This window comes from Hippocampus zosterae, chromosome 10, assembly GCF_025434085.1.
Source record: "Hippocampus zosterae strain Florida chromosome 10, ASM2543408v3, whole genome shotgun sequence".
NCBI classification, from domain to species: domain Eukaryota; kingdom Metazoa; phylum Chordata; class Actinopteri; order Syngnathiformes; family Syngnathidae; genus Hippocampus; species Hippocampus zosterae.
Window position 1 is genome coordinate 5,643,078 of NC_067460.1, and position 288,358 is coordinate 5,931,435.

General features: G+C 42.9%; 7 protein-coding genes and 2 long non-coding RNA genes across 15 annotated transcripts; 7 read left to right on the forward strand and 2 right to left on the reverse strand.

Moving 5' to 3' along the window:
- Positions 1-26,811: 26,811 nt before the first annotated feature.
- LOC127609112 (alpha-2-macroglobulin-like) lies at positions 26,812-51,336 on the forward strand. The gene is made up of 37 exons (XM_052078838.1): positions 26,812-26,827; positions 31,246-31,365; positions 31,455-31,635; positions 32,028-32,184; positions 33,046-33,098; positions 33,528-33,548; positions 35,028-35,193; positions 35,284-35,368; positions 35,472-35,598; positions 35,842-35,959; positions 36,039-36,148; positions 36,225-36,392; positions 37,609-37,833; positions 38,530-38,593; positions 38,711-38,856; positions 38,933-39,082; positions 39,868-40,011; positions 40,089-40,179; positions 40,252-40,399; positions 40,977-41,202; positions 41,484-41,610; positions 41,695-41,816; positions 41,917-41,968; positions 42,808-42,891; positions 43,012-43,188; positions 45,435-45,510; positions 45,685-45,841; positions 45,923-45,997; positions 46,449-46,611; positions 46,944-47,131; positions 48,215-48,427; positions 49,797-49,921; positions 50,363-50,453; positions 50,540-50,608; positions 50,685-50,790; positions 50,958-50,999; positions 51,158-51,336. The coding sequence occupies exons 2-37, from the start codon at positions 31,280-31,282 to the stop codon at positions 51,160-51,162; spliced, it is 4,338 nt and encodes a 1,445-aa protein (XP_051934798.1). The 5' UTR covers positions 26,812-26,827; positions 31,246-31,279; the 3' UTR covers positions 51,163-51,336.
- A 128-nt stretch (positions 51,337-51,464) lies between these two features.
- On the forward strand, positions 51,465-69,890 carry LOC127609192 (tubulin-specific chaperone cofactor E-like protein). Of its 4 annotated transcripts, none has more exons than XM_052078990.1 (10): positions 51,465-52,567; positions 56,837-56,897; positions 57,229-57,420; positions 58,921-59,060; positions 59,274-59,455; positions 59,569-59,825; positions 62,065-62,191; positions 62,355-62,471; positions 64,253-64,364; positions 66,685-69,890. In XM_052078990.1, exons 3-10 carry the CDS (start codon positions 57,270-57,272, stop codon positions 66,889-66,891), a joined length of 1,293 nt encoding a protein of 430 aa, XP_051934950.1. In that variant the 5' UTR covers positions 51,465-52,567; positions 56,837-56,897; positions 57,229-57,269; the 3' UTR covers positions 66,892-69,890. The 4 variants fall into 4 exon arrangements, with proteins under 4 accessions (XP_051934950.1, XP_051934949.1, XP_051934951.1 ...); XM_052078989.1 differs by having other exon boundaries at positions 57,244-57,420; XM_052078991.1 differs by lacking the exon at positions 56,837-56,897 and having other exon boundaries at positions 57,244-57,420.
- A 3,917-nt stretch (positions 69,891-73,807) lies between these two features.
- Positions 73,808-118,504, forward strand: usp2a (ubiquitin specific peptidase 2a). Of its 4 annotated transcripts, none has more exons than XM_052078934.1 (14): positions 73,808-74,032; positions 80,884-80,991; positions 91,384-92,200; positions 111,636-111,686; positions 112,413-112,536; positions 112,641-112,752; positions 112,865-112,975; positions 114,399-114,463; positions 114,548-114,651; positions 114,996-115,076; positions 115,167-115,245; positions 116,402-116,506; positions 116,645-116,765; positions 117,273-118,504. In XM_052078934.1, exons 3-14 carry the CDS (start codon positions 91,445-91,447, stop codon positions 117,355-117,357), a joined length of 1,794 nt encoding a protein of 597 aa, XP_051934894.1. In that variant the 5' UTR covers positions 73,808-74,032; positions 80,884-80,991; positions 91,384-91,444; the 3' UTR covers positions 117,358-118,504. The 4 variants fall into 4 exon arrangements, with proteins under 4 accessions (XP_051934894.1, XP_051934895.1, XP_051934896.1 ...); XM_052078935.1 differs by lacking the exon at positions 73,808-74,032 and adding an exon at positions 79,784-79,867; XM_052078936.1 differs by lacking the exons at positions 73,808-74,032; positions 80,884-80,991 and adding an exon at positions 91,170-91,249.
- Positions 105,871-106,692, reverse strand: LOC127609299 (uncharacterized). Its single transcript, XR_007964519.1, has 2 exons — positions 105,995-106,692; positions 105,871-105,910 (listed from the first exon to the last, which is right to left on the reverse strand). It is a non-coding gene; the product is annotated as an uncharacterized LOC127609299 (long non-coding RNA).
- A 1,382-nt stretch (positions 118,505-119,886) lies between the features above and the next one.
- Positions 119,887-123,640, forward strand: LOC127609251 (TLC domain-containing protein 3A-like). Its single transcript, XM_052079092.1, has 5 exons — positions 119,887-120,069; positions 120,587-120,670; positions 121,960-122,179; positions 122,263-122,358; positions 123,224-123,640. Exons 1-5 carry the CDS (start codon positions 119,948-119,950, stop codon positions 123,485-123,487), a joined length of 786 nt encoding a protein of 261 aa, XP_051935052.1. The 5' UTR covers positions 119,887-119,947; the 3' UTR covers positions 123,488-123,640.
- Positions 123,641-124,316: 676 nt separating this feature from the next.
- LOC127609253 (TLC domain-containing protein 3A-like) lies at positions 124,317-128,221 on the forward strand. Its single transcript, XM_052079094.1, has 5 exons — positions 124,317-124,572; positions 125,725-125,808; positions 127,258-127,474; positions 127,583-127,678; positions 127,754-128,221. The coding sequence occupies exons 1-5, from the start codon at positions 124,451-124,453 to the stop codon at positions 128,009-128,011; spliced, it is 777 nt and encodes a 258-aa protein (XP_051935054.1). The 5' UTR covers positions 124,317-124,450; the 3' UTR covers positions 128,012-128,221.
- Positions 128,222-128,796: 575 nt separating this feature from the next.
- Positions 128,797-136,546, reverse strand: gemin4 (gem (nuclear organelle) associated protein 4). Its single transcript, XM_052078840.1, has 6 exons — positions 136,346-136,546; positions 133,736-135,718; positions 132,900-133,059; positions 131,333-131,579; positions 129,542-130,213; positions 128,797-129,043 (listed from the first exon to the last, which is right to left on the reverse strand). The coding sequence occupies exons 1-6, from the start codon at positions 136,353-136,355 to the stop codon at positions 128,822-128,824; spliced, it is 3,294 nt and encodes a 1,097-aa protein (XP_051934800.1). The 5' UTR covers positions 136,356-136,546; the 3' UTR covers positions 128,797-128,821.
- Positions 136,547-136,612: 66 nt separating this feature from the next.
- On the forward strand, positions 136,613-145,948 carry LOC127609191 (tapasin-related protein-like). The gene is made up of 8 exons (XM_052078988.1): positions 136,613-136,927; positions 137,498-137,671; positions 137,747-138,022; positions 142,713-143,042; positions 144,065-144,412; positions 144,489-144,581; positions 144,677-144,696; positions 144,792-145,948. Exons 1-8 carry the CDS (start codon positions 136,882-136,884, stop codon positions 144,804-144,806), a joined length of 1,302 nt encoding a protein of 433 aa, XP_051934948.1. The 5' UTR covers positions 136,613-136,881; the 3' UTR covers positions 144,807-145,948.
- A 13,018-nt stretch (positions 145,949-158,966) lies between these two features.
- LOC127609318 (uncharacterized) lies at positions 158,967-159,897 on the forward strand. Its single transcript, XR_007964537.1, has 3 exons — positions 158,967-159,053; positions 159,207-159,266; positions 159,376-159,897. It is a non-coding gene; the product is annotated as an uncharacterized LOC127609318 (long non-coding RNA).
- The last annotated feature ends 128,461 nt before the right edge of the window (positions 159,898-288,358 follow it).

Consider the following 288,358-nt stretch of genomic DNA (forward strand, 5'->3'; position numbering starts at 1 on the left):
CGGGCACCCGCAGCGGCTCGTCTTGTTGTCTGTTGTCTGTTTAAGAGGGAGGAAATTCATCTGTGCTGTATACATTTATATAAAACATATAAAACAAAAATAAATATAAAACATTTGACAATAAAGTTGTACTTGATACTTGATTTGATATAAGGCCATCATACTTCGATCGATATGGGTTCACAGTTATAACGGCCCTCTGTGGGAAACCATCTTTACGTTGTGGCCCGTGAGAAAAAAAAGTGAGTTTTACATCGCTAATGTTCGTCATTGCCGTGTTCAGACTGAGCCAAAGACTGAGCTGCAGTGTATTTATTTACTACTTTGGCGAATGACAAGAGCCAAGTGAGTTTCTGAATCTTACCCAATATTGTTGTATTATTGTTCACCGTATGCTTCAGTACTGTTCTGAAAAAATCTGAATATAAATCCATGTCTTTTTTTTTTACTAGCTGTGGTGACCCACCCGAAATGGACTTCACCATAGGGCTCTCACCTACCAGTTGAGAAACCTGCAATAGGAGACCAAAAAAGAAGTTATTTTAGGAATTATGTATTTTTGAAGTGAATTGGCTGATTTATCTGTCATCTGCATTTTTCTGCCGAATATTGGAATCGACCTCAAAAAATCCTTATTGTCGGGCTCTCCGATGCATATGTACATGAGGATAAGTGTTATTGATAGATGGATATTTGATAGAGGATGTACATATGGTAAAATACCTTTCAGGTTCCAGGCATGCAGTCCCGGTATTATTCATTTTCTTAAACATATAAAAATTATATTATTCATTGTTAATATCACTATTGTATCGTTTTGTCAGCCGCTGATTTGCAGTTGTGTTCTGTCAGTGGACACATTACGCACAGTCCACCTTACGTCTTTCCCATTATGTATGTAATGTAAGTTGAGCGGGTTCCTAACATGAGTCATGCACTACAGTTGAAAAAAAACAAATTGGCGGACCCATCCATGTACCTGGACAGAAAAGAACCACAGCAAGCCAGCATCTACCCATTACCATGTTCATAACCACAAACAAGAATTCACAGATGCGGAAGGGCCGTGACCATGTTAATGCAAAGTTGTACTGCAGTGTTCATGCAGGCGGAACACAGTTCACAGTCGATTTCAACACATGATAGGTTTGAAGGTTGAATTTTCAACGAAGATATCATTCATTCATTCATTCATCTTCCGAACCGCTTGATCCTCACTAGGGTCGCCTGGGGTGCTGGAGCCCATCCCAGCCGTCTCCGGGCAGTAGGCGGGGGACACCCTGAATCGGTTGCCAGCCAATCGCAGGGCACACAGAAACAAACAACCATTCGCACTCACACTCACACCTAGGGACAATTTGGAGTGTTCAATCAGCCTGCCAAGCATGTTTTATCATCATATTGGAATTATTGTTCGACTTCATCATCATCATCATTGCCGGTGTGAGTACACATTTTTACATATTGCGCAATATTTTGGTGTTATTCATTGATCTTGTTCTGTCTTAACAAATGTGACTTTTCAAATGTATTTGTCTCATTTTAAAAGTGTTTAAGAGTGTTAATAAGTGTTAAGACCTTTAAAAAAAAGAAGTTTCTTTAAATGTTAAAATAACATTTATGTCTGGATTTTACTTATTGCGGGGGTGTTGTTGAACGTAACCCCTCCGATGGATGGGGACTAACTGAATATTAATTGCTTCACTGCCATTGACAGCTATGTACGTCAAAAACCAATTTTAACTGGACTGGCAGTGAATGAGTTCATTAGTGACTTTTGAAAAGTACCGTAGACCTATTTTAAATGCACGTTGTTGGTGGAGTGTATTGCGTTTTTATTGTATGGCTGGAATCCAAAACAATAATTGAGCGACAGTATTTGTTTCGTTTTGCAAGCAAGAATGCTAAAAACTCTCCAACCCTCGTGAAATATCTCTTAGAATAGCTCTACTGTGTGTCTCGGGTGTCTTTACACATCTCAACCTTGCAGCATTCTTCCTTTCATCAGGTCACCAGCCTGCCACCCTCCTTCTCGCTCTTCATTCTCACTACCCCTGCCATTCTAAAATGCCCATTCAGATAGTTTTCACTTCAGTAACAAACAATGAAATGAAAAAATCACAAGCATAGAAATGCTATGTGTGTAAATTCAGATCTTGCGAAAATATATGCACATTAAAATGACGGTTCCCAATATATTGCACGGAGTAAAATGTGCAAATCTGCACCTACAGTACAAGTACATTCATGAGAGTTGATGTGTGCACACCGTATGTGAATGAGTGCGTGTCCACCTCACATTTCATTGCTTGCTGAGAGAGGATGGGGTAATCTGCACTGGTTTCCATGGCACCAGACAGACCTTGCTTGGCGAAGGCACGTAGCTTGCTCACTGCTCTATTTCCCCGGAGCCCTCCACTCTAGAGTGTGTGTGCATGTGTGTATGGGTCTATGAATAGTCCCAGATATTCATGTGAGACACACATGAACCGTGATGCACATAGCAAATGGGGAAAAATTGGAAAGGCAGACTAAATATTTACTGGTGGCGCATATGAACTACAGTGGAAACAAAGCACATATGTGCCAATGCAAATATATTGAAGTGCCCCCGTTGATTGCACATGCAAATATGTTATATTTAAATTCGCATTTTGTGTGCAGGGACTCATAAAATGATTTCATGTGTACATCTGCATTTTATTGAAGTCACCCACTAACTGTTCACTTTTTATTTACTTTTGTTTCTGTTTTTTAAACATATTAAAGGCATTTGTGCAACTCTGCAACAATAAAACACCCCCACCCCCCAAAAAAAATAACCCCAAAGAAGAAACCTCCCATCAACCAGCATAATAAAATCCAAACCGTCCACAAATTTATTTGCGGGCCATATGCATTTAGTATTTGGTTTGTTGTACACACATCCAGGTTTTAGTTGAAGACATGCTATTTAATTCCTCTGCATAAAATTGGTTCCCAGACCTCATACGATTACATTTCTTCATCTGAAAAGGCAATCACTGTGTTTAGAGGCACTTTGCTCGCAGCATTCACTGCCAGCTCATATCCAGCCATCCATCTATCTCCAGACTCCAGCCTAGCTGAATAATTTAGCAGGCTATATTTCAAGCCATCTGCTTCCCTCTCTTACTCTCCCTAACTCATTCCACTTCCCTCAACGGCACATACCCTCTGCTCGAGTTGTCTCTCTCAGGTCAGTAATGTTTCACGGACAAAATTAAAATCACAACATTTGCAAAAAGGTCTATTTTAAAAGGGCATTTTTGGCTCCCACTACCATCTTGCTCCCTGTCGCTGAGTGAAGCAATACTGTGCAAAAATCAATACAGTAAAACTGCTCAAGAGTATACAGGTTGTACTATTCTACTAAAAGCTTCGATTTGCACTGCCATTGAACCATCTGAGTCTTAGAAGACTGCTGGCTGAGGCAGAACATCTAGTAATCTAAAAAGAATCGAACAGGAGAGTGATATTAAAAATAAATAGCATGTACAGTTACAGCATACAATATATGGCCCGCGATTGGTTACCAACCAGTCCAGGGTGTACCCCACCTCTCAAAAGGCCGTTCAAAATTGGATTGATGGATGGATGTGTGGATTTATTCAGTGCCAAACCGAGCAAACTAGAACCACAGTTGTAAACTAATACGAATACACATCTCCGCCAGTGTCAATTGAAACAGAATATTAGAATCTTCTCCTCTCTGTAGTGCATGAATTATTTATACTGATGTCAGTGTACCTCTCGCACCTTATGAGTTTGTATCCAGAAGGGTACGTTTTTAAAAACTGCAATCGACATTTGCACCACTGCCAGAAGAGGGCGACAGAGCGCTTTTTTCTTCATCTTGAGTTAAACTGGACATTTCAACGCCATCAGTTCAAGTCAATGTGCTTAGTTACAACTTGACGTTTTGAGTGAAACTGAATACACTCAGTTCCAAACTGTCCGTTTTTTCCCACACAGGTTACAAGCAAAGGCCTCATTGTTTGTTATCAGTAAAGAGCGGCTCGGAGCCCCAAGACAAGGTTCATCGTGGGCGGTTAGAAGACTCAGTGATATTGAAACTGCAACCAAAAATCCTGCTGAGTTGCACAAAGAAAAAGAACAATAATAAGACCAAAGTGATTTTACATAGTAAATGCTCTTTTGGAAACACATATTCTGGTATATGGTTTCCGAAAGGGAAATTTGAGTGAAAGAGATAATTCTCACTAATCAACAGTATGTTGCATCCTGTTGTTCTGCTTGTTATGCAGGCTGACCTGCTGCCTGGCTATAAAAATAATCGGCTGATCTGCCGTCTGCGATGCAGCAGTCCTCATGTAGCCTTTAGGACACCAGCATGTATTACATATACACAAACATACCTCAGGCATCTTTTTTTACACTAAGCTGATGCTAAGCGCGACCTGCAATGACTGACTTCATTTATTTATAATCTCGGTCAGACGGCAAACCCAGTGAACCGAAGTACAATTTAAGCACGGCAACCGGGCAGACTGTAAGTGGAACAAGTCTGCTGTGGCCATCTTGACACCTTTGATCAGATGCACTTGTTGCCCACATTCCCCTCACTGAGCTATTACAACCTCTGGCTGTGTCCAGTTTCTAGGAACTGCAGAACACTGGCAATGGATCCATGGGGGTCAACTCACGATAACGTAGTATTTGTAGTTGTGGGAGGTGAGGGGGAAGAGGTACTCTGAACTGCAGACAGTGGCTTCAGAGTGAGGTGTGTATTTGCATGCATTTGCAGATTTTGCTCATTTAAACATGCATTGCCCACATTTTGTTCATGTAAGACAGCTGAGACAGTGATCACAATGACTCTGACTGGACACGCAAGATGGAAAAAAAAGGCTTTTGGGCAGTGGGCAGAGATTGTTTGGGGTCACTGAAAAAAAGGAGCATGACGAGCAGGCAGAATGAGAATGTAAGGAGGAAGAAGAGAGGGAGAGTGGATGAAGGGGCTCTAGAGGGTTAAGCACGGTCGTGGGAGGCGGGTGGGGGCTGCTGCTTGCTTACTTCTGATGTCGGAGCACAGCACGGCCAGGCTGAACCGAGTGAACTGCAATGGAGGTCAGGGAGTCCAACATTCCTCTGGAACACTGTGTTTACACTGTGTAGCAGAGGGGAGGGTGGCGGGGGGGAGTTGGGGGTTCCGAGGGGGACAACGAACGGGGAAGGAAATCAATTACCGCTTACAGTGTACAAGGTAATGTGACATGGATGTGGAGGGCACAGAATATTTCTATGTACAGTATACACGCATACGCAAACACACATACACACACAAACACACACACACGCACCTATACACACACATATGTTTTTTATTAACTTTCATCAAAGTCAAAAGAAGTCTGAGATTTTGTAAATCAAGATAAACAAAAGAAAAATGCTCATAGGCCCAATCGGACCTTTGTTGATTTTTTCCAAAACGCAATGTATGTAATTATGAATGTTCGCTTTTTGTTAAGTTTTTGAAAGAGAATTTAAATCATGTATTTATTTATTTTTATCGACATAAACGTGTGTTTTGAAAACATTTGTGAGAAGCAAGTGCCTCATTAGAGGAAATGAAAATGTGCTGTACAGTTATTTAGTTACTCATCAAAAAAGAGCAATTTTAGGAAATCCATGCTCATGATGAAAAACGGAAATTGATAACTGCATTTTCACTTCTTGTAAATGCTTTTAACATGAATCTAAATGTTAAAATTACACACACACACACACACACACACACACACACACACACACACACACACACACACACACACACACACACACACACACACACACACACTCTTTCTCTCTCTCACAGCCTGTAATAAGAACCATGTCCCACTGTGTGAAACATCAATACTGTACATCCAATGAAGACAATTACTTTCCCCATCTGCTGGTACAACCAAGAAACTACAATATGTCGGCAGCTCACACAATCACCTCCTTTACAGTAGGCTACTTTTTCTGAAAATTAAGAATTATGAACACTGTCATTGGTTTAGCAATATTTGACTGTCATATTTGTGGATTTGGGCAAGCATAGGGTATATTGTGAAACACTAAACTGGTAAATACAAGAAGTACTTTACAATGTTGTTGTTTGACTTACTAAAATAAGATGCAGGACATCCACGATACACTATAAATTTATTCATGTATAAATGCCACAGACGACTGCATACTCCTACAGCAGATACACATAGATGTTGGAATATTTTTTATGCTGCCACTATTTCCCCCATATGGGGCAGATTTGTTGTTTTTTTTTAAATATATTCTCATCAATTTTAGAGATGTCCCAATTCCATTTTTTTTGCACACGAGTCCGAGTCTGGGGCACCTGATTTTGAGGCTCTGACGATCCTGAGTTTTTTCTTTTTTTGGGGGGGTGGGGGGGGGGGGGTGGGGGGACTACCCCAACATGACAAATTTGAGATGGCTAATGGAACAATGGTTCAGCGCAAAAAAAAAACGCTTATCAGCTTTTCAGGTGACGTATTAAATCAGTTGTGTTAATGCAACTCTATTCTTTCGGCCATGCGAAATGCTCAATTACCACTCTCCTCTTTCCACACGAAAATATTTCCATACTCCAAACATTATCATTGTTCCATGACGCTAGCTTCCTGCTTGCTTCCCGCGAAAACTAACAGAAAGTCCCCCCACTGGCTGTGTTTACTTCCGTTGTTTCCGGCTATGCTGTGATGTTGCATCATGTGTGTGTGTGTGTGTGTATATATATATATATATATATATATATATATATATATATATATATATATATATATATATATATATATATATATATCACCGACAAGACCCTGCCCAGTCGTTGCATGCTTCCGTCAAGATTTAGTCCATCTGCACAGATCCGTCAGGGAGGCGAGACTAGCAGCTGTCAAAGTCATGTCGACGGAGGCATTATGCATGTACATTGCTTCTATGTTCAGCAACAGCAATAAATAAATACGAAAAAAGTATGGGCCCATTCGTTTCTGGATGGTGGGGAGAGGCAGTATGGATTGTCTATTCTCCCAAAATAAATTGAGGTAACAAATGTGTATAATGACATAACCTTTGGTAATCAACAACTAGCTTTGCAGTTAGCAAACACTGCATGAAATGAAATGCCACGTCTACTTTCCATTATTTACCGTTTTGTTCAAATTGTTTTTTAAATACTATACACCACATTGCGATTGCAAAAATTCTGACATGACAGACTGTCATGGTCGTGGTCGTGAAGTGTACCAAGTGCCTCATGGCCAGTCTTCGAGTATCTCACACTGTACGGGCTGCGATTCGTCAAGACAACTCAAAATCGTCGACGAGACACTTCAATTGTCTGTGACACATTTGTCCGCTCAAAATTGGGCGTCGACATTACATGTATTTTGTAATAAATAATTTCCTATTTGTATGGGAAGCAGAAAAAATATGCACGAGAAGACTAAAGCTAAAAAAAAAAAATGGGAGCTGCGCATAGAACAGAAGAAACAATTGGCTGATAATTGAAAATGGGAAGCAGAACACCGTCATCCATCAGAATCTAAATGAAATACACTATTGCATATTCTACATGGAATACATACAGTTTATATACCAATAAGCAGTAATAAGTCCAATATATATACCAATAAGTCTTTTATTTGAAGTTGCCGTGCAAATGACAGACAGTATTGTAATCTCCCTTTCCTAAGTCAGGGGTGTGATCAAAGGATATTTTTCCCATTTTTATTTTGATGTAAAATTGTAGCATGTTGTTGCTTTGAGGCTGTCACAAATCCATGCACAGCACAGAGTCACCACAAGTCATTCTCTCAGTGGAACTACCGCAATCGCACTTACTGCTGAGACACATATAGAGCAGCATAGTCTAGTGTAGACTCTACACTGTAGATGGCCTGCTAGAGAAAGGAAACCGAGAGAAAATGTGTGTGAAACAAAGGCATGGACAGGAGAAGATGTACAGTATTGCACTGAGAGCAGTAAAGCAGAATGCAACAACACAATCAACTCTGATATGGAACTATTTTCACAATACAAAATAACACAGGTACGAAAAGCTGTATCTATAACAACGTTTTTTAAGGCACCGTTTTGTCTGAAAATGTTTGTTGAAAGCATACTAGTTTTTATTTTAAGAAACCATCCATCCATTTTCCGATCTGCGTATCCTCACGAGGGTCACGCGGGTGCTGGAGCCTATCCCAGCTGTCTTTGGGCAGTAGGGCAAACACAGGGCACTGGCGAACAATCATCCACGCTCCCAATCACACCTAGGGACAATTTGGAGTGTTCAATCATCCTGCCATACATATTTTTGGAATGTGGGAGGAGGCCCGGGGAGAGCATGTAAACTCCACACAGGGAGGCCGGAGCTGAGATTGAACCTGGTACCTCTGCACTGTGAGGTCGACGTGCTCACCACTGGGCTACCAGGTCGCCAATTTTAATAAACTATTAAAATTGATTTTATCGCGGCATATTTTCACGTCAGCAAATTATTATTGCCTATTCCCTCATCAAAAGTAGCAATTACCCATCATGTACACGACTAGGTATTGTCACTATTTTCCCCAAATGTTGTACGGCAATACATTATTTATAAAACATTTGGCTATTTACATTTTATATATTCAAATAAAGATGTTAGATATAGCCACAGAGAGACGGACGAAGAAGAAACATTTGCATAAACGTTTTTTATTGCGCTAGTGAGAGAATTTATCACCCACAGTATTGCTTGTGGCCCTAGTTTCTTGAAAATGTCAAATTTCAACAGTTGCAATTTATTGTATTTATTTTTTGCTTTTCTCCATCTTTTTATGTAATCGTATTGTTGTCAAGAGTTGTAAACGCTCTGCTCTGCAGTAAATTGCCAATTATCTTGATCACCTTCATCTTCAAAATACGGGGGATTACTGGACAAGGGAGTTATTATGTTTGCAGGCTTGCTACCCATGCATCTATACTTTGTACCACTTCCACACCCGGAGCCTTTCCCAGCTAACTTTGGGCAAGAGGCAGGGTACACCCTGAACCGGTCACCAATCGTAGGGCATCATATGCACAAACAACCAACCACACTGACAGACAATTTAGAGTCTGCAATTATCCTACCAACAATGTATGCTTTTGGAACGTGGAAAGAAACCAGAGTACCCAGAGAAAATCCATGCAGGCACAGGGACCAGATCACGGATTTGAACCCACAACCTCTGAAGCGTGAGACAGATGTGCTAGCCAGTTGACCCCCCCACCATGGTTTATTTGTCACAGAAAATACCAAGAATAGGAAGAATAAATCAGAATTGAGCAGTAAACTCTGCAGTGTAAATCAAATCTAAGAGTCTACAGTCCATGTGGAGCCCGTGCCTCAGGATCTTACCTGCAGGCATGCCTGGCTGTCGAAGATTCCTTTTACAGAGACCAAGTCGGAGAGCACCACACAGGGCCTCCCTGAGGTAGTCTTGGGGATCGTTTAATTTACAGTATTGTCAGAAGCCACATTTTCTCTCATTGCACTTCCTCTTGCTGTGTGTGCTGCTCTCTTTCTTTCACCACAATTCAGCTGCATCTGCCATTGAGTCAGGCAGGCTCGCACATGCATTCCTTGTGAAAGTTCATGCAATTGTATGAAAAAAAAAGATAAATGTTTCCAAACTCTTGTGTAATAGCTATATCACTGTCTAAGTATATATTGTATTTGTTTTGTAGAAAGTAGACCGTGCTCGGCGTAAAAATGGGTGCATCTCCATTTTTGTTTTGGGGCAAGACTAGTTTTAGCATGTAGGTGAATTTGGTATGCACTATGCTGTACTGATTCAAATCTGTGCTTTATATGACCCGCTCAAATGGAGTACAAGTGCCCTAGAGACCCAATTTCGGAACCCCCAACTTTCACAGCCCTGCACCCTCTCTACCTTTCGAGATGAAAGAACCGTTTTAAAAGAACCGTATGTTACAAACCGACTGGTTTATTTTTCTTTCCAACTGTGACTGGTCTGTAATTGCTTCCAAACTTACAGTGCCCTCTGCAGGTTTGCTACCGGTCACAGGTAGCATTGGTTCTTTCGATGAAGAGGAAATCCTTACAATGAACAGGACTTTTTAGTCCCTTACACAGCAGCCTCACATCAAGCTGTGGACTGTACTGCACTGTGGATCGTCACTGTGCATTTTAAGGTGACGCCAGATCTGAGGACTCTGTAGTGCTATCAATTAACCACATTTTTAAAAAGGAAACTGGACTGGTTTCATGCATTTGAGTCCCATCTGTTTGTGCTGTTTGAGAATATGGAGCTTTTAAGAACACGAGTGCATGTCTCCAAAAGATCAGGATGATCTCAAATCACGACATTTGCATTTGAATTTTAAAAAAAAAGTGCCTTCATAAAATAATTGAGTAATGGTGTCATTCTGCCTTTCTCCCACAACTAAAAAATGTGAACATTCAATAATTGACACAAGACTAAATTGTCCGATATGATTGTGAATGGTTGTTGTTGTTTTTTTTCTTTTTATGTCCCTTGCATTCGACTGACAGCCAATCCAGGGTGTACCCGCATCTCATCCTAGTTCAGCTGGGCAGGCTCCAGCTCAAACCACAATCATACTTTTAATTTGTATCGCGCTTTTACCCTTTCATGCACCCCGTAAACTGTTCACATGATAAGCTGTCCATTGTAGTAACCGCTGTCTCTGAAAGGGTTAAAAAACACTCAAAGGCACTTTCCATGGTAAAGACGATAAAAACATTTTGAAAAATTAGACAATCGCAATATTAAAAACTATATGGGTGTTACAAAAATGGATAGATTATGTTCAACAAAAGATTGTGTATTACAGGTCAAAAGCAGATCTCAACAGGTGGGCTTTTAGTGGCTTTTTTAAGGGAGGGGAGTGTGTAAGTGTGTCTGAGGTGATGAGCGAGGGCGTTCCAGAGGGAGGCGGCGGCGATAGAGAAGGCTCTGTCTCCTCAGGTCCGGCGCTCAGTTCGGATGGGAGGGGTGAGGAGGTTGGCATGGGCAGATCTAAGATTGCAGGTGGGGGTGTGATGGTGAAGGATGGTGAGTGAGGTAGGAGGGGGTGAGGTTGTGAAGGGCCGTGAAGGTGATGAGAAGAATTTGAAAAGGGATTCGTTGTTGGATGGGGAGCCGGTGTAAGTTTTGGAGGACTGGGTGATGTGGACTCTGGTGCGGGAGTGTGTGAGGAGACTGGCAGGAGAATTCTGGATGTATTGAAGCTTGTTGAAGGTGTTGGTGGCCGTAAAGGATGCTGTTGCAGTAGTCAAGTCGTGAGGTGATTAAGGCGTGTTTCAGTAGCGGAGGGGGAGAGAGAAGGGCGAATATTTTTTAGGTGAAAGAAAGCAGTTTTGGTGCAGCGGTTGATGTGGGTTTACAATGAGAGTGACTGATCAAAGATGATGCCAAGGTGACGGATATGGGTAGAAGCGAGAATAGTATAAATGTCAATAGAAAGTGAGAAGTTAGGGTAGGATGTACGAAGTTATTTTCGACCGATGATGAGGATTTCTGACTTGTTGCTATTGTTTGCATTGAGCTTTGGGGGGGGGGGGGGGGGGGGGGGACACCGTGGGGAATTGGGGCTGTTTTGGACTGAGATTTATTCATGCTGATGAACTGGTGGCGGTCGATGAGTTATGAGTTTAACCAGGAGAGAGCAATGCTAGTGATGTTTAGGGAGGACTCAAGACGGGTGAGGAGGATAAAATGATTTATGGTGTCAAAAGCAGCACTGAGGTCAAGTAAGATGAGAATGTTGAGGGAGTGAGTGTCAGAGGAGAGGAGGTCATTGGTGACAATGAGAAGGGCTGTTTTTATGTGCTGCGATGGGACCTGAAGCCAGATTGAAATGGTTCGTAGAGTTTAATGGAGTCGAGGTGGGTTTTGAGTCGTGAGGCAACAATCCATTCCAGTATTTTTGACAGAAAGCGGAAATTAGAAATGGGACTCTCAAGTCAAGTGCAAACGATCAAAATGTGTGACAGTCGCATTTTACATATACCATCACCTGAGCTTTGTATTCTACTGTTGTGAGCTCATGTCAGCTACACCTTTTTTGTTTTTGTTGACAAAAGTAACCCCCCAAAAACTTGAAATGAATCCCAGAAAACTTCAAATGATTAAGGTTGTGTTTTATGTGCCTCTTCCTTTGGCTACTCATTCTTCAAGTACAATGGTTGTAAGAGAAAAAAAAAATCGACATGAAGTGAACAGATTAACATTCAAAGCAGAAACATATCTGGTGCCATCTCACTAATTTTCCCATCGTTCCAGAACATTTTCATAGATTCGCAAAATTGGGCAGAAGTGCTGTTGAAAGGCAGCAGTGTTCTTCCTTTAAAGAGAAACTCAAGTCAAAAATGGTCTTTGCAATAATGTGTCCCGTGTGCCCCTCCTAATTCAAACACAGTATTCTAATTAATATTGCATCAATGGAATAAAATGAAACCGATTAATCTTCCCGTTTTCATCCACCTCAGGGGGTTTCCATTTTGATATTACACAGCCCTCTATACTGTCGACCGATTTTCATATTTTATTAATTAATTAATTTATTTAGCGGCCCAGTGATCCAGTGGTTAGCGCTTCGACCTCACAGTCGACCTCACCGCGGGTTCGATCCAGGCTCCGGCCTCCCTGTGTGGAGTTTGCATGTTTTCCCGGGCCTGCGTGGGTTTTCCCTGGGCACTCCGGTTTCCTTCCACATTGCAAAAACATTCATGGCAGGCTGATTGAACACTCAAAATTGTCCCGAGTTGTGAGTATGAGCGTGGATGGTTGTTCGCGACCCTTGTGAGGATAAATCGGATTGGAAAATGGATGGATGGTTTATTTATTTATGTATTTGTGTGTGGGAGGAGGGTGGGGAGGTCTTGACTTGGAGCAATGACTTCATTTTTTGAGCATCAGTCTCTCCACAGCTCCAGTTAAGTTAAAAAATGGCCAGCTACCGATGGAACATAGCATAACTGTCAGAACTAATGAGAATTGCAAAACATATTGATCATGTGTTGAACACTTCAAGGCCTCAGCTCCGCTCCCAGCAGCTGAGACAACATGTAGCTTTGCGGGGCTTGACTACCTGTGGATCATATGTCGTTCAACTATTTTCATTTGCCCTTCAACGGCAATGTAATGCCTGGTACGATTTGGAATTCCACCATATTTTTGGGTAAAATTTGTGGTTGGAGGAAACTTCATAGGTCAAACCTCCATCATGCATAATATCACAGAAGACCTCATGCATGATTAAGTTGTGTGTTTTGCTTTTTTTAATTTATGTTTTCAAACAAAATGGTGTTGGTGGCAAAGAGGACAACTGTAAATGAGGAGCATTAAACTGGTAATTTAATTTATTTTTCCTTAGCAAAGTGGTACAACAGAAAATGAGCTGCCTTAATTTCTGCTGCAAAAACTCATCTTGACACAATAAATTCATTGTGAGTACACAATTTTAATAGGCTATTGTGAGTTTTGTTTTACACTAACATGACCTTTAGGTTGCATTATTGCCTTTAATCATCTGCTCTCATACATTTCCCTCTAACCACCACTCCCATCATGTGTCAAACTTTAAAGATCCACAATACATTGTCTTATGGTTTTATTGCAAAGTGGTTACCATTATAATTTCTTTTCTTTTTTTTAACAACTCCCAAAATGATTGCCTGTACAGTTAAGAACCCTTTCATGATGGCTTTTGATTTGCCCCCGGAATGGATTAATTGAGTCTCGGGACAAATCTTTTTTTTTTAAATGAGCTCTCATACAAAGGTTCAATAACTTATCTTTTTGAACATGATAGCGCTTGAATGAAATCCTAATAATCATTTTAAGCATCCCTTAACCTGCAATTGGGAAGATGGCTGTGTCTAATCTACATCCTGTAAATACTGATTGAAAAATGTAACAAAAGTCTTAGTGTATGAATCCAGTGTTAATTGAAAAGTGCAGATGCCCCTTTTGCCCTGGCTCAGTGGCAGGCCTCCATCAAGGCCAGGCCAGTGCCTGTGCACAGCCCCGACCATGACCAGATTCACAGGGGATTTCAGCTGAATTCTATTTCACCTCTGGCCTCTGTGGCGGCAGCTTGAGCCGTGGCCAAACAAAGAGCCGAGCTTCCCATTCAACGTGAGAACCCCCTCATCTCCTGACCTCTATTACCATATGAATAGGCCTGAAAATGGAACTGGAAGCGAAGAGTGGCAGACAGGAATGGGAGAGTTGAGGCAAAAATGGCAAAATTTTAGATCATTCGTTATCTTTTATGCCCACCTGGGATTACAATCTATCTCCCAACGTCATTAGAGATGTCACTAAGAAATTCAACAAAAACATACATGAAAGCCCGACTTGGATTTTCAATTCATTGCCAAGACATTTAACTCCATATTTAACCTGGTTGATGAATAATGACGGCAAACTCACCGCTCTCAATCTAAATACAGTATGAGTTTGCCTGCCCAAAACAGGTAATTGATCCCCACATGTCCTAAACAGTCTTTATCATTCAGTTATGACTAGAAAACAAGTTCGGATGAAATCATAACAATTGGTTTTACTTCTCTATATGCCATAACGTTTCATGTCCGTTTCAGTATTACTTGTTGCTTCGTGAAGTTCAATCATCACAAAACGGATTCAGCAATATATACACACAGACAAGCGACTGATGTCAGCACAATGAAACACATAAAGTGGTTTGATAAGATGTCATCAATAAATAGCAAAAGCAGAACATGGGATGACACACAAGTTTGTCTCAACACAGAAGCAGATATTGTTGCAATTAAACTACCAGGCTAGACGTGAAGGAGAGCACATGAGGTGAAATTTAGTAAATCTAATCACAAGAAACACCACACAGGTAGGCCGGAGCTGGACCACCGGGCCACCGAATGGGAAATTCTTGAAAGATGATTTGAATTCCACAGGACTAAGTGAATGCAAAGGCACAGTAATGGCACGGTTTAACAAAAAATAATCAAGTGTGGGGCGGCCCGGTGGTTGACTGGTTAGCGTGTTGGCCTCACAGTGCAGAGGTGCAGTGTTTGATTCCAGCTCTGGCCTTCCTGTTTGGAGTTTGCATGTCCTCCCCGTGCCTGCGTGGTTTTCCAGTTTCCTCCCACATTCCAAAGACATGCGTGGCAGGTTAATGGAACGTTCGCTCTAAATTGTTCCGGAGTGTCAGTGTGAGCGCAGATGGTTGTTCATCTATGTGTGCCCTACGATTGGCTGGCAACCAGTTCAAGGTGTCCCCCGCTTACTGCCCGATGACAATTTATATAGGCTCCAGCACGCCCCACGACCCTTGTGAAGATAAACAGATCAGAAAATGGATGGGTGGATGGATAATCCAAGGGTGTTTTTACTAAATTTGTGACGCATTTTCTTTTGGAAATGATATTGCTCTCACATGCAAACAGACTTCAGAGTCAGCTCAGCACATCAGAGGGCCAAAGAGACTGAGAGATATACGGCCCTCTTGAACACCTGTTCTCAGCTCTTTCCCCTCAAGTAGGTACCTTCTCTGATGTCACCCCAAAGGACTTCACATCACTGCTGACGTCTGGACGAGTAAATCAAACACACTCATGACAGCTGATACATCGTCCAGCTTCAGATCAGTGCTTCGCCAAGTTCGTTCCGATGCCCTCCCACACTGTCAAGTGCCATTTCCAAAACACCCACATTATCTTATGTGAGAGAATAATCGCAGCAGTCATTCAAAGAAGGCACAGAGCTGGAGGTGACAGCGATATAGTCCACGACAATGTAACTCAGTTTGATCGGGATGAAAACGTTGTTTATGGTTTGATGATTATTTTCTCCCCTACTATTTCATTTGATGTCTGCACCGAAATAGGAGAAGCTGTGCAATCTCCCTGTACGATTTTTTGTAGAATGACAATAAAGGCATTCTATTCCATTCAATCTCTGTACATTGCAACGGAAATCCTCTTTGGCTTAACCCCCTGGAGCTCACTTTAAATCGCTGTATCTAAAACCTTCAGTCCCAGAGTCAGTAATGATGTTTCTCACATCTAAATCACTTCTGCCTCTGGTGAAGAAAAAAAAACTTCACTTGAGGCTCTGTGTGGCTCCTCCAGGAGAAATACAAAGACAGCCTCTCCATCATCCAGCAAACCATAAGCTTTCCTTTCTATTCCCTGCTCATTAACTCTGTAACAGAGAACAGAGCAAAAGGTGATTGGCCTCTGCCAGAGGACTAAAAGGCCCCTGAGGTTGCCGTTTTGAATGTGTGCCATGTTGAACAGGCTCGAACTAAGCAATAGAAAGGGAAATAAAAGTCTACAGACAGAGCGGCAGGCTTGTAGACCCACTATGTGTGTATGATAATGTACCATGGTTGTAGTTTCATTGTAATGAGGTGAGAGAGTCATGATGATGACCCATTACCACAGCAGAGGGTGGCAGGCTGTGGCGAAGGTAAAATATCTGAGGTCAGAGGGAAATCATGGCACTCGACTTGATATCTCCATTCAGAAGCTGCAGTGGGAACCTGGTCACACTGAATTCGCTCCAATTATTTCAATGCGACCACGATGTTGGAAAGACCACAGAAAGGAGACGCAAGAAAAAAAAAAGGGATGGGGGGCGGGGGGTTGAAATTCAGTCTGGCAGGACAAGGGAGGTAACAAGTTCATGGACCTTTCAGAAAACACGACTGCCTGCTGCGTGATGGATCACGGAGCCTCGGATTGGCCCTCACTGGTGGGACCCAGGGAAGAATGCATGGGAAACATCTTACTACCAGAAAGAGAGAAGTAAACAGGGCCTTGGAATAAATGACCGCCTACCGGTTCTGATGCATCTAGCTCCGACATAGACGTGACGTGCACAATCAAACAAAAGCCTCTGGCAGCTCCAAAAATAAGTACCTTTTATTTTTTTCAAGACATAAATGAAATATAATTACAAAACACTCTACAATGATGCGAGTAATAGATGTATTTGTTTTGTTTTTTTAAGAAAAATGCAGGATGTCACAGCAATCTCACATGACAAACTGATAAGTGATATAAAATGATGAAGTGAAGTTTAGGGCGGCACCATGGTCGACTGGTTAGTGTGTCGGCCTCACAGTGCAGCGATGTAGGGTTCAATTTCGGCTCCGGCCTTCCCGTGTGAAGTTTGCATGTTCTCCCCATGCCTCTGTGGGTTTTCTCCGGGTACTCTGGTTTCCTCTCACATTCCAGAAACATGCATGATAGGTTGATTGAACGCTCTAAATTTTCCCTAGGTGTGATCGGGAGCGCTAATGGTTGTTCGTCTATGTCTGCGCTATGATTAGCTGGCAGCCGGTTCGGGGTGTCCCCCGCCTTCTGCCCGAAGACAGCTGGGATAGGTTCAAGCACACCCAGGACCTTGATGAGGACTAGCGGATTAGAGGAGAAATTGACTCATTAGCGAAAGAAATTTTCGGATCATGGCCATTGATCCGGGGGCAAAAATGGGAATACTTTCTGAAGGGCCCCAAGCTGTGAAATCAGTTTATGAAGTAAGTCCATTCAGTAAATGCACTCAAAAGATTTGATTGTTTGAGCAAGGATTTCGCAACACATAACTGAAGCTCCGTTTCCCGCTTTGCTCTGTGTGGCCTGGTGTTTGGAGGTCCATGCTAGTCTAGGGTCTGGACTCTGCAGAATATGCACAAGGGACCTTACATTGACTACACTGTATTCCGAAACTAATTTTGTCTTCCACTCCGCTAAGCCACAAGCATGAAACAATTGCACAAAAAAGACCAAAAAAACCCATGTAGGTTGCGCTGTAGAGGAGTTTCACTGTACCACCAAATTGTTCGTCCGGGTGCATGTCAAAGGAAACTCCCTGGTTATGCCAGAAAACTCCCACCATGGAGCAGAGTGGTCTGATAACACAAGTAAAACAAAAATGAAGATGCACCTATTTTTCACGCTTCACTGCAACAGTCCGCAGTCTCCTGGACTAATTAAACAGATGCTTAGGAGAGAGAGAATGAGTTGTCTAAACTGGACCTTGAACATATAGTACTTGTGAACACAATCATTCTACATATGAAATGAAGTTCTCAGAGTTAAGATACAGTACCACATCTTGATAATGCAATTGGAAATCAAACTAAAATGGAGCCTCTAAGGTGCACCACAGTTTCGTAGCACTCTTCGGCCTCTGTTTGGTTCATACAGTATTTCAAAAGTCATGTTTCCACATTGAATGACTGACACTCAGCAATTTCAAAACATGACATTCATACTGTGGAACTTTTATGAACTGAATAGGAAAGTTTTGAGTTCCACAGAAGCCAAGCCCTCATGAAGTGAACCGTGGTGCTCCCATGAATCCAGTAACGGTGTCAATCTTTGTGGTCTTTTGTGTATGATCACAATTTATTAATGGTTCAAAATATTACATTTTATCAGATAGTTGAATCCCTTATGCAAAAGAGACGTATAGTACCAGAAACGCTTTCCGAGAGAACGATAATAGCGGTTGCACTTTTACCAAGCCACGATTATATATACACTTGCGGGTGAGAGTGTAGATTCTAACACTCCAAAATGAGAATATGTGAAGGACTTCAAACTTGAACCATAGGACCTCCAGGGCAAGCCAGAAGCATGATTTTACTTTGGTCTCCTCTGTTGGCAACAAGATAGAAGTTAGGACCTTTTTTTTCTGGCTTCTTGTGAACAGAGATTTCTGTTTGTACTTTGTCGATGCGGCTTTTATGTAAATAAATATTTTTGTTGTTGCATTTTGTCTGAGCCTGCATTTCTTGGATGCCAAAATATCATTTGGATCGGTCGGAACCTAACAGAAATTATGTCTTGTTTCCTTTTTTTTTCACTGGGATGCGTGTTCCAGTATGTCGACACATGAATGTAAATGTGAAACCTCCCCCGCAAAGCTCAATAGACCAAATGAAATAAGACTTATCCTGTGGTGAAACATGGATGAAAACTAGCATTGGCTTGTGGAGTTTGAATAGTAGATGAGTGATTGCCAACTAGAGTACCAGGGGTGAAATCTCCCTGCAGAATATGCTAACCAAAATGGATGGAGTGTATCTCATTTGTTTTTGAAATATCGCAGCATTTAACTTTACAGAATTATTTCAGTGGTTAAAAACACCTGGCACTTGTCTGTTTCCATCACGATCTCTAATACTGTAAGAACAAGAAAGTGAAGGAAGCAGGGAGGGTCATCCGTGACAAGCGTGTTTGAGAATGATGATGCATGCAAAACTCGTGAGTCTTGCCAAGACTAAAATCTGGCACATTCACGGTGTGTCGCTACTTACTCGGTCATTGAAGCATCTTTGAGATAAAAGAGCTTACAGCTTGCCACGTTGTATATTGTATGCTAAAGAGGTGAGGTAATCAATGCTGTGCTTACTAAAGGTGCACAAGTACTAAACGCCCATCAGAGATTGTACAACAATACCACTTAAACCACATGGTTGTAACTTCCCATTTAACTCACTAAATGTATATGCAGCCGTACGTACAAAATTACAATCATCACAGCAAAACCGTTCGTACAAAATACTTACCGCAGGAGGAGGAATCTATCGGTCATTATTGCTTGGCCTTGGCAGACGTCTACCTACAAAGTGCTCTTATGTAATCCTCCCCTGACTGTTTGTTTGCTTTTAGATGGTGTGGCCCCACTTCCGAATCCAAGGAATAATAAACTTGCCAACAATGAGTCCTCTGGAGGCCAGTGCTGTCACCTAGCTGGCAGTGGCAATGAATGCTGAGAAAGCTACCGAGACGACACTTGACTGAACAGAAGGGTTTCTCTGACAGAGGTCAAACACAGTTTTGGGGAGCTGGCGGAGAGGTCAATATTGAGACCTCAATAATAAAAGTGAATCAGTATGATAATGGAATCCATAGCTAATCTGTGCTAAATTCATACAGACATTCATATTATTGATTCACCATGACTAAACGAAATAATAATGGATGTAGGAGATTTCGGATTTGGACTGAGGTGTCTAACTCAAACTGCATTATTAATAAAACACATTTCTACAACAATAACATGAGCCTCAATGGAAAATATAACATTTGAATATATTTTGAGCCAGCTTATCACTGAAACACAACCAAACAACAAATACAATTATGCAATCTACACTATATAATTGTAACAGAACACAGTCAACGTCATCGGCGCCGGAAAACCAAAACATGATCCTGCATTTTAATCTGCGCTGTGATCCCCCATGTGATCACTCAGCGAACTGCACGTCCCCCACCCTCCCCCCAACACATCTACGTACCGGTAGTTCAAATGTGGTGAGTTTGTCCTCCCTGAACACATGTATGCACGTACACACAAGGGTTTTGGCATGCTGTGCACTGGGAGCAGACAGAGTAGAGTCTATGATTTTATCGGTTGTATGACATTGAGAAAGTATTTCCACTCCTAGCAGAATAGGAGTTCAGAAGGATTACATGCAGGCAATGGATATGAGTGGATGTATGTCATTTACTGGGTACTCACCTTGACAGGAGAGCAAAGACATCACCGATAAGACCCTCATCCTGCTTCACTTGTCAGACTTCAAACTCCACATCCCTCCTGTCCGACTCTTGAAGTTGGTGTGAGGTGGCAAAAAAGGAGGGAGAGGGGATGAGGGGAAATAGTACTGGAGGTAAAGTTTCCCTTCATCATTTTACTTTGTGCATTCATATGCTCTTGCTCAGCCGTAGCAAACAACTCTCCACACACTACTGGTTAAAATTAAAATAACAGGAAGAGAGCGAGGCAGCGAGGGAAGGTAGAGAGTGAGGGGAAGGAGAGAGAGTGAGGGGCAACAAAAGTATGCGCAGTCTCCTTTCAAATTTTAGAGGCTGGATTTCTGGCTGCAAGGCGAGCTCTACTGGGCATGCTCACAACTGAGGGACACACTCACTTCCTTTCTTGTGCATGCCTTCCTCCTTGCATGATCGTCTGTCTCTATCATCATGTCTGTCCTTTCGAGTGAAGAATGCTCAGGTCAGTCCTTGCAAACCTAGAAATTAAATACAATTAGAAAATCCATCCATAGCATCCATTTCCTGATCCACTTATCCTCACAAGGGTTAGGGCGTGCTGGAGCCTATCCCAGCCGTCTTCGAGTAGTAGGCGGGGATACCCTGAACTGGTTGCCAGCCAATCGCTGGTTTAAAAACCACTTGCGTAAAGAAAAAATAAAATAAAATAACCTGATGTTGAAGCCAAGTAGAAAAGTGACACTCCACGACCAAGAAATTACTCATATTGTTGGTTTATAGGACATATCGAACACATTAAAATCATATAAATGCAACTCATTTTGCGTAGACTCTGATGCAATATTTCACCCAAATGTCAAAGCAACCACATGGGAGCCATTGAAATAAGAAATGCACTACAGTCAAACTCCTCTACAACGAAACCTACATGGGCAGAAATGCCCCCTAGTGTGAAAAAAATCTTTATGCATTAACACCCTTCCCACTTTCCTGCCCCCCATACAACGAAAAAAAAAACCCTGTTGCGTTATACGAAATATTGTTCTCTGCTCTTGCCTCGCGACGAGATTCACTACAATGAAGTCTAATCCAACAGCATCCTCTACTGCTTCGATTGGAAACGGCAACGGCAACCACCACACTTGTTTACACATGTGCAGTAGTCCCGGAAGTATTTGTTATTGTTAGTTTCAGACGCAGCAAGAACGTTGCATTGCTAAAATGGCTACAAAACGGACCTTTGGATGTCAAGCAGCTAAGACAAGAAGAGATCTGATGCTGGAAGAGAGGGTAAAAGTGATCAAAATGAAAGATGGAGGAAACAAAATAAGACATTATACAAGAAATTGATGCAAGTGAAAGTGAATGCTGATCGTAAATTTCGCAATTTCTTTCACTTTTTTTCTTTCTACACTGACTATATGAAGTGTCAAATAAGTGTATGCTCATACTTATGCACTATTGGAATTTAAAAAAAACGAGTACACAAGTTTGTGTGTCCATGTAAACGTAAGTTTGCGCGCGTGTGTGTGTTTACATCCAAGATCAAATTTGCGACAGTGAAAAAAACCCTGTTGTGAAACATTTCTTGCTGGAAACTATTTTGTTGTAGAAGAGTTTCACTCTACTTCAATTTTGGTTGACTCGACAAAATGATCATCATATGCAGCATCAAATACAAAGTCCGTTTGTTTGAATTTATGCTTGCACCTCTGAGAGCCTTCTGAGGCTGACCAGCTATGGCGCATCTCGGGGGTCCCCAAACCCCGTGCCACTGATCAGTGCCCCTTGGTCCACTTGTCCCGCCAGAGACTGATAGATTCAGAGAGATTGATCAGAGTCTGAAATAAGTTTTATTTTGAAATTCAGGTGCATCTGCTCCTGCCTCTGCACAAACGTCAAAACGCTCATCTTGGTCGTGTTATTTCGAAGGAAAAAAGTAAGCTCACAAGTCAGAAAAATGAAAGAAATCAGAAAAGGTCAAATTATGAGACAGAAAAAAAATCCTGACCACTTAAAAGCAAATATCAGCAGTCAAATTTAAAATACAGGTTCATCATAGATTTGCAACAGGTGATGCTCATGCGCCAAGACCGCCTAACCTCTTTTGTTCCTGGACAGCATAAGAAAACTGGCATGCAAATACAGTACAACATATTATACATAGATCTGAGGTATGAGGCAATTGGGCCTTCAGAACTGCTTGGGCGCATGAAGAACAAGCATCTATTAAAAAAAAAAACTGGCTTAAGATAAAGCCTGAATATCCAGAGTGTGAATTCCTCTCTTCCATTTCCAACATGCTACCTTTGTTAAGCCAGACTTTCTTCAATCATAGCTACCAAAACCAAATTATGGAGCAGTGTGAACATACGTGCCACACCTGGAGTGTCATTGCGTCCCATTACCTCCAACATCGGACCGGCTCATTGAATTGAATCGAGTGCAGGGTTCCAAATAATTACCGTAGCCTAATGGTAAGTTGTATTTTAATTTGTTTCTGTGCAAAATTCAGCTTTGTCTGAAACTATTCAATGGCGTAAAACGGTTGGGGACTGCTGCTATGTATTATACCGCGTATGATGTTTGTGTAGTCCGCGATTCTAAAACTGTCAGTGCTATGTCATGCGCCCAAGCGCTGACCTAGATTCTTCCCGGCAAATCATCTATGTATCAAAAGCAAGCAACTTAATGAGGACAGTAAGTTAATGGAGCAACACAGTGAATGCTCCTTCTACATCCTGAATTTGCCTCCCATATTTAAACCATTTTGACCAATTAGACGTGATGGATTTTTTGAAAAACGCTAAATCGAAAGCTGATTGAATAAATATTTTGGGTGCAAAAAATATTTTATTAAAAGGTAGCTGTCTAAACTTCTTATATTTCCTTCTTGGGGTCACTCGACTGAAACAACAATGTTATCTAGTGGACATCCTGATGGGAGGCTAATCCATCCAGACTGTCTGAAGGGTGGCGTTAAAGACCAGCTGGAGGAAGTTCAGACGGCTGCAGGCTTGACCCAATGACTTCAGAGGTTATGCAAAGCAATAGGTCAACATCAGAGGTCAACGCTATGGCTGGACAAGGCCCAAACTCCTTGCGCCGAGCATGTAGCAGCTGATGGAGTGAAGGAAAAGGCGAGCGAATACAGAAAGTTCAAATTAAGCAGAGGAAAAAAAGTCAGTCAAGCTTGAAGGAGTCACAAAACTCACTTCGTTGTTGATTGCATTTTGCAACTGCAAACTTGGCGGTAATTAAAGCCTTTTTTCCAGTCTAGACTGTTTTGGAAAGGTTATTAAATGTGTGCAAAGTTGTGTTGGGCACAGAGGTGTTCAAGACTCAGATACTGTCGATAATTGGATGAGAGAGAGAGTAAAACTGCTGTTGACACATGAAACATACTTGTTGGACAATTGAGGTGACTTCCAAAATGTGGTTATCGGCATCATGGTTCTTGTCACAACTGCTGTGTATGCAGACAAACCTGGAAGGACACAGTGCTCCACATGGTTCTTTGCATGTCCAAATATGCCAGGCAGGAGGGAGGAGCAGGGTGTACTTGACGAATTGTTTTAAAACAAAGAAAAGTAAATCTAAAACAATGTCCAAAGTAACAAACAAAAACCACGACTTAAACAAAAACTATCAATAACCAAAACAGAAAAACAAAATCAGAACAAACATGACAGCAGCAAAGGAACAGCAAACAAACGAACACGACAGTAGCAAGAGCAAACAATGACCTGAAACTGAGTGTTCGGGCGGGAGTCCTTTTATACAACTAATAATTACATAATGACCAACAGGTGTGCAGCTGCAGGGGGAGCCCTACGGTGCCACCTGTTGGTCACAAACCCAATCATGACAAAATAAACCTGGATTCCAACTATTTCCAAGTGTACATCACATATCGATGTTCTAATGTTCATTGACACACATTGTGTTGGAGGAGTTTTGCCATTATTTTTACTCTTTGTACCAGAAAGCGATAGGAAGAGAAGTTGTTTTCTCTCCGAGAGAAGACATTTACAGACCAGGTTCTGGGTTCTTTGGCAATGTCAGAAACATGTGAGTTGATGGTTGAAACCTAGCCGGCTCTCCAAGTTCAAGACTGATTCATAAGAACCTCTCACCCGGGGTCTCCAAGGACCTCTGACCCCAACCGCTGTCTGGCCCTGTCCGAACCTACAGAGAGTCCCAGTGCTTAATAAAGGCCTGTCATTAACTCCACATTGTATGCCCCATGGTCACAATTTGCCTTTTGGGGTTTAAATTTCATTTATTTTTATTATTTATTTATTTATTATTATTTTATTATTCATTTATTTCATTCATAAAACTTCATTCCACCCCCTCCCCCTGCGCACCATCAAGCCACCCCATTGCCATCTGATGAGGGCATTGAGTGACAAGCTGCTTGCAGCCATCCATCCATCCATCCATTTTCTGAACCGCTTAATCCTCACTAGGGTCGCGGGGGGTGCTGGAGCCTATCCCAGCCGTCTTCGGGCAGTAGGCGGGGGACACCCTGGATCAGTTGCCAGCCAATCGCAGGGCACACAGAGACGAACAACCGTCCACGCTCACATTCACACCTAGGGACAATTTAGAGCCTCCAATCAGCCTACCATGCATGTTTTTGGAATGTGGGAGGAAACCGGAGCACCCGGAGAAAACCCACGCAGGCCCGGGGAGAACATGCAAACTCCACACAGGGAGGCCGGAGCTGGAATCGAACCCGGTACCTCTGCACTGTGAAGCCGGCGTGCTAACCACTGGACTACCGGGCCGCCCTGCTTGCAGCCAATGAAGTCAATACACCTGCTCTTACAAATACAGAAATCCAAGGGTTATTGTGGTCAATTTGAGATCTCGGTCAGTAAATTAAATTGCAATGAAGAACCATAAAGAACAATACTTATACTTTGAAAAGTATCTAATTCACTGACTTGCTCAAATCAGATAAACAAAGGTAAAACGATTAACGGAACTTAATCGATGGACAGTCTACCGTGGGGAAATTGGGCTGCAATGTCAAGAGTCAACCCCCAAAAAATTAAAGGGATCAGAATGCCCATTATTGCAAAGCACATGTGCAACACAAACAAATAGCAGCCTTACTATGTGGATGTGACCCTGTGATTGACCTATGACCACTCCGTGCTGGAGTCTGTCTTAGGCCTTAAGCAAAGTGGTATAGAAAACGAATTCAAGATGAGATGGATGTTGGTGCAATTATTAACTGTTGTCAAAACATTTAGAGTCACTCGAAAGTTAATTTCCAAAGTACATGTATTGAAAACCGTTAAGTGATGTAATGGACTGTAAATCAAGTCAATCAGTTTCATCACAAAAGTGTTTGTGTGAGCAATATCTAATGTGTTTGCTGGATAAAAAATAAATTAATCAACTAAAATGAACAATTTAATAAAAGTTAATTCGATTTGATGAAATAAGCGGCTCGGGGGAAATCAGACACTTCCTTTTTCATCACAATAGTTGACTAGTTTACTGCTCACAATGTCGTTATTATGGTATTCTGACGTCAATTTAAACTGCCAAGACAGGATAAAATATGGTGATAAAAAATTGCAGGGGGTTAAATCGATTTCCTTGATGTCTGTGGCAGCCTGTGTGGCATGACCAGGACAGACGAAATACAACAGTAGACAATCTGGTAATTTGTACAAAATGTCTTCCATCTTGCAGTGCGCAGAGCTCAGCATCAATGTGGTGCACTAGCACCACCATTTGAATTTAAGGCAAGCTGCAGCAGCCAGCCTCCCCAAACAAACAATTAGAAGTTGGGATGACTGTCCCACAACAGCAACGTATAGACCTCACTCAAAGATATATAACAAAGTCTGTGAAATATGTGTCATGTATAAAATTATACTATTGCTGTAGAGCGGTGGCAAACGAACAGCCCGAGTAAATGAACAGGCTTGATATTAGGCTTCTGAATAGCTTGCTGATGATCTGATTATTTCAATTAGGTGTGGTGCAACGGAGAGAGATGGAAAATTTACAGGATGGTGGCCCTCCACGGCCGCAGTTCGACACCGATGCAGACTTGTAGGGCAGCCAACTGCGACGGAAGTTAGCTGAGGAATCGGCACCAGTTCCAATCAAAGGTGTCGCACGACACCTGTAGCACAAGCACTCACTAAAAGGCGGCGTGAGCAGCCTACCTCTTCCGTTTGGCCACAGTCACGCGCCCGCTAACGGAGGTTCTGCTGACTGGTGAGAAAAACACAAATACTCCCAAATCTCGAAGATGAAGTTTGCTGTTACTTGTCAGGCTGCTGATTTGCATAGCTGTAGATTTGGAAAGAGTATAGGAATTATTGTATTAAATTATCAGTTTAATTTCGTCGATCATGAACTTTAAGGATTGGGAATTGAAGGTTTCTTAAGGCGGTTATTGTCGCTCGTAAATTAAGAATAGTTTGTCAGGCAGTTTTCTGGAGCTCATTCTATCCGATATTAGTCCGTTTTTGAAAATTCGCTCCATTCATTTGAGTTGTAATAAAAATGTAAATGTCACGAATCGTCAATTCGATGTGCGAAAGGTAATCTCGTTTAAAAACAAACAAAAAAAACAACAAACGGTATGAACTCAAATCCATGCCAATTTTAGCTCCGTGTCGCCGCCCTGTGGCCAACAGTTATATCACAGCACAAAGTGCAATCCAGCACGTGTGGAACGCGAACTAAAATATATTTAATTACCAATATCATCAGTTTTTAATCAAGATAAATTTCCTTTGTATACACAACCATTTGAGATGAGAAGTGCTTTCTTCAAGTGACAGGACTATGCTTTTGTGTCTCGGGAGCTGCTTTTGTTTGTGAGGGTATCAAATGTTTCCCCTCAGTCAATCATGAATTAATTGTAATCTTTGCCACTTATCTGTTCCTTTCATTCTGCGCAAATTTATCTTCCTTGACCTGGGTTTCGTACATGCAAAGAATCAGATAAAGCATGAAGCTCTAATCTCTGTCCCGTGCATGAATGCTGCCTGTGGTTGGAACTATTTTTACATTCATTCGTGAAAGCATCTCTTGGCTGTATAATGTGACAAGCTGCATGTTACTGTGAAGTGACTCACCTCTAAATGGTAAATTGGGTATTTAGTAAGAAACCTTTCGTAAGTACCGTTAAGTCTACGGTCTTGTTTACAGAGCCCAGAATGACCTCTACACTCCCACACAAAAAGTTGGCATGCGGGGATCCACGACAGTGGACTTAACATGTTTAATTTTTCCCCTGAGAAAATGTATTTATTTGGGGTGTGGGTGCGGTCCATTTAATTGATTACTCCTTTCTGCCGTGTTTTTCTGAGCATATGACTCAAAATCCAGCTGCCTGCAGTGTCACACTGGACATGTGTCACCTGCCTGACACAAGAACGTGTGTATAAAAGGAATTGGAATGGTAAACTCTTAAGTGTTGATTCATGGTCTCATGAATGACAGTAAATTGTTAGATCATCCTCAGATTTTAATGACAATATGCCTCAAGAAATGGCAGAAATTTCTAAAATGTTTACTTTATAGTTTAAATATGAGTAAATATGGTAGGATGGGCGCCCGGTAGTCCAGTGGTTAGCACGTCGGCTTCACAGTGCAGAGGTACCGGGTTCGATTCCAGCTCCGGCCTCCCTGTGTGGAGTTTGCATGTTCTCCCCGGGCCTACGTGGGTTTTCTCCGGGTGCTCCGGTTTCCTCCCACATTCCAAATACGTGCATGGCAGGCTGACTGGGCCCTCTAAATTGTCCCTCGGTGTGAGTGTGAGTGTGGGCGTGGATGGTTGTTCGTCTCTGTGTGCCCTGCGATTGGCTGGCAACTGATTCAGGGTGTCCCCCGCCTACTGCCCGAAGACGGCTGGGATAGGCTCCAGCACCCCCTGCGGCCCTAGTGAGGATCAAGCAGTTCGGAAAATGGATGGATGGATATTAGTAGGATAACAAAACATGTCAGAATTAATTTCAAAAGTGGCCTGCCCTCGCTTAAGTCAACCTTTTTGTCAAAGTTGAACTGAAGTACAAAAGTGGGAGGTTGTGTTGGGTGGCTGTTTGTCTTTGGGCCCCAAATGACTAACTACGGCGTGGGCTGAGCCTACGACGTTGCCAGCTAGGTGATGTAACCACAGTGGTAAGCAGCTAGCAAGTAGGAGAAAGCAGCATGTTGTCTGAGAACTTGTGTGAGTTGCAAGACAAGATCTACCATTAACACATTGCTCTAACAGTAATGGTAGTCCGGTCTTGTTTCCATTGCAAAGATGGGTTCACACGCAAGTGGGTGCTACTCGAATACCTTCAATTTTGAAATGTTTTGTTAACATCCCGCCCCTCATTCTTCTCTTCAACTTCAAATAGTCTACCTGTTTATTTTGTGCCGAGGCACATTAGTATACCGTGAGAGATAATCGGGTGTGCCGCTGGAAATTATCCAACGTCAGTTACTTCGACCAAAATGTGTAGCATTTTGTAATAACTTTTTAAAAGAATTAATCTACAGTATGTATAGCACATATAATGACAGGCCAAACAATGAAATTATCTTTCACTCGATAACTGAAGTTGCATAATTAGCCGACTTAGAAATAAACTTTAGCTTTCCAAAGAATACATGGATATCAGTGCCTTGAAATGCTTTTATTTTGAAGTTGTTCCATGGTGGTTGACTGATTTTCTTGACAAATGGGGCCAGGTTCTATCACTGTGTTGCCACTTATATCAACACACGATCCTTAAATCATGTTCAGGCGCTAATAAAGGAGGCAACAAAAAAAACCTAATTACGCGGGTATTGCTATACGGTGCTTGTTGTCATCGTTAGCAGCTTGTCCATAAGCGAGTGCCCCATATCGGCTGTCAAGCTACTTCTCAGTCAGTTTAATGTGTAAATGACTCCACACTTTTGCTAACAGCCTGGCACAGTTGCGGTTCCCACTAATCATTAAAACAATCACGGCATGTTGCTAGTGTAATGAACTGGTATTCAATGACTTCTGGAACATTTGATAGTTCTTCCCTTTGGCACAACTGAGAGTGTAAAAACTCATTCAGCAAAATGACTGTTCATGTCAGAGCCGTTTACTGTAAACTTTGACATGGTCGAAATCTTTTGATAAGGAAGTGTTTGTCTAGAGTGTTGCAATTACAAGCTGATCGAAGTAAGGTTTTTTTGTTGTTGTTGTTGTTTTAACCTGTGAGCTTTGCTTGCCAAATTACTGAATACCACCACCACTACTAGTCCTTTAATAATAAATACTCTTGGACAAAACGGGAATCTTTGAAGAATCCCTCTCGTATATGGTCATCCATGTAATACTGAAAATAAAAATGCAAACAGATATATTCATGGTTTCAGGCATCGTGCGAAGGTCCTCAATTTGGTTTAAACCTCTAGCCCTGTGAGCTGAAACACCAGTGTTTGAAAACTATCAAATACAAAGTTTTTATTAAAAACTTTTTTGGGGTTTTTGTTTTTGCTTTCTTTTTACATCAGCAAGTCTGCAGTTGAGCTATTTGCACAGCCAACTCAAACACCCCTTTCTGAGTAAAGGGCAGCATTGCAGCCCTTGCACTTTGCTTAACAGTGTAAAAAAAAAAAAGTAACGTTTGTGCACCACCATCATTTCAGCAAAAGGTTTTGATGTGTGCATGATGCTGAAGGAGACATTGTCGCCCGTATAATTATCGTGTGTTACAATGTGTGAAGGTTGGTGCCCACTAATCATCATGCTGCGATATCCAAGTACACACCCCACCAATTTAAAACAATTGATACAGTTCCAGAGGATAATGAATTCAACGGGCTGCTTGTCATGGGTTGCGGGCAGATTGTGTCATTGTAATGCTCGGATATCATGCTTGTACAGTTTGTCATTGTTCTTAATTATCGGTTTCTCAAGGCGTCATGTTTGTTCAGTCGTGTGCAGTGGTATGTCAAAATCCTTGCTTGATGACTAAGGTTTTCATGTTCAGGGATATCTCAGTTTGAGGTCAAGTTAGGCTCTCAAGTGTCTCAAGCACCCACTGTAGGCATTCCTTCTGTTCTCCCCCCCTTCCTCTCCCTTTGCGTAAACTGTATATTGTTGTGTGATTGCAATATTTTGACCTGGAGGCAACAAATATGACACACACCTCAGCAATTCAAGTGTAAGGGTTAAGTTAGGAGATGTCCTATTCATAAGTACATGGCAGAAGTGACCTGCATGCCACTCAAAAGGTCTCTGTACACACCCTTTGAGCTGTGTACCAGTTTTTAAATGCCGAAACAGGTTGCCCCATCAGCATAATTGCACCATGTTATTTTTGGTTTATTTCAAACAATGCCTCCTATTTTCACTCAGCCAAGCTTTAGTACATTAACACGAAGTTGAGTAAAACTAAAGGTTTAGGCTGCCCCCCACCCCCACCCCCACACCACCACCACCACCACCACCCAAGCTGTAGCTCACAAAATTGCATGCATTTTATTTTTATCAGTCTTGGCTTTAAAAAAAACATGTTAGGTGGAGTGCATGAACTAAACAATCTGTCATTGATAACTTTTTTTGGTTCTCCTCTCCCTTGTCTGGGTGGAGGGGGTGGTTACAATATGCTTATGTGTAATGAGGGGGTGGATGTTTGTCATCTGTGGCTATTTAGCAGATGCAGACGTTGAGGATCTTCCTTGGCAATCATGGGCGGTGTTCAGAATCAATCATGGAGCTGGACATGGTGTTTCTTCTTGAGCTGGATGGCAATGGCTTGGGCAGAGACAGGACCGTAAGTTTATATTCTGATGAAATTGTTTTTTCTTTTTCTTCCAATTTTCATTTGATTAAAAAATGAGATTCTGTCTTGTCTTATTGTAGAGGTTACCTGGTTGGCATTCCTGCAGTTCTGGAAAGTGGAGCCGAAACAAATTTCTGTGCCAGTCTGCTGCACCCCAATGAGACTCTGACCATGACAGTCTTTTTGAACTCTGAAGAGGAGAACATTACCCTCTTCCAAGAGACATCCAACAAAGACTTTCACAAGTGCCACAAGTTTAAGGTAATCTTAAGGCAAAAAAGCAATCGTTAGCTAGGGCATCTCCACAAGTTTTATAAAACTTTTTATAAAATATATTTCACATACTGAACTGTTGTGCGAGATGTATTCAGTCGATAAATTCAGTATAATTTTTTTTAAAAATGAGTAACTTTGAATTTGTGGAAAACAAGTTCAGCCTTTATGGAGAGAAAATTCTACATACTGGTGTATGTGACAATATAGAACCAGATTTATATACCGGTTTCCAACCTGAAGATTGGTCTTTGCCATGTCATTGATTGTCATTACTATTTATTTGTCTATCTATTGACCATATAGTATTCCGACTGAGTCCATTAGTTTTTACAGGATGATATATTTGTAAAATGTCTTTTCTCTTACCCGTAATCCAGGTTCCTCTTTCGAAAGACAATGAGGTGCAGCAAATGGTTGTGGAGGTACAAGGTGCAACATTTAGCTCGAGAGAGGTCAGGAAGGTCATGATCAGAGTATATAGACCGATGACTTTCATCCAGACCGATAAACCCATCTACCTCCCAGGACAAACTGGTAACCAAGCACATCGTTATTTCTGTACTAAAGTATTCCCCCCCTCCCCCATGCATGAGGAAATTAATGAATTATCCTCTCCCAAACATCATTTGACTATTTATAGCAACAATTATTCCGTATGTGATGAAATGAAAATGCATTGAAAGAAGTCACAACTTCATTGGTGCGTGATTGCATAACCTTGCCTGAGTAGATAAAGTAAAATCCATGGTCACGAACAACTACAAAGAGCCCCACTGAACATCCCCCAACTAATGTTAGGTAATCGCATATCTATAGTACCAATTATATTAAAATTCTGCTGAGGTCATTAAGTTTGAAATCCTAAAGTAATGCATTCCCTTTCTTTTTGCTGTTCAATTGGATACTTTTTTAGGTCTATGGATGAACTGTAACAACCAAAATGTAAATTAATCTTCACTGTTGACAAATGAGTTTATTGAATTTTGCAAGAATTTTTAATTGCTTCCAGTGAAGCACTCCTTGCTAATAAAGCTTGAGTCTGTTCCTTGGAACGCATTCTGTTTACATGAAAGAGCAATTCTCCCACCACTTTGAAGAATGTTATAAACTACGAAGCATGAATAGGGAAGATTCACTTTAGAATGGGTCCCTTTTAAGTGTGGAATTACATTTTGTGCCAATTTATACATGAATATAGAGTTTTGGCATGGAAAGAACAATTTTATTTTTACTTTTTTTTTTTAAGTAGAAGTGGGTTTGGTCAAAGTGGATAAACCTCCTAAAAGTGCTCTAGGTTATTTTGGCACAGACTGTTGGTTTTTAAAATGTGATGTCAATGATGATTTAAAAAAAAAAAAGGTTGTTGAAGTTCATATCTCTCTATGCTCCTCTCAGTGCACTTCAGGGTCGTTTCGTTGGACACAAAGTTCAGACCTGCTGTTCAAATGGTGAGTGTTTGAACCACCCCACCCCACCCCCTCACTTACAAATCACACTTGTCTCATAACAAATATGTTAAATTGTATTAACTGGCCTGTACTTTGCATCGGTGGGCTTCTCATGACAATAACAATAGTTTAAAATGTGGTTTATGTAAACCCTAAGTGTGAATATGCCTTCGTTGTAATTTTGAAACTACTGTAAGACATGCAATAGAATCAGACTTTCATACGAATTCACTGTAAAAACTGAAAGGCTAAAATAATTTATGGCAGATTTAAATGTGTCTCACTCTGAAAATCCACTTTTTTAAAATCCATTGTTTCATTGCACATGTATTCATGTGAAAACTGGAGACAATACGTATTGATTTTTGTCTTAGCTGTACTTTGATTCAAACATTTAACGTGATGCAATGTTTTTGTTTCTTTTTGCAGTACGACATCATTGGAATTCAGGTAAGATGGAACGTGTACAGCATTATAACTGGTGCAGGCACCATTGAACCGCAAGCCACAATGCACTTCTCAACTAAGGCAGTGTGGTACTGATTGAGCTCAATGGAATTGCTCCAGGTCAAGCTAGCCAAACAGATGTGAATGCTGGCGCTCCTGTTAGCTACTGCTAATCTGTGCTTTAAAAAACGACAAAAAGAGCAGAGCTACAGTGTTAGCTGGCCACTGTTACTTTTGTTGTTGTTGATGACATGACTGTGCTTTGAACACTGCATTAGTGGTGGTTCTTGAACTTTGGCTAACCTACCTGATGTCACAAACTATATTGTAAGACTTGCCCAGATAGGCATAAAACTTCGTCAGTGGGTTAATTTTCTTTATGGGAGGCCAGATAGCCAACTACCTGTATTTGAATGCAAACCTTGATGTGTCCATGTCCCCTTTAAAACAAATTGTATTATACTTGGTGTTCATATTAAGATATCCTTTATTTGTCCCGCAATGGGGAAATTTACAGTCAGAGTTCAGAAAGGAAAACATTGGGTAGGGAGAGGGGAAAAAACCACGCTCGAGCTATCCTCTTCTGAGGATAATTTAAGTCCAGGATTAAAAAAAAGACCCTAGCACATAAATAAGCATATGACAGTTACAACAAGTCACAAGACATAACATGTAATGAGGGGGCGGATGAATGGGAAGTGGGAGGGGGGTGGCCGATACTGCCCGTCCGACCAGCTGCACGGTCCACCGAGCGCTCTGCAGATCATTCCACGTCGCGGGGGAAAAGAATAGGAACGATAAAGACGGTGATGATAAGGATGTGGATGCGCGTGTGATTGTCTGGTTGTGTATGCGTGAACAGGCCGCAGCTGCTTCGTCAAGGTCTGCTCATGAAGACAGTCCTGGCTTATCAGTCCATGGCGGAGAAGGAGGGAGTGATGGTGGGGGGCACAAGCTTCCGTTCATACCATCCATCTAGGGGAAAGGGTCCAAATAGCGTTGTTTATTTTGGAGGGACGGACGGCAACAATTTCAGGTGGCCTTGAGTCCGTGGCTGTATCCCTTAACTGGCGCCGATCAGCCAAATCCTCAATTCCTTTTTGAAGCGAACATTACAACTTCTCCATGTTGTTGTCAAGCGTACGGAGACATTCCAGAACCACAATTGCGGTTTAGCTCAGTCACCGCTTGAGTCTGAGTGTTGGACATTCGCGCTAGACCATCGAGAATGAGAATGACCGGCAGCTTCTTCACTCCCAAGCAGCTTAATGTATTTGCCATTAAGACAAGCAATATGCTGTAGGCCAGGGGTGCCCAACCAGTCGATCAAGTATTTAAATAAATAAAAACTGGTCACTTTTAACCGATGGTGATGCGTAAATTGCATCTCTGGAAGTTGTTAGGGGTCAGCACTGGCAAAGAATGGAATCTGGAGTTACTGTGTTGCATTTGTGCTTTTTTTTTTTTTTTTTAATGAAATAGAATCCCAGCAACACCCGAATAGGGCAGTGGCTGAACAAAACCTCGAGCAATGCAATACTGCAGCTGTCTTACTCATTAAACTCTGAGGCGCGGCAAGGTGAATACCAACTCCATGCGTCAGTTGGCGGAGACAAAATATACCACTACTTCAAGGTGGAGAAATATGGTATGAAAAACACTCATTTTCCCCTCAAATTCCCCCTTGTCTATGGTTTGAAGTGGACTGAACAAATACTAAATTAACACTTGCCTCTAGTTTTGCCCAAATTTGATGTCAAAATTAATGGACCAGATGAAGTGGTTATTGTCGAAGATGACATCACCATTGAAGTATGTTCAAAGTGAGTACTGTTCATGGCATGAAATCAGATTTGAAACATTTGTTGAATGACCTGCTTGCTTTTGAACCGCTTGCTAAATGGGATGATACATTTCAATTAATAGGTACACATATGGACAGCCTGTGCCTGGTAGTGCCAAATTTAAGGTGTGTCGCCCATTCTACTCGTATCTTTACAACACAGAAGAGGACCCTCTTTTGATTCCCCCTTGCTATGAGGATACAAAACAGGTAAACTTCGCAACAAAAAAATTGTCACTTTGGGTGTGGCGGGGCCAAAAATGTGTTTTTTCAGACTGTACAAAGCTCGACTTGGCTGAGTGTTTCACAAAGTGACGAGGATCTGGGAGAATTTGGATCATTAAATTATTTCAGTTCACTTTTTTAAAACACATTTACACTTTTAAATGTGGCTGACAATTACTAAATTGAGGAATAACCCTGAATGGTAACAATTTTTATTCCATTTACCAGACAAATAAGATGGGCTGTGCCACCTTTATTCCTAAGATGTCAACATTCACAAAAATTGACCAGAAGGCAGCAAAATATGTACTGGAAGTCCATGCTGAAATGAAAGAAGAGGGGACAGGCAAGTGTTTCCCTTTTAAACATTTGGATTGGCCATTTCTACAAAAAGCTGAAATATAATATGATGTAACATTGGGCAGGTATTACACAGCTGAACTACAAAAGAATAGAAATTTCAAATGTCATTGGAAAGCTGTCATTTGAAGACACTCCTAAAATCTATGAGGGTGCATCACTAGTGGAGGGCAAAGTAAGTGCAAAACACAACGGGAAATTGAATCCTGTGCTAATGACAATCATCAGAGACTGCTTTGTGCTACCCGCAGGTTAAAGCAGTTCACTACAACAATACTGTCATTGGTGGCATGGACCTGTATGTGCTGGAGGGTGACCGGTGGTCAGCACAGCTCCGACAGAACCTCACTACTGACCTTAATGGCTTTGCGACCTTCTCAATAAGCACCGTTGGCCATCAAGAGGACATTCACCTCTACGTAAGTAACAAGAAGCAGTGGAATTGCCAGTAAGGGGGAATAAGGTCATCCATAAATCTATCTACAAATTTAGTTCATTGCAGTTTTTCGACCACTTGAAAAGTTCAATTCTATTTGTCTGTGCTGTATTTGAAAATTTAGCCAGCATGTTTTTCCACCAAACACAGTAGCTCTTGTGACGATGTTTAACTTGTAATGTTGAAAATCGTCTTACCCTGATTCCTGCAGTTCTTAACGAAATCAGTCTTTTGTTTCATCGAAATAAGACATTTGCAAATATGTGCTTTTACTTTGGAAAATGTTGATCAATATTTTTGCCAATTCTCAAACAATGTCACGGAAGAAACTACAGTGATCCCTCGCTATTTCGCGGTTCGTTTATCGCGGCTTCGGTGCATCGTGGATTTTTTCAAACATATTCATTTAAAAAAAAAAAGTTTTTTGTTAAGTCCGCAAACGGTCCGCAAGAAGCAGTGAAAGTCGCATAGCATATAACAGTGAGTCACATAGAGCAACATATACAGTACATGTGGGGGGCGGGGGTCGCTACTTTGCGGATTACTGTACGCTGCTACAAGGGATTACTGTAAACTATAATTTCCATACATTGATTATGATTCAGTCTATCATAAATGTATTTACAACTCAAGAAAAAAAAGTTACAATGCATTTGATTCAAAATTTATATTCAATTAATCGACTCAATATTCAATCATGACATCCCTTACCAATGCTCAACATGAGTTGTGCATGCCAATCATTCATGGTGACGTGTCGCTAATAGTCAGAACTTTTCATTTGGGGAAGGTCATGTCCCAGGCCAAGCTAAATTTGACACATCTCATTGATTCTTGTCTCCCTCGCGTACACCGCATACACTTAATTTGCTCAGTTTGTTCACCTTGAAGCATGATACAAATTGTGCACTGCCTCAGAGAAACCAGACTGAGAGGAATGCAGTTTGAATACTGTAGAATTTGCATCCTTCATGAAAAGTAATGGCCACAATTGGAGGGTTTTTTTTTTTTTTTTTTTTTAAATGTTTAGAATCTGAACCCAAATGAGTTGGGGCTTTAATTCCTTGGGAGCACTTTCGTAAGTTAGACCACACTCTTGCATAAATGCTACTTTCGTCTGAACACTAATGCCCCACACACACAATGCCATTCTGGCACTATTATGTTTTAACCGATATGTTCTGTTTTATCTCAATTAGGTTAGCGCCACCCCACGCCTGGAATATGCTTATAGTGCCCCATACTATGAGAATGGGGAGCACACCGTTTCTCCAGTCCGAAAACCTTCTCTTGAGACAAAGACGGTCAGTTACCTGTTGGTCAAGAATAAGGACAAACCGATTCCATGCGACAAAGATGAAGACGTCACCATTCAATACACCGTAGTCGGAGAGTCTCAGGGGTCTGCCGATCTTATATATCTGGTGAGTGGAGTTATCGTTAAAGGCATGAAATTACCAGTGTCAATGTTTCTGTGGCAAGAAAGTCAGTGTGGGTCATCTTGCAGTGTTCCATAGTGCCAGTTTTGAGCAGGCATGCAGTGATGGTCTTGCTGCGCTTTTTCTTCCAATCACTTTTTTAAAGTATCATACCGTTGTCTCTGGGCATGATGGAACTTGGATTTTTTTTTCTATGCGCCTCCCCCTTTAAAACTGGTACTTGGTTTAAAGTATGAGAACCACTACTGTATACCCTTTGTAGGAAAATACAACCACATTTTCAGTGATGTAGTTTTTAGTGTCAGATGAGTTGTAGCTGTTCCGAAGCGTGGGTGACACACATGGGGAGTTAATTTGCTTTGGTTAACATGCTTTTCTTTCAGGTACATGAATTGGCATTTAAAATGGTGTTCCTACCTGTCACGTCGGTTGCCACAATGATGCTAAAATCTACATGTATTATAAATTTGTCACTGTGCCTGTCCTGCCCAATCACAAGACGCTAGCGATGGATATACAAACTTATATACATATACATACTATAATATATATAGTATACATATACATACATAATATACGAACTATACAAAATATATATATATATTGGACTTGATAATATCAATGAACATGCAAGTTATGGCACATGAGTCATTTTTGTCCTCATCCTCTTACATAATCCAGGTCCTTGCCAGAGGAGCCATTGTTTTGCAAGGAGTGAAACAGATTGCCGTTGCGGATAAATCAGGTGTGCTACGTCATTGCATTGTGTTGAGAGAAACTGTATTTCTTTGCCCTTTTTTTATTTTCTAAAAATGCTAAATTGTGAACATAGCTAGATGTTCCTATCCCATTTGCTTTTTAGTGAATGAGGGCGAGGTGACTTTCCAGTTGAAAGTTTCTGCAGAGATGGCACCAGAGGTCCAGATAGTTGCATATGCTGTGCTTCCCAGTGCCGCAGTCATTGCCCACAGTGCACACTACACCACTGAAAAATGCTTTGGCAACAAAGTAAGTGGTGTCAATTTACCTCGGTTGGCTGGAGGATGGCCAGATGGTAAAAAGGGTGTATTTTGCTGTGCATCAGATCTCTCTGGAGTTTTGTCCAGATTCAGCTGTACCAGGTGAAAAAAACACCTTGCAATTGACAACCCAGCCAAACTCTCTCTGTGGCATGAGCATTGTTGACCAGAGTGTCCTCCTCAAAGAACCTGGAAAGACCTTGAATGTCGATAAGGTAACTTCATTTGTCTTATATGGGGGTGGAGAACTTCCTTTGCTTATGTTAAAAAATAAAAAAATAGCCTTTTTTTTCCCCGTTTTATGTAAATGAGTGGCCCGCCATTGCGCATCTGTCCTTTGCATGTCATTCTACCTTCCGAGGAGTTATTCACGCCGGAATGAGAGCGGTGCGCCATTTCAGTTACACACTTGATGCCGTTTTGTTGCAGCAATGCTGCTTTCAATGAGTATTTAGTGATGCTGAAACAGACATGACTCATTACAATAGTCTTAATGAATCCTGTGTGCCCTGTTGGTGAGTTAAAAAAATGGTGCAAAGACAAATATGCAGCTTTTACTTTGTTCATAAACTTCTAATTTTCTGATCAACTTGTCCTGAATCTACCTTTTTTATTTGACTAGCCTAACAAGGATGTGACTGGCAATGTTGTCAGTGTTTAAAAAGTCAATCTTGCATCCTATGGCTCATTTTCCTGATTCCTCAAAATTTTCATTGGTTTGAAAAAAAAAATGAAAGATGCTTTTGTAGGGTAATTGAATTCACAAGCTGGCAAAAAACACTCAAAATAGCCATAAATTACTTGAACAATCTCTGGCTGTATGAAATTGGATGAACCTCACACATGCATTTGTCATCACTTACCATTTTGCTGCTAGTATTACTGGCTATGTCCTTATTTCTGTTTTCCCTTGCTGTTGACTTAAAAAGCACTTTTTCAGCATTTGTGAAGCTCAAAAATAGGTGTTGACGCATTTTAATTTTTTTTCCTCCCCCGCCAGATATTTGGAATGTTGCCTGTCATAAAATCAACATACATTCCATACAAAGTTGAGGATCAAGTGGAATGTTTACAAGTCCGACCCAAAAGGTCTATTATGCCATACCCTGGGCGTGATATTGATGATCCTTTCACAGTTTTCCAGGTAATTTAATCACAATTCTGTACATACAAAAAAACATTTTTTCTTTTGAAAATTTTGTTTTTCTTCTCCCTGCCTAGAATAACGGGCTGAAGATGGCAACAAATTTGAATGTCAGAGTGCCCACTTGCCTCAAATATATGGGAAAAGAATACCATAATAGTCCCTATGGTGAGAGTGATGCACTGAATATTTTTTCCAACAAGAAGTCTATCTTAATTTGGAATTATTTTACATTTCTAGGTATTGCTCTAAGATATGAAACCGTAGATTCGTTGGCGGCTCCTTCTCCTGTTGGTGGTTTGGGAGGTGGTTTTGGTGGTATCGCCCCAATTCAGACAATCCGTAATTACTTTCCAGAGACTTGGTTGTGGGACCTGGTGGAAGTCGGGTAAGCCTGTGTCACTAATGGCATGTTAACTGGTGACATGTTTGATCTTTATCATGTTGATGATCCTATATGCATTTTATGGACTGTATACTGATGATGGGATGCTTAATTTATGAATTGAGCTGGCATCTGCAAATTCAGGGTCATAGAATTCACTGGAGAAGTACTTTTTCGAATCATGTGCAAGCAATGTACATGCTCAAATTACTGCTAAGTAAATCCATTCTCTCTCACACACACCCTTAGATTTAGGACTCCTATGTGCATGGTAATTTTGCAGATGTTGTCCTTCATGAAGTCATATTTTGGGTCATTAAACAATCTGCATACAGGTACAGCACGAACAATTGGAGAGAAGACAAATGTGACACTGTTTCAGATGTGCGGACTGGGGAAAAAAAATCAAACATTTGGCATAGTGAATTCAGTTTATTTTGTTTACCCATTACACTTCAGATTTGGTTTAATATTGTAATTGTTTATACATTGTGCGGACTTGTCCACCTGTGTTGAGATCCATTTATTGGTACTTCTCACAATAAGGTTGAACATTTTTTTTTTCTTCTCCTCCTCTCAGAAATTCCGGCATGAAGGATGTGCCCCTGACTGCCCCAGACACCATCACCACTTGGGAGACGGAGACTTTCTGCCTCTCCCCTCAGGGTTTTGGCTTGGCTCCTCGTCAAAAGTTAACAGTCTTTCAGCCTTTCTTCCTTGAGCTCACTTTGCCATACTCCATCAAACGTGGGGAACACTTTGAGCTGAAAGCTACCGTCTTCAACTTCCTCTCAAAGTGCATCATGGTAATGACAAACTTCACCTTACCCAAGAGCTACTTGTTGTCATAGGAACTGGCGATGGTATTAAATTTTGTTTAATACTTGAACAATCGGCTCTTATTTTAGCCATCCGTTTTCACATGTGTCCCGATTCTTTTGCTTGATGGGTAGCAGCACGAGTAGAGGCCCAATCTTCCTCTACCAGAGATGTAGGCAGAAAGTGTTCCCGGGCCAACAGCTTCATACTCGGTGAGGTGACTTAATCCGACCCATAACTGTGCTCTTTTCTGTGTTTCTGATAATAGGTCAGTGTGACGCCAACCCCCTCTAAAGATTATGTCCTCACCCCGCTTTCTGGTGATGAGTATAACACCTGCCTGTGTGGCAATGAGCGCAAGACCGTCAAATGGACTTTGGCCCCCTCAACATTGGGTGCGAGTCTGATACACAAGATTTGGGGTGACATCCGAATTTGAGCGTGCAAGTTTTTCATGTTTTTTTTTTTTTTCTCTTTAGGGGTTGTCAATGTGACTGTGACTGCTGAAGCCATGCCATCTCATGCTTCTTGTGACAATGAGATTGTGAGCGTGCCAGAAAGAGGTCGTATAGACACCGTCACACAACCTCTCATTGTTAAGGTTGGTACCTTTTGTTTTATTGATCTTTTCATATTCAATATTTGCAACTTTTTTCCAAGCCTCAGATTGTATAAAATGGGCCACTTGGTTTTCCTTTTAGGCTGAGGGAACAGAGGTGACAAAAACCCACAACTTTCTGCTCTGCCCTAAAGGTTGGTTGAGTTTCAGTGGAAGCGATCAGGCAAACATTTTCTTGGCTAGGGTTTTTGATTCATGCATGCCGGAGGTCACCAACCCTTCAGAAACTGAGCTCCATGGATACAGATTCATTTGAGACGCTACCAGCTTGATGCACACATCTGAAAAGAACATTTGCTCAAATTACCCTGAATGTTTGCATTGTGTTCTGATGAACAATGAATTAGTTTGAAGAGACCAATCAGAATCACCTTTATTGTCATTCTATTCCATACAACGAAATTCGGTTGCCACTCCTTAGTGCATATCATGAAAAAAATAAAATAACGGTTTAAAAAATACAAACAACAACAGCAGCAGTAGTGCCAGTATGGAACTGAGGCTTATTTTGCACACAGGACACATATTGTACATGAAATGGCTCAGATTTTGCTCATTATTGCACATAGTGAGGTAAGTGAGTTTAGGTTTGATTATTTATTGCAGTAATGGCTCTATGGGAAAAAACTGTCCCTGAATCTGCTTGTTCGCGTTTTGTGTGATCTGGAACGGCGGCCCGAGGATAACATGATATTACATCATTGAGACGTGGCTTCACCCGCTGATCCCCGACGCTGCAGTCGAGCTAGCAGGCCGCACGCTTCATATTACAACATTTGGGGAACTGAATTAGCACTATACTTAAAAAAAAATACTATTTACATTTTGAGCAGTCCCAGCGGGCTACACTGGGGGGGGGTCTATATTGGAGAATTTTTGTATTTTGATTGCTGATATGATCTTGATCAAGTTAACATTTTACTTCTTGTGGCATATCTTTCTGAGCTGAATTATCCCTCCCTCTGCACAACAGGAAACAGTCTGAAGGAGGAAATCGAATTGAAACTCCCCGAGAATGCAATTGATGGATCAGCACATGGTCTGATATCTGTCCTGGGTAAACTTTGTTTTTAACTAACCAATTGGAGTATTGGTGAATTGCCATTTAGATTCCTTAACATTAACATATTCCAGTGTGCTGAGTAAGTGCCTTTTTTTTTAATAATAATGAATGCAGGTGATGTTTTGGGCCGGGCTTTGAAGAACCTTGATGGCTTGTTGAGGATGCCACATGGCTGTGGAGAGCAGAACATGGCACTGTTAGCCCCAAACATTTATATAGCGCAGTACCTTAAAGTCACACAGCAGCTGACTCCAGCCATCGAACAAAAGATCGTCAATTTCCTGACTAATGGTGAGTCACGTGTGATTCTCTTTGCACTGGCCTAATAATGCACCTTTTGTTGTTCATATTGCCCACTGGCAATTGGAGTTGCGCATGAAATAATAATCAAATTTAGTTCACTGTGTAGATTTTTATTAATTGCCTCAAAGGAAATCTGAGAAAATGGTTAGGCTGTTTACCTGCTTACATGCTCTGACTGCTGCTGGCCTCTAAAACAGCACAAGAGATATTTATGGATCCATGGATAAAAATAATAGGCCACAAAATGTTCATTTGTGCCCACTAAGTTGCTATGGTTCCGTCAAAAATAGTTGAGTAAGCAAACTGCTCACCGAAAAACTGGAAGACAATGGTAGAGGCGCCAAGAGTAGTAATGGAGATGTGACAATATTCCCCCAAAATTGGGGAGGGGGAGGTAGAATCTGATTTTTTATTTTTTTTTTTGGTCCAGCCCACACACTCAACTTCCTTTTCGACATTTTAAAAATTGCGATGTCTGGTGCCCTGCTTTTTATTCTCTCTGAAACACAATAGTTAAACATGACATTGTCATGAAGGTAAAAATGAATTCATGGCAAGCGCACAACTACCTTTTCAAAAACATTCAGAAATTATAAACATTCTACTCTAAATATTGAAAATTTGAACCCGGACTACAACCATAATTTTGAAAATAATTGCATTTAATACATCTTGCAGAAAATGGTGTACAATGAGACGAGCAATCAAAATCTTGAATAAAGCTGGTCGGCTTCGACTCCTTCAAATTTAGTAATTGCCACTCTGCTCCAATTGCAACTTGTCCCACCCAGTTTCATTTTAAATTGGCTCACACTTGGATTAAACATAAAAGAGTGATCAAATTTACAAGGTTTTTGGCCATAAATACTGCATGGCTTGTGCACTGTGACACAAATAAAATTACCTTAAAACGGAGTTTTGGACAAACTCACCCAAGGCAAAACATTGCTTTTCCACCATAACCTGACCACACCTGTTCATTGCAGTAATAATAATACATTTTATTTGAAAGCGCTTTTCATCATACTCGGACACTATACAAGAGCTTAAAACACGGGATGTAAATGTGCACTTAAAAACAAGCATACATAATTTACAAAAACGCATTTAGATGAACAAAAAAGCAAAAATGGGTAAAAGAGATTAAAAGGTATTAAAAGCATTGCGGACCAGATGAGTTTTAAGAGATGATTTGAAGGATTGGAGGTCAGTACAGTTGCGGATGTGTTGTGGTAGAGCCTTCCGGAGGGTTGGTGCGGCGACAGAGAAGGCTCGGTCCCCCCAGGTTTTGAGCTTGGTCACGGGGATGGCGAGGAGGTTTGTGTTTGAGGAGCGCAGGTTGCGGGAAGGAGTGTATTGGCGAAGAAGGTAGGAGGGGGCCTGATTGTGAAGGGCTTTATAGGTGAGTCGGAGGAGTTTGAATTGAATACGCTGGGGAACGGGGGGAGCCAGTGGAGGTTTTTAAGGACGGGGGTGATGTGATCGCGGGTGTGGGTGAGTAGGCGGGTGGCGGCATTCTGGATGTTCTGTAGTTGATTGAGGAGTTTGGAGGTTGTACCATAGAGGATGCTATTGCAGTAGTCAAGGCGCGAGGTGATGAAGGCGTGGATGAGGGTTTGAGCAGCATTGAAAGTGAAGGGCGGAGACGAGAAATGTTTTTGAGGTGGAAGAGAGCAGTTTTGGTGATTTGGGTGATGTTTGTCGAAAGAGAGGTTATTATCAAAAAGGACACAGAGGTTGTGACAGGAGGGGAACAGGGTGCAGTCGTCGAGGTTAAAGTTGTAAAAGTAAGTACCGTAATGAAAATCCACTCGCTGATGTGGCACAAATATGTCTTATGTCTTGACACACTGCACCAACTCACGAGTTACAGAACACAAGGGCACATTTACGGTGGGTCATGCAACAAACGGTAGTGGCCTTCTCACGGACAGTTTTTAAAATGATGAAAGGCCACAGACCTCTAATGTGCGTTTACACACAAAATGATGAAAGTGCACTTTTGTGCCTCAAGGGGAAACGTGAAGCTGCTCCATTGCTTGTTGGTTACATGCAATGTTTCGACAAACTTCACTATGGCAACTCAAGACATGACATGAAAATAAGAATTGCATGCTGCAGTTTTAGTATAGCTTTTTGTGCCGTTAAACCTTTAACGTACGAAAGCTCCCTCACTGGATGGGTGAAGTGGGTACAGTGTCCTAAGGGCAATTAAGCATGTATTTCTTTCCCAGGCTACCAGAGACAACTTAACTATAAGCATTCCAGTGGTGGGTACAGCACTTTTGGGACCGGCGTTGAGAATACTTGGTAAGAACATAAACGATGCTCTATTGTATATTGATAATTATAGTTGCATGATAAAAATGCATACATGAACATTTATTTTTTCCCCCCCTAAAATGTTACACTATAATGCATTTTAAGGAAATTTAAGTCCAACATATCCACTTTTTTCCCCTTTTGTCTTCTCATCCCTCTCAGGTTGACTGCTTTTGTGATGAGATCTTTCGCCAAAGCAAAGTCTTTTATTTATATTGACCCTGACAATATTCAGGAGTCTGAGACTTGGCTGCAAAGCAACCAAGCAGAAAATGGTTGTTTCCAAATTTCAGGAAAACTTTTCAATAACAGAATGAAGGTATTTGGGTTTTTTTTTCTTCCTCCCTTTAGTATTTGATCTCTGAATTTTGTATCTGAAAATGATGTTCCTTCTCTGCAGGGTGGTGTTTCTGATGGAGTGACTCTCAGTGCTTACATCACTGCTGCCTTCTTGGAGATGGGGAAATCCGTTAATGTGAGTCGATGTCAAGCTCTCACCAGTTACTTTGTACATTCCTTTACATTTTAGGCAAAAACTCCATGCAAGAAATTTGAAACCAGAGAATTGTCACACAAGCGTACAACTAGCACCCAACTCAATTTTTAGTAGTAGGAAAAGGCTCTGGATATTTGGGCAAAACCTGTATACCACTTGCAATTCCACCTAAATCCTGTATGTCGCAGTATTGTATTTCAAGCCTTGCCAAATGTCATGAAGTAACTACTTTGACAGTCTATGGACTTGGAATGCTAATAAGAAGAGGGGGTTTAGTTTTTAATTTTGGGTCATGCATGATCTGTCACAAAAGGAGAAATCAATTGTGCAAAAAAAGCTTCATTTTCTTTCAGGATCAAATTTGACCATTAAAGACCATTGGTAGCACAGGCTTATCATTAACCCCCACCCTCCAAAAAATCTCTTTCAGGACACCACAGTGACCCAGAGCCTGTCTTGCTTGAAGGGGTTTGTCAATGACCACAGCAACACGTACACAACAGCGCTGCTTGCTTATGTCTTCACCTTAGCTGGCGATGAGGAGAACCGCTCCCTCCTTCTGCAGCACTTGGACATCATAAAAATACAAAAAGGTGTTTTTAACTTTAAACACACTGCTGAACTCTTACTCTGTGAACAAAGTTACAAATGCATATTTTTTTCAGTAAGGTGTGAGTTCTATGGCAACTTGCACAATGGATTTGATACCACCATCCTTTCGAGGATCATGTTTGGCAGGACTTTATTGTCCTATGTGGTTTTTCCACATGGGACATGACTGTATAATGCATGCTTTTAAAATGTTCCTGTGGGAAACTATTGCCATCATAAAAAAGGGAAATTTAAGATTGTCAATGAGGACACAATTTTTCTGCAAAAAAACAGAATTTCTCAATGTAGTTTTTTTCCCCCTTCTTCCTTCCAGATGGTTTAATTTACTGGAACCAGAAGTCAACTGAGTCGTCACAATCTCTGTCCGTGGAGATCTCCTCTTATGTGCTCCTAGCCAAACTTGGGAGCTCTCCCACGGTTGAAGACCTGGGTTACGCCTCCAGCATTGTCAGATGGCTGACGAGCCAGCAGAACTCATATGGAGGCTATGCTTCTACTCAGGTACACGCAAACATCCTCGAGGAAATTTGGTTGCCTAGAGAAGAGGTCCCCAACCCCTGCGCCGCGGACCGGTACCATTCTGTGGGTCATTTGGTACCAGGCCGCACAGAAAGAATGGATAACTTGCATTCAGTTGTATTCATTTAGGAATTTGAAAGATGTTTTATTTTGAAAAATTACCGGATCCTCTGTTACATCCATCGACAATATGTCACTCTTGACGCAGGTGAAGGCGCGCTTCTCAGTCACGTGATAGGTTACCGCTAAAATGAAACCCAGGAGCTAGCAAAATGAGTATAAAACAAAGGTCTTTGGGAAGGGGGAAACGCCCAGCCATGAGACAGAGTAGGAGCCTACGACTTTCAAGAAAAAAAAGGCTACATTTAATAGGCAGTGTCAGGAGTCTTACTTAAAATACGAATTGATCAACGGGCGATTCCCACGCACCAATATGGTCTGCATAATATGCGGCGGTGATGAGTCGTATTTTTCATGCACTTTTTATTTGCGGTGTATCTTATTTTAGAAGGCCTGTGTAAACATTACCATAGCGGCCAGAGATCGTAGTTGCCAGATAGGACGTTCCTCATGTCGTGATTCGTGTTTATTATGTTTCGAAAATACCACAGTTTTCATGCTGGTCATATCATATTATTTTGTTGTATTTATCCGGCCTTTAAAGGCCAGTCACTGAAAATATTGTTTGTAAAAAAAATAAATGAATAACCGGTCTGTGAGGCGAAATAGGTTGGGGACCTCTAACCTAGAAGGAATGTGTGAATCGTTGCAGTACACATACTGTTGTCTCTGAGTTCCTGGAATATTCTGCAGATGATGGGATTTCGATACACGTTATGTTGCATGACTGAGATGCAAATGGCAACCCAGAATTTTTTTTTAGCATGGGTGAAAAGAAATCAAATATTTTCTAATCAACAGATTTTGTTTTTTGTCACCTGAATGCCGTAACAAATCACAATTACTATTTTAAATTATGCTATTGCACATCTTTACATGTCAATCTGTTTTTGGGAGGATTTGTAATCTATGGAGACATGTATCTGCTTGATAAATTTGTTACAGGACACAGTGGTGGCCCTTCAAGCTCTGTCTCTTTACGCCACTATGGTATTCAGTCCAGCGGGTTCCAGCTCAGTGGTCGTATCATCTCCAAGTGGCCAGATGACATTTGAAGTCAACCAGAATAACAAACTGCTCTACCAGGAAGAGGTGCTAAAGGATTTCACAGGAAAGTACAGTGTGGAAGTGAAGGGCACTGCATGCGCTTCATTGCAGGTCAGTCACCACTTGAGGTATGGTACTCTTGGTAACTGGTTTTACTATCACAGCTGAGCAACGTGTATATGTATACATGGCAAACTTCAATCCTGTACTTTTTTTTAACCCAATTATAATTTAAATAAACTGTAGTTACAATCACTGACATTTACTGTACTTGAATAACAAACATTTTTATTGTATTTAAAACGCATACAGCATCATGACTTCATAAAGTGGTAGTATTTGATAGATAATTGCAGTTTATAGATTTGTTCTCAAGCCATTTTCACTACTTTCAATTGATTGCTATAGCATAAGAATAACAGGCAAAGTTTGGACAGATCAATGGCATTGATTGGCATTAACCTAAATAAGGACGTTAAATCTGCTAAAAGTCAATTAAATTGTCTGTCTGCAGACATGATTCTTACTTTAAATAAATTACAAAGTCCCAGTGTGTATCTTTGCAGTATAATCATTTTATTTGTGGAGTGCTTTTCATACACGACCATGTAAGTCGTGCTTCACATGGTTAAAAAATTAACCCACCTCACTCACAACGACCCAAACATAAATATGCACATCGAAAACACAAAGGTGAAAGAGGAGTTTGACTAAAAGAACAAAGAGTGGGTACAGAGTATCTTGTGGGGAGAACACCCCTCGTGGAGCCTTCTGCACCAGGACTTAATTGCAGGCCACAGTCTGCCAGCGTGAGCACCCCCAGTACAGTGGTGCTGTAGGTTTCCAAGATGTACAGCAATTGGGGGACCCAAGGGGGGCATGGCCCACCACAACTCAGCGGAGGAATCCCTCTGAGGACACGCAGGAAAAGAAATGACTATTGCAGAAACATAAACAAAAATTTAGGAACTTCAATGACCTATCACCCAATCGACTAAAATATATTAAAATACAACAGCATGTCAAAGACAAAGTAATAAAAATGGGTAATGGGTAAAAGTGATTAGTAACAGCATGAAAGTTTAAAGTAGATGTTAAAAGCTAGATTAGAGAGGTGGGTCTTGAGTCTTCTTTTGAAAACAAGAGCATTCCCTGAGGTTCACTGGCAGGACGGTGGGGATGAAACTGAAAAGATCCCTCACCAGATGTGTGGGTTCTACCCTTTTGGAATGACTCAAAAGCTGGAGAACCTCAGAGCTTGAGCGTGTTCATAAGGTAAAAGGAGATCGGAGAGAAAATCCGCGTTTTGGTGTGGTTAGCCTGGCTATGTTCAGCATGCCGAAAACAAAATAATCTTGACTTAATTTTACTGGATTAATAAAAATGTAGTTTACCCTGATGTGCTGCTGCTTCGGGGTGGCTAAAAGCAAAGTTGAATGTTTGAGTATATCGGTGACCTTTTTGTGTGCTTGTCTCTCAGATGACTCTTCTCTACAACATTCCTACACCCACTGAGGCCACGACCCTGAGTGTCACCGTGCAGACTGATGCGAACTGCACCAGCCCATCTGGCAGATCTAAACTCAACCTGAGGCTGAAATCTCTGTAAGGAATTTAATTCCTTTTTACAATCACAGGACTGTATAGTGGTGGCATTGCCAGCAGAATTTGCCGTAAAAATCACGATACACGAATAAAATGGCATATTGGAGAAAAACCAAGATGAACTGAGAAAACAAAAATCATACAAACATCTAAATTATGAATCCAAAAGTAGAATTCTCATTTTTAAACGATCAAAAATTTCAAGACCTTTTAAACATGCCTGAGTTTTTTTGTTTTAAATTAAGTGTTTGTTCCCCATCCTGATGGCCATGACCTGATGGAGATGAGTACCAGTGGATATCATCAATCTGAACTGTAGAGACCTGAGATATGACGATTGTGTTGAAGGGCTCTATAAATAAACTAGACTCGACTCCAACTCACCCTGGGCAACACTGTCATTTTGAAAAGAAAGCGTCTTTTTTTTTTTTTTAACCACAGATACAGTGGGAAGGAAAGCAGTACAAACATGGTGATCCTGGAAATCAATTTGCTGTCTGGGTTTCAAATAGACCCAATGTCTTTCCAGAGTGTAAGTTATTAATGAGCAGCACAATAGGGTATAGCAATGAAGTTGTCCTTGCATGTTAATGACATGGCCATCTCCCCACCTCACAGCTCAAAGGCGCTCTGCTGGTTAATCGTGTTGAACAGAAGGAAGATCGTGTGCTTGTGTATTTGGAGTCTGTGAGTAATGAGCGCCGAGCATCAATGTTTTCAAAACAATTTTGAGATTTCATGTTGTCATTCTCTCTTCGAACAGCTGCCAAATGATATGGCGATATACCACAACTTGGAGCTGGTCCAGGAAATCCCAGTGCATGACCTGAAACCAGCCACGGTCAAGATCTACGACTATTACCAGCCAAGTAAATCGCATATTCACGACTCGTTCTGTCAAACATTTGAACGTGTGCCCCAACCGCTTGACCCTCATCTTTATTGTGCACTTATAGCTGGACTGTTAAACATGTTCTCCGTGATTTAAATTGATGCTCTTTTTCTAACACTTTTTCCCCACCTCCTTTATCCTTAGGTGACCAGGCTGAGACAAATTACAACTTCGTTTGTAAGACAGGTAACGGAACAGTTCTTACAATTAACTTAGTTCAAGTTGTTTATGAATGTCTCGCAGATAATTTTCTTAAATGTGTCAAAGGAATCCAAAATCAATTCATTATACCAGTAGATGGTCAAAATGGTGATAATCTGATTTGCCATTTCATTTGTTTGCAGCTTGAAGCACAGCCGGCGTTTAATTCATCACTTACTCACTATTAAATGAGCCTGCATTTTGTTACAGATTGTCTAACTCCATTTCTGCTTGTTTAATAAAATGACACTTGGCTGAAGATCAATGAAAACTATGGTGTCTACACAATCTTCATATTTGAAATAAATTTGTCAATTTGAAACTGGAGTTGTATTTATTGTGGCAGTTATACTTCTAAATTGTAGTGTTTGTACATCTAAACAATTATTGGACAATTCATACCCTTGAATATGTGGTTGGTTCACTTTGAATATGAGGCAGGATTCATTTGACCGACAATCGATTACTCACTCATCATAACCTGAATACAGTACTTTTACTCTTTGCTCAAATAGAACAACCCCATTGCTGTTTTACTGCTGAGGTGAATGAAAATGTAAAACTGGGCTATGTCCGCAAGGGGGCGCCCTGACACATTACTCCAGAGTGGGTTAAAAAAAACGTATGTGCGTGCGCGCGCGATATATAAACCACGGTTTAAAAAATATTGATGTATTTTCTCAACCTTTATTATCGAAGTCGGTGAATGAATCCCAACACCTGATTAGTTACTCGGAAAATCCGCTGCACGATGATGGATATTGGACTGTCCGGATGGATTGTCCGCGTGAGCACCGCTCAGCGGCGCTCACTGACATTGATGGGTGCATGGGCAAATTCATGAACACTGCAAGATGGACCATGGAATTAAATTTGTAAAAGGACGCGTTTTACTTTAATAAAATGTATTCTGTATTTTGGTGCATCTCTTAACATCTTTTGTAATTGACAAGCATGTTTCATTCGCACTAGTTATACGCGAAAGCAAAATAAATTGAATAAGAATTTGCTGAATGAACTGGTTCTGTTGAAGGACTATATCGATTCAAGAAAATGAATTAAATCTGCGTTTTTTGCTGTGAAGAATCTGAATAATCACGGAAGGTCGAGGGACTGCAGCTTTTCGTCATAAAAACAAGTTGACATCTATCAAAATGAGCTGATGCACATTTTCAAAATTGACCGGTAATTGACAAAAGTGGTACATTGTATTAGCATTGGCATTTTGGGAGTTTACCTCTCGATTTACATTAATGGTATAGTAATGTACACAAATTGATGATCCCATTAACCCTCCCCCCACGCCCAATGTATCTGCGGTCATGTGGAAATGACTGATGCTGGAATCTTTTTCAAGACTCCGTCATTTTTGCTTCCTTTGCGACTGAGACGAAATTACTAAAACAATCAGGGCCCACATGAATCATGACTTTTTTCCTCCAATCTGGAACCAATGCGTGAAGACAACAAATGACGTCACGTCCGGGAAGTTGGGAATAGCAAACGACAGCTGAGATGTTTTCATCAAGCGACATTGGAAGTGGTTGTTAAAGGTATGTAAAATGATTCTGTAACCAACCGATTAAGAGATTATCTCGGGGTCATTAGCGAGTGATTGGTAGACTGTTGTTGCTACACGTTTTCGATATTGGACTAACAAGATGCTGATAGGGGTCAAAATAATTATTTGACCGTAAACTCCGCTTTAGACGTGTATTCAGCTATCGGTAAAACATGTCGTCCTACTTTCGTAACTGTAATACGAGATGCTGTGAAGAATACGAGATTTGTTTTTAAAAGCGGGCTTCATTCAAAGTGATGCCAATTCTACGATGTACGGGGTTTGGTGACTCAGTTATTCCACTGAAATACCCCGTCGTCAGGTCTTGTGACTCGCAAAGACTTAAATATAATTTCGGCCATAACAGTATGGGGACATTTGTTTTGACGTCGCTGAAATTACAACTTTTTCTCGGCTTGCTCCCTAGCGCCATAGCGCCTTCTCACCCAACCGAGTAGTCGTTGGTGCATCCCTGGCTACCTTCGTCCATCCATTTTCTAATCCGTTTATCCTACCAAGGGTGGCGGGCGTGTTTGAGCCAATCCCAACAGTCTTCGGCCGGAGGCTGGTTGCCAGCCAATCGCAGGGCACACATAGACAAACAACGATTCACGCTCACAATCACACCAACGGACAATTTGGAGTGTTCCATTAACCTGCCATGCATGTTTTTGGAATGGGGAAGGAAACCGGAGCACCCGCAGGCACAGGGGGAACATGCAAACTCCACACAGGAAGACCAGAGCTGGAATCGAAACCTGCCTCTATACTGTGAGGTGGACGTCCTAAGCAATCGTCCACCATGCCGCCAATAGCTAAAAAAGAAAATGTTATATCACTATCGTCCAATGTGTGCCCATTTTATGGTTACTTTTTTTTTAATCGAATCCACCACGATTGTTTTAATCGCTGTCATGTTGATGCGCCATTTTGTTTGTTTTAATCGGGATTACATTGAAACCCTAGAGAAGGAAAAACTTTCACGACTCACCTACATTTCACAGAGTAAGCTGAACATAAAATCAAAGTAGTGAAGTGTAATATTAGCCGTAATTATTATTAGCCTTACTTTTAAGCTTTGCACAGTTAACTCACAGCATGTACTGTATATAATTTCTTATGAACAAACATAGTGTAGCTCAGCCTCTGGCTACTGACTGGCTACTACGTCTTTGCTACCGATATGCTTTGGGGCTACATCAAACCAATTTAAATAGCACTGCAGGTCAAAAGAAAACTTCCATGGTGCAAGTGCAATGCAAAAAGACTTGTTAAACATTTTGTGATACGGCCATAAATTTGATGTTGACACAAAGCAAAAAGTTGAGGAAAAAGGTTATTTTGTATATGCTGTGGGCTGAAAAAAAACAACCCCCCCCCCCCAAAAAAAACCCCAGTAGGTAACCTGCAAATGGCCCTCGGCCCATAGTTTGGACACCAATTGTCTACAATAGGTGGTGCCTCAAAAAGAACACCGCGGGTTGCAGTTTTTCAATTTCAATGGGTCCGTGTGTACCGTATAAGGGTCAGTCACCAAGTGTGAGTGACCGACAGCAATTAGTTCAGAATTGTGCAGTTCAGTCACAATCGACTACATCGCTCTGTGCGGTAGGCCTAACATGCAAGGCTGTGTGGTTGTTTAAAATATATATAAATGTCTACCCTCACTGCTAGCCAGGCGCAGATGTACCTGCGTGCACAGATGGTGGGAACAAAACCCCCCAACCCCTCAGAAATTGCAATCTTTTTGGTATTATTCATGTGGATACTAAATGGTGTGCTGCATAGGACTGCGCGACTGTCCGTGTTTTAAGTTATGTTATGTGTTGTGTTTATTATTTTACTTTATGTTAAGTGTTTTGTTAAGCGCTTTGTTACAGCTGCCGCTGTTGTGAAAGCGCTATATAAATCAGCATGTATTGTATTGTATTGTACATACTGTATGTTTTCAAAGTGTTTTTTTAACAATGTTCATTCTGTTGTTCTTCACACATCTATAAAGGTGTGTCGCGACAGGAAGAAAATACAGATCCCGGTGTGATAACAGTTTTGAACCACTGATTTTGATTAACTTTTCTTATTATAGCTGCAAAGTAAAAATAGATCAGGAAATTTACAACAATAATAGCACTACCTTACATTTGCAGAGGAGGAGAAATTTGGCTTCAGACACTACCACAATTTACCAGCAGGCCATTTTATTACATCAGCGATTGTAACAAGATCCTTTCATATTTTTCCCCCCTCTGATGATCTGATGGGTCACTACATAATGTATGCCTTTCTCCTGGAGATTCCATAGCAGTCTCATTCGAACTCTGCATCCAAAGAGCCCCACTACTCACACTCATCATTTTAATAAGCAGCATTGTAGTAATGTAAACCGTGTGTTGTATTTTAAAATAATGAGCTGGAATATAACATTTTATGGGCGGCCCGGTAGTCCAGTGCTTAGCACATCGACTTCACAGTGCAGAGGTAGGTTCAATTCCAGCTCCGGCCTCCCTGTGTGGAGTTTGCATGTTCTCCCCGGGCTTGCGTGGGTTTTCTGCGGGTACTCCGGTTTCCTCCCACATTCCAAAAACATGCATGGCAGGCTGATTGAACACTCTAAATTGTCCCTAGGTGGGAGTGTGGGCGTTCGTGGTTGTTCGTCTCTGTGTGCCCTGCAATTGGCTGGCGACCGGTTCAGGGTTACCCCCGCCTACTGCCCGAAGTCAGCTGGGATAGGCTCCAGCACCCCCCGCGACCCTAGTGAGGATAAAGCAGTTCGGAAGATGAATGAATGAATGATTAACATTTTATGTTCCAATAGTTCAAGGGATATTTAAATAGAGGGCATATTATTTGCTAGCTAATATAGACTGCACAATAATTGTAATTGAAATGTGGTTTAACTGAAATATGTCAGCTAGTGGCAATTAAAGCTTGCCCTTACTTCTGAGTACCAGGCCATAGGCCATTGATCAGTCCATTATACAAACTACTTATCCAGTTAACGAATGTAGCATATGCCCAGATCACGGGGATCGACAACTTAGTTTGGCCGTGGAACAATTTTTTCCGCACAATCCTATCACGGGCCGAAATGACCTTTTCATCAAGCAGACCTCTCAACTCAACTCAAATGTATTTATAGAACACTTTCAAACAGCCATTGCTGCACACAAAGTGCTGTACATGGAGCAACTAACATATGCAACAGTAAAGCAAAACAACAAATCAGTATCAAAGACGGTAGAGAGCACCAAACAGTATAACTAAGGCCTGTTGGAACAATATCGAAAGCTTTTCGCGGTATTGATGTCATGGCATATTTATTGCAATATGATGTGAAAGCTCACTGTACGGCAAGAAACTTCACTGTATTGCATGACGGTACACAGTCTGCTCGCTAATTTGAGTTATTGTTGTATATCCGTGTTTTATGTCATGGGTTGTGTTTATTATTTTACTTTATGTTTTCTGTTTTGTTAAGCGCTTTGTTACAGCTGCCACTGTTGTGAAAGCGCTATACAAATCAGCATGCATTGTATTGTATTGTATTCATTATTTATGGCATTAGAAATGTGATACTGTCTATTAACAGTGATTTTGTTTGCCGAAGTCCAAAAATTCAAGTCAACACAGGAACAGGAACTCTTAATAAAGGCAACACAGGTATAGAGAAAGCCAAGTAACAAATAACCCAGTTAGTTTCTTTTTAAGTCCTGACTGAGATGCTTAAATTTGGAGGGTTGTCTCTTATATGGAAGTTTTGCAAATCGGAGGTCCAATAGTCCAATAGTCCACTATTCCCAGCCAGACGACGTCATATGCCGGCGTGAGTCTGCCGTCTCGCTCGATCGATTGTAAAGCGACGCCAACACAGAAATAGACCTGGAGAGTCCATAATCAACGTTTCCTTTAATTGACATTAGTTCTCTCTATTTCTTTTATTTGTAACATTAATGTAGTTCCAGAAGTTTTTGCATAGCTCGCGGGAGAAATGTATAGTGTTCCAATCAGTCTATTTCTTATGACGTATATCGTCGTTGGTTGTGCAGCCAATTGGTTGCCTGAATTGTGGCTACAGATACGCGATTGGACGTGTATCAGAAACCCAGAAAAGAAGCGCCTCAACGTGACGTTGCCGTGAAAAAAAAAAACACATTTCAAGCAGAACGTCTCATTATTTTGCCGCGAAACAAAACCACGGTTTTAATACGGGACTTTTAATCCATTCTAACCATGTTTTTTTTTGTTCATCGTCATCTGGCAGGCAAGATCTACTTGGTGGCAACCCAATTTCGGCCGACACCTGCCATACCAGATGACTTGAGGTGATTTTCACGGTTCAGTACTGTACACCCTTCAATGATCGCCATTCATTGACAAGGTAGAGACGGAGAGAATTCAAACCAAATTCCTTTTTTTCCTCACCGAGTCATGTTGTGGAGCATGGGAGGAAGCTGGTGTATGTACCCTGAGAGAAATCACAAAAATGCAGGGAGAACATAGATTCAAATCTAGATCCCGGCCCAAATCTTGGTGCTGTGAGACGACAGTGCAAACCAGTAAATCACTCAGACAAGACATTCTTTTGGGTTTAGCTAATCTATTGTGATCGGTGAGTGATCTGGCCCACTAGTATCTGTTGTGTCACTGCTATAATCCACGTCAAAACAGGGGGAAACTGTACCAAAGACAGAGCAATGGAGTCTCCAGTGTGCCAGGAAGGCCGAACCTTTGTGGAGGTGATCAATGAAAAGTACAGCCCTGAGAACTTTCCGTGTCGTCGAGGGCTTGGAATGGGGGTGGTGGTGGTGGTGCCCACTGCATGTCCTCAAGGGTCCCCCATGAAAGGTGAGCTGGATAACTTGTAACTAATCGATAGATGTGTGCATATTGTGCTCTTCTCATCACTCTTTTCTCGAGTGATCTAATTGTTAGTGTGTAGAGCATAACACAGTGAGGTCAGTTTAATTGTGAAAAATTATAAACAGTGTTTTTCCTTTCTGAATTCTGATTGTAATTTCCCCATTGCGGGACAAATAAAGGATATCTTAATCTTAATGAAAAAATGTCTAAGTCAGGGGTGCCCATTACGTTGATCGCGATCGACCGGTAGATCGCGGACTGGTCCCAAGTTGAGCAAGGGGTGAGAGGAGAAAAAAAACAACCATTTGTGTGTCTTTGTGCATGTTAGTAATATATTTTTGGTGTTAATTCACACTGCACTCTAATCATCCTATCGGTCTAATTTTCACAAAAAGTATTTAAAAAATAATAATAAAATAAAGCAGGTAAATCTTTCACCTAGGGTGGTGCGTGACCTGCGTCACCTGAAGTTGTTTAGTGCTCAGCAGTCTGCAATTGCAGCTTTTGATCAGAGCTCTTGCGCTATATCTTTCGTGTGCAATTCACAGAGGGCACGGGCAAAGAATAGGAATCTCGAGGGCCAAGGGAAGTACTTTAAAACGGTACGTGTGAGCTACAATAGTTAACAGGCTGCAAAGGTGCATCGCATGCCTCCGTGTCAGGCTGTTGCTCATCATGGCGTGCATGTGTATGTGCGAGCGTGGTAATGGGCCGATAGCGGGAGGTTGGTTGATCAAAAAGTCGATCTTCGGTCCAATAAGTTTGGGCACCCCTGTTCTAAGTGATTCTTGGGCTAATGAGCAACCGTAATGGTAAGCATAAATAAAGAATACTTGCAATACTAACAGTCAACATCCTCAATGTATATCTTGAACCTCGATGCTCAAACCATCTTTTTGGAAAAGAAATGGCAACAGATTAGATTGTGTGTTGTATACATAATTTTAAAAAACTCTTAATGCTTTTCAGTTTTAACATTTAAACATCTTGATAATTCATACAATGGAAGCATACAGTGGGAGAACACTATTCCGTTCTGGGACCCTGTCAGACAATGCATGATTTGAGACTGTGGGCAAAATGGTCACAAATATGAGCTATTTTTCTGGTACATGATATTGTCCGTATTTACACTAATGTGACGGAAAGATTGTCCGATACACTAGTAGGCCACAGTGACGTTCAACACACCCATGCCAAAGGCTATGGTGTATGTTTCCGAACATGATAATGAAAAATGGCCTTTGAATCGATATAAATAGTTATATATTTGGATTTTGATGCACGACACATTTTAGAAAATCATTCAATAATAGTGCATGTGCTTGTTTAATTTAAGACATTTAGATAAGACATAAGATAAGATAAGAAACACTTTATTAGGATGCTATTAAGTAAATTAAAAGTACATTGAATTATTATTAAGTACCCAAAACTTCCTATAATCGTATTAGTGTTATTTTCCATGCTTTTTTTTTTTTTCAGACCGCCTGAACTTGCCCAGTGTCCTGGTGTTAAATGGATGTGGAATCAGCAAGGCAGGTGACCAGAGTGAAATTGCAGCCTTTTGTGCCCATGTCATGGAGCTGGACCTGTCCCACAACAAGCTGCAGGACTGGCATGAGGTGCTGTCTCTGGGTTTGTTCATTTATTCACTTTCAGTATTTCCAGATAACCTGCAAAAATAATGCAGGTTGTTTAATGCCTTTGTATTACTGGCACATGACTTCCATGTAGCCCATCAGCTCAGGTTTATTTTCTGGGTTCCTGTTTTTGTTAGCACATAATCAAACAGTGACCGAAAAAGATTCTAATATCAACCTTTGCTTTTTTTTCAGATCGGTAAGATTGTGTCAAACATCCCCAATCTGGATTTCCTTAATCTGAGCTACAACCCGCTAGGAGGGATGACGCTTGAGCCACAGTGCGCTGAAGCATTTTCTCGGGTCCGACGTCTCGTCCTCAACAACACCCAAGTGTGCTGGGACACTGTGATGCTGCTCACCCGTGAGATTCCCGAGTAAGGGACGCACTAATGCTAGTACAGTGCTGAAGTGGCAGTAGATGTCTGTGCTGGATTCACTGTACCAAAGGGTGAGGTCTACAAATGGAGTAATTAAAGTCATCTTCCAGGCTCGAGGAGTTGTTCGTGTGCCTTAATGAGTATAGTGGCGTGCGAGCTTCCAGTGTGGCCTGCCCCAATCTCCGCCTGCTGCACATCACGGACAACAGCCTGCACGACTGGGCCGAAGTACGCAAGTTTGGATCCATGTTCCCTGGCCTGGACACTCTGGTCATGGCCAACAACAACTTGGCGTCCATCCAGGACAGCAAAGATATCCTGCAACGGCTCTTCCCCAACCTTCGCAGCATCAACCTCCACAACTCAGGTTCATGGTTCTTTGCATGATTAAATCATACTGTCAAATCATTTGGTGGCACGGTATCAGGTTAGCGGTTAGCACTCAAGCATCACAGCAAGAAGTCGCATTTCTATCAGAAATGTGTTTTTCCCTCTTCCCTAAAAAAAGGGGGACCCAAAATTAACCCTACCTCTGCACTGTGAGGTCGACGCGCTAACCACTCGACCACCGGGCCACCTTAGATGTTATCGACTTTCCAAAATGCTCCAAGTGACACTCCTGGATGCAACATTTGAAATTGTCACTAAACCGAAAGAAAAAAATGTTTTTGCTATTCACATGGCCAGAGAGGAAAAAGGAAGCCTCATCTGAGAACCACAAGTCATCGTGGAAGTCCGGGTTGACATCATTTTATTTTATTGTATGTATGTATGTATGTATGTATGTATGTATGTATGTATTTATTTATTTATTTATTTTTCACAAAAAACAATGAGCCATGACACTTTTTTGTCACTATCTCCCGGGGTCAATTTCTGCTTCCCGGTAATCTGAAATTTGTCAGAGTACATTTTAGGTGCATGATCCGAATAGGTCTCCAATGCAAAACGTTATCTGCTCGTTTGTCCAAGTCAATTTCAGAAAACGTTATTCAAAGTTCCTTTTTTAAAATTCAGAATTTCAAACGATCTGAAAAATTAGATTAAAAAAAATCTTTATTAGTAACAATAAGATTATCCAGATTGCAATCCTTTTGCGTCACCCTTGGTTTGGTTTCATTGAAGGCTATAAATTGTCTATAGCACAAATGCCCATTTGGTGTCGGTTGTCCCTCGCTCTCACCCTCTCACCCGAGATGAGTGTTAGGAAAACGGATGGAAGGACATTTTAGTATTGGTTTGTAATGCCTTCTTCATAGTTGATAATATGAACAAACCTGTCACAGTATCCAGAAGCTTCGTGTTATTTACAGCTCACCCTTCTCCATTTCACTTTTTAAGCTGTGCATTAAATTGTATCCGAGGAGAGCCTGTGTTCAATCTATTTGTAGAGATATGAGAATAGAAGGAGCCAAAACAGCATTTGTGGACTTGGTGTTTGAATTTATTCATCCTGTTGTCTTTTTTTACCTGTTTACAAGTGTATGTGGAAACCAAGGGCGGTAATGACTAGGATAAAGAAATACACATCCACGTCACTTCCTGAGGTCTCTCGTATAAATAAAGATGCATACTATGCTCCTTATTAGAAGCTACTGATCCATTCAAATGTTTGAAATTAAAAAATGCAGCGCATGGTGTCACAACGGGCGATAATGAGCTTTATTTTGAGGAGGACAACACACATTTGTCTGTGACACTTTTGAAGCGTTATGTTCTGCCAGCAAGCATGAACAGGCAATTTGAGCACACATTTTGATATGTGGTAAGGTAACGGGTAAAACGAGTAGCAGGACCGTGTCATATTGCGACAAAATCATCGACTGTGCCCAAAGAGGCCGGACAGAAGCATGGGTCAGCAATATTATGCCTGCATGCTAACAAACACGGCATCCAAAAGCAAAGGAAACATGCACTTCCCTCCACAATTTCAAACTGTTTCCAGGCCTCATTAATGCCTGTGACATGCTTTTGGCAGGATTTCCTGCAAGTACAGTTGAACTTTTTTTTTCTATTTGGCAACAAGTTCCCATGAATTCTTCCATCACCAGCACAGATTATTTCTATAAGGAAACTATGTGTTAAAATGGGCTTTGTTCGTATTTTTGGGTGGCTTGCTGCGGCTATGTTAATATTTTAACTGTGTTGGATCAGGATGGATGAGTTATGAACTCAGCATCTCTGTTTTTGTTCAATAAAAGAATTGATTGTTGAGAAAAAATAGTTCAACTTCATACAGTTGTGCTTTGAAATGCCATTTTTTAAAACTCTTTCAGGGATAGCTTATCATGTTATTCGGTTACAGGGTGTGTGAAAGGGTCAATTGAATTGAATACAACTTTATTGTCAAATGTGCTGTATGTATGTGTAACATACAGCACAAATCATTATTTTGCCTCATTGTCTACTGATGACCAAACAAAATGCTTGTATTAAAGCTTGAATAGTATAGCTTTCCAAAATTCCCCAAGTTAAACTCCACACGGAAATTCACTCAAAACGTTTTGAAAATTAACTACCGGTAGATGTTTTCCACTCCTTTAGAAACGCTTGAAGCAATTCTAAAAAGTAAAGTCATCTTTGTACTTTCCTTTCAATGTGACCAGGTCTTAATCGATGGGAAGACATTGAGAAGCTCAACTTCTTTCCTAAACTGGAAGAAGTGCGATTACAAGGAATCCCCTTACTGCAGACGTACACAACTGAGGAGCGGCGCAGCCTGATGATAGCGCAGTGAGTTCCATTAAAAACAAATGCCTTAAGGAGATTGTTTTGGTTTCTTTTAACACTGCATGCTCGGGACACTTTCTCTACATCTGTCAATTACGCTCTTAGTGCATTTTCACACCGCGTTCCAAATAGCTCTCTGATAGCTTCATCGCAATTGTGTCTCTAGGCTTCCCTCGATATCACTGCTGAATGGAAGCGTTGTAACTGAAAGTGAGAGAGAAGATGCTGAGAGGTTCTTCATCCGTTACTACTTGCACTGTCCTGAGGAGGAGCTGCCTCACAGGTTTGTGCGCCTGCTTGCTACCCTCTGCTCCTCACATACCCGTTGTCCTCCGTAAAACACAAACCTGAAAGCAGAGCAAAAGTGGACTGAATCTTCAAATCTCATCTCAGCCCAAATGGGTGGTGATGATGATGATGCCAGTTGGTCACCAGCGCTTCTCTGGCCCAAAAGACCAGAGGTCCCCAACCTTTTTGGCCCCACGGACCGGTTTCATGTTAGACAATATTTTCAGGGACCGGCCGGATAGATACAACAATATGATATGAAGTGCGTGAAAAGTGTGGTACTGTATTTTCGAAACATAATAATAAACACAAATCATGACATGAGGAACGTCCTTTCTGGCTACAACATTCTCATGTCGCTATGGTAATGTTTAAACATGCCTTCCAAAATAAGATACACTGCAAATAAAAAGTGCATGAAAAATACAAATCACCATGGCCGCTTATTATGCAGAGTAGGCTTGGTGCGTGGTATTCTCCCGTTGAGATAAAGCCATATTTGAAATAGGACTCTCGATACTGTCTATTAAATGTAGCCTTCTCTTTCTTGAAAGTCATAGGCTCGTCTTCGGTCTCCGAGCTGGGCCTTTTCCCCTTCCCGAAAAAAAATTTCAAAGACGTTTGTTTTTAATGCGGTAACCTATCACGTGATCGAGAAACGCGCATTCACCTGTGTCAAGAGTGACACACTGTAGACTGATACAACAGAGAATTCGGTAATTTTTCAAAATAAAACATCTTTCAGATTCCGAAATGAATACAACGGAAGGAATGTAAGTTATTTATTCTTTCTGTGCGGCCTGGCACCAAATGACCGGTCCGCGGACCGGCGGTTAGGGACCCCTGCTACAGCCGATATAAAGTAGACTCACCGGCCCCTTAATTAATTTCACCCAATCAAATGAGCCCATCGCAAGATGCCTTTGAAAGGCTGGTGATAACACTCGCATTTGATGGACCCTGTCAGAGCCGTTTCATTTAGTAGTTTAACAATTCATATTCACTCATTCCACCAAAAGTAATCAGCATGAATACGCCCATGCCTTTTGATTTTCCATGCTTGTGGGGCTTAAAATTGACTGTTACATTTGAATGCATGTTGGGTGTTGACTGCAGCTGCAAGGGAACTGCCTGACAGTGGATTAGGTCTCTGGAGCAAATATTCTGTGGCTTTTACAGAAGAATCATACGCACTTACGTGTCTAGTCCTCATAGCAGCATAATAGATCGAAACAAAAAGATGTTTTAAATGGTGTTGTAGTTTTAGATTACAATAATAAGTGTCCTGAAAAGTAAAGCTTGCATCTGCATGAGAACGGGATGTAATATGGTTTGGTAGCTTCTTGTAGTTGGTTGGCATCCCTGACTTTTTTTTTTTTTTTCATTGTACCCAGATTTCTTCATTCATTGAAAAAATGTGTAGTCTGTATCATTTAAAATATATATAAATGTCTACCCTCACTGCCAGCCAGGCGCAGATGTGATATAAATCGGCATGTATTGTATTGTATTGTATGAAACTTTCCTAACGCAGGAGTAGAGTCATCTTTACAGTAATTTGGATGAAAACCCATTCTATGCCATAAATATGAAATCAAAACAAAAACCACAAAAAAAATAAGTCAACAATTCCGAATTTTTACTCCTCTAGTTGGCTTGCACACAGGAACGTGGTTTAATGCGCACTGTTTATAACCACAAAGCATTGTCGGTCGGGACCATCTTAACCGAGGGCTCTCTATGTAAGTGTATCTTTTTTTGTTGTTGTTGTTGAAGATATCATTGTCTGGTCAACAAGTACGGGAAGCTGGAACCTCTGGCTGAGATCGATCTCCGGCCACGCTGCCATGCTCAAATTGAGGTTCACTGCGAAGAAAAAGTGGAACAGGTCTGTCACTTGCAACATGATTTATTTCCCCTCACTCAAAGCTTGGAGAACAAGGATATTGTACGAATCCAATTCCAATGATGTTGGGACGTTGTGTTAAACGTGGATAAAACAGAATAAGATATCCTTTATTTGTCCCACACTACAAATTGTATTACGAATACAATGATTTGCAACTCATGTTCAACCAATATTTAATTGAATCCACTACAAAGACAAGATATTTCATGTTCAAACTGATCAACTTTATTATATTGCAAATAATTACTATATAGCAAATAATCATGAACCATCCAACCTATGAAAAAAAAGTCCAATTTACAGTCCAAAAAATACAGTATATAATTTTTCAAAATTGTTCAGCCCTGCTTGACATGATGGTGTTTGGTCCCATTGACCTTTTCCAGCGCGTTTGTGCTAGAGCTAGTTCCCACCCAGTGCCCTGGTTAGCACTTCTTCTTTCTTTTCCACCACCAAGGTTAGCTCTAGTTCTGGTGGTTGAAACTGGTGCTTAAGACGTGGGCCAAACGACTACCCAATTACTACCCATTTTCCACCAAAAATAAAATAAAATAAAAACTTGGTGTTTGTTCTGCGCCAAGGCCGGTGCTCTGCTTCGGCGGTGCTTCACAACTTCTTCTGAAGAACCTGTTTGGTTTTCGAGCGGCAAAGACCCAAGTAGGAGCGACATCATCACATCCTCGTGAAGCATCCAAATGTCACCGCTTAGGTCGACGTTTACCCAAGAGCGCCTGCGCTATTAATAGTAATAATCATGTACTGTTAGCATCTGCTTGGCAACTTGGACAGTGGTACCTCTACTTATGAACGTTTCATGTTACAAAATGCATCAACGGGAAAATATTCTGAAAGAAATGTCAAGATACGAAAGGTAAAAATAAAGTATTGGCTGCCACTCGCAGCTCCGAGTTTCCTGAACGCAACATACTTATAGCTGCACTGCCATTGGCTATGACCTAGCATCTTTCTGGTGTCCCATTGGCTAAGAGGGCCGCTACCGAATGTGTCTCTATGTGTAAATAGAGATGTGTCGAGGCAGCGTCCTCGTCATTCGACCATCAGGCCATGAGGCGTTCCGATAGTTTTACGTAAATGTGAATCACCCAGAAAAAGTGTTCACCAGTCGGGCGATCGCTCACTATGCTGCTGTTTGCCTTGGACATTTTCAAAGGATTGTTAAAAATCGACAAAAGCAAACGTCCTTGGATCAGTTCTTTATAAAACACCAGGCAAAAACCGCTTCTGAGAGAGAACATGGACTAAAGAGGGCAAAAAACGATGAGGACACAGTTAAAAGTTAAACGACAATTGTTTTTTCTTTTTTATTCTTTGTTTTTTACATTCGGCACAACTCTCATTTATTGTGCAATAGTCTAATTGTAACATGTATTTGTTACAAAATTTGATGCACTTTTATGCTTTACAAAACATTTATGTCTGAATTTGGGTGGGCTTGGAACGGATTAGGGCATTTACATGGAAAATGCGTCTCTACTTACAACATTTTCTAGTTAAGAAACTTTCTTACAGAACCAATTAATTCCCTCAGTAGAGATACCATTGTATGTCGTATATAATAGTCAGGGACATGATTCAGCAAATGTGTCCTGGGAGTCATAACTCTAACATCTGCGATTGTCATGATAACCCTGACCCCCGACGTAGTTGGTGCCAGAGTCTGGCCCAAAAAATAATCGGGACATCTTAAGCACCAGTTTTAAGCACCAGAGCTAGAGTCAATTTTGGTGGTGGTGGTGGGGTGGGGGGGTGAACTGGTGCTAACCTGGGCACTGGCCCGGAACTAGCGCAGTGGAAAAGTGCTACATTGAGGGGCGGGGTTATCATGACAATCGCAGCTGTAGCGGAATGGCACATGGTGCCATTGTGTAATCGTCGACATAAACTGTGACGTTTGGACCCTTTACAATGACGGAATGATGTCGCTCCAACTTGGCTCTTTGCTGGTGGAAAACCAAACATGTTCTTCGTAAGAACTTGTTAGCACTGGCGCTGAACGAACACCAGTTTTTTGGGGGTGGAAAAGGGGTACCAGTGCCCCTCGTATATCCCATCCTGCTGACTTGGGCTCCCTGTTTCAAATTTGGGTCTTACACTGGACACTGATTTAAAATTGAACAGGCAAATTGGTGCTGTTGTTAAATCCTTTTTTTCCCCATTTATTCTTTTTATCGTTTGTTGTGTGATTTGTTTTTGCTCCCTGTACAGCACTATTGTATACAGTTAAATTGAGACATCCAGTTTAATGTCTAAAATGCATGTGCAATGTGTATGTTTCCAGCTCAACATCCGTTTAGACCAGACGGTGGCCGAGCTGAAGAAGCAGCTGACGTCAGTGGTGCAGCTGTCCACCAGCAGCATGAGGCTGTATTATATTGACAAGAGCAGCGCTTTTGGCCCGGATGAGCTCAAGTACAACACGCGAGCTCTTCACTCCTACAATATCCAAGATGGTGATGAGATACTTGTTGTGCCCAAGACCAAGTGAACGGTTGGCTTCCAGACTGAACGGTTCATTGGATTAATTGTGGATTGCTTAACCGGCATTGGAAAACAATGACAACAAAGTGTGTATCTCATTGCTCCGGAGCCTGCGTGATAACATAAAAAGTTAAACGAAGATGAGTTTCATCCTGGTCTCTCAGCAGTGGATCACAAGTGGGCTGCTGGGATTCCACTCTGGATAGAATTATATCTTTATTTACTGTATTTTGCATAGTTTAGGGCATCCACGAGGTGCAGCAAATGGAGAAGAGCTCAGGAGAGAAAACTTGCAGGCAGATCGAAGCTTCCGATGGGATCTCACTACTGCACCTTTATCTGTGTACAAATGCACCACAACTGCACCGGCGAGTACACAACACTACTTGATTGGCCAATAGTGGCAAAAGCTACTGTGAACCATCAAGAGGCAACGCTGCTGAGTGGAACCAATGATACAACATCATCTGCATAGAGAAAGTGTTGAGAAATATTGGTTCCCAGTTGTCCAATTGTGACTTAATTAACATCTGATACACATCATCTTGATCCATGTTCTTTGTGTTTATTTCATGGCGGTGGCGTACCCCCATTTCAAATCATACTCCCAAAATACATAAATGGGTTCAAGAGTGAGAAAACATACTTCAGAATTTTAATGGATGGATCTTGTTTAAAAATGGGACATAGAGTACAACCCAGGTGTTTGTGCTTAATCCATTCTACAAAGTCTGACCAAAACACAATTGAGCAAAATCCAAAGCGTTACCTGTATTTCCCATTTGAAGAAATGTAAATTTAATTAATCAGTTCCAGACACCCCAAAATATTAACATCAGTCGTCGAGTGGTTCGCGCGTTGACCTCACAGTGCAGAGGTACCAGGTTCGATTCCAGCTCTGGCTTTCCTGTGTGGAGTTTGCATGTTCTCCCTGGGCCTGCATGGGTTTTCTCCGGGTAATCGGGTTTCCTTCCACATTCCAAAACTATGCATGGTTGATTGACCACTCAAAATTGTCCCTAGGTGTGAGTGTGAGCGTGGATGGCTGTTAGTCTATGTGTGCCCTGCGATTGGCTGGCAACCGGTTCAGGGTGTCCCCTACCTAATGTCCGAAGACAGCCTGGGATTGGCTCCAGCACCCACTGCGACCCTTGTGAGGATAAAGCGAATCAGAAAATGGATGGATATTCCATACAGGTTATAACTATACAAATGGAAATGTTGTGAAATCAATATAAATCACAAACGAATTGAATAATTCAAACTTCATTGAAGAATTTTGATGCTCTAAAAACCGCCAGAAGCGTGGAGAGAAGTCATTTGTTGAATTGTTGTCTCTTGAATTCCGTAGTTTTTCCATCTTTTTCAAATGTCTCGTACACAAAAACCTTTAGGCATGTGGTGTAAAAAGGGTTCGGGAGATGACAAGGTATATTCCACAAAGGAAGTTTTTCACACACACACAAACATTTTCATCGGAACATAGGTAAAACATCTTGTCAAAAGTTAGGACTTCAAAATAAAAATAGAGTATGTTTCACCACACTTGCTTTGGATCCATAGTGGCTTGTTTAGCCGTGACAGCGGCACTCCAGCTGTTTAGTTCTTGTGTGAATGTAGTTGACACCAGGAGACCCAAGAAAACGTGGTTGGCTTTTATCTTGTGGGTCTGACTTTTAACAAGATGTGACAACAAAATTACCTGAGTGTTGCAGAGCAGACTGGGAGTATTAGTGCTTTGAATTGTTAATAAACACTTGCATCGTGGAGTAAACCTTGTCATGTGTTGAACTGTGTACATGCAACTTAGGAAAGGCTTCCAATGAACTCGTCTCAATTCCAGGAAATAAATGGTCTACTCACGTTTTTTAAAAATACAAAAACCATGCGAATGTCTGAAAAAAATCAAGCAAAAAAATGGTGAAATCTAATCATGTGAAAACTAGGGCGTACAAGTTTCCACTGTATCCTTTATCCTCATTGTATTGTCTAGAGCTGTGCCTAAATGTCCACTTTTCCCTACAAGTACACTATTAAGGGGTTCCGTATCAATCAAACTTTATTTATACTGTATAGCACTTTTCATACATAAAAATGCAATTCAAAGTGATTTACAGGTAAAAATTTCAAACTTATGACATAAAAAGAGGACCCCCTCCTCCCCTCAACATATACAAATATATATCCCCACAAGCAAACCTATGCTCACACACACACACACACACACAAAACATGGCAAGGCACAGAGAAACCATATGAGGTGGAAAAGAAACGATATATATATATATATATATATATATATATATATATATATATATATATATAATATAGTGTGTGCGTGTGTGTGTGTGTGTGTGTAAATAATGTATGGGAGTCTGAAGGTCCAAGGAGAATAAATGTAGAGCACTCAAAAATAACCGCAATGCACTTGGGAAAAGTAGTGTGTGCATCGATGTTCACTCAACAGGTTCATGTCGGCTGCGATATATTGCGAACAGGAAAACATGCCCCAAATATCAAAGCGAGACAGTTACTCCACCTCAGAACTCATTTTATCATTGAATTGTAAAAATATATGCCACAAAGGAAATAAAATATAGTAGTGTGTTTTTGTTTATTTTTTTTTTCTGACATGATGAAAGCTCTTTCAATCGGTTTGGTTGTGTTTTCAATGACATTTGCAGATGCAATGTTTCTCTAGAATTCTGAGTTCATTTTGCTGCTGTTCAGGAGTGTTCGGGAGCCTGACACCAGCTCACCCCTTTTTTTAAATCGTGACCAGGTCCTTTCTGTCTCCGAACTTGAGTCCTTCCATAAAGTAGACTGTAAAGTGTCTTTACTGTAATTTTTGACTTTTCAATTATATAGAGTATGTTTTGTGCGCAAAAAAATACCTCTGCGCAGACCCTCACACTGTGCTCATACTGAGATGGGAAAAAAACCTAGCATTTGTTGACTGATGCCATATGACAAGTTCCCAATCCGTAGCTTTAAAATGCCGTAAAAGACGCACAAAAAAATATTTGTTCTGTAATGATTACTGAAAAAAAATACACCTCAACTCTGCTCTTATGTAAGTCCTTGATTGGGGAATATTTTGCTGTCATTGTTGGGAATGCAAATATTTTCCTTCCTCCATGTTGCTACTGTCCCTAAAATGTCAATCTTTCAATATCTTAACCACGTTTAACTTGACCTCACGCTTTTGTTTTTGTATTTATTTTCTGTCATCCACGGAGGTTGCAAAAAAAAGTAACCAGCCTCTTTTTACAAAGTCATCTATTTTCAAATAGACAAATTCATTAGGGTAAAAGGTTTGTGTTTGTTTATTGAACATTTAAATGGATAACACAAAATATTTTAATAGGAAGTACAAGATTTATAAGAGGAGAAAACAAACGGTCATCAATTCACACACTTTAGTTCAGAGGAGAAGAACAATTACCTAGTTCTACCACTCGTTCTTCATGTATTGTTAACTTCACATTTATACATTAATAGGTCATTCATGTCGTGTATCCTGAAAAGAAAAGGAAGGAAGTCAACATATAAACCTACTTAAATATACACCTGCACTTAAAAGTATAAGATACACAAGTATGGGTACCGGAATAATCGACCGAAGTACTGCACGGTAAGAAAGCATTCTTTCCCACTGCTGAGACCTGAAGTAAATTGTTTTGTTTTCTTTTTTAATAATATTTAATTTTGGCATCCAACTCAAATATTTTGAGACTGCAAGTATAAAGGAAGCGGCCTCACTGTTTTAATACTCATGGAGGGGAGGACAAATCAGATCACGTGTTTGTGTGTCAGTTGATGTATTTCTTCTTTAAACTGGACGCTTGTGAAAACGTAAATGTTCTTAGGTAGTGTTACATCCGCCTTGGTTTTTCACTAAAGGTGCATTTTTGTTTGTTATTGTGTGATATTTGCTTTTCTATTTATTTGAGCAGTCTCACAAACTAGCAATCACCAGAGGACAGTGTTCCTGATTGTACGCAGTTTAATAAATATGTGAATGTGTTGTGTTCTGGGAACATTTGTTAGAACCCCCAATGTATGACGATAAACCTTTGCTTCACCTTATTTTTGGTGTTGTGTTTTATGCACCGCAGTATCCAAATGATAATTGCTTTACAACTTAATAAGCGCACAGTATTGCTTATTTCATAACATCATTGCTATACTTGAATATCAGGAAATGAAATGAATAAAGCATAAGTATAAAAATATAGCACCAGCTTAGTGCATTAATCTGTTACATACAAGTAAATCCTTTTCTTTTTCCTTTTGTTTTTATATACATGTGTCATAGTCATTTTTGTTCTTCTCCTGTAACTACGTACAGGGGAAACCCTGAAATGCTTGAATGAAAATGAAACAACTATCTGAAACAATAAAACTTCACTGCTAAGTATTTGAATATATGAAGTTATTTAGCATTTGCTGCGGTTTCCTCTTCTTCAGTATGTATGAGGGGATAAATGTGATTGACAGGGGTCTAATGGAAATTAATTATTGTACTACCAGCTTTCGGAATGTGACCACGATGTCCATCCATCCATCCATTTTCCGAAACGCTTAATCCTCACTAGGGTCGCGGGGGATGCTGCAGCCTATTCCAGCCATGTTCGGGCAGTAGGCGGGGGACACCCTGAACCGGTTGCCAGCCAATTGCAGGGCACACAGAGACGAACAACCATGCACACTCACACCTAGGGACAATTTAGTGTGCTCAATCAGCCTACCATGCATATTTTTGGAATGTGGGAGGAAACCGGAGTACCTGGAGAAAACCCACACAGGCCCGGGGAGAACATGTAAACTCCAAACAGGGAGGCCAGAGCTGGAATCGAACCCTGTACCTCCGCACTGTGAAGTCGACGTGCTAACCACTGGACTCCCGGGCCGTCGACCACGATGTCATCACATGAAAATTACTGTTTTGCTCCAATTCTTGATTCATGCATTCATTCATTCATCTCCCGTACCGCTTGATCCTCACTAGGGTCGCGGGGGGTGCTGGAGCCCATCCCAGCCGTCTCCGGGCAGTAGGCGGGGGACACCCTGAATCGGTTGCCAGCCAATCGCAGGGCACACAGAAACAAACAACCATTCGCACTCACACTCACACCTAGGGACAATTTAGAGTGTTCAATCAGCCTGCCACGCATGTTTTTTTTTGGAATGTGGGAGGAAACCGGAGCACCCGGAGAAAACCCACGCAGGCCCGGGGAGAACATGCAAACCCCACACAGGGAGAGGCCGGAGCTGGAATCGAACCCGGTACCTCTGCACTGTGAAGCCGACGTGCTAGCCACTGGACTACCGGGCCGCCCCAATTCTTGATAGTAAATGAAATATATTATACATGTATTAACAGCACCAGGAGCCTCATCTCAAATTGTAAAAAAAAAAAAACAAACCAAAAACAAATGAGCATGTACAATACATTTCACAACTGCTAGTAAAGGATACTACCAATACTAGAGTAGCAATCATATACAAGGAAAGCCAATGTGCTAGCCTGATGAGATCTGGTCCTTCTGGGTAGTATTAGGGTAAGAATGAATGCACTCATAAATCAAGAGGCTATCGTGGACAGAGATCGGATGGCTTGCAAACCACAGTAAAGTGCGTTTAGAACTACACCATGACTATGGCAAGTGTTGTTCACATTTAACAGCTACTCTGGATCTATGTTGCAGATGTTTGTAATTCTGTTTTGCAAAGTCAAAAAGAACACATGAGAGCCGTACCTATATTCTTCCTGTCCACTATTAGCGAAGTTTAAAGAAGGACTGCAATCCGGAAAAATGAATCAAAGAGAGCTGCACTGGATCTTTTTGGTTGGACATTTTTTTTACATTTTAAGCCAGAGGCATGATCAGTCATTATATAAAATCTTCTGACCTTAATGACACATTTCCTTGACCATTCTTGGATTAGTCTAAATCAAAGTGTCAAAGTCAAGGCCCGGGGGCCAGATCCGGCCTGCCACATCATTCATTTTATGTGGCCCGTAAAAGCAAGTCACGTGTATCAACTTCCATGATACTTGCTAAAAATCTTTACCGAAATGTCAAATTGTCACCCGTAATAAATAACCTTGAGCTTTTACAATAATTTTGTGACCCCTATTAACACTCACGCAAACAATAATTGAACAAAATATACTGTAGTGTATTTAACTAATTTCAAAACTGGTAATCCATCAATTTGTTGTGTACAAGTAATAATATATAAACATTTATTTAGTTTCACTGTTGTAACAGCCCCCCGAGGGAAGACTTAACCCCAAAGTGGCCCACGACAAAAATGAGTTTGACACCCCTGGTCTAAATTGTTCCGAGATGTGATTTGGAGTGTGAATGGTTGTTTGTCAATGTGTGCCATGCAATTGGCTGGAAACCAGTTCAGGGTGTACCCCGCCAACTGCCCGAAGACAGCTGTTACAGGCTCCAGCATGCCCGCAGGGCGCAACCCCTGTTAGGATAAGCAGATCAAATGGCTTGATGGATGGGTGGAAAAAAGTTGTATCCTCCAGTTTACTGTTTTATCCCATTTAATTCAATGTCAATTTGTACTTTACCTTTTTTTCATAACAACTTGTATTCGAACATTTAAATCCTTAAGATTTTCACCATCCATTTCTTTAATGTCACAGGAAAATAGTCTTAGCTGGAACTCACATCGTGTATTCGAAGAAAACGCACATCTACCATCAGCACAATACGTTTACCTTTACTTTTCCACTTTCCTCGGAACCCTGAATGCAGCATTTTTTCTACCGAAAGAAATCTGTGATGTTTACGTTCATTGTCATGACGACGTAGTCAGAGGCCGTCCACCGCCGTGACTCGTGACGTTCTCTGATAGTGTTAACCAATAGATATCGAGCTGAGCAGCCGGAGTGACGTAACAGTTAAAGAGAACCCACCGTTACTTGCTTGCTGAAACTCTTACTGCATTGAAGAAACGACTGAATTCCAGCATAGGGTTGATAAAACGCCCAGGACTGCGGTCTTGCGTCCAACACCAGCGTCCAACTGCAACTTATATAACGGTGAAGAAAGCAGCACAAACCGGCTAGCAAGCTACTTTTGGGAGGCGTTTTGCTGCTTGGTCGCATCTCCCACTGCTGGGTGAGTAATACGGTTGCCATCACACCGCTAGAAGCGGGCGTCCAAACCCAATCCGAAAAACCATGGAAACGTTGCCGTTTGAGTGTTAAATGAATTCGTATCCCCCCTGACGTCACGTTTAAATGGGCATCGTTTGCATGAAATATGACTGTTGAATTGCGCTAACGAGAGAAAAGTCTAAAAGTTCCACAAATGATCGAAACAACGATGTGCTCGAGCTGTCCGACAGCACTTTGCTTTTCTTTCCTGAAGCTTTTTTTTGTCCACTCACAAATATAGTTTTTGCTACCAATAAAGTTTAATAAAGAGCTGTGTTCACTGTTTGAAAAATCCTGCTCATATTTCTCAGAGGATGTGACTTACTTAAGACAATCTACTACTACAGTATATGATACTGTAAGTTTCCAAAAGAACCGCGTTATTCACAGCTAGTAATAATTGTGTCGAATGAGATTCTGAGCCGCGAATCATTACTGTAAGTGGTTCCCTAAAATCCTGACGCACTCGATCCCCCATCCCCGCCCCCCAATCTCATATTAGCCGGGCAAGGCTGGTTCTCTTGAGCACGTTCGAGAAAATGTGTTCTCCATGTCCACGCATGATATAGTCGTTAAAGAAATACGGCCAGAATGAACGTGACGTCAAGAAGTACTGTCTAACCAATCTGAACGGGTGGCAGAAAACTAACACTAATCATCATCATGCTGTAGGTTGTGTGCTGACTGGAGGCTCGGTTGTCCCATCTTTTTGCTGTGTGTCATGTAACACAACACTTAGCCCAGCGCCCTTTCACCACATCGCTACCGTCATTTTCCACACACGTCATTTCTTCTGTCGAGAGGAAAATACTCGGATTTCAGTGAAAACACAATTGTGTTGTTATTCTTGTCCCCCCCCCCACCCGCCCATGTGCTATCAGTACTGTTAACAGATACGCATTAGGTACAGTTCAATGCAAAAGATGTATCCCGACTCTCGGATCAGGCCCTTGTAGTTTGGATTTTTCCCCATGTTTGAATGGGGTTTTCATTAAAAAAATGAAGTGTTTGTCTGTATCTGCCCTGCGATTGAATAATGACCTGTACAGGGTGTCCGTGACCTCTCGCCTAAACTCAGCCGGGATACTGTTCAACTAACTTGCAAACCTAAAGGAGAACTGCTGTGGAAAATGGATGGAATACTCAAATTGAACCAACCAGCATGTTTTTGATTGTTGTTGGAGTTTGGTGTGGCTGACCTTGGATTGAGTGGTGACCAGTCAACTGGGTGACAGCTCCTCGCAACCCTGAAAAGGGAAACTACTTTTGAAAATGGATGAATGTGGTTTGTCGTGGTGTCAAACTGCAATGCATTGCTATTACGGTCGCAATTGTTAGTATTTTATTGATTTATTTTCTTAATTTGTGCTGTCCTCTATGTATCACAATAAGACAATTTGTCTACAAAATACACTGCAAACATAGTAAATATGATGTGTATCTTTCCAAGTCTCTTGGAAACAATCTTTCACATCAACAAAAGTGTAATGTTCAGTATAGAGTACCGGATTTGTCATCAAATCATAAGCGCCACTTTGCATATGAACACCCGACCAGAGTACACTGCGACATTGACTAAGCAGTTTGACTGATAAATCTGTACACAGTGACATCATGACTTGTTGCTCTGATGGCACTAATGCGTTCAATGGCAGGAATGTTTACTTTTGAAAGATGTACTATGGATTTTTTTTTAAAGAAAAATGGCTTTTGCAGGTGAACCATGATGTTTTGCTCTTTGTGCAAATTGTTTTGAGAAATGCACTGACTATTTTGCAAATCTCAATTCTGATCTGACAAATGTACAGAAGCGACTGAGAAAATCAGTGACATTTGTCATGCTCAATGCATTTACAAAATAGTCACCTTTCAACAACACAGGGTTTGAACAAAAAATAAATAAAACACATACCGGGATTTTTTTTTCCTGTGCGGAGGGCTCTTGTGCATGAAAATTACCATTCAATGCTAGCACAAAACTGCTGTGCGGCACATCAACATTAGGCGCAAGAACTCATTTGCATTAAAAAAATCATCTCACACAAACTTTTAATCTTATCCCGAACTATGTTTGTCCACAATATCATCCCAAAATCCATCCCAAATCCATTACGCTGGTCAACAGCAAATTTTAATCAGAGATGATGACTTTGTGGGTCACTATAGAATATTCTTAGAACTGACTATTCTTTCAGTGTTTCCATCTATTAATCATATCAAATTGTATTTTGCATCAATGTCTGTTATAAAATCCTTCTTTTCCTGACTTCCGTTTACTAAGCAATTATTGGTGTTGTTTTGGTTTTGTTTAGTAATTAAAAGACACACTATATAAAAATGAAGCAATATCAGTCACGAGGGATTATGGTGACTTGTCGAGGTAATTCCCATTACCGTTGCACTCAACAACCTTTTTGAAACTGGTTCAGTTACTAGTTAGGTTAGTTTTGTTTTCCAAAGTAGAAATAGATGTTTAAAAATGCCCATTTTGATTACATTAAATTAAAAAAATTGTTGGCTAGTATTGTTCGGCCTGCTCAAATTGTATTATAAGGCAGGATAAGACTTGGTCCAAGCGCAACTAACTGATCTCTGTCATCTAATGGTGAGTGATGACATTACAACAGAAAACTATACAGTGGATCCCTACTATTAGCTCGGGACAGGTCAGATCCTCAAATCATGAAAATATAATATAAAATAATAATATAATATAATAATTGTATAATTGATGCAAATTGAAACCTATGATGTGCATTTTCCATGAGAAACAGGTCACCTCCGCAATACCCCCCTCACCCCCCAAAAAAGTACATGTAAAATATAAAAAACAAATACTGGGGGAAAAATCTGCGTGAGTATGCAGGAATCCATTGTAGTGCCATCTATCCATTATCTGGTCCACTTGGCTTCACAAGGGTCGGTAGGTGTACTGGAGCCTATTCCAGCCGTCATCCGGCAATAGACAGGGCATTGGTAGGCACACACAGACAAACAACCACCTGCACTCACACTCACACCAGAGGACAATTTAGAGCAAGGGTGTCAAACTTATTTTTTTGTCCCTTGGAGGGTCGATGTAAAATCTCAACGTTATTTATTCCCAACTACAATTTGACATTTCAGTCTACATTTCAACAAGGATCATGAACGTTGACACACATGATTTGCTCCCGCGGGCCACATAAAATGACGTGGCGGGCCAGATCTGGCCCCCGGGCCTTGACCTTTGACCCCTGTGATTTAGAGTGTTCCATTAACCTGCCATGCATGTTTTGGGAATATGGGAGGAAACCAGAGTACTGTACCCGGATAAAACCCGCGCAGACATGGGGAGAACATGTAAACTCCACACAGGAAGGCTGGAGTCTGAATCGAACCCTGCACCTCTGCACTGTAAGACGGATGTGTAACCAGTCAACCACTGAGTCCCCCTCCACTGTAGTAGAGGAAACATATGTATTTACTCTTATAACCCCCCCACCTCCCATTTAAAAAAAAATCGTTGAGAGGCCTCTTAGTGTCTGGACCTTTTTCACACGGGATGCCAGTTGCCCATCTTGGCTCCAGAGTATTCCATTATAGACAACATGACTAAACAATTTGATTTCAACAATCTATACACAACGACACAAAGTCTTATCATTCTGATGGCACAATATGTTCAATGACACTGGTATTAAATTTTCAGAGATAAACAATATTGAGAAAAGAGACTGGGTTTTGCAGGGGATTCATGATTTTACTATTTGTGCATTTTTTTGAGAACTACACTTGTTGTTTTGTAAATTAAGGGGTGATCGAGCTGATATCTACATTTGTGCAAAAATATGTAGGGTACATTGCTTCTGTTTACATTGGTGGTTTTATACTGCAGCACCACTGGATGCATTTCTCATTTGATACAAGTTTATTTAACGTTACTTTGAAATAAAGTGAGAAGAGGAAAGCAGTCGTAGTGTGCTGTATATTTTTAATAGAATAACTGTAAACACAGTATATTGATAGAAATTGACTTTTATCATGACAGATGACATTTTTTCCATATCGCCCAGCACTACTTGTTACCATTTATAGTGGCTCTGATCAACCCCAAATGAAGTTCAGAGGTTCCGATTTTTTTTTTTTGGAAGTCACATCTTAAAGCACAAGCACAGCATCCAAAGGTACTGTATTCGTTACAAGAATGTCTACAAAAGTGATGAAAAGAATCAGAATCAGAATCAGAATCATCTTTATTGGCCAAGTATGTAGAACACACAAGGAATTTGTCTCCGGTATAACACGCTGCACTAGTATCATCGTAAACAACAAAATCATTGAACCATTTTAGAGTAACCAGTAGTTTTGTAGTACCATTTTGTGGTGCAAGAAGAGTGACTATGTCAGTGACTGTTTAAGGAGTTAATGGCTAGAGGGAAGAAGCTGTTTAAGTGTCTGCTGGATTTGGTGCGCATGGATCTGTAGCGTCTGCCTGAGGGGAGTGGCTGAAAAAGGTGGTGGGCAGGGTGCGGGGGATCCAGGAGGATTTTCCGTGCCCTTGTCTTGATTCTTGCAGTGTGCAAGTCCTCAAGAGTGGGTAGGGCGGTGCCAACGAGAAGGAAACTGGTCAGGGAGATTGCCAAGAGGCTCCTCAGCAAAAGAACACCAGATCTACAATGAACCATTGTAAAGACAGCATCATTCTTTGGTGCTTTTTTTTCTTTAGTTGGAATTGGGGCCCCAGCCAAGGTGGAGACATTTCAGAACAGTTCCAAACACCAGTAATTCTTAGCATAAAACATTCATGCTTTTGCTGGAAAGCGAAAATATGTTAGGAAAGCCAACTACAACATTTGAACTTCATCTCTGGGTAAATAGACATATTTTAAAATTGTGGCAGGTGTGTGCTGACTCCCATTTAACGTGTTTGAATATGAATGGTTAATTCTGAAATTGGCTACACCCCCAGGGTGTACACAAGTGTGTAGCCACTTCATCTCGGTTCTTTCTTTTTACTTCCCTTCTGGAAAAAAAATATATATATTTTCAATTGAATTGTAAAGCTTTTTAGGTCAGATTAATAACCCTTTCAGGGACAGCACTTACTACAGCGGACAGCTTGTCATGTTTACAGGGTGCATGAAAGGGGTTCATGATGATGGGCACGCTACCTTTCTATAGTCACTTCAGAGAGCGAGAGAGATGCATTAACTCAGTCATTAACTGAGTCAACTCAATGATGAGTCATGAACTCATCATTGCTATGTACAGTATATTTCTTCACTTATTTTCATATGGCAGCACTTGCTTTGATTTCGAATGACTTGGAAGTCAACCAGCGTAACTGACCAGTCTGTGCTCTACTTTGGAGGGTCCACTCTACTGTCTGCGTTATCGCATTTTACTTAGCCGTGTGATGTCTGAGTCCGGTGCAAATGCAGTAGCTCTATTTGCAGCACCATGGCATTATTTACCGGCGCAAACCATAGATGACTTGCCCCGTGAGCTGACTTTTTCTTTTGAATGTTTGTCTTCTGCGAACTGCTGACTTTAGCAAAGCGGGCACCTTTGTTTGTTTGACTAGCTCAACTTAAACAAGGCGTAAAGCTGGTTCTTTCAAAGCAAATTTGAATGCTTCTGAGTGTTGAGTGCCCCGCGGAGGTCATAGGTGTCTGCTATATTTACCGGCTCTGTAACTTGATCTGTGACATTCTGGATGGCTGTGCTCATGCTATCCTCTCACACTCTGGGGCCACAGCCTCCCAAGCAGCAGCCCTGTACTATCTGTCCATTGGTCGGACCGCTCAGAACAAAGGTGAGGACCTCATACAGTAACTTAACTGCTCTCATATTTCATAGTTATTCTTTTGGCTGGCCGCTTTCCTCAGCTCCTCGTTATGTCTTTCTAACGAAGGACACTAATGATTGATGATGAGGGATTCTCTTCAAAAAGTTCCTTTGTTTTTTGTTTTTTCTAGTCTGACAAGAGACCGCTAAGTAGCAGCTCATACCCTGAAGAGTGAACGTACATGATTTCTCGTTCTCTTGGCAGAGTACAAGCCTTGATTTCATGTTTAGCAACTTTTTCCCAGATGGGGACCGATCCGTTATCTTAACCCGAGCTCCATAATTGCATTTTTGCCCCTGATTTGATTATATGAGCTTGGTGTAAGTACATTGTCTGTCGTCAAATAGACATTCATTTGGTGCTGAGCCAATGTGAGCCTGATGTAAGAGACACAACGATGGAAAAAGTGGGTCTTCGCAATCGTCTAAATCCCAAGTGTCAAATTCAAGATCCGGCCCCCCTACGTCATCGTATGTGGCCCACTGGCGCAAATTATGTGTGTCAACTATCATGATTCCTGCTGAAATCTGTACCGAAATGTCAAATTGTCATGCGTAATAAATGACGTTGAGATTTTGCACCGGCCCTCCGAGGGAAGCCGTAAGTCCGAAGTGGCTCGCGACGAAAAATTGAGTTTGACACCCCTGGTCTAAATGAAGGTTTCTTAAACTTAGGGCCGGGATTCAAAATGATGGGTCAATCTTGATTTGGCTGTTCATTTTTCAGGGCCACAATATTATTGATCACCAAGCTAGCAAAAACCTTTTTTAATTTTTTTTCTTTTTTTTTATGAATTTTCCTCCTCGTTCTGTGTCATGTGGTTTATTTCTAACTTCATGTGTGCTATGGCAATACAATTTATATTTGAGTGCGTTTTGTTAACTTGGAGGAAACAATCTGGTGTAAACTTTGGAATTGTTGCTGTTTCACAGCCTTGCTGCATTTTGTGGAACGACATCCAACATGTCCTTACGTTTCCTCAGGTGGGGATCAGGGTCACGGAGCCTGTGAGTGCGTGGACATTGTGGGTCAGAAAAAGCAAAGCAAAGTAGCCCAGCAGCCTTCACAGTCTATGGGAACTGCTACGGCAGGTAACCGTGTCACACACGTGATTTTTAAACATGAACACTTGTTGTCAGAGTGCACTGGGATTGGATATTTGGATACATACGCTCATAATGTGACGTCATGCGATATATTTGCATGCATGAAAGAAACCAACCTTTTTAAAATGTATTTAACCTTAATCTTCTTTTGACCACGTTCCACTTTTTAAATTTTGGATTAGCAAAAAAGAGCATTTGATTGGAAACCGAAATCCTCTGGCCCTTCTCCACTTCAACTGATTCGCACTTTGCCGTGTGCGGCGAATGTACTGTAACTTTGCGAGGAAATACAGAGATGCTTCACCAACATAAAGAGTTCAGATTTATATTCTGTATGTAGATGGAAGAATCAAATGTGCCTGTTAAACGTTTAAAAAAAAGATGATATTGTGACCAGTCCATGAAATGAGCATGATTGAAATAAATGCGTTCTCACTTATATCTACTGTATCTTCACAACAAAATGCAGTTTTCCGTTCATATTTTTAAGTGAAATAGACTAAAATTAATCACAACGGTAACGCAGTTTAACGTCTTCAGCAGTGCCTCCTGTTACCCTAATTTAAGTTGCACTTAAAAGAGTAAATATTTTAAGTGAGTGAGTGCTGTGTGTCTGTTGAATCAAACTTCATTTGGTCATTTAAAGATGTGCATAAACCCGAAATTAAATATGATGAACATGCGATCAAAGGAGGCATTAAGAAGACTGCCACTCAAGCGAGCCATCGTAATCTAATTCACGCTCATCATCCCAGCCTTTACTCTTGATCACCGTCTGATGATTGTAGCAGGAATTTAAAGTACAATCATTTGGGAGTCAGTGTTGCCGGCGCAGAAATTTGTCACTCCAATAGCCTGCTTGTCAGACCTCTCTCCGATTCATTTTCTTTTGCTTTTTGTATCTCAAATTTTAAAAAAAAGAAATACAGAAATAGAAAGTGCTTGCTAGCCCTCATAAAGTAAGCAAAAGCATCCATTGTATTTTCACTTCTGAAGGCAGCGTATCTTCACCTTGCTGTCAAATGACATTTGTATGTAAATGTGCAAAAATGTTCTACAGTCTGGTGATTGAAAAATACCATCAGTAATTTGTCTTCATTCGTATCTAACTGTTTCTGTTACACTTGCTTAAAAGTGAGTACCGGTAATGACCGTTTGACTTGGTTTGTGATTGGGGCATACCTGTTTGTTTAAGTCATAGGTTGACAAAGTGAGACGGGAAAATCTTCCTAGAATGTGAGAAGAAAAAAGTCAGACATAGCATCACATGTTATGTTCAGTGAAGATATCAGGGCGTGAATTCCCAACTTTAGTTTGTATAAAACAGAAGCTCAAGAAAATTCTTTTTGACCAATTGCTATGTATGCTTTATTTGCCTCATATGGTTGTTGTTCCTTCTTGCAAGAATAGTAAAAAAAATGTTAAGCTAATCCACGTCTCCTATCCAATTTATGAATACATTTACCTCTGACATAACTTTCCCATAGCTGGTCACATTGCTAATCGCAATGGCATTGCTCTCCAGTGGGACAGATATGCTTTGGCTATTTAGTTATTTTTTACTCTTTTTCTCCCACCTTTGTACCCAAGCAATGTATTTTATGTTTTGCTTTCTCAATCCGACACCCAAATTGTCCAGTGCTATAGCAATGCGTTTCCATCCAATTTCCCCCGCATTTATTTATTTATACATACGTACATACAAACAACAAACAATTTTTTCACTAAATCATAGCTGCTCTGTAATGCTCCAAGGGCCCTCACTCAGAAGCACCTCGATTTCACGCATTAATTATTTTTTGTACATTTGGGCATTGACAGCCACAATTCACAAGCTTTTGATCAAGCGAATGAGTCAATGATTTGTATTTTTATTCGTTCAGTGTTTTACAGACCTTTCATTGTTTAAATTGGACATGTTGGGTGGGTGGGTGGGGTGTGGGGGTGTGACATGAGGTGGAAGCTTTAGAGTACATTTCCATGTGAAATGTGACCTGGGAAAAGTCCATGCACATTTTGGTCAAAAAGACCAAAACTTTTCACATTTTATAAATCGATTGAAAGATTCATTCATTCCTGGAGTTGCAAAACATTGGCTAAAGGTGGCAGCTGCCAGCCATTGCCACCCTGTAAAACTTTCCATGGTATTACATGTACTGTGATTTAAAGTTTAAGAAACGTGTTCATCTTTATCATTTAAATGTGTTAAACATCTATTAATTTTGACATAATGTTGTTTGAGAAGTTGCACAGTGGCACGTGCGGCTCAAAAAGGAGACCATGTGACCTAGTCAAGTCTGAGTACAGTATTGCAAATGTCGAGTTTTGTGAGTTTGTTTAGCGGTGTGTGTGAATAGTAAGTTAGCATTAGTCCATTACGTGGTGCCCCAGAAGGAATTTGATTTTCAAAATAAGTGTGTCAACTGGAAGTGCCCTATTGGCTGCCTACATTTTGCTGGCTGAACAGCATTTTGATAAATCTGCTTTGAGAAATTTACCCTGCCTTTGTAGTCCTTCTCTGCCTCTGACTCATCACCTTGCAGTTCCTTTCTTTGCATGCTTCGACCTCAGGCATGGGCTGCAGCAAAACACTTTCTGCTTCCACCATGTCAAGGACTGCACCTCACACATACCCGAGTAAAAGGCATGAGAGAAGCCGCTTCGATTGGTGGCAAATGGAGTCAGCTGTGTTCACACCTACAACGGCGCAAATTCCCCATTTTTAATGCACCAAGCTGCATGCGTCTGCACAAACATCAAAAGTCGTTGAGCCTGCTTCTACTTAGAGTTTGACAGCTTCTGGGCATGAAAACAGAGGCCATAGAGAGAAGTCTAATTGAATGGAGTAGTGCAACTATGCCAATTCGCTCACTCATGTGGTCGTGTCTTCATAGTATCAGCCCTGTGACTGCAGGATGGATGGATGGATAGATGGATGGTATCCTTGTAATGTGTGCAACAGGCATTAATCTAATGTGCGCTCGATCAAAGCTTTGCCCTTTTCCAAGCTTTTGGCACTTGAGTTTGTATTCAGTTTGATTTACTTGCATTCATAACAAAGAACATTCTAGACTTGAGTGGGGCTAAATACATATGCTGCATTAATGTTGAACCTGTTGCAGGAATAGCTAGATTGGGTCCACCTGTGGCTCTTGAGATCAAGTTGTCAAGTAGCAAAGCCAAGATTAATGTAAAGCAGTTTGCAGCTGATGACTGAAGGCAAGCAAAGAGAGGCGTCAGAGTGACCTCAGCAATGTCCTATCTGCTTGCATTTCAGAGTATATATAGACACTTGTCAGAGCCAAAACCCGCACAGCTCAGAGACTATCATTTCAACCCCACGTGGTATTTTTAGTTTTATTTTTGTCATTACTATTATATTATTTATCTTGTATATATCTTGGGCATAGGCGGCCCGGTAGTCCAGTGGTTAGCACGTCGGCTTCACAGTGCAGAGGTACCGGGTTCGATTCCAGCTCCGGGCTCCCTGTGTGGAGTTTGCATGTTCTCCCCGGGCCTGCGTGGGTTTTCTCCGGGTGCTCCGGTTTCCTCCCACATTCCAAAAAGATGCGTGGCAGGCTGATTGAGCACTCTAAATTGTCCCTTGGTGTGAGTGTGAGTGCGAATGGTTGTTCGTTTCTGTGTGCCCTGCGATTGGCTGGCAACCGATTCAGGGTATCCCCCGCCTAGTGCCTGAAGAAAGCTGGGATAGGCTCCAGCACCCCCCGCGACCCTAGTGAGGATCAAGCAGCTCGGAAGATGAAGATATCTTGGGCAGTAAAACGGCATTGAAACTTCCAAAGTGGAACACAATTTTAAAACAATTCCCACAATAAAAATATTGTATTGTTCCGTGGTCAACTTTCGCCAGTTGTAAGTAACATGAACTTATTAAATTGTAATACAAGTAGAAGGAGAAGTTACTGTTGTAGTAAAAAAAAACTAAACTCAAACTAAAGCTGCTCACCATTTAAAGCACAGGTGTCAAAGTCAAGACCCGGAGGCCAGATACGTCCCGCCACATAATTTTATGTGGCCCGCGAAAGCAAATCATCTGTGTCAACTTCCATGATCCTTGCTGAAATATGTACCAATATCTCAAATTGCCATATTCAATAAAAAACGGTGACATTTTGCAATAATTCTGTTACCCTGTTTACACTCGCTTGAGCAATAATTGAACAAATACTTGACTGATTTCAAAACTAGTGAGCCATCATTTTTTGTGTGTGTGTGTGTGTTCAACTAATAATGCAATGTGATGATGAAACATTTATTCGGTTTCATTGTCTTAACGGCGTTAATGAGTTTACACCCCCCCCCTGCTATAAAGGCACCTGTGACTATTCGTATTGCTGAAATAAATAAAACTTTGTGATTTAAGTGTTTTTTTTCTTAACTTCTGTTGTACTGAGCAATCAGTGGCTTTTCTATGTTGTATTAAGTTACTTGTTATATACAGTCTCTTAAAACCTACAGGCAATTAAATTAGAGCGCCCACCTAACTTCACATCACTGCTGGGCAGGGTCGGAGCGGGACTCTTTTTCAACCCTGGAGTTTCAGGGCACAGACAGGCCCACTTTAGTTCACAATGGCTTAATGCAGATCCACTTTTACCCTTATCAATGTTTCAATCTTAAAATAGCCTACCATTCCTCCAACGATGGACATATTGTACTTGATCAAAAATCAAAATTAAAAATGAGAGTTTATTTGTAGTATGGGAACATAACTGGTTCAAATAGGCAAAAGGAACTAATAGGCAAGTGTACATAACATGGGACGTTTTACACCGAACAAAGCATATTTATCAAATGCTCTGAAGGCCGCAAAATGAAGGCAGCTAAAACCACACTTCCTGTTTGTGCTCTTTTTTGGAAACCTATTCATGACACTTCCAGTGCGCTTCCCAGCAAACTACGAATGTGCTAATGTTACAATGGCCTCACGTCAACAGTCATCAGAGACTTTCGCATCATGCTTTGTTGCTTGTTACATGTCAGATTTGTGACTGTGTCATGCATGCCCCTTTAATGTGTTATTTTGTACAGCGGGCGGAGAACAATCGAGTGCTGTTGTTTCTAGTGGTGTCTTAAATTATCACTACATTTGGTATTAAACTATTGCAACTTGGTGAAACCCTTGGTAACAAAGGTGGTGCAGTCAGTGCTATATCTACTGTGTATATTATAATAGCTTGCCAGTATGTTACTAGTACAGTTGTGCGATAAGAGACTTGTTGGATTCCTGTGTCGCAGTTGTATGATATTTACTGATTTCAAAACGGATGCGCAGGCTGGAGGAAACAAATGCGCAGGTTGGAGTAGTGTCCTTGCGCAGTTTATATCGAACCCCCGCCCAGCAGGAATTCGCCAGAATGTCCCGATGACTCCCTCCAGGACTGTTGTTGAAGGAACGCAAAGAGAAGCAGAGAGAACATGCTATCCCATACAGAAAATTCCGACATTTATTTTTTTTTACGAGTATTTTTTTTAAATTCACATTTGAATCCTTTCATGCAAACTGTAACCTGATAACATGATCAGCTGTCCCTGAAAGGGTTAAACTGCATTTCATCCTTGATTGATATCTGAACAATTTACTGATGAACAGCAACACGGACGGAGTCTACAAATGACGAACAAAAATGAAAATTTCAAGCAGCCTCACAACTGTAGCTTGAATAGTATCGGGGTTCGTGGAAATCAGCCATGCAATAGGCCCTGACACCGTTTTAAGTCATCAACCTAAACACAAATACAAGGGTAATTATGGAAATTACCAAACTAGCACAGCAAACTAAACAACGAATGAATGAGAATTCCAAAGTATACAAAGACTGTCTGTATGTTGCGGTTTCCTTGGCTACTCTCCTCCAAGAGTGAAATCCAGTGTTGTCTGACTTGTCCTGATGTCCACTCTCAGTAATGCCCCCCTCCCACCCTACATTTGCTTGAATGTGGAGGTTTTGATAAAAGTCAAAATAAAAGTTGGGCGGTCACGGAATGACGGCGCCTAGTCAAGAAATTATTTGACTACCCTTGCTTCTTTATTTTCCTGCTCATCTTAAATGCCTTGTACAGATAACAGTAAATTGTTTGGCCGAATATAATGAAGACAACAAAACTAGTTCATAAGGGTTTTATTTATGTCCTGAAATGTATATCCCCTTTTTCCATGGTTTGCATGCTAAATTACCAAAACCGTGCACTCACGTCATCGGCTATGGCGTTGGGTTGCTGAAAACAGTGCTTCGAGGCATTCCATGTTTTCTTTGCTGTCTATTAGTGACACGATATTCCTTTACTGGTCTATACATTTTTTCCTTGACTGTTCTGTTATCTGTTCTATGTACAACATCATGTATTGTGCAAAAAAAAACAAAAAAAACAATGCAAGCAGCTCTTTTCACGTATGCTCTTTTTTCATGTGAGGCTACACCTGTCAAGTTACATATGTCAGGGGTTACCACCGTGAAGCCCGCGAGCATCGAGTAGCCTCTTAAGGACCACACGAACATGCCCGTGAGTCTCTTCTAAAATAGCTCACCGGTGATGGGATATTGTGATTTTCGAGGAATGTTGTAGATGTCATCATTTTGAAAATGTCAACACTGGCAGAGATTTACAGAAATGGTGTTGCAAAGGATATTTATCTGTTTCCTAATTATTGTGAGGAATCCTTTACGTGATCGGTGTCTTCACATAAAAGATTATCGTCCTTTAAACTGGTCGTCTTTTGCATTCATCGGTACCCAAGGAGTAGCTCTCAGTTTCAAAATGTTTGGTGGTCTTAGGAGGGGCGGCCCGCTGGTTGACTGGTTAGTGCGTCAACCTCACAGTGCACAGGTGCAGGGTTCCATTCCGGCTCTGGTCTTCTTGTGTGGAGTTTGCATGTTCTCCCCGTGCCTGTGTGGGTTTTCTCCGGGTATTCCGGTTTCCTCCCACAATCCAAAAAACATGCATGACAGAATGATTGAACACTCAAAGAAATTGTCTCTAGGTGTGAGTGTGAGCGCGGATGGTTGCTCGTCTCTGTGTGCCTTGCGATTGGCCGGCAACCGGTTCAGGGTGTCCCCGCCTACTGCCCGAAGACGGCTGGGATAGGCTCCAGCATGCCCCGCGACCCTTGTGAGAATAAACGGATCAGAAATATCATGTCAGAAAATAGATGGATGGATTTTTAGGAGGTCAAAAGTATTTGGACATTTGGAACCATTGTAAATACAACAAACTATTTTTCACTCAATGACCGCATCAATCCTGGAGTTTATGGCCATTAACACATTTTGAGTTTCATTGCTTGGAGATGCTTTTCCCAGACCATCATGACTTAAGTGGCTGCTTGTTGGTGTGCCCTTCTGCCTTCACGTTTGTCTTCATTAACTGGAAAGCCTTCTCAAAAGGGTTGGGATCTTGGCCACCAAAGAATATTCCATTTTTCTCCCCTCAAAAATCGTCCCCTCAGAAAACTGGGTCGCTCCACTAATGCAATGCAAACTCTTTCACTGTTGCCAAGTACTTGTTGTTATTAACCTGTCAAGCAGTACTCAACACAATAGCATGTGCAGCCTGGCCTGCATTTGTGTTTTGGCCAGCAGGAAATGTTGGCTTATCACCAGAATGCCACCTGCTTGCCTAGTTCATTTCTGAATTATTGATGAACGTTTGGTCCGAGAGAAAGCCAAAGAAAGTGGGGAGTTGAGAGAAAGTGTCAGACTTACGAGGAGGGGAAATTGCTCTTGGAAGAAGTACCACAGGTGTTCTCATAGAGTTGGCAATATGCCAAAAGAGCAAGAAAGAATACAGTATGCAGTACTAAGACACATTGAGGCAAATATAGAAGAAATAGGAGCCTCCCACGCTGAACTTAACACGGATCAGTAACTCCAGACACTTTATTTATTTAAATGCTGCCGCACGTGGGGCCTACTTTGGGTCAGAATAGCAACAGTCGTGGGCGGCTGTACTGATTTACAAACAACTTTGGACTGTCCTATTGAAGTTGCGGGAGAACATACCAATCCATAAGATTGCGAGATGCCTGAAGTGCAAGACAATTCAATTGGAGAATGAGAAGATGGTAAGGGTGGCATTTGCCACTCCTTGACCCCTGCAAAACCGCCATGAGTATCCCTTTAAACCAGGGTTGCCTAAACTTTTTCCTGTGAGGGCCACATAACTTTTCCCTTCTCTGATGGGGGGCCGGTGTCAGTTTGTAACATCAACGATCGTAGGGGAGCTTAAAAAATGTATTGTTTCCCAGAAAGCCACACATAACCAAATAACCTTTTCCAGGTTCTTTACAGAAAAAAGTCAGGAAACAAATAATAACACTATAATGAAATAAATAATAACTAAATAACCCTCTCTGAGTTCTTCACAGAAAAAACAGGAAAAAAATAATAACTAAACAACTCTCTCTTTATATCCCCTTGAAATCCACAAAAAAAGAGTTCTGCCATCTACGAGAACGTCACCTATCTTGTCTTGTTTATGTCTGCTACCGTCTTGTTCACATGTTCTACTAATTGATCTGAGACACAACTAAAACACTGAAACATTCTATGGTGTGTAAATAACTGTGACCTTGATTTCAACCCTATTTGCGTCATGGGTCATTTTGCCCCGAAGACCACCTTTGTACTTTTTTTTGTACAGCTTCCATGGAAATGTGAATAAAAACATTTCAATTTTTTCTGCAGTTGGGGACAATCTAGGAAAAGTCATAAAATTTCAAGTTAAAAAAAAAGATCATTTAGGGGGTTTTGGGGGCGTTTTTAACACAGTGACGGGTCATTTTGACCTGAGGACAACAGGAGGGTTAGAGGGCCGGGTCAAATGTGCCCACGGGCCGTAGTTTGGGGACCCCTGCTTTAAACACTTCAAGGTGCAAGCTAATAATCTTTAGATAGGAGCAGCTGCTTACTGATGCAATAAACTACAATTTACAGACAGATCTGATCAGAAAAACAATCACTGACTTGTCGATTATCAAAATAATTCTCACGTCCCAATTTTTGATCGTGGCCAAATTAATCTCAATCGTTCATCACTATTTTCTGGTCATTATCATTATTATCTGGTATTATTATGAAATGCACGCGCACGGGACATACTTGTCACTCGTGTACGGCACACAGTGTGCAGCTCCTCCCACATGACGATCAAGCCAATTAAAACCATCTCAAACCATTTCGTTACAGCAGTTTCTGAGTGTAGCAGTGGGGGTGGATGAGACAGCCATACGGTAATAAGTTCAAGTAAATACAGGCTCAATATAGTGAGTTTTAAAACGTTTAGACAAACGGGGCCGAACTCGTTTCGTTGTTGATATGATTCGATATATATATGTATATATATATTGGTTATTTTGGCAAATTTTGTTTCAAGAAATAATAGCCTGACGCAATAGAATCTTCATTTTCATGACTGAAAGTGTGTTTTAATCATATCTTCGGAACCGAGATATAATGCACGATTCACACTCCGTAACTCGGCTTGAAGATATTTGTATGAACCGGACGGTAAAAATAAATACAGAGAAATCAAATTAGGTGGTTTTATATTACCGATTGCAGTATTTAGTGGAGCAAAAACAAGTATTCTTCTGATTATTATTATGATTATTATCATTATTATTTTTATCAAGTCAATACGTCCATGATGGTTTTAACGTTGTCTTTATTTCTTTGCGTCTAGCACACTCGTCTCCGTGCAGCCCAAAATTGTCTTCACGCGTCACCACACGCGACCCTTTTACTCAAATTTACAGTTTTAATCTGCACGATTACAAATTACGTATATTCTTGCTCTTAATGACTACATCAGACAATTATTTGTTTCAACTGAGAAAGTGTATTCGGAATGATTACGAGCTCGCGCTCGCACACACACACACACACACAAACGATAAATTAAAAGGTAGCGGTAGACACTAAACGGTCAGCAGGTGCAGTTCAACACGAAAATACGCCCCCCCCTCCAAAAAAAAAAAAAACAACTGAGAGGACTGTGCTCTTGTGTCGTCGTATGAAGACGCCAGCTGGTTCTGTGGAAATCCGCTGGATTTGAAGTCAGTGGCACGTTTCAAAGTGACGCGAGGGGGGGTGGGGGGGATTCACAACAGTGACGTGCCTCGGGCTCCCTGACTCTCTGTAACGCATATTTGCTGGAATGGCACCGCTGAAGTGAAATTAGTTGAGGCTGTTTAAAAAATAATAATAAAATGACAACCATGAATGTAAGTATCCACTTGGAAATTCGGTTTCATCAGTTTAACATTTAGCGCTAGGCGTAAACAGGTATTTAAACATTTTCCATTGAAGAAGAGCCGATGAACTGACACTTCTTTTTGTCTCTCTACTGTGGCTGCAGTCGATGCAGTCTTCCGAAGGAACTCTTTCCCTGTGGCTGAGAACCCAGCAGCACCAGCAGCATGTCCCACGTCTCCTCCACTGCCAAGCGCTATGCTGGCTCGTCCTACACCAGCCACTATAGCTCCTACAGCTCCCCCTTAACCCCAAGCCTTAGCTCCTACAGCGAGCGGAACAGGTTGTCCTCTTACAAGTCCCCTGCCTCCTCTACCTCTTCCTCAGGTTACACCTCTTCCAGCTATCAAAGCAGCTCCACGATCCGCAGCCGCAACTACAGCACTTCCCTGGACCCAGACCGGGGCCGGGTCATCCCACGGACGGACATCCTTGGAAGTAGCAGCAACCGCCGTAGTGAAAGCCTCAGTCGAACTCCGGTCAAGAGCTATGCAGGTTCTGGACTTAGTGGGGGGTCAGCCTACGCAACGTACAGTTCTTACTCGTCCCCATCAGTGCAGTCCAGCTACCTCTCCTCTTCACCGGTGGCCTCCAGAATGTCGCTTAATCGACAAAAATCAACCTCCCAGAGTGACTTAACCAGGGACCTGTCAGCTCTGGGCCTCAATGACGCCTCCTCCTCGCCCTCCTCCTCCAGCCCGTCTTCCTCCTCCAGCGCCTCGAGGAGCTGTCGCACTCGGACCAGTGAGGTGGCTAATACGTATGGCACAAACTCCTCAGGCGCGTCACGGAACACTACTCAGGAAGCCCCTTCATGGCGCTCCACCAAGGAAGGCTTCAGTAGCGGCAGCAACAGATCACACAATTCCTCAGTGTGGGAGGCAAGCACGAGTGGAGTGTATCCCCCCACGAGGGACTCTACGGTAAGACCACGCTCTTTCTTGCACACACTGTGAAGTGTGTGAAGTGAAATGACCAGTTGTTAATACAGATGGGTTCATGGATAGTAGAATGCCTCAAGAGCTTTGCAGCTGTGTGATGCACAGCGTCTTGAAGAACGACTGAAGTAGAACATACTGCGAAGTCACACATTCTCAAGTGAATCACTGCAATCGTATGCAAACCAATCCTGATTGTTTGAGGCTACATGGAGTCAGTGGTTTGGGACAAATGACCTTTTTACCGTAGATATTTGACCTCGTCTGACCCCATGCGATTATCTGTAGCTCACCTTTACACTGGCTATTTGTGATCCAAGCTTCAAGGGCGAGAGAGGAAAATGAGAGTGGAGAGTGGGCGAGAGAAAGAGTACATAATACACGACGCAGTGTTTTAGTTAATTTGCAGAAAAAATCTGACTACGGGGAAACCTCCGACTCCAAACGCCCAGAAGTGATTAAGACTGGGCGTTCAATGTAAAATTTCGGAAAGATGATGTTTTGCAAACAAAACATGGGCCATTCCAGAATCGGAGGACATTTTGGTTTCAATATTCTTGAAAACTAACCCTTCGCTTTTCTGATTTTCTGCTACATATTCATCAATAATAGGCAATAAACTATCAAAGGCTTGATTAGCTCATCTTGAATTAATGGTTCAATTTTTATAACATGATTTATTGAAATCCTGTCAAAGTAATCACAGTAACAGGGTGGAAAATGTGGACAGATGTCAGCTTTCTATCAGGAGTAGAAGGTGGATTTTATCTAACTCTTACTGCTGGCCAAGAGGACACATTTACTTCAGCAGATAAGAAAAGGAAAAAAAAAGTCTCATTCTGATCATGCGGATTCCAGGATTGCATGAGGTAGAATGAGACAATCAATCAAGTCTAACTAACGGTTTTATAAACATGTGAAAAATAGAAGAGAAGGCATACCTTTGCTCTATCGATACTTTTGGGAAGTTGATGTCAAGTCACTGCTTTCCTCTTTCACCGTGCTCAAAAGATTATGTGGTAACAGGGTTGTGTGCATGTCATAGGACACCCGTTCCATGAATTATAATATCCACATATCCATCCATTTTCAACGGCGCTTATCCTGAACAGGGTCACGGGGAGTTGCTGGACCATTTCCCAGCTGACTCTGGGCGGAAGACAGACTATACCCTGAACTGATCGACAGTCACTCACAGGGCACATACGGGGACAAGCAACCAAACACAGCTTCATTCACACCGTCACCGAGTGGGAACCGATATGGTGTCCGCACACAAGTCAGGTGACCTGAATACTAATCATTATTATTCATTCAAATACTGTATGATATTAATCATTTCTTTTTTTGTTTTTGTTTTGTTCTGGGTATTTTTTAGATTTGGTCTCGGGATGAGTAAATTGTACTCCGCATGTTTTAGTATTTTGTATGTGGATTATTTCAAATTTACTGGGTGGGATCCAAAATTCCCTAATTTTTCAATAACACACATGCAGTTCAAATTCATTATCATGCGTTACCACACAGGCGGCTCGTCACCATCTAAAAGAATGCGTGTAATAATAGCCAGGGAACCGAAATTCATATTGCAGGATTGAAAAAGGTGTCTGACTGCTCTGTACAAAAGGAACAAAACATTGAGTTGATGATTAATTGCGCACATATTTTAATGTCAACAAACGGATGCGACTGTGATGAATAAACAAATTCCTGCGATACCTATAAACGCCATTTGGTGACAGTGTTGCTCTGTGAACACCTCCCTGCTTCCTCACCGTCATATCAGTGTCTTGTTCAGTTTTATAAGGGTGAGTACAGTAGTTTTACTGAGCTTTTCTATTTATTGTTGTTTTATTTTTTTAATCCTGCAATTTGGAACAAATGCATTCACTTTATATGTTCCATGGAAAAGGGATTTTGAATTAGAACAACTTGAATCAACCATGGACATAAAAACAAATTGTGCATCTGTGAACACAATTGTTCTAAAATCTTGAAAATACATCCGTATTACCAAAAATAATCGCTGAAGTACCCAGCATGCTCTGGTATTTTAATTTTGAATATATTTGTAATCGTTCATTGAACAGTACTGGCAACTAAGTAATGGGCATGTGCTCATCCATAATGAAGCTTTTTTAGAATTGGGACCGTTTGCTTCACTGGTTGTGTTTTTGCAGTGATTCTGACTTGTCATTTCAACCATACTGAATGGTACTCGGCAGTGAGGACACAGTCTGATGGTCACACTTTTCTTCTTTTGAGCCACATTTTGAGCCATAATATTCAACTTTCGAAGTTTCACTGTGTTTGCTTTGAACAGCTCTAAAGGTTGATCTAAAATGTGTTTCAATATTAACAACTCAGCGAGCGGGCCTTGTGAAAAAGTGTGAATGAGAGTATGAGTGCCTCTCAAACAAATATTCTAGAAATTCACTGTGTTATCGTGGCACTTAACTGATGCCTCGTGTGATAAGCAATGAACTTTTTACACCACTTATTCAGTTCACAGTCACAGGATGCCGGGGTCGATCCCATCTGATTTAACGTGAGAGTTGGGTTACAAGTCTGCACTGATCACCAGTTAACGTCAGGGCTGACATACGGAGAGAAACAAATATTCATCCCTCCATTTTCTTTACCACTCGTCTTCATGGACTGTTTACCAACAGGGTACATATAGACCAACAACCGTTACAGATTAGATTAGAGTCTTCAATTAACCTGGTGTCCATGGTGTACCTGGCTTTCATCCAAAGTGAGCTGGAATAGGCTCCAGCCCACAAGCAACGCTCATGAGAACAAGCGGAAAATGAAAAATAGATGGATGGATGGATAGCTCTTACACACTGGGGCCATTGCTTGTGCGATGGTTCACATACTGTAACTACCTTGGTTGCATTGTTGATCATTCCCGCTCAACGCTTTGTTTCCTATATTCATGTCACTGATGGTGATTATGACAGATTGCAGATCCTCAACAGTTTAGTGTTGCGGAAAATGTATTTGTTGAATGGTGGGTGCTCCATATTTATAGATGGCTTAGCTGCACAACAACAACAAAAAACCTCTGCTGCATATTGATTTTCGTGAAAGCCTCATTTTACTTGTTTGGAAATTTGGCGAATTTTTATGCGCCATGGTGGGCGTTCTGGCATACAAAGAGTATTTCCATTGACATGCGCACATAGCAATTTGGTTTCTGAAAGTCAACTAAAATTTAGGCTAGCTAAAATCGTGTCTAACTATTCCTGCTAGTTGGTGAAACCATTTTGTTGGATTTGGAAGGACAGGCAGAGAGATTCTGTATTCAGCCAACATGTGCAGTCGATGTTGGATTTCATTCAGAAATGTGACAACATTGTGTATCCAACCCTCGAAATAATTGTCGAAATCTATTGATTCAACACATTACGGAGGCTAAAGCTGTGGCTTTTTACTCTTGCTGAGTCCTACTAGGATGAAGAATACATGTCATAGTCCTAGTCAGCTGTCCAAAGGTCATAAATGGACATTCATGAACCTACTGTATGCTTATGTTGCATGATAAAATGTTGTGCAGTTGCACTATTGATACAAGAAATGCTAACTTTAACTCTACATCTGTTAGAAATTCCCCCTCTGAAAATGTTTCTTGACAATAAAATAGAAGTGAATTCCAGAAACAAAAACTTTGGATTTTATACAAAGGAAATAAATTGGTTGGTCGTTATTAAGTGGAAAATCTAGTGCTACTGGATGGACATTGGCGGTAGTAGTAATGTGGATTTTGTATTGACTGCTGATTTGTTTTGACCAAAACAATAGTTCTTCTGAGCACACCATTATACAGAATTTTCAGTAGGATACTCAAAGGCAGAAATATTTGACAGCTACAGCTTGACATTCAAAGTCCCCATTCCATTGTCATATTTTTATTGTTGAATAAAACTCACGTCCCTGGGACTAACATGCAAAAAAATTGCTCCTCAAATGAAATCGACAAACAAAATGTTTCCTCCTCAAAAAAAAAAAAAATCTAAATATATCGAGCCCTGAATCATTACTATCATCTTTATCGTGTTTTCAGCATCACCCCCTGGCCACGGCACAGCTATGGGGGTGAGTCCTATAAGATGGACAAGGGCAATCGAGGTGCAAGGCAGTCTGCGAGTGGCCACCTCACAGATCTGTGATCGCCATATGGCCAACTTTACATCATCATTACATGGATTCATCTCGTAGTAGATTGAGTTGGCTGTGTTCGTGCAGGCAATGGAGCTAAACACCTATTTTGAACGCCATTCTGCGTGCATCTGTGAAAAATTCCGAAATCCAGACTCGTCCACCTTCGCGTAAAATTTCAACTATGCCTTGCGCCAGACTTGAAATAGGCACAAAAATTTAGTGCTGAGTTTGTCTTGTCTATTGTTGATCTGGTAACATGGAGTTCCATACCAATATGTACCTTTAAATTGCAGATGCACTGCAATAATTAAGATTTTAGTATCATATTTGCTAAATTGGCACTGCACTAACGAATATCCAGCGGTTTGGCAACCTCAAATTGACCTTAAGGTGAGTTGTCAGTGATATATATATATATATATATATATATATATATATATATATATATATATATATATATATATATATATATATATATATATATATATAATTTTTTTTTAATTATGAGTTTAACCCTTTCAGGGACAGCGGTTACTACAGTGGGCAACTTATCATGTTATCTATCAGGTTACAGCACAAGGTGTCAAAGTCAAGGCCTGGGGGACAGATCTGGCCCACCACATCATTTTATGTGGCCTACAAAAGCAAATCAAGCTCGTCAAAAAAGCAAAAAAGCATGTCAAGTTCCATGAATCAAAATCTCAAATTGTCATATGTAATCCACAATAACAGTTGTTATTCTTGACTTCTGATCTTAAAACTAGTTATTCGTCAATTTGTTGTGCGCTGTGTATGTAATATGTGGAGGGGATTAAACATTTATATGGTTTCCCAAAATTTATAACGGCCCTCCAAGGCGAACCGTAACTACAATGTGGCCTGCGACAAAAATGAGTTTGACACCCTTGGGTTCCAGGGTGCATGAAAGGGTTAAACCCACACTGGAAGTATTGACAAAAAGTCTCACTTTTCTCATGTTTTATGTTGGATTCCATCAGAAATAAAATTTTACTAGCATATGATATTCCGGTTCCACAATTTGTTCTGAAGACATCATTCTGTTCCCGATGAGTTACACAAGAAGACTTTATTCTGTCCTAGGAATCTCCCACACATTCACTTTAACTCACACGTGTGTTCTAACCGCATTTGTCAGCATTTAACCTTAAGCGTAGGAATGTTGACGAAAAGGTCCACTGTCAGTCCATATTCATCAGTTACTTGACGGTTGCGCCTTATGACAGAGTTTGTCTGCATTTCATATTTTCTAATTCAGTTGGGGAAAACACAAGCCTATCACTCAGGACTGGTTGTCACAGTCTTCCAAGATCAAATTGCAGAGACTCTCACTCCGACCTTTTTGTGAAGCTGTCTGTTCAGTTCTTGAGCTCCAATACAGCATAAGGAAGAAGCAGGCATTCACTGTTGACCAGACACTGTCGAGGTTTATGCTTATTCTCATTCTTAAAGTGGCGTTCCCATGGAGCATGTTCTCGTCTCCTACATGTAGAGATGGACTGTGTTACATGCCTATTTGTCGCGTGCACAAATAGTTTGGAACTTGAGATTCCTGTTGGGAACACTACCGTCCTCTCTTCCGAGAATTACTTTGGAACCACGTTTGCGCAGTCATTGTTATTTATAATTTATTCATTGATCAGTAGTGTTTTGTTATTTTATTTTGTTATTTATCATTTATTCATTGATCAGTAGTATTTTGTTTGTTTGTTTTTTTTAATGACGCTGTAGGATAAAGCGTGACCCTTGTCAGTGATAGCTTGCTACCAAGATCTCTTGACTTAGTTTCATCACACGTGTTTGTCATTTGATCATGTGACAACATAGAAAGAACACAAACACAATGTCCAAATCAACTGCGTAAATATGGTATCACTTCTCAAAAATTGCCATGGATATATGCTTGAAATCTTCATATTGCTAAACAACCCCATATTTGAAGCCAGAACAACAACAACATTTTTTTTCCTGCTCACGTGTCCTAATCTGATGGTGTGGTGGACCTGGATCAGATCAAAACATTGTTTTATCATCCGGTATCCCATTTTTTGATGTTGGAAAGCTTTGCATCCCCTTTAATGTACAGTATTTGTTTACTTATTCATTCATTCATTTATTGATTTTATTTTATTTCTACAAAGTAAATACCAGGCTTTCATCTGAGTCACTCAACCAAGAGTGAGTCTCCTCCCTCCAGCCTCACCTGATCTGTTACGGGGTGGTTGCAGCACTCTTCGCCGTCTCGTTTTTAGTGCGGTGAATCATTTGTGAGCCACCATAAACAAACACAACAGTTGCTCCTGTGTTTGTGTCTCGCAACAGTGTGAGCTTTCGGTTGCCTGTTAATTGGCTATCATTACGTTACACATCAAAATCATGTAGTGCGTGAACCAGCCAGACTCTGTGTTAACAGTGCACATGAGGATTTCATTCATTCATCTTGCGAACCGCTTGATCCTCACTAGGGTCGCAGGGGGTGCTGGAGCTTATCCCGGCTGTCTTCGGGCAGTAGGCGGGGGACACCCTGAATCGGTTGCCAGCCAATCGCAGGGCACACAGACACGAACAACCATCCACGCCCACACTCACACCTAGGGACAATTTAGTGCTTCAATCAGACTGCCATGCATGGTTTGGGAATGTGGGAGGAAACCGGAGTACCTGGAGAAAACCCACATGCAAACGCCACACAGAGGGTCCGGATCTGGAATCGAACCCGGTACTTCTGCACTGTGAAGTCAACGTGCTAAATATAAATATTCAATTTAAATATTCCTAAATATTCAACATGTTTAATGTTTATAATTCTTTGCCACAAACCTTTTCAGAGCAGATTGGATAAGGTGGAAAAACACGCTCCCAGACTATTGAATAATCAGTTAGGACAAGTCATTTGCTGACTTTGATTGGGTTGAGGTAACACTCAAATTTGGCCTACTTATCATTACTTTTCTACATCCCACTCAGTTTTTTTCCAGATGCATGTCGTCAAGTATACGCAGATTTTTGCTGTTGTCTATTGGCGGGGTTCCAACAGGAATCTCAAGTCCCCATTCCCCGTGAATATCAGCGGTTGGCTGTATCTGATTTCGTTATTTATTTTATTAAATCCAATGTAAGCGGTATGAGTGCCCCCCACCCCACCCCCATTCAAACCCAGGCCTCTTTTGGCATGGCTATGAATCACATACATCTCAGAGGCGAGTGCAATATGGCCACTCAGGTGGCGCTCATCCGACATCATCAGAAATGAATTTGCAGTGGCAGACTTAGTGTACTGTAGACAACTCGCAATCATCTTTGCAGTTGCAAAGTTGTGAAGAGTAACTTTTGATTTTAGCTTTGACTTTAATTTAATCCCACTTGAAACGAAGTGTAAAGTGGACATTTGTGGCATGAGTAGCGCACATCAATGACGTGATGTTATCTTCAGGAGCTGTCCCTATGAAACCACGAGCTCAAGGAACAATCGTCTCATTTGTCCAAAATATTTTTACCTCATCACACCTCGCCCCTCTGTCAATCTCCCTGTCTTCGATGGAATTTCTGGTGGGAGGCACCAGTATGTAAACATTCAGACAAGGACCTCAAAGGTTATAAATAGAGAAATGAGATGTGAAAACGTAGATGTGCCAGTTTTTACGCAGAGTGGCTGTCTATGAAAATAGAGCCCGATATGTTCAGTGGAACTGTGTGTTTGTGTGTGTGTGTGCGTGTGTGTGTGTGCATGTGTGTGTGTTTGTGCATTTTGAGCAGCAACATGTGATCCCACCCACCCCTGTGCTGACTGAGTGCCCCTATCGGATGTGATCTGGTGCAAAACCCAGGAGCGTGCAGGGGACGGGGCCAACCGAACAGTGGGGATACACCCCCCACCGCCATAAACTCACGATTCTGCGGAAATGCCATTGGTGCATGTTGATCAGAGGATCATTGATGCATTAATGTGCATGCTGAAGTGGCATCCTGTTGAGATAGAAAGGGCATCCACTTCAAGAAAAGTCTGTCCATCCCTCTTAATATAAAAATATGTAGGGCTATGTATAACGATAGCCAGCTAATTGTAAAAGCTCAGTTGGGTGCTTTCTACAACTGTTATAAAGCAAGAACGTGGCCTGGACTTTTAGCTTAGCAGTTAGTGCTCTGATGGTGGCGTGGGTCCAATCCGAAAGTTTAGTTGAACTCCTCAGTCTTCACAATTTTTAAATGCTGCTTTTTACGTGGGTTTCTTCCTGTTTGTATTATGAACGCGTTCAGCAAGGTTATGATTATGTGTGCATTTGATTTCATTAAACCGTGCCTGTGGATGTTGTGATAAACAACGACTTGACAATGACGATGGTATGGGCTGCTCCCTCTAAATTGTTTACCAGTCTTTTGGGAAAAAAATGGAGGAAAAGAGCTATTAAATAACACTGCCTCAGCCCCATAATATGCCGGCCCAACGGGCATGTGCCCTCTAAGCAGGTGACAAGTCCAGTCTTGTTGGTTACATATTCTCACCGACGGTGCTGAAATGAAATGCAAATGAAAATCTGCTGATGTTTGAAAACAAATGTCGGCACTGAATGGAAGAATGGGAATGTAATGTGGAATATTGAAACCTGCCTTATGCCTCGGGCATCTGCTGTGCTTTGCATACCCCTGCCCAAACCAGTCAGCACCCCTATACTTCTGATCCAACAATCGCCCCAAATTGCACATTTCATTCGTGTATGCGAGTGTTTCGTTAGTAACAGTCTTAGAGGATCACTTGGATTTTTGATCACATTTGGTCGCTAATGCGTCATCATGCTCAGGGTTGGTTAAGTGTAGTTGTCAGCCATGATTAATCCAGATCGTCTTGGTCTGCTTGGACCACAGCCTGATGAGCCCCCGCTGAAGTCTTTGCATCAGTTTGGCGGAAACTGGTCATTGACGTAAATGGCTTGGCCAAAGGCGGGCGCTGACGTATTTGGTAGGCAGTCCCAGTTTAGAGGCCGTTATTAAAAAGGGGTGGATCGAGCGTGCTGTCAAACGGAATGAAATTCATATTTATAGAAAGTGCTCTGTTTCGGTGGAAAGTGATAGAACGGGCAACTGCCGCCTTGCATAGCCGATGTTTGCAGGCGCTATTTAATTCTATTCGGTGTTATTTTTTCACCCTCTCCTTGTCCTTTTCCTTGTGTTGCTATTGTACAGAGGAGATAACGAATGACAGAGAGCGTGTCACTCAACGACACGGCGACAGAACACGGCAGGTAGCCAGCAGGAGCGCGTTCTAGACAACCGGCACTCGTCGACTCGCGTCTGTGAGCCGGCTGCATTCTTCCCTTAGCATGCCGAGCATGAGGCAGACATACACGGTGACCGTTCCCGAGGAGCCACCGGCAGCCGCGTTCCCTTTTCTTAAGCAAGAGATGCGGAGAAAAGGCAGCATGTCAGGCTCGGTGCTGGTCTCAGCCTTCGTGGGTCTCCTAATTAACCAAGCCAAGGTAAGGGACAGACATTGCTCGGTTCGCTCTTGTTACGTCACACGACTGAAACGCGACCGTTTCATCCGTGTAAATTTACTTCCATAGTTCGGTGAAGGTGCCACGTTAATGTTCAGTAAATGACCGTTTTGCTAGCTGTAGGTTCACAAGCGGTCGAGCAGTTCCACTTATCGGTTTTGTTGCGTCTGGTCGTTGCGAGGGTCGGTCATTACATGATTTACGACGTTGATAATTCATAAAAGTCAAGTTGTAAAGATTGCTTGTGTGTTGTGTATTTTCTGGAAAAAATTGTGTCAGGTTAACGGTAAAGTGAGTAATTTGCAGAGGTAAGCCGCTCTCTTAAGCTTGCTTTACGCACTGTGCCAGGAGGCAGCGGTAGGCCCGCACGAGTAGCAGGTCACTGGTTATATAACCACGCTTAAGCCTCACCATAGGCTCCACTACCACCGCTACTCTCTGACTATGCTGCTCTTATCTGTGAGGCTCGTTGCTATGCATTGGCCGGCCATAAAGAGAAAGAAACCCCATCAAAACAAAACAGGGATTCCTTCAGTCTCCTGGTGTATTGTTATGTTATGTAGGTATTACGTATTGTCAGCAAATATTAAATTCGGTACTTTAAATATTCATGCTAGTGTTTGAAGTAATCAACGCCTGGACTGGTGATCGGGTTTTTAAATAATTGTACTCTCGTGAGATGGGTAAGGGGGACATGTGCTGTAATTTTTACTTTAGAACATTTGGACCCACACGTCTCAGAGGTTTACCCAGAGGTTTACCACCTGGGTACTCCATGCTACTGCTTTTGTACTGTTGACTATTAGATTGTGGATGCATACACATGTATGAAAAACATTACAAAATCAGAATATCCAATAACCCTTGTGTGGTGCATTTAATTGTATGGTGAGATATATTGTTAGGCTTTTAAACCTGAAATAATAATATATTATATGATAATATAAATAATTAAATATATTTAAACCTGAAATAATAATGCTATTACCTAGCTGCAGCGTTGTGTTGAAAGTGTCACGTGCCCTTTTCTGTTATGTAATGTGAAATCATATTAGCGTGGACTCTGGAGTCAGCCAGTGATTTTAGTTTGGTTGGCACGCTTGATGTTTTGTTGTCACCATCCACCTGACCCCCCACCCCGCCTTCATGTCCTCCACTCCTCCCTCCCCTTGTCCACAACCAGCGTGGCAGGGGAACGTGCTCTGTTCTCCCTCTAGTGCGTGTGTGTGTGTGTGTGTGTGTGTGTGTGTGTGTGTGTGTGTGTGTGAGAGAGAGGTTGTCTATCTGAGACATGTGCATGCAACTATGTGAGGGTGTGCATTGTGTATGTGTATGTTTGTCTCTGAACATGTGCCGCAAGCCCCACGGGACACCAGCACTGGAGACAATGACACTGTACTGCGCTGTGTTTGATACACATTCATAAATCTGGATCTTAGCTTTGTATTCACCTACTGATGGTATAATAAATAATAATAAGAATAATCCAACAACACACTTTAGTTGGGATTGTGATTGACAAGATTGGAGGGAAAATATAAATGATAGACATGACCCTCAAAAGTAGTAAGGATACCTTAGTTGACAGCATATATTTTATAAAATGATCACGTTCAATAGTAAAACATGCTTTTTTTTGCAATAAAACACGTGTGTCACGATATGAAAAATTCCAACCAATGCATCATTTCCTGCCTTGTTTCGGCCGATACCGATCACCGTTCATCTGTAGAACGCAAATCCATTAAGCCTAAGACAGGCAAGCATTCTTTTTAGTAAGGTCATACTCTCTGATTGCATTAACGAGTGTAAATGTGTGAGACATTGCGCTGAGCTGCGTGTCTTCGAGACTGGACACCAGGCACAGCGAATGTGATGACTGATTTCATCCCTCTGTCTTTTTTCGAGGGCAAGAAAAGGACACTTGTTAGAAAGTGTTCTTGCTAGCATTCATTTTGTCACTCGCAAGCGTGTGCGCACTCACACGCGCGCGCACACACACACACACGCACACGCACACAAAAACAGATGACGTGGCTAAGTGTTGTACGCATGTGGGGGTGGGAACTTAACATAGCAACATACTGTGAGCAGCCTCAGAGGGAAAGAGTGATATTGTTGACGATGCCCTGCCAAAGTGAGAGGCAGGTCAGAACAGTCTGTTCTGCTGCTCTGTCTCATGCTGGTTTGCCAGCCAGTCTGCTCTTGGTGGTCAGCACTGGCAGGTGGACCCAGGCATTCTGCTGCTGTTCGCGTGCATTTTGTGTTGACAGGCCACAGCCGCAGAGAGGTCACTTGTCAGCGGCTTCATGTTACGACAGTATGGCCGAAATAGCAACAAACCATGAATTGTTATTCTCGTTACGCTTTTTCAGTCATTGGTGCAAAAATGATAGTAGAGATCTGCATTCACATATTATTGTAACAAATTAGCACAACCTCTGGTACAAGTCAGAAGTGCCCAAATTAACTGATTAATTTAACTTAAACTTAATCGACAACCAATGATTTGTAAAATTAATCAACTGTTTTAATTGTCAAGTAATAGTTTTGAGCCATTGCTTCAGTATTATTCCTGTGCACGTTTCTCATTTTGAACGAGCATATTTATGACAGCATCCTCACTTCTCCAGCAGATTTACATAATAAGAGGCTACAAAGCCAATAAATGCACAGCGGGTTATGATCCATTTCAACAGGACTATCATTAAACTAAAATAGATTAAAACATCATTTTGACCCTTGTTTTCAAAATATTTCTCAAGATGAAGCCTTTTGAAATTGGCATTATGGTTGATTTACATCCAGCCATTAAAAAAAGGAAACTTTTTGAAAAAAAGATGTATGCATACTTGAGTACATATACTGTAAAAAAAACACTGGAGGGTGGATGGAGAAGACTCACTCTTGGTTGAGCGACCCAGATGAAAGCCAGGTATTTACTTTGTAGAAATAAAATCAATAAATGAATAAATGAATAAATACATAAATACTCTACATTAAGGGGGATGCAAAGCTCACTTTTCCTGCATATGAACTATTTGTAGCCACTTTAATTGGTTAAATGTAAGTCACATTCAGTAAGGAGTACTTAATTCAGAAGCTATGAAATAGTTAAAATTTAAAAAAAACAACATTTTTTTACTGCAATATGATCACATAGCGCATCAGTCCATCAGTGCTGCTTGGCTCTAATGGGAGAGTGGTTGACTCCCAACCCAAAGATTGTGGGTTCAATCCTCAGCTCTTGTGACCGTATCGTGGTGGCGGTAGACCCCAAAAAGCAGACAAGAGGGAGGAGCAGGGTGAACTTGACGAGTTCTATTAAAACACAGAAAATAAATCCAGAACAAACAAAGTCATGAAAACACAAAGATTCCAAAGGAACAAACCAAAACCATGGCTGTGCCAAAAAACTCACAGGAACAAAAACATGACAGCAACATACAAACAAACGTGACAGAAGCCAAGAGCAAACAATGACCCAACACTGAGTGTTTGGGCGGGAGTCCTTTTATACAACTAACAATTACCTAACGAACAACAGGTGTACAGCTGCAGGGGGAGCCCTACAGTGCCACTTGTTGGTCATGACAGTCGTATTGTCTTTGTTCCCCATTTATTGGGTAGATTCATTTTATGTGGCCCGCGCAAGCAAAACTTGTTTGTTGACTTGCATGATTCTGGCTCAAGTCTCTCCCCAAATTGTCATGTGTAATAAAAAAGAATGTTGAGATTTTTCTTAAGGATGTTTGTGTGACCCTTTTTTCAATATCTTGAACAACAATTGAACCAACTATAATCCTTGATTTCTGCTCTTCAAAAGCAGCAATGCATCAGTTTATTGTGTGTACAGATCAGTTTATTATATGTACATATGTAATAATATGATGTGCCGATCAAACATTGATTTAGGCCCTCATAAGGGCCCTCTGAAGGCAAGCTGTATCTACCCCGGTCAAGGATGACGCCTCGTACTGATGTCCAAAAAACGTTTACTCGTGGAACACCGTGAAAACTAAACACATTTCAAACAACATCAAAATTACAATATCTTTAACAAGACATTAAATAAATAAACACAAAACACAAAATGACATACAATGTGCACCTTGGTAAACCGAAAGTAGATCAAATTAAATCACGTATACCACACGGTATCGTAGCTCTGTCTCTGTCTCTCTCTCAAGTTGTCTTCTCGATCTTTCTAATTCCTCGCTATCCACGGCACGTGACTCGGAAGTGATTCTTAACAAAATATTCCAAATAACATATTGAGAGGATTTAAAGAAAAAACAAATATGAATGTTCACATAAAAATATAAAGTACTTTTACAAAACAACAAGCCGTATTGTTTTGTGTTTTTGTTATTGTAAAGTGTCCTTGAGTGTCTTTTTTCCAGCGCAACATTAATTCATACATGCCCGGCGTAAGACCGGGCTAGCGTTGCAACTATGCATCCAACAATGATGACCTTGATGATGCATATACATTTCCTGTAACCAGTGGGGACTCATTACTCCCAAACCTCAAATCCCAACCCCTCATTTTAAATTAAAAACTAGAATATTAAATATTCTTCGGATGAAGACAGGGAAGAGAAACATGCATGTGCATGGTCATGGCCTGGCATGTACATGATAGGTGTTTCTCCAGCTCTGTGCGAACATGGATCCTATTGACAACGTTGCCAGTTGTGCGTGCCACTTTAGAAAATACAAATTAAGAAAAATTCGCTTAGGTAAAAATAGGGTGAAATCATTTAGATGTTTCATTTGGACGTGATTGGAATTGCTCAAAGCTATCGACAAGTCATTTGAAATTTGAGAAAGTTGCCTCAACAGCCTTGAAATGACCTTTCCTTGCAGTTGCCATCAACAGTCGTATTTGTCTGTCCGGATTCCTTCGAATTATCTTTGATCTCAACAGATAAATTGATGGGTGAACTTGCAGTCGAGCAGCAAAGCGATTTGTTGATTAAAAAGGTTGACTTTACGAAAGCATGTGAGGGAACACACCTTGCTGTGACCTTGCTCTGATCCTTTTCCTCCACTCCGAAAATAACCCTCCAGCAGATCTCGATCTTTGAATTAAGCGAGCACAATGATTGGACAGATTATACTTATTATACTCGCACGGTCAGGTACCTGTACAAAGAACATTTCGTATATCCCCTTATTTCCGGCTTTAGGAGGGACTTCAGCCCAATTCCTGAAATGTTATAGTGTTCCCAATGCTTTTAGTCTAAAAAGGCATGTGTTTCCAATGTAGTTCAGCAGTCGCCCAGGGTGCTTCAATGGCATGTATGAATGAAGCATTTATATCACGCTAGGTTTCTCCACAGGCCACCTCTTTAGTGTACATACATCTAACCGCTCACATGGAACTACTGGAATGCGCGGTCATATGATCTCTCTTGTGACTGCTTAGCACTTATCTTTCCTTCATGCATCAGTCCTTTCAACTGGGATCAGTTGAATACAACACGGTCCCCAAACCCCAGGCCGCGGACCGCTGCCGGTCCGTGGGTCATTTGGGACTGGGCCGCACAGAAAGATTAAATAACTTGCATTACTTCCGTTTAATTCATTTCGGATTCTGAAATATGTTTTATTTTGAAAAATGACTGGATACTCTGGTACCTGCAGCAGCTCCTCCTACCATCTCCTGTGGTAGAGAGGAAGGAAATTTCATCTGTGCTGTATGTTGCACATTCAGCACATTTGACAATAAAGTTGACTTGACTTACATCCGTCTACAGTATGTCACTCTTGACTCAGGTCAAGGCGGGCTTCTCGGTCATGTGAAATGAAAATAAAATGAAACCCAAGAGCTAGCAAAATGAGTGAAAAAACAAACGTCTTTAGGAAGGGGCAAAGGCCCAGCCAGGAGATAGAAGAGGAGCCCACGACTTTCAACAAAAAGAAGGCTGCCTGTAATGGACAGTATCAGGAGTCCTACCTAAAATATGGATTTATCTCAATTGGAAATTCCCACACACCAAACCCACTCTGTATAATATGCGGTGATGGTATTTCGTATTTTTCATGCACTTTGTATTTGCGGTTTATCTTATTTTGAAGGCATGTTTAAACGTTACCATAGCGACCGCAGAGTGTTGCAGCCACTTAGGACGTTCCTTGTGTCATGATTCGTGTTTATTATTATGTTACAAAAATACCAGTTATCATGCAGGTCGTATCATATTATTTTGTTGTATTTATCCGGTAGTTGTATTTCTAAGGCCGGTCCTTGAAAATATTGTCTGACATTAAACCAGTCCGTGGGGCTAAGGGTTGCAGTCCGCTGGTATACAACATGTATTACCCGTGGCATTGTAAAACACTCCCGACAGATGCATACAGAGAATGAGTGTTGTATGTATATTTTCCGCACTATAAGGCCCACCTAAAAGCATCCAATTTTCCCAAAAGGGTAAAACGTAGGGTGTTAGTGTCTCTATATTCCCCATTGAGTTGTTTCCCTGTTAGTGTTCCTATGCCATCTCGTGGTGATTATTCGCGGAAAGTAATTGTAACCTAAAAGTTCTCATGGCTTTGTTACAGTTGCAGCAGTTGTGAAGGTTCTGTATAAATAGACCAGTTTCATGTGACGTGTGTTTTCTGCCTCCAAGATGTGTGCGCACGAGTCGTAATACAGTGAAACTCCTCTAAAACGATACCTACATGTGCGAAAATTCCCCCTAGTGTGAATATATCTTCATGCATTAAACCATTCCTTCTTTTCTGCTTCCCCCGACAACGAATATTCCCCCTGTTGCGTAATACGAAATATTTTTCTCCACCCTTGCCTCGCAATGACGTTCACGACATCGAAAACAAGCCTTCCTCAAAAGTCGAATGCAACGTCAGCATGCCACGGCGACGACTTCTGCTGGCAACAGCAACCACCACACTGGTTTACACATGCGCTGAAGACTGAAGAGGCAATTAAGAATGCTCGTCTTTGTGAACAACAGTGACGTCATTAAGATGCACGCGCATCTTGGAGGCAATGTATGCCAACATTGAAACTGGTCTATAACGTATTGTATTGTATTCTCTTCTCTTTTGCGCAGCGCCATCTAGTGGATACATAAGGCAACGACAGCCACAATAGCAGCTTCTATTCTATGCGCCTTATAATGCAGTGCGCCCTATGAATGAAAACAGTTTTGAAATAGGCCATTCATTGAAGGTGCGCCCTGGATGTATTGTATAATCCGAAGTGCCTTATAGTGCAGAAAATACGGTAAGTGGAGCATATCCCGGTTGATTTAGGGCAAGAGGTGACATAGACCCTGGACTGGTGAACGGGGTGCATAATGAGAAACAACCATTCACACTCACATCATACCTATCGGCAGTTTTATGTGTTCACTTGACCAAAGAAGCGTGTGTTTGCAAGGTATAAGGAAGCCCAAGTACTTGGAAAAAGAACACGCAAGCTGTAAATGTTAACCTTGTGAGTGGTCATATGATAATACAAAATGTTTGTATTTGCATGATAGGAGTGTAATTCAAAGTTTTTGTTGTGTTGCTGAGAACACTGCTCCCTGCCACAACCGCGTGTGTGTGTGTGTGTGTGTGTGTGTGTGTGTGTGTGTGTGTGTGTGTGTGTGTGTGTGTGTGTGTGTGTGTGTGTGTGTGAGAGTTTAATCCTATTCGCACACACACACGCACACACACACACGCACATACACTTGCTGCTTTAAAGTGCTTATACGTCTGAGAATGACTGCAGCATTTGCATAACAGAATTAGCTGTCATTACGGTCATGCTGCTGGCTGCGATCAGAGCATGAGCCAGCGATTCCCATTCATGTCCAAATCCTTTTTGATGTGCTGCTTAAGAATTGGACGGTGACGTGTCATTGCATTTTGTTTAGTGTCACATCATATCACATGAATTGATAGGGGCTTTAAATCATCCTAGTGAAGAATGCAGAGAATTTTCGCCTTGAATGTGACCTGTCGTGACAGTCGGTTCAAATGAGAACTTATACAACAACTACAATATTTCTGACTTTACATTATGGGGATATTCGAATATGAAATGGACTCATTCTGTTGCTTAAAATAATAAATTAAGTTGCGAGCACAAGGTGGAAATATTGGCTTTGTCATCCTGGTCAATTTCTTTTTTCTTTTTCATTGAAGACTTGTGAATCGCAAAGACTGAGTCACACACACAATCAATCCACCCTCAGCCAATGTTGTTTTCCAACCTGTGACGTCAGCCAGGCTTAGGATCAGCCAATCGCAAGATGCAATCCGGCTATGGCATCACTCAGCGCAGAGTGGCAAAGGCAGTGTGTGCGTGTGTTTGTGTGTGTGTGTGAGTGAGCGCGCGCGAGCGAGCGAGCGAGCTCGTGTTGATGGTGGCACTCTATCTTCTCAAATCCAATTTAAAGGTATCCACTGTCCACAGAGAATAGTCATGATTGAGCTTTTATTGAGGCCTGCCACATAAATGTTGGGTGAAAAATCAACGCTCAGTGCACCACCATCAGATGTTATTGAAAACAGAAACACCATCCATCATTTTATTTTATTTTTTTACCCACCATAAATGTCAGGGCTCAAGATGTGACGCTGAGTTGGTCTGAGTGTCTTGAAGTTTGAATGTTGCGAACAGCCCGGTGGCATCTTCACATCTACATCTACTTTCATGTCAAGACAATGATTGTTTTGAGAGCACCACATAGTACGCCATTTGTATACTTTGACCATCAACCGGTCTCTGTTTCACTTTATTATAGAGTGAGTGTTCTGCAGAATGGTTTCACATTGTTCATGAGTCCACAATATGACCTAACTCAAAGACAATCCTAATTGTCTGAGGTGTAGCCTGAAAAATGTGAATTTAGAGAGTATCGGTTGACAAATAAGGATGCAGAGTTTCAGTTCATTTTAGAACAGGACACATTCCTTATTCCTCCCCCGGCCGACTATGTGTTAGTTCTTCTCGCCATTCAATTATATAACCACTGCACTTATGTAATGGAATTTAACAGCATCAGGTGACAAGTTCTCTACAAATTGTACAATTTTGCATTTGTCAAGAATGTGAAACCATAGTAATACAAAGACGTCAGCTGCTCTGTCAATTCTTTCTGTGGAGAAAAAAAAGCCTAAATCCTGTTCAGTGTGAAAATGTGCACGAGTTGGGGCTACTGGATAGAAATTCCTCAATGTGTTGTGTTGCCTGTTATCCTCTGTTGATTGCTCTGCAATCTGAGAGGGACAAAAAGGACCTCAAAATGTGTATTTTTCCAGTCATGTTATCCACTTGACTCTTTGCGAGACCAACGCAACAACCAGCTGTCCTTCCAGCCATCCATTTTCTGGTGCTTCATGCAGCAGAAAGCCAGATGACCACTGCATGTAGTAAACCACAGCGCACATATTATCAAATCAAATCAAATATATGACTGTGTACCACATCCTTGTTACGTAGGATTGGTTATGGATAAAATCGATGGTTCTATAGCATGAATAAAACAAGAAAATGCTTCTTTTAATATGACCAAACATTTCGAACGGGAAACTAAATTAGCAGTTTTATTCTGTATTGTGTGCAGAAAATTATGGCTGGCAACAAATATACGTCTGGATCATCAGTCAAAGTTTTATTGATGTTAATGGTTTACAATTTTATCCCAAAAACAAACGGTAAACTTGACACATCGCAATAACTGCCTTTAAGGTTTGATCTAATCTCTTTTGTGTTTGTCTTCCAGAACTCAAAGAGTGCCCAGGGACTGGTGGGACTGAAAAACCTGGGTAACACAGTGAGTGTAGTTCCCCATTCAAAAATCATGTGCCATCTGTGTCTGGTATAGAAGTTGTACAGACTTGCAGTTTCTAAAGTTTTTGTGTTACAGTATATGTTATCGGTTTCTTGGTATCTGCTACCGCCAAATTGGCGGTTAGCGGGGTGGGGTGTGGGGGGGGGGGGTGTCAAGAAGAGTATCTGCTAAGCAACAGGCTTTGGTAGGGTGAATTCATGCAATAAATGGGACTTGTGTGTTGCTCATCGGAGCGCTCTGGACGCTGGACCAAGGAGCATGCATTCTCTTTCCTGTTTACCGGCTTTGAGCCTGCCAAAATGCACGTTGTGCGTGTGACTCCAGCAGCATCATGTGCGCTACACTACTGCTACACTTCCCTCAGAAACCTTTTAGTCTTCATGATTACATTTCAGCTGGATATGCTTTTTTGTGTCATCCATTACAAAATGTATTAGTCTGTACTTTTTATGTATCAAAGCGAATATACACTGCAAAAAAAAAAAACAACTAGCTTGGTACTCATTAGGGTATGGATGTCTGCTAGGGCTAAACAAATTGGGGGAGATGAAACCCCCCCCCCCCCCCCCCCCCCACAAAATCATAATCTTGCATCTACAGTATAGCCATTCATCATTCACCCATGCTCCAGCTTCATGTAAATCAGAATCAAGAATGAACAAAATCAACTTCCAGGTAACGGAACATTCTCTTTTGTTTTCTTTCTAGTGTTTCATGAATAGTATCCTGCAGTGTCTGAGCAACACACACAGCCTGCGAGACTACTGCCTGCACAACTCGCACCGCAGAGACCTTAACAACAACAGCCGCACCAACACCGCCCTCATGGAAGGTGACTGACTCTCGGATCAAATTTGTTGCCTCTCTTAACCTCTGGATTTGATTTTAATCTCTTCAAATGCGATATCCATTTAATGTGTGTTTCTATGTTGGTAGAGTTTGCCAAGCTGATACAAACCATGTGGTCATCAACCAGCAGCGAAGCTGTCAGTCCATCTGAATTCAAAACTCAGATCCAGAGATACGCTCCAAGATTTGTGGGATACAAGTAAGCCTTTTATTATTTGTTATTTATTTATTTTTTATAATATTGTCTCGTAATTTGTCTTATGAGCAGTGAGTAGAGGTCATAGTAGTGAATTATTTTGTGTCTTCTCCAGCCAACAGGACGCTCAAGAGTTCCTCCGCTTCCTCCTCGACGGCCTGCACAATGAAGTCAACAGAGTTACGGTCAGGCCAAGAGGCACTGTCGACGATTTTGATCACCTGCCGTAAGTATCGGGAGACAACCAGCAGAGAAGTAGGCAAATGCTGCTGAAATAGAAGTTTAGGAAAAGCCAATTAACTTTATTACAGCGGAGGTCAGAGCAAACATTTTCTTTGCAATATGTTCTGTGTGCTCCCACTAGCCTTTGCGTGGCATTCTGATTAATATCTCATTTGTGGAGATGCAAAATCTCCCTGTTTTTAGCCATCTCTGTTATGGTTCCGGACTAGTCTGGAACAGCAGCAGATCCCACAAAACGCAGACCAAGAGAAGATCGAATACAAAAATGGTGTATGTACTTTGTCAGTCACAAGACCGACAAAGTACAACATAAAACTCTGGTAAGAAAATAACCAAGATAAGAACGAGTCTAACCACTAGGGAAATCAATACCCCCCCCCCAAAAAAAAATCCCCCCCAAAACCCCCAAACCACCCGAGGATAACGCAAAAATAAAAAGATAAACAAGAACACGGCGAAAGCACAACAAACAAGAAGTACAAACCTAGACTATGACTCTGACTGTGATCGTCAACTGCGACGGTCCAGAAAATAAGCGCTTGGACATTAAACGTGAGCTAGACGAATATTTCGACAACAGGTGATGGCTTGAATAGTCCCTTATAAAAGGTGAAAGATGATGACATAATGAGAAACAATTGTGGAACGGGTAGTGGACGACCCTCTCATGCCACCTGCTGGGGACGGACAGAACAAAGTCATGACAATCTCAGGGCCGACATTTTGTCCAATACTGCCGCCTGCTGTCGACTGAAACTATTGTCACGGTGTCCCAGGGCTCTGTTTGCGATTGTCACGTGACCAAACCAAGAAAGCAAGGTGAGCCCTGGAACACTGCGTCAATAGTTTCAGTCGACAGCAGGTTGGCACGACAGGGCAAAATGGAAGCTCACTGAAATTGATCAAAACTGGTATGTTTTCCAAGGTTTATAGGTTTGTGGGGGCACATACAGGAATATTGCAAAGCAAATTATTTGGCTTGACTTTCACTTTAAAAATCTTTGAAAAAGATTTCTAAGTAGGAACATTTGATGTTCAATATTTGATTGTATTAATGACATTGTGTTGATTTATGTATCTGGCAATTAGGAGATCATTGAAATAGTTTCAGCAGCACACAGTCTGCTGTAACAGTAGAGACTTAAAGCATCTTGTGGAATTACAGGTCCCTGATTTCAATCAGTTTCTGGTCCCTACACACTTGCAAATAGTTGTTCAGTGAATTGCATAGTTTGTGTTTCTGTGTTGTCGACTGTAGGTAACATAAATGTTGCACTTGACTACACGACTATGTAATACTATTTAAATAGTGATGACCGTAATTAGTTGTTGGGTTCAAATATTATGCAACCTGTCTCTTCCATGTACAGTGTGACATTAACAGACGTTGCATTGTCTATTATCAGGGATGAGGATAAAGGGAAGAAGATGTGGACTAAATACCTGGAGAGGGAAGACAGTAAAATCGTTGGTGAGCTGCATGAAGAACAATATCATTTAAGCACCACTCTCCCAAGACAGATGAGTCTGACCTGTGAAATGTTTTGTCTTTCAGACTTGTTTGTTGGGCAGCTCAAGAGCTCCCTGACCTGCAGCCATTGTGGTTTCTGCTCAACTGTCTTTGACCCTTTCTGGGATCTGTCTCTTCCCATTGCCAAGGTTTGAACACACAATACACCACACAATGTGTGCAAGGATGTTTTATTCATTGACTTATATACCCACACTATTGCTACAAGATACTTCTTATCCAGTCGACTTAAGTTCCTTGTCATCAACCCTCCAAAAACATACCATCAAAGTCAAAAGTAAAATAGACAACTGGTCTCTCAGACAAGTGAAGGGAGAAGAGATGTTTGAAATTTTTAGGAACATTGGAGATCTGAAAACGCATCTTGCATTGCAAACTGTCATTGTCCTCGGAATCTGTTTGCATATTGGTGTGTGTGCGCGCGTGTGTTTGTGTTTTGCGCTAATGTGAACGCATCTATGTTTACACTCAGAAAGGCTATGGTGAGGTCAGCCTCATGGACTGCATGCGGCTCTTCACCAAAGAAGATGTCCTGGATGGTGATGAGAAGCCAGTACGTTTCAATGCACAACAGCATCTTCCACATTGAGGATCGTGGCTTTAATGCCTGTACCGAATTGCTTTGTTGTTTTTTTCTCAACAGACGTGCTACAAGTGCAAAGCTAGACGAAGATGCACCAAAAAGTTCACAGTACAGAAGTTCCCCAAGATCTTAGTTCTGCGTATCTTTTCTGCTCTTAACACTTTTTAACGAGACCTTAAAGCTTGAGGGGAGTGTGTTGCTACATAACCGGGACATGGCCGTGATAAGTGAAATAAAACGCGATGGAGTGTTGGCTCGTGTGTGGGTACCAGCATGTTTAAATATTTTATTTGTTTATATGTAAACTAGACATATTTGAGACAAACGCTACAGCAGTACACCTATGTACTTAAATCTCGAATGATAAAACCTTATACAGTAATTTACATTCATCAGCATTGCCTTCTGAGAGAAACAAAGAGACTTGTCGCCGTTCGCCTCCAGCTAGCTGCTGGCCAGCTATCCCCGCACAGCCGATGTGACTATGATAAGACAATTAATCAAGATTGATGACGAGGAAGCGAAGAGACATGCGCTGCTTTTTTCGGATAAACCCAATCAGCCCCTCTCGTTCTCTCTTGCGCACCGGCTCGCGCTCACTTTCTTTTTCACTCTCCCGCACTTTTGCTTGAGCATGTGCCCCCCCCCCCCCCGACCCCCACCGGTTAAGTAGCAAACACAACAGTGTGAGTAGACACTGATCAGAGCGTTAACCACGTGACAAGACACAAGGGAAGGTGCTGGGCAATGCTGCGAAGATGCGCAGCCAATCAGCTCACGGGATAAATCCACTCTTGCTGTCATTGGTCGACGTGGCGCCGGGAACCAACCATGTGTACAGCCATGTACAAAACCTCTGAGCCATTTGGCATTTTTCTAAATACTTTACTTTGGGGGCGGTGGGGGGGGCGCCGGCGCCATGTAGTGAAGCCGCGATAAATGAAGCGTGATATAGCGAGGGATCACTGTAATCCAATATCCCCTCGGGTGTAACATTCTAATAAAACACGTTGTCCTATCTCGAGCAACAATTCACTTTTGACATAACATGTCGAACCTCCTTCGACATAGAGCCGAAGCCCACAGTGTCACCTCCAGGCGAGGATGATCAAAAAGGACTTTTCAATTTCATGTTTGGGCAATCAACTATGAAAGTCTACTGACTAACACCGGTGGTAGCACTAGCCAGCATTTTATAGTTAGATTATATATTTGGATCCATGTACTTGAACTAAAAAAAAAACCTCTGAAAAGGAAACGAGAGAAAACATGCTCCTTGACTTCCTGGTGTACAGACCTCAAGCGCTTCTCGGAAGCGAGAAGAACCAGCAAACTGTCAACCTTTGTCAACTTCCCCATGAAGGATCTTGACTTGCGAGAGTTTGCCTCCGAAAACAGCAGTAAGTTTGCGAAGAAAATACCCTTCACATCAAATGAGCACACAAACGTCATCTGAAGCTGTACTTCAAGGACCATATTGTTGATTTCGAATGTTGACGCATAAAGTCCTTTTGCTCATGTTTTCTGTTGTTTTGCAGTAAATGCGGTGTACAACCTGTATGCAGTGTCCAACCACTCAGGCACCACAATGGGGGGTCACTACACAGCCTACTGTCGCAACCCTACGTCTGGGGAGTGGTACACCTTCAATGACTCCAGGTGTGTTTGAACTCTTACCTACGACCAAAAACAAGACCTTTCTCAAACACATGCAGTGGCCAGAATAATGCTTCATCTCGTCAATAAGATCCTTGATGTATAAGCTCGAATAAGACGGTCAAATTGCTTAGTTGGCGGCCTGATGGTCCAGTGTCGACCTCATAGTGCAGAGGTCGTGGGTTCGATCCCAGCTCTGGCCTTCCTGTGTGGAGTTTGCATGTTCTCCCCGGGCCTGCGTGGGTTTTCTGCGGGTACTGTGGTTTCCTCCCACATTCCAGAAACATGCATGGCAGGCGAATTAAATACGCTAAATTGTGAGCGCACACATTTCCTTTTATTCGAAAAAAAAAAGTCCAAAGTTTACCTGAGGGAAAAAATGTCCAATGGAAATATCTGGAGATATGCTTGACAAATAACCACGTGGTCAACCAATTTGCATGTCTAAACTTGTTTTTTACACATCACCCAATTTTCGCGTAATAAATGGCGACACTTGTCCCTCCGCAGAGTAACGCCAATGTCCTCCAGCCAAGTGCGGAGCAGCGACGGCTACGTCTTGTTCTACGAGCTGGCTTCCTCCTCGCGCATGTGAATCCCGGTCAAACGATGACAGGCCGCAAGCAGCACTCTCGACAGACAGTCGGATGGAAAACAAAGCGAGGACACGCGCACGAAGGCTCGCCTCCACCAAGATGGAGGCGGCTTCTCTCAGCAGCATGGTGGCAGAAGAGACACACAAAACGGAATCACCAGCCCTGCTTTCCCCCTCCTTGTCTATACACACTAACGTTTTCATCCAGGGTAGAGGGGTGTGTGTGTGTGTAGTGTGTGCATGTGTGCGTGTGTGTATGCGTGCGTGTGTGCGTGCGTTATGTTAGACGGATACAGGGCAATAATTGCATTGACCCCAAGGAACCTATCCACATCCATCTCCCACGTCTCTCTATGCACCACAAGTTCAACTCCTGACTGCGCCTTCACCTTTTCTTGGTTGCCTCGAACCGTTCAGATGACTTGCAGGTTTTTTGACTCCATTCTGCTTTAGAGAATTTGTTTTATTTGTCATTTTAATGTTATTTGAGATTGCAAAATCATTTTAGCGCGTCATTACAGCCATTTTGGATTTGAGCTAAACCGTCCTCACTTCGTGACTTTAACAATAATGGTAAAGATTACAAGATGCTTGAAGCCCACCGGCCACTTGCACTGCACCAAAACACTCCTTCATTTTTGTCAGCATCAACTTCCCTTTTTGCTCAAGAAATGGCTGTGATGCCCGTGGCACTGTGAGCAGTATACTTTGAATTGAGATGGCTTTTTTCCCCGCCACACATGGTTGCTATCGATGTTTAAAAAGTGTTATGAATGAGTGGAGAGGCGAGCATTTGACATGGATTCATTCATATGATAAAAGTAATGCTTAAGTCCTCATCAGTCCATATGAGGTCTTCCTCCTGTTTCATGCCATTGAACAACAAGAAAAGAATGTTTCAAGAAGACAAAAAACATAATCTGTATATTTTTATATTCTGATGCAATATAGAGAATGTACAATTCAATGGTGCTGAAGGTGACCCATAACTGTTGTCATTTGGTTTAGTTACCAGGTTTCAAGAAAGACAGAAAAAAAGATATTTATGCTTAAAGGATATTGTAATGAGACACTTTTTAACAGTTGCAGTCAAAAATGAGTAAATATGGTAAATGGATATATATGAATAAAATTCCACTAAACTATTGTTTTTCGCAATTAATTTGTCTTTTAGACAATGTGCATGTCTTTTACTTCGGTGAGAAACCTCTCACGCAGTTGGCACACACTATGTAGCGCACTTCATTTTCCGACAAACTATGTACCGTACGTACACTGAAATACTTCAAAAGGTAAGTGCTGCAGATGCTTCGTGATCCAAAGGCCCAGTTCGGCAGGTCTCACATTTTCTATTGACTTCAGTGTAACGGCGTTACTCTTAAGGTTCACCAGTCAGGAAGGTGGTTTGTAACAGTTGTGTTTACCTGTATGTGTACCTTCTAGTTTTGTCATTAGACTGAGCTGCTGTTGTTAATTAGAGTCACACGGTACACAACTTATTTTGTATGTACATTGTTTTCCTTTTCCTGTAATCTTTGTGCAATTTGTAGGACTACATTGTTAATAATATTTAGTTTGTAAGATAAATTAAACGGGTACATTTTGCGAGTTTAAGTGAGAGGGCACTTCCTATTTTCTGCTAGCACATGTCTGAAACTGAACGCAACAGTGTGATATTGGACAGCTCGACGTTACGCGAGGAGTGCAAATGAAGTGTATTTACGAAGCTGAGTAAGTCATATCTCAGTACCCCCATTTGTTTACTACAAGGCCAATATTTCATTTGTCTTTTATGTTTCTCTATTTCGTAAAGCAACGTTTAATTGGACACCAATTTGTTTGTCGCACCAGTTATACGGGGTGACTGTGGTGTAAACAAAGAAAACAGACCACAGTAAACATTAGTGCAAAAATACTAGTTGTCTCTCTGTTTGTGATAGTACGTATTCTTCAGTTTGATTCGGCCTCTGGGTGGCCCAGTGTCCAGTGGTTTGCGCGTTGACCTCCCAGTGCGGAGGTCCGGCCTTCCTGTGTGGAGTTTGCATGTTCTTCCCAGGCCGGTGTGGGTTTTTACCGGGTTTCCTCCCACATTCCAAAAACATGCTTGGCAGGATGATTGAACACTTGAAATTGTCCCTAAGTGTGAGTGTGGGCGCGAATGGTGTCCCTCGCCGACTGCTCGAAGACAGCTGGGATGGGCTCCAGCACCCCCCTGTGACGCTTGTTGGGATGTAGCGGATCGGAAAATTGATAGATTCGGCCTAGTTGGCGCAGAAAATTGGATTGGTGACTTGAGCTTGGTCATTATCTTGCTGTGACCTTTCTTTTGCTTTCGTTTGGCTTCCCTCCTCTATGAAACCCTTGGCGCACATCTTAGTTAACTTCAATTAAGACCGCGGTATCACATTTATCACACGGGATCGGGAGAGTGCTGTACTGTATTTCCCGGGTAGAATGCCACATCCAATATGGCGGACCGGCGACGTATATCAGCAACGGTTTACCTGCTCGAGGCGGGCTCGCATGATGACACAGCTTCCCTGTACTGAGCGCGATTGAGCGGTCGGACGACACGAAGGGCGCATGCATCATGTTAACTTCCTTGGTTAGTGGCGCCGTGGTGTTTCCTGGCCTCTTCTACGGGCTGGGAAAAATACTCAAGTTCAAGTTCAGACACTGGGACGACGCAGACGTAGTGACCGTCAGCGAAAGGTCAGTCATTGTTGGAACCTCATTGAAACAGGTACAACTTGAAGCCTCCTCCTCGCGTTTCCGTGTAAAACACCAACGCGAACGTCTTAAATCGATTTTCTGATTTCGAGAAGATTATATAATAAAGGTTAAAATTGCTTGTCAAATTGTAGTTTGCAAAAGAATACTTTCACAGAGGTGCTCGGTTTACGGCGACGTGAGACAAATTGTACGCACCGTAAGTATTGTAACAATTACATATACCAACACAACAACGAACTCGTAATTACGACAAATAGAACTGCATGACCACTACACTGGCTTGAGGTCCCTACATCTTAAGTGGGGCTTTCACTGAGCCTGCCGCGTGAAGACGCAACCCACGTTAATGCCTCACCGCGCAAAAGTTCATTGCGCGCCGTTCGTAACCCTTAAATGTCGTATATTGAGGGCAGAGGACCCTCTGTATTGGCCAAGCTTAAGAAGTTGATAAAGTAATGCATTTTGGGGTTTTTTTGTTTGTTTTTTTTGATTGCAGGTTTGTTTCTGCCATCCACGCAAGCATTTCGACTGCAACTGGAATCACAGTAGTGTCATCTTGCAAGAATGTCATGACTGACAGGTAAATTCAGGTCATAAGGGATGAGTGGATCAGTGGAACCTCCACAGTCAAATTAGAAATGTAACCAAACATTTTCTGATGAATACAAATCGCTTAATCAGTGCAAGTGACGATTGCAAGATTTTTTTTCAATATATTTTGACAGACTATCAGGATAAATTAGTGGGACATATAAAGATATGTAATGTTAAATGGCAAATACATTCAAGTTTACAAAATTAGTTTCATTTGAGTTAATGGCGAATTCAGAACCAGCTGAATACAAGACAAAAAAAGTGCACCTCACTTGTATTCAAGTTAAACCAGTAGTCTACTTGTTGAACCTGCTTCTCCGGCTGACAAAAAACAAGTAGTGCGGTTGTATTTAAAAAAAAAAAAAAAAAAACGCTTTCGCGACTTCTGTAATCTTCAAAAAAACACATTTGTGAAATGTTTCCAGAAATGTAAACTACAGGTCTGCTTTTGTAAAGTTCACTCTTCCTGTGTGGGAATTAGCATGTTCTCTGCATTTGCATGGGTTTTCTCTGACTTCTTCCAACATGCCACAAACATGCATGTTCGGTTAAATCAGTGCTTCTCAATTATTTTCTGTCATGCCCCCCATAGACCCCCCCCCTTAAATTAAATCCTTTTTGACTGACCATGTCAAACCATACGATACCGAAAAATAAAATTACATAAAATCAAAAACTAAGAATACATTCAAAATGATGACCAACATTAACTCAGGAGCACAATATTAAAAAAAACTTGAATCTGCAAAACAAAATATATACAGTATATTATATAATTTGTGCTGATTTTTTTTTATTATCCAAGATGATGTCTGGATTAATGGCTACAATGAGCATGTATTGCAATGCACAGCTTTTTGAAGCGAGGTTTGAAGCAGAACACGGCAACTCTCGGCTCCTGTTCAATGTGTAGCTGGGACCTGTATTTTAGTTTCCTGAAGTAGCAGTCACAAAGCGAAATGATTGTTGGCAATATTCTACCCTTCTTAAGCACTGAACCTAGCTATAGACACTATATAAATCAATATATATGTGTGTGTGAGTGTGTGCGTGTGTGTGAGTGTGTGTCTGCGCGTGCGCGTGTGTGTGTGTGTGTGTGTGTGTGTGTGTGTGTGTGTGTGTGCTCGATTTGGAGATTGCAATCTCCTGCATTATTGAAATGTCAATACGAATTTAGTTAAGTGTTCAGCCCTATGTGTGGCGGATAATTTTGCACTTGTTATGCTGTCTTGTAACAGTATTCTTTTGTGAACAAATTCTTCTCACCCTACACAGTCACTGGCTGGTCAATGAGTTTATATTGTTTGGCTCGTCCTATATGACCACTGACCTCTTAGCAATGTACCTGAGCCACTACCATATTCAGAGGCTCAGAACTCAGACCAGCCTGTACAACCGCCACTCTCAGCGAACAATCAAGGGTTTCATCTCCAAGGACTGGTTGCTTGTCCTCCATCACTTGGTACTGGTTCTGGTTTTCATGCCTATTGCTTTGGTAAGTAAGAATTTAGTGTTGAAACACAAGCTCGTTCTCTTTGTGTGTTTTGAACACTCATGTCACTTACATGTGTCTTTCAGTTTCTCAGAAGAGGATTAGGCGATTTTTTCATCGGGTGCTTTTTCATCACAGAATTCAGCACACCTTTTCTCTGTTTGGGAAAGATCCTCATTCAGGTACTCAGCACACCATCAACGATGGGGTTACTGTATTTGAAATAAGATGTGATTACACTGCAACAACAAAAGAACAAAGTTGCTCACAGAATTTAAAAAGAAAAATGCTATTGAGTTATAATGGACTTACCGTTTTACAGCCCCCCCCCCTTTTTTTAAACTAATGAATGTTATGTCTGTGGGTGGCCCGGTGGTTAGCCCTGGTTAGCGCGTCGCCCTCACAATGCAGAGGTGCAGGGTTCGATTCTGGCTCTGGCCTTCCTGTGTGGGGTTTGGATGTTCGCCCCGTGCCAGCGTGGCTTTTCTCCGGGTATTCCGGTTTCTTCCCACATTCCAAAAACATGCATCACAGGTTGATGAAACACTCTAAATTGCCCCTAGGTGTGATTGTACTCACGAATGGTTGGTCGTTTAGCTGTGTCCTGCGATAGCCTGGCAACCAGCTCAGGGTGTACCCTGAAGACAGCTTGGATAGGCTCCAGCACGCCCACGACCCTTGTGAGGATAAATGGATTCGAAAAAGGATGGATGGATGGATGATATTTCTGGTGCATGGCCATTGCAATACCCTGTGAAAATGAGTGAGAAAGTGACCAGTAAAGGTCGGACCTCTGTTTGGACTGCTTACCCGGGTCCCAACCCTGATTGAACAGAAAATATGGATTATGCTTAAAAAGATGGATGTGTATGACTATTGAGATTTATTTTTAATCTCTTAATTTTGGTGTATTAATTCCAGTCCTATTCCAAGATACTAAGGGATGGCAGTCCCTTGCAAGTCTTTCGTTCTGTGCTGATGATATTAATGCATGAATGCATTTTTTTTTGCATATGTCTGACTCTTCCTCACCTGTCTGGGATCCAGCTGGGCCTTGACAACACCAGGCTGCACACAATCAATGGCGTGTTAGTCCTCTTGACGTTCTTCATATGTCGGATCTTAATCTTTCCCTTCATGTACTGGATGTACGGGCGGCAAGTTGACACTCCACTGCACAAAGTAGCCTTCCATCTGCCTTGGCACTGCAACGCAGGCAACCTGACCATCCTCATACCGCAGATCTACTGGTTTTACCTCCTGCTGAAGAAAGCCAAGCGACTTTACAACAAACATAGGAAATTAAATTAACTCCAAACAGACCACCCTTTTAACATAGAGTTGTTTGAGACGCACAAGGTGGTGTAAGTGCAGCTATTCTTAAAAAAAAAAAAAACACTGTTTACAACTCAGACATGAACTAGTTTACATTACTGTACACTTTTCTAAGCACTGTTAGTCTGCCTTTCTGTTACAGCCAGCACAGTGCACTTTTCTGAAAAATGAATGTAATAGTTTTTTTTCGTGAGTTAAAAAATGCATGTATTTATGATTTGCATGATTCTGTGCAAAAAAGTAAATAAATATACTGGTTCACTGTCTCAGTAAACACATACACGTGAAACCCTTAAGAAATGCAAAAGATCTCTGATGGGAAAACCCCTTTCCAGGGACAACGGTTACTACAGTGGACAGCTTATCATTTTACAGGTTATCATTATTGGTGCATGAAAGGGGTCATCCAAAATCCAATCTGAATTGTAATCAGTAGATCTGAACTTCTGAAGAGCTATGGGAAACTTGAGTTTCTGTTGAAATGCATGCAAACCTTTTGTGAGGCCCGCAGCTTCTCAAAGGATAAGTATTATAGAAGGTTGGATCAACAGCCAGTGGAGGCGAGCTGGATAAACAACGTAAAACAGTGAGTGAGCTATGCAAGTTGAAACTACAGTATCTAATTTGTTCAAATGGAGGCACCTCTGATTTGTAGTCATGATGTAGTTATTAAATGTTGTTTGAAGTTTAGCAATTTAACACCTATCTCCGAAACATTACGTAAAAATCTTACATTTATTTAGAAGGAATAGTATTTATTATTTTGCTTTTATTGTGAAAACACGAATATTTACAGATTAGCGTCCTCCTAGTTCACATCCGTTTGCGCCTGCCGCCCCCCCTGGTTCAGGACTAAACTACCAAAGCAGCGACTCTTTTGTTATTTTGCTATTAAAAGATAGATTTGTTTGTGCTGTAAAGTCGACACCATCGATTATCATGCTTAAAACGTTGGCCTGTGGAGTCGTGACATTTGCTGGATTGTACGTCGGCTTCAGAAAAGTATTCAAGTGGACATTCACGCGCTGGAGTGACGCGGATGTATTGATAGTCAGCGAAAGGTCAGTCTCCGAAGAGTTCATTTGTGTCACCTTCGCGCATGAACATGCGCCAGTTAATTCGACACACTAACGTGTTTGTCGTATCCGAGTTTGAGGGAGGCACAATGCACATTGTCGTAGCCTGTTGTTGTTGCACTGCTATTGGTTGGCAGCCGAGTCATTTTTTTCTGCAACAACAGTGGCAAACTTACGCACACTGGACCAAGTAGAATATACTTGTATTCAATCGAAATAAAAACAGGCAAAATAATATACAGGCAAAAGTCGTTCTTCTCCGTAAGTGTACTTGTTTTTTGTTTCTTTCAATTATACAATACAATACAATAATTATGTACAATCGCGTGTGATAACTTGGCACGAGAACAAAACTGCACACAAAATAGTTTCCCTCATTTGTTTACAACTTTACATAGGACTCATCGTGACCAGAAAGTTTTTTTTTTCCCTAAACCAAGCGCGATCCAGAAGGAATCTTCCGATCAGGGTTTTAAGCTGCTGATACCAATCGTGTATCAATACCAATCACGTGGATTCAGTGTGATGTTTTCAATTCCGGGGCTACAGCTAGCATTTTTCTTGAATAGTCGATTCGTTGGTTTCCTTTTCATTTGATTAATTATCCAAACCGCTCATCCTTACAAGGGTCGTGCCGGAGCCTATTCCAGCCGTCTTCGAGCAGTAGGAAGGGTACACTCTCAACAGGTTGCCAGCAAAACACAGGGCACACGTAGACGAACAACCATTTGCGCTCACAATCACACCAAGGGAAAATTTAGACCACGTATGTTTCTGGAATGTGGGAGGAAACCAGAGTACTCAGAGAAAACCCACAAAGGCACAGGAAGAACATGCAAACTTCTTACAGGAAGACCGGGACTGGAATCAAACCCCTGATCTCACTGTGAGACGGAAGGGCTAACGACTCGCCCAGTGTGCCACCTTAAATTGTTTAAAGAAAAACACGTTCTATCCCTTTATTAATCAAACCAGCACATTGCTTCAAATAGACATTACAGAAAATGGAGTATGACATTCGTACTTTGATCATTCATTTCATTATGTATAATAAAATGTCGGAGGAAAATAAGAGTGCTTCAAGTAACATTTTTCTACTGTTCTCTGGGATGTATTGGTAATTGCTTCTGTTTTCAGGCTCCTGGATGCTATCCACGCTTCATTAGCTACTGCAACAGGAGTCATCACCGCAATGTCATGCAAGCGCATCATGACAGACAGGTAATTTTAAAGGGATCATCCAGCCGGAATGGTCCATTTTTCAATAACAAGCTCAATTTATGTACACTTTATATATTTTTTATCAAGAAGAACTTGCAGAAAAAAACTAACAATGTTAAAAGGGCCCTCTTTAAATAAGCAAGGTGGCTACGCCCGCCTCTCCTACTTCCATGTCTTACGTGGAGTCATGGTAGGGACCAGAGACAACTTGTCCAATCAAAATCACTGTGAATACATCACTTAGACAATATCGTCAATCATACAATTACCCAACTCTATTTACATTGCCCTTCGAAACTCCTGTTCCGACTGACCTAAAATGTGAGATCTCATGTTGTCCCACCACTATCTTCAAGTACACCAAGTTTCATTAAAGCCAAAATCTGCTTGGTTCAACCCACTGGGTGATTTGTTTGTTTGTTTATTAAGCATATATAGTACACACAATAACGGATTGACAAAAGTCAAACAAAAATTATGAAAGGAAAATTAAAAAGTAAGTAAAAGAAAAAACACACATCATCACAGTTGTATGCTCAAAGGAGTAGGAAGAAGTAAAAAACTTATCTAGTCCTACCCCTTATTATGTAGCAATTTGAATTGATCATTTTTCAAAACAAAGAAAAATCTACATATCATCAAATACTTTTACCCTTATGTATACTATACTTTTCTATTTATACACCTTTTGGTTTGTATATATATAGTTATTCTTTCTCCTTTTTTATTTCAATTTCCCATATTCATGATAATTAGCATTTCTTGAATACAATTGATAAGTTGATCAAAATCCAAAACAAGAACAGTTGTATTACTATATTTTATACGTATACCAAATGTATCTTCTTATTTCTGATTCATGTAGTTTTTTTGTACTAATCTTTTGAATTTGTTTTTGAACTCCTCCAACGATTTACTCATGTTCATGTCCGTTTCAAGCTTATTCCACAGATTGACACCTATTACTGATGCACACATTTGCTTTATGTTTGTTCTTGTTCTGGATTTTTTGTATTGATTAGTACCCCTTAGATTATAACAGCTCACTCTAATTTCGAAAAGCTTCTGGATATTTTGGCAAAGGAGATTGTTATGAGCTTTATACATTAATTGGGTGATTTTGAAATCAACCAGGTCATAGAATTTCATTGTGTTTAATTTGATGAATAGTGGATTTGTGGGTTCTATATATTTAGACCTATTGATTATTCGGATTGCTTTTTTTGTAGTTTTAAAACTACAAATTTGAAGTGGAACACGTGGAGTGACCCATCGGAACTCACGTTTGATGTCAATACAGTAAATCCAAAATGTTGTGCCAATGTTCAGCCTTCTCAAGTGTCCTTTTAACCTGTGTGATTCTCTCCTGGATTTGATCCTTGCGACTCTACAAGAGCAATATGGTCGACGGAATTGAAGTCACACTTGTCAATTCCTCTGACCATACAGTCACTGGGTGCTCAGCGAGTTTCTGGTGTTTGGATATCCCTATTCGGCCATCGACCTGTACGCCACCTACATGAGCCACTACCATACTCAGAGGCTCAGAGGGAACAGCATGTACAACAAGCACTCTCTGATGACACTGAAGGCTTTCCTCTCCCACTATTGGTTGACGGTGCTTCATCACCTGGGAGTGCTCGGTATTCTCCTACCCATTGGCATGGTAAGAATTCATGTGCTGAAACATGAGATCTGTTGGTCAGCTTTGAACACTCACTCCACTTTTGTGGATATTCAGAAAACGTCATTTATCTTCATTCGTATCTTTCAGTTCTACAGGAGGGGACTGGGTGATTTTTTCGTCGGATGTTTATTCATCACCGAACTCAGCGTCGCTTTTGTTGCCATTTCAAAGATCATCGTCCAGGTACTCGTCGCGCCCGTCTCATTGGGGCTGCATTGGGCAGTTTGTTAACCCAAGCAACTCCTGTCTCGCATTCAGGTGGGCCTGGAGAACACCAGGCTGCACAAAATCAACAGCATCTTAGTTCTGATCACGTTCATCATGTGCCGGATCTTGATCTTCCCCTACATGTACTGGAAGTACGGACGGGATTTTGGCATTCCGCTGCACAAAGTGCCGGCCCACCTGCCCTGGCACTGTAATGCAGGCAACCTGGCTATCCTTGTGCCTCAGGTCTACTGGTTCTACCTCCAGCTGAAGAAAGCCCAGCGAGTGTTCCGACATAAGAAAGACTAACACCAACCATGCTCCCCAAAATTGAACTATTGTGGGAATTTCAGAGTGAAATTTCAGCATGAATCTAAAATGCACCGGACAGTGGGACAATCAAGTCGACATTTGTTCAGGTTAAGGCTATACATAGGTTCATCTTAAAATGTCAAACAAAAGTGTAATAGTCCTAACTTTTTGTGAGTGGTGTAACTTCACTGGAAACTCACACTACAATGCCAATTCAAGAAAACTGGAGCGGGATAATTTTCTGACTAATTTCTCCACCATGACAAAATTCAGCAGCAGCCTGATTATCTGATGGCTGTCAAACTGAACATTTTCATCAACAACACGTGTGTCCATATTTTATAGTCATGTGTAGGATTTGTCAGATGGGAGAGGGGGGTGTGAATACCTATTTCCTACCAAGTAAGTGAACTTTGTGAGTCAAGTGAAACAAGAGCATCTCTTTTTCTTTTTTTTCAATACGAAGTTTTGGTGACTTTTTTTGGGTGGTGTGTCGTGAGATTTTGATTATGAATAGCTGGGTAAATGCTGCACTTGAATAAAAAGGCATGCAATGGGATTGTTTTCATGTGTGAATTTTGTCAATTTTCTTAAAGACATCCTTTGAAACAAATTAGCTGACAGTCCAACAAGTGCATCGCAATAAAACACAAAAAGGCCTTGTTAACAACTGGCATTCATTTCACCCAAACTCAAAACCCGCACGTTCATTTTACCGCAAGAAAACATGTCATCAGTACAACTGGGGCAAAGCTGAGCCATCAACATGTGAGAAAAAATTCAAAATAAAAAAACATGGCAAGGGCGTCACGCAGGAGATAACGTGAGTTGAGCTATCTTCTGCTGGAGAACGGACTTCATCTCCTGGTTGGGCAGGTTATCCGTGATGGTGTTGAAAAAGTGCTTGCTGTTTTCATTTTCCAGCGGACTGCTGCTCTCAGGGAAAGCGCCCATGATGGCCTGGTAATGACTGAGGATCTCCAGGCTGGACAGGAAGAGAGGCTCACTCTGGCCACCCGGCATCATCACCTTACAACAAAATGAGAGCAATCAATTGATATGGTCGGTGAAGAAAACAAAACCAAATTTTTTTTTTTAAATCACTGCATAATAAAACAGGAACAGGAACTGTGTATGTGTGGTTTGGCATTTGCAAATTTGCTGGTAAGTCCCAATTTATTTTGGGAAAGCTATCTGATATTTGCTGAGAAGCTCACAATAGTGTTTTGGTGTTTTTTGGGTGTTTTTTCCAAACAATTTTGCTGTCTTTTAAGTACCGGTAATATTCTAATTTCTCAAGATGGTGAATTTCGGGGTTTTGCCGGAATCATGTGTGACCATGAAATACTTAACTCTGCGTGTTGTGAATCTATATCTCGTTTTCACTCTGTACTGAGTGACTGAAATCAAACAAGTTGAATAAGATTCTAATTTATTGCTACGTTCCTGGCTGTTCTATAGAAGATGACATTCTCTGATCCAAACAAACAAAAAAAAAGTTCATCACAGATCATGAATGCTTCTTACCTGGACGTGTTGAACGTGACAAAAGACCTGACTGAGAACGAAAAGAACCTCCTGACTGGGAACTTGCTCGCCCGTGGTCTGCATGCCTTCTTTGAAATCTTTCGAACAGTCTTGGGACATTTTCGGAGGTTTGTGTGTCGTTGGTTCGCTTTGTACTTGAGACGAGACTGTCGGAAGGCCTGATGTAGGGAGGGCTAATTTGGCCCTCAGTGAGTTAATCACCTCCTTCACCACGTGGGCATATAATATGGCAACGTGAGCCCAGCCGTCTCCTGTCAGCCAGTGGCAACAGCTGGATCCGCAGAGCAGCTGCAGGACTCGGAGCATGAGGACCGAGAGGCTGAGTTCATAGGAAAATGTCCTCAAGTCTAGGAGGGGCAGGAAGTCCACATACTCCAGTGAGAAAGGCACATGGAGGCGACTGGAGGTGATCAGCCCTTTTAAGGCTCCAAGTAATCTGCTCCATTGGGGGACAGTGCACCAGGGCATAGTCTGGGTTAACGCCACCAGCAGGCCCTTACTAAACATGTTGACATGCTCCGACTGGCGCTGGTCCAGAGCCAGACAAGACAACATGGTGGACCGAAGGGAGTCTGACAAAGCGCAGCACTCCATCCACGCCAAAAGTCCGGTCCCCTGTCCGTACTGCGGCAGGTTCACACCCGTCCACTCCTAAAAGTGATGGAGAGAAACACACACGCATGCGATAAAGGCCAATTTGAACAAACATTTGCAGCACAACAGTTGACTGGAGCCAAGTACCGTATTGGCCCGAATATAAGACGACCCTGATTATAAGACGACGCCCTCTTTTTCAAGACTCAAGTTTGAAAAACCAAATTAATTTTTATACAGAAAATAATTATAGTATATCTGAAACAAATGATTATAACAATATATTTGAGTCGAAAAAGCATGTTATTTTGCCTCATTCAAATCTAAAGTGCAATCACATTCGTAAATAAATGGCTTCTAGTTTTTGAAATGTAAATTACATCATAACTTCTCCTCAGCTGCCGGTTAACCTGGCCGATCTTCGACCCACTTTTCTCCAGATTGTCGCTACGTTTCTCCATTTTCTGTTATCTCTTCTATTATTTTCTTCTCTTTTCCTTCTTACCGCTATTTTTATTTGTATTCTTCGTGGTTCACTTTGGCCTGGGGAGTCAATTTCAGCATTCGCTTCAATGATATTTGGCGCCATCTAGCGTTGTGAATTGGTATAATGTCTAGACCCCGAATATAAGACGACCCTCACTTTTTCAGTCTTATTTCAATGCAAAAAACACCGTCTTATATTCGGGCCAATGCGGTATATTCTCTCAGAATGTCCGATTTGAAATGATCAACTTTGACCCACATAGTATTTACATTTACTTGATCTTGTTTATTAGAGCCCGCTTTCAAATTGAATCGAATTTAGTCTAACATCAAGTCAAGTCAACTTTATTGTCAAATGTGCTCTATGTTCAACATACAGCACAGATGAAATTTCTTTCCTCTCAACCACAGGAGAGAGAGGAGCCGCTTGCGGGTACCCGCGCAGCCATCAACAACATCAACGTCTAATGCCAAGTGCCCCTGAAGTCGCAGCAATTCCAAATTGGTCAAATACTGTCCTTTTGGTAAAAATACAATATTAAGTCTTGCGAGACTTTAGCTGAGTGAGCATCAGATTTTCTATTGGGTGCGTGAAAAAAGTGGGAGATTTTATTTTGAGACCATACCACCCCTAAAAATAAATGTTTACAAGAGGATAAGCAGCTTCAGCAGCTCCAAACAAACTCCCACCTGCTCGGGAAGCTCACACACTGCCAACAAAGATGAGGGAACTTCATTTTTGAAGTGTTCACCCCACACGGGTTTCAGGTGGAAGTGAACCGCCCAGTCCAGGCCCTTCATCTTATCGTGTAGCCAGAAGAGAGCTCTGGACCAGCGACTTGGGGCAGCTTCCACCTGGGCACCAACGACCTGTGCCAATGTGATCAGCACGGAGGTCAGCAGCTCTTTGGTTTCCATGGGTGGTTGCTCCCAACACCTTGGGAAAGACAAAAACGGTCAGGGACCAAGACCAAGGTCAATTGGTCGGAATTTCAGGGTCCATGTCCGTGAGCAACTCAGAAACATTTTTCTTTCACATTTCTATTCCAAGTTGTCACATTTGACAGAAAAGAATTTACTGTATATTATTAATAGGAATAACTTCACCATTCAAACGTATAATATATACCTTTCATGGGACCAAGGACACTTACATATTGTCACATTCCTAAAAGAAGCATTTTTTAACATGAAAAACTGAATCGATTATATTAAAAATGAAGAATGATAATTTTGCATAATCTGTTCAATTGAGGATATAGGCAATTGTAGGTGACCAGCATCCTGAGAAAATGATATTGGCCAAAAATATAGCACTTGTAGACAAATGTGCCAAAAATAAGTTTTTTTGTGCTCATTCTGAATCTGCCCTTGTTTTTCATAATATAATAGTATAATGACAATAAAATGTAACAGTCATACATTTAGTAATATTTATGAATATAGGTTTAACAAAAGGTGGAATTAGGGGGTGTGGGGGTGGGACAACACAAGGTAAAATCCATATTGCGCACGCTTTTATAGGTTAAACTTGAAAAAAAAAAAAAAATGAAAATATCTCAAAAACCTTTTGTACTCTGGGGGGGGAGGGGTGGAAGTAAAGACATTTTTGAAATCATCATCAAAAATATGTTGAGGGACACATGACCGGAGTAATTGATGTAAAAATAAATAAATACGGGAAAGGTACAAAGATGCTGTGATTTTCTACAAGTGCATCTTAATAAATTGTGGATAGATTATTTGATAAGTTCACTTCAAAAACTGAAACTCATTATAGATACTAACAAAGCATTAAATTCTTTTGATGGCTATCGGTATCGTTTGCAGCTGGCCAAATCTGGAATTCACAATCTGAAGAAATGATTAGAAAATTAAATTATTATTATTACATAAGAACCACCTCAATTTTTGTTTGTTTTAATACAGAAATTATTTAAATCCCTCCAAGTACAGTACTAGATTTCAAGAGGCCTGCGGTAATTCCCTCATTTTTATTCTACTTTTTCTATGTTGCTCAAGCTCCGTTTTTCAATTTACCGTCACCTCTGGTGTTACTCGATTGATGTTGTTTTCTGACAATTTAGGTCCTTAAGTGTCGTATTTGCCCTAAACCTTGCCTGTATGTGTGTGTGTGTGTATTACGTGACCTTGTTTTTTTTGGTTCTGCTCCATTTTTAAGTGAACTATATTCAGGGGGTCTTCGGTTTCTGATGGTCACAAAATAAATTTGGAAACTAAAGTCTCTGCGATCAACCTGAGGGCCTGGTCGTGTATCTGAGCCAGGACGAAGAGCAAAGGAAAGGGTGAGCATTCCAGCACCCAGTGGGCTGAGGAGGAGTCTACTTCCTGGCTCTCCGCACACAAGGCAGCATGAAGAAGTTGCAGGCTCAGCTTGAGATCAACTGAGTCGTTGCCTGGAGGGAATACAAAAGGGGCACATGCTGAGACGGACATTTAGCATCGGAAAATGGAAAAACACAAGAGAAAACAAATGACTGATTTCATACAAGCTGCAAACATAAACCCCCATGACACTTTGGGAGCTCTTAGCAATACATAATGTAAGTCCAAGATGATTCATAGTCAGGTTCATTATTTGTTAAATGACGGTAGCTTCTGTTGTGTTCTGTCAAAAGACTCTTAGGTACGGAAGTTTGCGCTTGCCGAGACATTTATACTGTATGTCTGTGTAACTAATGTTAAATCATCTTGTCATAGTACACCAAAAAAAATGTTCACATGACAGGTCAAGGAAAAAAGTCAATTGTCAGTAAGAGTGGCAATGTGAGATGGCTGCTCTTTGGCTTCAGCCGTCAGTGGCCAATTTTTAGTGCGGTCATATATACGGTAAGTCTGTGCACGTTTGCCTCATAGGTCAAAAGGTTCAGGGTTGGAATTCTGGGTCCGGCCTTCCTCTGTGGACTTTGCATGATCTGCTTTTGTCCCATTCTCATAGTTGTGAATGGTCATTTTGTCTGCATGTGCTCAGACATTGGCTGGTGACCATTTCCTGGTTTGCCCTCACCACTCACCCACAATGCTGTGCCTCTTAAGTGGATATAGAAAATGGATGGATGGACAAAAACTCACCTGAGCGTGCTAGATGAGGCAGGACGAAGGTATTGATTAGCTCCTGAGGCGACAGAAGGGTCTCTCTTTCTCCTTCACCCGTCGCCACTGGCACCATCAAGAGAGTCGCAAACTGAAGGAACTGCTCCTTTTCATTGTCTGAGAGCAATCTGGTGCTTATTACTTCCTGTAGACACCTGCAGAGTAGACGTGTCGGATTTCTTCTGCCTTCGCCTTCCTTTTTGCTTTCCGTCAAACCTCTGAGGCCGGGCAACTGCTTTAGGATCCTACTCATGAGAGAAAACGCCCCTTTATTGAAGACGGCAGAATGGCAGCAGGATCTTAAAGTCGCCTCGGGGTTCTGAAAGGCCACTCTGGCGACGAGAGACACGGCTGTACTGAGGTTGCCCTCCGCCGCTGAGGCTCCGCCTCCTCCCTGGATAATGCAGTTGAAAGCCATGTTGAGCTCCTGTTCAAAACTGGCCATCAGAGCGGAGCCGCCCGGGCATCCGAAGAAGCCCTTGCTGGATGATCTCAGAATGGCGACCAAAGCTTGATTCTTGTCCTCCAAGGACAGCGCAGTGAACGCGGCCGTGACAACTTTGAGCAGCCTCCTGCTCCGGCTCACACAGACGTTCGTGCTGTGAAGTTGCCTCGTGAGGGTGGAGGCCAGTTGGATCAGTGTGTCACACCGGTGGAAGGCTGTCTGGTGCTTTTCGAGGAAGTCCAGCCACTGTTCGTCACAAGCCACCCAGCTCTCCTCACCGGCATACAACACGGTGACTTTGTGAGAGTCCTCCAGCCGGTGGCTGATGATGGTCATGGCAACTCTCATACTAACCTCATAGGAACTCTCTATCTTGGGGAAAACCAGTGATGCCAGTAAACCTCGAAGTTTACTCTTCTCGGCCTCTTCTTCTCCTCTGAAGTCGGCTTTTTCGAGTGCCGACAGCATTCTTTGGACACTTTGCTGTAGTTTCAAAGTATTATAGCTAACAGTAGAGTTGCTACACGCTTTCAGCAAGTTGCGGTTTTGCCAGAACTGAGTGAGCTCCGACACCCTCTTTAAGGCTTCATAAAAGTTCAATCTGCTCGGCTGAAACTCGGGTGTGGTGTAAGAGGCTCGGAGGTCTCGCTGAGCCTCCTCTATAAGTTCTGAACTCAGCTTGACACTGTTCTTCTCTCTGATGATCACGGCTTTGGATAGGAAGACCATCTTGTCTTTGATTGGAAGGATGACTGATTGCTCCATGAGGAAAGTCGTGTAAAGGGCATCAAGACAATTGGAGAGCGCCTGGAAGCAGTGCTCTGGTTTGGATATGAAATCTTTCATATCTGTGAGAGTGTTGAGGAGAACATATAAGATGTCAGTGTTGTTTGGTAACACCGATGAGTCCAGTTTGGGCCTTTTGGCAGCATGATGAGTCAAACTAGCAGGCTGAGAAGTAAAATGAGCAACCTGGCTAGCAAACAACACTGCAATACTATCCTGTCCCTCTGGAAACTTCTCCTCTCCTTTCCACAGTTGCCACCACAACTCAAGAAAGAAATGGACATCGTCTTCATCCACGGGGTTGCTCTTCACATGGTCCGACAATCTTTCCAGTTCAGAACACATCTGACGCTGAGGAAGACACAGTAGAAAATGAGCAAATGTGTCTGCAGCAGACAAGGATTTGAGCAGCTCTATCAAGACAGTGTAGTTGACTTCTGGGAGGGAGTTCTGTAGAGGGAAGAAGGGGCTCTCTTTCCATGCCTCCTCTATGTCTTCTCCGTGCTCTTTGCTCAACAACTTCAACCACAAGACACCAACTAACTGCTTCCGCCAGGAGGCAGCTTTGTCTTTGTGAAGATCGCCAACATCCTCCTCGTCACAGATTTCTTTCATGGCGGCCAGGACTGGATTGCCCACCTTGTGCCAGTCACATTTCTGGAGCGAGCTCAAAGAAGAGGGCAGACACAACTTATCAGCCAGGAGGAAAGATCCCTGAAGAATGGCCCAGTCTGAAGAGGGAAAAAAAGACAGAAATTCGGGCAGCCTATTTCCAATCAAAGACTCATCAAAATCTTACACAAACTGCTAATTTTTATATGAATGACAAATGTATTTACTCAAATGTCAAACATACGGTATTAAAATTGTGGATTTGTGTTTATCACTGAAAGATAGATAACCGGAGTGCATGTGGTAGAAAATAATTCGTTTTTGTTTGTTGCACGAGGTTTATCTGCAAGCAACAATTTGCATTAAAAACTAAACAAAGCAGACCCAGTGTCCATGCGACATTGAAACAGTAAATGGGACCAAAGTGTGACACCATCTATTCCATCTGTCTCCAAAAGGAAAACATAAAATGTTCATAGTATCCACAATGTTAAGTATAAAGTGTTGTTTGAATTGACCAAATTGCAATGTATCGTACAATTAGTATTGCAGCAGAGACTTCAGGCAGAGAATGTTTTTTCTTCATTTTATCAAAACGCGTCCTACATATAATCGGCGTTAGGAATTGCTGCTTATTTTTGTACTTGAGTATAATTTGACTGTATACATTTTTATTTTTAATTAAAAGTTGAAGACGTGAATCATTACTTATACGTATACCAAGTCTTTAAAAAACATTACCTTACCTTTATTCATGATTTTGTAGGATATTGAAAATGGCTTGGGTCAAAGTTTTGATTTGCAGCCTAAATGCGTCAAAACACAGTTGTAGTTAGTTTTTTAGAAACCAAATAAACAGCGCTTGTACATCACGACAGACAAGACGCAATTGCAAAAACGTCAACATTTCAAACATGCAGCGGAAAAGAGGCTTCCGCTTTCTGTGGTCAACGAATCCTGACAGGAAGCGATTCCATGTGCTACCACGCGCCTACAGCGCTACCCTACGTCTTGTTTGAGTACTACATCGAAGACAACCGAAACGAAAGTACTGCGTCAGTCGTATCCGTAGATTTTACGGTCTCTGTGCATGTTTTCATTTTAAACGTGCCGGTATATCAGTTTATTTCGAATACTGCACAATAACCAAGCTAAATGTTCGTCCAAAACGCCACCCTGCAGTTTTTGCACGGCGTTGTTTTTTTTTCTTGAAATTGAAAGTGAAAGTGAACCGATACTTGGTGCTCGATAAACAAGTCGACCACGTCTTACCTCAACAATCATGTGTTTGCTCAAGTTATTAACTTTATTCTTATTTCTGTGTGTGGGTAAGTCAGTCAACATTTTGAATTTTTACTCAAGAAAGACATTTTAATTTTTAAGTCTGCAAGAACGCCTGCAACTGTCATGTATGTTGAAGTCATGCTTACGAGCATTTATTCACTCTTTGTCCTTGCAGCTTTGTCATACTAAGAAAGAAAACGACTTTATGTTCCCAGTGACAACTGTGGGCTACTTGGTCTTACGGATATGCCATTCAAGTAGCTATTTCTAGCGCTTCACTGGTAATAATTCTACTAGCATGCAGATGAGATATCAACTTGTACAGCTTCTCCTCACTATACCTGTTGTAATATGGAGGTGCCCTACTAATATGTCAAAGGTTGTCTAGTAGTGTACAAAAATGTCATTAAATAATGGATGGCAGTTGTGGAAAAAAACGCTTATCGTATTATTAATACACAGTACCGGTAATTGTACTCATGCTCTGAATTGTCATAATAAGACAAAGTGACAGACCAAACTACTACATGAAGCTCTGTCGCCACCACTCTATGATGTCACACCAAGCTGTTTTCTTTAAAAACTGACGTTTTTTTCAATTTTTATTTTTGCAGGTACCCATGCTAATCCTCTTACATGGCTGCCCTGCCTTTTCAGTGACTATATTGTGCAGGTCAATAACGAGGGTGCGCGTGACGTACAGCTCCTGAAAAGATCCAGCATTCTGCAGTTTGGTGAGCTAGGAGACAGTCCTGTGAACCCTCATGCCATCACTTTCCTTGTCATTGGTGAGGGCCTTTTTGGCGTGTCAGCAATCCACACGCAAGGCACCACTTGACTCAGTCGTTGTGCTCTCTATCAAGTCTCCAAACTGGACCTGCGGTACTATTTGAAGGACATGGAAGCAGATCTTGTGGATTGCCACATTCATAGATCCAACACCAACGGTGTAGATGTGAACTGGCCGGACCAGACATCTCATGAGTACATCTGTTGGTTCACCATCACCCTGACACACACCAAAGGCTTGTTCACTGTCTCTGGAGTCCTCAGATATCCATGTGAGACCCCTCCCTCTGAACAACAGGATCTCACCAATTGGCCTGCTATTGAGGACAGACAGACCCTCATTACTAAAGGTATCATTGCAAGTTGACATCTAACTGTTATGTTACAGATTATCATTCCACTTCAAATACTTGCAAAATTGGCATGCCAAAACTGTAAATGAAGATGCTGCATTTTATCCGCCACTGCCTTTTACACACACATGAGTGCTGTTACTGTGCACTTTCACAGAGATGCAACCTCCCACAATCATCTAATTAGACTGATGCGTAACAACTTAAGTGTCAGCTTTTATAATCAAGAAAAAAAATGCATTCAACAAAACTGGAAGGCAGATCTAAGTGGCATGTGTTAAACAACGGAATATTTTTGGGTGGAAAATTGCTGTGTTTGCTTTTTTTGTTTGGATAGAGTAGTGGGTCGGCACGGCTGTGGTGTAACCAAAATTCTAGTATTTGCTCCGCCAAACGTTCTTAATTTATTTCCAACAGTATATGCTCTTCATTTTGTAGTGTTTCTTTTGGCTGAATTGCTGCCAATACCGTATATGGATGTTGGACTTTTTTGTCCAATCAGATTTCAGTTTCTGGAGCAATACACTGTAGTAATTACTGTACCGATATTTTCTTTCCCCTGACTGGTTGGCCAGAGTAAACCTTGGGAGGGCCCAACCAATATGGATTTTCTGAGGCTGATGCAGATATTGTTATTTTGCAGAAAAACATTCTGATTACTGATTAATTGGCAAATAATTAAAAAACACATACGAGTATATAATTAAAAAATGACTTTTATTTTGGTCACTTAACACTTACAAAAAATGTAGATTATTGTCAGGACATGTTCCTGTTTTAAAACACCTTGTCCTCTAGTCCTCTGGCGGTCCGATCCTCGGCTGCAGAAGCTAGCTAGCTCTTGGGACATGGAATGTCACCTCTCTGGCAGGGAAGGAGCTCGTCACGGACTGTCCATAACGAACACCTTGTTCAAACATAAGGGTGTCCATATGTGCACTTGGCACCAGGACATCCTAGGCCGTAGTTCGATGATCGACCTTGTGGTTGTATCATCGGATTTGCGGCCGCATGTTTTGGACACTCGGGTGAAGATAGGGGCGGAGCTGTCAACGGATCACCACCTGGTGGTGAGTAGGCTCCGATGGTGGGGGAAGATGCCGGTCCGTCATGGCAGACCCAAACGTATTGTGAGGGTTTGTTGGGAGCGTCTGGCGGAATCCCCTGTCAGAAGGAGTTTCAACTCCCACTTCCGACAGAGCTTTTCCCATGTTCCGGGGGAGACGGGGGACATTGAGTCCGAGTGACCATGTTCCGTGCCTCTATTGTTGAGGCGGCCAATCTGAGTTGTGGCCGTAAGGTGGTTGGTGCCTGTCGTGGCGGCAACCTACGTACTCGCTGGTGCACACCAGCAGTAAGGGATGCCGTCAAGCTGCAGAAGGAGTCCTATCAGTGCTTTATGGCCTGTGGTACCCTAGAGGCAGCTGACGGGTATCGACTGGCCAAGCGGAACGCAGCTTCGGTGGTCGCCGAGGCAAAAACCCGAGCGTGGGAAGAGTTCGGTGAGGCCATGGAAGCCGACTTCCGGACGGCTTCGAGGAAATTCTGGTCCACCATCCGACGTCTCAGGAGGGGGAAGCAGTGCACCACTAACACTGTGTACAGTGGGGATGGGGCACTGCTGACTTCGACTTGGGACGTTGTGAACCGGTGGGCAGAGTACCTCGAAGACCTCCTCAACTCCACCAACACGTCTTCCTTGGAGGAAGCAGAGTCTGAGGACCCTGAGATGGGCTCTTCTATCTCTGTGGTTGAAGTCACCGATGTGGTTAAAAAGCTCCTCGGTGGCAAGGCCCCGGGGGTGGATGAGATCCGCCCGCAGTTCCTCAAGGCTCTGGATGTTGTGGGGCTGTCCTGGTTGACACGCCTCTGCAACATCGCGTGGTCAACGGGGAGAGTGCCTCTGGATTGGCAGACCGGGGTGGTAGTCCCTCTTTTTAAAAAGGGGGACCGCAGGGTGTGTTCCAACTACAGAGCACTCCTCAGCCTCCCTGGTAAGGTCTACTCAGGGGTGCTGGAGAGGAGGGTCCGTCAGGAAGTCGAGCCTCACATTGAGGAGGAGCAGTGTGGTTTTCGTCCCGGCCGTGGAACAGTGGACCAGCTATACACCCTTAGCGGGGTCCTCGAGGGTATGTGGGAATTCGCCCAACCAGTCTACATGTGTTTAGTGGACTTGGAGAAGGCGTTTGACTGTATCCCTCTGGGAATTCTGTGGGGGGCGCTTCGTGGGTATGGGGTACCGAACCTGATACGGGCTGTTCGGTCACTATACCACGATGTCAGAGTTTTGTTCGCATTGCCGGCAGTACGTCGGAATTGTTTCCAGTGAGGGTCAGACTCCGCCAAGGCTGCCCTTTGTCGCCGATTCTGTTCATAACCTTTATGGACAGAATTTCTAGGCGCAGCTGAAGCGTTGAGGGGGTCCGTTTTGGTGGCCTCAGTATTGCATCCCTGCTTTTTGCAGATGATGTGGTGCTGTTGGCTCCTTCAAACAGGGCTCTCCAACTCTCACTGGAGTGTTTCGCAGCCGAGTGTGAAGCTGTTGGAATGAAAATCAGCACCTCCAAATCTGAAACCATGGTCCTGAGTCGGAAAAGGGTGGAGTGCCCCCTCTGGGTCGGGGCGGAGATCTTGCCCCAAGTGGAGGAGTTTAAGTATCTTGGGGTCTTGTTCACGAGTGAGGGCAGGAGGGAGTGAGAGATTGACAGGCGGATTGGTGCAGCTTCTGCTGTGATGCGGACGATGTATCGGTCTGTCGTGGTGAAGAAGGAGCTGAGCCAAAGGGCGAAGCTCTCAATTTACCGGTCGATCTACGTCCCAACCCTCACCTATGGTCACGAGCTATGGGTCGTGACCGAAAGAACGAGATCCCGGATACTAGCGGCCAAAATGAGTTTTCTCCGCAGGGTGTCTGGGCTCTCCCTTAGAGATAAGGTGAGAAGCTCGGTCATCCGGGAGGGGCTCAGAGTCGAGCGGCTTCTCCTCCACATCGAGAGGAGCCAGATGAGGTGGCTTGGGCATCTGATTTGGATGCCTCCTGAACGCCTCCCTGGTGAGGTGTTCCGGGCATGTCCCACCGGGAGGAGACCCCGAGGAAGACCCAGGACACGCTGGAAAGACTATGTCACCCAGCTGGCCTGGGAACACCTCGGGATCCCCCGGGGAGAGCTGGAAGAAGTAGCTAGGGAGAGGGAAGTCTGGGCTTCCCTGCTAAAGCGGTTGCCCCCGCGACCCGGCCCCGGATAAGCAGTAGAAGATGGATGGATGGATGTCCTCTCGTACAGTGTTTTTCAAACTTTTTTGAGCCAAGGCACACTTCTTTCATTGGAAAAAATCTCGTGGCACACCACTAGCTGAAAATATTAACCCCCCCCTCCCCGCTTATTTGAACAATTAATGTGTTATATTGTTACTATAAATATAGTAACAATAAAAATATAAATACTTTTTTAACACTGAAAAAATACGTTATAACAGTTTGAATTGGAATCAAATGAACACAAAGAAAACTGTATGTTATCATCTTTCATATTTATTGTTTTACCGTCGTCCTGCATTCATGAGTCACAAATTCACTTGTCTCTTGTCGAAACACAAGGCAATTGGCAAGCTGTTGCTGCTCCCTAGCGGTATGGAATGGTACTACATGATTACTTTCTGGGAGAAAGACCGCACATGCATACAAATTGAATATTTTCCCACGGCACACCTGACATTGTCTCGCGGCACACCAGTGTGCCACGGCACACGGGTTGAAAAACACTGCTCTAGTATTTGTTTATCTTAACAAAGTTCAAATTTCAAGTACAAAAACATGAAGAAAAGGGTTAACTGAATAATTTGTCGATAGAACTAGATGACAGGTGTCAAACTCAAGGGCCAAGGGCCAAATCCATATCGCAGAAGCGAGGCAAATCATGTGCCTTGACTTGATGTTTTTTGTAAATTGTCTTCACTTTTAATAATACTAAAATATAAGATATTGCAAGTGTTTTTGTTACCAATCTCCCTTAAAAAAACATTTTCTTCACTATACGGTGTCTCTGGTTATAAGGTGCACCTTCAACAAATGGCCTATTTTAAAACAGTTTTCATATATTGGGTGCACTGCACTATAAAGGGCATAGAATGGAAGCTACAATAGTGGCTGCGGTTGCGCTATGCATCCACTAGATGAAACTATGCTAAAGGGAATACAATATAATACTTTATAATGCTTTATTTATAGAGAGACTTCAAAACCACTGCAGCTGTAACAATGAGAACTGGTCAATAACACAGACATGAAACATATAAATACAAATGGCATTTTTATAAAGAAATAAATGAGAGACAAAAGTGATGAAGACAATTCATACGACAAAAAGCACACAAACCTCTTGAGCATACATCCACAAGGCACTAAATATCCTTAGAGGTCTTGCTTGGCTCTTTCTTCCTTCGTTTAGTCATTACTTAACTATGCTTTTGGTATTATCTTCGTTTTATAACGGCTGCGCAAAGCTCACAAAGTAGTCTTCTGTTTGAGTGTGTGTTGGCGAATGCACATGTCAATTAGGAAATACGTAGGTTGTCTTCTTTTGATTACCAGAAGTAAGATCAATATATATCGCTCTACAATGCCAAACTTTGACCTTATTAGAGGCTGTGTTCTTAACCTAATGACCTGTCACATATGTGTTTACAGTGGCAGTGATCATGAAAACACAAACTCCAACGGTGACAATAGGCCTGGGTTTCCAGAAAAAGCTCCACTGCAAATTTGCTGTCGCTCACAAGAGACCAAACATGAGCGTGCAGTGGTACCAGCAGTACCATGGCGAGCAACGCAATCTCTTCCGTCATGACAGCCACTCTGGGGAAAGTGAGGGGAAGGGAGTTGACCTGAGGAAGCTAGCGGGTGGTGACCTTTCTTACACTTTCCCCTTCACTGAAGTCAAACACACAGGCACATATGTGTGCTCCGTGTCAGTGTTTCCCTTGTCTTCCAGCCTTGAAATAAGTCTCCAAATTCAAGGTGAGGAACCATCAAAAACATAAGGGTTACATTCACATTGTTTGGGTGTGGAATATTTTAAATGATTTGGATTTGTTTTGGATTGGCCTGGCTGTCGACCGGTTAGCGCGTCAGTCTCACAGTGTAGAGGTGCAGGGTTCGATTCCAGCTCTAGCTTTCTTGTGTCGACTTTGCATGTCCTCCCCGTGCCTATGTGGATTTTCTCTGGGTACACCGGTTTCTTCCCACATTCCAAAATCATGCATGGCAGGCTAATGGAACATTCTAAATTGTCCCTTGGTGTGAGTGTGAGCGCGGATGGTTGTTCGTCTATGTGTGACCTGCGATGGACTGGCAACCAGTTCAGTGTGTACCCTGCCTACTGCCCAAAGACAGCCTGGGATAGGCTTCACCATGCCCCTTCTGAGCACAAGCGGATCTGCAAATATATGGATGGGTATGTTTTGGGCCATAATCCATTATTGTTTGAATAAATAAAATGGAGGGCGGCCCAGTGGGTCAGTGGTTAGCGCGTCAGCCTCACAGTGCAGAGGTTATATTCCAGATCCGGCCTCCCTGTGTGGAGTTTGCATGTTCTCCCCGGCCCTGTGTGGGTTTTCTCCAGGGGCTCTGATTTCCTCCCACGTTTCAAAAAGAACCGGTTCAGGGTGTCCCCCGCCTACTGCCCGGAGATGGCCGAGATGAGCTCCAGCACCCACCGCAACCTTTGTGAGGATAAAGCAGATCGGAAAATGAATGAATGAATAAATAAAATGGCTAGGCCAAAGTCAAGTGATAATTACAGTTACGATTTGTATAGTATATGAAACCCTTCAAGACCACCAATATCAAAAAAGTTAATGACAGACAGGCTGTTCACCAACATAGACCACTCAATTATGTCATCCAGGGATTTTCCAGATAGCGTTACTGTATTTTGCTGCTTTAAAATAAAATGTTGAGTATCAGAAACATTTTTGGTAAGCTGCAACCCAAGTCCCCGCGAAGCTACTGTATGTTCACACTACATTGCATATTCCCAGAGTCTCCCCAGGTGTCCCTCAGTGTTGGTCCCACGCTGACATTGCAAGATGGTGAGCTGAAGAAGGTTGTTTGCGCGGCAGACAACTACTACCCGCTGGATGTGGACATTGCCTGGTACGAGCAGGACCCGGCATCTTCGGGCCAGAGGGTCGGCGTTCCTCTCCCGAAGGCGCTCGACAATGTCCTGCTCTCCAGTCACAAAAACAACATGGACAAGACCTACTCGCTGTCGGGTTTCTTCTACCTCCAGGCTTCGCACACACGCTCAGGGAATCAGTTTACATGCACAGTCTCCCATCAGTCCCTGCGAATGCCCATTAAAAAACGTTTCGTTCTTATCGTTGAAGGTGAGCCACATGAATCATGCAACTGCACGACTGTGGCAGCAGAAGAACATCACCATGTCTCTATTTTGTCCTTCAGAACCTACCAGCTGGTTCTTCGTGCTCCCTGTTTGCAGCGTTTTGGTCATACTGCTGTCTGTCCTGTATTTTATGCTAAGACACCTCCACCAAGGTGAGTGTCCATCGTCTCGTCAGCTTCATCGCCCTAAGTTACTAAAAATGGCCCAAAAGACATTAAAAGGAGTGATTTTTTTTCCTTCTCTGCAGCTCGAAAATACTCATTGCGGGTAAGACTAGATTCTGAATACACTTCTGAGCGATCAAATGACAATAACAGCAATTTTTTCATGTGAATCTGCGTTTGTGTCTCTGTTCTATGCAGAAAAAGCCATACTGATTGTACGTCATGACAGAGAAGAACATGCAGAAGCAGGCAAAGCATTTCCCCGTCATTCAAGCAATGGCGTTTTGAAAATGAATTTTTCATTGGGAGATTAACGCGACAAAAAAAGGAAAAGCAGTTCATCTTTTCGTTTCGAGCACCAACTAACACTAACATACACAGATTTGTTTTTTTTTTATTGTTGAATTTACTCAGTTTTATTTCGTCCAGTTTTTGCAGGACATAAAATCCTCTGAATTCAAATACATTTTTTAAGTAGACAATGCATCTACTTGGGAAAAAAAACATGTAACCATTTTTTGCAGTATACAGAAGCCCCACGTGTTCATCAAAAGAAAAAACAGCTTGTATTTCTAAAAAGCATATTTAATAATGTTATATTGTTATAATATTAATGTTATTATGCAGTTTGAAAATTAAGACTGCACCTAAAATAGGAAGATTAAAAATTGTCTTTAATATTAATGTAATTCAAATGTACTGCACATAAATGTTCAATAGAAAATGTGCCCAAATTAATGTTTGAACACAAACACTTGAAAGTTTTCATTCAAATGTTTTAACTTACAACATTAAACGAAACTGAAGTCATTATTTTATATACCACTAGAGGGAGCCGCTGTACCACGAGTGGTACCACGTATATTTTTTATCCCCCCTCAAATTAGTTGTGTAAAAACTACTCAGCAGATGTCGAATTCAGTTCCTAGTGACGAGAATTGATTTATCTCCGCTGTGGTCCTGATTGCTCGTAAGGACGAGTTTTATTTGTCACGATCTTTTGCCTTTCCTCTGCAAAATGCTTGTTGGTGTGTGCTAATATCAACGGAGCGTCTCAATTGTTCCCCAAGGGATAATATGTAGAACACCTTAACTTGGTTAAATAAACACACCAAAAGGCTGCTTTATGAGCTTCTTTACGATCAAATAAATACACATAATCCTTTGGGTCCACTTGGTCTAGCTGGATTTCTGTCTAAAACATCTGTGTTATCGCAACATAATCTGTCCTCAATGATCATATTTGTGTCTTCTCCAAGGATCATAATAGATAGCTTCACTCATTAGAATACTGACTGTCGCAGAAATGGTGGGAAACACAAGGCTATATTATGAATAAAAGCTTCCACACATGACTTTCACGTAGCGTATCCGAATTGTTGTCAGTGGAGGTACCGGTAATCGTTTTTCCACTGTCATTTATCATGAACGTCAATGGCCGTGAGGGAAAATGTTTGCCTTTCCGCAGGTATGCGCTTTCAGTGTTGTTGGGTTTTTTTGGGGGGGGGGGGGTCGTTTTGACAGTCAAAGCAAATCTGCTCGGCAGAGTTCGCGGGGCTCAATCATAACTGCCTCACCGGCTAAAAAAATACAAATAAAATATGGCGTATGCTGTGGAGAAAAATCCGGAAAACTCAGACCACCAGAGGGAGACGTAGGTCCGTCATTCCTTCGACCCATTCATGTATTTTCTTAACCCAATCGATTAATTCGAGCCTCGAATTAATCGTTTGGGTTAAGAAATTTCGAGGTGTCAGCATCGATCAATTGATAAGTGATCATCAAATTCACCAACCCCTCCATTGATAATCCTCTGATTTCAACCTCAACACAGAAAATGTGGTGATGTCTCTTGAAAGCAGACTGATTTTTTGATGTTCGTGTTTAATCAAAAAAAGGCTTTGCAATGAGGCAAACATCTGTTTTATACTCTGGAGGACAATGCTCAACATTTTCCCCCCATTGTCTGACATATTACAGAAGCCGTAGTTTGAAAAACTTTAATTTACATGTCAAACCTAAAGTGACCTCAACTAGTAGCTTTTTGCTCTCAGTTTCTGAAAGGTTGATGAATAAAAGCTCACTCCCTCTCAGGTGATATTGGTTCGTTTTGTTAAAAATCGTTCAACAATGGCAAATCCACAACAATAATCGGTTAACTGGGCAAAAAAAGATTTTGGACTTTAGAGCAAATTATGTTTTTATGTCATACCATTGCTCGATGCACATATCAACAGAATCAATTCTAAAAAAAAATTGTTGAATGTGACAACCCTACTATCAATCGATGTAATATTTGCAGCTACTGTCTCTGTTATTATGATGAGCTCACACAATAATAATAAAAATGTTTAATTTGCACTACTGGATATTTCTCATAGTCCGCGGTGATTTCCCGCAAGAATTTAAAACGACCCGCCACCTGTTCCAAGTCTCTAATTTGTATTTGTGAAAGTTCTTGAGAATGAGGCTTTCCAATGGAACCTTTTTCACAAAAACACCAAAATCAAGACCAAGAAGCTAGCGAATAAAATCAGACAGGAGATATGACAGTTACCGGTAATTCATTTGAGAACTGTTTCACCACACAGAATGTTTTTTTTTAAATAAAGTAATCACTCCTAACAGCATCTTTTAATACCTCGTTTATGGGTGTACGAGAAACAATGAACTGTATTTATTCTGAAGGAACAATAATTGGGAAAACGTATATCTTGACTGTCTCTTCTAGTGGGAGCTTTAACGCAGCAATAAACCAAGCGTAAGAGTTGATCAATTGCAGATGTTTGTGTTAGCCTGTTGCCAGGACTAAGTGTCTCCATGCAGGGCTGAGGGACAAAGTGTGCAGCCCGGGCGGGATCTCGAGTGTTCATAGAAGACAAACAAAGCAGAGCAGTGCTCCTATCTGTGTGGGAAAGAAAATATCAAATGATGCAACAACTTATTGATCATCTTGTCAAGGTATACAACCAAACACCAAAACGAAGAGTTTGCAGCTCATGGCCAAATCTGTTATCACGGACAATATGAAACTACGAGCTAGACTCTTGTTCCTTTGTGCTTCTATTTTCATTACTGTCGATACTGGAGTCAAAAGATTTGTTTTGGTATTGTAATGAATGACAACATGCCAAGGTGTTTTTAGGCTGATGATCGATGCCATTAATGAGCCTCATGTGAAGGTGCTTTATTTTTGGTTTTTGTTTTAAAATAATTTGACTACTGAATTCAGTTAAATTCATGATTTTGTACATGCAGATGCATTGCGATTGATGCCTTGCAGACAGTTCTTATTGTTACAGACAACAATGAATAAATCCATCAGAATGGAATAATTGACTGTAAATGTCCCCAGTGTGGGACAAATAAAGGATATCTTAATGTACCAGATTGTGTTCTTCTTTGATGATCCTCTCTGTTTCAAGCACTTTCTCACCATTTTGTGGAATCTATAGGTGATTACAAACCCTATGTTGTTTCTCAAGTATTAGCAGATTTTCAATATTTAATGCAAGGCTCGGTTGATCTTGACACAGTTCGGGGACGAACAGAATGGCGATCGGATCCCACAAACATAGACACAAACAAAATGTATACAAAAATATTTATTTCACAAAAGCGACAAAGTCTAAACAGAAATTGTGGGTAAAAAAGAACCGGGCAAAACAATACATAAGCCAAAAGCGCTTGTAAAGACAAGGCAATAGTGAATCTGAGAAATGAAACAAAATGACTAGAGTCTAATTCCACCATAGAAAAATAAGACCAAGATCAAAAGACAAAATAATAAAAATACTTAGAAACGAGAGACCAGGAAGCAAAAACAACAATGATGAGATCGAGATATAGAGAATACAAGAGTTGAGCATGAGCAGCAAACAAGGTAAATAATCTGACCAAGACTTGGCGCTTAGGAAGTCCTGAAGTACATGGCTAACTTGATGAACACATTTTGGCGGCAGATTTGCACGCTGGAGGGGAGGCCCTCCTCTGCCACATCTCCTCTGGAGACACAAGAACAAGATCATGACAGATCTATTCCATGGTTCAGCACAACTTGTTCTCTTTCAGGGACCTGGCGTGCAATCAAAAGTTTAATGTAAGCAATATCGTTTCAAATTGTAGTGTGACGTCCAATCACATCTACAAGACTGAAAACAGAAGACAATATGTCTTCCCTTTCCGTCAATAACAGCTTCCAATATTATCAAAATGTTTGGAATCTGCTTGAGGGAATTATTATACATTCATAGAAGAGAGTTTTTCTGGTAAGAGATGTCGCAGATGATTGATCTGTGAGAGGGAATATAATGGCTCAGAATCTCTGTTGTCGTTTATCCCAAATGTATTGTTTCAGTTGGGAAACATCTCAGCCCAAATCAGGGGAAAAAGTCACATGTGCTGCTCAGCGGTCCTATTTTAATTCCTAGCGTCTTTGGTTGCTAGTTGGAGAATGATGGGATACCCTTTAAATCAGCTTCAAGTCTCCCTCTCAGGTTTCTCTGTTTTGCCTCCGTTCGCTGGTATGGCTGCCGAAACGAATCCTCATCAGTATTCAATTCACACAACAGTGGCAGGACTTGACAATGAGAAAACAAATTATGTTCACTGTTAATACCCAGACAGTTAGAAAAAAAAACTACACTGTTTCCTGTTTCAATATGTCGATTCACGTTGATGTATATTTGTCTAATTCCGAACATGGAAGTATATCCACATGTACCGGTAGTGGGTCAGGCTTCCTGTACAGCACAGGTGTCAAAGTCAAGGCCTGGGGGCCAAATCCGGCCTGCAACATCATTTTACGTGGCCCGCGAAAGCAAATCACGTATGTCAACTTCCATGATGCTTGCAAAAAATCTGCACCGAAATGTCAAATTGTGATGTGTAATAAATAACCTTGAGCTTTGACAATAATTTTGTTACTCTGCTAACACTCACTCGAACAATAATTGAACAAAATATACTGTAGTTGATTTGACTAATTTCAAAACTGGTAATCCATCAATTTGTTGTGTACCATTAATAATATATCAACATTTATTTAGTTTTACTGTTGTAACAGCCCACCGAGGGAAGACGTAACCCCAAAGTGACCCGTCACAAAAATGAGTTTGACACCCCTGCTGTACAGTATTTGGACTGTCTTCCTCCAACATTCCCAAAAAAATTCAATAAATATAAAATGTATTATTATTATTCTTATTACTATTATTATTGTATTACCCATCGATATGAATGTGAGTATGAATAGCTGTTTGTCTATATGGCTGTGTAATTGGCTGGTGACCAGTTCGGGATTTAGCTGGCCTCCAGCGATGGGAAAGGCTCCAGTTTGTTTGTGGGTCTTAGTGCCGTTATTTTTTTTTCTTCAGTCAGCTGTGACAACTATTGGAAAATTTGCATCACATTTTGTGTTTTAAGAGAAAACCTTAATGTGTGATGGGCCTTCCCTTTATTGGAATTCTCATCTTTCTGTCTTCCCACTTGCTCTCTCCGCTGTTGTGACACATTTGAAATAACGCCGGCGAATTCTGAAAAAAAGCTTGCTTGGAAAAGCAAAGCGGCTAATTGCGGATTGAAGACTCAACGTGTGCACAGCACTTTGTGTTCCAACCAATTTCTCTGGTGAGGTCAAGTTGCAATTCTCGTCAAGCAATAAAAGAAAATGTGTGTGTGTGTGTGTGTGTGTGTGTGTGTGTGTGCGTGTGTGTGTGTGTTGGGGGGGATGGAGGGGTGTGTGTGATGATGACCTCATTTTAAAAAAAAGAAAAAAATAAGGCCATATGTACACTCACGACCCCGCTCAAATAAGCTCCTTCTAAACAGCAGCTCTGGGTTAGTACTTTTACCAGCTAAAAATGAGTACAAAGTAAATGAGATTTACTTGTTTCAAGCCAGCAAATATTTGATCGTACTCTGATCGCAAAAAATGGCAGAGGTGTGTCATTGCACAACTATGCACAAGCCACAAAATGGAAACGTTGGATCCAGTTATATAGTATTCAGATAAGAACATCTTGGTTATTAATTAGGTAGCTGAGGTCAGACTGTGTCAGATTTAAACCATTTCTGTTGGTCCACATAAGGTAAGTATTAATGGTTTGCCCTGTAAATGGCTTGCGACCACGTAAGGGTATAGGCCTCCCCTCACCCAAAGTCAACTGAGTCGGGCTGTAGCCCATCCACAGCTAGAGAAGAGCAGCGGTGCTGAGAATAGATAGATGGATGCAATGTTTGTTTTAAATCTTATTCAAGGCGACTAAATTGAGCGGTCGGGTGACGCCCTATATAAATCAATCCATTTTCTAATCCACATATCCTCACAATGGTCACAGGCGTGCTGGAGCCTAACACAGTTGTCTGCGGGCAGTAGGCGGGGGACACCCTGAACTGGCTGCCAGCCAATCGCAGGACATGCAGGCGAACGATCACACTTTTGGAGTGTTCCATTGACCTACCATGCATGCTTTTGGAATGTGGGAAGAAACCAGAGTACCCGGAGAAAACCCACCCAAGCATGGGAATAACATGCAAACTCCACATAGGAAGGCTGTACAGCAGGTGTGGCCAACCCGCGGCTCGTGAGCCGCATGCGGCTCTGTGGCTGGTTCAATGTGGCTTCCAATCCCGTTACTTCATTGACATAGAGAGCAGTGACTGCATCACTGCTCATGCGCAAACAACGGCGCTAAGTGCTGAGTGCTAAGCTAGTCAGCGAATTACCTCAGATTTTAAGGCAGAGGCCCCCAATACGTCGATCAGAATCGACTGGGAGCCAGCGAACTGGTTCCAAGCCGACCGCAAGGGTCGAATGTACATTTTTGAGAGTTATTTTAAATGTCAAAGTGTAATTTTTAGATTTACAGTAAATGATGTCTATTTTCTAGTCGAGCAAAGTGCAGTATAACTGTGCATAGCTGTAGTTTTCTTTCTTTTTGTATTTTGCTTGACTTTAGATCTGGTAGAATTTGGCATAACAACATGTTTGTGCCCATGTCCGCCTTTGTAGGATGGAAATAGTCTTTTCCCGGCCAATCCTCACTTCATCCCTCATTTGCATTAAAATCATGGTGGTCCGAGCCCATTACGCCACCGTAGGCCGCGCTTGACATTGCAGAAACAGAAACATACTTATTGCAGTCTGTACATAACATTGGCAGATAAACTGCAAAATCTCCCTTTGCCGATGACGTAGTCTTATCGTATCGGTGACGTGACCCCTTTGCACCCTCGATCATGCGTATGTGAGACAAGCCTGGATATGGATTGAAATGCTGGAGAGCATTTTGTGTGGCAAAGTTGGACCAAGCTGCGCACTAAAATTGTGATTCATGACACATTGCAAGCTGCGTTGCTTTCCTTGTGTTTACATGAAAAATGCTTATAATTGAGCGGGACCTTCAGACTGAAGTGCTTTCGCTCGTTTACTCTCTCTTGTATATACGTCTCAGTCCCGTTTTCAATGTCTTCACTAAGTGGCATTCGGCTGCAATGCAAGGCCACGCACTGGCGCACACACACACACACACATACACACACACACACACACACACACACACACACACACACACACGGCACACTGCGTGCACGCGCTGGCTTTCAAAGCTGCAATTCCAAGGGTTTGGCATCCACTGACGGAAAAAGTGTTGTGAAGGACACAGTGACAAGTTGTGTGTTAGCCATCCACAAGTGCAATCTGATCCTCCACAATGTCATTTGAGTTGTACACAATCACCACAATCCTCACACCCTTGTGTTCCTCTTAAGAGATTACAATCCATCTCTGTCGTATTGTATTTGCACCCTTATTTCTTGCACTCTTTGGAGGATTTAGTTTGGTTTACTTCTCCATTGTAGGCTGCATAAAGTAGTAAGCACATTCTTCTGACACCAGTATGACATCTCCACGCGGGTCAACTGCTAGAAGTATCTCAAAACATTTTCCACAACTTCCTTGGAAATATTTTGACCTTTGGATGTTGACCTTTATTTGACCCCTAAGTCTGTTTCTCCTGTTAAATGATCAAAGAAGTCTAGTCAGTGCTTCTCACATTCGAAATAAAACCACACACAGTGTGGTTAACGGTGGTCTCTTCTTTCCTGAACAGCACCTTCATGTACACTGTCGTTTTGAAGCAGATGTCAAATTACTACTTAAACCTTTCAGGGACAGTGGTTCAGGGACAGGAACCTTTTTGACTAAGAGAGCCATGAAAGCAAAATATTTGGAAATGTATTTCAGTGAGAGTCATATATATATATATATATTAGAGCTGTCAGTTTTGCGCGTTAATATCGGCATTAATTTAAATGAATTTTAACGGGATTTAACGCGAGATTAACGCGGCACACGTCACAGCGGATGTTACGTTGCTCTATGAATAAACCAGAAACAAAACAACAAGCGCGCTGCACAGGTCCACGCACATGTTTGTTTTGCCAGCCTCGGCAGTGCGAGACACCGAAAACGGATACTTCAAGAGTTTATGAATGGAAAGTTTACTTTAAAAAAATGCCAGATAGTTCCACTGACAAGACCAAAGTTACCTGGATGTTTTGCAGGAGTAAACTGAGCTATCATCATAGCACATCGAGTCTGAAATAGCACTTAATGGCCAAGCACACAGCTGATGTGAGTACTCCGCCCCATCATCGTAGACAGACAGCTATGCATCATTTCAAAGCGAAGAAAATGGATAATACGACGAAGAACAAATTTGCTGAGGCCAGAGCTAAATGTATGGCTACTGCATGCAAGCCTGTCAACATTGTCCACAGCCAGACTCAAGCTGAAATCATTTGCATTGCATCTAATGACTCCACTACGGATTGCCAATGAGAGCCTCCATTACAAGCTATGAACAGAAATTGTACGTAGCGGAGAAGGCTGAGGTACACCAAGCGGGAGAAGACACCCTGTCGGGAGAGAAATAAGAGACTAGGTTGATGAGCCTCTGGTGAATAAAGAGCAGGCATTTTGTTGAGTTCAATGTATGCCACTGACACAATTGTTACTTGTTTGGAACTATTTTGTTTGGAAGGTTACCGTGTTCCGTGTCCATATAAATTATGGGGATGGAGCTTCTCTGTTCGTCTGACAGCGATGGTGCGCTGAGGCACGTCGAGAGATCAGTGGTGCAATGGTAGCGACCTAGTGACCACACTGAAAATAAGACATCTCCAGTATTGTCATCGAACCAAGTGTAGTCATCCGAAATGATGTCTACACAAAACCGTAGAGAGACTTCTGCACAAGAAGGACCAACAGAATCAACATAGCTTGACTGCTGTGTTCAAAGCAAACTTGAGAAAAACGAAGTATGCAACCATGGCTTAAATCCACTACAGGCTGAGTACTAGGTTATCTTAGATGTGCACTTTATAATTTTATATTGCTCTGTTTTGCTTTCCTAAAAAGAGCTGTTAAAGCAGCTGTTGTGTGAAAAAATATTATTTTCACTGTTGTTAATGGACAGTAATATTGTGTGAGAAATTATGTGTGAAAAATGTTCATGTAAAATTGAAAATCGAAATTGTTATTTTAGTAAATATTTGCATTTTGCACAGAGAAAACTGATTCACGATTCCATGTTGATGAGAGCATTAAAATGGGGAAAAATAGGACAAAAAATATGAAAGGAATTCAGAAACAATAAAAATGCGTGAGTAATTATGATTAATTTCAGTTAATTTGAGTTAATTATGACAGTTGCATTTTTAATTAGATTAAATATTTTAATCGTTTGACAATCCGTTTTCTATGTGCCAAATGCAAATATTTACTGAAATTACAATTTCGATTTTCAACTTTACATGAACATTTTTCACTTGGTGCAGTTATTCACACATAATCTCTCACACAATATTACTGTCCATCAATAATGGTGAAAAAAATATTTTGTCACACAACAGCTGCTTTAACAGCTTTTTTTATGAAATCAAAACAAAGCAATATAACATTATAAAGTGCACATCAAAGGTACACTAGTACTCAGCCTATAGTGGATTTAAACCATGGTTGAATACTTCATTTTTCTCAAGTTTGTTTTCAACACAGCAGTCTGTTTCTGTATGTTTGTTGAAGAATAACGAGACACCGGACACCAGTGTTCATTATGTGCCGCTGTATTGGAAACTGCCGGCCGTACAAACAAGCACACGCACTTCCCCCGTGCTGCAGGGGCAAACCATTCTGAAAGGGGGCGAGGGGTTCACTCCCCCTAACACAGTCAGGTTGATTGCATTGGTCCTTCTTGCGTGGATGTCTCTACGGTTTTTGTGTCTACCTCCTTTCGAATGACTACACTTGGTTCGATGACAACACTGGAGACATTTTACTTTCGCTAGGTCGCTACCACTGTAGCGCACTGTCACTGTCAGACGAACACAGAGAAGCTCCACCCGCTCTATTTACACGGACACAGAACACTGTAACCTTCCACACAAAATAGTTCCGAACAAGTAACAATCGCGTCAGTGGCATACATCGTATACCTGTATGATACACAGAGAGAGAGAAGAACAGTTAATCTCGCGAGAAAATTTTTAATCCTGTTAAAATTTAAATTAATGCCAATAAAAACACGCTAAACTGACAGCTCTAATATATATATATATATATATATATATATATATATATATATATATATATATATATATATATATATATATATATATATATATCCAGCGGCTGGATAGCTCAGTTGGTAAGGCATCGGTTTGGCATACGGGAGACGGTGGTTCGAATCCCGCTTGGGGCAAAAATGAGCACATAACACCATCCAGTGTGGGTCCTTGGGCAAGATCCTTCACGCTAATGCCTACCTCATACAATGATGAGAGACAATAAAACGAATGACATGACTTGTTTGGACGTCGCCCGCCCAAACAAGGTCTGCGTCAGGTGCTGGGGAACCAGAGCACCTTGATGAAAAATGGGCTACTGGAACAAAGCGGTTACTTCGAAACCCACAGTCACGGTTGACCGCGAAACAACTAGTAGCTCAGTGTTCCAACATCCACAAACGGCAACTGCTGTCACAACTTGAGATTGATGAGGTACAACGCAGGTTCCATGGCGAAGGGCCCCAGGCTGCCAGATCAGAGGAGGAGGTCATACAAGAGATTGGGAGGCAAGCCCCAATGAATGCAGATGATGAGATTGGGTGGCCAGCCCCAATGAATGAAATGCTGAGCGAGGCAGCAACTGACCTGAAAGCTAAGATCATGGCGAGAATGAAAGCTGGGCAACCTAGAAACCGATTACAACGGCTATGTGAAGTACTATCTGAAAGTCTCATAGAAAGTGGGATCGCAGCACTGAGGGCGATCCCTACCGTAACGATCACAGAAACCAATGAGCTGATATACGCTTCAGCATCAGTGATCCTGGAGACTCTGGGCTATAAGAGCAACTATGGAAGCCATGAGATACGTTACCCACCATGGAAAAGACGGTTGGAGGCTAAGATCAAGGCGGCCCGGAAAGATGTGAGTCAATTGACGGAGGCCCAGAGAGGTGTGATGAAAAGGCTGATACCCGAGAGGTACATCCAGATGACCATACCTGAAGCACTCGAAACTGCCAAACAAAGGCTCCAAGCCTTGTCCAGTCGCCTAAAGCGGTACATGAAAGAGAATGAGGCCAGACGAATAAACAGGCTGTTCGCAACACAACCTGCGAAAGTGTACGCTCAGTGGCAGGGTCCTAACAACAGAGCCGACCCACCCAGACTGGAAACTGAAAGATACTGGAGAGGCATATGGGAGAAGGAAGTTGCACATAACAGCAGTGCACAATGGCTGGTGACCCTGAGAGAGGAGCACAGCAACCTCCCTGAACAGAACCCAGTTACCATAACAGTGGCAGACATACAGGAAAGAGTCTCAGATATGAAGAACTGGACAGCACCAGGCCCGGACATGGTCCACACCTACTGGCTAAAAAAACTCACAGCACTCCATGAGCGCCTAGCAGTACAAATGAACCAGCTGCTGAGGGATGGGACTCACCCAGAATGGAGACTCTGGTGAGTCTCCATACGCTAACCGAAGGGCGAACGATCCTGATCATGAAGGATCCCTCCAACTAGGTGCAGTTCCATCCAACTATCGGCCAATAACCTGTCTCTCCACAACATGGAAGCTCATGTCAGGCATCATTGCGGCTAAGATAAGTGGACACATGGATCAATACATGAGCGAAGCACAGAAGGGCATTGGTAGAGATACTAGAGGAGCCAAACATCAACTCCTGGTTGAAAGAACAGTAGCACACGACTGCAGGTCCCGACGTACCAACCTGTGCACAGCTTGGATTGATTACAAGAACGCCTATGACTCGATGCCACATACATGGATCACTGAATGCTTGGAGTTGTATAAGGTGAACAGGACCCTAAGAGCCTTCGTTGCGAACTCGATGAGGATGTGGAAAACCACACTTGAAGCCAATGGCAAGCCACTTACCCAAGTGTCCATCAAATGTGGCATATACCAAGGTGATGCACTCTCCCCACTGCTGTTCTGCATAGGACTGAACCCCCTAAGCCAAGTAATCACCAAGACAGGCTATGGATATCGCCTCAGAAATGGAGCTACAATCAGTCACCTCCTCTACATGGATGACATAAAGCTGTATGCTAAGAGCAAAAGGGACATAGATTCCCTGATCCACACAACCAGGATCTACAGCAGCGACATCGGGATGTCATTCGGGCTTGAGAAATGTAGTCGGATGGTGACTCAGAGAGAACAATAGAAGGAATCTTCCGAGCCGCTTGATCCTCACTAGGGTCGCGGGGGGTGCTGGAGCCTATCCCAGCTGTCTTCGGGCAGTAGGCGGGGGACACCCTGAATCGGTTGCCAGCCAATCGCAGGGCACACAGAAACGAACAACCATTCGCACTCACACTCACACCTCGGGATAATTTAGAGTGTTCAATCAGCCTGCCACGCATGTTTTTTGAATGTGGGAGGAAACCGGAGCACCCGGAGAAAACCCACGCAGGCCCGGGGATAACATGCAAACTCCACACAGGGAGGCCGGAGCTGGAATCGAACCCGGTACCTCTGCACTGTGAAGCCGACGTGCTAACCACTGGACTGCCGGGCCGCCCCATGTTATGAATGATACGATAAAAATGAAATAGTTTGGGCCATATGCCTTTTATTTGGTACTGTGTAACTGAGTCTAAGTATATAATAATGAGAGGGGAATCGAAGATTATATGCCCGAACGTCTTTGGCTATTTTGAGATTAGAATACCTGTACCCAATTTGCTGAAGGCACGATTGACAGTTGCATATTCTGTTCCTGTATACAGAAACACAAACACTTGTTCATGGGATACACGGAGTCTGGAGAGTAAGGCTATTCCTGTTGCCGAATTCCTATCATCTTGTACTCCCGCCTCATTCGGAATGCTGCAAACTGACCAGAATTGGTTTGGGTAATGCACAAATGACAGTTTTTCACAGTGAGATTGTATTTTTACCCCCCACCCCCATTTGTTACTGTTATTGCTTCATTGGATGTGTAGTCCTGAACTGGTTGCCAGCCATATCACTAATGTTCAAAAGTTCGGGGTCACTCAGAAAATCCTTATGCTTTAAAGAAAAGCAATGTTTGTTTGTATTGTTTAAAAAAAACACTAGCAATGTCAAGATTGGTATTTCCAATTAACTTAATGTTATTGTCATGGATAAAATGGTGGGTAAGGGTATAAGTGACCTCAAACGTAGGAACAGTACATACTCTTGTGCTTTTATTGTAAAAATTATGCTCATATGTTTGATTTTTCTTTTTTTCTGGGGATGGGTATTTATTTTCCAGGGATCCCAAGTCATGATCTGCAAGGGACAAACTCCCCCGAGTGTTATGCACAACTTTCATGGAGTCTCGCAGAGTTTAATAATTACATCTGTCAAAGCTTCCCATCAGTTAGCCTAAATGTTTTTGGATTTCATCTCGCAAGAGCTGATAAGTCGAGGCGTCTGACTATAATTCAGGCAAACACTTTAATTACCTCAAAACAGCAGTTGGCAGAAGCAGAATATATATTCTTCCCCAGACCAATACTACACTGCCGTTAGAGGCTAGTCTTTGTATTGATCAAACATTCCTTTTGGATATTAGCACTCTGACTGATTAATAAGACTTTGTCTTGTCAACATAGATCACTGAATTTGAAAATACTCACGCTGTACCAGAGACATCCCAGGCAACTGAACACGAGAGCATTCCCCAGTATTTTCCTCCTCCACCATCCACAACATTGATGGCTTCACCTACCGCTACCTCAACAGCCACCAGACCTGAGGTCTCATCTGTCATTTGTCACATCGAACAACAATTCCGATGCAAGTTCCCAGTCTTTGCCCTTCAATGCCATAGATTTGTCCTCATCGATGAACAATGATGGAAGCTCAGCAAGCACAGGCTTGGACTCTTGTCAAGTAAGTATTTGTCCACAATGTTGTAGTTTATATTTAATAATTCAGACTGGAGGCAATTGTGAGCTAAATGGTTACAATTGGAGATTAAAAGGCACCCTTTCTGTGTTCACGTCAAAAAAGACAGCTGGATATAAGTCTAACTCTTTCCAACAGGAGCCAAGTTTAGAGTCAAGTTTGGATTCTGCACAGCGGCTCAATGCAGGGACCCCAGAGGTATATCCCCACATGGAGATTATAGATAATCTGTCATATGTTCTGAAAATATGACTGCAGACATGTTCATGTTTTCACATTATAACATGCACCATTTGTACTTTTGAAGGTATTTTACAGAGTGACACGCTTGGAATCAATGAACAGGTATTTTGTAGGTTTAGAAACGTGTACCATATGTGACACGGAATTCTATTCAATTTCTGTTCTGTCCTCAACACTTGTGCTCTGCCCTGTATATTGACAGATAGTTCAACAGCCCTTTCTTATTAACACTCTGGAGAAAGTTTTGTCCTTTATGAAGGTTTGAACATAAGAAGCTTTTTCTCCAGCAAAACTCTATGGGAAATACAGAAAGCAAATAAACGATTTGTCACTTTTACTCTACGGACACCAATGTGAATGAATAAGAAATTAAGGAGATCCACATGCATGAATTAAATCACAATACATCTGTAGATAAATCAAAATGCAGTACATCTATGATGCAAATGGTTTGAGAGTCTGGAGTTCCAGTATGTAATTATGATTTGGGTAATCTGATTTTTAGGACTCGTGTGGATGACTTTTTTATTGATGATTCTGAAGAAGAGAGGTCAGATGATGACCTCATGGCAGTTGCTTATGAAAATGACAGTCCTCTATCAGTAAGTTAGAGCTCTTTTAAACATAACGTAGGCCAAAATGTTTTTTTTCCAGGAGTTGTTTTATGACACTGCATTTTAAATATTCATAAGTGGAAATAATTTGTTGCCTCTCTCTGCCATTGTTTTGCCATTCAATTCTAATATACTGTTCTTTTAATATTGTTTTGAAACACTTCTGATACTCAATTTGAATGAATATCAAGTTTTATAAAGGATCGTCGGAGATAGGCACTCAGAAATAACGACAAGACACTTCTGGCTACCAACAATAGGCACTTTATTGGTCCCACACAGAAATGATAACACAGTTCAAACAAGTTGTATGAAGCTAACAAACTCTTACCGTATGCCATTAGGGTGGAGAGCCAACACCCTCAGCAGAGTGAGCTTCAATACAAGCTGGGCGTTCGTACGCTAACCCACAGCGGACTCTGCTGAGGAGCATCGCTTTCCTCCTTTTATCCTCTAAAGTGTGTGCATCGGGAGGGGTGAGTGGCCATTCTCATCCCTCCCTACGCCACACTGTTTGTTGTGTAACCAAGTGGCATTGATCACAATCAAGTTTTGACAATTCAAGCAAAGCAGACCATGAAGTCGTCAAAGCAGGCTCAACAGTTTATCTCTGAAGTCGTCAAAACAGGCTCCAGAGTCCATCTCTGAAGTTGCTTAGGCAAGCAAGTCACAAAGTCATGCAATCATCCCAAAGCAGTTTTTCACTGACAAGATATACATTGATTAAAGAAAACATCACAAAATATCTTAATATACCAAATATACATCAGGAAGAAGTGGATCTTGCCAATATTTTGAGGAATTTTCACGAGGATCACATTTCTGGCAATCTGGTATCCACCATCTGTATCAGAAGGAGTAAGCTTCTGGAGAGTACCATTAAAGCAATCTCCAGAGTGACTTTCTGTTGGATGCAGTCACCACACATAGAGTTTGTAGGAGAAGTTGCAGATGATATGGGGGGACCATAGCGGGAGTTTTTCAGGTATGAATGCCGGTTTTAATTTTCCATTTTCAACACAGGGGTGCTGGAGCTTATCCCTGCTGTCTTCAGGCGCAATGCGCACAGCACCCTAAACTGGTTGCCAGCCAGTTGACTGCTCCAAATTGTAAGCAGGTGCGAATGGTTGTTCGTCTCAGTGTAGCTTGCGATTGGTTGACGACCAGTTCAGGGTGTACATCGCCTACCGCACAAAGACAGCTGGGATGAGCTCCAGCATGCCTACAAAGCAATTCATAAGATGAATGAATGGCTGAAAGAAACCCTTTTCTTTTTACTTTTATCCTAGACTCCTGATGATAGAGGTACAGACCTCCCTCGGAATTTTTGAAGGAAAGGCTGGCCAGGTCTTTCTTACTTGTGACCAAACGGCTCTAGACCAGCAAAAATATTTGAAAGGTGGCAACCTTATCGCTTGGTCAATTGCTCATGGTGGTCCATGCATTAAGGCCCTGGATCGTTGCCTCTTCTAGTTGATGTGCGGCCAGGAGCCAACACTGGAGCAGTTTGACTGGCATGTTCTGCCTGACCCAGATGTGCAATGCAAAGTCAAAAGGGTACATCATGATTGTCATTTAAAGATGTATTTATAAAGAGTCAAACTGCTACCAGTTGCTGTTTATTTCTATGAAAAGAAAGTTCAGTCTGTGACTCGGCTGCATTGTTCCCACTCCTGTCTCTCAGATTCAACAGTGCAAGACAAATGAGGACCTGATAGCACTCCAACATGACTTGGGGGACTGGATTTCTGAGTGTGGCATCCCAGGAATATTTAGTGCCAAAGTTGAAGACATGCCAAAAATCTATGCGTATGTTGAAAAGCATTACATCTATCTCAGGTAAAAACATGCAAAGGAAAGAAACATTTCAACTTTTAACTGCTACGAAATAGTGTCACTAAGGTGATGTAAATATGTAGATTTCAATCAGACCCTGACTTGACTAACTTATATTTTGAAATGTTAGTTTTGAATCAACAACAAATCGTGATGGACAAATGAATCTTCATGAAGTAATTATTTTTTTGACTCCTCTATATGGCACTCACGATCTAAATGTAGCCCCAGATTGGTTTGTGTGCGCCTATTAGGTAGTTCCGCCTACCAAATAGGCGCAAACAAACCAATCAGGAACTACATGAAGATGCAGTGGAAATATATTAAATTTCCACTGCACTAGTGTTTATCTTCAAATCAAGAGTACCATCTAGAAGAGTAAAAAATTATCATGAATGCTTACTTTTTCCAACATTTCCGGTTTTGCAGAATCGGCAATACTAGTGTTTCTAAATCTCAGGACAAAAATAATTTTGCTCTTACAAATGACAGAGGTCCCAGCTGAATATCAGTTAGAAATGTGTTTCTCATTGCTGAAACAAGAGACAGATGAAATTAAATCATGAAAAGGTGTGCGTATACGGGTTTTCCCATTTCTGACCTGGTCATGACCGCTAAAAATGGAAAGCTATTGTAAAAACATTATGACTACCGGTACATACCCTACGGTCATATGAATTTGGGCCCAATTATGCGTTTTATGAAAAACTCCAAATGTATATCAGGGATTCAAAACTGTTACAGACTAATACACTCTGCATATGTTCTCACTGTTGCATTATAGAACGGCCAAGATGATACACCAGTTCACGGAGGGAATGAATGCATACGGAAAGTTGTGGGACCTAGTCAAGAAAAACTGGATCGCTTTCTTGCCCTGTTCACCAACATGCAGGAACCTCTGTCAAAGGCAGCCTTCAAAGCCATTCTCACTTACAATTACAGTGACAGAGGAACCAATAATCAGCAGACAGAGGAGGATACCATCTACAGCTGGGAAATGGTTTTGAATATGATTGAGGGTAACTTAATCAAGCCTTTGTTGCAGAAATTATTAAATACCTTGCACAAACAAAATGGCACACTTAAAATTTTTACTACTTTGACGGACTGATCAAAGTGCTATAGTCGGATGTTTTACCACTTGAAGACAATGTAATTGACACAAGATAGGGTCGTTAGAAACTTTTAATGAAATGCAAATCTTTTTCCTTACATTATGTTCATATACCCTAAATTTTTTACACGAGAAGATGGTGAAATACTGTCCAGATGTTATGTTTGATTGACTTTTTTTGTGTCTAATGGCAGACAAAATGGTTGAAATCAGATTTGAAGACCTTCTCGTCTTCATCACTGGGACAGATGAAGTTCCTGTCCTGGGTTTCTACGACAACATCTGCATCGATTTTTATGACCAGGCTGAGGGCATGCGACGTTTGCCCTACGCGTCTACCTGCATCTTGTGTTTGTACCTGCCGAGAGGAGTTACAGAGAAGAACGACTTACAGCAGATGCTCTCCCAGGCAATAGGCGACTCCTTGGGCTTTGGAAAGGTGTAGAGGTGTGTTGATCTCCCTTCAATAATATTTTGAATCGTTCTTGCACAAACCAGGTATTTTTCCCTCAAGTCTGTTGTTTCATTGATTGCATTTTGAATATATTGCAGGTGCTCTGGGCTCAGGTTAAGTTGCTGTGATATAGTCACTGGTTGTTCAAGACCCTCACTGTTTGCTTGAAACTGGTTGATAGTGAGCGTTTTGTGGCTTACATGTTCACTAGTAAGCGTCAAAATGACCTTACTAGTGAACTAGTGGGCGTTTTGTGGCTTACATGTTCACTAGTAAGCCTCAAAATGATCTTACTAGTGAACTAGTGGCCGTTTTGTGGCTTACATGTTCATTAGTAAGCGTCAAAATGACGTTACTAGTGAACTAGTGAGCGTATTGTTGCTTACATGGTCACTAGTAAGCGTCAAAATGACCTTACTAGTGAACTAGTGAGCGTTTTGTGGCTTACATGTTCACTAGTAAGCGTCAAAATGATCTTACTAGTGAACTAGTGGGCACATTCATGGCCTTACATGTTCACTAGTAAGCGTCAAAATGACCTTACGAGTGAACTAGTGGACACATTTATGGCCTTACATGTTCTCTAGTAAGCGTCAAAATGATCTTACGAGTGAACTAGTGGGCGTTTTGCAGCTTACGTGTCAACTAGTAACCCTCAAAATGATCTTACTAGTGAACTAGTGGGGGTTTTGTGGCTTACATGTTCACTAGTAAGGGTCAAAATGACCTTACTAGTGAACTAGTGAGCGTTTTGTGGCTTACATGTTCACTAGTAAGCGTCAAAATTATCTTACTAGTGAACTAGTGGGCGTTTTGTGGCTTACATGTCAACTAGTAAGATCAAAATGATCTTACTAGTGAACTAGTGGGCACATTCATGGCCTTACATGTTCACTAGTAAGCGTCAAAATGATCTTACTAGTGAACTAGTGGGCACATTCATGGCCTTACATGTTCACTAGTAAGCGTCAAAATGAACTTACTAGTGAACTAGTGGGCGTTTTGTGGCTTACATGTTCACTAGTAAGCGTCAAAATGATCTTACTAGTGAACTAGTGGGCACATTTATGGCCTTACATGTTCACTAGTAAGCGTCAAAATGACCTAACGAGTGAACTAGTGGGCACATTTATGGCCTTACATGTTCTCTAGTAAGCGTCAAAATGATCTTACGAATGAACTAGTGGGCGTTTTGCGGCTTACATGTCAACTAGTAAGCCTCAAAATGATCTTACTAGTGAACTAGTGGGCGTTTTGTGGCTTACATGTTCACTAGTAAGCGTCAAAATGACCTTACTAGTGAACTAGTTACTGTTTTGTGGCTTACATGTTCACTAGTAAGCGTCAAAATGACCTTAGTAAGCGTCAAAATGACCTTACTAGTGAACTAGTGGGCGTTTTGTGGCTTACATGTTCACTAGTAAGCCTCAAAATGATCTTACTAGTGAACTAGTGGGCACATTCATGGTCTTACATGTTCACTACACGTTCACGAGTAAGCGTCAAAATGATCTTACTCATGAACTAGTGGGCGTTTGTGGCTTACATGTCAACTAGTAAGCTCAAAATGATCTTACTAGTGAACTAGTGGGCACATTCATGGCCTTACATGTTCACTAGTAAGCGTCAAAATGATCTTACTAGTGAACTAGTGGGCGTTTTGCAGGTTACATGTCAACGAGTAAGCCTCACAATGATCTTACTAGTGAACTAGTGGGCGTTTTGTGGCTTACATGTTCACTAGTAAGCGTCAACAAGTCCTTACTAGTGAGCGTTTTGTGGCTTACATGTTCACTAGTAAGCGTCAAAATGACCTTACTAGTTAACTAGTGAGCGTTTTGTGGCTTACACGTTCACTAGTAAGCGTCAAAATGATCTTACTAGTGAACTAGTGGGCGTTTTGTGGCTTACATGTTCACTAGTAAGCGTCAAAATGATCTTACTAGTGAACTAGTGGGCGTTTTGTGGCTTACATGTCAACTAGTAAAACTCAAAATGACCTTACTAGTGAACTAGTGGGCACATTTATGGCCTTACATTTTCACTAGTAAGCGTCAAAATGATCTTACTAGTGAACTAGTGGGCACATTTATGGCCTTACATGTCAACTAGTAAGCCTCAAAATGATCTTACTAGTGAACTAGTGGGCGTTTTGAGGCTTACATGTTCACTAGTAAGCGTCAAAATGATCTTACTAGTGAACTAGTAGGCGTTTTGTGGCTTACATGTTCACTAGTAAGCCTCAAAATGATCTTACTAGTGAACTAGTGGGCGTTTTGCGGCTTACATGTCAACTAGTAAGCCTCAAAATGATGTTACGAGTGAACTAGTGGGCGTTTTGCGGCTTACATGTCAACTAGTAAGCCTCAAAATGACCTTACTAGTGAACTATTGAGCGTTTTGTGGCTTACATGTTCACTAGTAAGCGTCAAAATGACCTTACGAGTGAACTAGTGGGCACATTTATGGCCTTACATGTTCTCTAGTAAGCGTCAAAATGATCTTACTAGTGAACTAGTGGGCGTTTTGTGGCTTACATGTTCACTAGTAAGCGTCAAAATGATCTTACTAGTGAACTAGTGGGCACATTTATGGCCTTACATGTTCACTAGTAAGCGTCAAAATGATCTTACTAGTGAACTAGTGGGCACATTCATGCCCTTACATGTCAACTAGTAAGCCTCAAAATGATCTTACTAGTGAACTAGTGGGCGTTTTGAGGCTTACATGTTCACCAGTAAGCCTCAAAATGACCTTACGAGTGAACTAGTGGGCACATTTATGGCCTTACATGTTCTCTAGTAAGCGTCAAAATGATCTTACTAGTGAACTAGTGGGCGTTTTGTGGCTTACATGTTCACTAGTAAGCGTCAAAATGATCTTACTAGTGAACTAGTGGGCACATTTATGGCCTTACATGTTCTCTAGTAAGCGTCAAAATGATCTTACGAGTGAACTAGTGGGCGTTTTGCGGCTTATGTGTCAACTAGTAAGCCTCAAAATTATCCTACTAGTGAACTAGTGGGGGTTTTGTGGCTTACATGTTCACTAGTAAGTGTCAAAATGACCTTACTAGTGAAGGTGAGCATTTTGTGGCTTACATGTTCACTAGTAATGGTCAAAATGATCTTACTAGTGAACTAGTGAGCGTTTTGTGGCTTACATGTTCACTAGTAAGCGTCAAAATTATCTTACTAGTGAACTAGTGGGCGTTTTGTGGCTTACATGTTCACTATAAGCGTCAACAAGACCTTACTAGTGAGCGTTTTGTGGCTTACATGTTCACTAGTAAGCGTCAAAATGATCTTACTAGTGAACTAGTGGGCGTTTTGTGGCTTACATGTTCACTAGTAAGCGTCAAAATGATCTTACTAGTGAACTAGTGGGCACATTCATGCCCTTACATGTTCACTAGTAAGCGTAAAAATGATCTTACTAGTGAACTAGTGGGCACATTCATGCCCTTACATGTCAACTAGTAAGCCTCAAAATGATGTTACGAGTGAACTAGTGGGCGTTTTGCGGCTTACATGTCAACTAGTAAGCCTCAAAATGATTTTACTAGTGAACTAGTGGGCGTTTTGTGGCTTACATGTTCACTAGTAAGCGTCAAAATGATCTTACTAGTGAACTAGTGAGCGTTTTGTGGCTTACATGTTCACTAGTAAGCGTCAAAATGACCTTACGAGTGAACTAGTGGGCACATTTATGGCTTTACATGTTGTCTAGTTAGGGTCAAAATGATCTTACTAGTGAACTAGTGGGCGTTTTGTGGCTTACATGTTCACTAGTAAGCCTCAAAATGATGTTACGAGTGAACTAGTGGGCGTTTTGCGGCTTACATGTCAACTAGTAAGCCTCAAAATGACCTTACTAGTGAACTAGTGAGCGTTTTGTGGCTTACATGTTCTCTAGTAAGCGTCAAAATGATCTTACGAGTGAACTAGTGGGCGTTTTGCGGCTTATGTGTCAACTAGTAAGCCTCAAAATTATCCTACTAGTGAACTAGTGGGGGTTTTGTGGCTTATATGTTCACTAGTAAGTGTCATAATGACCTTACTAGTGAAGGTGAGCATTTTGTGGCTTACATGTTCACTAGTAATGGTCAAAATGACCTTACTAGTGAACTACTGAGCGTTTTGTGGCTTACATGTTCACTAGTAAGCGTCAAAATTATCTTACTAGGGAACTAGTGGGCGTTTTGTGGCTTACATGTTCACTAGTAAGCCTCAAAATGATCTTACTAATGAACTAGTGGGCGTTTGTGGCTTACATGTCAACTAGTAAGCTCAAAATGATCTTACTAGTGAACTAATGGGCACATTCATGGCCTTACATGTTCACTAGTAAGCGTCAAAATGATCTTACTAGTGAATTAGTGGGCGTTTTGCGGGTTACATGTCAACGAGTAAGCTTCACAATGATCTTACTAGTGAACTAGTGGGCGTTTTGTTGCTTACATGTTCACTATAAGCGTCAACAAGACCTTACTAGTGAGCGTTTTGTGGCTTACATGTTCACTAGTAAGCGTCAAAATTATCTTACTAGTGAACTAGTGGGCACATTCATGGCCTTACATGTTCACTAGTAAGCGTCAAAATGATCTTACTAGTGAACTAGTGGGCACATTTATGGCCTTACATTTTAACTAGTAAGCGTCAAAATGATCTTACTAGTGAACTAGTGGGCACATTTATGGCCTTACATGTTCACTAGTAAGCGTCAAAATGATCTTACTAGTGAACTAGTGGGCACATTTATGGCCTTACATGTTCACTAGTGTCAAAATGATCTTACTAGTGAATTAGTGGGCGTTTTGCGGGTTACATGTCAACGAGTAAGCCTCACAATGATCTTACTAGTGAACTAGTGGGCGAAACTCTATGGGAAATACAGAAAGCAAATAAACGATTTGTCACTTTTACTCTACGGACACCAATGTGAATGAATAAGAAATTAAGGAGATCCACATGCATGAATTAAATCACAATACATCTGTAGATAAATCAAAATGCAGTACATCTATGATGCAAATGGTTTGAGAGTCTGGAGTTCCAGTATGTAATTATGATTTGGGTAATCTGATTTTTAGGACTCGTGTGGATGACTTTTTTATTGATGATTCTGAAGAAGAGAGGTCAGATGATGACCTCATGGCAGTTGCTTATGAAAATGACAGTCCTCTATCAGTAAGTTAGAGCTCTTTTAAACATAACGTAGGCCAAAATGTTTTTTTTCCAGGAGTTGTTTTATGACACTGCATTTTAAATATTCATAAGTGGAAATAATTTGTTGCCTCTCTCTGCCATTGTTTTGCCATTCAATTCTAATATACTGTTCTTTTAATATTGTTTTGAAACACTTCTGATACTCAATTTGAATGAATATCAAGTTTTATAAAGGATCGTCGGAGATAGGCACTCAGAAATAACGACAAGACACTTCTGGCTACCAACAATAGGCACTTTATTGGTCCCACACAGAAATGATAACACAGTTCAAACAAGTTGTATGAAGCTAACAAACTCTTACCGTATGCCATTAGGGTGGAGAGCCAACACCCTCAGCAGAGTGAGCTTCAATACAAGCTGGGCGTTCGTACGCTAACCCACAGCGGACTCTGCTGAGGAGCATCGCTTTCCTCCTTTTATCCTCTAAAGTGTGTGCATCGGGAGGGGTGAGTGGCCATTCTCATCCCTCCCTACGCCACACTGTTTGTTGTGTAACCAAGTGGCATTGATCACAATCAAGTTTTGACAATTCAAGCAAAGCAGACCATGAAGTCGTCAAAGCAGGCTCAACAGTTTATCTCTGAAGTCGTCAAAACAGGCTCCAGAGTCCATCTCTGAAGTTGCTTAGGCAAGCAAGTCACGAAGTCATGCAATCATCCCAAAGCAGTTTTTCACTGACAAGATATACATTGATTAAAGAAAACATCACAAAATATCTTAATATACCAAATATACATCAGGAAGAAGTGGATCTTGCCAATATTTTGAGGAATTTTCACGAGGATCACATTTCTGGCAATCTGGTATCCACCATCTGTATCAGAAGGAGTAAGCTTCTGGAGAGTACCATTAAAGCAATCTCCAGAGTGACTTTCTGTTGGATGCAGTCACCACACATAGAGTTTGTAGGAGAAGTTGCAGATGATATGGGGGGACCATAGCGGGAGTTTTTCAGGTATGAATGCCGGTTTTAATTTTCCATTTTCAACACAGGGGTGCTGGAGCTTATCCCTGCTGTCTTCAGGCGCAATGCGCACAGCACCCTAAACTGGTTGCCAGCCAGTTGACTGCTCCAAATTGTAAGCAGGTGCGAATGGTTGTTCGTCTCAGTGTAGCTTGCGATTGGTTGACGACCAGTTCAGGGTGTACATCGCCTACCGCACAAAGACAGCTGGGATGAGCTCCAGCATGCCTACAAAGCAATTCATAAGATGAATGAATGGCTGAAAGAAACCCTTTTCTTTTTACTTTTATCCTAGACTCCTGATGATAGAGGTACAGACCTCCCTCGGAATTTTTGAAGGAAAGGCTGGCCAGGTCTTTCTTACTTGTGACCAAACGGCTCTAGACCAGCAAAAATATTTGAAAGGTGGCAACCTTATCGCTTGGTCAATTGCTCATGGTGGTCCATGCATTAAGGCCCTGGATCGTTGCCTCTTCTAGTTGATGTGCGGCCAGGAGCCAACACTGGAGCAGTTTGACTGGCATGTTCTGCCTGACCCAGATGTGCAATGCAAAGTCAAAAGGGTACATCATGATTGTCATTTAAAGATGTATTTATAAAGAGTCAAACTGCTACCAGTTGCTGTTTATTTCTATGAAAAGAAAGTTCAGTCTGTGACTCGGCTGCATTGTTCCCACTCCTGTCTCTCAGATTCAACAGTGCAAGACAAATGAGGACCTGATAGCACTCCAACATGACTTGGGGGACTGGATTTCTGAGTGTGGCATCCCAGGAATATTTAGTGCCAAAGTTGAAGACATGCCAAAAATCTATGCGTATGTTGAAAAGCATTACATCTATCTCAGGTAAAAACATGCAAAGGAAAGAAACATTTCAACTTTTAACTGCTACGAAATAGTGTCACTAAGGTGATGTAAATATGTAGATTTCAATCAGACCCTGACTTGACTAACTTATATTTTGAAATGTTAGTTTTGAATCAACAACAAATCGTGATGGACAAATGAATCTTCATGAAGTAATTATTTTTTTGACTCCTCTATATGGCACTCACGATCTAAATGTAGCCCCAGATTGGTTTGTGTGCGCCTATTAGGTAGTTCCGCCTACCAAATAGGCGCAAACAAACCAATCAGGAACTACATGAAGATGCAGTGGAAATATATTAAATTTCCACTGCACTAGTGTTTATCTTCAAATCAAGAGTACCATCTAGAAGAGTAAAAAATTATCATGAATGCTTACTTTTTCCAACATTTCCGGTTTTGCAGAATCGGCAATACTAGTGTTTCTAAATCTCAGGACAAAAATAATTTTGCTCTTACAAATGACAGAGGTCCCAGCTGAATATCAGTTAGAAATGTGTTTCTCATTGCTGAAACAAGAGACAGATGAAATTAAATCATGAAAAGGTGTGCGTATACGGGTTTTCCCATTTCTGACCTGGTCATGACCGCTAAAAATGGAAAGCTATTGTAAAAACATTATGACTACCGGTACATACCCTACGGTCATATGAATTTGGGCCCAATTATGCGTTTTATGAAAAACTCCAAATGTATATCAGGGATTCAAAACTGTTACAGACTAATACACTCTGCATATGTTCTCACTGTTGCATTATAGAACGGCCAAGATGATACACCAGTTCACGGAGGGAATGAATGCATACGGAAAGTTGTGGGACCTAGTCAAGAAAAACTGGATCGCTTTCTTGCCCTGTTCACCAACATGCAGGAACCTCTGTCAAAGGCAGCCTTCAAAGCCATTCTCACTTACAATTACAGTGACAGAGGAACCAATAATCAGCAGACAGAGGAGGATACCATCTACAGCTGGGAAATGGTTTTGAATATGATTGAGGGTAACTTAATCAAGCCTTTGTTGCAGAAATTATTAAATACCTTGCACAAACAAAATGGCACACTTAAAATTTTTACTACTTTGACGGACTGATCAAAGTGCTATAGTCGGATGTTTTACCACTTGAAGACAATGTAATTGACACAAGATAGGGTCGTTAGAAACTTTTAATGAAATGCAAATCTTTTTCCTTACATTATGTTCATATACCCTAAATTTTTTACACGAGAAGATGGTGAAATACTGTCCAGATGTTATGTTTGATTGACTTTTTTTGTGTCTAATGGCAGACAAAATGGTTGAAATCAGATTTGAAGACCTTCTCGTCTTCATCACTGGGACAGATGAAGTTCCTGTCCTGGGTTTCTACGACAACATCTGCATCGATTTTTATGACCAGGCTGAGGGCATGCGACGTTTGCCCTACGCGTCTACCTGCATCTTGTGTTTGTACCTGCCGAGAGGAGTTACAGAGAAGAACGACTTACAGCAGATGCTCTCCCAGGCAATAGGCGACTCCTTGGGCTTTGGAAAGGTGTAGAGGTGTGTTGATCTCCCTTCAATAATATTTTGAATCGTTCTTGCACAAACCAGGTATTTTTCCCTCAAGTCTGTTGTTTCATTGATTGCATTTTGAATATATTGCAGGTGCTCTGGGCTCAGGTTAAGTTGCTGTGATATAGTCACTGGTTGTTCAAGACCCTCACTGTTTGCTTGAAACTGGTTGATAGTGAGCGTTTTGTGGCTTACATGTTCACTAGTAAGCGTCAAAATGACCTTACTAGTGAACTAGTGGGCGTTTTGTGGCTTACATGTTCATTAGTAAGCCTCAAAATGATCTTACTAGTGAACTAGTGGCCGTTTTGTGGCTTACATGTTCATTAGTAAGCGTCAAAATGACGTTACTAGTGAACTAGTGAGCGTATTGTTGCTTACATGGTCACTAGTAAGCGTCAAAATGACCTTACTAGTGAACTAGTGAGCGTTTTGTGGCTTACATGTTCACTAGTAAGCGTCAAAATGATCTTACTAGTGAACTAGTGGGCACATTCATGGCCTTACATGTTCACTAGTAAGCGTCAAAATGACCTTACGAGTGAACTAGTGGACACATTTATGGCCTTACATGTTCTCTAGTAAGCGTCAAAATGATCTTACGAGTGAACTAGTGGGCGTTTTGCAGCTTACGTGTCAACTAGTAACCCTCAAAATGATCTTACTAGTGAACTAGTGGGGGTTTTGTGGCTTACATGTTCACTAGTAAGGGTCAAAATGACCTTACTAGTGAACTAGTGAGCGTTTTGTGGCTTACATGTTCACTAGTAAGCGTCAAAATTATCTTACTAGTGAACTAGTGGGCGTTTTGTGGCTTACATGTCAACTAGTAAGATCAAAATGATCTTACTAGTGAACTAGTGGGCACATTCATGGCCTTACATGTTCACTAGTAAGCGTCAAAATGATCTTACTAGTGAACTAGTGGGCACATTCATGGCCTTACATGTTCACTAGTAAGCGTCAAAATGAACTTACTAGTGAACTAGTGGGCGTTTTGTGGCTTACATGTTCACTAGTAAGCGTCAAAATGATCTTACTAGTGAACTAGTGGGCACATTTATGGCCTTACATGTTCACTAGTAAGCGTCAAAATGACCTAACGAGTGAACTAGTGGGCACATTTATGGCCTTACATGTTCTCTAGTAAGCGTCAAAATGATCTTACGAATGAACTAGTGGGCGTTTTGCGGCTTACATGTCAACTAGTAAGCCTCAAAATGATCTTACTAGTGAACTAGTGGGCGTTTTGTGGCTTACATGTTCACTAGTAAGCGTCAAAATGACCTTACTAGTGAACTAGTTACTGTTTTGTGGCTTACATGTTCACTAGTAAGCGTCAAAATGACCTTAGTAAGCGTCAAAATGACCTTACTAGTGAACTAGTGGGCGTTTTGTGGCTTACATGTTCACTAGTAAGCCTCAAAATGATCTTACTAGTGAACTAGTGGGCACATTCATGGTCTTACATGTTCACTAGTAAGCGTCAAAATGATCTTACTAGTGCACTAGTGGGCACATTTATGGCCTTACATGTTCATTAGTAAGCATCAAAATGATCTTACTAGTGAATTAGTGGGCGTTTTGCAGGTTACATGTCAACGAGTAAGCCTCACAATGATCTTACTAGTGAACTAGTGGGCGTTTTGTGGCTTACATGTTCACTAGTAAGCGTCAACAAGACCTTACTAGTGAGCGTTTTGTGGCTTACATGTTCACTAGTAAGCGTCAAAATGACCTTACTAGTTAACTAGTGAGCGTTTTGTGGCTTACACGTTCACTAGTAAGCGTCAAAATGATCTTACTAGTGAACTAGTGGGCGTTTTGTGGCTTACATGTTCACTAGTAAGCGTCAAAATGATCTTACTAGTGAACTAGTGGGCGTTTTGTGGCTTACACGTTCACGAGTAAGCGTCAAAATGATCTTACTCATGAACTAGTGGGCGTTTGTGGCTTACATGTCAACTAGTAAGCTCAAAATGATCTTACTAGTGAACTAGTGGGCACATTCATGGCCTTACATGTTCACTAGTAAGCGTCAAAATGATCTTACTAGTGAACTAGTGGGCGTTTTGCAGGTTACATGTCAACGAGTAAGCCTCACAATGATCTTACTAGTGAACTAGTGGGCGTTTTGTGGCTTACATGTTCACTAGTAAGCGTCAACAAGTCCTTACTAGTGAGCGTTTTGTGGCTTACATGTTCACTAGTAAGCGTCAAAATGACCTTACTAGTTAACTAGTGAGCGTTTTGTGGCTTACACGTTCACTAGTAAGCGTCAAAATGATCTTACTAGTGAACTAGTGGGCGTTTTGTGGCTTACATGTTCACTAGTAAGCGTCAAAATGATCTTACTAGTGAACTAGTGGGCGTTTTGTGGCTTACATGTCAACTAGTAAAACTCAAAATGACCTTACTAGTGAACTAGTGGGCACATTTATGGCCTTACATTTTCACTAGTAAGCGTCAAAATGATCTTACTAGTGAACTAGTGGGCACATTTATGGCCTTACATGTCAACTAGTAAGCCTCAAAATGATCTTACTAGTGAACTAGTGGGCGTTTTGAGGCTTACATGTTCACTAGTAAGCGTCAAAATGATCTTACTAGTGAACTAGTAGGCGTTTTGTGGCTTACATGTTCACTAGTAAGCCTCAAAATGATCTTACTAGTGAACTAGTGGGCGTTTTGCGGCTTACATGTCAACTAGTAAGCCTCAAAATGATGTTACGAGTGAACTAGTGGGCGTTTTGCGGCTTACATGTCAACTAGTAAGCCTCAAAATGACCTTACTAGTGAACTATTGAGCGTTTTGTGGCTTACATGTTCACTAGTAAGCGTCAAAATGACCTTACGAGTGAACTAGTGGGCACATTTATGGCCTTACATGTTCTCTAGTAAGCGTCAAAATGATCTTACTAGTGAACTAGTGGGCGTTTTGTGGCTTACATGTTCACTAGTAAGCGTCAAAATGATCTTACTAGTGAACTAGTGGGCACATTTATGGCCTTACATGTTCACTAGTAAGCGTCAAAATGATCTTACTAGTGAACTAGTGGGCACATTCATGCCCTTACATGTCAACTAGTAAGCCTCAAAATGATCTTACTAGTGAACTAGTGGGCGTTTTGAGGCTTACATGTTCACCAGTAAGCCTCAAAATGACCTTACGAGTGAACTAGTGGGCACATTTATGGCCTTACATGTTCTCTAGTAAGCGTCAAAATGATCTTACTAGTGAACTAGTGGGCGTTTTGTGGCTTACATGTTCACTAGAAAGCGTCAAAATGATCTTACTAGTGAACTAGTGGGCACATTTATGGCCTTACATGTTCTCTAGTAAGCGTCAAAATGATCTTACGAGTGAACTAGTGGGCGTTTTGCGGCTTATGTGTCAACTAGTAAGCCTCAAAATTATCCTACTAGTGAACTAGTGGGGGTTTTGTGGCTTACATGTTCACTAGTAAGTGTCAAAATGACCTTACTAGTGAAGGTGAGCATTTTGTGGCTTACATGTTCACTAGTAATGGTCAAAATGATCTTACTAGTGAACTAGTGAGCGTTTTGTGGCTTACATGTTCACTAGTAAGCGTCAAAATTATCTTACTAGTGAACTAGTGGGCGTTTTGTGGCTTACATGTTCACTATAAGCGTCAACAAGACCTTACTAGTGAGCGTTTTGTGGCTTACATGTTCACTAGTAAGCGTCAAAATGATCTTACTAGTGAACTAGTGGGCGTTTTGTGGCTTACATGTTCACTAGTAAGCGTCAAAATGATCTTACTAGTGAACTAGTGGGCACATTCATGCCCTTACATGTTCACTAGTAAGCGTAAAAATGATCTTACTAGTGAACTAGTGGGCACATTCATGCCCTTACATGTCAACTAGTAAGCCTCAAAATGATGTTACGAGTGAACTAGTGGGCGTTTTGCGGCTTACATGTCAACTAGTAAGCCTCAAAATGATTTTACTAGTGAACTAGTGGGCGTTTTGTGGCTTACATGTTCACTAGTAAGCGTCAAAATGATCTTACTAGTGAACTAGTGAGCGTTTTGTGGCTTACATGTTCACTAGTAAGCGTCAAAATGACCTTACGAGTGAACTAGTGGGCACATTTATGGCTTTACATGTTGTCTAGTTAGGGTCAAAATGATCTTACTAGTGAACTAGTGGGCGTTTTGTGGCTTACATGTTCACTAGTAAGCCTCAAAATGATGTTACGAGTGAACTAGTGGGCGTTTTGCGGCTTACATGTCAACTAGTAAGCCTCAAAATGACCTTACTAGTGAACTAGTGAGCGTTTTGTGGCTTACATGTTCTCTAGTAAGCGTCAAAATGATCTTACGAGTGAACTAGTGGGCGTTTTGCGGCTTATGTGTCAACTAGTAAGCCTCAAAATTATCCTACTAGTGAACTAGTGGGGGTTTTGTGGCTTATATGTTCACTAGTAAGTGTCATAATGACCTTACTAGTGAAGGTGAGCATTTTGTGGCTTACATGTTCACTAGTAATGGTCAAAATGACCTTACTAGTGAACTACTGAGCGTTTTGTGGCTTACATGTTCACTAGTAAGCGTCAAAATTATCTTACTAGGGAACTAGTGGGCGTTTTGTGGCTTACATGTTCACTAGTAAGCCTCAAAATGATCTTACTAATGAACTAGTGGGCGTTTGTGGCTTACATGTCAACTAGTAAGCTCAAAATGATCTTACTAGTGAACTAATGGGCACATTCATGGCCTTACATGTTCACTAGTAAGCGTCAAAATGATCTTACTAGTGAATTAGTGGGCGTTTTGCGGGTTACATGTCAACGAGTAAGCTTCACAATGATCTTACTAGTGAACTAGTGGGCGTTTTGTTGCTTACATGTTCACTATAAGCGTCAACAAGACCTTACTAGTGAGCGTTTTGTGGCTTACATGTTCACTAGTAAGCGTCAAAATTATCTTACTAGTGAACTAGTGGGCACATTCATGGCCTTACATGTTCACTAGTAAGCGTCAAAATGATCTTACTAGTGAACTAGTGGGCATATTTATGGCCTTACATTTTAACTAGTAAGCGTCAAAATGATCTTACTAGTGAACTAGTGGGCACATTTATGGCCTTACATGTTCACTAGTAAGCGTCAAAATGATCTTACTAGTGAACTAGTGGGCACATTTATGGCCTTACATGTTCACTAGTGTCAAAATGATCTTACTAGTGAATTAGTGGGCGTTTTGCGGGTTACATGTCAACGAGTAAGCCTCACAATGATCTTACTAGTGAACTAGTGGGCGTTTTGCGGCTTACATGTTCACTAGTAAGAGTCAAAATGACCTTAGTAGTGAACTAGTGAGTGTTATGTGGCTTACATGTTCACTAGTAAGCTCAAAATGATCTTACAAGTGAACTAGTGGGCACATTCATGGCCTTACATGTTCACTAGTAAGCGTCAAAATGATCTTACTAGTGAACTAGTGAGCACATTTATGGCCTTACATGTTCACTAGTAAGCCTCAAAATGATGTTACGAGTGAACTAGTGGGCGTTTTGCGGCTTACATGTCAACTAGTAAGCCTCAAAATGATCTTACTAGTGAACTAGTGGGCGTCTTGTGGCTTACATGTCAACTAGTAAGCCTCAAAATGACCTTACTAGTGAACTAGTGAGCGTTTTGTGGCTTACATGTTCACTAGTAAGCGTCAAAATGACCTTACGAGTGAACTAGTGGGCACATTCATGGCCTTACATGTTCACTAGTAAGCGTCAAAATGATCTTACTAGTGAACTAGTGGGCACATTCATGGCCTTACATGTTCACTAGTAAGCGTCAAAATGATCTTACTAGTGAACTAGTGGGCACATTTATGGCCTTACATTTTCACTAGTAAGCGTCAAAATGATCTTACTAGTGAACTAGTGGGCACATTTATGGCCTTACATGTTGACTAGTAAGCGTCAAAATGATCTTACTAGTGAACTAGTGGGCACATTTATGGCCTTACATGTTCACTATTAAGTGTCAAAATGATCTTACTAGTGAATTCGTGGGCGTTTTGCGGGTTACATGTCAACGAGTAAGCCTCACAATGATCTTACTAGTGAACTAGTGGGCGTTTTGCGGCTTACATGTCAACTAGTAAGCCTCAAAATGATCTTACTAGTGAACTAGTGGGCGTTTTGTGGCTTACATGTAAACTGGTAAGCCTCAAAATGATCTTACTAGAGAAATAGTGTGCAAGTCAAGTCAAGTCAAGTCAACAGTATTTATAGAGCACTTTCAAACAGCCATCGCTGCATACAAAGTGCTGTACATGGAGCGATTTAACATATACAATAAACAGTAAGACGAATCAGTAATAAGTAATAAGGCGGTAGAAAGCACCAAGCAGTAAAACCAATAGCAAATCTAAGTCATGCTGAGTCAAACGCCAAAGAATACAAGTGAGTTTTGAGGAGGGCTTTAAAGATGGGCAGCGAGGAGGCTTGCCGAATGTTCAGTGGGAGGTCATTCCAGAGAGATGGACCAGCAACAGAAAAGGCTCGATCCCCTCTGAGCCTCAGTTTAGTTCTTGGTACGTCTAGCAAAGACTGGTCCACAGACCTGAGGCGCCGGGCAGGGGTGTAGGGGCGTATGAGCTCAGAGAGGTAAGGTGGCGCGAGATTATTCAGAGATTTGAAAACAAAGAGGAGGATCTTAAAAATAATTCTAAAATGAATGGGGAGCCAGTGAAGGGATGCCAAAGTAGGAGTTATATGCTCCCTCTTACGAGTACCAGTCAAGAGGCGAGCAGCGGCATTCTGTACCAGCTGAAGGCGCTTGATGGAGGACTGGCTGACTCCAAAGTACAGGGCGTTGCAGTAATCGAGCCGGGATGTGACAAAGGCATGAATTACTGTCTCAAAGTGTTCATGTGAGAGGAAAGGTTTTATTTTGGCCAGCTGTCTAAGGTGAAAGAAGCTGGATTTAACAACGGCACCAATTTGCCGATCGAGTTTGAAATCACTGTCCAGTTTAAGTCCCAAGTTTGAGACCGTTGATTTCAGATAAGGAGATAGGGGGCCCAAGTCTACAGGATGGAATGTACAAGGTCCACTGGGGCCAAACAATATCACCTCTGTCTTCTTTTCGTTGAACTTCAAGAAATTTTGTGCCATCCAGGTTTTGATTTCTTCCAGACAGGATAGGAGTGGCCTTAATGAGAAGGTGTCTTTCTTGCTCAGTGGGACATAGATCTGGCAGTCATCTGCATAGCAGTGGAAAGGAATACCATGTTTCCTTAAGATGGAACCCAATGGGAGCAGATACAGCGAGAACAGCAGAGGCCCCAGAATTGAGCCCTGTGGAACACCACATGACAGGGGAGCAGTGCGTGATTCAGAGCAGCCAAGGCTGACACAAAAGGTCCTGTCAGCTAGATAGGACCTAAACCAATCAAGAGCACTCCCGCCAATGCCCACCAAGTGCTGCAAACGAGTCAGCAGAATACTGTGATCCACTGTATCAAATGCTGCAGTTAAGTCCAATAAGACCAGACACACGTGGTCTCCAGAGTCATTTGCCAGGAGGATGTCATTAGAAACGCGTAACAGGGCTGACTCCGTGCTATGCATCGTCTTGAAACCTGACTGGAAGACCTCCAAGATGTTATGTTCATCCAAGAAAAGTTTCAACTGCATGTGCACCACTTTTTCAAGAATTTTGGAAATGAAAGGCAGTTTGGAAATGGGTCTGTAACTTGACAGCTCATCTGGATCAAGACCAGGTTTCTTGATCAAGGGTTGGACCACAGCATGTTTAAACTGTTGGGGAACTACACCAGAAGAAAGGCTGCTGTTGATGATATCCAAGACCGATGCACCAACACTCGGGAGAACCTCCTGAAAGAAGCGTGGGGGAAGAGAGTCGCAAGGGGAGCCAGATGGCTTCGTCTGGCGAACTACATCCTCCAAAAGCGCCAAGGACACAGTATCAAAAGAATTTAGGACAGCTGAACATGGAACATGGACAGAGGGGTCAGATGTGGTATTTGGGACCGGAATCCTAGCTGTAGAGACCTTATCAATAAAGAACTGAAGGAATCTGTTGCACATCTCGGCTGAAGAATCCGAGCAAGTAGGCAGAGGGGGTTTGAGTACAGAATCTATCGTTTTAAATAGTGCACGAGGGTTGTGACGGTTGGCTACAATAAGGTCCGACAGATATTCTCTTTTGGCCTCTTTTACTGTGAGCTGGTAGATACGCCAGCTGTCTTTCCAAATTTGCACATTTATGGCCTTACATGTTCACTAGTAAGCCTCAAAATGATCTTACTAGTGGGCGTCAAAATGACCTTACTAATGAACTAGTATTTTGTGGCTTACATGTTCACTAGTAAGCGTCTAAATGATCTTACTAGTGAACTAGTGGGCGTTTTGTGGCTTACATGTTCACTAGTAAGTGTCAAAATGACCTTACTAGTGAAGGTGAGCATTTTGTGGCTTACATGTTCACTAGTAAGCGTCAAAATGACCTTACTAGTGAACTAGTGAGCGTTTTGTGGCTTACATGTTCACTAGTAAGCGTCAAAATGATCTTACTAGTGAACTAGTGGGCGTTTTGTGGCTTACATGTCAACTAGTAAGCGTCAAAATGATCTTACTAGTGAACTAGTGGGAACATTCATGGCCTTACATGTTCACTAGTAAGCGTCAAAATGATCTTACTAGTGAATTAGTGGGCGTTTTGCAGGTTACATGTCAACGAGTAAGCCTCACAATGATCTTACTAGTGAACTAGTTGGCGTTTTGTGGCTTACATGTCAACTAGTAAGCCTCAAAATGATGTTACGAGTGAACTAGTGGGCGTTTTGCGGCTTACATGTCAACTAGTAAGCCTCAAAATGATCTTACTAGTGAACTAGTGGGCGTTTTGTGGCTTACATGTTCACTAGTAAGCGTCAAAATGATCTTACTAGTGAACTACTGGGCGTTTTGCGGATTACATGTAAACTAATAAGCCTCAAAATGATGTTACGAGTGAACTAGTGGGCGTTTTGCGGCTTACATGTCAACTAGTAAGCCTCAAAATGATCTTACTAGTGAACTAGTGGGCGTTTTGTGGCTTACATGTTCACTAGTAAGCGTCAAAATGACCTTAGTAGTGATCTAGTGAGTGTTTTGTGGCTTACATGTTCACTAGTAAGCGTCAAAATGATCTTACTAGTGAGCTAGTGGGCGTTTTGTGGCTTACATGTCAACTGGTAAGCCTCAAAATGATCTTACTAGTGAAATAGTGGGCACATTTATGGCCTTACATGTTCACTAGTAAGCCTCAAAATGATCTTACTAGTAAACTAGTGGGCGTTTTGCGGCTTACATGTGAACTAGTAAGCCTCAAAATGACCTTACTAGTGAACTAGTGAGCGTTTTGTGGCTTACATGTTCTCTAGTAAGCGTCAAAATGATCTTACGAGTAAACTAGTGGGCGTTTTGCGGCTTACTTGTCAACTAGTAAGCCTCAAAATGACCTTACTAGTGAACTAGTGAGCGTTTTGTGGCTTACATGTTCACTAGTAAGCGTCAAAATGATCTTACTAGTGAACTAGTGGGCACATTTATGGCCTTACATGTTCACTTGTAAGAGTCAAAATGACCTTAGTAGTGAACTAGTGAGTGTTATGTGGCTTACATGTTCACTAGTAAGCGTCAAAATGATCTTACTAGTGAACTAGTGGGCACATTTATGGCCTTAAATGTTCACTAGTAAGCGTCAAAATGATCTTACTAGTGAACTAGTGGGCGTTTTGCGGCTTACATGTCAACAAAATGATCTTACGAGTGAACTAGTGGGCGTTTTGCGGCTTACGTGTCAACTAGTAAGCCTCAAAATGATCTTACTAGTGAACTAGTGGGCGTTTTGTGGCTTACATGTTCACTAGTAAGCGTCAAAATGACCTTACTAGTGAACTAGTTAGTGTTTTGTGGCTTACATGTTCACTAGTAAGCGTCAAAATGATCTTACTAGTGAACTAGTGGGCACATTCATGGCCTTACATGTTCACTAGTAAGCGTCAAAATGATCTTACTAGTGAACTAGTGGGCGTTTTGTGGCTTACATGTTCACTAGTAAGCGTCAAAATGATCTTAAGAGTGAAGGTGAGCATTTTGTGGCTTACATGTTCACTAGTAAGCGTCAAAATGACCTTACTAGTGAACTAGTGGGCGTTTTGCGGCTTACGTGTCAACTAGTAAGCCTCAAAATGATCTTACTAGTGAACTAGTGGGCGTTTTGTGGCTTACATGTTCACTAGTAAGTGTCAAAATTACCTTACTAGTGAAGGTGAGCATTTTGTGGCTTACATGTTCACTAGTAAGCGTCAAAATGACCTTACTAGTGAACTAGTGAGCGTTTTGTGGCTTACATGTTCACTAGTAAGCGTCAAAATGATCTTACTAGTGAAATACTGGGCGTTTTGCAGGTTACATGTCAACGAGTAAGCCTCACAATGATCTTACTCGTGAACTAGTGGGCGTTTTGTGGCTTACATGTCAACTAGTAAGCCTCAAAATGATCTTACTAGTGACCTAGTGGGCGTTTTGTGGCTTACATGTTCACTAGTAAGCGTCAAAATGATCTTACTAGTGAACTACTGGGCGTTTTGCGGCTTACATGTCAACTAATAAGCCTCAAAATGATGTTACGAGTGAACTAGTGGGCGTTTTGCGGCTTACATGTCAACTAGTAAGCCTCAAAATGATCTTACTAGTGAACTAGTGGGCGTTTTGTGGCTTACATGTTCACTAGTAAGCGTCAAAATGACCTTAGTAGTGAACTAGTGAGTGTTTTGTGGCTCACATGTTTACTAGTAAGCGTCAAAATGACCTTACTAGTGAACTAGTGGGCGTTTTGTGGCTTACATGTTCACTAGTAAGTGTCAAAATAATCTTACTAGTGAACTAGTGGGCGTTTTGTGGCTTACATGTCAACTAGTAAGCCTCACAATGATCTTACTAGTGGACTAGTGGGCACATTCATGGCCTTACATGTTCACTAGTAAGCGTCAAAATGACCTTACGAGTGAACTAGTGGGCACATTTATGGCCTTACATGTTCTCTAGTAAGCGTCAAAATGATCTTACGAGTAAACTAGTGGGCGTTTTGCGGCTTACGTGTCAACTAGTAAGCCTCAAAATGACCTTACTAATGAACTAGTGAGCGTATTGTGGCTTACATGTTCACTAGTAAGAGTCAAAATGATCTTACTAGTGAACTAGTGGGCACATTTATGGCCTTACATGTTCACTAGTAAGTCAAAATGACCTTAGTAGTGAACTAGTGAGTGTTATGTGGCTTAAATGTTCACTAGTAAGCGTCAAAATGATCTTACTATTGAACTAGTGGGCACATTTATGGCCTTACATGTTCACTAGTAAGCGTCAAAATGATCTTACTAGTGAACTAGTGGGCGTTTTGCGGCTTACATGTCAAATAGTAAGCCTCACAATGATCTTACTAGTGGACTAGTGGGCGTTTTGTGGCTTACATGTCAACTAGTAAGCGTCAAAATGATCTTACTAGTGAACTAGTGGGAACATTCATGGCCTTACATGTTCACTACTAAGCGTCAAAATGATCTTACTAGTGAATTAGTGGGCGTTTTGCAGGTTACATGTCAACGAGTAAGCCTCACAATGATCTTACTAGTGAACTAGTTGGCGTTTTGTGGCTTACATGTCAACTAGTAAGCCTCAAAATGATGTTACGAGTGAACTAGTGGGCGTTTTGCGGCTTACATGTCAACTAGTAAGCCTCAAAATGATCTTACTAGTGAACTAGTGGGCGTTTTGTGGCTTACATGTTCACTAGTAAGCGTCAAAATGATCTTACTAGTGAACTACTGGGCGTTTTGCGGATTACATGTAAACTAATAAGCCTCAAAATGATGTTACGAGTGAACTAGTGGGCGTTTTGCGGCTTACATGTCAACTAGTAAGCCTCAAAATGATCTTACTAGTGAACTAGTGGGCGTTTTGTGGCTTACATGTTCACTAGTAAGCGTCAAAATGACCTTAGTAGTGATCTAGTGAGTGTTTTGTGGCTTACATGTTCACTAGTAAGCGTCAAAATGATCTTACTAGTGAGCTAGTGGGCGTTTTGTGGCTTACATGTCAACTGGTAAGCCTCAAAATGATCTTACTAGTGAAATAGTGGGCACATTTATGGCCTTACATGTTCACTAGTAAGCGTCAAAATGATCTTACTAGTGAACTAGTGGGCGTTTTGCGGCTTACATGTCAAATAGTAAGCCTCACAATGATCTTACTAGTGGACTAGTGGGCGTTTTGCGGCTTACATGTCAACTAGTAAGCCTCAAAATGATCTTACTAGTGAACTAGTGGGCGCTTACATGTCAACTGGTAAGCCTCAAAATGACCTTACTAGTGAACTAGTGGGCGCTTACATGTCAACTGGTAAGCCTCAAAATGATCTTACTAGTGAACTAGTGGGCGTTTTGTGGCTTACATGTTCACTAGTAAGTGTCAAAATGACCTTACTAGTGAACTAGTGGGCGTTTTGTGGCTTACACGTTCACTAGTAAGTGTCAAAATGATCTTACTAGTGAACTAGTGGGCGTTTTGTGGCTTACATGTTCACTAGTAAGCGTCAAAATGACCTTACTAGTAAACTAGTGAGCGCTTTGTGGCTTACATGTTCACTAGTAAGCGTCAAAATGATCTTACTAGTGAACTAGTGGGCACATTTACGGCCTTACATGTTCACTCGTAAGCGTCGAAATGATCTTACTAGTGAACTAATGGGCGTTTTGCGGCTTACATGTCAACTAGTAAGCCTCAAAATGATCTTACTAGTGAACTACTGGCCGTTTTGCGGCTTACATGTCAACTAGTAAGCCTCAAAATGATCTTACTAGTGAACTAGTGGGCACATTTATGGCCTTACATGTCAACTAGTAAGCCTCAAAATGACCTTACGTGTGAACTAGTGGGCGTTTTGTGGCTTACATGTTCACTAGTAAGCGTCAAAGTGACCTTACTAGTGAACTAATGAGCGTTTTGTGGCTTACAAGTTCACTAGTAAGCGTCGAAATGACCGTACGAGTAAACTAGTGAGCGTTTTGTGGCTTACAAGTTCACTAGTAAGCGTCGAAATGACCGTACGAGTGAACTAGTGAGCGTTTTGTGGCTTACATGTTCACTAGTAAGCGTCAAAATGATCTTACTAGTGAACTAGTGGGCACATTTACGGCCTTACATGTTCACTAGTAAGCGTCAAAATAATCTTACTAGTGAACTAGTGGGCACATTTACGGCCTTACATGTTCACTCGTAAGCGTCGAAATGACCTTACTAGTGAACTGGTGAGCGTTTTGTGGCTTACATGTTCACTAGTAAGCGTCAAAATGCTTTACTAGTAAACTAGTGAGCGTTTTGTGGCTTACATGTTCACTAGTAAGCCTCAAAATGATCTTACTAGTGAACTAGTGGGCACATTTATGGCCTTACATGTTCACTAGTAAGCGTCAAAATGATCTTACTTGTGAACTAGTGAGCGTTTTGTGGCTTACATGTTCACTAGTAAGCGTCAAAATGACCTTACTAGTGAACTAGTGAGCGTTTTGTGGCTTACATGTTCACTAGTAAGCCTCAAAATGACTTACTAGTGGCTGACATGTTCACTAGTAAGCGTCAAAATGACCTTACTAGTGAACTAGTGAGCGTTTTGTGGCTGACATGTTCACTAGTAAGCGTCAAAATGAGTAAGCGTCAAAATGACCTTACTAGTGAACTAGTGGGCGTTTTGTGGCTTACATGTTCACTAGTAAGCGTCAATATAACCTTACTAGTGAACTAGTGAGCGTTTTGTGGCTTACATGTTCACTAGTAAGCCTCAAAATGATCTTACTAGTGAACTAGTGGGCACATTTATGGCCTTACATGTTCACTAGTAAGCGTCAAAATGATTTTAGAACTAGTGGGCACATTTATGGCCTTACATGTTCACTAGTAAGCGTCGAAATGATCTTACTAGTGAACTAGTGAGCGTTTTGTGGCTTACATGTTCACTAGTAAGCGTCAAAATGACCTTACTAGTGAACTAGTGGGCACATTTACGGCCTTACATGTTCACTAGTAAGCGTCAAAATGATCTTACTAGTGAACTAATGGGCGTTTTGCGGCTTACATGTCAACTAGTAAGCCTCAAAATGATCTTACTAGTGAACTACTGGCCGTTTTGCGGCTTACATGTCAACTAGTAAGCCTCAAAATGATCTTACTAGTGAACTAGTGGGCACATTTATGGCCTTACATGTCAACTAGTAAGCCTCAAAATGACCTTACGTGTGAACTAGTGGGCGTTTTGTGGCTTACATGTTCACTAGTAAGCGTCAAAATGACCTTACTAGTGAACTAGTGGGCACATTTACGGCCTTACATGTTCACTAGTAAGCGTCAAAATGATCTTACTAGTGAACTAATGGGCGTTTTGCGGCTTACATGTCAACTAGTAAGCCTCAAAATGATCTTACTAGTGAACTACTGGCCGTTTTGCGGCTTACATGTCAACTAGTAAGCCTCAAAATGATCTTACTAGTGAACTAGTGGGCACATTTATGGCCTTACATGTCAACTAGTAAGCCTCAAAATGACCTTACGTGTGAACTAGTGGGCGTTTTGTGGCTTACATGTTCACTAGTAAGCGTCAAAATGACCTTACTAGTGAACTAATGAGCGTTTTGTGGCTTACAAGTTCACTAGTAAGCGTCGAAATGACCGTACGAGTGAACTAGTGAGCGTTTTGTGGCTTACAAGTTCACTAGTAAGCGTCGAAATGACCGTACGAGTGAACTAGTGAGCGTTTTGTGGCTTACATGTTCACTAGTAAGCCTCAAAATGATCTTACTAGTGAACTAGTGGGCGTTTTGTGGCTTACATGTTCACTAGTAAGCCTCAAAATGATCTTACTAGTGAACTAGTGGGCGTTTTGTGGCTTACATGTTCACTAGTAAGCCTCAAAATGATCTTACTAGTGAACTAGTGGCCACACTTATGGCCTTACATGTTCACTAGTAAGCGTCAAAATGATCTTACTTGTGAACTAGTGAGCGTTTTGTGGCTTACATGTTCACTAGTAAGCGTCAAAATGACCTTACTAGTGAACTAGTGAGCGTTTTGTGGCTTACATGTTCACTAGTAAGCGTCAAAATGACCTTACTAGTGAACTAGTGAGCGTTTTGTGGCTTACATGTTCACTAGTAAGCCTCAAAATGACTTACTAGTGGCTGACATGTTCACTAGTAAGCGTCAAAATGACCTTACTAGTGAACTAGTGTGCGTTTTGTGGCTTACATGTTCACTAGTAAGCCTCAAAATGATCTTACTAGTGAACTAGTGGGCACATTTATGGCCTTACATGTTCACTAGTAAGCGTCAAAATGACCTTACTATTGAACTAATGAGCGTTTTGTGGCTTACAAGTTCACTAGTAAGCGTCGAAATGACCGTACTAGTGAACTAGTGAGCGTTTTGTGGCTTACATGTTCACTAGTAAGCCTCAAAATGATCTTACTAGTGAACTAGTGGGCGTTTTGTGGCTTACATGTTAACTAGTAAGCCTCAAAAAGATCTTACTAGTGAACTAGTGGGCGTTTTGTGGCTTAAATGTTCACTAGTAAGCCTCAAAATGATCTTACTAGTGAACTAGTGGGCGTTTTGTGGCTTACATGTTCACTCGTAAGCCTCAAAATGATCTTACTAGTGAACTAGTGGGCACATTTATGGCCTTACATGTTCACTAGTAAGCGTCAAAATGATCTTACTTGTGAACTAGTGAGCGTTTTGTGGCTTACATGTTCACTAGTAAGCGTCAAAATGACCTTACTAGTGAACTAGTGAGCGTTTTGTGGCTTACATGTTCACTAGTAAGCCTCAAAATGACTTACTAGTGGCTGACATGTTCACTAGTAAGCGTCAAAATGACCTTACTAGTGAACTAGTGAGCGTTTTGTGGCTGACATGTTCACTAGTAAGCGTCAAAATGAGTAAGCGTCAAAATGACCTTACTAGTGAACTAGTGAGCGTTTTGTGGCTGACATGTTCACTAGTAAGCGTCAAAATGACCTTACTAGTGAACTACTGGCCGTTTTGCGGCTTACATATCAACTAGTAAGCCTCAAAATGACCTTACGAGTGAACTAGTGGGCGTTTTGTGGCTTACATGTTCACTAGTAAGCGTCAATATAACCTTACTAGTGAACTAGTGAAAGTTTTGTGGCTTACATGTTCACTAGTAAGCCTCAAAATGATCTTACTAGTGAACTAGTGGGCGTTTTGTTGCTTACATGTCAACTAGTAAGCCTCAAAATGATCTTACTAGTGAACTAGTGGGAACATTTATGGCCTTACATGTCAACTAGTAAGCCTCAAAATGACCTTACTAGTGAACTAGTGGGCGTTTTGTGGCTTACATGTTCACTAGTAAGCGTCAAAATGACCTTACTAGTGAACTAGTGGGCGTTTTGTGGCTTACATGTTCACTAGTAAGCGTCAAAATGATCTTACTAGTGAACGAGTGAGCGTTTTGTGGCTGACATCTTCATAAATAAGTGTCAAAATGATCTTACTAGGGAACTAGTGGGCGTTTTGTGGCTTACATGTTCACTAGTAAGCGTCAAAATTACCTTACTAGTGAACCAGTGAGCGTTTTGTGGCTTACATGTTCACTAGTAAGCGTCAAAATGACCTTACTAGTGAACTAGTGAGCGTTTTGTGGCTTACATGTTCACTAGTAAGCGTCAAAATGATCTTACTAGTGAACTAGTGGGCGTTCTGTGGCTTACATGTTCACTAGAAGCCTCAAAATTATCTTACTAGTGAACTAGCGGGCGTTTTGTGGCTTACATGTCAACTAGTAAGCCTCAAAATGATCTTACTAGTGAACTAGTGGGCACATTTATGGCCTTACATGTTCACTAGTAAGCGTCAAAATGACCTTACTAGTGAACTAGTGGGCAATATGGAATAAATACTCAAAGGGCTTGCCGGGCAAGCCCATTGAGTATTTAAAGGGTTCAAAGGGCTTGCCTGGCAAGCCCTTTGAGTATTTATTCATCCGTGATGGTATTGTAGACCAATGAGAGCACGTCCGACAGACACGTGGACTTCGGGCGGCCAATCATGATGCATTTCGAGCCAAGCCCCAACAAAAACGGAGGAGAAAACTTTCAGACGCTTTGAAAGCTTTTGGGGTACATATTACTCTTGTTGTTACACAAAATTTTGTTTTACGATTATTTTAGGCGGTAACGTTATGGTGTAAATGTCAAATACGTGGTCAATTTATCAAGATGAAGCCTGCTTAAAAATTTGCTCCAACAATTTTGGAGATGTGTCTGACTTTGACAGCAATGGCGGCAGTTCAACGCTGACAGTTGCAGTCGGGTGCAGATTTATTTCGGCAGGACTTTCTAAAATCTGCCGTTTGCTCTGACAGTTCTCTGTCTGACAGTCACATTTTGTCTTATTACTCACAAGCTAATTGACATTTAAAAAAAGAGTTAATGTTTGGAACACGATTTTGCTCTTACTGTTTGCTGCCTTAGTTCATTTGAAATATTCGCTTCCTGCATTACATGAAGTACATTTTTTAATATTCACAAGACTGTAACTGTGCATTATAAATAATGTCACATTTGCACTATGTTTTACTGGATCTACAACTAAACTAGGTCCTCGTTTCTGGGAGAGTCCACAGCACCTCCTGTATCACAACCATTCTGCCGGCACACCTTCAGCAGCACGATGTTTCTAACGGGAGCTGGAGGGTGATCAGCTTCATTGAAGAACAGGAGGAGGAGAGGCACAACGTTTGTCATTTGTGATATGTTTTTAGACTTTTCTCCTAACTAAAAAAACTATGTTTTGTTAATTTCTTGATATAGTTCTTGTATTTAAATATTTTAACAATCAAATATTTTTCAACTGTGTTTTAGATATGAATTGTATGAAATAAATCAGTGAAGCCCCATTCAAATTCTACTCTATCTAATCTGCTCGATCACACTGCTGTCAACCTGCTGTACCTCCAAACTCCTTGGCTTACTCGCAGTTGGAGGGTTCCCCCCGAACGGGGGGACAAATCAAGGAACCAATCCCTGCACCCCGAACGGGGTGCCCTTACGGCCGTTTTTTTTTTTTTCGGCTAACCGCCCCCTGAACCTGGCAGGGTGGCGGGCGGACCTTTTGCTCCAGGCGGGGGACATAGAGACAAATCCGGGGCCCACACAGACACTCTCACGCACGCAACAAACACACACACAACAAACTACCTGGACATGCGACATTTGCACACAACAGATTACAAGAAGACAGACATCCTTCAGATGCAACCACCACACACCACACTGGGTACACAAACATTGCACAAACATAAACACTAGACAATACAACATAACATGGAAATGCAGACTACATCCCAAAACACCACCACGAACAACAACACCTCGTAGGACACCAACAGGCAGCAGAGCACAAACAGACCAAAACAACACACTCGCCTCACCAACACTACCCTCAAACGCAACACGGACAGACAACTCCAACAGAGATACAACAAACACAAGACCACCCCCCCAAACCTGGACCTGCAATAGCTGCAATAGAATCATCACACGCAGACAAACCTCACTCAGATGCAACTCAACACACCCACACTGGATACACAGACATTGCTCCGGCATCACCACCCGCCAATACACAAACACGTGGACATGCAGAACACACACGCAAACAACAAACACCCCAACACCACAACCCCCGAACAACCCACAAAGAACAACACCCACCAACAAAAACAACAAACACACACTGACCATACTACAAATAAACATCAACGGCATCCAAAACAAGAAAACAGAACTAGAAGAACTCGCCTCACAACAGCACGCAGACATCATCACCATACAAGAAACCAAACTAGAAAAACAACACAACACACCTCGTCTCACCAACTACACCAGCATTAGGAAAGACAGAGAACACAAGGGAGGAGGAGGAGGACTGCTCACATACATTCACAAATCAGTCACATTCACTCCCATGAACATCCCCAACAACATTAACACCAACACTACAGAAATTCAAACCGTAAAGATTCACATAACCAACCACAAAAGACTACACATATGCAACATGTATATACCCCCCAGAGATACCACCCGACCAGACCACGCCACAGAAGACACAGACATCACCAACACCTTCCAATACATAAACTCGCTGAACAACACCATTCTAACCGCAGACATCAACGCTCACTCAACACAATGGCACTCTCCCTACGACGACCACAGAGGCACCCTCATTGCAGACATACTACAGAACTCCCAACAAATCACTCTAAACGCAAACACACCTACCAGAAAACCTACAAACATCAACCAACAACCAACATCACCGGACATCACAACAGCCAGCAACAGCATCACAAACAGAACAACATGGACCACAATACACGCACTCAGTTCAGACCACCTTCCTATCAAAATCACACACAACACGCGTGCTCCTTTCCGCCTACAACAACACCTTCAAACTTACACAAATTACAGGAAAGCAGACTGGGAAGGATACACCTCTGAAATAGAATCAGCACTGGAGAACTTAACCATACCTGACAACATCCACACAGCCAACACCATGCTCACAAACCTCATACTTACAGCAGACAAACACCACATACCCCACGGAAAAATAAAAAGCAAATCACTTCTCCTACCACAACACATCAGAACACTCATCAGCCAAAGAAACGACAACAGACAACAAAACCACCAAGACCCACGCATCACAGACCTAAACAAAGAAATAGACAAACAAATCCAAAAACACAAACAAGAGCTATGGAAAGAACACTTAACGGATGCATGGAACCACAGACACAAACAATACATACTCTGGAACACAGTAACAAGACTATCTAACAAAGAACAAAAAGCACCAGAAAACACCACAATACAGTTCGGACAACACACGGCAATATCCAACAAACAGAAAGCACGAGCATTCAACAAACAATTCACCAACATAATACAACACAAAACCAACAGAACATACAGACAACGACAACGCAAAATACGAAAACTCAACACCACGCCCATAACCATCACAGAACAACAAGTCAAACAAGCACTACAACGCTCCAAAAACAACAACTCCACAGGCCCAGACAACATAAACATCAGACATCTGAAACACCTAGGCCCCAAAGCAAAAACACTACTCACACACACTTACAACACATCACTCAACACCAACACCATCCCCGCAATATGGAAGACTGCAAAAATAATCCCAATACCAAAACCCAACAAAAACCACGCACTCGGCCCATCCTACAGACCAATAGCACTACTCAGCCCAATAGCCAAAACAATGGAAAAGGTAATACTACCCTTCATTACCAACAACACTCAACTACCCTCTCACCAACACGGCTTCCGAAAACAACACTCCACAACCACAGCACTACACCACATACACAACATCATAGCCACAGGTTTCAATCAACAAAAACCACCACAACGAACAGTTGCCATAGCCCTAGACATGTCCAAAGCCTTTGACACGGTAAACCTACACACACTCACAAACAAACTCAACAACACTAACACCCCAAACATCATCATCAAATACATCTTCAACTACATAAGGGGACGCAGACAATACACTCAATACCGGGGGGAAACATCAGAACACAGAAACACGAAAACGGGGGTACCACAGGGGGGAGTACTTTCACCAACACTATTCAACATATACATGGCAGACTTACCACAACCACCTCCAAATGTACACACAGTTACATATGCAGACGACATCACCATTCTATCCACACATGTCAAACCACAACAGGCACAACAACAAGTACAAAAATATCTCCACGACATATACAACTGGACAAAACAGAACCAACTCACACTCAACGCAGACAAAACCACCACCACTCTGTTCACACCGGATCCGGCAGAATACAGCAACAGACTCACTTTACAAATAGATAACACCACCCTACCCACAGTCCGCGAACCCAAAATACTGGGATTAACATGGGACCCCAAACTCACCTTCTCAAAACACACACAACACACTCTAACCCGCGCCAAGCAATCAAACAAAATACTTAAAGCCTTAACAACCACTCACTGGGGAAAATCCAAAGAAACTATACTCACCACATACAAAGCAACCACACTCACACGCCTCGAATACGCAAACACTATATGGTCACCAACACTATCGGACACAAACAAGACAAAACTCCAGACCACACAGAACACCGCACTCAGAATAGCAACAGGATGCACACAAGACACAAACATACAACACTTGCATGAGGAAACAAAAACTCTCCCACTGAACACCCATCTAAAACTACACGCATCGCAAATCAGACAAAAAGCCCAACACCCAACCCACCCACTACACCCACTCACTCAACAACCACCACCACCCAGACAAAAGAAACAAACAATCTTCCACAACAACAACTACACACACAACAAAGACACAGCACCACAGGACACCAACAACGACACCATAAAACAGAACATGAAAGACATACACACCCACTTTGTACAAACACACTTGGACACCAGACAACACAACAAAGTAATACATGCACCAGCACCAGAAATAGACCCATCAGAGCAAGACCTACCACACAGAACCAGACAACTCCTAGCACAACTCCGAACCAACAAATCACCAGCCCTCCACTCCTACCTGCACAACATTACACCGGACACACACCCAACACCACTCTGTGCGCTATGCGGCACGCAAGTGCACGACACACAACACCTGTTCACCTGCACAAACATACCCACCACACTGACTCCGGAGGACCTCTGGCGAAACCCAAGCGGAGTGGCGGCCCTGCTCGCCCGCTGGGCGGCGGAGGGGGGTCTGGGGATCCGGGAGACGGAGTGAGGGCCCGGTCCCCCAATGTCGGGGCACGGGTGGGGTCGACAACAACAACAACAACATAAAAAAAGACTTCCCCTTTAAATATTCCTGCTGCATAATATATCTCCTTTCCTTTCGTAAAGGATGGTCAGAACCTTTCCTAAGCATTATTAAAATTTAGACGATCTTTGCTCCAGGTGCTACCGGCTCATCTCACTCGGTTAGGATAGGAAAGGAAAGTTCCTATGCCAAAATGATAATCCAAAAAGGGCCCCTGTTGGTGGATAATCAGGCCATGGGAGGTGTGAGTAAATTGTGAGGGGGTGTTGGCTGGAGCTAGAAATAATTTTGGTGTCTTGTCCCTGCAGTAGGTTCATTAAAAGAGCAACCAGTGTTTTCACCACCATGGTCGGATCTTACTCTGGAGGGTAACCCATACAGGCAGGTGGCTTGGACAAAATATTTCAACACTGTCAAAGCTGTGTTGTCTGTGCTCCAGTTGAAGGTACGTTATTAGCCTGGAATTCCCATCAATGCCGGCATGTGTCACAAACACCCACCTGTAAAACAAACATGAAAAGAATAATGATTAAATACAAGAAAACAATCAAGTTTCATATCTTGTTTGAAATATCATCTCGGTAGAGAAGGTATTGCTGTGCACTTAAGACTACATGGAGGCAATTTGGAGTTTGTGTAACTTGGATATACAAATGATAAAATTCAATTTAATCTGTGCTGTCCATACAATATGGCTTTCTAATGCTCCCACGAGTACAAATATAAGATGATCCCTTATTACCGAATGAGACGCATATGCCCATCTATGTGCCATAAACTATTGGGGAATGGCACATAGTATGTTCTTCTAGCCACAGTCTGGCTCCATCTCTGGGCTGCAGCAGCTCGCTCAATACGGTTGAGGATTTCTCGAACTCTTTTTCTTTGTACTACAATACCATCAGCACGCAGGTATGCCCTCATCATCTGCAACAGGTTCATAAAACAACACAATAAAGAAAGTACACTTTCACAATGAATATAATGATATATACATGAAGGGACAAGAGTATGTAGCAGAACACTTGCTTTCGAGCCTGATCTGGGAAATTGGCTGTGCAATCTTCTGACATGCTCCTCCAGGTCAACATCATGAATGGGAGTAAATCTATTTCTGGCTGAAATCTGAAAAAAACGTCATTTTTTTTATGCAGGTATGAAGAGGAACAACCCAACATCCCCGTGATGGCTCTCACTGTAAAGCCCTGAGTGGGGAGCAGTTCAATTTGATCACTTGTAATGTCAAGTGCTGGTCTTCCTCGTCTACCTAAAGTATGGAAATAAAAGGATTAAGGAATTCAAGCAAACGAATCACTACGTGTTTTTTATATACTGTATACAGTACAGGCATATAGACACAGATGTACATAAAAGTATATGCAGCTTCAAAACCACGAGCAGCTATTTTCTCTAACCATTTTACTCAAGAAAAAAATAATTCAAACTTATAATTGAATAACTAAAAGATCACTAGTTATTGCTTAAAAGTGTACAGCCATCGCGTTACTTAATAGTCTACTGATTTGCAGGAAAACCACTGGTATAAAACGACGTTTGACAGGGTGATAGAAGGTAAGTCACAGCAAGTCGTCAGTAAAACCCGTGTGTAGTTCGAATAAAAATACATACGAAAAACCAATGACGAAAAATGGTAGCCATTTTACCTGTGTGCAAACGATGTGCCACATGGGAACAAACACGTCCACCATTAGGAGTGGGTCCCGCAATGATGACAGATCGGAGATCTATTGGACTTTGAATCAAACTTTGAATAGTATCAGCGCTAAACTGGTCACTAACTCTTCTTAAATTAGCAATTGAAATGTTTATCGCGCGTGCTTCACTTTCACCGGCAGACCCTTGATGACAGGCACTCTCTATTGCCCTGCACCTTCGCCGAATACGTCTCAGGACACTGTCCGCCATTGTTGTTTTAAAAAACTAAGTGGGCACAGAATTTCCAAAATCATGAGCCCTGACTGGTGGGATGACACTATTTTGAAACGTACAGCCAATAGGATACCGTTACATGTTTTCGTAATCATCCTTATTTGCATTTAATGCAAGTACAGTGTAATGTCACTAGCACTACAAGTGGGCACATTTATGGCCTTGCATGTTCACTAGTAAGCGTCAAAATCATCTTACCAGTGAACTAGTGGGCACATTTATGGCCTTAAATGTTCAGTAGTAAGCGTCAAAATAATCTTATTAGTGAACTAGTGGGCGTTTTGCGGCTTACATGTTCACTAGTAAGCGTCAAAATGACCTTACTAGTGAACTAGTGAGCGTTTTGTGGCTTACATGTTCACTAGTAAGCGTCAAAATGACCTTACTAGTAAACTAGTGAGCGTTTTGTGGCTTACATGTTCACTAGTAAGCGTCAAAATGATCTTACTAGTGAACTATTGGGCGTTTTGTGGCTTACATGTTCACTAGTAAGCCTCAAAATGATCTTACTAGTGAACTAGTAGGCGATGTGTGGCTTACATGTCAACTAGTAAGCCTCAAAATGAACTTACTAGTGAACTAGTGGGCACATTTATGGCCTTACATGTTCACTAGTAAGCGTCAAAATGATCTTACTAGTGAACTAGTGGGCGTTTTGTGGCTTACATGTTCACTAGTAAGCGTCAAAATGATCTTACTAGTGAACTAGTGGGCGTTTTGTGGCTTACATGTTCACTAGTAAGCGTCAAAATGATCTTACTAGTGAACGAGTGAGCGTTTTGTGGCTGACATGTTCATAAATAAGTGTCAAAATGATCTTACTAGGGAACTAGTGGGCGTTTTGTGGCTTACATGTTCACTAGTAAGCGTCAAAATTACCTTACTAGTGAACCAGTGAGCGTTTTGTGGCTTACATGTTCACTAGTAAGCGTCAAAATGACCTTACTAGTGAACTAGTGAGCGTTTTGTGGCTTACATGTTCACTAGTAAGCGTCAAAATGATCTTACTAGTGAACTAGTGGGCGTTCTGTGGCTTACATGTTCACTAGAAGCCTCAAAATTATCTTACTAGTGAACTAGCGGGCGTTTTGTGGCTTACATGTCAACTAGTAAGCCTCAAAATGATCTTACTAGTGAACTAGTGGGCACATTTATGGCCTTACATGTTCACTAGTAAGCGTCAAAATGACCTTACTAGTGAACTAGTGGGCAATATGGAATAAATAATCAAAGGGCTTGCCAGGCAAGCCCATTGAGTATTTAAAGGGTTCAAAGGGCTTGCCTGGCAAGCCCTTTGAGTATTTATTCATCCGTGATGGTATTGTAGACCAATGAGAGCACGTCCGACAGACACGTGGACTTCGGGCGGCCAATCATGATGCATTTCGAGCCAAGCCCCAACAAAAACGGAGGAGAAAACTTTCAGACGCTTTGAAAGCTTTTGGGGTACATATTACTCTTGTTGTTACACAAAATTTTGTTTTACGATTATTTTAGGCGGTAACGTTATGGTGTAAATGTCAAATACGTGGTCAATTTATCAAGATGAAGCCTGCTTAAAAATTTGCTCCAACAATTTTGGAGATGTGTCTGACTTTGACAGCAATGGCGGCAGTTCAACGCTGACAGTCGCAGTCGGGTGCAGATTTATTTCGGCAGGACTTTCTAAAATCTGCCGTTTGCTCTGACAGTTCTCTGTCTGACAGTCACATTTTGTCTTATTACTCACAAGCTAATTGACATTTAAAAAAAGAGTTAATGTTTGGAACACGATTTTGCTCTTACTGTTTGCTGCCTTAGTTCGTTTGAAATATTCGCTTCCTGGATTACATGAAGTACATTTTTTAATATTCACAAGACTGTAACTGTGCATTATAAATAATGTCACATTTGCACTATGTTTTACTGGATCTACAACTAAACTAGGTCCTCGTTTCTGGGAGAGTCCACAGCACCTCCTGTATCACAACCATTCTGCCGGCACACCTTCAGCAGCACGATGTTTCTAACGGGAGCTGGAGGGTGATCAGCTTCATTGAAGAACAGGAGGAGGAGAGGCACAACGTTTGTCATTTGTGATATGTTTTTAGACTTTTCTCCTAACTAAAAAAACTATGTTTTGTTAATTTCTTGATATAGTTCTTGTATTTAAATATTTTAACAATCAAATATTTTTCAACTGTGTTTTAGATATGAATTGTATGAAATAAATCAGTGAAGCCCCATTCAAATTCTACTCTATCTAATCTGCTCGATCACACTGCTGTCAACCTGCTGTACCTCCAAACTCCTTGGCTTACTCGCAGTTGGAGGGTTCCCCCCGAACGGGGGGACAAATCAAGGAACCAATCCCTGCACCCCGAACGGGGTGCCCTTACGACCGTTTTTTTTTTTTCCGGCTAACCGCCCCCTGAACCTGGCAGGGTGGCGGGCGGACCTTTTGCTCCAGGCGGGGGACATAGAGACAAATCCGGGGCCCACACAGACACTCTCACGCACGCAACAAACACACACACAACAAACTACCTGGACATGCGACATTTGCACACAACAGATTACAAGAAGACAGACATCCTTCAGATGCAACCACCACACACCACACTGGGTACACAAACATTGCACAAACATAAACACTAGACAATACAACATAACATGGAAATGCAGACTACATCCCAAAACACCACCACGAACAACAACACCTCGTAGGACACCAACAGGCAGCAGAGCACAAACAGACCAAAACAACACACTCGCCTCACCAACACTACCCTCAAAGGCAACACGGACAGACAACTCCAACAGAGATACAACAAACACAAGACCACCCCCCCAAACCTGGACCTGCAATAGCTGCAATAGAATCATCACACGCAGACAAACCTCACTCAGATGCAACTCAACACACCCACACTGGATACACAGACATTGCTCCGGCATCACCACCCGCCAATACACAAACACGTGGACATGCAGAACACACACGCAAACAACAAACACCCCAACACCACAACCCCCGAACAACCCACAAAGAACAACACCCACCAACAAAAACAACAAACACACACTGACCATACTACAAATAAACATCAACGGCATCCAAAACAAGAAAACAGAACTAGAAGAACTCGCCTCACAACAGCACGCAGACATCATCACCATACAAGAAACCAAACTAGAAAAACAACACAACACACCTCGTCTCACCAACTACACCAGCATTAGGAAAGACAGAGAACACAAGGGAGGAGGAGGACTGCTCACATACATTCACAAATCAGTCACATTCACTCCCATGAACATCCCCAACAACATTAACACCAACACTACAGAAATTCAAACCGTAAAGATTCACATAACCAACCACAAAAGACTACACATATGCAACATGTATATACCCCCCAGAGATACCACCCGACCAGACCACGCCACAGAAGACACAGACATCACCAACACCTTCCAATACATAAACTCGCTGAACAACACCATTCTAACCGCAGACATCAACGCTCACTCAACACAATGGCACTCTCCCTACGACGACCACAGAGGCACCCTCATTGCAGACATACTACAGAACTCCCAACAAATCACTCTAAACGCAAACACACCTACCAGAAAACCTACAAACATCAACCAACAACCAACATCACCGGACATCACAACAGCCAGCAACAGCATCACAAACAGAACAACATGGACCACAATACACGCACTCAGTTCAGACCACCTTCCTATCAAAATCACACACAACACGCGTGCTCCTTTCCGCCTACAACAACACCTTCAAACTTACACAAATTACAGGAAAGCAGACTGGGAAGGATACACCTCTGAAATAGAATCAGCACTGGAGAACTTAACCATACCTGACAACATCCACACAGCCAACACCATGCTCACAAACCTCATACTTACAGCAGACAAACACCACATACCCCACGGGAAAATAAAAAGCAAATCACTTCTCCTACCACAACACATCAGAACACTCATCAGCCAAAGAAACGACATCAGACAACAAAACCACCAAGACCCACGCATCACAGACCTAAACAAAGAAATAGACAAACAAATCCAAAAACACAAACAAGAGCTATGGAAAGAACACTTAACGGATGCATGGAACCACAGACACAAACAATACATACTCTGGAACACAGTAACAAGACTATCTAACAAAGAACAAAAAGCACCAGAAAACACCACAATACAGTTCGGACAACACACGGCAATATCCAACAAACAGAAAGCACGAGCATTCAACAAACAATTCACCAACATAATACAACACAAAACCAACAGAACATACAGACAACTACAACGCAAAATACGAAAACTCAACACCACGCCCATAACCATCACAGAACAACAAGTCAAACAAGCACTACAACGCTCCAAAAGCAACAACTCCACAGGCCCAGACAACATAAACATCAGACATCTGAAACACCTTGGCCCCAAAGCAATAACACTACTCACACACACTTACAACACATCACTCAACACCAACACCATCCCCGCAATATGGAAGACTGCAAAAATAATCCCAATACCAAAACCCAACAAAAACCACGCACTCGGCCCATCCTACAGACCAATAGCACTACTCAGCCCAATAGCCAAAACAATGGAAAAGGTAATACTACCCTTCATTACCAACAACACTCAACTACCCTCTCACCAACACGGCTTCCGAAAACAACACTCCACAACCACAGCACTACACCACATACACAACATCATAGCCACAGGTTTCAATCAACAAAAACCACCACAACGAACAGTTGCCATAGCCCTAGACATGTCCAAAGCCTTTGACACGGTAAACCTACACACACTCACAAACAAACTCAACAACACTAACACCCCAAACATCATCATCAAATACATCTTCAACTACATAAGGGGACGCAGACAATACACTCAATACCGGGGGGAAACATCAGAACACAGAAACACGAAAACGGGGGTACCACAGGGGGGAGTACTTTCACCAACACTATTCAACATATACATGGCAGACTTACCACAACCACCTCCAAATGTACACACAGTTACATATGCAGACGACATCACCATTCTATCCACACATGTCAAACCACAACAGGCACAACAACAAGTACAAAAATATCTCCGCGACATATACAACTGGACAAAACAGAACCAACTCACACTCAACGCAGACAAAACCACCACCACTCTGTTCACACCGGATCCGGCAGAATACAGCAACAGACTCACTTTACAAATAGATAACACCACCCTACCCACAGTCCGCGAACGCAAAATACTGGGATTAACATAGGACCCCAAACTCACCTTCTCAAAACACACACAACACACTCTAACCCGCGCCAAGCAATCAAACAAAATACTTAAAGCCTTAACAACCACTCACTGGGGAAAATCCAAAGAAACTATACTCACCACATACAAAGCAACCACACTCACACGCCTCGAATACGCAAACACTATATGGTCACCAACACTATCGGACACAAACAAGACAAAACTCCAGACCACACAGAACACCGCACTCAGAATAGCAACAGGATGCACACAAGACACAAACATACAACACTTGCATGAGGAAACAAAAACTCTCCCACTGAACACTGTCAAGGTAACGCGCCTCGCCACGCAGATAATTAAACATTAGACGTCAGAAGAAGGAATAGGATGGTTTAAAGTCCTGGTGCAAAATCCTATTTCGAACACTAGAGAGCAGCAGAGAGAATACAAAAGCTATAAAAGCCAGCCCCGCAGATCCTGAACCATGAAGTAATCAAAAGTTAATAGAACACGTAATGGTTAACTACACCTACCAAAGTACAACACCTACCAAAGTCAATGCTCTACAAAAAGCCTTATTTGATGATTATGCTTTCAGTAATGATGTAATGCTGAAGTGATTTTATTTTTCTTGACTTTTTAGTCATTCCTGAAATGACAGTATTTAGAGGACCAAAGATATAAATCAAAATGCTGAGCAAAGCTTATGAAACCGCTTTGAGTGAAGAATGTTACCTTGTGACTATTGCTTTATCTCCAAGTAATGTCATATGATGTGCAACAAATGTTATGAGCCTAGTGCTTACGGGAGAGCAAGAGTAGGCATTGTGTTAATGTGTATACATGATAACCAAGCTGCAGAATACTGGAATACTGCGCAAAAAGACTGTCTATCATTGGGAAGCTGAAGCATGATACAGGAGCTGCCCCGGTTGACCCAAGTCATCTCAAGCAGAAGAGATTGCACAACCTGTCCTGATTCGACCTCGCCTGGGACCTGAGGTCCCCTCAACCGGTTCAAACCAGATAGAGATGGCCCGACCTCCCCCCTCCCTGCCTGAGAGGGGACAAAACTTTCCAGAACAACACGAGATCACGAGAAAATGAGATCATTGACTAAGCAACCTCGTGACTGGGAGGAGATAGAACTTTCGAGAACAAACATGTGACTTTCGGTTATGAAACTCCCCTTGTGGAGACCGAGGCTTTAAAAGGAGATGCATTGCGACATCGGGCGCGGTCCTCCGTCGGCGCTCCGGACCGAGTGGCCGTACGTGATGGATCGTCTCACTCCCCATTTTCTAGGACTTAGAGGGACTCGAGGGGGAATGGGAGAACGGAGCAAGTGAGGATCTGAGAGTCGTCGGGCAGGACTAGTCCCGACGGCATCAGCACAGATCTCAATCTCCGGAGAAAAGGTCCGGGAAAAACAGGGGGGACGGAGGAGATGAGAGCTAGCGGGCGAATGAGTCCAACGGCACATACCTCCCTACCCTGGAGGAGCTTCCCCATTGCGCGGGAGGCTCTTTCCGCCCGGTTCCTCTTTCTTATCCCTTTTGGTTCCCCTTTTGAGCTTCCTTGTTAAATCCCCTCAGTATCGCTGTAACAGGCGATTTTTCTCCTTTTTTCCACTTTTTAAAACCGGAATTTGACCCAAATTGGATTTACCACGATGATCCCGAACTTGGATATTCGCGGTGGAGGCACGTCTAGGATTGGTTTTGGTGATAAATCATTACCTGGGTCGGAGCGGGCTTGAACGAGGTCGTCCCGGGATTGGTAAGAATAACCTGAACCACTAGACACCTAGTGTTCTCGCCAAAACCTGATAATCAAAAACCCAACAAAAAGAATAAAATATATGCGATGAAGTACAGAGAAATTTAATGTTTGAAATGGGCAAGTCAAGCCTCGGGAGCGTTTCGGGACCTGATCAATCTGCGGAAGGCGAACCGATGATAGACATTAAAAAGAGAATAAGCTTCAGAGATGCGCTTACGGGATAATGTCATTGCTTGAAAAATGATGTACCCTTTTTGTGTTAAGAATTTTTCTCATTTACCCAATTTTTATATACAACCTTTCATTATCTTTTAATCATTTATTTCTTTTATATTTTATCTACAATGCATATATTACCTTTTTCATTTATCTATGAGTGAGTGACTTGGAATAAAGATTGTAATCAGCATTCAAAGGTTGGAGGTGTTCTTTCTGCTTCTATCCGAACGGTCGGCTGGCCAGCGCCGTAAAGGAGAAGGAAGGGCGTCGCCCTATAAAAACCCGCTGATTGCATACATAAACCTATAGTAAAAATATGGGTGTCCTCGTCGTTAATATTCTCTCTCGATGATAATTGAAATCCCTACCATTACACCCTCCTAAGAGTGAACGGCTCGGAGGCTCCGAAGACCGAAGTCTTAGGACCTTCGTATAAACTTCCATCGAACAAAAAATTAGTTTTCGAATAAACTTCTCTTTTTACTCCGGCGATTAGGTTATGCCCAAACCTAATAAATTAGAAACAAACCCGAATGACTGTAACAACGGTGATTAAACTTTACCTAGGTGTGATACCAATTGCAACAGCATAAAAATTATATGAGAGTGAGCTGCCGTAAAAGCGCAGTGTTCGCTCCGTTAAAAGTGTCCCGACTCTGGGGTTGGTTACTCGTCGGGAACGAGAAGACGGAACGAAGGAAGAATCGGGTGGACTGCGCAAAATTAGTTTTGTATAAAACGAAGGCAGTTAGAACCTAGGCGAATCTCTCTCAGCGGTCGGCTCGCGAAGCAAAAAGGGGAAGCGACGGGGGTGAGGAGGAAGTCTGGTTAGGGAGGGGGAGAGAGAGAGAGCGCCGAGGCCGGTTGGTCGTTGCCGCCTCTCCCTTTTCCACCACCCAGCCCGGGCCCTCCGAACCACCGTTAAACACCCTTGGATAATTAAGCCCGTTACCGGGAGAGCTGACCTATCGGGACGTAAAATCATATTAGACCGAGGAAAGATTGAAAGGAGGGAAAGAAGAAAAAAAAAAAAAAAAAAAAATTATTTTTTGTTTTCATTTCTCTTGGAATTTCTCTCATATCCCTCGCTAATTCCCGGTTCAATTCCCGTCGCTGAACAACACCCATCTAAAACTACACGCATCGCAAATCAGACAAAAAGCCCAACACCCAACCCACCCACTCAACAACCACCACCACCCAGACAAAAGAAACAAACAATCTTCCACAACAACAACTACACACACAACAAAGACACAGCACCACAGGACACCAACAACGACACCATAAAACAGAACATGAAAGACATACACACCCACTTTGTACAAACACACTTGGACACCAGACAACACAACAAAGTAATACATGCACCAGCACCAGAAATAGACCCATCAGAGCAAGACCTACCACACAGAACCAGACAACTCCTAGCACAACTCCGAACCAACAAATCACCAGCCCTCCACTCCTACCTACACAACATTACACCGGACACACACCCAACACCACTCTGTGCGCTATGCGGCACGCAAGTGCACGACACACAACACCTGTTCACCTGCACAAACATACCCACCACACTGACTCCGGAGGACCTCTGGCGAAACCCAAGCGGAGTGGCGGCCCTGCTCGCCCGCTGGGCGGCGGAGGGGGTCTGGGGATCCGGGAGACGGAGTGAGGGCCCGGTCCCCCAATGTCGGGGCACGGGTGGGGTCGACAACAACAACAACAACATCAACCTGCTGTAAATAATGCCTCCATTCATGATTGTAGAAACCCCAGAACGGTAAACATGTGATTATTTTATTTTAAAATATAAGAAGCCTATGTTTTGCAATTGTGCTCATTTTCATTGTATTGCACGACAAATATAATAGATGAGCCGGTTTGGGGACATCATCAACCAAGCTGCTGCTCCAATTGCAATGCGATATATTGTCCTGCTCTCCTAAATTCGCATCTACACCACAAATTATAACATCCTAACTGATTTAGCAACAACTGAAAATTCACATCATTATTTAGGGAGTTGCATAACTGTTGCATTATATGGTGCCCTATTCATTTTATTTAGTATAGCATACATATATAAAAGTGGAAAGATACTGCAGAGCTGTGCCATTACTCTTTATCTCTGTGTACATAATAAATAAACATCACCTACAGATACATTGGTAAAAATTGCTTGATTCCTTCTGTATACTGTAGATATTACGCAAATGGCGGTAAATAATTGTGAAAGCTCAGAATCAGGTTTTAAAGGGTTAATTCTTTGCTGGGTGGAGCTCTTATCATGGAGCCAATAGGAGGTGTCCTCGGGTGGTGTCCGTCCCTCATTCAGCTCGGGTCCTCCACCAGAGGCCAGGAAGCCCGAGGGCCCCGCGCAGTACCCCCGCCGCTCCCAGCACCGCACACCTCCGGACCGAGATGTCCGACGCTGGTCCCGGGATCTGTCGCAACCACCCATCCAGTCCGGGGGTCACTGCCCCGAGCGCCCCGACCACCACAGGCACGACCGCCACCCCCACCCCCCAGGCCCTCCCCAGCCCCTCCCCGAGCCCCTGGTACCCCCCGAGCCCCCCATGCTCCCCCCTCCCGATGCCTCCACCACCTGGGACCGCCACATCCACCACAACGGCCCTCCTCCGCCCCCCATCCACGACCACGACATCTGGCTGGCTCGCCACCACCATCCCGCCAGTCTGGATCCGGAAGTCCCACAGGATCCCCGCTCCGCCACCCTCCACCACCCTCGGAGGTGCCTCCCACTCCGACCCCGGGGCCCCCAGTCCACACTCCGCACAGATGCCTCGGCAGACCACGCCAGCCACCTGGCCATGGCGCTCCACGCAGGCCCCCCCTGCCAGCATCCCACACCCCGCAGCCACGTGCCGGATCGTCCCAGGCGCCTCCCCGCACAACCCACACCCCGGGTCCTGTCCGGCGCGGCACATCCGGGCCTCGACGGCTCCGGCGCCCAAGGCCCGCTCCTGAGCAGCCAGGATGAGCGCCCCTGCGCTGTCCCCCAGGCCAGTCCCCTCCAGCCACCGATAGGACTTCTTGAGATCAGCCACCTCAGCCACGGTCCGGTGGCACATCCCGCGTAGGGGCCCGCCCCACCACGATGGTCCCCCCCCCAGCGCCCGTCCCTCCGCTCCCCACTTGGGGCAAAAAATGAGCACATAACACCATCCAGTGTGGGTCCTTGGGCAAGAGCCTTCACGCTAATGCGTACCTCATACAATGATGAGAGACAATAAAATGAATGACATGCCAGCTCAGACGTCGCCCGGCCAAACAAGGTCTGCGTCAGGTGCTGGGGAACCAGAGCACCTTGATGAAAAATGGAGCAGAGATGGGCAAGATGCAATAACATGGCTCTGTTGGAATGCTACTACTCAAGCAAGCCTAGTCAGAGAGGTTACATGGAGAGAATGTGGGCTAAATGGTTACTTCGAAACCCACAGTCACGGGTGGCCACGAAACAACTCGTAACTCAGTGTTCCAACATCCACAAACGGCAACTGCTGTCACAACTTGAGATTGATGAGGTACAACGCAGGTTCCATGGTGAGGGGCCCCAGGCTGCCAGATCAGAGGAGGAGTTCATACCAGAGTGAATGCAGATGATGAGATTGGGAGGCCAGCCCCAATGAATGAAATGCTGAGCGAGGCAGCAACTGACCTGAAAGCTAAGATCATGGCAAGAATGAAAGCTGGGAAACCTAGAATCCGATTACGACGGCTATGTGAAGTACCACCTGAAAGTCTCTTGGAAAGTGTGAATTCAGCACTGAGGGCGATCCTTACCGTAACGATCACGGAAATGAACTGATATACGCTTCAGCATCAGTGATCCTTGAGATGCTTGGCTATAAGGGCAACCATGGAAGCCATGAGATACATTAACGACCATGGAAAAGACGGTTGGAGGCTAAGATCAAGGCGGCTCGGAAAGATGTGAGTCAATTGACTGAGGTCCAGAGAGGTGTGATGAAAAGGCCGATCCTGAGAGGTACATCCAGATGACCATATATGAAGCACTCGAAACAAAGGCTCCAAGCCTTGTCCAGCCGCCTAAAGCGGTACACGAAAGAGAATGAGGCCAGACGAATAAACAGGCTGTTTGCAACACAACCTGCGAAAGTGTACGCTCAGTGGCAGGGTCCTAACAACAGAGCTGATCCACCAAGACTGGAAACTGAAAGGTACTGGAGAGGCAGATGGGAGAAGGAGGTTGCACATAACAGCAGTGCACAATGGCTGGTCACTCAAAGAGAGGAGCACAGACACCTCCCTGAACAGAACCCAATTACCATAACAGTGGCAGACATAAAGGAAATAGTCTCAAATATGAAGGACTGGACAGCACCAGGCCCGGACATGGTCTACACTTACTGGCTAAAGAGACTCACAGCACTCCATGAGCGCCCAGCAGCACAAATGAACCAGCTGCCTAGGGATGGGACTCACCCAGGATGGCTAACCGAAGGGCGAACGATCCTTATCATGAAAGATCCCTCAAAGGGTGCAGTCGCATCCAACTATCGGCCAATAACCTGTCCCTCCACAATTTTGGAAGCTCATGTTGCGGCTAAGATAAGTGCACACATGGATCAATACATGAGCGAAGCACGGAAGGGCATTGGTAGAGATACCAGGGGAGCCAAACATCAGCTCCTGGTTGACAGAACAGTCGCACAAGACTGCAGGTCCCGATGTACCAACCTGTGCACAGCCTGGATTGATTAAAAGAAAGCCTATGACTCGATGCCACATACATGGATCACTGAATGCTTGGATGTGTATAAGGTGAACAGGACCCTAAGAGCCTTCGTTGCGAACTTGATGAGGATGTGGAAAACCACACTTGAAGCCAATGGCAAGCCACTTACCCAAGTGTCCATCAAATGTGGCATATACCAAGGTGATGCACTCTCCCCATTGCTGTTCTGCATAGGACTGAACTCCCTAAGCCAAGTAATCACCAAGACAGGCTATGGATACAGCCTCAGAAATGAAGCTACGATCAGTCACCTCCTCTACATGGATGACATAAAGCTGTATGCTAAGAGTGAAAGGGACATAGACTCCCTGATCCACACAACCAGGATCTACAGCAGCGACATCGGGATGTGATAGTCGGATGGTGACTAAGAGGAACGGTAGTCCGGACTGAAGGGGTCTCACTCCCCGAAGGAACAATAGCAGACATTGAGGACAGCTACAAGTACCTCGGTGTACCACAAGCCAATGGCAACCTTGAACTGGCAACAAGGAAAGCGGCTGGGGACTAGTGAGTGTGAGAGCCACTGTCCAGGATGAAACATCCAAGCTCCATGAATACATCAAGGAGAAGGCTCCAACGGATGACGTACTCAGAGAATGTCTCAGACAATGGGCAACAGAGGATGAGGCGCTGGAAGAGGGACCATCATCGGAGGACAAGCCCCTACACGGGATGTACCACCGGACCATAACTGAAGTGGCCGATCTCAAGAATTCCCATCAGTGGCTAGAGAGGGCTGGCCTGAAGGACAGTACAGAGACACTCATCCTGGCTGCTCAGGAGCAGGCCCTGAGCACTAGAGCCATTGAGGCCCAGATATACCACACCAGACAAGACCCAAGGTGTAGGTTGTGCAAAGAGGCACCTGAGACGATCTAACACATAACTGCAGGGTGTAAGGTGCTGGCAGGGAAAGCCTATATGGAACGCCATAACCAGGTGGCTGGCATAGTCTACCGAAACATCTGTGCGGAGTACGGACTGGAAACCCCAAGGTCAAAATGGGAAACACCTCCGAAGGTGGTGGAGAATGACAGAGCGAAGATCCTATGGGACTTCCAGATCCAGACTGACAAGATGGTAATGGCGAACCAACCAGATATCCTGATGATAGATAAAGGGCAGAGGAAAGCCGTTGTAGTGGATGTAGCGGTCCCAAGTGCTGGAAACATCAGAAAGAAGGAACACAAGAAACTCGAGAAATCCCAAGGGCTCAGAGAGGAGCTGGAGAGAGCCTGGAAGGTAAAGGGGACAGTCGTGCCTGTGGTGGTCGGAGCACTCGGGGCAGTGACCCCCAAACTAGATGATGAGTGGTTGCAACAGATCCCGGGAACAACATCGGACATCTCAGTCCAGAAATGTGCAGTGCTGGGAACGGCAAGGATACTGCGCAGAACCCTCAAGCTTCCTGGCCTCTGGTAGAGGACCCCAGCTGAATGAGGGATGGACACCACCTGAGGGGTGAGACGAGGATTTTTTTTATAGATATACAGTAGATACACATTCACTCCCATGAACATCCCCAACAACATTAACACCAACACTACAGAAATTCAAACCGTAAAGATTCACATAACCAACCACAAAAGACTACACATATGCAACATGTATATACCCCCCAGAGATACCACCCGACCAGACCACGCCACGGAAGACACAGACATCACCAACACCTTCCAATACATAAACTCGCTGAACAACACCATTCTAACCGCAGACATCAACGCTCACTCAACACAATGGCACTCTCCCTACGACGACCACAGAGGCACCCACATTGCATTACTTTTTTCTTGCCTTAGTTCGTTTGAAATATTCGCTTCCTGCATTACATGAAGTACATTTTTTAATATTCACAAGACTGTAACTGTGCATTATAAATAATGTCACATTTACACTATGTTTTACTGGATCTACAACTAAACTAGGTCCTCGTTTCTGGGAGAGTCCACAGCACCTCCTGTATCACAACCATTCTGCCGGCACACCTTCAGCAGCACGATGTTTCTAACGGGAGCTGGAGGGTGATCAGCTTCATTGAAGAACAGGAGGAGGAGAGGCACAACGTTTGTCATTTGTGATATGTTTTTAGACTTTTCTCCTAACTAAAAAAACTATGTTTTGTTAATTTCTTGATATAGTTCTTGTATTTAAATATTTTAACAATCAAATATTTTTCAACTGTGTTTTAGATATGAATTGTATGAAATAAATCAGTGAAGCCCCATTCAAATTCTACTCTATCTAATCTGCTCGATCACACTGCTGTCAACCTGCTGTACCTCCAAACTCCTTGGCTTACTCGCAGTTGGAGGGTTCCCCCCGAACGGGGGGACAAATCAAGGAACCAATCCCTGCACCCCGAACGGGGTGCCCTTACGGCCGTTTTTTTTTCTTTTCGGCTAACCGCCCCCTGAACCTGGCAGGGTGGCGGGCGGACCTTTTGCTCCAGGCGGGGGACATAGAGACAAATCCGGGGCCCACACAGACACTCTCACGCACGCAACAAACACACACACAACAAACTACCTGGACATGCGACATTTGCACACAACAGATTACAAGAAGACAGACATCCTTCAGATGCAACCACCACACACCACACTGGGTACACAAACATTGCACAAACATAAACACTAGACAATACAACATAACATGGAAATGCAGACTACATCCCAAAACACCACCACGAACAACAACACCTCGTAGGACACCAACAGGCAGCAGAGCACAAACAGACCAAAACAACACACTCGCCTCACCAACACTACCCTCAAACGCAACACGGACAGACAACTCCAACAGAGATACAACAAACACAAGACCACCCCCCCAAACCTGGACCTGCAATAGCTGCAATAGAATCATCACACGCAGACAAACCTCACTCAGATGCAACTCAACACACCCACACTGGATACACAGACATTGCTCCGGCATCACCACCCGCCAATACACAAACACGTGGACATGCAGAACACACACGCAAACAACAAACACCCCAACACCACAACCCCCGAACAACCCACAAAGAACAACACCCACCAACAAAAACAACAAACACACACTGACCATACTACAAATAAACATCAACGGCATCCAAAACAAGAAAACAGAACTAGAAGAACTCGCCTCACAACAGCACGCAGACATCATCACCATACAAGAAACCAAACTAGAAAAACAACACAACACACCTCGTCTCACCAACTACACCAGCATTAGGAAAGACAGAGAACACAAGGGAGGAGGAGGACTGCTCACATACATTCACAAATCAGTCACATTCACTCCCATGAACATCCCCAACAACATTAACACCAACACTACAGAAATTCAAACCGTAAAGATTCACATAACCAACCACAAAAGACTACACATATGCAACATGTATATACCCCCCAGAGATACCACCCGACCAGACCACGCCACAGAAGACACAGACATCACCAACACCTTCCAATACATAAACTCGCTGAACAACACCATTCTAACCGCAGACATCAACGCTCACTCAACACAATGGCACTCTCCCTACGACGACCACAGAGGCACCCACATTGCAGACATACTACAAAACTCCCAACAAATCACTCTAAACGCAAACACACCCACCAGAAAACCTACAAACATCAACCAACAACCAACATCACCGGACATCACAACAGCCAGCAACAGCATCACAAACAGAACAACATGGACCACAATACACGCACTCAGTTCAGACCACCTTCCTATCAAAATCACACACAACACGCGTGCTCCTTTCCGCCTACAACAACACCTTCAAACTTACACAAATTACAGGAAAGCAGACTGGGAAGGATACACCTCTGAAATAGAATCAGCACTGGAGAACATAACCATACCTGACAACATCCACACAGCCAACACCATGCTCACAAACCTCATACTTACAGCAGACAAACACCACATACCCCACGGAAAAATAAAAAGCAAATCACTTCTCCTACCACAACACATCAGAACACTCATCAGCCAAAGAAACGACATCAGACAACAAAACCACCAAGACCCACGCATCACAGACCTAAATAAAGAAATAGACACACAAATCCAAAAACACAAACAAGAGCTATGGAAAGAACACTTAACGGATGCATGGAACCACAGACACAAACAACACATACTCTGGAACACAGTAACAAGACTATCAAACAAAGAACAAAAAGCACCAGAAAACACCACAATACAGTTCGGACAACACACGGCAATATCCAACAAACAGAAAGCACGAGCATTCAACAAACAATTCACCAACATAATACAACACAAAACCAACAGAACATACAGACAACTACAACGCCAAATACGAAAACTCAACACCACGCCCATAACCATCACAGAACAACAAGTCAAACAAGCACTACAACGCTCCAAAAGCAACAACTCCACAGGCCCAGACAACATAAACATCAGACATCTGAAACACCTAGGCCCCAAAGCAATAACACTACTCACACACACTTACAACACATCACTCAACACCAACACCATCCCCGCAATATGGAAGACTGCAAAAATAATCCCAATACCAAAACCCAACAAAAACCACGCACTCGGCCCATCTTACAGACCAATAGCACTACTCAGCCCAATAGCCAAAACAATGGAAAAGGTAATACTACCCTTCATTACCAACAACACTCAACTACCCTCTCACCAACACGGCTTCCGAAAACAACACTCCACAACCACAGCACTACACCACATACACAACATCATAGCCACAGGTTTCAATCAACAAAAACCACCACAACGAACAGTTGCCATAGCCCTAGACATGTCCAAAGCCTTTGACACGGTAAACCTACACACACTCACAAACAAACTCAACAACACTAACACCCCAAACATCATCATCAAATACATCTTCAACTACATAAGGGGACGCAGACAATACACTCAATACCGGGGGGAAACATCAGAACACAGAAACACGAAAACGGGGGTACCACAGGGGGGAGTACTTTCACCAACACTATTCAACATATACATGGCAGACTTACCACAACCACCTCCAAATGTACACACAGTTACATATGCAGACGACATCACCATTCTATCCACACATGTCAAACCACAACAGGCACAACAACAAGTACAAAAATATCTCCACGACATATACAACTGGACAAAACAGAACCAACTCACACTCAACGCAGACAAAACCACCACCACTCTGTTCACACCGGATCCGGCAGAATACAGCAACAGACTCACTTTACAAATAGATAACACCACCCTACCCACAGTCCGCGAACGCAAAATACTGGGATTAACATGGGACCCCAAACTCACCTTCTCAAAACACACACAACACACTCTAACCCGCGCCAAGCAATCAAACAAAATACTTAAAGCCTTAACAACCACTCACTGGGGAAAATCCAAAGAAACTATACTCACCACATACAAAGCAACCACACTCACACGCCTCGAATACGCAAACACTATATGGTCACCAACACTATCGGACACAAACAAGACAAAACTCCAGACCACACAGAACACCGCACTCAGAATAGCAACAGGATGCACACAAGACACAAACATACAACACTTGCATGAGGAAACAAAAACTCTCCCACTGAACACCCATCTAAAACTACACGCATCGCAAATCAGACAAAAAGCCCAACACCCAACCCACCCACTCAACAACCACCACCACCCAGACAAAAGAAACAAACAATCTTCCACAACAACAACTACACACACAACAAAGACACAGCACCACAGGACACCAACAACGACACCATAAAACAGAACATGAAAGACATACACACCCACTTTGTACAAACACACTTGGACACCAGACAACACAACAAAGTAATACATGCACCAGCACCAGAAATAGACCCATCAGAGCAAGACCTACCACACAGAACCAGACAACTCCTAGCACAACTCCGAACCAACAAATCACCAGCCCTCCACTCCTACCTACACAACATTACACCGGACACACACCCAACACCACTCTGTGCGCTATGCGGCACGCAAGTGCACGACACACAACACCTGTTCACCTGCACAAACATACCCACCACACTGACTCCGGAGGGCCTCTGGCGAAACCCAAGCGGAGTGGCGGCCCTGCTCGCCCGCTGGGCGGCGGAGGGGGTCTGGGGATCCGGGAGACGGAGTGAGGGCCCGGTCCCCCAATGTCGGGGCACGGGTGGGGTCGACAACAACAACAACAACATCAACCTGCTGTAAATAATGCCTCCATTCATGATTGTAGAAACCCCAGAACGGTAAACATGTGATTATTTTATTTTAAAATATAAGAAGCCTATGTTTTGCAATTGTGCTCATTTTCATTGTATTGCACGACAAATATAATAGATGAGCCGGTTTGGGGACATCATCAACCAAGCTGCTGCTCCAATTGCAATGCGATATATTGTCCTGCTCTCCTAAATTCGCATCTACACCACAAATTATAACATCCTAACTGATTTAGCAACAACTGAAAATTCACATCATTATTTAGGGAGTTGCATAACTGTTGCATTATATGGTGCCCTATTCATTTTATTTAGTATAGCATACATATATAAAAGTGGAAAGATACTGCAGAGCTGTGCCATTACTCTTTATCTCTGTGTACATAATAAATAAACATCACCTACAGATACATTGGTAAAAATTGCTTGATTCCTTCTGTATACTGTAGATATTACGCAAATGGCGGTAAATAATTGTGAAAGCTCAGAATCAGGTTTTAAAGGGTTAATTCTTTGCTGGGTGGAGCTCTTATCATGGAGCCAATAGGAGGTGTCCTCGGGTGGTGTCCGTCCCTCATTCAGCTCGGGTCCTCCACCAGAGGCCAGGAAGCCCGAGGGCCCCGCGCAGTACCCCCGCCGCTCCCAGCACCGCACACCTCCGGACCGAGATGTCCGACGCTGGTCCCGGGATCTGTCGCAACCACCCATCCAGTCCGGGGGTCACTGCCCCGAGCGCCCCGACCACCACAGGCACGACCGCCACCCCCACCCCCCAGGCCCTCCCCAGCCCCTCCCCGAGCCCCTGGTACCCCCCGAGCCCCCCATGCTCCCCCCTCCCGATGCCTCCACCACCTGGGACCTCCACATCCACCACAACGGCCCTCCTCCGCCCCCCATCCACGACCACGACATCTGGCTGGCTCGCCACCACCATCCCGCCAGTCTGGATCCGGAAGTCCCACAGGATCCCCGCTCCGCCACCCTCCACCACCCTCGGAGGTGCCCCCCACTCCGACCCCGGGGCCCCCAGTCCACACTCCGCACAGATGCCTCGGCAGACCACGCCAGCCACCTGGCCATGGCGCTCCACGCAGGCCCCCCCTGCCAGCATCCCACACCCCGCAGCCACGTGCCGGATCGTCCCAGGCGCCTCCCCGCACAACCCACACCACCGGGTCCTGTCCGGCGCGGCACATCCGGGCCTCGACGGCTCCGGCGCCCAAGGCCCGCTCCTGAGCAGCCAGGATGAGCGCCCCTGCGCTGTCCCCCAGGCCAGTCCCCTCCAGCCACCGATAGGACTTCTTGAGATCAGCCACCTCAGCCACGGTCCGGTGGCACATCCCGCGTAGGGGCCCGCCCCACCACGATGGTCCCCCCCCCAGCGCCCGTCCCTCCGCTCCCCACTTGGGGCAAAAAATGAGCACATAACACCATCCAGTGTGGGTCCTTGGGCAAGAGCCTTCACGCTAATGCGTACCTCATACAATGATGAGAGACAATAAAATGAATGACATGCCAGCTCAGACGTCGCCCGGCCAAACAAGGTCTGCGTCAGGTGCTGGGGAACCAGAGCACCTTGATGAAAAATGGAGCAGAGATGGGCAAGATGCAATAACATGGCTCTGTTGGAATGCTACTACTCAAGCAAGCCTAGTCAGAGAGGTTACATGGAGAGAATGTGGGCTAAATGGTTACTTCGAAACCCACAGTCACGGGTGGCCACGAAACAACTCGTAACTCAGTGTTCCAACATCCACAAACGGCAACTGCTGTCACAACTTGAGATTGATGAGGTACAACGCAGGTTCCATGGTGAGGGGCCCCAGGCTGCCAGATCAGAGGAGGAGTTCATACCAGAGTGAATGCAGATGATGAGATTGGGAGGCCAGCCCCAATGAATGAAATGCTGAGCGAGGCAGCAACTGACCTGAAAGCTAAGATCATGGCAAGAATGAAAGCTGGGAAACCTAGAATCCGATTACAACGGCTATGTGAAGTACCACCTGAAAGTCTCTTGGAAAGTGTGAATACAGCACTGAGGGCGATCCTTACCGTAACGATCACGGAAATGAACTGATATACGCTTCAGCATCAGTGATCCTTGAGATGCTTGGCTGTAAGGGCAACCATGGAAGCCATGAGATACATTACCGACCATGGAAAAGACGGTTGGAGGCTAAGATCAAGGCAGCTCGGAAAGATGTGAGTCAATTGACTGAGGTCCAGAGAGGTGTGATGAAAAGGCCGATCCTGAGAGGTACATCCAGATGACCATATATGAAGCACTCGAAACAAAGGCTCCAAGCCTTGTCCAGCCGCCTAAAGCGGTACACGAAAGAGAATGAGGCCAGACGAATAAACAGGCTGTTTGCAACACAACCTGCGAAAGTGTACGCTCAGTGGCAGGGTCCTAACAACAGAGCTGATCCACCAAGACTGGAAACTGAAAGGTACTGGAGAGGCAGATGGGAGAAGGAGGTTGCACATAACAGCAGTGCACAATGGCTGGTCACCCAAAGAGAGGAGCACAGACACCTCCCTGAACAGAACCCAATTACCATAACAGTGGCAGACATAAAGGAAATAGTCTCAAATATGAAGGACTGGACAGCACCAGGCCCGGACATGGTCCACACTTACTGGCTAAAGAGACTCACAGCACTCCATGAGCGCCCAGCAGCACAAATGAACCAGCTGCCTAGGGATGGGACTCACCCAGGATGGCTAACCGAAGGGCGAACGATCCTTATCATGAAAGATCCCTCAAAGGGTGCAGTCGCATCCAACTATCGGCCAATAACCTGTCCCTCCACAATTTTGGAAGCTCATGTTGCTGCTAAGATAAGTGCACACATGGATCAATACATGAGCGAAGCACGGAAGGGCATTGGTAGAGATACCAGGGGAGCCAAACATCAGCTCCTGGTTGACAGAACAGTCGCACAAGACTGCAGGTCCCGATGTACCAACCTGTGCACAGCCTGGATTGATTAAAAGAAAGCCTATGACTCGATGCCACATACATGGATCACTGAATGCTTGGATGTGTATAAGGTGAACAGGACCCTAAGAGCCTTCGTTGCGAACTTGATGAGGATGTGGAAAACCACACTTGAAGCCAATGGCAAGCCACTTACCCAAGTGTCCATCAAATGTGGCATATACCAAGGTGATGCACTCTCCCCATTGCTGTTCTGCATAGGACTGAACTCCCTAAGCCAAGTAATCACCAAGACAGGCTATGGATACAGCCTCAGAAATGAAGCTACGATCAGTCACCTCCTCTACATGGATGACATAAAGCTGTATGCTAAGAGTGAAAGGGACATAGACTCCCTGATCCACACAACCAGGATCTACAGCAGCGACATCGGGATGTGATAGTCGGATGGTGACTAAGAGAGGAACGGTAGTCCGGACTGAAGGGGTCTCACTCCCCGAAGGAACAATAGCAGACATTGAGGACAGCTACAAGTACCTCGGTGTACCACAAGCCAATGGCAACCTTGAACTGGCAACAAGGAAAGCGGCTGGGGACTAGTGAGTGTGAGAGCCACTGTCCAGGATGAAACATCCAAGCTCCATGAATACATCAAGGAGAAGGCTCCAACGGATGACGTACTCAGAGAATGTCTCAGACAATGGGCAACAGAGGATGAGGCGCTGGAAGAGGGACCATCATCGGAGGACAAGCCCCTACACGGGATGTACCACCGGACCATAACTGAAGTGGCCGATCTCAAGAATTCCCATCAGTGGCTAGAGAGGGCTGGCCTGAAGGACAGTACAGAGGCACTCATCCTGGCTGCTCAGGAGCAGGCCCTGAGCACTAGAGCCATTGAGGCCCAGATATACCACACCAGACAAGACCCAAGGTGTAGGTTGTGCAAAGAGGCACCTGAGACGATCTAACACATAACTGCAGGGTGTAAGGTGCTGGCAGGGAAAGCCTATATGGAACGCCATAACCAGGTGGCTGGCATAGTCTACCGAAACATCTGTGCGGAGTACGGACTGGAAACCCCAAGGTCAAAATGGGAAACACCTCCGAAGGTGGTGGAGAATGACAGAGCGAAGATCCTATGGGACTTCCAGATCCAGACTGACAAGATGGTAATGGCGAACCAACCAGATATCCTGATGATAGATAAAGGGCAGAGGAAAGCCGTTGTAGTGGATGTAGCGGTCCCAAGTGCTGGAAACATCAGAAAGAAGGAACACGAGAAACTCGAGAAATCCCAAGGGCTCAGAGAGGAGCTGGAGAGAGCCTGGAAGGTAAAGGGGACAGTCGTGCCTGTGGTGGTCGGAGCACTCGGGGCAGTGACCCCCAAACTAGATGATGAGTGGTTGCAACAGATCCCGGGAACAACATCGGACATCTCAGTCCAGAAATGTGCAGTGCTGGGAACGGCAAGGATACTGCGCAGAACCCTCAAGCTTCCTGGCCTCTGGTAGAGGACCCCAGCTGAATGAGGGATGGACACCACCTGAGGGGTGAGACGAGGATTTTTTTTATAGATATACAGTAGATACACATTCACTCCCATGAACATCCCCAACAACATTAACACCAACACTACAGAAATTCAAACCGTAAAGATTCACATAACCAACCACAAAAGACTACACATATGCAACATGTATATACCCCCCAGAGATACCACCCGACCAGACCACGCCACAGAAGACACAGACATCACCAACACCTTCCAATACATAAACTCGCTGAACAACACCATTCTAACCGCAGACATCAACGCTCACTCAACACAATGGCACTCTCCCTACGACGACCACAGAGGCACCCACATTGCAGACATACTACAAAACTCCCAACAAATCACTCTAAACGCAAACACACCCACCAGAAAACCTACAAACATCAACCAACAACCAACATCACCGGACATCACAACAGCCAGCAACAGCATCACAAACAGAACAACATGGACCACAATACACGCACTCAGTTCAGACCACCTTCCTATCAAAATCACACACAACACGCGTGCTCCTTTCCGCCTACAACAACACCTTCAAACTTACACAAATTACAGGAAAGCAGACTGGGAAGGATACACCTCTGAAATAGAATCAGCACTGGAGAACATAACCATACCTGACAACATCCACACAGCCAACACCATGCTCACAAACCTCATACTTACAGCAGACAAACACCACATACCCCACGGAAAAATAAAAAGCAAATCACTTCTCCTACCACAACACATCAGAACACTCATCAGCCAAAGAAACGACATCAGACAACAAAACCACCAAGACCCACGCATCACAGACCTAAATAAAGAAATAGACACACAAATCCAAAAACACAAACAAGAGCTATGGAAAGAACACTTAACGGATGCATGGAACCACAGACACAAACAACACATACTCTGGAACACAGTAACAAGACTATCAAACAAAGAACAAAAAGCACCAGAAAACACCACAATACAGTTCGGACAACACACGGCAATATCCAACAAACAGAAAGCACGAGCATTCAACAAACAATTCACCAACATAATACAACACAAAACCAACAGAACATACAGACAACTACAACGCCAAATACGAAAACTCAACACCACGCCCATAACCATCACAGAACAACAAGTCAAACAAGCACTACAACGCTCCAAAAGCAACAACTCCACAGGCCCAGACAACATAAACATCAGACATCTGAAACACCTAGGCCCCAAAGCAATAACACTACTCACACACACTTACAACACATCACTCAACACCAACACCATCCCCGCAATATGGAAGACTGCAAAAATAATCCCAATACCAAAACCCAACAAAAACCACGCACTCGGCCCATCTTACAGACCAATAGCACTACTCAGCCCAATAGCCAAAACAATGGAAAAGGTAATACTACCCTTCATTACCAACAACACTCAACTACCCTCTCACCAACACGGCTTCCGAAAACAACACTCCACAACCACAGCACTACACCACATACACAACATCATAGCCACAGGTTTCAATCAACAAAAACCACCACAACGAACAGTTGCCATAGCCCTAGACATGTCCAAAGCCTTTGACACGGTAAACCTACACACACTCACAAACAAACTCAACAACACTAACACCCCAAACATCATCATCAAATACATCTTCAACTACATAAGGGGACGCAGACAATACACTCAATACCGGGGGGAAACATCAGAACACAGAAACACGAAAACGGGGGTACCACAGGGGGGAGTACTTTCACCAACACTATTCAACATATACATGGCAGACTTACCACAACCACCTCCAAATGTACACACAGTTACATATGCAGACGACATCACCATTCTATCCACACATGTCAAACCACAACAGGCACAACAACAAGTACAAAAATATCTCCACGACATATACAACTGGACAAAACAGAACCAACTCACACTCAACGCAGACAAAACCACCACCACTCTGTTCACACCGGATCCGGCAGAATACAGCAACAGACTCACTTTACAAATAGATAACACCACCCTACCCACAGTCCGCGAACGCAAAATACTGGGATTAACATGGGACCCCAAACTCACCTTCTCAAAACACACACAACACACTCTAACCCGCGCCAAGCAATCAAACAAAATACTTAAAGCCTTAACAACCACTCACTGGGGAAAATCCAAAGAAACTATACTCACCACATACAAAGCAACCACACTCACACGCCTCGAATACGCAAACACTATATGGTCACCAACACTATCGGACACAAACAAGACAAAACTCCAGACCACACAGAACACCGCACTCAGAATAGCAACAGGATGCACACAAGACACAAACATACAACACTTGCATGAGGAAACAAAAACTCTCCCACTGAACACCCATCTAAAACTACACGCATCGCAAATCAGACAAAAAGCCCAACACCCAACCCACCCACTCAACAACCACCACCACCCAGACAAAAGAAACAAACAATCTTCCACAACAACAACTACACACACAACAAAGACACAGCACCACAGGACACCAACAACGACACCATAAAACAGAACATGAAAGACATACACACCCACTTTGTACAAACACACTTGGACACCAGACAACACAACAAAGTAATACATGCACCAGCACCAGAAATAGACCCATCAGAGCAAGACCTACCACACAGAACCAGACAACTCCTAGCACAACTCCGAACCAACAAATCACCAGCCCTCCACTCCTACCTACACAACATTACACCGGACACACACCCAACACCACTCTGTGCGCTATGCGGCACGCAAGTGCACGACACACAACACCTGTTCACCTGCACAAACATACCCACCACACTGACTCCGGAGGGCCTCTGGCGAAACCCAAGCGGAGTGGCGGCCCTGCTCGCCCGCTGGGCGGCGGAGGGGGGTCTGGGGATCCGGGAGACGGAGTGAGGGCCCGGTCCCCCAATGTCGGGGCACGGGTGGGGTCGACAACAACAACAACAACATCAACCTGCTGTAAATAATGCCTCCATTCATGATTGTAGAAACCCCAGAACGGTAAACATGTGATTATTTTATTTTAAAATATAAGAAGCCTATGTTTTGCAATTGTGCTCATTTTCATTGTATTGCACGACAAATATAATAGATGAGCCGGTTTGGGGACATCATCAACCAAGCTGCTGCTCCAATTGCAATGCGATATATTGTCCTGCTCTCCTAAATTCGCATCTACACCACAAATTATAACATCCTAACTGATTTAGCAACAACTGAAAATTCACATCATTATTTAGGGAGTTGCATAACTGTTGCATTATATGGTGCCCTATTCATTTTATTTAGTATAGCATACATATATAAAAGTGGAAAGATACTGCAGAGCTGTGCCATTACTCTTTATCTCTGTGTACATAATAAATAAACATCACCTACAGATACATTGGTAAAAATTGCTTGATTCCTTCTGTATACTGTAGATATTACGCAAATGGCGGTAAATAATTGTGAAAGCTCAGAATCAGGTTTTAAAGGGTTAATTCTTTGCTGGGTGGAGCTCTTATCATGGAGCCAATAGGAGGTGTCCTCGGGTGGTGTCCGTCCCTCATTCAGCTCGGGTCCTCCACCAGAGGCCAGGAAGCCCGAGGGCCCCGCGCAGTACCCCCGCCGCTCCCAGCACCGCACACCTCCGGACCGAGATGTCCGACGCTGGTCCCGGGATCTGTCGCAACCACCCATCCAGTCCGGGGGTCACTGCCCCGAGCGCCCCGACCACCACAGGCACGACCGCCACCCCCACCCCCCAGGCCCTCCCCAGCCCCTCCCCGAGCCCCTGGTACCCCCCGAGCCCCCCATGCTCCCCCCTCCCGATGCCTCCACCACCTGGGACCTCCACATCCACCACAACGGCCCTCCTCCGCCCCCCATCCACGACCACGACATCTGGCTGGCTCGCCACCACCATCCCGCCAGTCTGGATCCGGAAGTCCCACAGGATCCCCGCTCCGCCACCCTCCACCACCCTCGGAGGTGCCCCCCACTCCGACCCCGGGGCCCCCAGTCCACACTCCGCACAGATGCCTCGGCAGACCACGCCAGCCACCTGGCCATGGCGCTCCACGCAGGCCCCCCCTGCCAGCATCCCACACCCCGCAGCCACGTGCCGGATCGTCCCAGGCGCCTCCCCGCACAACCCACACCCCGGGTCCTGTCCGGCGCGGCACATCCGGGCCTCGACGGCTCCGGCGCCCAAGGCCCGCTCCTGAGCAGCCAGGATGAGCGCCCCTGCGCTGTCCCCCAGGCCAGTCCCCTCCAGCCACCGATAGGACTTCTTGAGATCAGCCACCTCAGCCACGGTCCGGTGGCACATCCCGCGTAGGGGCCCGCCCCACCACGATGGTCCCCCCCCCAGCGCCCGTCCCTCCGCTCCCCACTTGGGGCAAAAAATGAGCACATAACACCATCCAGTGTGGGTCCTTGGGCAAGAGCCTTCACGCTAATGCGTACCTCATACAATGATGAGAGACAATAAAATGAATGACATGCCAGCTCAGACGTCGCCCGGCCAAACAAGGTCTGCGTCAGGTGCTGGGGAACCAGAGCACCTTGATGAAAAATGGAGCAGAGATGGGCAAGATGCAATAACATGGCTCTGTTGGAATGCTACTACTCAAGCAAGCCTAGTCAGAGAGGTTACATGGAGAGAATGTGGGCTAAATGGTTACTTCGAAACCCACAGTCACGGGTGGCCACGAAACAACTCGTAACTCAGTGTTCCAACATCCACAAACGGCAACTGCTGTCACAACTTGAGATTGATGAGGTACAACGCAGGTTCCATGGTGAGGGGCCCCAGGCTGCCAGATCAGAGGAGGAGTTCATACCAGAGTGAATGCAGATGATGAGATTGGGAGGCCAGCCCCAATGAATGAAATGCTGAGCGAGGCAGCAACTGACCTGAAAGCTAAGATCATGGCAAGAATGAAAGCTGGGAAACCTAGAATCCGATTACAACGGCTATGTGAAGTACCACCTGAAAGTCTCTTGGAAAGTGTGAATTCAGCACTGAGGGCGATCCTTACCGTAACGATCACGGAAATGAACTGATATACGCTTCAGCATCAGTGATCCTAGAGATGCTTGGCTGTAAGGGCAACCATGGAAGCCATGAGATACATTACCGACCATGGAAAAGACGGTTGGAGGCTAAGATCAAGGCAGCTCGGAAAGATGTGAGTCAATTGACTGAGGTCCAGAGAGGTGTGATGAAAAGGCCGATCCTGAGAGGTACATCCAGATGACCATATATGAAGCACTCGAAACAAAGGCTCCAAGCCTTGTCCAGCCGCCTAAAGCGGTACACGAAAGAGAATGAGGCCAGACGAATAAACAGGCTGTTTGCAACACAACCTGCGAAAGTGTACGCTCAGTGGCAGGGTCCTAACAACAGAGCTGATCCACCAAGACTGGAAACTGAAAGGTACTGGAGAGGCAGATGGGAGAAGGAGGTTGCACATAACAGCAGTGCACAATGGCTGGTCACCCAAAGAGAGGAGCACAGACACCTCCCTGAACAGAACCCAATTACCATAACAGTGGCAGACATAAAGGAAATAGTCTCAAATATGAAGGACTGGACAGCACCAGGCCCGGACATGGTCCACACTTACTGGCTAAAGAGACTCACAGCACTCCATGAGCGCCCAGCAGCACAAATGAACCAGCTGCCTAGGGATGGGACTCACCCAGGATGGCTAACCGAAGGGCGAACGATCCTTATCATGAAAGATCCCTCAAAGGGTGCAGTCGCATCCAACTATCGGCCAATAACCTGTCCCTCCACAATTTTGGAAGCTCATGTTGCGGCTAAGATAAGTGCACACATGGATCAATACATGAGCGAAGCACGGAAGGGCATTGGTAGAGATACCAGGGGAGCCAAACATCAGCTCCTGGTTGACAGAACAGTCGCACAAGACTGCAGGTCCCGATGTACCAACCTGTGCACAGCCTGGATTGATTAAAAGAAAGCCTATGACTCGATGCCACATACATGGATCACTGAATGCTTGGATGTGTATAAGGTGAACAGGACCCTAAGAGCCTTCGTTGCGAACTTGATGAGGATGTGGAAAACCACACTTGAAGCCAATGGCAAGCCACTTACCCAAGTGTCCATCAAATGTGGCATATACCAAGGTGATGCACTCTCCCCATTGCTGTTCTGCATAGGACTGAACTCCCTAAGCCAAGTAATCACCAAGACAGGCTATGGATACAGCCTCAGAAATGAAGCTACGATCAGTCACCTCCTCTACATGGATGACATAAAGCTGTATGCTAAGAGTGAAAGGGACATAGACTCCCTGATCCACACAACCAGGATCTACAGCAGCGACATCGGGATGTGATAGTCGTATGGTGACTAAGAGAGGAACGGTAGTCCGGACTGAAGGGGTCTCACTCCCCGAAGGAACAATAGCAGACATTGAGGACAGCTACAAGTACCTCGGTGTACCACAAGCCAATGGCAACCTTGAACTGGCAACAAGGAAAGCGGCTGGGGACTAGTGAGTGTGAGAGCCACTGTCCAGGATGAAACATCCAAGCTCCATGAATACATCAAGGAGAAGGCTCCAACGGATGACGTACTCAGAGAATGTCTCAGACAATGGGCAACAGAGGATGAGGCGCTGGAAGAGGGACCATCATCGGAGGACAAGCCCCTACACGGGATGTACCACCGGACCATAACTGAAGTGGCCGATCTCAAGAATTCCCATCAGTGGCTAGAGAGGGCTGGCCTGAAGGACAGTACAGAGGCACTCATCCTGGCTGCTCAGGAGCAGGCCCTGAGCACTAGAGCCATTGAGGCCCAGATATACCACACCAGACAAGACCCAAGGTGTAGGTTGTGCAAAGAGGCACCTGAGACGATCTAACACATAACTGCAGGGTGTAAGGTGCTGGCAGGGAAAGCCTATATGGAACGCCATAACCAGGTGGCTGGCATAGTCTACCGAAACATCTGTGCGGAGTACGGACTGGAAACCCCAAGGTCAAAATGGGAAACACCTCCGAAGGTGGTGGAGAATGACAGAGCGAAGATCCTATGGGACTTCCAGATCCAGACTGACAAGATGGTAATGGCGAACCAACCAGATATCCTGATGATAGATAAAGGGCAGAGGAAAGCCGTTGTAGTGGATGTAGCGGTCCCAAGTGCTGGAAACATCAGAAAGAAGGAACACGAGAAACTCGAGAAATCCCAAGGGCTCAGAGAGGAGCTGGAGAGAGCCTGGAAGGTAAAGGGGACAGTCGTGCCTGTGGTGGTCGGAGCACTCGGGGCAGTGACCCCCAAACTAGATGATGAGTGGTTGCAACAGATCCCGGGAACAACATCGGACATCTCAGTCCAGAAATGTGCAGTGCTGGGAACGGCAAGGATACTGCGCAGAACCCTCAAGCTTCCTGGCCTCTGGTAGAGGACCCCAGCTGAATGAGGGATGGACACCACCTGAGGGGTGAGACGAGGATTTTTTTTATAGATATACAGTAGATACACATTCACTCCCATGAACATCCCCAACAACATTAACACCAACACTACAGAAATTCAAACCGTAAAGATTCACATAACCAACCACAAAAGACTACACATATGCAACATGTATATACCCCCCAGAGATACCACCCGACCAGACCACGCCACAGAAGACACAGACATCACCAACACCTTCCAATACATAAACTCGCTGAACAACACCATTCTAACCGCAGACATCAACGCTCACTCAACACAATGGCACTCTCCCTACGACGACCACAGAGGCACCCACATTGCAGACATACTACAAAACTCCCAACAAATCACTCTAAACGCAAACACACCCACCAGAAAACCTACAAACATCAACCAACAACCAACATCACCGGACATCACAACAGCCAGCAACAGCATCACAAACAGAACAACATGGACCACAATACACGCACTCAGTTCAGACCACCTTCCTATCAAAATCACACACAACACGCGTGCTCCTTTCCGCCTACAACAACACCTTCAAACTTACACAAATTACAGGAAAGCAGACTGGGAAGGATACACCTCTGAAATAGAATCAGCACTGGAGAACATAACCATACCTGACAACATCCACACAGCCAACACCATGCTCACAAACCTCATACTTACAGCAGACAAACACCACATACCCCACGGAAAAATAAAAAGCAAATCACTTCTCCTACCACAACACATCAGAACACTCATCAGCCAAAGAAACGACATCAGACAACAAAACCACCAAGACCCACGCATCACAGACCTAAATAAAGAAATAGACACACAAATCCAAAAACACAAACAAGAGCTATGGAAAGAACACTTAACGGATGCATGGAACCACAGACACAAACAACACATACTCTGGAACACAGTAACAAGACTATCAAACAAAGAACAAAAAGCACCAGAAAACACCACAATACAGTTCGGACAACACACGGCAATATCCAACAAACAGAAAGCACGAGCATTCAACAAACAATTCACCAACATAATACAACACAAAACCAACAGAACATACAGACAACTACAACGCCAAATACGAAAACTCAACACCACGCCCATAACCATCACAGAACAACAAGTCAAACAAGCACTACAACGCTCCAAAAGCAACAACTCCACAGGCCCAGACAACATAAACATCAGACATCTGAAACACCTAGGCCCCAAAGCAATAACACTACTCACACACACTTACAACACATCACTCAACACCAACACCATCCCCGCAATATGGAAGACTGCAAAAATAATCCCAATACCAAAACCCAACAAAAACCACGCACTCGGCCCATCTTACAGACCAATAGCACTACTCAGCCCAATAGCCAAAACAATGGAAAAGGTAATACTACCCTTCATTACCAACAACACTCAACTACCCTCTCACCAACACGGCTTCCGAAAACAACACTCCACAACCACAGCACTACACCACATACACAACATCATAGCCACAGGTTTCAATCAACAAAAACCACCACAACGAACAGTTGCCATAGCCCTAGACATGTCCAAAGCCTTTGACACGGTAAACCTACACACACTCACAAACAAACTCAACAACACTAACACCCCAAACATCATCATCAAATACATCTTCAACTACATAAGGGGACGCAGACAATACACTCAATACCGGGGGGAAACATCAGAACACAGAAACACGAAAACGGGGGTACCACAGGGGGGAGTACTTTCACCAACACTATTCAACATATACATGGCAGACTTACCACAACCACCTCCAAATGTACACACAGTTACATATGCAGACGACATCACCATTCTATCCACACATGTCAAACCACAACAGGCACAACAACAAGTACAAAAATATCTCCACGACATATACAACTGGACAAAACAGAACCAACTCACACTCAACGCAGACAAAACCACCACCACTCTGTTCACACCGGATCCGGCAGAATACAGCAACAGACTCACTTTACAAATAGATAACACCACCCTACCCACAGTCCGCGAACGCAAAATACTGGGATTAACATGGGACCCCAAACTCACCTTCTCAAAACACACACAACACACTCTAACCCGCGCCAAGCAATCAAACAAAATACTTAAAGCCTTAACAACCACTCACTGGGGAAAATCCAAAGAAACTATACTCACCACATACAAAGCAACCACACTCACACGCCTCGAATACGCAAACACTATATGGTCACCAACACTATCGGACACAAACAAGACAAAACTCCAGACCACACAGAACACCGCACTCAGAATAGCAACAGGATGCACACAAGACACAAACATACAACACTTGCATGAGGAAACAAAAACTCTCCCACTGAACACCCATCTAAAACTACACGCATCGCAAATCAGACAAAAAGCCCAACACCCAACCCACCCACTACACCCACTCACTCAACAACCACCACCACCCAGACAAAAGAAACAAACAATCTTCCACAACAACAACTACACACACAACAAAGACACAGCACCACAGGACACCAACAACGACACCATAAAACAGAACATGAAAGACATACACACCCACTTTGTACAAACACACTTGGACACCAGACAACACAACAAAGTAATACATGCACCAGCACCAGAAATAGACCCATCAGAGCAAGACCTACCACACAGAACCAGACAACTCCTAGCACAACTCCGAACCAACAAATCACCAGCCCTCCACTCCTACCTACACAACATTACACCGGACACACACCCAACACCACTCTGTGCGCTATGCGGCACGCAAGTGCACAACACACAACACCTGTTCACCTGCACAAACATACCCACCACACTGACTCCGGAGGACCTCTGGCGAAACCCAAGCGGAGTGGCGGCCCTGCTCGCCCGCTGGGCGGAGGAGGGGGGTCTGGGGATCCGGGAGACGGAGTGAGGGCCCGGTCCCCCAATGTCGGGGCACGGGTGGGGTCGACAACAACAACAACAACATAAAAAAAGACTTCCCCTTTAAATATTCCTGCTGCATAATATATCTCCTTTCCTTTCGTAAAGGATGGTCAGAACCTTTCCTAAGCATTATTAAAATTTAGACGATCTTTGCTCCAGGTGCTACCGGCTCATCTCACTCGGTTAGGATAGGAAAGGAAAGTTCCTATGCCAAAATGATAATCCAAAAAGGGCCCCTGTTGGTGGATAATCAGGCCATGGGAGGTGTGAGTAAATTGTGAGGGGGTGTTGGCTGGAGCTAGAAATAATTTTGGTGTCTTGTCCCTGCAGTAGGTTCATTAAAAGAGCAACCAGTGTTTTCACCACCATGGTCGGATCTTACTCTGGAGGGTAACCCATACAGGCAGGTGGCTTGGACAAAATATTTCAACACTGTCAAAGCTGTGTTGTCTGTGCTCCAGTTGAAGGTACGTTATTAGCCTGGAATTCCCATCAATGCCGGCATGTGTCACAAACACCCACCTGTAAAACAAACATGAAAAGAATAATGATTAAATACAAGAAAACAATCAAGTTTCATATCTTGTTTGAAATATCATCTCGGTAGAGAAGGTATTGCTGTGCACTTAAGACTACATGGAGGCAATTTGGAGTTTGTGTAACTTGGATATACAAATGATAAAATTCAATTTAATCTGTGCTGTCCATACAATATGGCTTTCTAATGCTCCCACGAGTACAAATATAAGATGATCCCTTATTACCGAATGAGACGCATATGCCCATCTATGTGCCATAAACTATTGGGGAATGGCACATAGTATGTTCTTCTAGCCACAGTCTGGCTCCATCTCTGGGCTGCAGCAGCTGGCTCAATACGGTTGAAGATTTCTCGAACTCTTTTTCTTTGTACTACAATACCATCAGCACGCAGGTATGCCCTCATCATCTGCAACAGGTTCATAAAACAACACAATAAAGAAAGTACACTTTCACAATGAATATAATGATATATACATGAAGGGACAAGAGTATGTAGCAGAACACTTGCTTCCGAGCCTGATCTGGGAAATTGGCTGTGCAATCCTCTGACATGCTCTTCCAGGTCAACATCATGAATGGGAGTAAATCTATTTCGGGCTGAAATCTGAAAAAAACGTCATTTTTTTTATGCAGGTATGAAGAGGAACAACCCAACATCCCCGTGATGGCTCTCACTGTAAAGCCCTGAGTGGGGAGCAGTTGAATTTGATCCCTTGTAATGTCAAGTGCTGGTCTTCCTCGTCTACCTAAAGTATGGAAATAAAAGGATTAAGGAATTCAAGCAAACGAATCACTACGTGTTTTTTATATACTGTATACAGTACAGGCATATAGACACAGATGTACATAAAAGTATATGCAGCTTCAAAACCACGAGCAGCTATTTTCTCTAACCATTTTACTCAAGAAAAAAATAATTCAAACTTATAATTGAATAACTAAAAGATCACTAGTTATTGCTTAAAAGTGTACAGCCATCGCGTTACTTAATAGTCTACTGATTTGCAGGAAAACCACTGGTATAAAACGACGTTTGACAGGGTGATAGAAGGTAAGTCACAGCAAGTCGTCAGTAAAACCCGTGTGTATTTCGAATAAAAATACATACGAAAAACCAATGACAAAAAATGGTAGCCATTTTACCTGTGTGCAAACGATGTGCCACATGGGAACAAACACGTCCACCATTAGGAGTGGGTCCCGCAATGATGACAGATCGGAGATCTATTGGACTTTGAATCAAACTTTGAATAGTATCAGCGCTAAACTGGTCACTAACTCTTCTTAAATTAGCAATTGAAATGTTTATCGCGCGTGCTTCACTTTCACCGGCAGACCCTTGATGACAGGCACTCTCTATTGCCCTGCACCTTCGCCGAATACGTCTCAGGACACTGTCCGCCATTGTTGTTTTAAAAAACTAAGTGGGCACAGAATTTCCAAAATCATGAGCCCTGACTGGTGGGATGACACTATTTTGAAACGTACAGCCAATAGGATACCGTTACATGTTTTCGTAATCATCCTTATTTGCATTTAATGCAAGTACAGTGTAATGTCACTAGCACTACAAGTGGGCACATTTATGGCCTTACATGTTCACTAGTAAGGGTCAAAATCATCTTACCAGTGAACTAGTGGGCACATTTATGGCCTTAAATGTTCAGTAGTAAGCGTCAAAATTATCTTATTAGTGAACTAGTGGGCGTTTTGCGGCTTACATGTTCACTAGTAAGCGTCAAAATGACCTTACTAGTGAACTAGTGAGCGTTTTGTGGCTTACATGTTCACTAGTAAGCGTCAAAATGACCTTACTAGTAAACTAGTGAGCGTTTTGTGGCTTACATGTTCACTAGTAAGCGTCAAAATGATCTTACTAGTGAACTATTGGGCGTTTTGTGGCTTACATGTTCACTAGTAAGCCTCAAAATGATCTTACTAGTGAACTAGTAGGCGATGTGTGGCTTACATGTCAACTAGTAAGCCTCAAAATGAACTTACTAGTGAACTAGTGGTCACATTTATGGCCTTACATGTTCACTAGTAAGCGTCAAAATGATCTTACTAGTGAACTAGTGGGCGTTTTGTGGCTTACATGTTCACTGGTAAGCGTCAAAATGACCTTACAAGTGAACTAGTGGGCGTTTTGTGGCTTACATGTTCACTAGTAAGCGTCAAAATGATCTTACTAGTGAACGAGTGAGCGTTTTGTGGCTGACATGTTCATAAATAAGTGTCAAAATGATCTTACTAGGGAACTAGTGGGCGTTTTGTGGCTTACATGTTCACTAGTAAGCGTCAAAATTACCTTACTAGTGAACCAGTGAGCGTTTTGTGGCTTACATGTTCACTAGTAAGCGTCAAAATGACCTTACTAGTGAACTAGTGAGCGTTTTGTGGCTTACATGTTCACTAGTAAGCGTCAAAATGATCTTACTAGTGAACTAGTGGGCGTTCTGTGGCTTACATGTTCACTAGAAGCCTCAAAATTATCTTACTAGTGAACTAGCGGGCGCTTTGTGGCTTACATGTCAACTAGTAAGCCTCAAAATGATCTTACTAGTGAACTAGTGGGCACATTTATGGCCTTACATGTTCACTAGTAAGCGTCAAAATGACCTTACTAGTGAACTAGTGGGCAATATGGAATAAATACTCAAAGGGCTTGCCAGGCAAGCCCATTGAGTATTTAAAGGGTTCAAAGGGCTTGCCTGGAAAGCCCTTTGAGTATTTATTCATCCGTGATGGTATTGTAGACCAATGAGAACACGTCCGACAGACACGTGGACTTCGGGCGGCCAATCATGATGCATTTCGAGCCAAGCCCCAACAAAAACGGAGGAGAAAACTTTCAGACGCTTTGAAAGCTTTTGGGGTACATATTACTCTTGTTGTTACACAAAATTTTGTTTTACGATTATTTTAGGCGGTAACGTTATGGTGTAAATGTCAAATACGTGGTCAATTTATCAAGATGAAGCCTGCTTAAAAATTTGCTCCAACAATTTTGGAGATGTGTCTGACTTTGACAGCAATGGCGGCAGTTCAACGCTGACAGTCGCAGTCGGGTGCAGATTTATTTCGGCAGGACTTTCTAAAATCTACCGTTTGCTCTGACAGTTCTCTGTCTGACAGTCACATTTTGTCTTATTACTCACAAGCTAATTGACATTTAAAAAAAGAGTTAATGTTTGGAACACGATTTTGCTCTTACTGTTTGCTGCCTTAGTTCGTTTGAAATATTCGCTTCCTGCATTACATGAAGTACATTTTTTAATATTCACAAGACTGTAACTGTGCATTATAAATAATGTCACATTTGCACTATGTTTTACTGGATCTACAACTAAACTAGGTCCTCGTTTCTGGGAGAGTCCACAGCACCTCCTGTATCACAACCATTCTGCCGGCACACCTTCAGCAGCACGATGTTTCTAACGGGAGCTGGAGGGTGATCAGCTTCATTGAAGAACAGGAGGAGGAGAGGCACAACGTTTGTCATTTGTGATATGTTTTTAGACTTTTCTCCTAACTAAAAAAACTATGTTTTGTTAATTTCTTGATATAGTTCTTGTATTTAAATATTTTAACAATCAAATATTTTTCAACTGTGTTTTAGATATGAATTGTATGAAATAAATCAGTGAAGCCCCATTCAAATTCTACTCTATCTAATCTGCTCGATCACACTGCTGTCAACCTGCTGTACCTCCAAACTCCTTGGCTTACTCGCAGTTGGAGGGTTCCCCCCGAACGGGGGGACAAATCAAGGAACCAATCCCTGCACCCCGAACGGGGTGCCCTTACGGCCGTTTTTTTTTATTTCGGCTAACCGCCCCCTGAACCTGGCAGGGTGGCGGGCGGACCTTTTGCTCCAGGCGGGGGACATAGAGACAAATCCGGGGCCCACACAGACACTCTCACGCACGCAACAAACACACACACAACAAACTACCTGGACATGCGACATTTGCACACAACAGATTACAAGAAGACAGACATCCTTCAGATGCAACCACCACACACCACACTGGGTACACAAACATTGCACAAACATAAACACTAGACAATACAACATAACATGGAAATGCAGACTACATCCCAAAACACCACCACGAACAACAACACCTCGTAGGACACCAACAGGCAGCAGAGCACAAACAGACCAAAACAACACACTCGCCTCACCAACACTACCCTCAAACGCAACACGGACAGACAACTCCAACAGAGATACAACAAACACAAGACCACCCCCCCAAACCTGGACCTGCAATAGCTGCAATAGAATCATCACACGCAGACAAACCTCACTCAGATGCAACTCAACACACCCACACTGGATACACAGACATTGCTCCGGCATCACCACCCGCCAATACACAAACACGTGGACATGCAGAACACACACGCAAACAACAAACACCCCAACACCACAACCCCCGAACAACCCACAAAGAACAACACCCACCAACAAAAACAACAAACACACACTGACCATACTACAAATAAACATCAACGGCATCCAAAACAAGAAAACAGAACTAGAAGAACTCGCCTCACAACAGCACGCAGACATCATCACCATACAAGAAACCAAACTAGAAAAACAACACAACACACCTCGTCTCACCAACTACACCAGCATTAGGAAAGACAGAGAACACAAGGGAGGAGGAGGACTGCTCACATACATTCACAAATCAGTCACATTCACTCCCATGAACATCCCCAACAACATTAACACCAACACTACAGAAATTCAAACCGTAAAGATTCACATAACCAACCACAAAAGACTACACATATGCAACATGTATATACCCCCCAGAGATACCACCCGACCAGACCACGCCACAGAAGACACAGACATCACCAACACCTTCCAATACATAAACTCGCTGAACAACACCATTCTAACCGCAGACATCAACGCTCACTCAACACAATGGCACTCTCCCTACGACGACCACAGAGGCACCCTCATTGCAGACATACTACAGAACTCCCAACAAATCACTCTAAACGCAAACACACCTACCAGAAAACCTACAAACATCAACCAACAACCAACATCACCGGACATCACAACAGCCAGCAACAGCATCACAAACAGAACAACATGGACCACAATACACGCACTCAGTTCAGACCACCTTCCTATCAAAATCACACACAACACGCGTGCTCCTTTCCGCCTACAACAACACCTTCAAACTTACACAAATTACAGGAAAGCAGACTGGGAAGGATACACCTCTGAAATAGAATCAGCACTGGAGAACTTAACCATACCTGACAACATCCACACAGCCAACACCATGCTCACAAACCTCATACTTACAGCAGACAAACACCACATACCCCACGGAAAAATAAAAAGCAAATCACTTCTCCTACCACAACACATCAGAACACTCATCAGCCAAAGAAACGACATCAGACAACAAAAGCACCAAGACCCACGCATCACAGACCTAAACAAAGAAATAGACACACAAATCCAAAAACACAAACAAGAGCTATGGAAAGAACACTTAACGGATGCATGGAACCACAGACACAAACAATACATACTCTGGAACACAGTAACAAGACTATCTAACAAAGAACAAAAAGCACCAGAAAACACCACAATACAGTTCGGACAACACACGGCAATATCCAACAAACAGAAAGCACGAGCATTCAACAAACAATTCACCAACATAATACAACACAAAACCAACAGAACATACAGACAACTACAACGCAAAATACGAAAACTCAACACCACGCCCATAACCATCACAGAACAACAAGTCAAACAAGCACTACAACGCTCCAAAAGCAACAACTCCACAGGCCCAGACAACATAAACATCAGACATCTGAAACACCTAGGCCCCAAAGCAATAACACTACTCACACACACTTACAACACATCACTCAACACCAACACCATCCCCGCAATATGGAAGACTGCAAAAATAATCCCAATACCAAAACCCAACAAAAACCACGCACTCGGCCCATCCTACAGACCAATAGCACTACTCAGCCCAATAGCCAAAACAATGGAAAAGGTAATACTACCCTTCATTACCAACAACACTCAACTACCCTCTCACCAACACGGCTTCCGAAAACAACACTCCACAACCACAGCACTACACCACATACACAACATCATAGCCACAGGTTTCAATCAACAAAAACCACCACAACGAACAGTTGCCATAGCCCTAGACATGTCCAAAGCCTTTGACACGGTAAACCTACACACACTCACAAACAAACTCAACAACACTAACACCCCAAACATCATCATCAAATACATCTTCAACTACATAAGGGGACGCAGACAATACACTCAATACCGGGGGGAAACATCAGAACACAGAAACACGAAAACGGGGGTACCACAGGGGGGAGTACTTTCACCAACACTATTCAACATATACATGGCAGACTTACCACAACCACCTCCAAATGTACACACAGTTACATATGCAGACGACATCACCATTCTATCCACACATGTCAAACCACAACAGGCACAACAACAAGTACAAAAATATCTCCGCGACATATACAACTGGACAAAACAGAACCAACTCACACTCAACGCAGACAAAACCACCACCACTCTGTTCACACCGGATCCGGCAGAATACAGCAACAGGCTCACTTTACAAATAGATAACACCACCCTACCCACAGTCCGCGAACCCAAAATACTGGGATTAACATGGGACCCCAAACTCACCTTCTCAAAACACACACAACACACTCTAACCCGCGCCAAGCAATCAAACAAAATACTTAAAGCCTTAACAACCACTCACTGGGGAAAATCCAAAGAAACTATACTCACCACATACAAAGCAACCACACTCACACGCCTCGAATACGCAAACACTATATGGTCACCAACACTATCGGACACAAACAAGACAAAACTCCAGACCACACAGAACACCGCACTCAGAATAGCAACAGGATGCACACAAGACACAAACATACAACACTTGCATGAGGAAACAAAAACTCTCCCACTGAACACCCATCTAAAACTACACGCATCGCAAATCAGACAAAAAGCCCAACACCCAACCCACCCACTACACCCACTCACTCAACAACCACCACCACCCAGACAAAAGAAACAAACAATCTTCCACAACAACAACTACACACACAACAAAGACACAGCACCACAGGACACCAACAACGACACCATAAAACAGAACATGAAAGACATACACACCCACTTTGTACAAACACACTTGGACACCAGACAACACAACAAAGTAATACATGCACCAGCACCAGAAATAGACCCATCAGAGCAAGACCTACCACACAGAACCAGACAACTCCTAGCACAACTCCGAACCAACAAATCACCAGCCCTCCACTCCTACCTACACAACATTACACCGGACACACACCCAACACCACTCTGTGCGCTATGCGGCACGCAAGTGCACGACACACAACACCTGTTCACCTGCACAAACATACCCACCACACTGACTCCGGAGGACCTCTGGCGAAACCCAAGCGGAGTGGCGGCCCTGCTCGCCCGCTGGGCGGCGGAGGGGGGTCTGGGGATCCGGGAGACGGAGTGAGGGCCCGGTCCCCCAATGTCGGGGCACGGGTGGGGTCGACAACAACAACAACAACATAAAAAAAGACTTCCCCTTTAAATATTCCTGCTGCATAATATATCTCCTTTCCTTTCGTAAAGGATGGTCAGAACCTTTCCTAAGCATTATTAAAATTTAGACGATCTTTGCTCCAGGTGCTACCGGCTCATCTCACTCGGTTAGGATAGGAAAGGAAAGTTCCTATGCCAAAATGATAATCCAAAAAGGGCCCCTGTTGGTGGATAATCAGGCCATGGGAGGTGTGAGTAAATTGTGAGGGGGTGTTGGCTGGAGCTAGAAATAATTTTGGTGTCTTGTCCCTGCAGTAGGTTCATTAAAAGAGCAACCAGTGTTTTCACCACCATGGTCGGATCTTACTCTGGAGGGTAACCCATACAGGCAGGTGGCTTGGACAAAATATTTCAACACTGTCAAAGCTGTGTTGTCTGTGCTCCAGTTGAAGGTACGTTATTAGCCTGGAATTCCCATCAATGCCGGCATGTGTCACAAACACCCACCTGTAAAACAAACATGAAAAGAATAATGATTAAATACAAGAAAACAATCAAGTTTCATATCTTGTTTGAAATATCATCTCGGTAGAGAAGGTATTGCTGTGCACTTAAGACTACATGGAGGCAATTTGGAGTTTGTGTAACTTGGATATACAAATGATAAAATTCAATTTAATCTGTGCTGTCCATACAATATGGCTTTCTAATGCTCCCACGAGTACAAATATAAGATGATCCCTTATTACCGAATGAGACGCATATGCCCATCTATGTGCCATAAACTATTGGGGAATGGCACATAGTATGTTCTTCTAGCCACAGTCTGGCTCCATCTCTGGGCTGCAGCAGCTGGCTCAATACGGTTGAGGATTTCTCGAACTCTTTTTCTTTGTACTACAATACCATCAGCACGCAGGTATGCCCTCATCATCTGCAACAGGTTCATAAAACAACACAATAAAGAAAGTACACTTTCACAATGAATATAATGATATATACATGAAGGGACAAGAGTATGTAGCAGAACACTTGCTTTCGAGCCTGATCTGGGAAATTGGCTGTGCAATCTTCTGACATGCTCCTCCAGGTCAACATCATGAATGGGAGTAAATCTATTTCGGGCTGAAATCTGAAAAAAACGTCATTTTTTTTATGCAGGTATGAAGAGGAACAACCCAACATCCCCGTGATGGCTCTCACTGTAAAGCCCTGAGTGGGGAGCAGTTCAATTTGATCACTTGTAATGTCAAGTGCTGGTCTTCCTCGTCTACCTAAAGTATGGAAATAAAAGGATTAAGGAATTCAAGCAAACGAATCACTACGTGTTTTTTATATACTGTATACAGTACAGGCATATAGACACAGATGTACATAAAAGTATATGCAGCTTCAAAACCACGAGCAGCTATTTTCTCTAACCATTTTACTCAAGAAAAAAATAATTCAAACTTATAATTGAATAACTAAAAGATCACTAGTTATTGCTTAAAAGTGTACAGCCATCGCGTTACTTAATAGTCTACTGATTTGCAGGAAAACCACTGGTATAAAACGACGTTTGACAGGGTGATAGAAGGTAAGTCACAGCAAGTCGTCAGTAAAACCCGTGTGTAGTTCGAATAAAAATAAATACGAAAAACCAATGACAAAAAATGGTAGCCATTTTACCTGTGTGCAAACGATGTGCCACATGGGAACAAACACGTCCACCATTAGGAGTGGGTCCCGCAATGATGACAGATCGGAGATCTATTGGACTTTGAATCAAACTTTGAATAGTATCAGCGCTATACTGGTCACTAACTCTTCTTAAATTAGCAATTGAAATGTTTATCGCGCGTGCTTCACTTTCACCGGCAGACCCTTGATGACAGGCACTCTCTATTGCCCTGCACCTTCGCCGAATACGTCTCAGGACACTGTCCGCCATTGTTGTTTTAAAAAACTAAGTGGGCACAGAATTTCCAAAATCATGAGCCCTGACTGGTGGGATGACACTATTTTGAAACGTACAGCCAATAGGATACCGTTACATGTTTTCGTAATCATCCTTATTTGCATTTAATGCAAGTACAGTGTAATGTCACTAGCACTACAAGTGGGCACATTTATGGCCTTACATGTTCACTAGTAAGCGTCAAAATCATCTTACCAGTGAACTAGTGGGCACATTTATGGCCTTAAATGTTCAGTAGTAAGCGTCAAAATAATCTTATTAGTGAACTAGTGGGCGTTTTGCGGCTTACATGTTCACTAGTAAGCGTCAAAATGACCTTACTAGTGAACTAGTGAGCGTTTTGTGGCTTACATGTTCACTAGTAAGCGTCAAAATGACCTTACTAGTAAACTAGTGAGCGTTTTGTGGCTTACATGTTCACTAGTAAGCGTCAAAATGATCTTACTAGTGAACTATTGGGCGTTTTGTGGCTTACATGTTCACTAGTAAGCCTCAAAATGATCTTACTAGTGAACTAGTAGGCGATGTGTGGCTTACATGTCAACTAGTAAGCCTCAAAATGAACTTACTAGTGAACTAGTGGGCACATTTATGGCCTTACATGTTCACTAGTAAGCGTCAAAATGATCTTACTAGTGAACTAGTGGGCGTTTTGTGGCTTACATGTTCACTAGTAAGCGTCAAAATGACCTTACTAGTGAACTAGTGGGCGTTTTGTGGCTTACATGTTCACTAGTAAGCGTCAAAATGATCTTACTAGTGAACGAGTGAGCGTTTTGTGGCTGACATGTTCATAAATAAGTGTCAAAATGATCTTACTAGGGAACTAGTGGGCGTTTTGTGGCTTACATGTTCACTAGTAAGCGTAAAAATTACCTTACTAGTGAACCAGTGAGCGTTTTGTGGCTTACATGTTCACTAGTAAGCGTCAAAATGACCTTACTAGTGAACTAGTGAGCGTTTTGTGGCTTACATGTTCACTAGTAAGCGTCAAAATGATCTTACTAGTGAACTGTTGGGCGTTTTGTGGCTTACATGTTCACTAGTAAGCCTCAAAATGATCTTACTAGTGAACTAGTAGGCGATGTGTGGCTTACATGTCAACTAGTAAGCCTCAAAATGAACTTACTAGTGAACTAGTGGGCACATTTATGGCCTTACATGTTCACTAGTAAGCGTCAAAATGATCTTACTAGTGAACTAGTGGGCGTTTTGTGGCTTACATGTTCACTAGTAAGCGTCAAAATGACCTTACTAGTGAACTAGTGGGCGTTTTGTGGCTTACATGTTCACTAGTAAGCGTCAAAATGATCTTACTAGTGAACGAGTGAGCGTTTTGTGGCTGACATGTTCATAAATAAGTGTCAAAATGATCTTACTAGGGAACTAGTGGGCGTTTTGTGGCTTACATGTTCACTAGTAAGCGTCAAAATTACCTTACTAGTGAACCAGTGAGCGTTTTGTGGCTTACATGTTCACTAGTAAGCGTCAAAATGACCTTACTAGTGAACTAGTGAGCGTTTTGTGGCTTACATGTTCACTAGTAAGCGTCAAAATGATCTTACTAGTGAACTAGTGGGCGTTCTGTGGCTTACATGTTCACTAGAAGCCTCAAAATTATCTTACTAGTGAACTAGCGGGCGTTTTGTGGCTTACATGTCAACTAGTAAGCCTCAAAATGATCTTACTAGTGAACTAGTGGGCACATTTATGGCCTTACATGTTCACTAGTAAGCGTCAAAATGACCTTACTAGTGAACTAGTGGGCAATATGGAATAAATACTCAAGGGGCTTGCCAGGCAAGCCCATTGAGTATTTAAAGGGTTCAAAGGGCTTGCCTGGCAAGCCCTTTGAGTATTTATTCATCCGTGATGGTATTGTAGACCAATGAGAGCACGTCCGACAGAGACGTGGACTTCGGGCGGCCAATCATGATGCATTTCGAGCCAAGCCCCAACAAAAACGGAGGAGAAAACTTTCAGACGCTTTGAAAGCTTTTGGGGTACATATTACTCTTGTTGTTACACAAAATTTTGTTTTACGATTATTTTAGGCGGTAACGTTATGGTGTAAATGTCAAATACGTGGTCAATTTATCAAGATGAAGCCTGCTTAAAAATTTGCTCCAACAATTTTGGAGATGTGTCTGACTTTGACAGCAATGGCGGCAGTTCAACGCTGACAGTCGCAGTCGGGTGCAGATTTATTTCGGCAGGACTTTCTAAAATCTACCGTTTGCTCTGACAGTTCTCTGTCTGACAGTCACATTTTGTCTTATTACTCACAAGCTAATTGACATTTAAAAAAAGAGTTAATGTTTGGAACACGATTTTGCTCTTACTGTTTGCTGCCTTAGTTCGTTTGAAATATTCGCTTCCTGCATTACATGAAGTACATTTTTTAATATTCACAAGACTGTAACTGTGCATTATAAATAATGTCACATTTGCACTATGTTTTACTGGATCTACAACTAAACTAGGTCCTCGTTTCTGGGAGAGTCCACAGCACCTCCTGTATCACAACCATTCTGCCGGCACACCTTCAGCAGCACGATGTTTCTAACGGGAGCTGGAGGGTGATCAGCTTCATTGAAGAACAGGAGGAGGAGAGGCACAACGTTTGTCATTTGTGATATGTTTTTAGACTTTTCTCCTAACTAAAAAAACTATGTTTTGTTAATTTCTTGATATAGTTCTTGTATTTAAATATTTTAACAATCAAATATTTTTCAACTGTGTTTTAGATATGAATTGTATGAAATAAATCAGTGAAGCCCCATTCAAATTCTACTCTATCTAATCTGCTCGATCACACTGCTGTCAACCTGCTGTACCTCCAAACTCCTTGGCTTACTCGCAGTTGGAGGGTTCCCCCCGAACGGGGGGACAAACCAAGGAACCAATCCCTGCACCCCGAACGGGGTGCCCTTACGGCCGTTTTTTTTTTTTTTCGGCTAACCGCCCCCTGAACCTGGCAGGGTGGCGGGCGGACCTTTTGCTCCAGGCGGGGGACATAGAGACAAATCCGGGGCCCACACAGACACTCTCACGCACGCAACAAACACACACACAACAAACTACCTGGACATGCGACATTTGCACACAACAGATTACAAGAAGACAGACATCCTTCAGATGCAACCACCACACACCACACTGGGTACACAAACATTGCACAAACATAAACACTAGACAATACAACATAACATGGAAATGCAGACTACATCCCAAAACACCACCACGAACAACAACACCTCGTAGGACACCAACAGGCAGCAGAGCACAAACAGACCAAAACAACACACTCGCCTCACCAACACTACCCTCAAACGCAACACGGACAGACAACTCCAACAGAGATACAACAAACACAAGACCACCCCCCCAAACCTGGACCTGCAATAGCTGCAATAGAATCATCACACGCAGACAAACCTCACTCAGATGCAACTCAACACACCCACACTGGATACACAGACATTGCTCCGGCATCACCACCCGCCAATACACAAACACGTGGACATGCAGAACACACACGCAAACAACAAACACCCCAACACCACAACCCCCGAACAACCCACAAAGAACAACACCCACCAACAAAAACAACAAACACACACTGACCATACTACAAATAAACATCAACGGCATCCAAAACAAGAAAACAGAACTAGAAGAACTCGCCTCACAACAGCACGCAGACATCATCACCATACAAGAAACCAAACTAGAAAAACAACACAACACACCTCGTCTCACCAACTACACCAGCATTAGGAAAGACAGAGAACACAAGGGAGGAGGAGGAGGACTGCTCACATACATTCACAAATCAGTCACATTCACTCCCATGAACATCCCCAACAACATTAACACCAACACTACAGAAATTCAAACCGTAAAGATTCACATAACCAACCACAAAAGACTACACATATGCAACATGTATATACCCCCCAGAGATACCACCCGACCAGACCACGCCACAGAAGACACAGACATCACCAACACCTTCCAATACATAAACTCGCTGAACAACACCATTCTAACCGCAGACATCAACGCTCACTCAACACAATGGCACTCTCCCTACGACGACCACAGAGGCACCCTCATTGCAGACATACTACAGAACTCCCAACAAATCACTCTAAACGCAAACACACCTACCAGAAAACCTACAAACATCAACCAACAACCAACATCACCGGACATCACAACAGCCAGCAACAGCATCACAAACAGAACAACATGGACCACAATACACGCACTCAGTTCAGACCACCTTCCTATCAAAATCACACACAACACGCGTGCTCCTTTCCGCCTACAACAACACCTTCAAACTTACACAAATTACAGGAAAGCAGACTGGGAAGGATACACCTCTGAAATAGAATCAGCACTGGAGAACTTAACCATACCTGACAACATCCACACAGCCAACACCATGCTCACAAACCTCATACTTACAGCAGACAAACACCACATACCCCACGGAAAAATAAAAAGCAAATCACTTCTCCTACCACAACACATCAGAACACTCATCAGCCAAAGAAACGACATCAGACAACAAAACCACCAAGACCCACGCATCACAGACCTAAACAAAGAAATAGACAAACAAATCCAAAAACACAAACAAGAGCTATGGAAAGAACACTTAACGGATGCATGGAACCACAGACACAAACAATACATACTCTGGAACACAGTAACAAGACTATCTAACAAAGAACAAAAAGCACCAGAAAACACCACAATACAGTTCGGACAACACACGGCAATATCCAACAAACAGAAAGCACGAGCATTCAACAAACAATTCACCAACATAATACAACACAAAACCAACAGAACATACAGACAACTACAACGCAAAATACGAAAACTCAACACCACGCCCATAACCATCACAGAACAACAAGTCAAACAAGCACTACAACGCTCCAAAAGCAACAACTCCACAGGCCCAGACAACATAAACATCAGACATCTGAAACACCTAGGCCCCAAAGCAATAACACTACTCACACACACTTACAACACATCACTCAACACCAACACCATCCCCGCAATATGGAAGACTGCAAAAATAATCCCAATACCAAAACCCAACAAAAACCACGCACTCGGCCCATCCTACAGACCAATAGCACTACTCAGCCCAATAGCCAAAACAATGGAAAAGGTAATACTACCCTTCATTACCAACAACACTCAACTACCCTCTCACCAACACGGCTTCCGAAAACAACACTCCACAACCACAGCACTACACCACATACACAACATCATAGCCACAGGTTTCAATCAACAAAAACCACCACAACGAACAGTTGCCATAGCCCTAGACATGTCCAAAGCCTTTGACACGGTAAACCTACACACACTCACAAACAAACTCAACAACACTAACACCCCAAACATCATCATCAAATACATCTTCAACTACATAAGGGGACGCAGACAATACACTCAATACCGGGGGGAAACATCAGAACACAGAAACACGAAAACGGGGGTACCACAGGGGGGAGTACTTTCACCAACACTATTCAACATATACATGGCAGACTTACCACAACCACCTCCAAATGTACACACAGTTACATATGCAGACGACATCACCATTCTATCCACACATGTCAAACCACAACAGGCACAACAACAAGTACAAAAATATCTCCGCGACATATACAACTGGACAAAACAGAACCAACTCACACTCAACGCAGACAAAACCACCACCACTCTGTTCACACCGGATCCGGCAGAATACAGCAACAGGCTCACTTTACAAATAGATAACACCACCCTACCCACAGTCCGCGAACCCAAAATACTGGGATTAACATGGGACCCCAAACTCACCTTCTCAAAACACACACAACACACTCTAACCCGCGCCAAGCAATCAAACAAAATACTTAAAGCCTTAACAACCACTCACTGGGGAAAATCCAAAGAAACTATACCCACCACATACAAAGCAACCACACGCACACGCCTCGAATACGCAAACACTATATGGTCACCAACACTATCGGACACAAACAAGACAAAACTCCAGACCACACAGAACACCGCACTCAGAATAGCAACAGGATGCACACAAGACACAAACATACAACACTTGCATGAGGAAACAAAAACTCTCCCACTGAACACCCATCTAAAACTACACGCATCGCAAATCAGACAAAAAGCCCAACACCCAACCCACCCACTACACCCACTCACTCAACAACCACCACCACCCAGACAAAAGAAACAAACAATCTTCCACAACAACAACTACACACACAACAAAGACACAGCACCACAGGACACCAACAACGACACCATAAAACAGAACATGAAAGACATACACACCCACTTTGTACAAACACACTTGGACACCAGACAACACAACAAAGTAATACATGCACCAGCACCAGAAATAGACCCATCAGAGCAAGACCTACCACACAGAACCAGACAACTCCTAGCACAACTCCGAACCAACAAATCACCAGCCCTCCACTCCTACCTACACAACATTACACCGGACACACACCCAACACCACTCTGTGCGCTATGCGGCACGCAAGTGCACGACACACAACACCTGTTCACCTGCACAAACATACCCACCACACTGACTCCGGAGGACCTCTGGCGAAACCCAAGCGGAGTGGCGGCCCTGCTCGCCCGCTGGGCGGCGGAGGGGGGTCTGGGGATCCGGGAGACGGAGTGAGGGCCCGGTCCCCCAATGTCGGGGCACGGGTGGGGTCGACAACAACAACAACAACATAAAAAAAGACTTCCCCTTTAAATATTCCTGCTGCATAATATATCTCCTTTCCTTTCGTAAAGGATGGTCAGAACCTTTCCTAAGCATTATTAAAATTTAGACGATCTTTGCTCCAGGTGCTACCGGCTCATCTCACTCGGTTAGGATAGGAAAGGAAAGTTCCTATGCCAAAATGATAATCCAAAAAGGGCCCCTGTTGGTGGATAATCAGGCCATGGGAGGTGTGAGTAAATTGTGAGGGGGTGTTGGCTGGAGCTAGAAATAATTTTGGTGTCTTGTCCCTGCAGTAGGTTCATTAAAAGAGCAACCAGTGTTTTCACCACCATGGTCGGATCTTACTCTGGAGGGTAACCCATACAGGCAGGTGGCTTGGACAAAATATTTCAACACTGTCAAAGCTGTGTTGTCTGTGCTCCAGTTGAAGGTACGTTATTAGCCTGGAATTCCCATCAATGCCGGCATGTGTCACAAACACCCACCTGTAAAACAAACATGAAAAGAATAATGATTAAATACAAGAAAACAATCAAGTTTCATATCTTGTTTGAAATATCATCTCGGTAGAGAAGGTATTGCTGTGCACTTAAGACTACATGGAGGCAATTTGGAGTTTGTGTAACTTGGATATACAAATGATAAAATTCAATTTAATCTGTGCTGTCCATACAATATGGCTTTCTAATGCTCCCACGAGTACAAATATAAGATGATCCCTTATTACCGAATGAGACGCATATGCCCATCTATGTGCCATAAACTATTGGGGAATGGCACATAGTATGTTCTTCTAGCCACAGTCTGGCTCCATCTCTGGGCTGCAGCAGCTGGCTCAATACGGTTGAGGATTTCTCGAACTCTTTTTCTTTGTACTACAATACCATCAGCACGCAGGTATGCCCTCATCATCTGCAACAGGTTCATAAAACAACACAATAAAGAAAGTACACTTTCACAATGAATATAATGATATATACATGAAGGGACAAGAGTATGTAGCAGAACACTTGCTTTCGAGCCTGATCTGGGAAATTGGCTGTGCAATCTTCTGACATGCTCCTCCAGGTCAACATCATGAATGGGAGTAAATCTATTTCTGGCTGAAATTTGAAAAAAACGTCATATTTTTTTATGCAGGTATGAAGAGGAACAACCCAACATCCCCGTGATGGCTCTCACTGTAAAGCCCTGAGTGGGGAGCAGTTCAATTTGATCACTTGTAATGTCAAGTGCTGGTCTTCCTCGTCTACCTAAAGTATGGAAATAAAAGGATTAAGGAATTCAAGCAAACGAATCACTACGTGTTTTTTATATACTGTATACAGTACAGGCATATAGACACAGATGTACATAAAAGTATATGCAGCTTCAAAACCACGAGCAGCTATTTTCTCTAACCATTTTACTCAAGAAAAAAATAATTCAAACTTATAATTGAATAACTAAAAGATCACTAGTTATTGCTTAAAAGTGTACAGCCATCGCGTTACTTAATAGTCTACTGATTTGCAGGAAAACCACTGGTATAAAACGACGTTTGACAGGGTGATAGAAGGTAAGTCACAGCAAGTCGTCAGTAAAACCCGTGTGTAGTTCGAATAAAAATACATACGAAAAACCAATGACGAAAAATGGTAGCCATTTTACCTGTGTGCAAACGATGTGCCACATGGGAACAAACACGTCCACCATTAGGAGTGGGTCCCGCAATGATGACAGATCGGAGATCTATTGGACTTTGAATCAAACTTTGAATAGTATCAGCGCTAAACTGGTCACTAACTCTTCTTAAATTAGCAATTGAAATGTTTATCGCGCGTGCTTCACTTTCACCGGCAGACCCTTGATGACAGGCACTCTCTATTGCCCTGCACCTTCGCCGAATACGTCTCAGGACACTGTCCGCCATTGTTGTTTTAAAAAACTAAGTGGGCACAGAATTTCCAAAATCATGAGCCCTGACTGGTGGGATGACACTATTTTGAAACGTACAGCCAATAGGATACCGTTACATGTTTTCGTAATCATCCTTATTTGCATTTAATGCAAGTACAGTGTAATGTCACTAGCACTACAAGTGGGCACATTTATGGCCTTACATGTTCACTAGTAAGCGTCAAAATCATCTTACCAGTGAACTAGTGGGCACATTTATGGCCTTAAATGTTCAGTAGTAAGCGTCAAAATAATCTTATTAGTGAACTAGTGGGCGTTTTGCGGCTTACATGTTCACTAGTAAGTGTCGAAATGACCTTACTAGTGAACTAGTGAGCGTTTTGTGGCTTACATGTTCACTAGTAAGCGTCAAAATGACCTTACTAGTAAACTAGTGAGCGTTTTGTGGCTTACATGTTCACTAGTAAGCGTCAAAATGATCTTACTAGTGAACTATTGGGCGTTTTGTGGCTTACATGTTCACTAGTAAGCCTCAAAATGATCTTACTAGTGAACTAGTAGGCGATGTGTGGCTTACATGTCAACTAGTAAGCCTCAAAATGAACTTACTAGTGAACTAGTGGGCACATTTATGGCCTTACATGTTCACTAGTAAGCGTCAAAATGATCTTACTAGTGAACTAGTGGGCGTTTTGTGGCTTACATGTTCACTAGTAAGCGTCAAAATGACCTTACTAGTGAACTAGTGGGCGTTTTGTGGCTTACATGTTCACTAGTAAGCGTCAAAATGATCTTACTAGTGAACGAGTGAGCGTTTTGTGGCTGACATGTTCATAAATAAGTGTCAAAATGATCTTACTAGGGAACTAGTGGGCGTTTTGTGGCTTACATGTTCACTAGTAAGCGTCAAAATTACCTTACTAGTGAACTAGTGGGCACATTTATGGCCTTACATGTTCACTAGTAAGCGTCAAAATGACCTTACTAGTAAACTAGTGAGCGTTTTGTGGCTTACATGTTCACTAGTAAGCGTCAAAATGATCTTACTAGTGAACTATTGGGCGTTTTGTGGCTTACATGTTCACTAGTAAGCCTCAAAATGATCTTACTAGTGAACTAGTAGGCGATGTGTGGCTTACATGTCAACTAGTAAGCCTCAAAATGAACTTACTAGTGAACTAGTGGGCACATTTATGGCCTTACATGTTCACTAGTAAGCGTCAAAATGATCTTACTAGTGAACTAGTGGGCGTTTTGTGGCTTACATGTTCACTAGTAAGCGTCAAAATGACCTTACTAGTGAACTAGTGGGCGTTTTGTGGCTTACATGTTCACTAGTAAGCGTCAAAATGATCTTACTAGTGAACGAGTGAGCGTTTTGTGGCTGACATGTTCATAAATAAGTGTCAAAATGATCTTACTAGGGAACTAGTGGGCGTTTTGTGGCTTACATGTTCACTAGTAAGCGTCAAAATTACCTTACTAGTGAACCAGTGAGCGTTTTGTGGCTTACATGTTCACTAGTAAGCGTCAAAATGACCTTACTAGTGAACTAGTGAGCGTTTTGTGGCTTACATGTTCACTAGTAAGCGTCAAAATGATCTTACTAGTGAACTAGTGGGCGTTCTGTGCCTTACATGTTCACTAGAAGCCTCAAAATTATCTTACTAGTGAACTAGCGGGCGTTTTGTGGCTTACATGTCAACTAGTAAGCCTCAAAATGATCTTACTAGTGAACTAGTGGGCACATTTATGGCCTTACATGTTCACTAGTAAGCGTCAAAATGACCTTACTAGTGAACTAGTGGGCAATATGGAATAAATACTCAAAGGGCTTGCCAGGCAAGCCCATTGAGTATTTAAAGGGTTCAAAGGGCTTGCCTGGCAAGCCCTTTGAGTATTTATTCATCCGTGATGGTATTGTAGACCAATGAGAACACGTCCGACAGACACGTGGACTTCGGGCGGCCAATCATGATGCATTTCGAGCCAAGCCCCAACAAAAACGGAGGAGAAAACTTTCAGACGCTTTGAAAGCTTTTGGGGTACATATTACTCTTGTTGTTACACAAAATTTTGTTTTACGATTATTTTAGGCGGTAACGTTATGGTGTAAATGTCAAATACGTGGTCAATTTATCAAGATGAAGCCTGCTTAAAAATTTGCTCCAACAATTTTGGAGATGTGTCTGACTTTGACAGCAATGGCGGCAGTTCAACGCTGACAGTCGCAGTCGGGTGCAGATTTATTTCGGCAGGACTTTCTAAAATCTACCGTTTGCTCTGACAGTTCTCTGTCTGACAGTCACATTTTGTCTTATTACTCACAAGCTAATTGACATTTAAAAAAAGAGTTAATGTTTGGAACACGATTTTGCTCTTACTGTTTGCTGCCTTAGTTCGTTTGAAATATTCGCTTCCTGCATTACATGAAGTACATTTTTTAATATTCACAAGACTGTAACTGTGCATTATAAATAATGTCACATTTGCACTATGTTTTACTGGATCTACAACTAAACTAGGTCCTCGTTTCTGGGAGAGTCCACAGCACCTCCTGTATCACAACCATTCTGCCGGCACACCTTCAGCAGCACGATGTTTCTAACGGGAGCTGGAGGGTGATCAGCTTCATTGAAGAACAGGAGGAGGAGAGGCACAACGTTTGTCATTTGTGATATGTTTTTAGACTTTTCTCCTAACTAAAAAAACTATGTTTTGTTAATTTCTTGATATAGTTCTTGTATTTAAATATTTTAACAATCAAATATTTTTCAACTGTGTTTTAGATATGAATTGTATGAAATAAATCAGTGAAGCCCCATTCAAATTCTACTCTATCTAATCTGCTCGATCAGACTGCTGTCAACCTGCTGTACCTCCAAACTCCTTGGCTTACTCGCAGTTGGAGGGTTCCCCCCGAACGGGGGGACAAATCAAGGAACCAATCCCTGCACCCCGAACGGGGTGCCCTTACGGACATTTTTTTTTTTTCGGCTAACCGCCCCCTGAACCTGGCAGGGTGGCGGGCGGACCTTTTGCTCCAGGCGGGGGACATAGAGACAAATCCGGGGCCCGCACAGACACTCTCACGCACGCAACAAACACACACACAACAAACTACCTGGACATGCGACATTTGCACACAACAGATTACAAGAAGACAGACATCCTTCAGATGCAACCACCACACACCACACTGGGTACACAAACATTGCACAAACATAAACACTAGACAATACAACATAACATGGAAATGCAGACTACATCCCAAAACACCACCACGAACAACAACACCTCGTAGGACACCAACAGGCAGCAGAGCACAAACAGACCAAAACAACACACTCGCCTCACCAACACTACCCTCAAACGCAACACGGACAGACAACTCCAACAGAGATACAACAAACACAAGACCACCCCCCCAAACCTGGACCTGCAATAGCTGCAATAGAATCATCACACGCAGACAAACCTCACTCAGATGCAACTCAACACACCCACACTGGATACACAGACATTGCTCCGGCATCACCACCCGCCAATACACAAACACGTGGACATGCAGAACACACACGCAAACAACAAACACCCCAACACCACAACCCCCGAACAACCCACAAAGAACAACACCCACCAACAAAAACAACAAACACACACTGACCATACTACAAATAAACATCAACGGCATCCAAAACAAGAAAACAGAACTAGAAGAACTCGCCTCACAACAGCACGCAGACATCATCACCATACAAGAAACCAAACTAGAAAAACAACACAACACACCTCGTCTCACCAACTACACCAGCATTAGGAAAGACAGAGAACACAAGGGAGGAGGAGGACTGCTCACATACATTCACAAATCAGTCACATTCACTCCCATGAACATCCCCAACAACATTAACACCAACACTACAGAAATTCAAACCGTAAAGATTCACATAACCAACCACAAAAGACTACACATATGCAACATGTATATACCCCCCAGAGATACCACCCGACCAGACCACGCCACAGAAGACACAGACATCACCAACACCTTCCAATACATAAACTCGCTGAACAACACCATTCTAACCGCAGACATCAACGCTCACTCAACACAATGGCACTCTCCCTACGACGACCACAGAGGCACCCTCATTGCAGACATACTACAGAACTCCCAACAAATCACTCTAAACGCAAACACACCTACCAGAAAACCTACAAACATCAACCAACAACCAACATCACCGGACATCACAACAGCCAGCAACAGCATCACAAACAGAACAACATGGACCACAATACACGCACTCAGTTCAGACCACCTTCCTATCAAAATCACACACAACACGCGTGCTCCTTTCCGCCGACAACAACACCTTCTAAATTACACAAATTACAGGAAAGCAGACTGGGAAGGATACACCTCTGAAATAGAATCAGCACTGGAGAACATAACCATACCTGACAACATCCACACAGCCAACACCATGCTCACAAACCTCATACTTACAGCAGACAAACACCACATACCCCACGGAAAAATAAAAAGCAAATCACTTCTCCTACCACAACACATCAGAACACTCATCAGCCAAAGAAACGACATCAGACAACAAAACCACCAAGACCCACGCATCACAGACCTAAACAAAGAAATAGACACACAAATCCAAAAACACAAACAAGAGCTATGGAAAGAACACTTAACGGATGCATGGAACCACAGACACAAACAACACATACTCTGGAACACAGTAACAAGACTATCAAACAAAGAACAAAAAGCACCAGAAAACACCACAATACAGTTCGGACAACACACGGCAATATCCAACAAACAGAAAGCACGAGCATTCAACAAACAATTCACCAACATAATACAACACAAAACCAACAGAACATACAGACAACTACAACGCAAAATACGAAAACTCAACACCACGCCCATAACCATCACAGAACAACAAGTCAAACAAGCACTACAACGCTCCAAAAGCAACAACTCCACAGGCCCAGACAACATAAACATCAGACATCTGAAACACCTAGGCCCCAAAGCAATAACACTACTCAAACACACTTACAACACATCACTCAACACCAACACCATCCCCGCAATATGGAAGACTGCAAAAATAATCCCAATACCAAAACCCAACAAAAACCACGCACTCGGCCCATCCTACAGACCAATAGCACTACTCAGCCCAATAGCCAAAACAATGGAAAAGGTAATACTACCCTTCATTACCAACAACACTCAACTACCCTCTCACCAACACGGCTTCCGAAAACAACACTCCACAACCACAGCACTACACCACATACACAACATCATAGCCACAGGTTTCAATCAACAAAAACCACCACAACGAACAGTTGCCATAGCCCTAGACATGTCCAAAGCCTTTGACACGGTAAACCTACACACACTCACAAACAAACTCAACAACACTAACACCCCAAACATCATCATCAAATACATCTTCAACTACATAAGGGGACGCAGACAATACACTCAATACCGGGGGGAAACATCAGAACACAGAAACACGAAAACGGGGGTACCACAGGGGGGAGTACTTTCACCAACACTATTCAACATATACATGGCAGACTTACCACAACCACCTCCAAATGTACACACAGTTACATATGCAGACGACATCACCATTCTATCCACACGTCAAACCACAACAGGCACAACAACAAGTACAAAAATATCTCCGCGACATATACAACTGGACAAAACAGAACCAACTCACACTCAACGCAGACAAAACCACCACCACTCTGTTCACACCGGATCCGGCAGAATACAGCAACAGACTCACTTTACAAATAGATAACACCACCCTACCCACAGTCCGCGAACGCAAAATACTGGGATTAACATGGGACCCCAAACTCACCTTCTCAAAACACACACAACACACTCTAACCCGCGCCAAGCAATCAAACAAAATACTTAAAGCCTTAACAACCACTCACTGGGGAAAATCCAAAGAAACTATACTCACCACATACAAAGCAACCACACTCACACGCCTCGAATACGCAAACACTATATGGTCACCAACACTATCGGACACAAACAAGACAAAACTCCAGACCACACAGAACACCGCACTCAGAATAGCAACAGGATGCACACAAGACACAAACATACAACACTTGCATGAGGAAACAAAAACTCTCCCACTGAACACCCATCTAAAACTACACGCATCGCAAATCAGACAAAAAGCCCAACACCCAACCCACCCACTACACCCACTCACTCAACAACCACCACCACCCAGACAAAAGAAACAAACAATCTTCCACAACAACAACTACACACACAACAAAGACACAGCACCACAGGACACCAACAACGACACCATAAAACAGAACATGAAAGACATACACACCCACTTTGTACAAACACACTTGGACACCAGACAACACAACAAAGTAATACATGCACCAGCACCAGAAATAGACCCATCAGAGCAAGACCTACCACACAGAACCAGACAACTCCTCGCACAACTCCGAACCAACAAATCACCAGCCCTCCACTCCTACCTACACAACATTACACCGGACACACACCCAACACCACTCTGTGCGCTATGCGGCACGCAAGTGCACGACACACAACACCTGTTCACCTGCACAAACATACCCACCACACTGACTCCGGAGGACCTCTGGCGAAACCCAAGCGGAGTGGCGGCCCTGCTCGCCCGCTGGGCGGCGGAGGGGGGTCTGGGGATCCGGGAGACGGAGTGAGGGCCCGGTCCCCCAATGTCGGGGCACGGGTGGGGTCGACAACAACAAAAACAACATCAACCTGCTGTAAATAATGCCTCCATTCATGATTGTAGAAACCCCAGAACGGTAAACATGTGATTATTTTATTTTAAAATATAAGAAGCCTATGTTTTGCAATTGTGCTCATTTTCATTGTATTGCACGACAAATATAATAGATGAGCCGGTTTGGGGACATCATCAACCAAGCTGCTGCTCCAATTGCAATGCGATATATTGTCCTGCTCTCCTAAATTCGCATCTACACCACAAATTATAACATCCTAACTGATTTAGCAACAACTGAAAATTCACATCATTATTTAGGGAGTTGCATAACTGTTGCATTATATGGTGCCCTATTCATTTTATTTAGTATAGCATACATATATAAAAGTGGAAAGATACTGCAGAGCTGTGCCATTACTCTTTATCTCTGTGTACATAATAAATAAACATCACCTACAGATACATTGGTAAAAATTGCTTGATTCCTTCTGTATACTGTAGATATTACGCAAATGGCGGTAAATAATTGTGAAAGCTCAGAATCAGGTTTTAAAGGGTTAATTCTTTGCTGGGTGGAGCTCTTATCATGGAGCCAATAGGAGGTGTCCTCGGGTGGTGTCCGTCCCTCATTCAGCTCGGGTCCTCCACCAGAGGCCAGGAAGCCCGAGGGCCCCGCGCAGTACCCCCGCCGCTCCCAGCACCGCACACCTCCGGACCGAGATGTCCGACGCTGGTCCCGGGATCTGTCGCAACCACCCATCCAGTCCGGGGGTCACTGCCCCGAGCGCCCCGACCACCACAGGCACGACCGCCACCCCCACCCCCCAGGCCCTCCCCAGCCCCTCCCCGAGCCCCTGGTACCCCCCGAGCCCCCCATGCTCCCCCCTCCCGATGCCTCCACCACCTGGGACCGCCACATCCACCACAACGGCCCTCCTCCGCCCCCCATCCACGACCACGACATCTGGCTGGCTCGCCACCACCATCCCGCCAGTCTGGATCCGGAAGTCCCACAGGATCCCCGCTCCGCCACCCTCCACCACCCTCGGAGGTGCCCCCCACTCCGACCCCGGGGCCCCCAGTCCACACTCCGCACAGATGCCTCGGCAGACCACGCCAGCCACCTGGCCATGGCGCTCCACGCAGGCCCCCCCTGCCAGCATCCCACACCCCGCAGCCACGTGCCGGATCGTCCCAGGCGCCTCCCCGCACAACCCACACCCCGGGTCCTGTCCGGCGCGGCACATCCGGGCCTCGACGGCTCCGGCGCCCAAGGCCCGCTCCTGAGCAGCCAGGATGAGCGCCCCTGCGCTGTCCCCCAGGCCAGTCCCCTCCAGCCACCGATAGGACTTCTTGAGATCAGCCACCTCAGCCACGGTCCGGTGGCACATCCCGCGTAGGGGCCCGCCCCACCACGATGGTCCCCCCCCCCCCAGCGCCCGTCCCTCCGCTCCCCACTTGGGGCAAAAAATGAGCACATAACACCATCCAGTGTGGGTCCTTGGGCAAGAGCCTTCACGCTAATGCGTACCTCATACAATGATGAGAGACAATAAAATGAATGACATGCCAGCTCAGACGTCGCCCGGCCAAACAAGGTCTGCGTCAGGTGCTGGGGAACCAGAGCACCTTGATGAAAAATGGAGCAGAGATGGGCAAGATGCAATAACATGGCTCTGTTGGAATGCTACTACTCAAGCAAGCCTAGTCAGAGAGGTTACATGGAGAGAATGTGGGCTAAATGGTTACTTCGAAACCCACAGTCACGGGTGGCCACGAAACAACTCGTAACTCAGTGTTCCAACATCCACAAACGGCAACTGCTGTCACAACTTGAGATTGATGAGGTACAACGCAGGTTCCATGGTGAGGGGCCCCAGGCTGCCAGATCAGAGGAGGAGTTCATACCAGAGTGAATGCAGATGATGAGATTGGGAGGCCAGCCCCAATGAATGAAATGCTGAGCGAGGCAGCAACTGACCTGAAAGCTAAGATCATGGCAAGAATGAAAGCTGGGAAACATAGAATCCGATTACAACGGCTATGTGAAGTACCACCTGAAAGTCTCTTGGAAAGTGTGAATTCAGCACTGAGGGCGATCCTTACCGTAACGATCACGGAAATGAACTGATATACGCTTCAGCATCACTGATCCTTGAGATGCTTGGCTATAAGAGCAACCATGGAAGCCATGAGATACATTACCGACCATGGAAAAGACGGTTGGAGGCTAAGATCAAGGCGGCTCGGAAAGATGTGAGTCAATTGACTGAGGTCCAGAGAGGTGTGATGAAAAGGCCGATCCTGAGAGGTACATCCAGATAACCATATATGAAGCACTCGAAACAAAGGCTCCAAGCCTTGTCCAGCCGCCTAAAGCGGTACACGAAAGAGAATGAGGCCAGACGAATAAACAGGCTGTTTGCAACACAACCTGCGAAAGTGTACGCTCAGTGGCAGGGTCCTAACAACAGAGCTGATCCACCAAGACTGGAAACTGAAAGGTACTGGAGAGGCAGATGGGAGAAGGAGGTTGCACATAACAGCAGTGCACAATGGCTGGTCACCCAAAGAGAGGAGCACAGACACCTCCCTGAACAGAACCCAATTACCATAACAGTGGCAGACATAAAGAAAATAGTCTCAAATATGAAGGACTGGACAGCACCAGGCCCGGACATGGTCTACACTTACTGGCTAAAGAGACTCACAGCACTCCATGAGCGCCCAGCAGCACAAATGAACCAGCTGCCTAGGGATGGGACTCACCCAGGATGGCTAACCGAAGGGCGAACGATCCTTATCATGAAAGATCCCTCAAAGGGTGCAGTCGCATCCAACTATCGGCCAATAACCTGTCCCTCCACAATTTTGGAAGCTCATGTTGCGGCTAAGATAAGTGCACACATGGATCAATACATGAGCGAAGCACGGAAGGGCATTGGTAGAGATACCAGGGGAGCCAAACATCAGCTCCTGGTTGACAGAACAGTCGCACAAGACTGCAGGTCCCGATGTACCAACCTGTGCACAGCCTGGATTGATTAAAAGAAAGCCTATGACTCGATGCCACATACATGGATCACTGAATGCTTGGATGTGTATAAGGTGAACAGGACCCTAAGAGCCTTCGTTGCGAACTTGATGAGGATGTGGAAAACCACACTTGAAGCCAATGGCAAGCCACTTACCCAAGTGTCCATCAAATGTGGCATATACCAAGGTGATGCACTCTCCCCATTGCTGTTCTGCATAGGACTGAACTCCCTAAGCCAAGTAATCACCAAGACAGGCTATGGATACAGCCTCAGAAATGAAGCTACGATCAGTCACCTCCTCTACATGGATGACATAAAGCTGTATGCTAAGAGTGAAAGGGACATAGACTCCCTGATCCACACAACCAGGATCTACAGCAGCGACATCGGGATGTGATAGTCGGATGGTGACTAAGAGAGGAACGGTAGTCCGGACTGAAGGGGTCTCACTCCCCGAAGGAACAATAGCAGACATTGAGGACAGCTACAAGTACCTCGGTGTACCACAAGCCAATGGCAACCTTGAACTGGCAACAAGGAAAGCGGCTGGGGACTAGTGAGTGTGAGAGCCACTGTCCAGGATGAAACATCCAAGCTCCATGAATACATCAAGGAGAAGGCTCCAACGGATGACGTACTCAGAGAATGTCTCAGACAATGGGCAACAGAGGATGAGGCGCTGGAAGAGGGACCATCATCGGAGGACAAGCCCCTACACGGGATGTACCACCGGACCATAACTGAAGTGGCCGATCTCAAGAATTCCCATCAGTGGCTAGAGAGGGCTGGCCTGAAGGACAGTACAGAGGCACTCATCCTGGCTGCTCAGGAGCAGGCCCTGAGCACTAGAGCCATTGAGGCCCAGATATACCACACCAGACAAGACCCAAGGTGTAGGTTGTGCAAAGAGGCACCTGAGACGATCTAACACATAACTGCAGGGTGTAAGGTGCTGGCAGGGAAAGCCTATATGGAACGCCATAACCAGGTGGCTGGCATAGTCTACCGAAACATCTGTGCGGAGTACGGACTGGAAACCCCAAGGTCAAAATGGGAAACACCTCCGAAGGTGGTGGAGAATGACAGAGCGAAGATCCTATGGGACTTCCAGATCCAGACTGACAAGATGGTAATGGCGAACCAACCAGATATCCTGATGATAGATAAAGGGCAGAGGAAAGCCGTTGTAGTGGATGTAGCGGTCCCAAGTGCTGGAAACATCAGAAAGAAGGAACACGAGAAACTCGAGAAATCCCAAGGGCTCAGAGAGGAGCTGGAGAGAGCCTGGAAGGTAAAGGGGACAGTCGTGCCTGTGGTGGTCGGAGCACTCGGGGCAGTGACCCCCAAACTAGATGATGAGTGGTTGCAACAGATCCCGGGAACAACATCGGACATCTCAGTCCAGAAATGTGCAGTGCTGGGAACGGCAAGGATACTGCGCAGAACCCTCAAGCTTCCTGGCCTCTGGTAGAGGACCCCAGCTGAATGAGGGATGGACACCACCTGAGGGGTGAGACGAGGATTTTTTTTATAGATATACAGTAGATACACATTCACTCCCATGAACATCCCCAACAACATTAACACCAACACTACAGAAATTCAAACCGTAAAGATTCACATAACCAACCACAAAAGACTACACATATGCAACATGTATATACCCCCCAGAGATACCACCCGACCAGACCACGCCACAGAAGACACAGACATCACCAACACCTTCCAATACATAAACTCGCTGAACAACACCATTCTAACCGCAGACATCAACGCTCACTCAACACAATGGCACTCTCCCTACGACGACCACAGAGGCACCCACATTGCAGACATACTACAAAACTCCCAACAAATCACTCTAAACGCAAACACACCCACCAGAAAACCTACAAACATCAACCAACAACCAACATCACCGGACATCACAACAGCCAGCAACAGCATCACAAACAGAACAACATGGACCACAATACACGCACTCAGTTCAGACCACCTTCCTATCAAAATCACACACAACACGCGTGCTCCTTTCCGCCTACAACAACACCTTCAAACTTACACAAATTACAGGAAAGCAGACTGGGAAGGATACACCTCTGAAATAGAATCAGCACTGGAGAACATAACCATACCTGACAACATCCACACAGCCAACACCATGCTCACAAACCTCATACTTACAGCAGACAAACACCACATACCCCACGGAAAAATAAAAAGCAAATCACTTCTCCTACCACAACACATCAGAACACTCATCAGCCAAAGAAACGACATCAGACAACAAAACCACCAAGACCCACGCATCACAGACCTAAACAAAGAAATAGACACACAAATCCAAAAACACAAACAAGAGCTATGGAAAGAACACTTAACGGATGCATGGAACCACAGACACAAACAACACATACTCTGGAACACAGTAACAAGACTATCAAACAAAGAACAAAAAGCACCAGAAAACACCACAATACAGTTCGGACAACACACGGCAATATCCAACAAACAGAAAGCACGAGCATTCAACAAACAATTCACCAACATAATACAACACAAAACCAACAGAACATACAGACAACTACAACGCAAAATACGAAAACTCAACACCACGCCCATAACCATCACAGAACAACAAGTCAAACAAGCACTACAACGCTCCAAAAGCAACAACTCCACAGGCCCAGACAACATAAACATCAGACATCTGAAACACCTAGGCCATAAAGCAATAACACTACTCACACACACTTACAACACATCACTCAACACCAACACCATCCCCGCAATATGGAAGACTGCAAAAATAATCCCAATACCAAAACCCAACAAAAACCACGCACTCGGCCCATCTTACAGACCAATAGCACTACTCAGCCCAATAGCCAAAACAATGGAAAAGGTAATACTACCCTTCATTACCAACAACACTCAACTACCCTCTCACCAACACGGCTTCCGAAAACAACACTCCACAACCACAGCACTACACCACATACACAACATCATAGCCACAGGTTTCAATCAACAAAAACCACCACAACGAACAGTTGCCATAGCCCTAGACATGTCCAAAGCCTTTGACACGGTAAACCTACACACACTCACAAACAAACTCAACAACACTAACACCCCAAACATCATCATCAAATACATCTTCAACTACATAAGGGGACGCAGACAATACACTCAATACCGGGGGGAAACATCAGAACATAGAAACACGAAAACGGGGGTACCACAGGGGGGAGTACTTTCACCAACACTATTCAACATATACATGGCAGACTTACCACAACCACCTCCAAATGTACACACAGTTACATATGCAGACGACATCACCATTCTATCCACACATGTCAAACCACAACAGGCACAACAACAAGTACAAAAATATCTCCACGACATATACAACTGGACAAAACAGAACCAACTCACACTCAACGCAGACAAAACCACCACCACTCTGTTCACACCGGATCCGGCAGAATACAGCAACAGGCTCACTTTACAAATAGATAACACCACCCTACCCACAGTCCGCGAACCCAAAATACTGGGATTAACATGGGACCCCAAACTCACCTTCTCAAAACACACACAACACACTCTAACCCGCGCCAAGCAATCAAACAAAATACTTAAAGCCTTAACAACCACTCACTGGGGAAAATCCAAAGAAACTATACTCACCACATACAAAGCAACCACACTCACACGCCTCGAATACGCAAACACTATATGGTCACCAACACTATCGGACACAAACAAGACAAAACTCCAGACCACACAGAACACCGCACTCAGAATAGCAACAGGATGCACACAAGACACAAACATACAACACTTGCATGAGGAAACAAAAACTCTCCCACTGAACACCCATCTAAAACTACACGCATCGCAAATCAGACAAAAAGCCCAACACCCAACCCACCCACTACACCCACTCACTCAACAACCACCACCACCCAGACAAAAGAAACAAACAATCTTCCACAACAACAACTACACACACAACAAAGACACAGCACCACAGGACACCAACAACGACACCATAAAACAGAACATGAAAGACATACACACCCACTTTGTACAAACACACTTGGACACCAGACAACACAACAAAGTAATACATGCACCAGCACCAGAAATAGACCCATCAGAGCAAGACCTACCACACAGAACCAGACAACTCCTAGCACAACTCTGAACCAACAAATCACCAGCCCTCCACTCCTACCTACACAACATTACACCGGACACACACCCAACACCACTCTGTGCGCTATGCGGCACGCAAGTGCACGACACACAACACCTGTTCACCTGCACAAACATACCCACCACACTGACTCCGGAGGACCTCTGGCGAAACCCAAGCGGAGTGGCGGCCCTGCTCGCCCGCTGGGCGGCGGAGGGGGGTCTGGGGATCCGGGAGACGGAGTGAGGGCCCGGTCCCCCAATGTCGGGGCACGGGTGGGGTCGACAACAACAACAACAACATAAAAAAAGACTTCCCCTTTAAATATTCCTGCTGCATAATATATCTCCTTTCCTTTCGTAAAGGATGGTCAGAACCTTTCCTAAGCATTATTAAAATTTAGACGATCTTTGCTCCAGGTGCTACCGGCTCATCTCACTCGGTTAGGATAGGAAAGGAAAGTTCCTATGCCAAAATGATAATCCAAAAAGGGCCCCTGTTGGTGGATAATCAGGCCATGGGAGGTGTGAGTAAATTGTGAGGGGGTGTTGGCTGGAGCTAGAAATAATTTTGGTGTCTTGTCCCTGCAGTAGGTTCATTAAAAGAGCAACCAGTGTTTTCACCACCATGGTCGGATCTTACTCTGGAGGGTAACCCATACAGGCAGGTGGCTTGGACAAAATATTTCAACACTGTCAAAGCTGTGTTGTCTGTGCTCCAGTTGAAGGTACGTTATTAGCCTGGAATTCCCATCAATGCCGGCATGTGTCACAAACACCCACCTGTAAAACAAACATGAAAAGAATAATGATTAAATACAAGAAAACAATCAAGTTTCATATCTTGTTTGAAATATCATCTCGGTAGAGAAGGTATTGCTGTGCACTTAAGACTACATGGAGGCAATTTGGAGTTTGTGTAACTTGGATATACAAATGATAAAATTCAATTTAATCTGTGCTGTCCATACAATATGGCTTTCTAATGCTCCCACGAGTACAAATATAAGATGATCCCTTATTACCGAATGAGACGCATATGCCCATCTATGTGCCATAAACTATTGGGGAATGGCACATAGTATGTTCTTCTAGCCACAGTCTGGCTCCATCTCTGGGCTGCAGCAGCTGGCTCAATACGGTTGAGGATTTCTCGAACTCTTTTTCTTTGTACTACAATACCATCAGCACGCAGGTATGCCCTCATCATCTGCAACAGGTTCATAAAACAACACAATAAAGAAAGTACACTTTCACAATGAATATAATGATATATACATGAAGGGACAAGAGTATGTAGCAGAACACTTGCTTCCGAGCCTGATCTGGGAAATTGGCTGTGCAATCTTCTGACATGCTCTTCCAGGTCAACATCATGAATGGGAGTAAATCTATTTCTGGCTGAAATCTGAAAAAACGTCATTTTTTTTTATGCAGGTATGAAGAGGAACAACACAACATCTCAGTGATGGCTCTCACTGTAAAGCCCTGAGTGGGGAGCAGTTCAATTTGATCACTTGTAATGTCAAGTGCTGGTCTTCCTCGTCTACCTAAAGTATGGAAATAAAAGGATTAAGGAATTCAAGCAAACGAATCACTACGTGTTTTTTATATACTGTATACAGTACAGGCATATAGACACAGATGTACATAAAAGTATATGCAGCTTCAAAACCACGAGCAGCTATTTTCTCTAACCATTTTTCTCAAGAAAAAAATAATTCAAACTTATAATTGAATAACTAAAAGATCACTAGTTATTGCTTAAAAGTGTACAGCCATCGCGTTACTTAATAGTCTACTGATTTGCAGGAAAACCACTGGTATAAAACGACGTTTGACAGGGTGATAGAAGGTAAGTCACAGCAAGTCGTCAGTAAAACCCGTGTGTAGTTCGAATACTACAAATAAACATCAACGGCATCCAAAACAAGAAAACAGAACTAGAAGAACTCGCCTCACAACAGCACGCAGACATCATCACCATACAAGAAACTAAACTAGAAAAACAACACAACACACCTCGTCTCACCAACTACACCAGCATTAGGAAAGACAGAGAACACAAGGGAGGAGGAGGAGGACTGCTCACATACATTCACAAATCAGTCACATTCACTCCCATGAACATCCCCAACAACATTAACACCAACACTACAGAAATTCAAACCGTAAAGATTCACATAACCAACCACAAAAGACTACACATATGCAACATGTATATACCCCCCAGAGATACCACCCGACCAGACCACGCCACAGAAGACACAGACATCACCAACACCTTCCAATACATAAACTCGCTGAACAACACCATTCTAACCGCAGACATCAACGCTCACTCAACACAATGGCACTCTCCCTACGACGACCACAGAGGCACCCTCATTGCAGACATACTACAGAACTCCCAACAAATCACTCTAAACGCAAACACACCTACCAGAAAACCTACAAACATCAACCAACAACCAACATCACCGGACATCACAACAGCCAGCAACAGCATCACAAACAGAACAACATGGACCACAATACACGCACTCAGTTCAGACCACCTTCCTATCAAAATCACACACAACACGCGTGCTCCTTTCCGCCTACAACAACACCTTCAAACTTACACAAATTACAGGAAAGCAGACTGGGAAGGATACACCTCTGAAATAGAATCAGCACTGGAGAACTTAACCATACCTGACAACATCCACACAGCCAACACCATGCTCACAAACCTCATACTTACAGCAGACAAACACCACATACCCCACGGAAAAATAAAAAGCAAATCACTTCTCCTACCACAACACATCAGAACACTCATCAGCCAAAGAAACGACATCAGACAACAAAACCACCAAGACCCACGCATCACAGACCTAAACAAAGAAATAGACAAACAAATCCAAAAACACAAACAAGAGCTATGGAAAGAACACTTAACGGATGCATGGAACCACAGACACAAACAATACATACTCTGGAACACAGTAACAAGACTATCTAACAAAGAACAAAAAGCACCAGAAAACACCACAATACAGTTCGGACAACACACGGCAATATCCAACAAACAGAAAGCACGAGCATTCAACAAACAATTCACCAACATAATACAACACAAAACCAACAAAACATACAGACAACTACAACGCAAAATACGAAAACTCAACACCACGCCCATAACCATCACAGAACAACAAGTCAAACAAGCACTACAACGCTCCAAAAGCAACAACTCCACAGGCCCAGACAACATAAACATCAGACATCTGAAACACCTAGGCCCCAAAGCAATAACACTACTCACACACACTTACAACACATCACTCAACACCAACACCATCCCCGCAATATGGAAGACTGCAAAAATAATCCCAATACCAAAACCCAACAAAAACCACGCACTCGGCCCATCCTACAGACCAATAGCACTACTCAGCCCAATAGCCAAAACAATGGAAAAGGTAATACTACCCTTCATTACCAACAACACTCAACTACCCTCTCACCAACACGGCTTCCGAAAACAACACTCCACAACCACAGCACTACACCACATACACAACATCATAGCCACAGGTTTCAATCAACAAAAACCACCACAACGAACAGTTGCCATAGCCCTAGACATGTCCAAAGCCTTTGACACGGTAAACCTACACACACTCACAAACAAACTCAACAACACTAACACCCCAAACATCATCATCAAATACATCTTCAACTACATAAGGGGACGCAGACAATACACTCAATACCGGGGGGAAACATCAGAACACAGAAACACGAAAACGGGGGTACCACAGGGGGGAGTACTTTCACCAACACTATTCAACATATACATGGCAGACTTACCACAACCACCTCCAAATGTACACACAGTTACATATGCAGACGACATCACCATTCTATCCACACATGTCAAACCACAACAGGCACAACAACAAGTACAAAAATATCTCCGCGACATATACAACTGGACAAAACAGAACCAACTCACACTCAACGCAGACAAAACCACCACCACTCTGTTCACACCGGATCCGGCAGAATACAGCAACAGGCTCACTTTACAAATAGATAACACCACCCTACCCACAGTCCGCGAACCCAAAATACTGGGATTAACATGGGACCCCAAACTCACCTTCTCAAAACACACACAACACACTCTAACCCGCGCCAAGCAATCAAACAAAATACTTAAAGCCTTAACAACCACTCACTGGGGAAAATCCAAAGAAACTATACTCACCACATACAAAGCAACCACACTCACACGCCTCGAATACGCAAACACTATATGGTCACCAACACTATCGGACACAAACAAGACAAAACTCCAGACCACACAGAACACCGCACTCAGAATAGCAACAGGATGCACACAAGACACAAACATACAACACTTGCATGAGGAAACAAAAACTCTCCCACTGAACACCCATCTAAAACTACACGCATCGCAAATCAGACAAAAAGCCCAACACCCAACCCACCCACTACACCCACTCACTCAACAACCACCACCACCCAGACAAAAGAAACAAACAATCTTCCACAACAACAACTACACACACAACAAAGACACAGCACCACAGGACACCAACAACGACACCATAAAACAGAACATGAAAGACATACACACCCACTTTGTACAAACACACTTGGACACCAGACAACACAACAAAGTAATACATGCACCAGCACCAGAAATAGACCCATCAGAGCAAGACCTACCACACAGAACCAGACAACTCCTAGCACAACTCCGAACCAACAAATCACCAGCCCTCCACTCCTACCTACACAACATTACACCGGACACACACCCAACACCACTCTGTGCGCTATGCGGCACGCAAGTGCACGACACACAACACCTGTTCACCTGCACAAACATACCCACCACACTGACTCCGGAGGACCTCTGGCGAAACCCAAGCGGAGTGGCGGCCCTGCTCGCCCGCTGGGCGGCGGAGGGGGTCTGGGGATCCGGGAGACGGAGTGAGGGCCCGGTCCCCCAATGTCGGGGCACGGGTGGGGTCGACAACAACAACAACAACATAAAAAAAGACTTCCCCTTTAAATATTCCTGCTGCATAATATATCTCCTTTCCTTTCGTAAAGGATGGTCAGAACCTTTCCTAAGCATTATTAAAATTTAGACGATCTTTGCTCCAGGTGCTACCGGCTCATCTCACTCGGTTAGGATAGGAAAGGAAAGTTCCTATGCCAAAATGATAATCCAAAAAGGGCCCCTGTTGGTGGATAATCAGGCCATGGGAGGTGTGAGTAAATTGTGAGGGGGTGTTGGCTGGAGCTAGAAATAATTTTGGTGTCTTGTCCCTGCAGTAGGTTCATTAAAAGAGCAACCAGTGTTTTCACCACCATGGTCGGATCTTACTCTGGAGGGTAACCCATACAGGCAGGTGGCTTGGACAAAATATTTCAACACTGTCAAAGCTGTGTTGTCTGTGCTCCAGTTGAAGGTACGTTATTAGCCTGGAATTCCCATCAATGCCGGCATGTGTCACAAACACCCACCTGTAAAACAAACATGAAAAGAATAATGATTAAATACAAGAAAACAATCAAGTTTCATATCTTGTTTGAAATATCATCTCGGTAGAGAAGGTATTGCTGTGCACTTAAGACTACATGGAGGCAATTTGGAGTTTGTGTAACTTGGATATACAAATGATAAAATTCAATTTAATCTGTGCTGTCCATACAATATGGCTTTCTAATGCTCCCACGAGTACAAATATAAGATGATCCCTTATTACCGAATGAGACGCATATGCCCATCTATGTGCCATAAACTATTGGGGAATGGCACATAGTATGTTCTTCTAGCCACAGTCTGGCTCCATCTCTGGGCTGCAGCAGCTGGCTCAATACGGTTGAGGATTTCTCGAACTCTTTTTCTTTGTACTACAATACCATCAGCACGCAGGTATGCCCTCATCATCTGCAACAGGTTCATAAAACAACACAATAAAGAAAGTACACTTTCACAATGAATATAATGATATATACATGAAGGGACAAGAGTATGTAGCAGAACACTTGCTTCCGAGCCTGATCTGGGAAATTGGCTGTGCAATCTTCTGACATGCTCTTCCAGGTCAACATCATGAATGGGAGTAAATCTATTTCTGGCTGAAATCTGAAAAAACGTCATTTTTTTTATGCAGGTATGAAGAGGAACAACACAACATCTCAGTGATGGCTCTCACTGTAAAGCCCTGAGTGGGGAGCAGTTCAATTTGATCACTTGTAATGTCAAGTGCTGGTCTTCCTCGTCTACCTAAAGTATGGAAATAAAAGGATTAAGGAATTCAAGCAAACGAATCACTACGTGTTTTTTATATACTGTATACAGTACAGGCATATAGACACAGATGTACATAAAAGTATATGCAGCTTCAAAACCACGAGCAGCTATTTTCTCTAACCATTTTTCTCAAGAAAAAAATAATTCAAACTTATAATTGAATAACTAAAAGATCACTAGTTATTGCTTAAAAGTGTACAGCCATCGCGTTACTTAATAGTCTACTGATTTGCAGGAAAACCACTGGTATAAAACGACGTTTGACAGGGTGATAGAAGGTAAGTCACAGCAAGTCGTCAGTAAAACCCGTGTGTAGTTCGAATACTACAAATAAACATCAACGGCATCCAAAACAAGAAAACAGAACTAGAAGAACTCGCCTCACAACAGCACGCAGACATCATCACCATACAAGAAACTAAACTAGAAAAACAACACAACACACCTCGTCTCACCAACTACACCAGCATTAGGAAAGACAGAGAACACAAGGGAGGAGGAGGAGGACTGCTCACATACATTCACAAATCAGTCACATTCACTCCCATGAACATCCCCAACAACATTAACACCAACACTACAGAAATTCAAACCGTAAAGATTCACATAACCAACCACAAAAGACTACACATATGCAACATGTATATACCCCCCAGAGATACCACCCGACCAGACCACGCCACAGAAGACACAGACATCACCAACACCTTCCAATACATAAACTCGCTGAACAACACCATTCTAACCGCAGACATCAACGCTCACTCAACACAATGGCACTCTCCCTACGACGACCACAGAGGCACCCTCATTGCAGACATACTACAGAACTCCCAACAAATCACTCTAAACGCAAACACACCTACCAGAAAACCTACAAACATCAACCAACAACCAACATCACCGGACATCACAACAGCCAGCAACAGCATCACAAACAGAACAACATGGACCACAATACACGCACTCAGTTCAGACCACCTTCCTATCAAAATCACACACAACACGCGTGCTCCTTTCCGCCTACAACAACACCTTCAAACTTACACAAATTACAGGAAAGCAGACTGGGAAGGATACACCTCTGAAATAGAATCAGCACTGGAGAACTTAACCATACCTGACAACATCCACACAGCCAACACCATGCTCACAAACCTCATACTTACAGCAGACAAACACCACATACCCCACGGAAAAATAAAAAGCAAATCACTTCTCCTACCACAACACATCAGAACACTCATCAGCCAAAGAAACGACATCAGACAACAAAACCACCAAGACCCACGCATCACAGACCTAAACAAAGAAATAGACAAACAAATCCAAAAACACAAACAAGAGCTATGGAAAGAACACTTAACGGATGCATGGAACCACAGACACAAACAATACATACTCTGGAACACAGTAACAAGACTATCTAACAAAGAACAAAAAGCACCAGAAAACACCACAATACAGTTCGGACAACACACGGCAATATCCAACAAACAGAAAGCACGAGCATTCAACAAACAATTCACCAACATAATACAACACAAAACCAACAAAACATACAGACAACTACAACGCAAAATACGAAAACTCAACACCACGCCCATAACCATCACAGAACAACAAGTCAAACAAGCACTACAACGCTCCAAAAGCAACAACTCCACAGGCCCAGACAACATAAACATCAGACATCTGAAACACCTAGGCCCCAAAGCAATAACACTACTCACACACACTTACAACACATCACTCAACACCAACACCATCCCCGCAATATGGAAGACTGCAAAAATAATCCCAATACCAAAACCCAACAAAAACCACGCACTCGGCCCATCCTACAGACCAATAGCACTACTCAGCCCAATAGCCAAAACAATGGAAAAGGTAATACTACCCTTCATTACCAACAACACTCAACTACCCTCTCACCAACACGGCTTCCGAAAACAACACTCCACAACCACAGCACTACACCACATACACAACATCATAGCCACAGGTTTCAATCAACAAAAACCACCACAACGAACAGTTGCCATAGCCCTAGACATGTCCAAAGCCTTTGACACGGTAAACCTACACACACTCACAAACAAACTCAACAACACTAACACCCCAAACATCATCATCAAATACATCTTCAACTACATAAGGGGACGCAGACAATACACTCAATACCGGGGGGAAACATCAGAACACAGAAACACGAAAACGGGGGTACCACAGGGGGGAGTACTTTCACCAACACTATTCAACATATACATGGCAGACTTACCACAACCACCTCCAAATGTACACACAGTTACATATGCAGACGACATCACCATTCTATCCACACATGTCAAACCACAACAGGCACAACAACAAGTACAAAAATATCTCCGCGACATATACAACTGGACAAAACAGAACCAACTCACACTCAACGCAGACAAAACCACCACCACTCTGTTCACACCGGATCCGGCAGAATACAGCAACAGGCTCACTTTACAAATAGATAACACCACCCTACCCACAGTCCGCGAACCCAAAATACTGGGATTAACATGGGACCCCAAACTCACCTTCTCAAAACACACACAACACACTCTAACCCGCGCCAAGCAATCAAACAAAATACTTAAAGCCTTAACAACCACTCACTGGGGAAAATCCAAAGAAACTATACTCACCACATACAAAGCAACCACACTCACACGCCTCGAATACGCAAACACTATATGGTCACCAACACTATCGGACACAAACAAGACAAAACTCCAGACCACACAGAACACCGCACTCAGAATAGCAACAGGATGCACACAAGACACAAACATACAACACTTGCATGAGGAAACAAAAACTCTCCCACTGAACACCCATCTAAAACTACACGCATCGCAAATCAGACAAAAAGCCCAACACCCAACCCACCCACTACACCCACTCACTCAACAACCACCACCACCCAGACAAAAGAAACAAACAATCTTCCACAACAACAACTACACACACAACAAAGACACAGCACCACAGGACACCAACAACGACACCATAAAACAGAACATGAAAGACATACACACCCACTTTGTACAAACACACTTGGACACCAGACAACACAACAAAGTAATACATGCACCAGCACCAGAAATAGACCCATCAGAGCAAGACCTACCACACAGAACCAGACAACTCCTAGCACAACTCCGAACCAACAAATCACCAGCCCTCCACTCCTACCTACACAACATTACACCGGACACACACCCAACACCACTCTGTGCGCTATGCGGCACGCAAGTGCACGACACACAACACCTGTTCACCTGCACAAACATACCCACCACACTGACTCCGGAGGACCTCTGGCGAAACCCAAGCGGAGTGGCGGCCCTGCTCGCCCGCTGGGCGGCGGAGGGGGTCTGGGGATCCGGGAGACGGAGTGAGGGCCCGGTCCCCCAATGTCGGGGCACGGGTGGGGTCGACAACAACAACAACAACATAAAAAAAGACTTCCCCTTTAAATATTCCTGCTGCATAATATATCTCCTTTCCTTTCGTAAAGGATGGTCAGAACCTTTCCTAAGCATTATTAAAATTTAGACGATCTTTGCTCCAGGTGCTACCGGCTCATCTCACTCGGTTAGGATAGGAAAGGAAAGTTCCTATGCCAAAATGATAATCCAAAAAGGGCCCCTGTTGGTGGATAATCAGGCCATGGGAGGTGTGAGTAAATTGTGAGGGGGTGTTGGCTGGAGCTAGAAATAATTTTGGTGTCTTGTCCCTGCAGTAGGTTCATTAAAAGAGCAACCAGTGTTTTCACCACCATGGTCGGATCTTACTCTGGAGGGTAACCCATACAGGCAGGTGGCTTGGACAAAATATTTCAACACTGTCAAAGCTGTGTTGTCTGTGCTCCAGTTGAAGGTACGTTATTAGCCTGGAATTCCCATCAATGCCGGCATGTGTCACAAACACCCACCTGTAAAACAAACATGAAAAGAATAATGATTAAATACAAGAAAACAATCAAGTTTCATATCTTGTTTGAAATATCATCTCGGTAGAGAAGGTATTGCTGTGCACTTAAGACTACATGGAGGCAATTTGGAGTTTGTGTAACTTGGATATACAAATGATAAAATTCAATTTAATCTGTGCTGTCCATACAATATGGCTTTCTAATGCTCCCACGAGTACAAATATAAGATGATCCCTTATTACCGAATGAGACGCATATGCCCATCTATGTGCCATAAACTATTGGGGAATGGCACATAGTATGTTCTTCTAGCCACAGTCTGGCTCCATCTCTGGGCTGCAGCAGCTGGCTCATTACGGTTGAGGATTTCTCGAACTCTTTTTCTTTGTACTACAATACCATCAGCACGCAGGTATGCCCTCATCATCTGCAACAGGTTCATAAAACAACACAATAAAGAAAGTACACTTTCACAATGAATATAATGATATATACATGAAGGGACAAGAGTATGTAGCAGAACACTTGCTTTCGAGCCTGATCTGGGAAATTGGCTGTGCAATCTTCTGACATGCTCCTCCAGGTCAACATCATGAATGGGAGTAAATCTATTTCTGGCTGAAATCTGAAAAAAACGTCATTTTTTTTATGCAGGTATGAAGAGGAACAACCCAACATCCCCGTGATGGCTCTCACTGTAAAGCCCTGAGTGGGGAGCAGTTCAATTTGATCACTTGTAATGTCAAGTGCTGGTCTTCCTCGTCTACCTAAAGTATGGAAATAAAAGGATTAAGGAATTCAAGCAAACGAATCACTACGTGTTTTTTATATACTGTATACAGTACAGGCATATAGACACAGATGTACATAAAAGTATATGCAGCTTCAAAACCACGAGCAGCTATTTTCTCTAACCATTTTACTCAAGAAAAAAATAATTCAAACTTATAATTGAATAACTAAAAGATCACTAGTTATTGCTTAAAAGTGTACAGCCATCGCGTTACTTAATAGTCTACTGATTTGCAGGAAAACCACTGGTATAAAACGACGTTTGACAGGGTGATAGAAGGTAAGTCACAGCAAGTCGTCAGTAAAACCCGTGTGTAGTTCGAATAAAAATACATACGAAAAACCAATGACAAAAAATGGTAGCCATTTTACCTGTGTGCAAACGATGTGCCACATGGGAACAAACACGTCCACCATTAGGAGTGGGTCCCGCAATGATGACAGATCGGAGATCTATTGGACTTTGAATCAAACTTTGAATAGTATCAGCGCTAAACTGGTCACTAACTCTTCTTAAATTAGCAATTGAAATGTTTATCGCGCGTGCTTCACTTTCACCGGCAGACCCTTGATGACAGGCACTCTCTATTGCCCTGCACCTTCGCCGAATACGTCTCAGGACACTGTCCGCCATTGTTGTTTTAAAAAACTAAGTGGGCACAGAATTTCCAAAATCATGAGCCCTGACTGGTGGGATGACACTATTTTGAAACGTACAGCCAATAGGATACCGTTACATGTTTTCGTAATCATCCTTATTTGCATTTAATGCAAGTACAGTGTAATGTCACTAGCACTACAAGTGGGCACATTTATGGCCTTACATGTTCACTAGTAAGCGTCAAAATCATCTTACCAGTGAACTAGTGGGCACATTTATGGCCTTAAATGTTCAGTAGTAAGCGTCAAAATAATCTTATTAGTGAACTAGTGGGCGTTTTGCGGCTTACATGTTCACTAGTAAGCGTCAAAATGACCTTACTAGTGAACTAGTGAGCGTTTTGTGGCTTACATGTTCACTAGTAAGCGTCAAAATGACCTTACTAGTAAACTAGTGAGCGTTTTGTGGCTTACATGTTCACTAGTAAGCGTCAAAATGATCTTACTAGTGAACTATTGGGCGTTTTGTGGCTTACATGTTCACTAGTAAGCCTCAAAATGATCTTACTAGTGAACTAGTAGGCGATGTGTGGCTTACATGTCAACTAGTAAGCCTCAAAATGAACTTACTAGTGAACTAGTGGGCACATTTATGGCCTTACATGTTCACTAGTAAGCGTCAAAATGATCTTACTAGTGAACTAGTGGGCGTTTTGTGGCTTACATGTTCACTAGTAAGCGTCAAAATGACCTTACTAGTGAACTAGTGGGCGTTTTGTGGCTTACATGTTCACTAGTAAGCGTCAAAATGATCTTACTAGTGAACGAGTGAGCGTTTTGTGGCTGACATGTTCATAAATAAGTGTCAAAATGATCTTACTAGGGAACTAGTGGGCGTTTTGTGGCTTACATGTTCACTAGTAAGCGTCAAAATTACCTTACTAGTGAACCAGTGAGCGTTTTGTGGCTTACATGTTCACTAGTAAGCGTCAAAATGACCTTACTAGTGAACTAGTGAGCGTTTTGTGGCTTACATGTTCACTAGTAAGCGTCAAAATGATCTTACTAGTGAACTAGTGGGCGTTCTGTGGCTTACATGTTCACTAGAAGCCTCAAAATGATCTTACTAGTGAACTAGTGGGCACATTTATGGCCTTACATGTTCACTAGTAAGCGTCAAAATGACCTTACTAGTGAACTAGTGGGCAATACTCAATGGGCTTGCCAGGCAGGTAAGCCCAACACGGCTTCCGAAAACAACACTCCACAACCACAGCACTACACCACATACACAACATCATAGCCACAGGTTTCAATCAACAAAAACCACCACAACGAACAGTTGCCATAGCCCTAGACATGTCCAAAGCCTTTGACACGGTAAACCTACACACACTCACAAACAAACTCAACAACACTAACACCCCAAACATCATCATCAAATACATCTTCAACTACATAAGGGGACGCAGACAATACACTCAATACCGGGGGGAAACATCAGAACACAGAAACACGAAAACGGGGGTACCACAGGGGGGAGTACTTTCACCAACACTATTCAACATATACATGGCAGACTTACCACAACCACCTCTAAATGTACACACAGTTACATATGCAGACGACATCACCATTCTATCCACACATGTCAAACCACAACAGGCACAACAACAAGTACAAAAATATCTCCGCGACATATACAACTGGACAAAACAGAACCAACTCACACTCAACGCAGACAAAACCACCACCACTCTGTTCACACCGGATCCGGCAGAATACAGCAACAGGCTCACTTTACAAATAGATAACACCACCCTACCCACAGTCCGCGAACCCAAAATACTGGGATTAACATGGGACCCCAAACTCACCTTCTCAAAACACACACAACACACTCTAACCCGCGCCAAGCAATCAAACAAAATACTTAAAGCCTTAACAACCACTCACTGGGGAAAATCCAAAGAAACTATACTCACCACATACAAAGCAACCACACTCACACGCCTCGAATACGCAAACACTATATGGTCACCAACACTATCGGACACAAACAAGACAAAACTCCAGACCACACAGAACACCGCACTCAGAATAGCAACAGGATGCACACAAGACACAAACATACAACACTTGCATGAGGAAACAAAAACTCTCCCACTGAACACCCATCTAAAACTACACGCATCGCAAATCAGACAAAAAGCCCAACACCCAACCCACCCACTACACCCACTCACTCAACAACCACCACCACCCAGACAAAAGAAACAAACAATCTTCCACAACAACAACTACACACACAACAAAGACACAGCACCACAGGACACCAACAACGACACCATAAAACAGAACATGAAAGACATACACACCCACTTTGTACAAACACACTTGGACACCAGACAACACAACAAAGTAATACATGCACCAGCACCAGAAATAGACCCATCAGAGCAAGACCTACCACACAGAACCAGACAACTCCTAGCACAACTCCGAACCAACAAATCACCAGCCCTCCACTCCTACCTACACAACATTACACCGGACACACACCCAACACCACTCTGTGCGCTATGCGGCACGCAAGTGCACGACACACAACACCTGTTCACCTGCACAAACATACCCACCACACTGACTCCGGAGGACCTCTGGCGAAACCCAAGCGGAGTGGCGGCCCTGCTCGCCCGCTGGGCGGCGGAGGGGGGTCTGGGGATCCGGGAGACGGAGTGAGGGCCCGGTCCCCCAATGTCGGGGCACGGGTGGGGTCGACAACAACAACAACAACATAAAAAAAGACTTCCCCTTTAAATATTCCTGCTGCATAATATATCTCCTTTCCTTTCGTAAAGGATGGTCAGAACCTTTCCTAAGCATTATTAAAATTTAGACGATCTTTGCTCCAGGTGCTACCGGCTCATCTCACTCGGTTAGGATAGGAAAGGAAAGTTCCTATGCCAAAATGATAATCCAAAAAGGGCCCCTGTTGGTGGATAATCAGGCCATGGGAGGTGTGAGTAAATTGTGAGGGGGTGTTGGCTGGAGCTAGAAATAATTTTGGTGTCTTGTCCCTGCAGTAGGTTCATTAAAAGAGCAACCAGTGTTTTCACCACCATGGTCGGATCTTACTCTGGAGGGTAACCCATACAGGCAGGTGGCTTGGACAAAATATTTCAACACTGTCAAAGCTGTGTTGTCTGTGCTCCAGTTGAAGGTACGTTATTAGCCTGGAATTCCCATCAATGCCGGCATGTGTCACAAACACCCACCTGTAAAACAAACATGAAAAGAATAATGATTAAATACAAGAAAACAATCAAGTTTCATATCTTGTTTGAAATATCATCTCGGTAGAGAAGGTATTGCTGTGCACTTAAGACTACATGGAGGCAATTTGGAGTTTGTGTAACTTGGATATACAAATGATAAAATTCAATTTAATCTGTGCTGTCCATACAATATGGCTTTCTAATGCTCCCACGAGTACAAATATAAGATGATCCCTTATTACCGAATGAGACGCATATGCCCATCTATGTGCCATAAACTATTGGGGAATGGCACATAGTATGTTCTTCTAGCCACAGTCTGGCTCCATCTCTGGGCTGCAGCAGCTGGCTCAATACGGTTGAGGATTTCTCGAACTCTTTTTCTTTGTACTACAATACCATCAGCACGCAGGTATGCCCTCATCATCTGCAACAGGTTCATAAAACAACACAATAAAGAAAGTACACTTTCACAATGAATATAATGATATATACATGAAGGGACAAGAGTATGTAGCAGAACACTTGCTTCCGAGCCTGATCTGGGAAATTGGCTGTGCAATCTTCTGACATGCTCTTCCAGGTCAACATCATGAATGGGAGTAAATCTATTTCTGGCTGAAATCTGAAAAAACGTCATTTTTTTTATGCAGGTATGAAGAGGAACAACACAACATCTCAGTGATGGCTCTCACTGTAAAGCCCTGAGTGGGGAGCAGTTCAATTTGATCACTTGTAATGTCAAGTGCTGGTCTTCCTCGTCTACCTAAAGTATGGAAATAAAAGGATTAAGGAATTCAAGCAAACGAATCACTACGTGTTTTTTATATACTGTATACAGTACAGGCATATAGACACAGATGTACATAAAAGTATATGCAGCTTCAAAACCACGAGCAGCTATTTTCTCTAACCATTTTTCTCAAGAAAAAAATAATTCAAACTTATAATTGAATAACTAAAAGATCACTAGTTATTGCTTAAAAGTGTACAGCCATCGCGTTACTTAATAGTCTACTGATTTGCAGGAAAACCACTGGTATAAAACGACGTTTGACAGGGTGATAGAAGGTAAGTCACAGCAAGTCGTCAGTAAAACCCGTGTGTAGTTCGAATACTACAAATAAACATCAACGGCATCCAAAACAAGAAAACAGAACTAGAAGAACTCGCCTCACAACAGCACGCAGACATCATCACCATACAAGAAACTAAACTAGAAAAACAACACAACACACCTCGTCTCACCAACTACACCAGCATTAGGAAAGACAGAGAACACAAGGGAGGAGGAGGAGGACTGCTCACATACATTCACAAATCAGTCACATTCACTCCCATGAACATCCCCAACAACATTAACACCAACACTACAGAAATTCAAACCGTAAAGATTCACATAACCAACCACAAAAGACTACACATATGCAACATGTATATACCCCCCAGAGATACCACCCGACCAGACCACGCCACAGAAGACACAGACATCACCAACACCTTCCAATACATAAACTCGCTGAACAACACCATTCTAACCGCAGACATCAACGCTCACTCAACACAATGGCACTCTCCCTACGACGACCACAGAGGCACCCTCATTGCAGACATACTACAGAACTCCCAACAAATCACTCTAAACGCAAACACACCTACCAGAAAACCTACAAACATCAACCAACAACCAACATCACCGGACATCACAACAGCCAGCAACAGCATCACAAACAGAACAACATGGACCACAATACACGCACTCAGTTCAGACCACCTTCCTATCAAAATCACACACAACACGCGTGCTCCTTTCCGCCTACAACAACACCTTCAAACTTACACAAATTACAGGAAAGCAGACTGGGAAGGATACACCTCTGAAATAGAATCAGCACTGGAGAACTTAACCATACCTGACAACATCCACACAGCCAACACCATGCTCACAAACCTCATACTTACAGCAGACAAACACCACATACCCCACGGAAAAATAAAAAGCAAATCACTTCTCCTACCACAACACATCAGAACACTCATCAGCCAAAGAAACGACATCAGACAACAAAACCACCAAGACCCACGCATCACAGACCTAAACAAAGAAATAGACAAACAAATCCAAAAACACAAACAAGAGCTATGGAAAGAACACTTAACGGATGCATGGAACCACAGACACAAACAATACATACTCTGGAACACAGTAACAAGACTATCTAACAAAGAACAAAAAGCACCAGAAAACACCACAATACAGTTCGGACAACACACGGCAATATCCAACAAACAGAAAGCACGAGCATTCAACAAACAATTCACCAACATAATACAACACAAAACCAACAAAACATACAGACAACTACAACGCAAAATACGAAAACTCAACACCACGCCCATAACCATCACAGAACAACAAGTCAAACAAGCACTACAACGCTCCAAAAGCAACAACTCCACAGGCCCAGACAACATAAACATCAGACATCTGAAACACCTAGGCCCCAAAGCAATAACACTACTCACACACACTTACAACACATCACTCAACACCAACACCATCCCCGCAATATGGAAGACTGCAAAAATAATCCCAATACCAAAACCCAACAAAAACCACGCACTCGGCCCATCCTACAGACCAATAGCACTACTCAGCCCAATAGCCAAAACAATGGAAAAGGTAATACTACCCTTCATTACCAACAACACTCAACTACCCTCTCACCAACACGGCTTCCGAAAACAACACTCCACAACCACAGCACTACACCACATACACAACATCATAGCCACAGGTTTCAATCAACAAAAACCACCACAACGAACAGTTGCCATAGCCCTAGACATGTCCAAAGCCTTTGACACGGTAAACCTACACACACTCACAAACAAACTCAACAACACTAACACCCCAAACATCATCATCAAATACATCTTCAACTACATAAGGGGACGCAGACAATACACTCAATACCGGGGGGAAACATCAGAACACAGAAACACGAAAACGGGGGTACCACAGGGGGGAGTACTTTCACCAACACTATTCAACATATACATGGCAGACTTACCACAACCACCTCCAAATGTACACACAGTTACATATGCAGACGACATCACCATTCTATCCACACATGTCAAACCACAACAGGCACAACAACAAGTACAAAAATATCTCCGCGACATATACAACTGGACAAAACAGAACCAACTCACACTCAACGCAGACAAAACCACCACCACTCTGTTCACACCGGATCCGGCAGAATACAGCAACAGGCTCACTTTACAAATAGATAACACCACCCTACCCACAGTCCGCGAACCCAAAATACTGGGATTAACATGGGACCCCAAACTCACCTTCTCAAAACACACACAACACACTCTAACCCGCGCCAAGCAATCAAACAAAATACTTAAAGCCTTAACAACCACTCACTGGGGAAAATCCAAAGAAACTATACTCACCACATACAAAGCAACCACACTCACACGCCTCGAATACGCAAACACTATATGGTCACCAACACTATCGGACACAAACAAGACAAAACTCCAGACCACACAGAACACCGCACTCAGAATAGCAACAGGATGCACACAAGACACAAACATACAACACTTGCATGAGGAAACAAAAACTCTCCCACTGAACACCCATCTAAAACTACACGCATCGCAAATCAGACAAAAAGCCCAACACCCAACCCACCCACTACACCCACTCACTCAACAACCACCACCACCCAGACAAAAGAAACAAACAATCTTCCACAACAACAACTACACACACAACAAAGACACAGCACCACAGGACACCAACAACGACACCATAAAACAGAACATGAAAGACATACACACCCACTTTGTACAAACACACTTGGACACCAGACAACACAACAAAGTAATACATGCACCAGCACCAGAAATAGACCCATCAGAGCAAGACCTACCACACAGAACCAGACAACTCCTAGCACAACTCCGAACCAACAAATCACCAGCCCTCCACTCCTACCTACACAACATTACACCGGACACACACCCAACACCACTCTGTGCGCTATGCGGCACGCAAGTGCACGACACACAACACCTGTTCACCTGCACAAACATACCCACCACACTGACTCCGGAGGACCTCTGGCGAAACCCAAGCGGAGTGGCGGCCCTGCTCGCCCGCTGGGCGGCGGAGGGGGTCTGGGGATCCGGGAGACGGAGTGAGGGCCCGGTCCCCCAATGTCGGGGCACGGGTGGGGTCGACAACAACAACAACAACATAAAAAAAGACTTCCCCTTTAAATATTCCTGCTGCATAATATATCTCCTTTCCTTTCGTAAAGGATGGTCAGAACCTTTCCTAAGCATTATTAAAATTTAGACGATCTTTGCTCCAGGTGCTACCGGCTCATCTCACTCGGTTAGGATAGGAAAGGAAAGTTCCTATGCCAAAATGATAATCCAAAAAGGGCCCCTGTTGGTGGATAATCAGGCCATGGGAGGTGTGAGTAAATTGTGAGGGGGTGTTGGCTGGAGCTAGAAATAATTTTGGTGTCTTGTCCCTGCAGTAGGTTCATTAAAAGAGCAACCAGTGTTTTCACCACCATGGTCGGATCTTACTCTGGAGGGTAACCCATACAGGCAGGTGGCTTGGACAAAATATTTCAACACTGTCAAAGCTGTGTTGTCTGTGCTCCAGTTGAAGGTACGTTATTAGCCTGGAATTCCCATCAATGCCGGCATGTGTCACAAACACCCACCTGTAAAACAAACATGAAAAGAATAATGATTAAATACAAGAAAACAATCAAGTTTCATATCTTGTTTGAAATATCATCTCGGTAGAGAAGGTATTGCTGTGCACTTAAGACTACATGGAGGCAATTTGGAGTTTGTGTAACTTGGATATACAAATGATAAAATTCAATTTAATCTGTGCTGTCCATACAATATGGCTTTCTAATGCTCCCACGAGTACAAATATAAGATGATCCCTTATTACCGAATGAGACGCATATGCCCATCTATGTGCCATAAACTATTGGGGAATGGCACATAGTATGTTCTTCTAGCCACAGTCTGGCTCCATCTCTGGGCTGCAGCAGCTGGCTCATTACGGTTGAGGATTTCTCGAACTCTTTTTCTTTGTACTACAATACCATCAGCACGCAGGTATGCCCTCATCATCTGCAACAGGTTCATAAAACAACACAATAAAGAAAGTACACTTTCACAATGAATATAATGATATATACATGAAGGGACAAGAGTATGTAGCAGAACACTTGCTTTCGAGCCTGATCTGGGAAATTGGCTGTGCAATCTTCTGACATGCTCCTCCAGGTCAACATCATGAATGGGAGTAAATCTATTTCTGGCTGAAATCTGAAAAAAACGTCATTTTTTTTATGCAGGTATGAAGAGGAACAACCCAACATCCCCGTGATGGCTCTCACTGTAAAGCCCTGAGTGGGGAGCAGTTCAATTTGATCACTTGTAATGTCAAGTGCTGGTCTTCCTCGTCTACCTAAAGTATGGAAATAAAAGGATTAAGGAATTCAAGCAAACGAATCACTACGTGTTTTTTATATACTGTATACAGTACAGGCATATAGACACAGATGTACATAAAAGTATATGCAGCTTCAAAACCACGAGCAGCTATTTTCTCTAACCATTTTACTCAAGAAAAAAATAATTCAAACTTATAATTGAATAACTAAAAGATCACTAGTTATTGCTTAAAAGTGTACAGCCATCGCGTTACTTAATAGTCTACTGATTTGCAGGAAAACCACTGGTATAAAACGACGTTTGACAGGGTGATAGAAGGTAAGTCACAGCAAGTCGTCAGTAAAACCCGTGTGTAGTTCGAATAAAAATACATACGAAAAACCAATGACAAAAAATGGTAGCCATTTTACCTGTGTGCAAACGATGTGCCACATGGGAACAAACACGTCCACCATTAGGAGTGGGTCCCGCAATGATGACAGATCGGAGATCTATTGGACTTTGAATCAAACTTTGAATAGTATCAGCGCTAAACTGGTCACTAACTCTTCTTAAATTAGCAATTGAAATGTTTATCGCGCGTGCTTCACTTTCACCGGCAGACCCTTGATGACAGGCACTCTCTATTGCCCTGCACCTTCGCCGAATACGTCTCAGGACACTGTCCGCCATTGTTGTTTTAAAAAACTAAGTGGGCACAGAATTTCCAAAATCATGAGCCCTGACTGGTGGGATGACACTATTTTGAAACGTACAGCCAATAGGATACCGTTACATGTTTTCGTAATCATCCTTATTTGCATTTAATGCAAGTACAGTGTAATGTCACTAGCACTACAAGTGGGCACATTTATGGCCTTACATGTTCACTAGTAAGCGTCAAAATCATCTTACCAGTGAACTAGTGGGCACATTTATGGCCTTAAATGTTCAGTAGTAAGCGTCAAAATAATCTTATTAGTGAACTAGTGGGCGTTTTGCGGCTTACATGTTCACTAGTAAGCGTCAAAATGACCTTACTAGTGAACTAGTGAGCGTTTTGTGGCTTACATGTTCACTAGTAAGCGTCAAAATGACCTTACTAGTAAACTAGTGAGCGTTTTGTGGCTTACATGTTCACTAGTAAGCGTCAAAATGATCTTACTAGTGAACTATTGGGCGTTTTGTGGCTTACATGTTCACTAGTAAGCCTCAAAATGATCTTACTAGTGAACTAGTAGGCGATGTGTGGCTTACATGTCAACTAGTAAGCCTCAAAATGAACTTACTAGTGAACTAGTGGGCACATTTATGGCCTTACATGTTCACTAGTAAGCGTCAAAATGATCTTACTAGTGAACTAGTGGGCGTTTTGTGGCTTACATGTTCACTAGTAAGCGTCAAAATGACCTTACTAGTGAACTAGTGGGCGTTTTGTGGCTTACATGTTCACTAGTAAGCGTCAAAATGATCTTACTAGTGAACGAGTGAGCGTTTTGTGGCTGACATGTTCATAAATAAGTGTCAAAATGATCTTACTAGGGAACTAGTGGGCGTTTTGTGGCTTACATGTTCACTAGTAAGCGTCAAAATTACCTTACTAGTGAACCAGTGAGCGTTTTGTGGCTTACATGTTCACTAGTAAGCGTCAAAATGACCTTACTAGTGAACTAGTGAGCGTTTTGTGGCTTACATGTTCACTAGTAAGCGTCAAAATGATCTTACTAGTGAACTAGTGGGCGTTCTGTGGCTTACATGTTCACTAGAAGCCTCAAAATGATCTTACTAGTGAACTAGTGGGCACATTTATGGCCTTACATGTTCACTAGTAAGCGTCAAAATGACCTTACTAGTGAACTAGTGGGCAATACTCAATGGGCTTGCCAGGCAGGTAAGCCCAACACGGCTTCCGAAAACAACACTCCACAACCACAGCACTACACCACATACACAACATCATAGCCACAGGTTTCAATCAACAAAAACCACCACAACGAACAGTTGCCATAGCCCTAGACATGTCCAAAGCCTTTGACACGGTAAACCTACACACACTCACAAACAAACTCAACAACACTAACACCCCAAACATCATCATCAAATACATCTTCAACTACATAAGGGGACGCAGACAATACACTCAATACCGGGGGGAAACATCAGAACACAGAAACACGAAAACGGGGGTACCACAGGGGGGAGTACTTTCACCAACACTATTCAACATATACATGGCAGACTTACCACAACCACCTCTAAATGTACACACAGTTACATATGCAGACGACATCACCATTCTATCCACACATGTCAAACCACAACAGGCACAACAACAAGTACAAAAATATCTCCGCGACATATACAACTGGACAAAACAGAACCAACTCACACTCAACGCAGACAAAACCACCACCACTCTGTTCACACCGGATCCGGCAGAATACAGCAACAGGCTCACTTTACAAATAGATAACACCACCCTACCCACAGTCCGCGAACCCAAAATACTGGGATTAACATGGGACCCCAAACTCACCTTCTCAAAACACACACAACACACTCTAACCCGCGCCAAGCAATCAAACAAAATACTTAAAGCCTTAACAACCACTCACTGGGGAAAATCCAAAGAAACTATACTCACCACATACAAAGCAACCACACTCACACGCCTCGAATACGCAAACACTATATGGTCACCAACACTATCGGACACAAACAAGACAAAACTCCAGACCACACAGAACACCGCACTCAGAATAGCAACAGGATGCACACAAGACACAAACATACAACACTTGCATGAGGAAACAAAAACTCTCCCACTGAACACCCATCTAAAACTACACGCATCGCAAATCAGACAAAAAGCCCAACACCCAACCCACCCACTACACCCACTCACTCAACAACCACCACCACCCAGACAAAAGAAACAAACAATCTTCCACAACAACAACTACACACACAACAAAGACACAGCACCACAGGACACCAACAACGACACCATAAAACAGAACATGAAAGACATACACACCCACTTTGTACAAACACACTTGGACACCAGACAACACAACAAAGTAATACATGCACCAGCACCAGAAATAGACCCATCAGAGCAAGACCTACCACACAGAACCAGACAACTCCTAGCACAACTCCGAACCAACAAATCACCAGCCCTCCACTCCTACCTACACAACATTACACCGGACACACACCCAACACCACTCTGTGCGCTATGCGGCACGCAAGTGCACGACACACAACACCTGTTCACCTGCACAAACATACCCACCACACTGACTCCGGAGGACCTCTGGCGAAACCCAAGCGGAGTGGCGGCCCTGCTCGCCCGCTGGGCGGCGGAGGGGGGTCTGGGGATCCGGGAGACGGAGTGAGGGCCCGGTCCCCCAATGTCGGGGCACGGGTGGGGTCGACAACAACAACAACAACATAAAAAAAGACTTCCCCTTTAAATATTCCTGCTGCATAATATATCTCCTTTCCTTTCGTAAAGGATGGTCAGAACCTTTCCTAAGCATTATTAAAATTTAGACGATCTTTGCTCCAGGTGCTACCGGCTCATCTCACTCGGTTAGGATAGGAAAGGAAAGTTCCTATGCCAAAATGATAATCCAAAAAGGGCCCCTGTTGGTGGATAATCAGGCCATGGGAGGTGTGAGTAAATTGTGAGGGGGTGTTGGCTGGAGCTAGAAATAATTTTGGTGTCTTGTCCCTGCAGTAGGTTCATTAAAAGAGCAACCAGTGTTTTCACCACCATGGTCGGATCTTACTCTGGAGGGTAACCCATACAGGCAGGTGGCTTGGACAAAATATTTCAACACTGTCAAAGCTGTGTTGTCTGTGCTCCAGTTGAAGGTACGTTATTAGCCTGGAATTCCCATCAATGCCGGCATGTGTCACAAACACCCACCTGTAAAACAAACATGAAAAGAATAATGATTAAATACAAGAAAACAATCAAGTTTCATATCTTGTTTGAAATATCATCTCGGTAGAGAAGGTATTGCTGTGCACTTAAGACTACATGGAGGCAATTTGGAGTTTGTGTAACTTGGATATACAAATGATAAAATTCAATTTAATCTGTGCTGTCCATACAATATGGCTTTCTAATGCTCCCACGAGTACAAATATAAGATGATCCCTTATTACCGAATGAGACGCATATGCCCATCTATGTGCCATAAACTATTGGGGAATGGCACATAGTATGTTCTTCTAGCCACAGTCTGGCTCCATCTCTGGGCTGCAGCAGCTGGCTCAATACGGTTGAGGATTTCTCGAACTCTTTTTCTTTGTACTACAATACCATCAGCACGCAGGTATGCCCTCATCATCTGCAACAGGTTCATAAAACAACACAATAAAGAAAGTACACTTTCACAATGAATATAATGATATATACATGAAGGGACAAGAGTATGTAGCAGAACACTTGCTTTCGAGCCTGATCTGGGAAATTGGCTGTGCAATCTTCTGACATGCTCCTCCAGGTCAACATCATGAATGGGAGTAAATCTATTTCTGGCTGAAATCTGAAAAAAACGTCATTTTTTTTATGCAGGTATGAAGAGGAACAACCCAACATCCCCGTGATGGCTCTCACTGTAAAGCCCTGAGTGGGGAGCAGTTCAATTTGATCACTTGTAATGTCAAGTGCTGGTCTTCCTCGTCTACCTAAAGTATGGAAATAAAAGGATTAAGGAATTCAAGCAAACGAATCACTACGTGTTTTTTATATACTGTATACAGTACAGGCATATAGACACAGATGTACATAAAAGTATATGCAGCTTCAAAACCACGAGCAGCTATTTTCTCTAACCATTTTACTCAAGAAAAAAATAATTCAAACTTATAATTGAATAACTAAAAGATCACTAGTTATTGCTTAAAAGTGTACAGCCATCGCGTTACTTAATAGTCTACTGATTTGCAGGAAAACCACTGGTATAAAACGACGTTTGACAGGGTGATAGAAGGTAAGTCACAGCAAGTCGTCAGTAAAACCCGTGTGTAGTTCGAATAAAAATACATACGAAAAACCAATGACAAAAAATGGTAGCCATTTTACCTGTGTGCAAACGATGTGCCACATGGGAACAAACACGTCCACCATTAGGAGTGGGTCCCGCAATGATGACAGATCGGAGATCTATTGGACTTTGAATCAAACTTTGAATAGTATCAGCGCTAAACTGGTCACTAACTCTTCTTAAATTAGCAATTGAAATGTTTATCGCGCGTGCTTCACTTTCACCGGCAGACCCTTGATGACAGGCACTCTCTATTGCCCTGCACCTTCGCCGAATACGTCTCAGGACACTGTCCGCCATTGTTGTTTTAAAAAACTAAGTGGGCACAGAATTTCCAAAATCATGAGCCCTGACTGGTGGGATGACACTATTTTGAAACGTACAGCCAATAGGATACCGTTACATGTTTTCGTAATCATCCTTATTTGCATTTAATGCAAGTACAGTGTAATGTCACTAGCACTACAAGTGGGCACATTTATGGCCTTACATGTTCACTAGTAAGCGTCAAAATCATCTTACCAGTGAACTAGTGGGCACATTTATGGCCTTAAATGTTCAGTAGTAAGCGTCAAAATAATCTTATTAGTGAACTAGTGGGCGTTTTGCGGCTTACATGTTCACTAGTAAGCGTCAAAATGACCTTACTAGTGAACTAGTGAGCGTTTTGTGGCTTACATGTTCACTAGTAAGCGTCAAAATGACCTTACTAGT

Bases quoted from the DNA above. Each gene is read 5' to 3' on its own strand.
- LOC127609112 (XM_052078838.1), top strand. From the start codon at position 31,280: ATGGGCGGTGTTCAGAATCAATCATGGAGCTGGACATGGTGTTTCTTC. The intron at 38,594-38,710 runs GTGTGCTACGTC...TTTGCTTTTTAG, and splicing joins TGCCGTTGCGGATAAATCAG to TGAATGAGGGCGAGGTGACT. The intron at 43,189-45,434 runs GTGAGTCACGTG...TTTCTTTCCCAG, and splicing joins CGTCAATTTCCTGACTAATG to GCTACCAGAGACAACTTAAC.
- LOC127609192 (XM_052078990.1), top strand. From the start codon at position 57,270: ATGGAGTCTCCAGTGTGCCAGGAAGGCCGAACCTTTGTGGAGGTGATC. The intron at 62,192-62,354 runs GTGAGTTCCATT...TTGTGTCTCTAG, and splicing joins CGCAGCCTGATGATAGCGCA to GCTTCCCTCGATATCACTGC. The intron at 64,365-66,684 runs GTCTGTCACTTG...GTATGTTTCCAG, and splicing joins GCGAAGAAAAAGTGGAACAG to CTCAACATCCGTTTAGACCA.
- usp2a (XM_052078934.1), top strand. From the start codon at position 91,445: ATGTCCCACGTCTCCTCCACTGCCAAGCGCTATGCTGGCTCGTCCTAC. The intron at 112,976-114,398 runs GTAAGTATCGGG...GTCTATTATCAG, and splicing joins GACGATTTTGATCACCTGCC to GGATGAGGATAAAGGGAAGA. The intron at 115,246-116,401 runs GTATCTTTTCTG...CCTGGTGTACAG, and splicing joins CCCCAAGATCTTAGTTCTGC to ACCTCAAGCGCTTCTCGGAA.
- LOC127609251 (XM_052079092.1), top strand. From the start codon at position 119,948: ATGTTAACTTCCTTGGTTAGTGGCGCCGTGGTGTTTCCTGGCCTCTTC. The intron at 120,070-120,586 runs GTCAGTCATTGT...TTTTGATTGCAG, and splicing joins GTAGTGACCGTCAGCGAAAG to GTTTGTTTCTGCCATCCACG. The intron at 122,359-123,223 runs GTACTCAGCACA...TCTGGGATCCAG, and splicing joins TGGGAAAGATCCTCATTCAG to CTGGGCCTTGACAACACCAG.
- LOC127609253 (XM_052079094.1), top strand. From the start codon at position 124,451: ATGCTTAAAACGTTGGCCTGTGGAGTCGTGACATTTGCTGGATTGTAC. The intron at 127,475-127,582 runs GTAAGAATTCAT...CGTATCTTTCAG, and splicing joins TTCTCCTACCCATTGGCATG to TTCTACAGGAGGGGACTGGG. The intron at 127,679-127,753 runs GTACTCGTCGCG...TCTCGCATTCAG, and splicing joins TTTCAAAGATCATCGTCCAG to GTGGGCCTGGAGAACACCAG.
- gemin4 (XM_052078840.1), bottom strand. The intron at 131,580-132,899 runs GTTGATCGCAGA...GTCTTTCCCAAG, and splicing joins ATACACGACCAGGCCCTCAG to GTGTTGGGAGCAACCACCCA. The intron at 130,214-131,332 runs GTGGGAGTTTGT...CATCACTTTTAG, and splicing joins TGTGTGAGCTTCCCGAGCAG to GAGTGGACGGGTGTGAACCT.
- LOC127609191 (XM_052078988.1), top strand. From the start codon at position 136,882: ATGTGTTTGCTCAAGTTATTAACTTTATTCTTATTTCTGTGTGTGG. The intron at 138,023-142,712 runs GTATCATTGCAA...ATGTGTTTACAG, and splicing joins ACAGACCCTCATTACTAAAG to TGGCAGTGATCATGAAAACA. The intron at 143,043-144,064 runs GTGAGGAACCAT...GCATATTCCCAG, and splicing joins AATAAGTCTCCAAATTCAAG to AGTCTCCCCAGGTGTCCCTC.